Source organism: Chlamydotis macqueenii, chromosome Z (genome assembly GCF_036417535.1).
Source record: "Chlamydotis macqueenii isolate bChlMac1 chromosome Z, bChlMac1.mat, whole genome shotgun sequence".
NCBI lineage: Eukaryota > Metazoa > Chordata > Aves > Otidiformes > Otididae > Chlamydotis > Chlamydotis macqueenii.
In genome coordinates, this window is record NC_141593.1 from 28504311 (window position 1) to 28737367 (window position 233057).

At 39.4% G+C, this 233057-nt stretch overlaps 1 protein-coding gene across 2 annotated transcripts; it reads right to left on the reverse strand.

Moving 5' to 3' along the window:
* Positions 1-567: 567 nt before the first annotated feature.
* On the reverse strand, positions 568-172262 carry GLIS3 (GLIS family zinc finger 3). Of its 2 annotated transcripts, none has more exons than XM_086769925.1 (10): positions 171878-172262; positions 133248-133455; positions 126911-128036; positions 51171-51332; positions 49630-49740; positions 32185-32326; positions 22485-22647; positions 10249-10430; positions 3291-3473; positions 568-2086 (listed from the first exon to the last, which is right to left on the reverse strand). In XM_086769925.1, exons 1-10 carry the CDS (start codon positions 172260-172262, stop codon positions 1950-1952), a joined length of 2799 nt encoding a protein of 932 aa, XP_086626051.1. In that variant the 3' UTR covers positions 568-1949. The 2 variants fall into 2 exon arrangements, with proteins under 2 accessions (XP_086626051.1, XP_086626052.1); XM_086769926.1 differs by having other exon boundaries at positions 22485-22657; positions 32177-32326.
* Between the last annotated feature and the right edge of the window lie 60795 nt (positions 172263-233057).

The following is a 233057-nucleotide window of genomic DNA, read 5'->3' on the forward strand; positions in this document are numbered from 1 at the left end:
AATGCACTGGGCCAGATCATACATTAATGCAAAAGGACTGTCTTTTTGCATATGAATGTATAGCTGTGTAGGGAAGCCTGATGCCACTTAACCCAAGGCAAACCACATATAATAACAACTACATCTCCTATTGCAAGCGGAAGCAGAGGGCCATATTCACTTGTGATGTGAGAAGCAGAATAAAAGGGAGGATAATTTAGGACAGAATTATCTGTCCTTAAGCCATATTACTTTTTACTGTACATCGTTTATGTGCATGGTTTATCCCTATATCCTTTGCATTTATTGGATGAAAATCTGTCCATTAAATGTATAAGCACATATGCCTGTATACAAGAATATACTTCATAAACATAAACCTCAAAAGATTGACAGTGTTTACAAACATCTGGACATAAATTCATCTATGCAACATAATGGCAAATTAAATTATGAATTTGACCCAAACTGCACTCAACAATTCTCAAAAGCTTAGCAGGATAAGAAAATCTTTGTATAAACATTTTTAAAAATTCATCTTTCTAGACAAGTGATTTCAGAAGAATAGTTATGGTCTAGCCTGTAAGAATGAACATTGGATATCTGTCCTTCTTATTAAATCATGAGAATATTAAGATGCACACTACACAGTAAGAAGTCCACAAAATGGATTAACAGGGATTAATAACCTAAAAACTCAGTCTTATATAGTGTAAGAGTTGCTCCCAAGGTATATAGGATCACAGTAATGACCCATCTCCACTGCAAAATACTGTTTTTAACTCATACCCTTGTAGCTTTCATAAAGGGCAACTTCATTTGCTTGCATTCTGGACTAAATTCAAGGACCAGAGCCTGACATTGAGTAGAAAAATCAAAACCACCAAACCAGTTCAGTTTTACATCTCTAAATAACCAGAGGGAACATAGCAAACCTAAGACTAGTTCTTCTTCCTGAAAGTGTGTTATGGAAATGAAAAACGTTAGGGCAAAAAAAAAATTAATTGAATCAGTACAGATTACTTTGAAAAAAATAATCTGTGGAATTTAAGGAAGAATCTTTTCTGCAGGGTATCTTAAGCCTTCCTACAGGGTACTATAGCACATACAGCAATAAAGCTCTACAATGTAATTAAAAATCAACAGAAAGTTAAAACATACTTATTCTTACCTAGCAGCTGTGCTAAATATAGACAAAGTCCATGTACCTTCTCATGTAGTGCATTTAACCCTTCTTGTTCATTGCATAAAGCACAGAAGGAATATTGGAAAAAATAGCAATGGCCATATTGTATGGCTTAAAATACAGAGAGAAGGAAAAGACACCTAAACTGAGGCCTGTAAGAAATCCAGTGCCAATGATCTTTGACTCCGAAAAGAAGCGACACCAATGCCTCCAATGGGTAGTGCCAGGATGTATGTCTAATTTCTCTCCCTTTTCGATGCTGGTGTGTGTTTAACTTTGGATGCATCACACGCGAACAAATTGTGCAAAAAGATGTGTGCCTTTTAAATGTCTGTAGTATGCTCTGGTTTGACTTATTTTCCTTCTCTTTTTAAAAAAAGGAATTTTCTAAAGCTGTGTTCTTCAATCAGTCCACCCATTCAGCTTGAAAGGATTACAGCCAACAAGCAGTTTTCTTATTCAGTCCGTGAAATCCCTTTGAGAAATTAAAAAGAAGAAAGAACAAAAAAAAAAGTAGAGTTTCTGTGCCACAGATGAAAAGAAAAGAAACAATTGCTAAGGTTTTGGCAAAGCTTGCCTTCTCCAAACATTCTACTTCTCAGTTGACTGCTTGATTACATGATGAATGCTCAGTGATTGCTTTTTTTCCTCTCCATTATGTATGTATATCAACCCATATCCCCATACATACATGGCAGTTTCATGGAGAGAAAAATTTTGTAGACAAATATCAGAAGGGCAAGATGAAATGGAATCAAGTTCTTGCAGCTAGATTTATATTACTTTAGCCTTCACTGTAGACAGAAGAAATCTGGCTAGAACAACGATCCACTGCATTTACTTGTAGGAAACTGCTGTCCTCTGGCATGCTGAGAGCTGAATCACCAAAGATAGCTGTGGACCCTGCTGGAAAGTCATAAACTGGAAAAAAATACAAAAATAACTAATTAACTGGGATATCTATATAATAGAGAATGTCCTAATACTTATGCAGAGAACTGGAAATGCCTTTAAACTCAAAGAAACAAAACAAACAAGCCAACATATGTATGAAATTAATAATTACATAACCTACTGCTTACCAAGGGAGAAATTTCAGTTCTGTCAGAAGCAAGTCTGAAGTACAGCAAATCTCATCACAACTAACACTTGCCCATTTAAAATAAATGCTAAAATAAGTGCTAAAAATATGATAATTTAAAAAATAAACTTCATGCTTGCTTATCGAATTTCATCATACCCGACATATGATAAGAGTTAATAAAATATTGTAGAACTCATTTGCTGTAAAGCAGACCCTGGCATAGAAATGACAAACTTCTACAAGCAATAGTACTAAGCACAAGAGTAATTGTTTGCAGAAAAACTCCCATCTTTTTGATTACATCTTTACATACTGTGAGATGCTGCTTTGAAGTTACAGGTGCATTGGCTTTTTCATGCCCTACTGAAGGACCAAGACGTAAAAGAGATTTCAAAGCACAAAAAAATGTTATGTGAAATCATCCTGTGTGGAAGGACAATAAAAGACTTGGGCATCAATTGTGCTTGGGTCCTAAGATAAGGCCGACTGTCTTATGCTGTTCCTCTGCACAGAGGTAACTTCCATCTTTCCAGAGCAGCATGCAAGCCCCTTTATGTACTTGTCAGCTAGGCAGAGACTAAGTCAAGTGTGCACAGGAAAGTGTGCACTCAGGCAGTTCTTGTCATGGAAATGTGAATAAATGAAAAATCAAACATGCATAAAGCAAAACTAGTGGTTTGAATAATCTCAGGTCCCTGCTACAATACTTACAGCAGAGTGGAGTGGCTGTGCAAATATCACACAGGGCTCAATGGACTGTGTTTCAAGCAAATACATGAGCTAGTGACTGTCTGAACCCCAGAGGTTAGAATCTTGAGAGGCCCTCAGGAGTGTGCAGTCTGCACACAGGCCAGATGTTATTGTGACCCACGGTGATAGGGTCCCAATGCCAACCACTCCTCAAAGGTCTGAAAACCATCTCCTCTTTGTGAAGAGTCAGGTCTGTCATGACAGGCCCCAGTCACACACACAGCCCAAGCAGATCTGTCAAAGTCCAGAAAATGTACGCTACCACCCACAAAGTCCCCATCAGTCAATTACCTGTAATACCAGAATGAGCTGAAAAGGTTCGATGGAAAATGCCAAGCCCTGCCTGGCTCGCTGATGTGGGAACTAAGCAGTCTTCAAAAGGAGGAACCATATTGCAAGAAACACCATGTTGTATGTTCTTCTGAGTGTCAGCATAATGTGGAGGGCAGAAGGTCTGAAGCTGCCCATAAAAACCTACAGCAAGGAGAAGAAAGTGGTCAGTCAAACACCTGGACAGAGATATAAGGGATAACACATGGAACTGTGGCCGTGAGAATGATAAAAACCTCAACTGCAGCAGCACCAGGACTTCAATTATTTCCCACCAATAAAGCAGCTTTGATATGAAGCTCCCTAAGACTTTCTCCAGTTGCTACTAATTCTGAACACAATACACTTCATGGACATCCTGATTACCGCATGACATGTGAGAGGCACTGACTGGCTAGAAGCTGTAATTTTTCAGGAAATCTCTCCCTTTACTCAGCAGTCCTGCTCTCTGAACTGATATTCTCCAGATTTCACACTAGGCTGCTGCCTGAAAAATCTAAGAAAAAGCTTAATTCAGAATAAAGGAGGATTACCCAAGTAAGGTTTGAATAAAATCTGAGGGTCTGTCACTGATGTCAAGACAACTGGCTGATAGTGAGGACATGCATATGAAACTCAGAAGGGCTGCTAGCTGATGATCTATGGGGCCTGCTTTGTAGGTTTGTAAGTATGGGGTGAGAGTCTAACCCACTCATCGATAGCAATGAGTCCACGTGGAAGAGAACTGAGACCATCGTGTCACATGACGTAAAAGATCTCTTCCAGGGTTTTTGTTCTTTAAGTTGTTTTTTGCTCTTTAAGTCATATTTGAGAGGCATATAAGTACTGAGTAAATTCACACTGAAGTTCATGCCAAAGTATATATTTATATTACCAAAATCATGCTCCTTGGTAAAACAGAGACATGTATACCATCTCAGAGTCACAGACAGATGTGCTGCAGTAGGTTGGCCTGAAGATCTTTCTCATGGAAGTAAGGTGTTTTCTTCTCCTTAAAAAATGGCTGCTAAGTCTAAGTTTTGGGGATTTTGTTCAGAGTCTGAAGGATGCCTTTTTTTTTTAGGTAAAAGACTGAGGTATGCATTTATTTCTGTTTTCTATAATACATTCTTAGAGTATATGTCAGAAATGAAACCATTATCAATTCAGTATTCCAGTATATGAATTTTTTTTTTCTTTTAAGAAAATCTGTGAATCAAGCTCCTCTCTGCTAGTGCTGTGGCTCCTCATTCCCACCACTCTGTTTCCATGCATAAAGGAGAAAGGAAAAAGACAGTGCATTACGTCCAAGGTGTTAACATAGAAATTGTAGGCCTTGACTATCTGAAAATAGGCCCAGGAGAGATACAGTCTCTTAAGATTTTAATAGCAAACAGCCTTTTGCCTAAGGGCTGGTGTGCTGTTCTCCTGATGAAGAATATGTTGTGGTAAGTCATACCAAAAAGCCACTGTCAGAAAAATGACCCCCTACATCAGAAACCATCTTAAGGAATTTCCTGTGTTTCAAGTTTATTTCAGAGACATTACTGTCAACAGAAAAAGCTGATGTGCAGAGCTGTCTCCTCTAGCCAGTCTAGCTAATCAGCATTCACATGACAAGTCCTTCCAGCTAAATTTCCTTTTAGCATAGAAAGATCAATAAAAAGAAACAACAAAACCTTCCCTAAACCCTTAAAACAACATTAGAAAAAAATGAAGAAGGAGGAAAAGAGAGACTGAAAAACATCTTTTCATGCATCTTCTGTATATAAACTCCATACTGCAGATAGTGGCTTACAATTCAAGGAACTCAACAAACAAGTCATTTGACTCCCCTCTACTTAGGTATCTGTTTATTGTCTTTTGGATATGATAAAAAAGAAGGAAACCTCATTACTTTCAGTGATTATAAATGTTTACAGATTTTACTTCAAAGAGTATTTAGTACTAGGAGGGAATATGGAATCCTAATCTGGATAGTTACAGGGACAGCCAGCTCAAGTTCATCCTTATGTACAGATAATGCATTTCATAAATAATAGGGATGGAGAAAGGAGGACGCAGTGGAAAACATGCTGTATCACTTTATGTGATATAACATTTTCTGCCAAGCAGGAGGAAGGATGCACGATTTAGGAGTTTTATGATTCTAATTATTCTTCCATTGAGACTAATTTCTGTGGTCTCCATGAGGAAACATACAAATATTGGCATGCATAAGAAGTGCTTGGATTGAAAGAGAAAACTCCATGTTTAAAAGCATCAGAATAGGCCAGGACCATGGAGAGGAAAACACAGTCTGAAGCTGCACCTGGGAACTCAGAAGAGAGCTTACGGGGAGGTCTAGGTGACAACAGTGAGTGAAACATTATCTTTGCATTTTATTTAGTAGTCTTGCAAGACACTTCTGTGTACACACAGTGAGAAAAATGCTTATTTTACACATACATAACAGGAGTTTAGATCATGCAAATCATTACATGAAAGAACACTGAAACAATTGTTCAGTGTTGTGTCTGAAAACCTGCATGAGAAAAAAAAAAGTATTTTGACTTCATGTAAAAGAAGGAAAAAAAGAAGAAAGAAAAATAAAAAGTAGAAGCACAGTCCTCTTGCACAGCAGGAACAATTGACAGACTCTGTGCTCACTCTAGAGAGGTTGAACATTCCTAGATTTCATTGTCTTTTGCAGGGGCTGTGGACACTTTGCAGCCCTAGCTCTAAGATGACAATCTTTTTTTTTTTTTCTTTTAAAGTTTAACTGCAACAAAACTGAGTCAGACTGCAAAACGTCTTCAGAATTTATAACCTATCAATCCTTAGATGTTTAGATGTTTAGTCCTGACATTTAAGAATCAACTATAGTAAAATAAAATAAAATGAAATGAAAGAAAAAACAATAGCCATCCAAAACTTGACTTAGAAACTACATCGCTATTGGCAGGTTTTGCTTTCTTTAAAAATACTTTTAAAGTTAACTTTTCTCTCAACCATCAACAAGACACACTATGAAAGTTTACTGTTGAGTCAGACTAGTTACCAGGAACAACTTTCAATCCATAGTGGTCTGAGCCAGCTGGCAAGACCCTTCAAGACACACGTTGAAAAGTCCTTTCATGTTGCTCTGTGCTCATTCTCTATTTGTGCCTTTCTCAAAGCATCCTGTTCCCAATGCAGAACAATCTGGCAGTAACTTTGTCTATTGCTAGCTGAAGTCTGGCAGAAAAACTACTTACCTTGAGGCTGAGCTATTGTGAGGCACATGGTCTGTGTTTGCTCATTCCTTACTTAAGCAAAAGAATATTGGCTAACAAAGTCTTACAAGCTTTGACCCATTGGTACATTAACCGCTATGTTGCAGAAAGAACCAGGGAAGTGCACAAAGCACTTTCATTAACTGATAAACACTCAAATATTTTCTTAAGATGGAAAGACAGCACAGAAAAATAATTCAGCTTTCCTAGATACATGTCCTTTTCATGATTCAGTGTCATAAATATCCATCTTGAAAAATGGAGAGCTGTAAACAGGAAAGAGTAGAACAGAGCATACATCGTTCTCTTCCCCTCAGTTATTTAGCACTATTCTAGTCTTTGTCCACCTCTGCAGTGCATCAGGTCACAGCGTAGAGGTCTTTGAACTGGAGCCCCACCACAATACAGCAAAATGTTCTAACTCAGTATCCGGAGCTCTTCCCTCTGGGTGCAATGCTCAAGATAATCTACACTACTGCTGAGTGTAGAATAGCATGAAACCATATGCAGTTCAGGTCCTAGACCCTGATGATAGCTGGCCCCTTGTCTTTTTCTTTCCTACCTCATGCATGTCTTATGACTTGTCTCAGGGCACTATCTTATTCTTGCAGCTGCCTGTGTGCTGCAGATGCCTGTGTCTTCAGATACCTCTGCTGAGATCCCTGCAGTTGTTGTTAGCTGAAAAGACTCACCAGTACAATAAACTTGTTGCAGATTTCCAGGACTTGTACTGTCTTTTATTCTGTCTACAAACACCTAGTACAACGGCCTACAATGGTGTCAAGCTGGGAAGTCGTCACTCCAGTCTCCAGTTCAGGATAGTTTCAGATTTACTCCTTATGGTAACTTGAAAAAAGATACTGCAGTCCAATGAAAGGAAAAGAAGAGCTTCACTTTTGCAGCATCTCATGCAGCAAAGGAAATTGTGAATTTCACAAGAGGAAGGAAACACTTAGTCTATTGTATAATATTAACCAAGGCAATAAAAAGCCCTCTCTGACATTACTGTGTATCTGATGCTGAAAATCACTCAGAAAAAAATAATGACTTCTGAACTGTAGACAATATTCTTCCATGAAAAAGCAGTTTTACATTACAAGTAGCTATTAGATATAAGAGGCTTGTCAGTCTTGCATCTCCTACATAATTTCTTTCTAAAAGATAGTGCTCTGAGACCTCCATAAGCTTTTAAGATGCTCAGGTTTTCAGTAAGGAAGTCTGCTTGGAACTTGTTTTCTTCGAAAAGCTTTCAGGCAATGAAACTCTTTCTTCTTCGGTACAGCCAATTTAAATTGAGTTGACAAGTTTAAGACTACATATTGAGATAAAAATGTCACCATTGTTTGGTAGTGGACAAAGCTGAAGTGGCTATAGCTACAGCACTTTAAGTAATGAAAAGGCAGGTTATGAACTGCAGGAGACAGACACTAACAGGGCTTCCCACAGACACTTCTTACATACCAAATAGGCCAGGCTGGTGAAATAACTCCATGGCGTTTTTCTGCATTATAATGACGTGACCAAGGAAGATGCCAATCTTTGTATTGCTGCTGGGAAAACATGACTATGAACTCTTGAATCATTTGCTTTTGAGAGGGAACGTTTAGGCAAGCCTTTCAGGCATGCAGGACAAACAAAGCTTTCAGTGTAGCACACAGGAGTGAGACAGCTGTGCTTAAGTTGGAGGGAGTACATTCTGACAAAATACCTTTTATAGCGATAATGGGTTACTTAATCTTTGAAAGAACATTTAACACTCAAATGTGGCTACTGTATTGCAATATATATCTTTCAATACTAAAAAAAAAAAAAAGAGTTCATCCCACACTATATTCCTACCAGTTTTAAGTGCAGAGATCTTTACAATTGCAACTTTGAGTTGCTATCTATGTGTATACAATTCCTATTAGTAATATCTATTTTCAACATAGATTTGCCTATGACAGGGAGGCAAACACAGTAATGCTAATGTGGGACTAAGTAAGGTCCAAGCCCTTGAGGTTGTCCCTTTTTTGATCCATTCAGAAGACAGCATTAAGTTCTGTCTTAAATTTGGATGTGGAATAGGGCTTCAGTCCCTATGTGATATTCGCCCAGTTGAGAGTCTTTAAGTCTTCTTCTTCTAATGGTTTTAATGACTCACGTCTTTTGTCCTTTAAACCCTCTTTAGACTGTAGGAAGGGGAGATGGGAACACAATAGCACTGCTCTGGTGTGCCCTAAACAGAAGATGCCCAAGCAGATGTGGAGCTAGCTGCACCAGACAGTGCAAGTCCTGTGTGGAGCAGCAACGAATCCGAGGTGATCTATGAGGCAGGATTCTTTGGAAACTGTTCAACTTTGGAGCAGCTGGTTGTGATCCTGGCTCCTACAATTACTGAAGCTCCCATAACCACGAGAGGAAGAAGGTAGTAAAGCCATCTACACCTTGAAAGACAATTTTTGTTCCAGACAGGAAGACAGACCTTAATGTCTGAATGCCCTTCTGGAAGATGAGTTCTTGCCAAATATTCAGAAAAAAAAAAAGGGAATTAAGTAAAATGTATTGGACTGTGGAAACAGGAAGGCTAACCTGATCCCTTCATGCCCCATATGCTAGGAATTTATTGGAGCTGCTCTGGTATGTCTTCACATATGCCATACAACAATGAACAGTATATTAATAAATACTATCCTGTATTCTGTTTGCCCTAAATTATTAGAGAAACTTTAATCAGAGAATAGAGAAAGCCAAAAATAACTGTTTACAGCCATTGGTAAATTTCATGTTCTTGTAGTACTAATCAGCGCTGTACAGGATTACCAGTTCCTGGAGCACCTTCCATTCTCTGCTTTACACTCATGAACTCTGGGAGATGCCTTAGTGTCCTGTCTAATCCCTTTGCCTAGAGAGACGGTTTCCATCAGTGGAAGAAAATAAAAGAAGCTTTGGTTTTCTCAAGATGTTTCCTATGATATCTACTGTGATAAATCTCAGGAAGCCTGATCAAAAAGCAGAATACCAAATCCTAGAAAAGTCCAGTGTGCTATGTACCTTATGTATGTAAATACGACAAACCATATATTTAAACAGTGTAGAGGAAACAGCATTACTGCTGTCAACACATTTCTGAAATGTTAAGGTAATTAGCATTCAGACTCCCCATCAGCTAGAAAAAAAAAAAAAAACAAAACAAACAACCCAACATTGGTTTCAGCTGCTGTTAATTTTCTTCTTGGCTACAGAAGTTTGACTGAACAAAGAGGGAGAGAGAAGCCTTGCAGAAGCTGTTTACAGAGCTCAACTGGGAACACAGTTGTAAGAGACATGTATGCTAATAAAAGTGGTCTCCATAACCAATTGAAAACCTGGTTACACTTTATGTTTAAAGTCAGAAGGGATTATTGCACAATATTAGAAAATTAAAAGCAGGGGTCATCACAGAATTATTTGCAGTTCTGTTTCAACCACAGCTCTGAAAATCAATCTGAAGAGAAACACATAACTCCATAGCAAGATGAATAACAATTAGCTAAGCTAAGAATTTCATGGAAGTCTGAAGGCAGGGTCTTGAAGGCTACTTCCCAGAGTCCTTCAAAAGGAAAAATGCCTTAAAAATACCCGTCCTAGCCCTTGAAGCACTTAATTTGAAGCCAAGCTGCAGTAACAAATGACTAACATCAGTGACGAAGATTCTTCTTTCTTACCCTGGATGTGGAGGCTATTTGGTTGAAAAGAAGGGTTTGCTGCTGGCTGGTATGTTTTTAGAGGCATTTCAGCAGGCTGTTGAAGGCCGGGAGGTTGTGGAGTCTGTCTCTGCATCATGTGAGGCGGAACTGAAATTCTCTGAGGGCTGATGTGGTGAGGAGAAAGAGCTGGAGCAACAAACCTAGAAGTTTAGAAACACAAAACTGTAAAATCCCCAACAGATAACAGCTAAAGATTGTTTCTGCTTAGATCACTCTAATGTTGAGCAGTTTGCAGAGATACAGACTTCCAAAAGAACAGTGTGCAGCCCAGATACAGAGAAGATGTCTTTTCAAATGGTGACATAACATTAGATTTGACAACTAGGAAATCAAAAGGCTGAATTGCACCCTTATCACAGAACACTTTAAAATTCTGTGGGTGGGTTTAAGTCTTAATGGGAGGAGAAATTTTATGAGGGACTTGATTTCTGAGTGTCGTAGTTCAGCCCCAATCGGGACCAGACTACGCAGTCTCTCTCTCACTGCCCCCACCCTCTGAGAGAACAGAGGGAGATAATATAAGGAAAAACGGCTCGAGGTTTGAGATAAGGACAGGGAGAAAATCCTTAAAGTTACCGTTACAGGCAAAACAGACTTGACTTGGGGAAAACTATTCATTTATTACTACAAAGAGCAGGATAATGAGACAGAGAACAAGATAACCTCCCTCCACCCCTCCCTCTTCCCAAGCGTAACATTATCTCTACCACCTTCCCTCCCCGAGCAGCACAGAGGGGAAGAGGGAATGGGGGTTGTGGTCAGTTCATCACACGTTGTTTTACACCACTGCTTCATGGTCAGGGGAAAAACTCCTCACATTCCTCCCCTGCTCCATTGTGGGGTCCCACCCATACGCCACAGTCCTTCGTGAAACTGCTCCAGCGTGGGTCATCTCTTCCACAGAGTGCAGTCTCTCCAGAACAGCTGTCCCAGCCACAGCCACCTTCAGGCATCCACCTCCCCTGCTGTGGGGTCCTTCACGGGCTGCAGGTGGATCTCTGCTCCTCCGTGGACCTCCATGGGCTGCAGGGGGACAACCTGCTCCACCATGGTCGTCACCACAGGCTGCAGGGGAATGCGGCCAGGAGCCACATTACTCCTCCCCTTCCTTCTGAACTGACCTTGGCGTCTGCAGCCGTTCCTCTCACAAGACAAGTTCTTCACAACAGGCTGGCAGACGCCTCTCAGAATCTCTTCACATCATCCATCTCATCTCCTCTCCACTTCTTGCAGCCGGGCAGGGCCGAGTTGGGCCCAGTCGGCTGCCTGGCGAGAGGCCAGAGGATGAGGCCTGCAAGGCCCATGAGGCCTGCGCCTGCCCCCACTCAGCTTCTTCACATCTTCTCTTCTCTTTTTGTTTTTTTTGTTTTCCCCTTCTTAAATATGTCATTGCAGAGGTGTTATCAGGGAACATTCTGCTACCAATCGGCTCGGCCTTGGCCAGCAGCGGGTCTGCCCTAGGCCCGTCCAAGTCCACTGAACAAAGGGGAGAAACTTCTAGCAGTTTCTTACAGAAGCTGCCACCTTAGGCCCCCCCTCACTAAACAAAACCACAACACTGAGGCATTGCCAGCTGTCTCATTGTAAGGCTTTGCATCAACTGTATCTGTCAATAGACAGCTGTCCTTCCTCACTGAAAATTAGCAGTGAGTTCTGGTCATTGGACAATTGGACAGCCTGGTTCAGGTTCAGGTTAAGGTTTCAAGTTCTAGAAATCTTTGTATGTTTATAGAGCTACTTGAAAATAAACCATCTGAAGTCAATATAATGTATATAAAGGCAAGTGTTACGTTGCTTCCAGTTGGGCAGAGTCTGACTACATCAAAATGTTGATCTAGACATGAAGTATAGAAGTACAAGCCTTGCAGAGGAGGAGAACCATTCAAAACGAACCTGGTGGTGTAGCTGCCACAGAGATTAATCACTTTAGTAGTATGTTTTGCACAGCTCTGTCACTACTGGCATTACAAGGACACGTACTACTTTGGGGATTTTACAAGAGGGTTTTACAGACTTTGTACATTTAACTTTTTTCTACATTTCCTTAAAATTGCATACCTCAAAGTAAATTACAAATACATGCTGCAGTCATTTTTTGCAGATAGAAAGCTGAAGTTACAGGAGGTCAGGTTCATGCCCCTGATGACTAAACTGCCCACTAGACCAATGGGATCTGATAAGTAAACGAAAGCTCAGCCTAGGCTCAGAAGTGGCTCAAGGCCACCTTCTCATCCATGAGAGGAGAGCTGGGATATTTCTGCAGGAGAATGAGTGAAAACTGATGTGGTATTCCTGTCACAGATCAGCCTCTCTCTCCACTCCTAAAAGCAAACTGCAAGTCTGTGCTGAGCAAGAGTACCCACCTACACTTCTCTGTGGCGTATGTGCTCAGTAGCTGCTAGTAGGAGGGATTACTGCTTGCAGTCAACACAGTCTGCCAGGATCCTAAGGCATGGATCTGGTCCCTTTCTCCTGAGACTGGACCTCAATACCCTAGATTACTTTTTTTTTTTTAACCTAGCAATAAAGAATGCTTTTCCTGCAGAAGTGTAAGGAAGCTGTGATCTCACCCTGAATAAAACAGAAGATGCAACTGTGGTAACAGCACTACAGAACACCTCTGGACATGTTTATTGTACAGGTTATAACTGCATTTAAATGCAAGACACCTGAGATCTTTTATGCTGCAGCTCAAAATCAGCATCTGCTGCACATTATCTGTGTGATTTTGACTTAATTTGAAACCTATATACTACATTTCTGGTAGATCCATAATTTACATTTGGAGGATAGCAAGTGTCAAGATGAACTTTGGATGATTTACTGCCTATTCAGTTTCCTTTGAGAATCACATTTGTAGACATATTAGAGAGGGTTTGGATGGTCTTTGTCCTGCTTTGATTCTAACTTCATAAACACATATATTACTTTAGACATGCTATATAGATGGAGGAAATAAAGATGTCACTACTGAATCACTGAGTCTTTACTGTGTCAAATATTTCATTTGTCCAAATAACTGATGCAGTGTAGACTTAAAGACATACCAAGAAGGAAGAGAATCAAGTATACATGCGTTTCAAAAAAAATACTAGAGAATATTTTTTTTTAAAAAAAGAGAAATCGGTAGCTATATTGTGATAAAAATATCAGAGGTTTTTAAAAAGTGCTACAACTACTTGGTTATATGTCTCCTGAGTAAGGACTGGAGTTAGTTTTTTGTACAGCACTGACACAGAAAGACTGTTATTTGCTGACAAAGATTAATAGCAATGCATAGACAGTCTTTTATTACTACTATTATTTAAAAATCATGTTGTATCATCCTCTGTGTTTTCAAAATTCATTTGTGAAAATTCATCTCTGAGAAATTGTTTTAACCAGCAGCCAACAACAGAGAAAAAATTATTTTCAAAACTCAAAGTGGCAAGCACAGTTTCACAGCTTTCACATTTGATTTAACATCCAAAAAACCCTCCTAATAATAATGCACTACTTTGTATAGCCAAACAGGTCTCTTTTTCAGTAGACTTTAGTGGTCTTTGTAATGATTTCTGAATTACTTCATGAATTCCTGGCTTACTCATACGGGTGACTATAGTTATCTACTTTTACTTCCCTTCTGCCTAACAAAAGAGAAACTTGGACTTGTCTCAGTCCAGATTTGTTCCTGAACAAATCACAGTGTGTTACTGGGGGAACTGCGAAGTTAATTTTGTTCCTCAGACAAGCAGGGCCAGCTTGTAACCACTCAGAAACTGCCATCAGGAACTGTGGCCAAGCCCTGGAGCTGATGCAATCAGGAACCAGCCAGACTGGCAGAAAGGTGCCTATCCCTGTGCCTGCTGGATGCAAAATCAAAGCAGGAAGGTTTCTGGAGCCATTGAGTAGCCTCTCTCTTTCCAACAGCAGCTAGGAAAACGTGTCCTGCTGGGGAATGACTAGATTTGGTAGTAAGCAAGACAGATGAGAAAGTTACCGAAGTGCATCTGTTTCGATAAGATTAGTTAAAATGGTACATACATACAGGTTTTGTTAATGACCAGTACTGGTCACAGCTACATGGAAAAAAAGATTTTACTCTTGCATTTGTTGACTGGAGCTGGCCCAAATGTAAAATCATGGATAAACTAAGCAATGTGTGGAAAGGGAAGGGAAGAGGAAAGCTAATAGTGATAGTATATTTGTATAGTATAAATAGTGTATTTATGTTGTATTTGTAACTGATGCAGTGTAGACTTAAAGACATAAACTATTCATATAGTTTATTTTAGCATGGTTGGCTACCTGTAAATTGGTGTGATGGGGAAACAGCCTTTTATGTCTCTGTAGCAAGGATATGTAGCAAGGTGTTTTTTCACCTAGAGTCTCAAGTGCTTTGAGACTCCTTGATTAAAGAACTGGCTGTGCTGAATTGTCAGGGGATCAAAGGGCTGAAGGGGTTATTTTTGAAGATGGAGATGTCCTGGTTTCGGCTGGGATGGAGCTGGTTTTCTTCACAGTAGTTACTGTGTTTTGGGTTTGGTATGGGATTTGGTATGTGAAGAATGTTGGAATATACTGATGTTATTGGTTATTGCTCAGAGATCAAGGACTTTTTCCAGCTTCCCAGGTTTTGCTAATGTGCAAAAGCTGGGAGGGGTACAGGCAGTATGGTTGACCCAAACTGGCCAAAGGAAGTATTCCATACTATAAACACCATATGATCTGTGTATAAGGGTGCTTGGCTGGTGGGCAACTCTCACTCTTGGTAAATCGCTGTTCTGAGATTGCTGCTCAGGATCAGTCTTGGTTCCGTTCTGTGACTGCTGCTTGGGATGGGCTATACTGGGTGTTGGGTCATCAGGCGGTGAGAAATTGTGCATTGTTCATTTTGTATATTTTATTATCTCTATATATAAAAATTATTGTTATTCATTAATAATATATATAATTATTATTGTTTTTTTTCCTTTGTTGTCCTAGTAAACTGTCTTTATCTCAGCCTATGAGTTTTTCTTTCTTTCTGATACTGTTCCCCATCCCACCTGGGCGTGGGGTGGGTGAGTGAGCAGCTGCGTGGTGCTTAGTCGCCTGCTAGGGTTAAACCATGACAGCAGAGAAAATACTGAGACTGCATGGGAGATAATCTCTTTTTTTTTGTTAAACTTCCCAACAAGCACAACTGCCATTGCAATCCAAGACAGTGGAGACAGGCATTATAACTGTGATAGCAAGTTGTCACTGTTCAATCTGATTGGAAACAAGGAAAGCAAGAACAGCATTGCCATACAAAGCTCTGCCTGTCCTATGGATTTTTGATAGTGCTCCCTTTTTTGCCATGGGACTTTGAAAGACTCTTCACCTCAGAATCATCTTGGCTGCTGTTCTTTTAGGCTAGCAGCCTTCCATTTCATTTCACACTCCCAGCCTCAGGAAGCTCATGGAAGTACATGACTGGCTCAGCAATATTGGACATTGTGCTTATACAGGAATCTCTCAGTGGTCTTCTCCAACCTTCACTGCCTGATATCTCCAAGAGCTGTTACTTGCATCCATTTCACAGAGCTCTCTCTAGCTAGGCAGCCAGCTCCCCTTCCTAAGAAGAGAAGGGAGAGCAGGAAATTTGGTCCAAGACTGGAGCCAGCGTGCTGATAACACAAAAAATGCCAAGTCTCTCATGGATTTCAGTCCCATGTTAAAAGGAAATCCCCTTGACTTACTGCCTGCTACACTTACCCACCTTCTGAAAGAGAATAGCAACTCTAAGCTGCAACAAGAGGTTGAGTTTTCTTTGTGTTTGTTTGTTGTTTTTTTTTTTTTTTTTTCCAGGAGATTAGGAAAAGGGCAAAAGAAAGAACACAAGACAGCATCCCAAATCTTTCTGCTCTTCTGTTCTCCTCCCTCAATGCTTGAAACCTCGCCCTGAAGAAGGGAGGAGTGCAGGAAGAATGGGAAGGATAGGAAACTGGCATTGGGGTAGAACTGGAGAATGATTGACTGCAAGACAGACTTAGAAGTGAGAACCAATACAGCAAAGGAAAGCTGGAGTTACATATTTTCTTTGTGAGCATATCTGGAAGAGGATAATTAATTGAATTGATATATCTGCACACACATGTACATATATATATGTATGGTGGAAAGAAGAAGTAACACCAAGAGTTCAAATTTCAAAATGCAGACAAAAATTGTGTACAGTCATTAAAAAGATCAACAATTTGACAGCCAATCACATTGATTTGGCATCTGAAATCTAATTTCTGAACTACTTATTTAGCACTAATGGAACCATAAATTCCCCCTCATGCTTCTGGCTTTTCTCTCTCAAATTCTCCTTCCTGGGTGGTCATATTCATAGGATATCATAAAGGACATTTCAAATGTATGTATAAAGACTACCTTGAGTCACCAGAAAAAAATGTAAGGCCAAAATTACTTTTTTTTTTTTTTTTTTTTTTAAGTATGATGGTAAACTTACTCCGACCCTCTTTTTTTTTTGTAGTTAAAGAGAATCAATTTTGTTCAATCTTTGAGAGCTGCTAATCTCTTCTAGGAAATAGGACTTAAGACTTTTTACTGCCTTTTGGTAAATAAGCCAGATTGCACCAAAAATGTCTGACACAATCAAATTTTCTTTTCAACAGAAAAAAAAAAAACATTTTAGGAACCAAATATCAAATAACCATTTGGGCTGCAGGACAACAGTTCTATCCATTTCATATCCCTAGAGGGTTAGTCTGTTTCTGCTTTTCCTGTTTGTACTGTTTCAGATTTGTAGAAAAAAAAAGTAGATTTTTGCTAATCTAGCAAAAGATCATTACTTCATATTACATCAAATTCTGTGCTTTACTTTTCCCAACTAGCATTTTGCTGGGGAAAAAAAAAAAGGTTAATTCCCATTATTCTACAGTTTCAAATAAATTCTGCAGGGGACTAGAAGCATGTCAAAAGTAATGATATGACCATATTGTACTGTAGTAGTAATAATAGTAAGTGACGGAAATACTTTCTTTGCTTGGGAACAGCAAAGAAAATATTTTCATTGCAACTAAGCATTTGTTAAAAATATATTGAAAATATATTAATATATAAATATAAATATATATTAATATAGAAATATATTTATATATAAATATATAAATATATATTAATATATAAATGAGGAAAGAGGAGAAGATACAGTTTACCTACCATTAATCCATGCTACAATATGGCACAAAATGCTACTGGCAGGAATTATTTGAGATAGGAACTATGTAACTATATGAATGTAGCTATGTCTTCATTCTCTGCTTTTGCTCAAATTTGCACTGAAAAGTAAAGCATGTCCCATCATTTAGACATCGATCCTTGTAGTTGCTTTCAATATGCTTCCAAAATGGAAATGGAACATTAACGCTGAAAACTTCGGTACTTTTTTTTTTTTCAGAGGTCACAGTTTTCTTTGAACAATTTGTAAACACAATTTCTTGGGTTGCTGCTCTGTTAACTGGCTGAATTCTAATCCTTTTTATTGGGCTGCAACAGTTTGGGATCAGAACCAGATGTTACGTAGTTGACACAGCCAGAAGATCAAGCTTATCTTATTACAGCTGAAGTTTTGGCTGGACAGAGGACAAAACCATAAGCTTCCTGTAGCAGGTTGCTTTCTCCGACAACGTCCTGTACAGAGCTGCACTTTCTAACAAAGTCCTGATTGCCTGGGGCTCCACACTTTACGCTTTGTGCGAGTGACTTTGGAGCTCCTCAGTCCACTGTTAGAGTGGGAAACATTGTAATAGAGTATTCTGTAACCCAACATATCCCCTTGTAAGTTAGTCTAGCTAGCTATCAATGACAATCAAATAAATAAGGTTTAAAAGCACTTGTAAGGAAAGCATAGCTTTTGCCAAGCACAATTTTGAAAAGTTAATTTTTTTCCCCAAAAGTCATGAATGCAATACTTGACCAAAGTAACAAAACTCTAAATTTTTTACCTACCTATGATACAACATGTTTCTCACCAATGATTTTTCTGGTACAAATGATTGTTTTTAAAGGAAGGGAAACTTCTCCCATAACAAAGTATTTTAGCCAACATAAATTTGTGCCCATATTTTGTTCAGCCACCGATTTTGCACTCGTCAAGCTCTGTCTCACACCCTGCACAGCGATGATTCCACGTTCCTATCTCCATGGTGTCTTGAGGGAGTAGATTGCATGTGTCAGTAGACTCCTTTTCAGTCATTAATAAGTGTCTAAAAATCCTTTTCATGGTCAAGCTTTAAGAACATAGGAACTGCTATTTCATATCAAATCAGTGGTCCATCTAGCCAAAGAATGGATGGCAGCAAGAAAGAACAGCCCCTCTGACAAGCACCACATGCACTTTGGTGAGAAGAAGAAAAGAGAATTTAAATGGAATTTAAAGTGGAATTTAAAGGAAGGAATCTGTGAGCAGCCACCCCAATATACAGATTTCCTAGAGACAGAGATGTGTAACTTTAAAATCTGTCTCAGCATTTTCTGTAGCTGTGTTGTATTACAGAACTGAGTTTCTTGCAAATGCAAAGAAAAGGAAGAGTGCCTTTGGAAAAAAAGAAGTATGGAAACAGAAAAATTCCAGGTTTTGGTAGATTGGCTCTGAAAGGAGGTTGTAGTGAGGTGGGTGTCGGACTCTTCTCCCAAGTAACAAGTGATAGGAGAAGAGGAAACGGCCTCAAGTTGCACAAGGGGAGGTTTAGGCTGGATATTAGGAAAAAATTATTCCCCAAAAGGGCTGTCAAACATTGGAACAGGCTGCCCAGGGAAGTGATTGAATCTCCATCTTTGGAGGTATTTAAAAGACATGTAGATGTGGTGCTTAGGGACATGGATTAGTGGTGGACTTGGCAGTGTTAGGTTAATAGTTGGACTCAATGATCTTAAGGGTCTTTTCTAGCCTAAATTAAAAGTCTTTTCCAAACTAAATGACTCTATGATTTTATGATTCTATGGCTTAGGTTCAGGGTTAGACTTGCTGCCACCTCCACTCTTTAGTGTCACTCACATATGTGTCATTTGCTCACTAACAAAAAAAGTGATGATGACTAATAGACAATCCTCTAAAGTGTCCCATGCCTGGAAAGAAATTACTGTACTAACTTCAAAACCACAGTTAGAGTCTTTAACTAAAGACTTTCTTGGAAGCAGTCCCTTGTTGGCCACATACAAAGGACTTTGTAATATGTGAAGATTGGATGTCTCGACTCCTTGGTTACAACTACTCACAGGCTTCTGCTTCTGGAAGTCTGGCTTGGAGCTACTTATTAGTTTACAGAAAAAGCATAAAAGGAATATAACCACACACTCAAATAAGCAAAAAGAAGGACTGTTGCAGAACTTATTATAGCATTACAGTAATGCTAAACTGAACAGTTCAGCCCTAAGTCTTTCTTTCCAGCTTTACAGAGTCTCTAGAAATTCCTGTCAAGCCAGGATGTGTCATGCTTCAGGGACACACCACTAGCTCGGGTTCACAGGAAGGTGAAAAACAATCTGGAACACCAAGTCCAAAAGAAAATTCTGGTTTTGTTTCGCATCAGTTAACAGGTTACCTCTTGCACAAAAGCAAGTCGTAAAAAGGAAAATGTAATTCAATAAATAAATAAAAATAATAATAATTTTAAAATTAAAGCATTTGGCAGTATCAATTCTGGGGCACTGAGCTGCACATGTTAACTATGCCATATAAAATCAAACTTTTTAACCTGAGTTTTAATTAGATTACTTTTTCAGCTTCCTTGAATGCCCATGTCTTCTTTTATTACAAAAACGAGTGAAAAGGAAGCCAAGTATATCCGCTTTTATACATATGCTTTTGGGTACCACTACCATTACCATTTGGTATCTTCATTGAACAGTTGCAAAATTTCGTATTAGGGGAGCACTGAAAGTTATTGTCAAAGAGCTCGAACAAACAAAATGTAAATCTGCACTTCTATTGTCCCTCTGCTTCTGTCAGTCACAAACCTGAGTCTGCTGTCCAAAGGGGCACATGACTGGCCCTCAGAGTTGCCAAAGCAGCCAAGCCAGCTTGGATCGGCTTCAGTTCAACACGCAGGCTATTGCAGGGGTAAGTGCTGGCCAGTCAGTCCTAGCTCTGGAATGACCACAGCCACACACAGCACAGCATGAGGGGGGAAAAAATTCCCTGCTTGCAACCCTAAATCCTGCAGTCCTCCAATGACCAGATTGGGATAAACAGGGTGATTCACACCTTTCTAAGACACTATCTCTGCTGCTTTGTGTCAGTTCCTTCAGTTCACATTTTCACAGCTACCATCACACCCATGAAGTGGTGTAAATGACAGCCTACTCACAAGGCCCCTAGGCAAGTGGACTGTATTAGATTCAAGATGCAGACTCTGCATTAGTTTTTCTTTTAAACATTTCCCTTAATTTGCACCATATGTTCTGTAATCAAACCAACAGTGCTGTAATACCTTTTTTTTTTCCTTTCTGAATTTAAATTGCCATTTGTCAGACTACCTAAATGAAGATACTGGCACCTTTTATTTAATCCAAAGTAGCTCCACGTATGGGAATTAGCACTTAAAGTCTTTTTAGAAAGAGTATATACAGTTGACATACGAAAAAGGAGTGTATCACACTAGCTTTTTATTTTTGTTATTCTGTAGAGTACTGTAGTATCCTGAGGTCTGTAAAGCATTCAAAGACTTAGTGACTTAAGTCACACTCTAAATTCGTCTGCCATGGTCCTACACTAGTAACTGCCTCAGAAATGGACTAACGAGATCAGTGTCTTTCATAATGAAATTTATACCTGTTACAACTATTGATCTGCCCCTGCCTGTCACCTTGTGCTCTGGCAATTGTTGGATATGGATGTTGGACATTTCATGCACTGGAGAGAAAACTATACAGGGAAGGAAAAGCCTTTGGGGCAGGAAAAAGAGCATGGGTAGCCCTAGAGTTTGCATAGAGGGCCAGAGCCAGAGCAAGAGAAAAAGGTCGGGAATGTGTGGCCAGAAGTGGGGAGGAAGGACTGAACCACCAGATGAGCTCCAATGATCAGGAAATGGCAAGTTTCATCTCAGACTGGTGTATAAAAAGCTCAACAACTTCCTGTGGTTCCAGAACTGGCTGAATTCACACGTACAGTCAGAAATAAAAGAGCACTTTCACCTGTTGTCAATTCCCTGAGCCATCATGTTCTTCCATCTTGCTGATACAAAGCAGAGTGAGTACTGCTTTCCTCCAAAGAAATTACGTTCATTTATCAGTAATTGAAATGTAGTGAATGTTCTTTTCAGGTTTATAATTGGGCACTTTGTGCTCTCCAAATTACAGGCATTTCTGTCACTCAAGGAAATTAAACACTTCAAAATACATTAATGAAATATAGCAATTTATCATTTAGAGCACTGAAAAATAGGGAGATTAACAAAATAATGTTTAAGTATCTGTATACATACAGTAAGAATTCATTATTTTGTGTGATGGTGTATCTTCCTGACTTTTCCACTGAAAATCTATTTGCTTAGGGCTCTACAGTCTTACGATCTGGTAGAATTCTGGTTCAATGAACTAAGTGGAAATCTGTAATACCATACACTATATACATAATTGGAAAGATTGCTGAAAATAATTTAGGGAATGTCTAAACATGAAAATTAAACCACTTCCAAACAATCTGCTTTCTCATCACTGAAATATCTAAAATCATGGAAACAGCAAATATCAAGGGGTTTGTACCTAGCTCTGAAACCAGTGAACTAAAAATTCTTAATAAAATGCAAAAAAAAAAAAAAAAAAGACAAGTTCCTACAGAAATACATAGCACTGAGAGAATATTGACAGAATATTACTCTCCTAACACAAATAAACATAAATATGAATCTCAGTGCCCCTGTTCTGTAATATATGGCTGGGCTCCTCTGAAGTTTAGTGTTCCAGCCAGTATGACTTTCCTTGCTGGAGCTATTGATGCAGATCAAGAGGGCACTGGGTAAGTCCCTGAAACGGAGACGGAGGGAAAGCCTCCCTGCCCAGGCTGGGATAACAGAGTTCCTTTCACCTCTCCTTTACCTGGCAAAACCACACCAAGAGCAATTGTTACCCAGAAGCTGCCACCAGTGGCCTTCTGCACATCGACAATTCACTTTCCACGTGCAGCTCTGAAGGCAATCCTGCTCCAGGCTCAGCGTGGGAAAAGCAGGGGCTCGTCTTACCTCTCTGAGTCCGCAGATGAGAGAAGAGGCAACTGGGGGGGAGGATGGAGAGGACTACCCTGTACATTATGTCCTGGGGAGGGGTGGCTGCTGGGATGGGACAAGGACACTGCCCCAGCTGCTGTTCCACTTCGACTTGTCTGTGTGCTGGGGAACACAGCCACTGAAAGCAAAAGGAGAGAAATAACCCTCATCAGGCATGTGATAGTATTCATAACTGACCAAATACTAATGGGTAACACCTCCCCTAAAGCTGTAGTACGAGTTCTTAGCAATTAACTGTTTTTTGTCAAGTGTTGTTTTCTGTCCAAAGGGAAGAAAGATAAACACATAAAAAAAACAAAATAATCTTTGCTGCTCCCAAATGACACTTTCGTAAAACCAGGCATGACATAGCTGTGCTCCTTGTCTTGGGAATTTTTTCTAAAGGCTGCAACGGTTCTATAGCTTCCTGCTTTAGAAGATGTGGCAAATACTTACTAAGATATGTATTTTTAGAGCTAATGAACAGAAAGCACAGTTTCATAAATAGTGAAATACTTTCTATGTTTTCCCCACAGCTCTAAAAATCACAGATTTATTGAGGAGGTCAACCCAAAGTAAAATATTGTTATTATTGCCCCTAGACTCCCCAGTAACGCACACAATAATTTAAAACTAGTATTAACAGTTTCGTAATTTTCTATGAGGTTGCTTTTGTGTAGGTTCCAAATAAGTAAAGGTTCTGGATGATTAAACAAAAAGCAATACAGGACTCCTTCTGAATGTCCTAATTAGTTGACCCCAAATCCTAGACCCTCATTTTAAGAAGTTCTTTAAATCAGGCAGTCAGAAGGCAAGACATGGATTACTAAAGCTCTCTGAAAATTCAGTTATTCAATTATTTTTACTGACATCTGTGTCAGGTAGCTTATGTCAATGTGGAATGGCAGCCAAATACATACTCTTAAATATTTTATGAACCTTGAGAACAAATCAGCTGTCTACAAAATGATGATGATCTCTCACTGTTTGATTGTCATATGTTCCAGTTTCTTTATAAAAAAGTATTGTTTAGGACTAGTTTACAGAATAAAATTCTACCTATAAAACTTGGGTTATATTAGTGGATATGTTGGAGCTAATGACTCAAATTTATTGATAAAATCCTAGAATTTAAAGCAGTTCCCCAAAGGGCACCGTCACTGGTAAAAGATCTTTCTAGGCTAAAACACTTGCACGGATGCTGCAGTCCTAGCAGAATGAACACTACTTTAGGAGTAATCCTACCACAGATCTGTCATTAAGAAAATTATTTCAATTTCGAATGTTGCTACCCAAAATCAAAAGGATTAAAAGTCCACTGCATCTCCCAACTATTTCTGGAAAGCCTCTATCCATCCTTACAAGGCAGTCTTTGTGACACACTAGGTATTCATCAGGCCAAGGCAGAGTTAAGAAAAGGCTCGGAAGTTTGGAGCCTGTTGGTGCAGGTCCAGAGGAGGGCCAGGAAGATGATCAGAGGGCAGCACCTCTCCTATGAGGACAGGCTGAGAGAGTTGGGGCTGTTCAGCCTGCAGAAGAGAAGGCTCCAGGCAGATCTTATAGCGGCCTTCCAGTACTTAAAGGGGGCCTACAGGAAAGATGGGGAGAAACTCTTCAGCAGGGTCTCTTGTGATAGGATGAGGGGTAATGGTTTTAAAATAGAGAGAGGGAGATTCAGATTAGACATTAGGAAATCTTTTTTTTTTACCATGAGGATGGTGGAACACTGGCACAGGTTGCCCAGAGAGGTGGCAGATGCCCTCATCCCTGGAGACATTGAAGACCAGGTTGGATGTGGCTCTGAGCAACCTGTTCTAGTTGGAGATGTCCCTGCTCCTTGCAGGGGTTTGGACCAGATGACCTTTGAAGGTCCCTTCCAGCCCTAACTATTCTATGATTCTAAGTTTAATTATGCTGTAACCTCACTAAAGAGCAGTTCTGGACATCTTCCAGCTGGTGGAGATGACAGACAGTGCAAGATGATAGTTAGGAAACCACTTTGTGAATAAAAACATCTAATATAGATGCTGCAGAGGTAGCATCAAAGCTTAACGAAAGTTGGCATGAGCCACACTGGTGGGCAAAGCTGGATGAGTGGAGGCTGCCCTACTCATGGCCATACAGACCAACAAAAACTCCTGTTGATATGGAGTAAAAACGCTGGACTATGACTGTGTTTCCAGCATAAGGTAGCAAGAGTTGTTCTTCTCTGTCATAGCTGTCCTCTGCCACGACCATGATAAAGATTTCAGGCAAGTATTTTCGAAGTTGTACTTGCTCATTTCTAGTTGATCCAGGCTGCAGTGGTAGCACAGGTTCCCACAGCACTGCCCAAGACCTGGTGACTCTCTCCCTGGGAAAAGGTTATCTGCAGCCAGGCATGGGCAACCATCTGTCCTTTCTCTGAACTAGAGCAGCCTAAAGCCCACTGCAATATTCACCATTGCAGCAGTACAACAGTAGTGTAGTACCTTTTGGCCAGGTTTCCTAGCAATTTTTTCTATACTTTTTTTTTTCTGTTTCTGATGAAGAGACAGTACATAGTGTAAAGTAAGAGCTAACTATGGCAAGGACTAGAAGGGTAGGTAGGATATTTAAGGAAGAAAAAGCATAAATATTAGCTGCAAAAACATAATCTTGTACAGGGGGTATGTTAAATGATCACAGCATGGCAGAAGAGCATACCTGAGCTTGCACAGTGCCTTATAATGAAGCCTTCAAGAGCAGCACCAAAAATGATGGTGTGGGAGGCCATATAACACTTGTGGGCAGCAGAACACATCTTTTGTCCACACAGCTTCTTGCTGCATAGAGCTACTGCGCTGACAAAAGCACCTCTGTGGGCATCCAATGAAGTGAAAGCTGGCAGTTGCTTCCCAGTGGAAACACAACTATTAAAACTTCCTAGCATAGAGATGGCATTATTCCAAGCTACTACCTGAATCTTTTAAATACCAGCTGAAGGAAAACATTGCTAGCCACTGGCAGCCTATAGACTTAAGATAGTCAATAAATATTGTCAGTGATAGATTATTTCCCTAGTAGAGCTAGCCTTAAGAGACAGAAAACTTCAGACACTATGTAAGAAACTGCTAGATAACTTGTCCACTTTTTCTTGTAAGCTATGTGTGAGGCAATCTTTTCTAGTTATTTAGCTGTTAAATGTGAGTTACATGCACAAAGTGCTGGCAGGAAATATCTACAAGTGTCTTTTCAGTGCATGATCCCATTTCATACCATTTGAATGGTATGAAACTGAACAAATGTCCATGGCAACCAGCATGCTCACTAAGTCCAATAGACCACCACCAGGCAGGTCCACACAGAAAGATGCAGAATAAAGTATATTACTTAAGAAAAAGGCTTCCTACAACAAGGCTTTTCTCTCTATCAGTACAAGATAAACTAATACACTTGAAGTAATTTTAAAAGTATTCAGATATTCTGATAAAGTATTTAAGAAGAGGAGAATAAAACAGAAGTGCATGCAGAGAGGCGGAGGCCTTGTAGGCCTCACCCTCTGGCCTCCCACCAGGCAGCTGTCTGGGCCTGGCCAGGCCCAGGCCGGCTGAGAGATGAGAAGAGAAGAGAGGAGAGGAGATGTGAGAGAACATCTGAGTTCTGCCTGAGTCCAGTTTTGAGGAATTGCTTGTGAGCGAAGCAGCTGCGAAAGCTGGTCAGTGAAGGAGGTGAAGAAAGCAGCAGCAGAAGGAGAGGGGGAGTAATGTTGCTCTTGGCCAAGATTCCCCTGCAGCCCATGGAGGCCCATGGAGGAGCAGAGATCCACCAGCAGACCATGGAGGACCCCACGCTGGGGCAGGCGGATGCCCGAAGGAGGCTGTGGTCTGAAGGAGGCTGTGGAGGGCCTGCGCTGGGGCAGCCATTCCTGAGGGACTGCACCTCGTGGAAAAGGACCCACACTGGAGCAGGGGAGGAAGGAGTGGCAGAAACAATATGTGATGAACTAACCACAACCCCCATTCCCTATCCCCCTGTGCCGCTTGGCAGGAGGAGAAGGTGTTATAGTCTAGAGTGAAGTTAAGCCCAGGAAGAAGGGAGGGCTGGGAGGAAGGTGTCCTTAAGATCTGATTTTCTCTCTCATTATCATACTTTGGTTTTATTGTTAATAAATCACATTTGTTTCCCCAAGTTGAGTCTGTTTTGCCTATAATGGTAACTTGAATGATCTCTCCCTGTCCTTATCTTGACTCTTGAGACTTTCTCCCTGAACTACGACATTCCCTCAGAGGGAGATGAGGGTGAGTGAGTGACTGCGTAGGACTTAGTCCCGAGTAGGACTAAACTAACACACTGCCAGCCTGAATTTGGAGTAGGACTAAGAATTCTTTCCATACAGAATAAAACAGTGTGAAGGTTTCATTTTGTAGCTCACTCAATTAAAATTACATACAGACATTTTCAAGAGTGTTTTTTTAAATTACTGTATTTAACCTTCCATTTCTATAAGGGATACTTATGTGGTCCTTGTGAACAAGCAATTTATTAGTATACAGAAGGAAAAATCTGAAATGCTTTTTGCCTCACCTGCCCTAGGGAGCCCATACTTCCCTACAGGATTTTGTGTCCAGGAATATGTGGGCATGTGCTGTGTTCACCTGTAAGTGGTAAGCCTAGGAAATGTAAAACATGCTGCCTGTGTTGCCTTCATCCTACCCAACTCATCTGTAAATCTGAAGACTCCAGTATGCACGGAAGTTAAGAAGCCCTCATGCATTAAGAAGTAGACCAGAAGTTAAAGTCACATTATGAAGATAATGAGCCTGTCTCCAAAGTGGGTCTGTCACATGGAACATCTGCATTGATGGTCTCTGTCTCATTCTTCAGATGTTCTGCAGGCAGATCAGAGGTACTGGAAGCATCCAAGTACTGGAGACAACTAGAAAGCTGGAGAGTTTACAAAGTCCAGTCACTCAAGATATTTGGACAGAGGAAGAAAAGCCTAGGAAAGCACTTTGTACAGTAATCCAGTCTCGTTATTTGGAGATCTGTTAAATAAAAAAGTGGTGGCTGGACTGGGATTTAAAGTTGTTCCTGTCATGGCATCTTTACATCACATCTCTGCCTTTCAAGACAGACTCTTCTCTTTCAACAGACTGCAGTTTCTGAAGTTCTGTCTCATCATGAAGAAATAAATTATCAATGGTGCAGTTGCCTTGTTGCTTACAATGTTTGTACCAATTCACCAGTAAATGTTCTCTTCTTCACAATGTGAACTCAACCATTATACCGTTTTTTGGAGAACCATTAAGTTGTCTCAAAGTGGAAATTATAAACTCAGAAGTAAAACTAGTGAATAAAAGGAAAAGTCTGAAGGCAAATAAACTATACTCCTTAAACTAGGTAAAATAATAATATTAACACTTTTCAGCCAAATGTAATGTGTGTATGGTCCTACTTGGTAATACATCACACTTAGTAGGATTTCTAGATATGTGTGCTATACTTAAATTCAGCCAAAAAGGTGACAACAGAGATCCACTTAATTGTTGGTTACCCTACATCACCTCCACTTTTGCATCCGTTCCCTATGCATCAAATACAACTAAGTTTTTTACTGTAATGGCCATTCATATCTCAGTTCTTCCTTCTCATTCTTTTTTTTCTTCCAGTAATGAGCTGTAACTACTTCCCAAGGTTATCAATTTTAACAAACAGACTGCTTTTTCCTCAGACATCTCCCACACTGCTCGCTTATTGGGTCAATTGCTTTAATAACATTTTTTCTTGGTTTTTTCCTGCATGAGTCCTCTATCCTCTACCTGCCTGTTGTATCTACCTACTGCCCTAACCTTATCTTAGATATAAACGCCTTTAGGAATGAATTCTTTCTTATTATGTGTGTACAGCACCTAGATCAGTACTATTTCATTTGGAAAAAAAAACCAAACAAGCAATACATAAGGAAAAGTGTTACTTAAAAAAAGCACATCTTAAGTCATAGGCATAAAAAATAGTTAGAACAAATTTCACAGTACTGCAGTATAAGACATTATTTAAAATACACTTCTGTAACTTTCCTGATGTAACTTTTAATTTCCAACTCACAAAGAAAATCATGCACTTGACAAGCTTTCATAGTATCATTTGCTTGCTCTGTAGCAGAGTGTGATATTCAGTATCTATTTATAAATGAATGACACATTCTGGTTTATTCTTAAATATGAAATGGTCAAGTTCTAACCAAACACAACAGTAAAAATATTTTTTTTTTGTACTGCATGATTTATGCAGCCTTAGGGATTCTAGATTGCAGTATACAAAGTAAGTTGGTATGATTTCACAGTAGAAAAAAATATCATTTATATCTTTGTATTATGGACAAATTGCTCACATCTTTATTCTGTGAATTCACTAAACCCCCAAACCTATGCATTTTTAAAAATTAAGACCTAGATGCTACCAGAAATTTCACACTTCAGTAGAAATAGACTTTGAATTTCTGTTTTACAAAATATCACTAGATACTTAGCCCTAGAAGAGTGTGTGTACTTGCTTAACTTTAGATCTGTAAATGTAATTTTGTGTTAGTTTTAAGCAAAGGAACTGCAATGTTACCTCACTGTATTAATAAGATTCTACTCAGTTGAGATTTCTTTTATAAAGTCACAATGGCCACAAGATAAGAAAAAACATTTATGCAGTCTTAACTGCATAAATAGATAAGTAATAAAAAATTTTATTGATGGAATTCATTTAAATATGTGTGTTTGCAGATTCTGCAGTTTAACAGTACAGAGAAATGGTGATGATTACAGGCATTGTTGTACTTTGGTAAGTGGAAATGGACTAACATCTAAATGCCTACTTTTGTAATTTCTTACATATTTCTAGTAGTTTGCTTTCGAACATTTATTCTGTAGATATCTTAGGAAAGCAGAAAATCTACCTTTGCTTTAAGTGTGCATAAATGATAAGAAAAGTAACCTTCAAGCAAGAAAAGTTTGATTTAATGGCATTGGAATAATGGAAATCTGTTTCTACTTGAAAAGTAGCACAGACACATTTCAGCTAATATGCTGTCTCTAACAGTTCCCAGTAAAAGTTACATATTTTATTTTTCAGAAAAGTCTCCAAGGTTTCCTTCATATTTAGAAAAAAAGAAGTTGTTTTCAGAGAAGTCTGAAGGGTAGCTCCTCTAAGGCAGGACACTTAGACTTTCATATGTTTTGCTTTTCTCTCCTTCAGGCATGAATAATTTTTATGTTGCCATTTCAATAAAATAATTCCCTCCCTCTTGGAGTTACCTCACTTAGATAATACATTATTGTGTAGCAGCCCTGATGAGTAGTTAATGAAACAATTAATTTCAACTGGATTGGGTTGTTCTCAAAATGAAGTGACGTGGTTTCAGCTATACCTGACATAATCATAGAATCATAGAATCACAGAATCATAGAATGGTTTGGGTTGGAAGGCACCTTCAAAGGTCATCTAGTCCAAACCCCCGGCAAGGAGCAGGGACATCTTCAACTAGAACAGGTTGCTCAGAGCCACATCCAACCTGGTCTTCAATGTCTCCAGGGATGAGGGCATCTGCCACCTCTCTGGGCAACCTGTGCCAGTGTTCCACCATCCTCATGGTAAAAAAATTTTCCTAATGTCTAATCTGAATCTCCCTCTCTCTATTTTAAAACCATTACCCCTCATCCTATCACAAGAGGCCCTGCTGAAGAGTTTCTCCCCATCTTTCCTGTAGGCCCCCTTTAAGTACTGGAAGGCCGCTATAAGATCTGCCTGGAGCCTTCTCTTCTGCAGGCTGAACAGCCCCAACTCTCTCAGCCTGTCCTCATAGGACAGGTGCTCCAGCCCTCAGTTAATACCTTCAGCTAATTGATGTGAAACAATACAAGTGAGTAAAACTTTGAGAAATTTGTCAAGATATAGATAGCTGTGAACATGTGTAAGGGAAAGCAGTTTATTACTTATAGAGAATTTAATGCTGATAAAAACATGTTGATTAATACTATAAAAATCGCTGCCCAATAGGAAGCAATGCCAAGTAAGGAAAAAACCCAAATAAATTACTATATCAAAGAATGTCCATAATTAGTAGTGCTGTAACCCACAAGTATTGAAAGATAAGGCATGAATGAGATTACAAAAAGTAATGCCACAGTCTCAGAAGCTGTCTATGGACATCATGACTGTAGACAATTGCCAGCTAAGGGCTGGCTGGAGGCAATACCTTAATTCAGCTTAGGATCCTGACAAGTCATGAGGCAGCAGTTCGTTCAAGCCACTGTCAGCCTAGGTTTGGATTGATCCAGCAGCCAGATTTTGACAATTAATCATAGTCTGGAAGCTAGACTGGTGAAAGAATTGAGTGTTGAACAGATTCCAGTGGAAATCTCCTGTGAGAATGTCCTCAGTTTCTGAAAACTTGGTCTTAGCTCATCTGACACACTGACCCCACCTAGCTTCCATCCTGTCTAAGGACCTGAAAGGAAAAGCTGAGTCATATTCTCTCTCAGTTTTGCGCATTACACTGGTTAATGCCAGTAAATGATTCCTCACTATCCAACTCTTTCTCAAAGTACAATATAAAAAAGCAATTGTAGCCAACACCGTGCTACTAGAGATTCCCTGGCCAAAATCACAACTTTAAAAATCTGAAATTTCATTTAGCTTTCAAATAACAGATGCCACACTCAACCTGTACTCAGACTAAGGCATTTAAAAATTAACAGCATGCATGTAATACCAACTATTTTATAAATTAGGATACAGACAAACACAGCTTTAAATTTCTTGATTTTTTGTCATACAAACCTACATCATCACCAACTAGTGTGCAGCTCACAACTGCCTTGACAAAAACGTATCATAGAATTGAGAGATTTACAAGCCTCTAGTAAAATAAAACCACTTATTAAAGTGGCCACTTCATATAAAGTCATTTTCAACACTGCACATAACATTCAGACAGTTCTTTCACTTCCTGCATCTGGTTCTCAATTAAAAGTTGAACTGATAGAAGATGTAATGCATTCTGCCTGGAAGTTAAACTACTGCATGAAAAACATCCTGCCTATTATCGTCTTGAGATTTGAGATGTATTATCACTCATAACTTATCAAATGTTTCAAAGTTAGCTGAAATGTGAACAACAATTCTACATTTAACCAGGTATGACAGGTATTTTAATATGAAAATCTCAGATACTTAGCTGAAACAATACAATAGGATTATAACATTTATAGCCCAAATGTACTTATTGGTGTGTTTATAGTCATAATAGGAAAGCTCATAATGCAGCATTTAAGTTCCTTAATGCAGATTTACTGGCAAATTGATATGCGATCCATGAATAAGGAAGAGGAAAAATAATCCTTTGATTTTAAATGAAGCTTAATGAATTCAAGACGTCTATGAGGAATGGTAAAAGTTAATTGCTAGCAGAACTCAAATGCCTATAGAGCAAAAATATTGCTCTTTGTTGCAGCAGGTCTTTTAATGGAGAAAATACAGACTGTCCTGCCTCACTTCAAAAAAGGTGTAAAAATCTGCCCAAAATCTATCTTTTCATATTACTTTGCAGACTCTATCCTTCTTATGAGATAGATATGGACTTTACAGTACATTCTACTCTGCAAAATCATCCCTAATCTTAAGTGCGCAATAATATAGCAGGCTGTTTATCTGTCTTTTTCTATACCTGGGTAAACATCATGACCAGGCCCTGGGGACTGTCCCATGGTATTATCTGCAGCATCCTGCGGTGATGGGGCTGGCTGGAGGGGCTGGATTGTGAGGCAGTCATTCAGGATGTCCTGGCCAAGCTCTGAGCTCGATCGCAACTGAAACACAAGAGGTTAAAAAGTAGAAATGATTATAACATGGACAAAAAAAAGAGGAAATAAATCACAAAAATCCTTAAGGCACTGAAAAATTATAATGAAGAAATGTAGAGAGGTTAGAGAAATAAATGGAGCACAAGCTGTTTCTCTTTCAAATCCCGGTTAATATCCCTCCGTTACAGCAGGTATTTTTTTTGAATCTGTGGAAGGAAACTCTTCCAGATGCTTATCAAGACTGTCCTCAGTACAAAGGCTATTTGTACAGATAGGACCTTGGACAGATGGACTTACGTGTGTTCACTTGTCATAGACTGCAAAAGAGAGAAGAGTGTCCTGATTCATGGATAATGGAGATTTATCAAATGTCTGGCATCTCTTACATCAGCAGGGGGATACTATTAAAAATACAAGTATTTTCCTTCTGATTTAGTGCCCTGAGCTGGCTCACTGAAGGACCAGAAAAGCAAAGGTGCTCATGGCAGTGGAAACGAGGGACTGGGAGTGAGCAGCCAGGAGTGGGATCATTCAAGATGGTCAGGACAGAAGTGGCACTACTCTATATGGACCAAAGTTGTCTTGAGACCACATGGTTACAGTAACGAGAACTGCATTTTTTTTTTCACATTATGGCTGGACTGATCTGAAAGTGAGTGCTCAGTCACTGCCACTAATCCCAGCTGCATGCATGGCCACTTGCCTGGTACCTGATCCATCAAGAGCAAGTCTGTTTATCTGGCTGATCCAGCACAAAATTCACTCTGCAAACAATTAATAAACAAATTCATAAGATGAGTTTTCCTTTAGATGAAGTTGGATGAACAGTCTCACTCTGAGGCTACAATATAATACAATAAAAAAAAACAATTAAAAAAAATCCAAAACCAAAATAAGGACAAGGGAGAAAGACTACTGTAGCATGCTGACCAAGGCTGTCCTAGCTGTAATGCAAAACTGCACCCTGACACATCCCTGGCAGATGGATGCCACTTCAGGCTGCTGGGACTGGTGCTAGTCCCAACCCCCTACTTGATGTTTCTGTTTTATATAACAAAAATTTGCCTGTTCCCTATAGCCGTCTCAGCTCACAGGCTGGTGTATTCATTTAAAAGGATGAAAAAGAAAAGTCTGTGGTTATATGCATGTGGGCCACTGCAGTGGCTGAGATGCAGATAAATATCCTGTCCTGTCACCCAAGCTGATGAAGAAATAATTCATGCAGCATGATGGACAGAAACCTGACCTAGTGCAGCAGGATTTGCTGCACTCAAGCATCAGAGTACCAACAAGCAAATCTCACAAATGCAACTGAGGCTTCTCCTCTCTGTTTGGTGCCATGAAAGATGAGCAGAAAATAGTAACTAGAACATAACCTAGCACCTCTAATGAACTCCTAAGGAGAGAAAGAGCAACAAGAGAAATTTCTGTCCATCCTATACTCAAGATATGAAGAAAAAAGAGTAAGAGGGAACAATTCTGAATGCAACTGTAGACAGACGCCTTACTCTGCCACAAGAGGCTGATAATAATTCAAATGACTTCTGATGATATGCATTAGTATACAACAGTTGCAACAGAGTGGAAAGTTGGTCTTACACATCATAAGCACCCTAATCTGAGGTAGGGTGACTGTAATAAGAGATATTACGTAGCCTATGATATCCATGCAGACTGTGCATGCTGTAGATTATTCCTTCTCTTAAAAATTTAGTGAGTCATTATTAAGCCCAAAGGTGCACTACCTTTGTGAGGTATATTTCTTATTCCAGAACTTGTTATGCTAGAACTGTACAGAGAGAGAAAAGGGGTGGGGTGGGGGGGACAGAGAAAGAGGGAGAAAAGGGAGAAAAATGAGAAAGAAAGGGAGAAAGACCCTGACAAATGCTTTTCCTTTATTACTCATATTTACAATCTGTTCTAAGTCCAAATATTTCTTCCAGTGCAGCATATATGGTTGTCTGCTCTTATCCACTAATTATTCTGGTTTTACTGCTATGACTATTGACATGGCTTTTTCATGAAATTAAGTGCATGTGAAATTAAATACCAGATATATCCAGTTTCAAATTGTTATCAGTTACATTATTAATGAGCATTACGTGACATTAAATTTTGATGGAATCTAATACAAAAATAAAAAGGAAAAAATCTATCCGACTTCTATTAAAAGATCAGGATTCTATTACACAAATACAAACCTACAGAGATCACTTCTGTAAACTTGTTTGTTCATTTGCGCAATTGGTTTTTTTTGTAAGTAAGAAACTAATCAATTTTCTATGATCAGATAGGACTTCCATGGATGAAACTGTGAGCGGAATAAGGAAATGAGAGCTAAGTATTTACACATTGGTTACAAGTATTAAATAACAGCAACGGACTATTTTACACATTTTTCTATTTTGCACCCTTCAGGAGGTTTGTTTTGCCTTTGAAAAATCTTTTGATACTAGAGCAAATCTACAGCCTGTCATGACAACCTGTGCAGACATAAATTTTCTGACTTGCCCACTAGTCAACACTTACAAAAACAAACAAAGCCCAGGATCAACAACAAAAAACCAAACCAGTGAAACAAACACTGGGAGACAGCTCCACTCTGATTTCTGAAGATAGTTCTTAATCTATGCACCGGTTATTATCAATTCATATTTACAATCACAAGGACTAGAAATGCAGATTTTATAAACTTACATGTATACATACATACTTGTATATTATAATATGTAATTTTGGTATGAAATATCCTGAGCAAGAGGTGGGTATTACACCAATTTGTGCAACTGCAGACACACATTTCTAATTCAAATTACCACTAAATATACTACCACAGGCCTTCTATAAACCCTCACCAGATAATAGCTGCTGGGAATAACTTCACTCTCCTTTAGTGTAGGGTACATATGCAAATTGTGACATTGGAATGAGTCAGGAGCAAGGGGCAGAGGACCTCTTCTTTACTCTACTGCCTAGCCGAGCAGGACCAGAAATGGGTAAGCTTCCTTTAGCAGAACAAGCCATTAAGTAACAGCTGCTTCCCAAACTAGACACAACTTCTGGAAAATGCCATTCCCCACCATTACTGTTTTCTCTTGAGAGAGATAGTAACCATGCTTTGGTTGCTGGGTCTTCCTCCCTCTGCTGTCTAACGCTCATCCTCTGTGCAATGTTTTCCCAGATCTTTCCTGTGTACCATCAGCAGGACTTGTATAAGCTGTGGCCTTTTTGGAACAAAACAGACTGCAAAAAACAGACTCTGGTTCAAATACGGCTTATCAAGGCATTGTTTTTTTCCTGTAAAGACATTCAGTGTAAAGAAAAACACTCTTAGACAAACACTTTTGCATATTTTATAGAAAACTTTTAATAAAAGAAGGTTTTAACCTTCTTTTGCATTTTGTCACGACTGGGGAAATCTGAGTTACAATTTTTCTTTATTATGTGAACAAACACAGAACAGACAATGAAAAGATGGATGACCTTAAAAATAAGCAAATAAACTAACTATTCATTGCATCCATAAAATTTTATCTTCAGTTAAAAAAGCTTTAAAGGAGAAATAACAATTGACCAGATCTAACTGCTGCAGTCTATTTCTTGCTTTGGTCTAAAGACAGTGCATTTCTTTTCCAGCCTCAGCTGCTAGACTGTAGACTTAACAACCAGCTGTAAAAGAGAGTTCACTCTGTCTTTGACTTCTGTATAAATCATATCTCAGCACAAACCTCCCAGCATCCCGGCTGCAATATCTTGCTTCGCCCATGACCACCTTGCTTCTCTCATGATCACTCAGCTGAGCACCAGTACAATCACACTGTGCCTGGAAAATTGCCAATCTATTTTTGCGAACTGTAAGGTTAGAAAGTTACTTTTCAAAATGATGAAATCAGTAACTGACAATTTTGCCATGCTGAGCACAGACATTTTCTGTATGCTGTAATGTACTCTAAACTTATGGCTGACCAAGGTGCAAGTTAACAATTAACTGCTCAGCTCACTTATAACTTCCCTGTATGAAATACTTGCTCTAAATAATAGATGTTCAATTTTAATAGCTCAGTGCTATGGTAGACTTGTGAAGTTTTGTATTTGGAAATCTGAGACATTCCCATTATCACAATGTGGCAGTTTTTTCTAATACACAAAACAAATCACTGTCAGTAATGATTTACAATTGTTTTACTCCTGTGACAATCAATTAATGTTTATCAGCTTTTAGAACAATGGATTGGAAATTCTACTCCTGTACATTTCAGATATGATTAAATAATGATGCAAGATTAAAAGATACAAGCAAAAATAATTAGAACGGAGTAAGATTCCACATTCTTCAACTTTCGGTTTCATTATATTTGAGTCCAAGAGCAGAGAAGTGCTGTTGATTTGATGCATAACATAATTCCAGAGAAAACGTCTCCTTAAAAGAAAAGATCATTTGCTTTCTATTTCTCTAACCAATGTGTGTTTTATCTGAGATCTGCATGTTTTTGTACAACCTGGCTAATTTCTTCAGCATTATTCCCGTTCAATAGAAATCAAACACCATCAAGGAAAACATAAGAAATGTGTGTTTATGATTACGCTTAGCCAGAAGAGTAGTAGTTTAGGATTTCTCAAACATTAGTAGTTTGTTTCCAAACCACAAAAACCAGGATCTCAGTAACTTCAAAACCTGCCTGTATGTACTCAGATTAACTCTAGTCAGCAAAGTCCAGACTCCTCCAGTCCATGCCAGTTAATGTTACCAATTCACAGCATTTTAAATCTTGCTGTTATGAAAGCAGGCTTAGCGGACTGTATGTATGCTGTGCACCTAGTAAGAGTATTTCCATATGTAAGGGAGACATTGGTTATAGTCTATTTATTTCAATGCAGGTTAGCTATGTGTCTCCCATGTCTAAAATCAGTAAAACCCCTCTAAATACTGCTGTGTTTCATTGAGAAGAACTGTTTTACACTCCTTGATAGCATTATATATGTGGTTTTGTTTTCATTGTAAAGCTAACTAGGAATTTCTGTTATTTACATAATCCGTGTATTAAGTTTACTAAGCACTATTTGTCAAGCAGATAATAAGCCAGCAGTCTTCCACTCATTTTTGTTATCCGTAAGTTAAGCTGGCACTGGGAGAGGGAAGCATGACCTGTCTAAACAGAGCTAAGTATTGCACTAGTTTTTCTGAAGGAGTAGCCAGAATTTAATGTTTGCTTACATGGTTAGAGTAAAATTATGCCCTGCTAGCATTATGACATTGGCAGTACACAGATGTGACCACTAGAAAATTACAAGTACAATATGAAGCCATGCTATGTGATAGTGTCTACCCATACTACAGGTTTGCTTGCTAGATCCTCCCTTTACTCATACAGTCCAGCTTCAAGGTCCAGTGCTTTCTTGCACAGTACTAAACCTTTCTGAAAACAGACGATAAAAGTTTATACCTGCTAAGTGTCCTAATTCTTGCCTGTGGAGGCTACAGATATCTTGAGGCAAAAAAACCCAATGCAGATAGAAGGGATTCCTCAATAACTTTTGTTTCCAGCAAGTCATCTGGGCAGGATTTCTAGAGAGCCATAGCATTAATTTTCTACTGATTGTCTACAACTTTCAAGCCTGTGTGCATGTTATTTTAATCTGCTCTTACATTCTTTTCCAATTAAATGTTCAGCCAGGAAAACACAATAAAAAACAAGTTTAAAAAGCCTTTCTTTACAGTAGGGATCTTAGGTCCTAGACAAGAAATAGTTACTTTTGCTCCTCTAAAAATTTTACTACAAAAAATTGAGTTCAAATATAAAAATGGCTTCCATCTTTGTGACCTAGCATAAATCAGGGAAATATAACAAAAATATTTTTCAGCCTCTTGCATTAAAAATCAAAAGGACTCAGAACCTATATAATCAGCAAACTTCAGCAACTTTCAAGTCAAGAAGAAATTCTGATTTTGAAGCAATACTACAAGCGGAGAAAGCTGTTACATTAAGACTGATGACACTGAAACAAATTCTACCTTTATCAGATACAGAACAGAGAGTTTTCTTTTGATTGGTATTGTTCCAATATGAGGAATAGTTTGGATTATCTCCTCATAAAAATTACATAGAACACCAAGAACACCACTTTAGGGGGGAAAATTGCAGCTGGGAGAGAACTGAAAGGAAACTTTGAATAAAAAATAGACCTGAGAATCTTACTTTAAAGAAGGGAAATACAGTTTCAGTGAGATGTATTGTAAGTTGCCATTTTCTGGAATAAACAAAAAAGCTTGTTCTGTTATAGTTCTGTTGAAAGTTGATTACTGTTTTGCTCTACATATTTGGAAGTAATGTATTTTAACACAGAAGACTCCTCAGGATGCTCCATGTTGTGATATCCCCTATCTTGGAGAAGTCCACAGTTTCACAAATTTTGCTTTCATTTTTCACTCCAGTCATTAAAATGGAAAGCACCTATGCAGATGCATGTGTGCACACACACACACACATTATCTGTCTCCCAGCCCCATATCAGATTGTACCCAATCTGAAAAAACGCAGCTATCTTATAAAAAATGCTACCTACGTTATACCTATGACTGTTCCTACTTCATCCTCTTTTTCTTGCAGTCCTAAGAGGATTGTAGCTGTTTTTCGTTTGAACAACCATCTAAGAGGTGAGCTGTGCTATTCAAACAGCAGGAAAAAAAATCACTCTTTGGTGCCAGACTGATTTGGAGATACAGCTAGTATATGATATTGCTAAACATCAACTTTTCCAAGTAAATGTAGCCTGACAAAGAAATAACTTGTACTGCAGAATTATTTGCTTTACCTTTCTGAAAATACATCTATTTGGCAGATTTTCACTTCATGAGTGTAAAAATGTGGAGAACAAACAAGCACTCATCCACTTGGTGCTTCATTTACCACAAACATATTTTTCTCCATCACAGGTTACCAAAAAGTGCCATGAAAACCTGTAGATAACATCAGCAATTCTTAGTACATAGAAACAAAGATTTTCAGATGTGATATTCTTTTTTTTTTCTTTTTTAAACTCTTCAGCATCCTTTGTATAACACTGGCCTTCAGTTTGAATATTTGATTTTGTGTTAATCTCCATGGGAACTTAAGTTCATGTATGTACCAGTTCCTACAAGGAAATACTCATCTGTTCAAAACAATACCTTGATTAGAGCCCAAGAGTAGAACTGAAAAATCTTTGACAGCTTTACTAGTAAGACATCCAAATTATTAGCCTTTGAGTATATGTTTTTTACTCTTGCAATGATTCCTTAGGACATCTGTGAGTGGTCCATTTAGTGTGTTTCCTGGCTAGATGATGATGTGATGGGCTGGTTGGGCTAACTTTCAGAGTTCCCATTTATCATGGGGTATTTTCTGTTTCAAGTTGGGGGTTTTTTTTGTTGTTGTTAAAGCCCTAATTCAGCTTACAGTGCAGTCTCACAAACAACTGTGTCAGCAGATGGGATAGAGCTCTGCAGCACGAGAAGAAAACAAACGAGCAGATGAAGGCCCTCCTTGTACAAGGACTGCCAGTGAAGCCAGCATATCACTGCTTCAGGAGCAGTACTGAAGACTCCAAAATCAGTACCTGCCAATGCAGACCAGCTGCCAATACCCACCTCCAGCAGGGTGAAATCTGCAAGCCAATGATGGACGCATGCCAATAATGGTCCCAGCCTGGAACAGGGATATTCAATGAGGACAGTCTTACAGACTTAAAGGATGTTTGGGCTGCTTCAGAGCGGTTAACTGCAACCTCTTAGGCAACCTCTTACACAGCTTTAATCTCGCTTGCTCAGATACTGGTGATGCTTAAGCAGCATCATGGACAGGATAGCACATTTAAAGCTCAGACTGACATGCGACTGGGTAATGAGAACTACAGAATCATGGAATCATTTAGGCTAGTCCAACCGCTAACTGAGCACTGCCAAGCCCACCATTAAACCATGTCCCTATGTGCCACATCTACGCATCCTTTAAATACCTCCAGGGATGATGACTCAGACACTTCTCTGAGCAGCCTGTCCCAATGCTTCACAACCCTTTCAGTGAAGAAATTTTTCCTAATATCCAATCTAAACCTCCCCTGCCACAAATTGAGACTATTTCCTTTCACCCTATTGCACTTGTTACTTAGGAAAAAAGACTGCTTGCTACCAAAAATGAACCTGAAGAATATAAAATGCTATGGGCATGCACTGACAGCTGTTTACAGTTTTGTGACAATTAGATTTTTTTTTTTTTTTGCATGTGTGTAAATGTAACGAGAGTGATAGCACTTTTTCCTTCTGGTGCACTTTTCAATACATTATGCTGCCAAAGCTCAAAGGCGTACAAGCTCAGAGCAGAAACAAGCATGAGGAGGAATCATAATGTGAAACAGCAAATGTTAACGTCTGAGTGAACTAACAAACTCCTGGTTATACCAACTGCCACAGCTGCCAGAGCACCACAAAAACCATAGGGTGTTTGCGGCGTTTTCTCCTCCCTGGAGAGCAGAGCTCTACATGCACTGCTGGCAAAGCCTTTCCCCCACAACGGATCTTCCTTGCGAGGCATGCCTTGTGCATCCCACCACAGCACCCATCACTGTTGCTGCACCAGCTGGGGCGGGGCTGGTCAGCCAAGCCAGTCCTCCATCGCTTTCAGGGGCTGTTTTCCTGTTTCTCACTGACCACACTCAAAAGAACTGGTCATTCGTAGTCTCAAAAGTTTTCCAACAAATTGTATGATTAAATTCCTTAAACACTGCTGCCCACTCCTAATCCCTTTTTGCCAAGATCCCTTTCAGGAAAAATTGCTGCACACCACGGTGCCTGATTTATATTTCATTTTGGAAACAGGAAGTAATGGGATTAAAGTTGGGGATTAAAACACTTACTCTTTACTGCATTTTTTTTTTTGCAGAATAGTTTCTTAGTTGCCATGGGCACTGCTCACTGACCCTTAGCCCCTGAATGCACTTCTTTTTGCATTAGTGGCATCTTTTAAATGGACTCCGTACAGAACAAATGAGGGAAAATATCCTCATGTTCAACTGCTCTCAGGGTGAGAAAATAGATTGGATTGAAAGGGAAGCCATTCTCTCCCTTTTGCAGTTTTAACAGTGAAATCTGAACTAAGAGTTTGAACAAGGCCAAGAGAAAACTGAAAGATGCAGAAGCAAAACGGGCTCATACTGTAGGATCTGACTGTTTTCTCCCCATGAGGCAGGTGTTCACAAACAGAGCAGTTTCTCCAGATTAATATACTCACATAATGGACAATGTCACTGGTAACTCACTTAGTGCCTGAATAACCTGCTGAAATACCAATGATGTAATGCTCTAACCCTCCTTGGCTCTCTCTTTCCTCATCAATTAAATGGGAAAAATGAAAAATAAGTGAATTTATTTCCTGTAAGAAACACATTGAGCATTGTGTTTCTAGAGTAATGAAAAAGCTTAGGTCAAATACTGAGAAATTAAAGGAAATTAAAGGAAAAACTGGAAATAAGTGTTGCAAAATTAAATAAACCAAAGATACTAGCTACATAAAATCACCAGACATTGTTTTCCATTCGTGTTCTCTACTAAATTTGGATGCTGGTGTAAAATTTGTTATTCCAAAATCTTAAAACAAACTGTTAGCTTCATTGATTGTGAGGTAAAATCAACATACAGTCGCAATAAAAAAGCCTGCTTCTACTGAAAAAAAATGTGAACAATGAACACTCATTTGCTAACATGACCCACAAAATACAAAATACAAAGACAATCTCTCAAAACTTCATAGAAAAATCCATGTTAGCCTGTAATGAAAACATTTGTATCTCTTATTTCCAGATAAATATTGTTCAGCAGAGGGATATCACATCTTTAAGCATTTTTTTTTCCATTTCTCTTAATGTTTTCATTGTGAGATGGACAGGTTTACATAAATTATACTTAAAAGGTCTCTAAGAGACAAGAGAAGAATTCTTAGAAAAGGCATAAAAAATGACCAGGCTTCAGAAGGATTCTAAGGTACCTCTAAAGATAGAGATTTTATATCCCCTTTTTGCTAGTATGGGAGTTGCACAGTGGCAGAAGAGCAGCATCTGCAAGATCATTATGAGCTGTGCAAGGTGGCCTCTGTAAAGCCCTCTCATGTCAGATGGGAACCCTGGTCAAGGTCAGCACAGGCCACCCTGCAAGACAATTCCAGGAATTGCTTTGGCCAGATGCTTCATACCCTTATTTCATTATTTCCAACACGCTCCACACCTAGTGTGGACTGCTTTGCTCTACTAGCTTCTACTAGAGTCCAACGTATGAGTGGATATGGCAGAGGTGTAATACAGCAGTGCAGTGTTGCACCTTTTTTCTTTATTGTAATCAGGAAAAGTATTCTGAAAACTTCCAGCCATTGCTATCTGATTGGTTTTTGAAAGAGCAATAAATGCAACATGGAAGAAATCATGCACAAATATCAGCAGGATTAGAGAGATGCTGATTGCCTGTCCTTTCTTCCTCCTCAGCACTGTAACACCTGAAAAAATCTCCTTCCAACCAGACATCACAGGAAGAAACCCCGGAAGAGTCTATCTTCATTGGGAGAACGTTTTGACAACTCCCCAAAAGCCACTGTTCAGCCATCATTTTAAACTGACCAATCTGTGTCAAAAAAGAAGACTATTAGGCAGAAATGAACCAAGCTCAGTCAAATGTCCCTTATATCCTGAGGTCTCACCAACCCCTTCAATCCTTAGTGACTTTGTAGATATACCATATACACTACAATTAAAAAAAAAAACAAAACACTCAGTGTAGACATCTTTCAAAAATGTCATAGAATCATAGAATGGTTTGAGTTGGAAGGGACCTTAAAGATCATCCCTCCTGCCCTGGGCAGGGACATCTGCTAGACCAGGTTGATCAAAGCTCCATCCAACCTGGCCTAGAACACTCCAGGGATGAAGCATACACAACTTCTCTGGGCAACCTGTTCCGGTGCCTCACCACCCTCATAGTAAAGACTTCCTAAGATCTAAGGTAAATCTACCCTCTTTTAGTTTAAAACTACTATCACTTGTCCTATCACTACATGCTCTTGTTAAAGTTCCTCTCCATCTTTCTTGTAGGCTCCCTTGAGGTACTGGAAGGCCGCTATAAGGTCTCCCCAGAGCCTTCTCTTCTCCGGGCTGAACAGCCCCAACTCTCTCAGCCTGTGCTCACAGGAGAGGTGCTGCAGCCCTCTGATCATCTTTGTGGCCCTCCTCTGGACTCACTCCAACTGGTCCACGTCCTTCTTACATTGGGGGCTCCAGAGCTGGACACAGTACTCCCGGTGGGGTCTCACAAGAGTGGAGTAGAGGGGCAGAATCACCTCCCTCAAATCGCTCATCATGCTTGTTTGAATGCAGCCCAGGATACAGCTGGCTTTAGCGGCTGAGCACGCTCATTGCCAGGCCATATTAAGCTTGTCCTTTGGACTTCCTTTCTCAAAGTTATACCTCCATGATATTTGCTTGCTGGCAGAGACTGTACAAAAAAAATCTGCCCTAGAAAAAGCCACAAAAATAGACACAACCACAATTGCTGTGTAGACTAGAAGTAAGTACAAATCAAATAATAAATAAGGAGCAAAATATAGTTAAGACTAAACACTACATGCTTTAGCTGATCTATGCTCCTCTGCATAGTATTGAAAAATCCAGTAGAAACCTAGAGGTATCACTTACTATGGCTAAGCATCTACTGAGGTGTTAAGCCAGCTGGTCAGCTGAAACTATGCATGGTTTCCTCAAGACCTATTTGAATGAGCCAAGATGATGCAGGTTTCTAGAAGACAGACAGCTTTCAGAGGCAATTTTCAGGGAAGCATTCAATATCTCAAATCTCGTCTCTATAAGGTATCTGATCCATAACAAGTTTACACAAAGAGATAAAAGACATGGTCTGGGCACTGTTAAAACTGCCAAAGAATCAAAGACTGATCAGCTGACAGATGGTATTATTTGGGATAAATTGTCTTTCAGTTCAAGGCCAAGACTAAGACTTTTACATTCCCTTTAGCTGGTCATGTTTATCTGAACTGCTCAAATTATCTTTTCTTTTTTTTTCCACAAAGGTGGAGCTAACCATTTGTATCCTTATCTATCACACTTTCTTTTAATTGAATGGAAACAATCTTTTAATTTTTTTAATTTTTTTTTTTTGGCAGGACACACTGGCTTGAAGAACTAGGACAACAGTTGTTCACTAGTATAATTATGGAATAAAATCAGAGCCATATCTAATAGCATAGCCACTGCTTTGTTCAGATTATAAGGTAGATGTTACTGAACTGATCTTGCCCTTCCCAAACAGCTGTATGAAATCAAAGCAATCTTTTTTTTTCAGTTTTTTTTAATTATCTCTTATCTGTTTGAAAATGCACTTTTTAAAAAGAGAAACTTTTTAAAAAGACATTAGACATTGCAGATGTTAATGATAAGATCTACACAAAGCTAGCAGAGGGTCCATGCCATTCACAGTGGGTCTTGCAATATAATATTTAACAGTGCATTTAATATTTTCATTAGATTTAGACATACAGATTTCTTCAGCACGACTCCTGTAGACATAGCAAATTGTTTTTGATGATATACTTGTATGAAAAAGATAATATTTCTATAATTGTACAAGGCTGAGGGCTAGCTCGCACAACAAATAGAGGTTCATGAAGAGCGCAATGGTTCTACATTGGTTTCAAATCACTGGATATGTAATAGTGCAGGCTCTGGATTTAGTTAATAGTATGTCGTGTAATTTCATTTTCACTAACTTCAATAAAAAGACTTACAAACTAAAAGAGCTACAGATTCATATTTCCACATACAGTATCATCAGTTCACAGATGAAAGAAATTTGCTGTTTATTGAAAACACAAAGTGTAACCAACTGAAAATAAGCTTACTTGTGTCAAGTAGTGACCTATTTTTTGACTAGTCAGAGACTCCACAGGATGACTCAAGGAACAAAGTGATTCAGCTCTGTTGAAGATACCAAAGCAAAGATCTCAACTGTTCTACAAATAAGAACTATAGGATCTAACAGGCATAATGATTTACCTTGACTTAATGTAGACAGTATTTCTACCATTAACCGCTGCTTCTAATATTAAAGGCTTGCAATTTTCAGAGCCAGTCTATACTCAGAATAAAAAGCATCAATGCATAAATGGTTTTTGGATTTTATGAAGTCAGAAAATAGTGTTAGTGTTTTGTAGGAAGAATAAATAATATGAAGACTAGCTTCAATGCCTCACTCATCCTTCTGTTTTCCTAACCTTTTCTTCTGATTTTCTGTAGTTCTACAAAGCAAGCCAAGTAACTATATTGCTTTTACTGGGTATGCGAAAGAAGAAATGAAATAGCAATTTCAACCCCTGCATTTTTCTTCTTTGTCCTTTCCTTTCAAAAATCCTGCATGCTTACCATTGATTCTGAGAAACAATCAGTATAGGCTATTATAGCCCAAATTCATAGAAAAGTTCTTCAGGAAGTGACTCAGCTAAAAACTGGATTTCTGTCATTTTTAGAGTTTCTCAAAAAGAGAAAAAACCCCACTCACTTCTCTTTCTGGCCCCAGACTGCCTTGAAAATACATGGAAGACTGAAAAAGCTGAACAATTGTTAGGTAATTATTGATGTGAAGTGAAAAGAAAAGGTAAATGGTTCACGAGATCTTAAATTAGCATGAAGTCCAAGCTAGATAAAGATTAGCAAACACACGTGAAATGTTTAAATGGCATTTGCCTGTATGTACCAATACACTTTCTAAACGAACAATTTAGCTGGATTCTGTATATGGAAAAAAAATGAAGGAAAGAAACAGAGTGAAAGATGAGAGAATATAGGAATATCCGGGGTGGAAAAAAGCACTGGGACTTACCACAGCATAGGCACCTCAGTCACATACAGTTGTTCAGTTTGGGTTACATATCCCTAAGACTCAAAGCTACGAAGACTGAATAAGAAAGAAAACTGAAAGAGCAAAGGATTATAAAAATGGAATGAGAGAAGGAAAAAAAGCAGGAAGGCTAGGTAGCTGGCATTTCAGGAGAAAGAGTGAGAAACTGCAAATAAGCAGTACAGAACAACCATGCTTTTCCCTAATCTGTTTAGCTTGATGCTGCCCTCTATCCTGATGCATCATCTTCACTGATATCCCTTGCAAATCTCACGTTTATTTTTTAACCCTGTCTCATTACTCACAGAAATACCCAGTTCCCTTTGAATCCCACACGGCTCATAGCTGTGGTAACAAGCTCATTGTGGTAACAAGCACCATATGGTAACTGTTCAACTGACAAAAAAATCTTTTAACTTTGTTTGCCTTTCAAAGTTGAAAGGAGGAGATGACTAAGAAAAGGACAAGTTTTAAAAGAAAGGGGCATGTTGTGCATTAGCATTCCTCTCAGCATCATTTTATGCTCTCCTTTTGGGTGCTGCCTAGTTTTGTGTCAATGACTTCCTTGCATAGAAGGAGCTCCATCCATCTTCCTCAAGTGGAAATTAAATCCAGGCACAGTCAGCAATTTTTACTTTTAAAAATAAGATAGAAAGTACCGGTTTTTGTCTCATCAAAATATTTTAAATGTAGAGACTGAATATTATGATGTATAGAGATTATACCTAAAATGTTTTACTAGACATTTTCAGCATCTTTTCCCAGGTGTTTGCATGGTATTTGCGTACATGTTTGCCCTCATGTTTATGAAGAATTTTACACATTACACAAAGATGATTAAAGTAGGCATGGCTCTTTTTACACTTCTACTTTCCTTTGAAAAGTAAATGGAAGTTTATTGTACTATCCACTAAATTGCTTGCATTAAATATATTTGTGCTGGGATCTTCTTGGTCCATAGGATTTCACGTCACTATGTGGAGAGGTTCCCAGTAAAATGCATTTGGTCGATGGCCAGAGGCAGGGGATTGGGAGGAGAAGGGGAACAGTGGCTGTCTTACAAGATTTGCAGAAAAGGCATTTTTGCCTAACATAGTAAGCCATAAACATATATCAACAAAAGTTGCTTAAAGTAAGTCAGAGACAGACATCTATCTATATCACATTGCATAATCTAGCCCCATCTTAGAGGGCCAAGGAAAGGGTCAAAGCTTTAAGACAGATATAGAAAATCGAGGCTGAAGACTCAATGTAATGTTTAGCACAGCTAGTAGCTGATTCACCTGTTACGAATGTACTTCATCCTGCTACTTTAAGTTCATGCAACAACAAAGACACATTTGCAGGTACAGTCTTGGAGAGCCAGCAACTTAAGACACTACAATAATGTCACTTGGTGTGTAGGGGGAAGTTAAAAGGAGGATTAAAAGCAGTCAGGCATGATATATTAAATGAACCCGTGACTAACGGGGTGTGACAGCAAAGGGCTTAATTCTTTTCAACAGAATAGATCCCTAGGGCTGGAAGTATTACTCCACTGTGTCTTTATCACCTTGGAATTTTTATGGTTATTTTTGATGAATTCACATTTTTGTAAAGACTTTTTTTGACATCAAGCCAATTTTCACTTTTAATTAAAGCCATAAATAACCTTAATTCTTCACTAAAAGGTTTATTGTTTCTTATTTTTTTTATTATTATTACTGCCAGGAAATATTTCAAATACCAAAGTACAATGTTAGTTAGCAATTGTAAGTTCTCAAAGGTCCAGTAACTATGCTGTGTCTTGTAAACATTATACATGGCAAACTTTATCCATGCTTTAAGCGTCTGGCTTGCTAGATGTCACAAATTTTCTTTTCTTTTTTGTGGAGCTTTGGCTTATTTCCGCTTCCATAGATCAATATATCTCAGGTGACCAATGAGCATAAATAAATCCCTATCAAATCGAGATGAAAAAATAAGCAATTTTAAGTCTAGAATGTGCCCAAAGAGAGTCAAGCAAGGAGTAAAAAGGGCCAGGTTTAAACTGCTTGGCACAAAAGAGGAATGGAAAATGAGCAAAATCAAATAGTGAATCAAATGCAGAAAGAAAAATCCCATATAGTATTGCAATCTGACAAAATAAGAGAGAGGATATAATAAATTATTTCACTTTCAATGACAGTAATGTTATAGTGCAGTTTAATGCCTGTATTTAAGTCCATTACACCAGTTTCAGTTGAGGCAGCACACACAAATTTCTCAGAACGCAACGTCTTGATTGGCATCTACTTTTCATGCTTGCAAAAGACAGTGTCTGGGTGGCTATGCTGCCTTCCTGTGACAGCCAGGACAGGGCTTACAGATCTCCTTCAGCAGTCCTGCCCGTGGGCTGCATGCTTACAGCAAGGGAGCCAAAGCACTACTTATTAAGGTGAAAATGAATGCTCAGTTAACTTCGTCTCTGATGCAGGAGTGGGCACTCAGAAGTTTAAAGGAAATTCCTCAAGAATACTACAGGCCTGAATCAAAACCTACTCTTCGAATTTATATACTGCAGCTTTAAAGACTGTCACTTAGTGCTTCCAATGCTGTACGAAGCATTTTTTTTCTAATGTCTATGAATGGTTGTGTATTTAATTTTAAAAATTCTAAACTGTAACTTGTTTTACACAGGACTGACATCTCAAAGGTTTATCTATTCCTATGCCAGTTCATGCATGTTCCCCTTTTATCAGGACCAGTTTCCTTTAAAATGAAAGCTTAGATTTTTATCCTCAATGATACAAACAATCTGATGAAATAGTGCCAGTGATTAACAGGAGATATAATTAAAAATGTTCAGAAAAAAAATCATTCCCTTAGGTCCCAACTCAGCTCTTCAAAGATGTGCTTATACATTTAAACAACTGTTGACTCATGGACTTGACAACCACAGGGAACTGGCATTGTGAAATGTCTTGGTATTTGGAAGTGTCTAGCATATGGAAATATAATTTAGAGTTTAATCTCACATACTGTCCATCTGTCCTCAAAATATATCCATTCATCTGAGACTGGCCATGTAAATTGGGTTTTGTATCACTATGTATTTACCAAGCAGTAGAACTTTAAAACAAAAAAATTCTCTTTTCAAAAATTATTTCTGATTTGCCTCATTATGTATGTTTAGCAATTAATCATCACATCAGAAAATAAAAAGCATTAAAGCAGGCAGCCTCATTAAGTCAAAAATGAAATTACCATCTATATAAGAACCGTATCTATTATTTCCCATTAAAGGTTTTTCTAATCAGCAGTCTGAAATCAGCACAGGTAGTGGAAGATGCATTGAAACATCTAATATTAGAACACTGACTTCTCCACACAAGCTTTACACCACTCAACACAGTAGAAAATTTACCTTTTTCCTGACTTGTTGGTCTTTGGAAGAATGGGCTTTCACATGCTTTCTCAGGGAACTTGGGTCTGTGTATCGTTTAGTACATCCTGGAATCTGACATGCATAAGGTTTCTAAGTCAAAAAGAAAAAGGATAAAGAAGCTGTTACATCACAGATTATTTTAAATCAAGAGAATCCCTTTTGAGCCTTGGATGCTGCAAATCACATTACTACAGAACACAAATGTTCATTACTACAAGCAGAATGCTCAGTAATTTATTAGAAAGGGAAAGGCGGAAAGTAAGGCTCATAAAGAAGACAAATCAAGGGAAAGATTTCATTATGGCACCTTTCACTGTTACCTTTTTTTTTTTTTTTTTGTAATCAGTACAATGAATATTGCTAGTTATACTCACAATTCTTCCACCCTCAGAGCAATCTTTGACTTAATCAGAAATTACATTCAGGCAAAGAAACTGCAGTAAAGGCCCAGATAGACTGTTTAGGATTATAGAAGAATCTGCTTCAGAAAAAGAGAACAAGGAAAAGTGTTAGTTTTCTACATTACAAAGAGAGCAAGCAAAAACTAAAGCAAGCATTGAACACTAAAGTTTGAAAAATATTACACACAAAAATACAGATATTAATGTGAAGTACAAGACAAACTTCTTCAGCTCATGATTTCTAATAACACGTCTTTTTAGGAAAATACCAGTCCTCTAATACCTTTACAGTTTCCTTAAAAGAAAGCCCAATAAACCTACTCACCAAATAAATACAAATCTCTATAAATATATCCCTCTGCCTTTTCTAACCTGTCTGTCTTCCCTGGTCCACAATACAGAGTATTAAATGTACATTAGGTCCAGTTGTTTCCTGAAATAAGCTGTTTTACAATTTAGCTATTTACATTTCACAAAGCATTTCCAAAAAACATCTTGTACAAATTATTAACTTACCAGCCATACTGTCAGCTATTCAAACTGGATAATTTAAGTTTTATGACAGCCATTTAATTCAAATGGCATTGTTCTCATTTCCTTTCTGGACTTCTGCCCTTTGAAAACTGCTTGTCTCTGACAAAACACAATCTTTTGTTATGAAACAAAAATTTAAAAACAAATCTTAGCTGTGACTCAAATTGACAAGCAACAATTTGTTGGCATGAAAATGTTTAGATTTACAAAACTATTCTTCCTCTCTTGACTTTCTGGTACATGCCCCAGCCTTAAGTTTAACTGAATTTTTGTCAGAGAAGAGCAGTTATTACTGCAGATGGCTTCTGTGTCTTCAGGCTCCCTAAAGATTACCTAAGTGGGAGAAAGTTACTGCCTCTACCTGCAGCAAAGCCCATGGAGCTGTGGCCTTTTTTATCAGCTAGTCTGGCCCATCTCGAGCCATGCTTATGTTACTGGGTCACTTCTGAAACAGCTTAATCGGCCTCATCAGACACTTCTCCCTCTCGTTTCTGAGGTTAGAGGCTAGCTGCTGCCACCAAGCTGGAGAGAAGGAGCACACGGTCTAATGTACAGGGGACTGCAGTGGGACTTCTGCTTCCTTACAGTGTCCAAGTGTGTCCTCTGGTGCTTGGCGCGGTCGCTGGAGTTGCTGAATGCTTTCTGGCAGCCAGGGTGCTGACAAAGGTACGGCTTTTCACCCGTATGGCTCCTTAAGTGAATCTTGAGATTTTCTAGTCTGGAAAAGGCTTTCTTGCAACCCTCAAACTAGAAAAGAGAAATAAATTATTTGAAAGGACAGCACACACAGCAAACTGCAACAGCAAACACTGAGCAAGAGGGTGAAACGGCTTGCAGAGACCTCCAGCTTGCTCTGGCTGGACGCCTCTCCAGAGCTGAGGAAAGCCTGGCTTCTCACCATGGGCCTGAACCATTTAGAACATAAGAATGTATTTATCCTCCCTGCACATGGCTGAATCAGGAAACTATGCCCTACTCGCATTTTACAGGTGGGACAGTAAGACCCAAAGAGGCAGTCAGCTCAGAGCACCCCTCAGCCCATCTGGGAAACGCAGCCCCAGCCAATTCTCCCAACAGTACACAGGAAGCAGAACAGTCACTGTGGGGTTCCTGAGTCCTGTGCTCACTACCCTCGTCTCAACTCAGGGCTCACTTTGACATCAGCAACTAAGCCGAATGCAGGCACACCTCGGTGCCAACCCAACCTACAGAGCAACAACAAAACCATGCAGGGAAATGTCAGTCTGCTCTGCCCTTCATGTAAAAAGTAAAATGATTTTTGAAATATTTATTTACCTTTCTGCCATAAGTATTAGGTACTAAAAATAATGCAAGCCCATCAAAATAGGATTTAATCCCTACAGGTAACCAAGAATCAGGCGGCATGGTATTTCTGAGAGAGTTGGGGCTGTTCAGCCTGGAGAAGAGGAGGCTCCGGGGAGACCTGATAGCGGTCTTCCAATACCTCAAGGGGGCCTACAGGAAAGATGGGGAGAAGCTGTTCAGTAGGGCCTGTTGTGATAGAACAAGGGGTAATGGGTTTAAATTAGAAGGAGGTAGGTTTAGATTAGATATTAGAAAAAAATTTTTTACAATGAGAGTTGTAGAGCACTGGAACAGGTTGCCCAGAGAGGTGGTGGATGCCCCATCCCTGGAATCGTTCAAGGCCAGGCTGGATGAGGCTCTGAGCAACCTGATCTAGTCAGGGATGTCCCTGCTTCTTGCAGGGGGGTTGGACTAGATGACCGTTGAAGGTCCCTTCCAACTCTAACTATTCTATGATTCTATGATTCTATGATTCTACACCTCATCTACTACTGCATCTGCAGAGAAACCTGTTCATAATGAGCAGAAAATAAGCTCTTCATCTGTCATGTTCCCATAGTGTGCCTTATCCTAAGGGAAACTAAAAGCCATCAGTTATATTTTGTACCAGCATTCTAATGTACATTTGATTTAAATTAGATCTTAATAGTTATGAATATTAGTCAGAAGTACAGGTTTTTTACATTCTATCAGTCAATATCAATTAATCTCCTCAGTTTCAGTGGCTGCATATTCCACTGTGTAACACTGAAGGATCTGCTGCATAACATGCTGGTTTGCAGCTCTACTATACTTGCAAAAATAATAACGCATTAATAGAGATGTCAAACATTTTTAATGCTAACAGAAAATTTTCCACTCTTTCTTTTATTATTTATTTTACTCGTTTGAAAAGAAATTGGTCATTTTTCACTGATGTTAGAATAAGACAAATAAATTTTATAATATATTATTCAGTGCATGTTTGTTTACAACAGCAAAGCTAGGAAAACAGTGACATAATTCTGATCATAATTAACATGCCTTTCTTACACATCTGTAAGAATCTCAAAAAAGAGAAAAAAACAGGATATAAATTTTTAATCACTTAATGTTAAGCACTTCAGTTTTTTGATTAATGCAAGAGATAGTTACAACTTCAAAGAATAAAGTGCAAGGAGAAAATTAAAAAAAAAATAAAGTTTCAGCCTCCCAAAACAAACTAGGGGGCTGAATTTCTGTGCAGCACCTCCTAACAGCTTTTATTTAATTATAGCAACAGAAGGAAATATAGTCTGAATGTTGTCCAGGAAAACACAGTATATAGGAGAAAACACACATTACCTATGAAATAAATAGTAATATTAAAATTAAACTTAAGAAATTAAACCTTGAGAAAGAGGGTGAAGTACTCCCCGCTATATCATAACTGCAATTTTTTTATTTCACACACATAATTTCAGAAAATTTGTCAACCCATTAAGCTTTTTATTTATATCTCAACCCTTTATCCAACACAAACCTACAGTGCTTTTCAGATTATCCAATTTTGTTCAATAAACATTAATTTATTCTTATACGTAAAGTGTTGCCTCTATGTTTATGAAGGTTTAATATGCAAGCAAAACATTGTTGCAAATGTAAAAACATTTTTAATTTTAGGGAACTATTATTAGAAAATATTTCAGGATAAATAATAAAAAAATGTAGACAAGTATCTCTTACAATTGCCTGGATAGAAATAGCACTTTTTTAAAGGAAAAAGTAAAGATTGGAGAAAGCATAGAAAACATGAGAGCTAAAAGACTGGTATAATAAATGGCCTTCAAAAAGCAAATTATTTCAAGAACAGCTATGTTAAAATAACAAAGAAACCTACTCATTAGCCCAACTTATGTAGACAAGTTGTTATTTCTTATTAAATTAATAAAAGAACAACTATCCATTCTAATAACTAACTAAGTTCTATGTAAGTATGAAATAAATTGTAGCATCTCAAGCAACCTGCCATTTCATAGAGTAAAATTCAGCCCAGTGGAAAAGTTCTAAAAGCAGGCCCTCTTATTTATTTCACAAGTTTTTAAACTTTGAATCTGCAAGCATACAGACAGAACTAAACCTGTGTAAATAACTGCTTATATGATTGTAAAATTAGTGTTGAATTTAAGTGGGCAAAACTGTTTAACTAAGGTTTTTGAAACCTTGGGAATCTCTGATGCTTAAGATAAAAGGAATGAAAAGATATTACTTCCAACCACACAGAATATACATTCTTTCTTGACAACCACATTGCAATAAAAGTGTTTCAGAGAAGACATGATTACCTATGGGGGAAAATGTCAGGTAGATGGTAGTTGTATTTTGAAATGGACCTCTTCGTAGTTTCTAAGTCATTAACTGTGGTAGAAAAGGAGGATGTAACACCTTTATTACAATTAGTCACTTAAGCATATGGCATGCATTTGGCATTCTGAAACTGATTAACGCTCCTAAACATACTCCTGATTAAATTAGCTTTTTTGGAAGTATTATGTGGAATTAATTGTGTAATGTTTTCCTAAACTGCAACACAGAAATCATAGTTACTGAATTTTTATTTTTACTCTTGTGTGCAAATTGAAACCGTTAAGTGGCTCATACAATTTCCTCTGTGTACCTCATAAACTTGGCAGTTCTTTTTAAAAAATATTCATTGGAATGTCCACATCCAAGTTTACTTTATCTTTTTATAAGGATAATTGTCAAAAGCAAGAAACAACATATTTACAGTGAAAGGTAAATCATGTTAATAAAAAGCAAAAGTAGTGCTATGACTTTAAACCACTCGTGTTCTCATGAGTTTGCTGTTCATGTTTGTATACACAGAGATGGTGTTCAGTGCATCAGGCAACCATTTGGTGAAATTATAATATAACCACATAGATTTATACAAAATAACCTGTGCAGCATGCAAAGCCCTGCTGGATGCAACATGTACTTCTGAGCTCTGTCTGGAATTAAGCAGCAACCTTCATTATTAAATACATTTAGACCCTTTCACCTAAGCAAGAGCATGGTAATACCTGTGTAAATACTTTAACGTTAGTAGTAGATATTCAGTGGCCAAGTGTTTAAGAAATTAGTAAGTTTTCACTGTAAAAGGAATTGCTCTGATTACCTCAGTTGATCACCAGTGTAACAAAGACTGAAGACTTCGGTCTGCAAGCAACATCTGTCTGAGATCTGATCCATTCACAGAAAAGTACCTAGTCTTGATTTGAGAAGTCAATGACACATGGCCTGGTTTCCTCTTAATCCAACTATCCCCTAATATAAGCTGGCATTAAAAATCTTCACTTTTTCCTATCTGAATTTGTTTTGCTTCAGCATCCAAACTGTATTATTTTTGGTCTTTTTTTTTTTTTCTGCTATATTAACACGATAATGTACAAGGTAACTTCTGATCCTAGGTATTTTCTTTTATTAAGTCACTTAACTTTCTACCAAATAATTTATAAACATATAAATTATTTGCTTTCTCACGATAAACAATGCTTTCTCAGATCCACTCTGAAATGGATTCTAAATTCAAATAAAATTAAATTAAATACTCTTAGAAATATTGACATATGAACAGTGTTTGATTTTACAATAATGTTTCATCAAATACACAATATAATGTTACTCTCCTCTTCTGATACTTTCATATTTAGGATTTTAGTATCTTTTTTTACTTGGATTAGTTATACACAGTGATCCTCAAATATTTTTCAGTATCACTGCATTTGGGGGAGGATCATCTTTTATTTTTTAAATACGAAGGACAAGCATTTCTCTAGTCTGTTTCCACTTACGGGAAAATATTTATAGGGTATTATACTGAATAAATTCATTACATGTTCCCAATCTGGTCTCTATCTAAGGTGACAGAGAGAGTGGTGTTTTTTCTTTTTAAATTTGACTTTACTAAGTATGAACTTCCCTATAATCATTAAATCGCAACAGCTGGCTTTCTGTGCATCAAGAGCCAGCCAGTGACAGAATACATTTTCTTCTTCAATAAAACAGAATACACGCCTCAGGCAGGAAGCAGAAAAGACTGAGAGGCCCACAAAAGGCTGTGATACAGTGAAACAACTGGATGAGATACATTCAAATAATCTCAGAAATTTAGCTGTGACCTATGCTTGACAGAAAGGTAATAAACTGTTCAAATCTCTGCCAAACTGACTTGGAGGAAACCAACCCAACCCTGTGTACACACCCAGGACGTGCTAACCAGATGCCTCAAATACGTTCCTATATGGTTGCAGAATACCACTTCATTTGGCTTAGTAACCTGCTCAGCCACGGTGAACCTTTCATGGTTCAAAAAGAGAAGAAAAAGGGCAAAGTGTAGCCAGAAACTAAGATATTGTCCTGGTTTCAGCTGGGATGGAGCAAATTTTCTTCTCAGCAGTTGCTGCGTTCTGGATTTAGTATGGGATTTGGTATGTGAAAAAGATTGATAATACACTGATGATGTTAGTTGTTGCTAAAGAGACCAAGGACTTTTTCCAGCTTCCCAGGCTTTGCTGATGTGCAGGTGCATGCAGCAAAACCAGCAGTTTCACAGAAACACAGTTTAGATCAGACCTAGCTCTTCCTTTCTTCATCTAACCCAAGGCTAACCCACATAAATCTGTAACTGACTGCACATGACCACATAGATGCATACTCTAAGAACTCTACACACAATATTGTTTGGTTTTCCACTTATAACTTCTGTGGTCTCCTTCTGACAACTTCTACATTCACCTGAGACATGAAATGTAGGATCAATATTTCAGTAGTAGTGAGTTTTCTGAATCAAACCCTCTTTTTCACTCCTTCAAGAATCATGTTAGCCTTGTTTAAGTCATAGCATTTTACAAAGGGTTTTCATTATGGTTGGTAATATTAAATTCAGATTCACTTTTTGCAAGAATTTCTCATCTTGTAAATATAAGCTATATGTCTTCATTCCTGCTTATATTGCTTTGCATTTGGCTGTCTTACAGTGCACCTTTTTGGAATGCAATAATTCAGCAAAGTCAATCAGATCAGTTGTTCACAGTATTTGTTCACAGCACTTGTTCACAGCTACTCTCAGTGTTTGTGGCTCTACTAGTCCCTACTGTACAAAGTTTACCTATGCAGCACCACTATTTTGAGAACAAATTAAGCACTCTTTATCTAATATGTGCCCTTCTAACGGAATTTAATACGAAAAACTTAAAATCATAGAATCACAGAGTCATCTAGGTTGAAAAAGACCCTTAAGGTCATTGAGTCCAACCGTAAACCTAATACTGCCAATTCACCACTAAACCATGTTCCTAAGCTCCATGTCTACATGTCTCCAGGGATGGTGACTCCACCACTTCCTTGGTAACCTGTTCCAATGCTTGACAACCCTTTCAGTGAAGAAATTTTTCCTAATATCCAATCTGAACCTCCCCTCATGCAACTTGAGGTCATTTCCTCTCGTCCTGTCACTTGTTACTCGGGAGAAGAGACCAACACTTGCCTCCCTACAACCTCTTTTCAAGTAGTTGTAGAGATCTTTCTCTGCATAAGGTTCAAAAATGTCATGTGGTTCAAACGCAAAAAGCCTTGGAGAAACCCAATTATAGTGTGTACTGTCTTTTTCAAAAAGAGGACTGCAGGCATTTCACCAGCAGTATTTTATATTCTGTTCCACAGTGATCCTCATCAGCACTACGACAAAATTCAGTGCAAGACCTCCTTTGACAATAGCATTAAATGCCTATGATTGCACATTTGAATTACATTTAAGATCTATTTATCAATAAATTATTAATTAATAATATTGGACTAATTTCATTTACAATTTTATTTAATTTTTCCCCATAAAATATCAATATAGAAACATAGTAACAGTTTTCTACTTTTTCCTTCTTCCATCCTAGACTGTGGAAGTAACAGCTTGATAACACATGCTCCCTCGAAGAGCTGATGGATATGAGAGAAGAAAATGAAACAAGTGGGACTCTACAAAGGTGAAGAAGGACTCCAAGATGTTTCATGTAGCCTTCTGAGTCTTTGGAAACAGAGTGAGATAACTTGATATAATGTGCTGAAAGATCGAAACTTGTATGAGCCTGCCTGTCTGAAGACAGTATGAAATGTTGCCTCTGCCTCACACAGGTGTACTGTCTGGACACTGACTTGATCCCATTCACAACAGCAAGTTACTGTCTGGGATTGCTTTGACAAGTGCTTGACTTGCATACTTTTGTAATATTCATAAGCTGACCATAAGCATGGCAAATAAAAGTTTAAAATCCTAGACTTCAGAGAAAGTTATCTGAATGAAAATACAAGCCATTTCTGAATTTTAGGGAATGCTATCACACATTAATGTGTATATGCAAATGGAGGGAATGGTATCCCTAAAAATAAATCCAGAGTAGCATATACATCAAATCCATAACCAAATGTCTGAACTGTTCAGTAGTCATGTAGAATTTTAAAAATATTTATTAGCAGATAAAGGTCAAATTAATTATTTAACAATGTTTTATGTCTACCTGTCAATTAATTTTGAATGCTCCTATATGCTGACTAGATAGGTTCTTCTGTGTCAATACCAAGGCAGGTGGTATGACAAGGACAAAGTGTCTTTCCCCAGCTTTGCATTTATTACATGAACAGATGTAAAAGCTGTTCTTTCTATGGCTTTCAAAAAAGAATGATGCATTTCAAGCATTAATTAATAGTCTTTTAAAAAGTATTTCCCATCTTCAGCAGCATTAGCAGGGTACTGCTCTGCAAGAGATGCAAGGGCTTTCAAAAAATTGAGGGTAAGACCCCACATGAAAACCTTTTAAACAGCTTTTTATTCCCCTCAACTCTCCTGCCTGGCAGCCTTGCAAACGACACATAATTAGTGTCAGACATCATTCAAACTGCTGACATCAGGTGCTCACCAACAAGGACGCTGCATGCCACAGCTGAGATTTAAAAGCCCAGGTTCATTTCATGTAAAATAAGTGCTACGCTTTTAACTCTTAAAGTGTTAAAATAGGGGAAAATGTAGCATTCAGAGTAGCACTTCATTATAGCACAACCATTTCTCTCTGAACAAAATACATTTTGTGACATGATGACTGAATGCTTTGGTGGATGCACAATGCTCATATAAGGCACTACATATATATATAAATAAAAAATACGTATTTTCATCAAAGCTATGCAAAGGCTGGGATTTATTTTCTCCTTTTATACTTAACCTTATGAAATAATACAGTGTCTTGAAATTCTTTGCCCCAGTAAATAATGACAGAATATGTTAATATGTGTTGCATACAATTATAGCAGAAGCTTGTTTGCACAACTATTCAATGACAAAGCTTAATGAAGTCAACAAGTAATTACTGTCTTTTTTTTCCTCTTAAAAAAAGAAGGTTCCCTCCACTGCAATATCCTCACCTCAGGTATTTCTGGCAGATTCCATAAAAATTTTATGATCCAGCTTTGCATAAGCAAAAATGCAAACAAAAGGTAATTACAGACCATGACAAAGCCTAAAGTAAATTGTTATTTATCTTTATTGTACTTCCTACTTTCAGCTAAAAGGCTGATTATACTCAATAGATGCACAAGAAAGTTCACACTATGAGTCACATGTAAGACTCATAGGGAGTAGTTAGTGCTTACGGATATAAGGCATATATTTTAAGAGCTTTTGAGTAAGGAATACATAATGCTTTTGTGTGTGTGCACATGCATGTGTGTGTGTGTTGTGTATACACATACAAGATCAATAAACTATATCCTAATCTGATTTCAGTTTTCCAATATACTGCTGCTATAACTGGAAAATACAATAAAATCAATGTGATAAAAGGAGATTATAATGCAGAGCAAAAAGTTACACATTGGTTAACATACGGGAAATTGAACTGGGCTACTTTTCCAGACAGATACACAAGCGTGGCTAGTCTCTTGTATTGTCTTTGAACAAAATCTCACTTTATCAGTCACCCTGTATGCATTTAGCTGAGTAGTTCCATATGTAGACAGATCACTTGAGTTTATCAATAAAATTTAATTTTAATCTCCTTTCCAAGGAGATCAGTATTCACAGAGAACATTCTGGTCTCAGTTCTGACAGGTCAGACAGGAACAGTGGATTTAGGATGCCAGCAAATCGCAGTAAAGATGGAAGAGGAAAACAGGTAAGGAACTGTCCCCCTCACAATACTCTTTTATCGTAAGATTCCTCTTTACAGATGTGTCTTTTTATTTATGTCTCCTTGATAAATGTAGCATGCTCATTTTTTCTTTTCATTTCAGTACTCTGGAGATCCTCATACTTCTCATATTCTAGAGATCTGCACCACACTGTATACTTTTACTTTCTAGCTAACACCATGCCTAAAGACACAAATACCTCAGCTGAAATGAAGCACAGTACATTGAATGTTATTTATCCCCTGAAATAATGGTGTCAAGAGATTCATTCACCATGGAAATGTCTCTTGTTTTCATTAGTTTTAGTAAGCATGGCCATTTCAGCCTTGGAAGCTATTTCTGTTGCTGTAGAGAAGGTAAATATTATGACAAGTCCCTTCAAAAGAAACTATTACTGAAGACATCAGCTGCTACGGATTCAAAAACCATATGGTACAGCAACCATTAGAGGAAGAATGAACAATTTGGGAATTCTTTCACTGCTTCCTTTTGGAAGACAGAGCTCCTGATCTTTTCTGGTTTTCATCCTTTCTTTCCTTTCCTCCTTGGCTTTTCTAGAAGATTGTCTTTGATCCTCTTGTAACTGATGTCACTATCTATATTGATGCAGCTTTCTCTACTAAAGGTTGACATGGTTCTAAAACCATTCACTGTTAAAGCAGCTGCTATTATTGGTAAAGCCCGGAGAAGTCATCTAGATTTGAATACTTCTTCCTTCTAGTAAACTTGCAAGAACTAAATAAGCTTTTGTCAAGTAAAAATACAGATAGTTCTTTGCAGGTATTGTATAAAATCTATGCAGGAAAACTGTTGTGCCCTCCAGTACAAATTCAAACATGTAGCCACATCTCATTTCTATAGTTCATATCTCTATAGTATCTTATGCCAGAGATATGCTATAAATTGAGACCATAGGCTTACAAACATGGAGATGAGGGAGTGTAAATCACATTCTCACTGACAAGATTCTTTTGTTTTAGAAAATTTTGATCTTTGTGAATTTCACAAAGGACTAAATGTTGATCTCTATTACACTAGGGGAAAAAAGGAATCAGGGAACCTCTGAAACCACAGCCCAAATGGGAAAGAAACATGAGTCTAAACAGTTCTTCCTAACCAATCTCCATGTCCAAATTCAGATTACTCATGATTCATTCTATTTTCTATAAATAGAATAGAAACATCTATACATAGAAATGGGAATATTTTATTCTGTTCTATCCCATCCCATCCCATCCCATCCCATCCCATCCCATCCCATCCCATCCCATCCCTTCCCATCCCATCCCATCTATAAACATGCAAACTAGCACTGACAAATTCAAACAAACACACAAGCTGTTCTTCAAATACTACTGAAGTATTTCTTCTTACAGTTATTTGAGAACATAGCACTTGATTGCCATTTTTCACAGATACAATGATATTAAAGACAGGACAGCATTAAGACAATCCTCTGGACTAGAGTATTGGTAGACCCTCACATTTACGGTACATAGCTCATAGCTGACACTGGAAAACTTTCAGCATAGCCTTTTACGGACCTGAGTATGAGGTTCTTTCTACCCCCAGCATATGTATGTGAAGCCAGCTGCTATCTGACATAGGCTCTCTTAGTAAACTCCATTTATTATTTACAGAGCCAAAATTCATTTTTCTTACTTTTTTTTTAATTGAAAAAAAGTCATAGTCACTGCCAAGAGCAAAACAGGCAGTGAGAGATCCATTTGATCTTTCATGAGCACAGCATTTGCCTAGAGAAAATATGCTAGCATACAGCAGAACACATCCATAAACACTAATTTTGTGTCCAAATAAATTATGTACTTAACTTATCCTGGAAAAAAAAAGTTAGACTGGCTTCAATTTTGACAAACTGACACTGATGTTAATTAAAAGGCCTGGTTAAAAAGTTTTATTAAAGCAAAAGCATAAGGCAGAATTTAATTGGTTGCTTGTGTATATGAAGTGCTGATCAACTTAAAGTGCCTGAAACAGAAAAGTACAATGTGTACAGGAAGAGGCAGCATTAGGAGAAAGAAATACGCTTGCAAAACCTTGAGTTGCATTTAGAAGTTCAAGGTTCACTGGAAAAATGCACCAAACAATATACTGAAAAAAGCAACTGTCTTCATTTTAATACAATATTTACATACCTGTTGCACTTTTTTTCTTTTCTGTCAATTGGCTCAATCATATGTAATTTCTTGCATAAACACAATTTTAATGTATGCATATAAATAGAGTATTTTATTGTTAAAATAACAAAGGATTAAACTGTCTTGCTGTTCTAATTTATAATGGTGTGAAGAGTACCTTTTTCTGAGGAAGCAGTCTCATAGGGATACACAGAGCGATACTGTGTGATTTCAAGAACCAAAAAGTCTTAGATTCTCCACTGTGCAACAACACCTCATCAGGGGACAGAATTTTTTGCAACTTTCATATGACAGAATTGATTTTACATTTTTCCATCAAGGAGGTAATGTTTCTTGAATGTCTCTTGTTGAATTAACGAGAAGTGCAAATTGCACAATCCATGGTGTATTTGTTCACTCTGCTCTCACGAGACCCCACCTGCAGTACTGCATCCAGCTCTGGAGCCCACAACATAAGAAGGACATGGACCTTGGATGTATATTGGAGTATGTCCAGAGGAAGCCCACGAAGATGATGAAAGGGCTGGAGCACCTCTCCTGTGAGGACAGGCTGAGAGAGTTGGGGCTGTTCAGCCTGGAGAAGAGGAGGCTCCAGGGAGACCTTATAGCAGCCTTCCAGTACCTAAAGGGGGCTTATAGGAAAGATGGGGAGAAACTCTTTAGCAGGATCTGTTGTGATAGAATGAGGGGTAACGGTTTCAAACTAGAAGGAGGTAGATTCAGACTACATATAAGGAAGAATTTTTTTACAATGAGAGTGGTGAAACACTGGCACAGGTTGCTCAGAGAGGTGGTAGATGCCTTATCCCTGGAAACATTCAAGGCCAGGATGGCGCTCCTTGCAACCTGATCTGGTTGGAGATGTCCCTGCTCCTTGTAGGGGGGTTGGACTAGATGACCTTTAAAGGTCCCTTCCAACCTCAAATGTTCCATGATTCTATGAAAATTAGAATCATGCCACAAGACTATGAAAAAATTAAGGCTAAAAATAGAATTTCTTTCATTTTCAATTCCATATTTTGTCAAAAATAATATAATTTTTTCTATATTTAAAGGAAACGTAACATTAAGACCAGAGAGCAGGCTTTCCAACCGTTTTCAGCTGGTTTCTTTGGAATGATGAGGTAAGCTTGAAAACATACATCCTTTTCATTGGATGCAAGACCTCTGCTTTTGTTAGAGGATTTAATTCTTTTTATTTATTGAGTAATTTGGGTGTTTCACTATGAAATAGAAAAAGGAATTTAGCTGCAATGTCAGAGCCACAGCGCTGTTTTCAGGAAAAGTCTATCACTATGCTGTTGCAACACTTCATTTTGTGGAAGATAGTACTTTTGCAAAGTTAAAGGGAGGGGGCTGGAGGAAAAAGCCTTCCTTTAAAAGGATCTGTTCAAGCATACAAATTTTTTTTTAACCCAAAAGACTGCTGAACCAGAAACCAGAAGAAATTACATCTGTATTGTCAAAAGCACTCTTTTTTAATTGAGAACAGTGAGTAACCTATTTCAGCATAGGAACTTCAGCTGTCTAATTAAACTAAATGTATCATTTCTTTTTTCAATATACTTAGGATTTTCTTTTTAAATAACATTTTAGATGATATTATATCAATGAATACATCCAACAGCTATGTGAGAAAAGTAGGAAGACATTACTTTTGTCCTACACAAAGGACCTGAAGCCATATAGTGGAATGGATATGGTCATACAGCAGGACTAAATATATATAATTAAGCTGAGCAGCCTTACCTTTGCCAGTAAAAATGTTTCACAATAAATGTGCAGTGCTGACCAAAACATTATAAGGTTCCAAGATAAATCTCCCTTTAAATAAATTATTCCAAAGTTTTATTCCTTGCACTGCCTTTTAGCAGAGTTTTTTTTCAACCATAATCTGTGCACCTTCATAGCTACGGCTATACTTGGATACTCGGCTAAAGAATTCCTTGGCTATCCTCTAAACTGTATTATTAACTTCAAATTTACATCTGTTTGAGGAATAGACATGACACATACTAGTTTTTCCTAATACTCACTCTCTACCATGATAATGCCATCTCAGTGATTTTTCATAGGAAATTTTAATCCTAACAATTGTACATAAAAAGCAAACAAGACTATGTTACTTTGTGGTATTTCTAACTACTTGGAGGTACGTAAAGCATATAGAAGTTACATTCATGGCCATATTCATTAGTAAATATTCAGCATTTCCTAACACTTCAAGTGGTTAATTTGAGTTTACAGTTGTATCACATTCACTTGAACGGTCTGAAGGATCCAGAATACATTCTATAGCATTTAAAAACCAGCCCACATACCCCAAAACTACGTAACTAGAAATTAAAAAAAAACCCCAAAAGATCTTATTATAATGATCATTCTAAGAATTTCATAACTTTAAAAAACAATTCTAAACTTAAATTTGGCAATTTTCAAAATAAATATGCTATTGCAAAATAAAAATTGAAGTTTTATACTGAAAGTGTGAAAATTTTGTTTAGACTTTTCCCATTGCCATCTTCCTGATTCAGCTGAGGCAATTTGCTGATTTTGACATGAATCTGTTAATTGCTTTTGCTAGTCCTTAGCTGCATTTCCCAATAAATAAAATATTCACCAAAAATACAAGCTCAGAAACAGCAACAATTCTTACAGACGCCAAAGTGGGACATCCCTTGCCAAATAGGTTTGTCCAAAACAAAAACAAGAAACGAACATACTAGTTCTAAGCCAGATTAACCAATAATTTATTTAAAAGTGTTCAGATTATTATATGTACGGCTACTGAAAAAACAGGGAACAGAAAACCCGCCCAAAGTTACTAGTCAGCAAAAATGTAAGCAAATGAAAATAGCACAAATGTTACTTCTTAAATAACCTTAACATGGCTGTATTACCACCAGCTCATACCCTAACGGCTCTGTCATAATAACCAGGTTCCGATTCTGCATTCCTTGAATATGTACCACTTCCACGGAAGTCAGTGGGAATTTTGGATATGCAAGGAATATAGAATTAGTTTCTTAACACTTAGGCCACAATTAATGATAATTATAGTGCCTCAACTCATAATACTGCTGGCTGAACAGCTTTGCAGCACCTTTTAGGACATTAACAGTAGGATTCTGCTGATTTGGTCTAAACCTCATACAAGACCTTACCTCTGCACTCTTATCTGTAACAAGCAAATTAAACTAAACCACGACACATTTTGAGCTGTTTAGCAATGTAGCCTTACCTCTTCTTCCCCATTTGTCCCCCGTTAAAGGGGAAATCAACAATAAAACTCCCCATTTAAAATTATAGCTTTCCCCTGTTCTGAGCAGAGCTACTTACACAGCTCTCCTTTCACGGCAAAGCAGAGGAGAATATTCACCTCCCAGTTTAAAAGACATGGATTGCAGAAGAGAACAGCTATGGAAAACAAGGCAAAAGTGCTTGCATTGTAATCAGTGGGAGTCCATCACAATAGCAAACAGCCAGAGGATGCTTCTTTCTTACTCCACAAGTAAACTGTATGCAAATTTCCAGCAACTTTCAAAATGCACTTCCCAGCTCAGCAAAGGTTTTCTATTCTTGGCTGCTTAGCACCCTCAACTTTTTCCAATTAGATCCTGTTTGTTTAGTTAAAATAAAAAGGGGGGGGGGGCACTAACGAAAGAATTAAGCTCTGTATCTTACAGAGAATTAGAAATTCTTTTCAAATCTGGAGTATGTATTCTTTAATCTTCTACCCTGTTGTGAAGTGTAATAAGAATACAGGCAGAAAGAAGCTTTTTTACTTCAGTTGATTGGTTCAGTTGAAAACACGCTTTTGGCTATGTAGAACTAAATCTCAAAATTCATGACAACTCAGACAATACTCCCACACATTATAAGCCTGTGAGTTAAAAGTAGAGCTGGGAAAGCTTACAGAAACCCACCTGGTCAGCAAGCTCTCCAGATTCAAAAGGGCAAGACAGAAGGCCATACGGAGGTGAAGCAAGCAAGCTGTGACTGTGAGAAGATGGTGACAAGAGTTTAGATGCTGGCAATGCACTTCTTCAGTGCGGTGTGGCCTCAGAAGGAAAATAATTTTCAAAATGACAAACAGATCTGACTGATGGGTATGAGGGACAAGAAAATCAATGGAAGAGGCCAGAGGTTGGAAAAGGTTAAGTGTTGGTTACCATTTACTATTTATTTGCAGTAGAATTAATGCAAATCTAACAATTATGTTTTGCATTTAATATGAAAATGAAGAAAATTTGATGGAACAGTCAGAAGCCAAAAGAGAATACTAAAAGCAGAAATAGACATCTTCTTTTTAGGACAGAAAGTCACCTTGCCTGTATGTGCCACGTCAAATTGTGAAACATTTTCACTCTGATCCCCTGCCAGTAAAAACAGTAGCAAGAGAAAACTCTAGAAGTAATTTTCCTCCTTTTGGTGCAAGGTACCCGAGTGCAAAGAACAAATATGTACAAAAACACACAAAAGGAAGGAAAACAAGGCTGCTTTTCCTCCCCTTCCTCCTCCCTCTTAATGTCAGAAAAGACATAGTAAGGAAGCAGCATGATCTTCAGATGATGGTTAGGGTTTACAGCTTTCTGACATCCCGTTTAATGTCATCAGAGCTCATCTCTCAATTCCAACAAACTGAGTTCATTCTGCATCACCTGCAACTCAATTTACATGCACAGGAAAGCCAAGCCGCTTCCAGACATTCCTCACAGCAGACAGAAGAAAACATTTGGTGTCAGCAGAAATCACAACATGAGGGCGGATGAGGCTGTATTTCAGGCAAGCCCTGGTCAGAGTAGGACTGTGAGCCTGGGTCAGGCCATGGCTGCAGTAAGGATGAACAGAAGTCACTGCATGCAGGGTGTGACCAGTGAGTTAGGGCCAATGCCTGAGACAACAATGTGATGCAGAATCTGGGAGTACAAATACTAGGGACGGACCTTGGTTCGGAAGCAGCCAGGACCACAGCTAAATCAACAAATGTGTCCGGGTACCAGGAGAAGGACTAGGGGTCCAGAGCAAAGGCTGAGCACACAGGACAGGACCTGAAGGACCAGGCAAGGCATGGGGCTGGGCCACACCCAGCAGGGCTGCTGGCACAGGCTCGCTGGTTGTAAAAATGTGGTTGGAGCATAGTTGTTTTTTTTTTTTTCTAAAAAACTCAGTAGTCAACAGCTTCTGCCTAAGGGCAATGGCCACAGCCCATCTTTTCTGACTCTCTACAGGGTTGTTATTCCTCCTGTCACATGGACTGTGCAAAAAGGGTCAAGTTCCCCAAACCAAAAAATAAGGTCATCCACCTATGTGTATCCCCTTGAAAAGCTGCACTTTTTTAAGTCACACATACTTCTGGTCCTGTCTACTGAGATGATACCTTATGCAAACAAAATCCTCGTGACAAAAGGATTTTTGTCACAAAAGTCCCTCCTGTGGTGAGGGATTAACTCAAAAGAACTCCTTTGAGATGAGCTAAAAAAAAGCTGCTCATCTTTGAAAAAATTAATGCAGGAAAAGTTGAGGAATATGCTAATAAAGATACTGTTGTGTTGATTATTTTTTATTCTCCATCTTCCTAGTAAAGTTGAATCATCTGTACAATATTTACATCCCACAACCAACTTTTAAAATACCAAAGACATCTACAAGGCTTAATAAGGCAAGCACGTACTTATTTCACATCAAGCACAGCTTTGAGGTGTGCTGAATCCTTTTCTTGCCCTGGGGCTCCTGAGAAAAGTGGCATGGCAGTGATGAAGGAAGAGAATTACCAGTTTCTTTGCTCTATAGCACAGATCATCCAATGCATCTAGATATGCATTTCTTTCCCCTAAATGTGTAAGTAGATTAATCTCTTATACATCTTCCAAAAGTGGTTCTCACCATGCAACTGAGGCTTATGCTAGGACAAACCTCAAGTGATCATTACAGAGCAAGGGCAAGAAAGGCTAAACAGAGGAATTCAGTAAATAATGTAGGATGTTAATGGAATAATTACAAGCCTTGATGAATCTAATAATTTTGTTCTTATCATGTACAGATATCAAGGGAAGCCTTGAAGGGTTTACAGACTCTACGGAAGCAGAATATTTTGGGAATAAATTCAAGGCTAGGATGAAAGAAACCAGTCCAGAGTGTGCAAGGCCAGGCAGAAGAATGACATGCATAAGAGAGGAACAGAAATAAAAAGATTAGTAAGCATGGCATATTACTAAAGATATGTACATATGCCCATTCCTCAAGGGAAGCGTTTGTTCAGTGAGTGAGTTACAAGACTTTTGTTTATTTATAAGGTAAAACTGGCACCACAACTGGTTGTGGACTACCTAGAGCTCATTTTAGATAATAATAGATTAATGCCTGTATTTAATTTTTACTGCTTACGGGTACAGCAAAAAAAGAACAAAACCCAAAATATCTGCAGGTGCAGAGGCGCAAGCAGGTGATGAGCTGTGCAGCTTTCTGAGGGCAAGGACAAGAAGCTTTGAATTTCACCAAAGAAAAATAAAAGCATGACTCAGTAAATAGCTATCCTTAGAATACACCACCAGTGCATGCATGAAGTTAAGGTTTTTTTTTTTTCTCCTGTCCTTGGCAGACATTGCATTCTTCTTAGCACATATTTCCCCTTGGCAACTTAACATTCACCCCATTCACTGTGAATCATTACAGCATTCAATAGTCCTTGAAATGAATCTTTTCCCACCGTGAAAGGATGTCTTAGAGAAGCTACAACAGATACTAGAGCTATTTTCACACTCTTGGCCAAAACCATCGTGCTTGGGGTTTTTTGCTGACAATAAAAACTTCATTTTCTGTTTTAGTAGTCTGTACCATTAAGACAAATCCAGATGATAAAAATACAGATAAGTGTACAACACAAAGACTATTTGAAAATAAACAGCAGATGAAGCTTACATGAGCTAATGGAACCAGAAGACTAACTCTGAGCCTGGATTCATGCCAACATCCTAATCAAGTGCAATGCTTAAAGTGTATGTTAATGTGCACCACAAAACCAGTTGAAAACACAGCAGAATGGTGTTTTACTGTACTTCACCTATCTGGAGTTTCTGTTTCAAAATAACTTTATGTTTACACTGCTATTGAAAAGATCAACATCTGGCTGGACACATGTCCAAATGCAGGGTGAGCAAATCCAGTATCTGTATTATATTTTGTCCTGGTTCTGGCTAGGATAGAGTTAATATTTACCTGAGCTGGGTGGAGAACTCAAGCTGGTAGCCCCTATGGCTGGGATAGTTAACTAATTAGCTAACAGCTGGGGTTCATTTACCCAAATTAGCCAAAGGGCTATTCCATCCCATCTGACATCATGCTCAGTATATAAGTGAGGAGGGTGGGGGGAGTGAGAGAGAGGCTGTGTAGTCTGGTCCTGATTGGGGCTGAGCTATGACATATTTTAAGGCAGACAGATTGGTAAATCTGATAGCTGTTTCTAATAGATAGCTTTGTACAGAGCCCTGATTATCTTCAGATAACACCTTCTCTGTTAGAGTGTGTGGGAAGAGAGAATGATGAGTGAAGGGAAAATGGCATAGTTTCAGAGACCTGGAAGAATCAAGAAGTGAATGGGCAATCTCAGGATGAATCCTGCTGGACTAACACTTACTGACTCCAGTCACTCCAAGAACACCGTGAAAAATGTGTGTGACATCTGTATTCTGTTCTTCCCTTTGCATCCTATGTTCCAATATAGCATTTGAACTGGGGTGGTTCATCTTTGAAGATCACCCAAGTTTCAGACCTCAGAGATGACTCAAGGAGGGCATAGTGGAAGTTCTGGGTGCACTGCACAGGCAACTTTCATTTCCTCTAGAAAACCGACTGCTTGCAGAAAAAAAAGTGAAGGTTTCGCTTATTTATTTTTATTTTCCTAGTTAGTCAGAGGAGGAATCAGAGCCCAGCAATGGAGAAGGATGATGGTAATGATTATATTGTTGGTAAGAAGATAGTGCTATGGATATTTTTTTCCTTCATTAGTAAGAAGGCCTCACATCTAAATCACCTTTGCTAGCTCTGCTAGCAGTGATCTTTTGATGCTTATTAACAGCATACACTAAAGACTAACATACATTATGGGAGATTGATGTTAAGGCTACTTCCCTATAGTGATTATATTATCTTTACAAAAACTATGTACAGATCAAACATTAAATACTCTCCACTAAGTGCACGGCTGCTGTTACTTTGTTACTTACATCACTTCATTACTGGACTTTGGTTGCTTTGTCCTACAGTCAAAAAACCTGGGGAAAACCTGAATAAGTCTTTTGCATCTAGCTAATTCAACATACATATACACAGACACTTACCTGAAACATTGCAAGCCACTATTGTCAGTAAAGGTCTAAAGGGCTTTTATGAAGATTTCTCTTTGATTTCTGCTTCAATTTATAGTATGAACACTGCTTAAAAGGCTCAATTGTTTCCTTCAGTGTACTGATGCCCCACCAAACAAAACTGAATTGATTGAAATACAGCCCGTTGATGCTTTTGTATCACTATAGAAGCTGATGGCAACCTTCCACCTCTTTTGCTGAATGGCTAATTGGCCTGCCAGAGAGGATTTGGGATTTTAACACGTTGCCTGTTTGGCTGAGCTAACCAATTATTCTGTGGTTGCTATCAAGGCTGCAGACTTTTCTTCACTGGGGTCATTAAGCTTGTCAAAACTAATTTGTCACCACAACTGCTGACCCTCATTGCCTCTGACAGCAGTACAAGTGTCAAACTAAACAGGCCTTTGCATTACAAGAAAGTAAATCACTGATCAGAGCGCACCAAGCATCCTGACCGTACGCCACAGTCTGGCCTTCTGACCCCATGAGAGGTGGAAACAGTACCAGCCAAATGACATGGGGTCACCAAATGACACAACTAATCATTTTGTAGAATAAGTAAAAAAATCCTCAAACAGCTAAAGTGAAAGAACACTTGAAGGCTGTATATGACCTGCAATGATGGTAATAAAGTTTTGGGTTGTTTTCTTTTTAATTAAAAAGAGATGATGAAAGTCACTTACTCTGAAAGAAAATTTTATGAAAGAAGTTACCAGCTGACCCAGACTACATTTTTTTGAAAGCCGCTTAGACACAGCAGCTGGCAGTGGAGCACTTTGAGCCCAGTTCAGCAGATCATTACTGCATAATCCTCTGCATATTCTTGACCACAGGCCAGTGGCAGGTTCTTCATCTGACATAATACTAGCCACAAAGTACTTAGTATCAGTTCACGCTTACTATAGTCAAGTAAAATTTGTCCCAGAAACATCTGCATACATCTAGAATTTGCTTCACTGAAGGTACAGGATGTGAGAGTCTTACAATGGAGTTAATCCCTTCTAATTATCCATAACAATAAATTATTTTGGTGACAAATAATTCAGAACCTGATTTTATTCTTTCCTTCACTGTTGCAATTCTATTCAGTTTAATTGTATAACTTGGGATTAGCCATGTCCTCTGTTGCTACAGGGTATTTGACAGGAGAGTAAACTTACAAAAATAAGGGAAAAGTTTCAGACGAACACTTCTCTCAGCACATTTCTAAACATTCAAGGCACCAATTCTGGAAAGGCCTTTATCCCCGATACTCGGAGAGGTCCTACTTGGTTCACTTAAGATGACTTGTACTGCCATAAGCTCATCCTATGAATAAATTGTTGCAGTGTCAGGACTATCACTCTTGTATGGTACCCTGCAGTACAAGAAATCTTCCGTAAACACAATGACAGCAAGAGGTGCTTGGTTTCCCCCTTAGAAGCCTTCAAATGGCATAATCTTTTCTCTGTATTTTTTGTAAGGCAGTATTTTTCTAAGCCTTTGGAAAGATACCTCTTCAATGAAAACAGGCAGATGCAATATACTTTGGCAAACAGGATCCAGTCTTAAAAGACAATGACTGTTGTTGGTTTTTTTGTCTATGTGAATTACACTTCTTTAAACAAGGCTGAGTGACTTAAGGTTCATCAGCTATGTAATGACTTTGAACATCACTGTTCCCATTTAAGAAGGGAAAAATAAAGAAAGGAGAGGAAAAGAGACAAAGAAATGCAGAGTAGTGCTGCACAGGATCCCAGGATTTTCTTGAGTCCTAATGATGACATTCAGTATTTAATCTCTGGTGACAAGAAGGTTTTTCCACCTCCTTTCAGCAAGAAAGCAAATTCAACATTAACAAAGCCCTGTATTTGAAGCTAAGATTCAATGTGAATCTTAACTTATTCCTAGCCTTCTCTATCCCTTCCTCCTGGACACAGAGAGTAGCCACAACTACAAAAATATGTTTTAAAAGCCACATAATTACTTTGAGCTTGTTTTTAATTTACATTTGGGATAGGGTCTTACAGGAAGTCTATTACATTCACTGGAAGAAAAATAAATAATGGCAATGGTCATTGTGGTATGAATAATTGGGGAACAGCCAAATATCGCAACTTGCCAAGCAACACAAACAAAGGCTTTCAAAAATATGCACATTCTTAGACTAGCATCTTTTGTTGCTAAAATCAGGCATGGATGAACCAATAAAAACAAGGGAGAGGGAAAGTAACAGTAAAGAAAGAAATGAGTATGACAGTCCTCATATTCCCTAACTATTAATCACTTCTAGAGTGATTCCCTAATCACTAATCATTCCTAATTTAAATTGCATTATTTCTTGATGCTTTTAGAATCACAGACTCATAGAATAGTTTGGATTGGAAAGGACGTTTAAAGGTCATCTAGTCCAACCTCCCTGCAAGGAGCAGGGATATCTCCAACTGGATCAGACTGCTCAGAGCCCCGTCCAACCTGGCCTTGAATGTTTCCAGGGATGGGACATCCACCACCTCTCTGGGCAACCTGCTCCAGGGTTTCACCACTCTCATGTAAAAAAAACCTCTTCTTTATATGTAGTCTGAATCTACCTCCTTTTAGTTTAAAACCTTGTCCTATCACAACAGGCCCTGCTAAAGAATTTCTCCCCGTCTTTCTTATGAGCCCTATTTAGGTACTGAAATGCCACTGTAAGGTCTCCCTGGAGCCTTCTCTTCTCCAGGATGAACAGCCCCAACTCTCTCAGTCTTTCCTCACAGCAGAGGTGCTCCAGCCTTCTGATCATCTTCATGGCCCTCCTCTGGACTTGCTCCAACAGGTCCATGTCGTTCTTATGTTGACTACAGAGCTGGACACAGTACTCATGGAACAGCACTGATGTTAAGAGTTGGTATATGCAGCGAAAGTGAAAAGATTTTATTTTTCCTTTTGTTTTACTTAATGGTTAGCATGCAGAGGCAGCCAGAGAAACTGTTGCTCTCATATGATGTACATCAAAATTTTACAAAGTCAATGTGTCTGGATGGGTCCAGTAAATACCCTGAATCAGTATTCCTACTGTACATCAATGAAACTTAATTCTGATTAATTCTGATTGTCCATCAGCAGCCAAAAGCAGACAAAGTTCAAAGCAAAAATAATGGCTAAGTGTACATGACTGTTCGCAAAGGTTCCAAGTCAGGAAAACTGCTCCTTACAGATTTTTTTTAAGGGTTCCCATTGAAAGGAATAGAAAAGCAAAACAATTAGTATAGTTTTTACTCTCTGTAAAACAAAGAACTATACTCACTAAATGCAGGTTCTTGCCACACTAAGCATAATTTACCTTATGTCATCAATAGGTGTTAGAGACTGAAAACAGGTGTCCAAGAGAAAGAAGAGGAAAAGATGCACCATGCAGAAGATGTACAATAAACAACCTACATGCCAATAATCCTCAGTCGTCTTCTCATAACTCCCCTAATGTGCCCAGAACACGTAACTGCTCCAGGATCCAATAGGAAAGAATCAGAGTTGACCAGATTACTACAACAATTTTAACTAGAAATATGGGACCCATGACTCCTGAAGGCACAGAGACAGAAGGATAGCAGCAGCGAAAATACTGCGTCTTGACATTAGCCTTTCAGACCAGTCATTCATCCCAGAGCCACACTTACCAAGCTAAGTCTCAAGGTCAAGTTGTCATTACCTAATTAACATTCTGTAATGTAGAAGCACTCTTGTTTTGTGTTTGTATGGGGATAAAGAATTTTTTTCAGTTTTAAACTTACAGATTGCTACAAATCTATTTCCTTACTTGATATGTGGATCTGGCTACTACAGGAAAACCATACTTTATAATTGTCAGAATGGACAGAAGTTGACTAAAACTGCAGAGTTGTGAAATACAGGGCAGTACAGCTACACATAAAGACAAGGAGTTAGGTTTTGAAGTATTAATTCTAGACAAGTTTAAATCGCATCTCTGAACATGTAGTAGTCAACATACTATAGCACAAAGATTTAGAAAAAGCTGATTTCAAGGTCCCATGCATGAGTATCCAGGGAAAACAAACTTTTATCTGGATATTGTTAAATAGTCATGCTGTCCATACAAGATCATAAATAATTTTAAGTGTTAAAACACAGCTTGTGTACCCAAATAGAATCATATAAAAAAGATTTACAGAAAAGGGCTCAGTGAAAAAGCTTAGGATCAGCATGCAGACATGACTCAAGAGTTGTGAATTCACTGCTGCGGTCCTTTATGTGGAGAACTGAACCAGTGAGTAATTAATGTAAATAAGATAAAAAACTACCTATAAAAGAAGTGGCATTTTGCATTCATTTTGGTTAAATATAAATACACAAATGCAGGAACACTGAGAACCAAACCTGAAAAATAAATCAAAAATATTACATAATTTTCCATACATCTGAGAGTATAATGTGCTATAGGAATGTGCTGTTCTAAGAACACTAAAAAAACAGATGTGCTTATTCTATACTTAGTTCTAGCTATATGAAGAAAACTCTATCCAAATCTGCATTTTTTTTTAGAATCATTAAATAATTTAGTAGTGACCTGCACTGAAAAACTGTCAAAGATCTTGGTGAAAATTTTGTCATCAAAGAGACACTGTTTGCACCTTCAAACATACAAGCACAAACCAGCAGACTATAACTTTGAATCAAAAGTATACTTTGCCAGATGAGTTAACCTAGTAATTTTAGTATTCAAATGTTCTCACTTGATTGACATACATGGATGAATTCAGTGAGACAAGGCTGCTGATGCGTACCGGTGTCAGCCAAAAATGACTCGAACTTTAACTGCTCAGTGCTGCCTAATGGTTTGCTAATTGCTCCACCAATATTGCTGATGGATTCGATGATGCTACAGTGTTCCATCATTCACAGGCAAAGTTAGGCAGGTCAGTTTATATCATCAGTATTTAAGCTGAATACATATGCACATGATTAGGGAAAATCTATGCCATTAGACAGCTTCCAAAATCAGCAAAATATAGGGACAATAAGTGCCAGCAAAAAGTAATATTGGGGAAAGCTTTGTTTTCTGCCATTCCACTGTCAGCAAAGCATAGTACTTCTGACTACGTCTGAGCAGCCTTGATTTTTTTCAGTGGCATTTATTTTTTCAACTTGTTAGTACTTATATTCTCAAGGAAAACAAATTCCTTCCTTGGTATTTTGTAGTTGCACGTTTTTCAATAATTTGTCAGCTGATAACAACCTGAGTGGATCTGACTCAAGCAAATGACACGGCCAGAAGAGCTATTCATCACCTTTTCAGTGGGTGTGAATTTCCAGCTTCATCCCCAGGCATCTGAACTTGACAGGTATCTTTCAACAGATTATAAAAAAGAAATGAGGGAAGATGAGAAGTCTGTAAATGTCACTTCCAGGGAAACTGTTAAATTAATCCTCAGATTCCAATGCAAGTTATTAAGCTTTCACTCTTCCAAATACAAAGTAGAATTTCTATAAAATAAAGTGTCAATAGAGAAATTTCACCTCACTCAAGGCTGAAACCTGGCATCAGCAATGCAGTGAGATGTCTGCAAAGATCTCCTCTGATCCTCCCTGCTAGGCACAGATAGGGATGGTTCTAGGCTTGTGTTGTTCCTACTGTGCAATAATAGTTCACCTGCATGTAAGTTTGCATGACTTAATAATGTTTCTTGTCAAAGCTAAGTTAAAACTTTTGACTCATTATTGGCTTGGTTGTGTCCTGTGCTTTGCTATCCCAGGAAACAATTCTGTATTGAGTTATCAAAATAACTTATGCAAACAACCTAGTTGATGCCTGCCAGCTGTAAATTTGGAGCACTTGACAAGAGCTGTATCACCAGTTTTGCAAGTAGCAAAATGACCTATGGCATAGCATAGTTATCAGATGTTGCTTACAGTTTTGACTTCACAACCTGAAAAACCTCCCAGACAGTTTTTCAGAGATACTGTTTCCCCTCAGACACAAGCATCCTGCAATTTTGAAAAGCAGGCATTCAGCATTTAAAGTTGAGCAGAAACAAGAGTGATATACTCCATTAAAGAGTTCTTTGAATATTTCTGCTTACAGGACATACCAGTTTCACAAAGTAATTTCGCCACATAGCAGTGAGAGGTTTGATACCCAGGCCACAACGAAGCAGCACTGCCTATGACTTCTGCAGGATCAGGGTTCAACCTCAGTCTGCCCGTTCAGCCCAACAGCGCCTGCTGATGTCTGCTGTTCCAGTACTCCTCCCTTCCTAAAGATAACTGTGCACGTGGTACACTAATACACTCTTAACCTGTATAAACAGAAATCAATTTACTAATATTATTTTTATTGCTTTTCCATTTGTGTCTTACAGTATCCACATGTTAATATTTTCCATTTTAATTGTATCAATTTCCACTTTCATTTTTAAATTGTTTTGGTAGTGATTAATATGATTAAGATTAATCACACTGCCACCACCTATTGAAATTCTACACTTTTACCATAGGTTTTATGTTTGATAATTAGCTTTCCTTCTCTTGCTTTCTTTAGCAGACAGCAAGTCAACTTTAATTTTGGTTTTCTTCTACTGTAAATGCAAGGAAAATGCTGTTAAGGTAACTTGAAAACAATGCTTTTGGCTTCCAGTAAGAAGCTATACACAACTATTGCCCTGGTGCTAAATTTCAGAGCAGAAATAGGTAAACAAGTTCCCAAAGGAGGTTCCCTGGCAGAAAGGGAGAAGAAATGTGCTACCGTAATTTGAGCCAGAATTAGCTTCCTGGTATCTATTTTATCCACCTGTGATGGAAGACAAAACCATCGTTTCTCATTAAAAATATGCAGGATGTGTATCAGAACAATGTAAGTTTGTTTTCTTACTCCATTTTGTAAAACTAAAATTATAATGTAAGTTGATAAAATGTATGCAAGGCATGTGCCTTTCTAAATCCTCCATTTTTACCATTTTGTTTCCTTATTAAGTGGGATATGCTGCAAGTTTATAAGGGAAATTTATAATTTCATGTTTCTGCTACCACCAAGTTAATCTTCTCCATCAAACAACTTAGTCTTGATAATCATTATTCTAATCAGCTTGGTATATGTGTTTTCTACAAAGGAATTAGTAGGCTGATGCAGCCTAAGGTCACTATCAGTTGTATACTGAATATTGTAGCAATGTAAGTGTCAATCATATTTCCATGAATGTGTGATTACACCACAGTTAAGCATGCTTCCTTAATAAACATTTTTTGTTGTTATTGTTGTTTAACACTACTTGCAGGAAAACATAAAAAAAAAAATTACCTCAGCTCTGTAGGTAAGACCTGTTCACAACCAAAATAATTCATTCCTGTTGAATTAACAAACACTGGATTGCAATGCTGAAGTCAAACATGATATGCAAATTCTGAGGTCAACACAACCATATGAGAGGTCTTAAGCTCCCTGGCTAGTATCTTTTAAAGTTTTGGCAGGTTAGTATATTTAGGTACTTAGAAGCCAGTAACAAAACTTTCTTTAAACAGCTTTGGAAATGAAGACAACACACAACTACAAGTGTTCTGATAACAAAACAGTAGGGAAGAGAGAAAAAATGCAAGTATTGCTGACTTCTCAGGAATTCTGTAATTTCAGAAGTAGTTCTTATTTCTATTCTGAAATAGAAAGAAAATGGTTGACCTTTTCCACATTCAGTCTTCAAATATTTATTAGTAATAAGAGATTATGCTTGCTGTAAATATTACATAATTTAATGAAACTGAAAGCCTCAGGTTATACTTGTGATTTTCTCTAATTAGAATTCTATTTCTTTTGAAATTGTATGTCCTAATCTTCTCTACAATTTGTTTGAAAGCATAAAATTCTATGCACCTGACTACAAGTCAAGAATAGATTTGGAAAAACTGATTAATAGTGTTTATGTACTCAAAATAATACTAGGGGGTTTTGTTAATCTTTATTATTTAGGAATTCAGCCCTTCTCATTATGTAAATAACAAAAACTGTTGCTGTTAACAAAAAGTTACTAGGTTGTCTTTGATTTACCTTTAACGACTAATGAGGGCTGCCTTTGACACACAGTGAATTTCAAAAGAATCTGTTCTAGTGAAAACTCTATTTAATAGCTACAGTTGACGTACCTGATGTACTTAGTGAAAAATGGTATTTCTTTTACTACTAGCAGGCAGGTTTGGCTTATGCTACTTTCACAAAGTCAAGCAGCATTATTCACGTTGTTCTGAAAAACACTTTTTTTTCAGCAGTGAGGAGGTCGGAAAGTTCACAGAGAATTTAGAATGAGATTGTTATAAGGTTTAAAAGAACAAGACAATTTTTTTTTTCATATATGGAAAGCTATAGTGCAGACTGCAGGTGAATGAGATCTTGGAATCTCAGTTTACAGGATTTTAATATATCTAACATAAAAAACCCCTAGAACATAATAGCAAAAGCATGTAATTTACTGAAACAATTTCATCTTCCCTAGGGTAAATTAATTTCAGTCTCTTTACTTGCAAAATAAAGTGTGTATTTTTTCAGTCTTTTCAATGTTAAAAGACAGATGGAAAATTAAGACTAAACGAAGCAACATTAACTTTTCAAAAACAGGGTTATAATAACCTACAAATATTTTGTTTTCCTCCATTTACATTGTGTAAGAAATGAGAGAATAAAGACTCAGAAGAATTTTCTAATTATGGCTATTTAGACCATAGAGCTGGATTGCAAATCACTGTTTTTTTTCTCTGTAATGAGAACGCAACGGAATATCTGTTTAAGAGGAGCTCCCACTAACAGGAAGGAGCAAGCACTGTTGATTGGGTACCTTTCAGCTAATAAAATCACTACTTTGAGGATGAAGCTATATGGAAAAAAATACAGCACTTTGTGACAAAACTGGGCTATATCTCAACAAGCTAGAGCTGATGATGGAAGACATGTAGTCTTGCCTCTCTAAATAATATTTTCAGTTTTCCTTCTTCACCACTACCTTACACAGTAACATGTATCAACATAGTTCATATTAACACAGAATTTATTCATCTTTCTAAACTATTTTGGAGGCAACCTTTTCTCTCATTTTTTTTTTCCATGCTGGCATAGCCTATGGTAGGATTTCACTTGGTTTGTTAAACTTGGTTGCTGTTCTTTTTCAAGCAAAGATAGATTTCTACTACAATTCCTAATTACAAAGAGTGTTGGTGTATTTTGGGGAAAGGTAAATCAAACACTAAAGAAACTTCTCCTAAAAATAAAGCCAAAACAGAGACATGATATGCTTAGTTCGAGGGCCACATCAGCCACTGGTTCAGACAGGATCAAACCCCATAATTTTAGTCTTGATTTTTAAAATTCTCTTGGCTGACTGGAAAAAAAAAAGTATGAACACGTGTTTCCTATTTTGCTAAAACACAACAGATGTTATTCTTAAGCTTGAACATGATGAAAGCAACAATCCAAAAGTGTATTTCTACTACTCAAACCTATTTTAAATTGCTTTAACTTAAGTTTTACAAAATGTTTTAAAACTTGTGATTTTTATTTATTTATTTATTTATTTTTAATCACTGCAACATCTCCTTTCTCATGACAGAATTGAGGTGAACTCTCTGAGGCTTCAAACAACAAAGAGCAGAGGCCCAAGAATAAAGGGTGACAACTCATCAGCTGATAAAGAGGCAGACCTTGATCATAAACCAGAATGGAAGGAGTCTGACAACATCACCATTTTCTTATCTGTTGCAGAAAAAGCCCGTCATGAGGCAGGAAATCTCCTCCCAGGCCAGACAGGGTGCTTGCAGCCAAATTAACAATATTTTTTAGAAATAAAAAGCTTCATCATCTGGATGCTTTGCATTTTCCACATGAGTGAGTACAAGCTTGGCATTGTTGAAAAATTTATATATTAAGCACACATCTCAAGAAAGTTTACATCACCTGTGGAAGCTTAGGAACCCTAGTGTAGCTGAAACCAGGACACCTAGGAAACAAAGAAGCCCACAGCTTTCTGTAGGTTTTAAGTCTTTTTTTTTTGCAGCCATGGGAATCAGGAGCTGAAACAGCTCACCACCACCACCACACCTTTGGCAGGGAAAAACTGCTCAACATCAGGATGCCCATGACTAACCTGTATCTGTTGGCTCCACATTGTGATGTTGCTGCCTACTCATGGCAGCAAAGGACGCTTTTGTAAACAGCTCAGCTTTTGGAGAGTCTAACACAAACAGAATGGAGGTGTTAATACCCCTGCTCTTTGCTGTGAGTACTACATTCAGTTATTTCACTGTTTCACTGCTCAGAGAAAATTCTCTTCCTTTCCCAGAAATTATAGCCTACTTGTTTGTTTCATTCAAATCCATTAAAACCTAAGGATGTAGAAATTTTGGTAAATTCATACTAACAGTTGCTATTTTTTAAGTTATCAAAATTATTCTCACAATCAAGAATTTGATACTTGGACACAGTACCTGAACAATAATTACACATGCTAAATCACAGAGCTGAAGATGCGAATTCCTAGATAATTATCATTAGTCAAATGTTAACAACAAATGTGAATAACTGAAGGCTCAAAATGACAAACAGAGTTATTCACAAAACATAGACTAAAAACCTAGAAAATTCAGAGTTAAGGTCACAACCAACAAAATAACTTGAATCAAATACTAATAAGAGCAAAACCTACTGAACATGAGCTCACAAAACTAAACATCTCAGAAATCTATATTAAAAAAAAATGTGCTGAGAGGCACATTCTCCCATTCAAACGAAAAATAAATATTTAGGAAACAGATAAGATGTCACAGACTTCTCCAGGGAGTAACAGTGAATGGTAGGAGACCCTCCTTCATGTTCTAGGACCTTCTAGGAGCTTCATAGATATCTTAGTCTGCAAAATAAATCTTTGTGATCTTTGAATGCATGGAGCTAAACTGAAGTCAGTCTAGCCTGTTCCTTCAGGACATCACAATGCAAAGTTTTCTTGAAGGTATTAGTTACATAAGAGAACATAAACTTGGCCCTCATGTGGTCTTGCAAGCTAAATGCTGAAGTTCATAACAAGAAGCTTCCAGCACAATACATTTTCCATTTCTACCATATATTATGCATGTAAGCCTAGGGAAATGAATAAGGACATCTCATCCAACAGCAGATTAACCCTCACCTCAGTCATCAGTGAAAAATGAGATTAAATTGTTTTAACAAGATAGAATATCTGTGTTATTTAGACCTGCCATCATAATATGATTTGTACTTGATATCAGAAAACAGAAAGGTTCTGTAAAGGACCAGTGGGTGTGTGTGTCAGATCAAGAAGAAGTATTTCTTAATTCATGTTCTGTAATCAGGTCTATTGAAAATGGGCTCATGGAATAAGTACTACGGACCCTATCTTCTCTCTCAGTCAGTACAGACTGTCTGGCTCTGTTGTTCTCCTGTTTCTTGCTTGCTTTCTTTCAGAATTTTATTCTCACTTCTCTGTAACCAGCTTCCAGCAACTCAGCTAATTAAATACCACAGTGGTGACAGTGAATTTCAATGAGTACTACGTGATTACTCTGTGGACCTTCGCCAGCTTCCTCGCTCAGCCAACAGACAAGTTCTGCACTGTTCAGCTGAAGCGAGTTCAGCGTGTTTCTGCATATACTGCCTATTGACCCAGTAAAAGATGGGTTGGCATTATACTACAAGCTGTACAAACAGGGTAGCTAATTGTCCCTGTGAGTACTTGCAAAAAAGAAAGTAACCAATAAAGGAACGGGTATGGCATGTGGAATGAAAAATACCACTGTTGCAAAGACGTCAATGTAATGATTTTCATTTAATGAAAAAGCTTCAGTGAGGGGATATGCTAAAGGGAAAGAAAAGTGAAGAGCGCAGGCAAAGAATGCAAAGGAGCAACAACAGAGGTAAAGAAGGAGAGACTTGAGGAAACCTTTGATTTATGCAGGGTAAAGAAGACTCAGGGAAAAAATCTCTGGGAAAAGACTCTCTCTTTTACCTGTTTCAGCAGATGCTTCCATCAGGCTGAGTATTTGAATGCAACTTTTTCCTGAACTAAATTTGCTTGAATTGTTTTCTAAACTGGATTTGGAGAAAAGCTGCTACCCAACTTTGCGTCCCCAAAGTGGCAATATATGCCCACTGCAGGAGTTGGCTTTGGATGACAAAACTGAGACAAAGACAACACTGTCTGAGCCATGGTTTACTCCCAATGGTCAACACTGAGGTGGAAGACCGAGAGAAGATTTACCTGGAGACTCTGCAGCCTTCTGATAGCAGATTCCTAAGTTCCAAACCATGGGAGGTGTTCCCATCCAATGCCTTTTATAAAGTAGCATCACAGATACACCCAACCAGACATACTGCCTATAGTTTTTGGGTGCAACTTAGTGTTCAACAGTATTGTTTAAGAGCATCTATGTCAACCTTTAAAATAGCATGAAAACAGGAATTTAAGGACATAAGATAATGAAGACAAGAAAAAATATCCCACTTCCAATTTCTTGGTCAGATTCCTGGGCATATTTATGAAGCTTAAAAAACAACCAAAACCTATACTACAATTAATGATAAATTATCCCCAGGTTTATAATAAATTGATATATGGTCTTCCAAAGAATCAATGCTGAAGTCCCTTGTATGTTATCATACTGTGAAAGGATAATACTTAGATACTCCGTATGCCATTAGCAGGGGCATATGTATGAGTAGTAAACAACCACAACTTTAAAATTCACAAACAAGAATCCTCTCAGTCAGAAACGACTCATTGCCCTTTCCAGGGCTCCAATTTTAACACTTCTGACTAAGTTCTAGATACAAGTCATTTCAGAACTGAACAAATGAGATCTTAATCCTTAAAATTCTTCCTTCTTCTTTGCAATACAACTAAACAATGTCCCTCTGATTTGTTCCTCGGAATGGAAATACAACATTGAACAGCCTCACTAAATAAATACTTGAGGAGTTACAGGACAATTTTTTTACATGCTCCGCTCATGAGTATTTTGTTACGCAGACTCTACATTACCCTTGCAATTACTGTTTAAAAAGAGCTCACATGCTCCTGAATAGACGAAATTAGTGTTCTCAGTAGTATTCCTGCCATGAAACACTCACTCATGTTCCTTATTGTGATTCTCATAATTCTGAAATCAACTTCCTAAGTTGCAGTTTTTCTTTCTTCTAACATATTGCACATGAAAGCAACAGGTTTATTAACACTGTGCTGTCCAAAGTATACAACTGCTAGCAAAAGCAATTTATCACACAGACTTAATCGATTCATGGTCATGTTTCCACTGTAAATTCTCCAAAATATTTTTTAGGATGTTTTGGATAAACTTGATATAAAGATACATATTATTTTTATATGTCAGTATGATAGGTCAGTACTGAGTTCTCTGAGGAAAAGAAAGGAGATTTGTTACTCTTTGATCAGGATATATAGACCCCTTGAGAGGCTAAATACATGTAGATTCTGCAGCAATGCTCAGTAAAAAAAAGCTTCACAGTCTTGCAGTGTATCATTTCTGGTGTTATTAGTATGACAGGATAAGGAGTTCATACATTATGGATGCTTCTTCATTTTAACAGAATTCAGAGTGTAACTGAGACAGAGTGAAAGAGAAACACTGTGTTTTTATTTTTGGCATATTTATGAAACACTTGTGGAAAAAGAGGGTCAATATAAACCCAGCTTAGGGTGCAAACAGTCCACATGAATGGAGTACTGTCTTCATGGATGGAAAAAGTCAGTGATACAGGTCTAACTTTGGTACAAACATCCTACATTTGGATATTGTGATTTAGCAGAATCAGCCCTGGAATGATTACAAGAACAGACTCCACATTTAGTCATTCTCAAAATACCATGTGTGAGAACAGCTTTCCATTTGTTATCCACTGAGAATCAGCTTTTAAACATTTCAGGAGTTTTGTTCCAGTACCCTGCTGTTCTAAATCAGTGATACTGGGCTCATGTAAAAACCTGAATCTTTATTTCAACTGCAATACAACTATTTGGGTTTTTTTTTAAGTTATTCTGAATTGCCCTCTGTGAGTTCATTGCCACTTTAGTTCCTTTGTTTTGTTGCATAACTATTGTATTTACTTGCTAATGCAAAGACAGAAAAGAACACCACATTCCAAAATGCACTTTCCCATTATTTGTTCTGCCTCTAACAGCATGTGGTAAGACTACACTGAATTTTAATACAACTGCAGAAATAACAAAATAAGAATGTTTACTACAGTATCTGGGTGGACAGAAAAAAAAAAAGAAGAAAAGGCTAGCATATGAATTACAGCCCCCTTCCAGGAGCATCTCAATTTGCCATTTGTATGTGTCATTAAATGTTTAAACCTTTGCAGGCTGACATGTTCTTTAACACTAATAGTTGTATTGCATTCTTCTTTTTCAGTGTCCTTTTACAGAATAAAAACAATATTTTCTTTTGTCTCTGTGGGTCTTTCCTTCTGCTCAGAGTACAAAACTGTTTTAGCAAATAATAAAAACATAAATCATACAAAAGCTCCAAGCAGCTGAGGAATTTCTTTTCTGGAGGAAGAGAAGTTCAGCCTACTCTCAGGTTCATGAAACTTCACTTTGTACACGTATCAGAAACTTCAGTTTGTATATGTATCAGATCTATTCCTTCTCCTATATTTAGGTTGCATACATCTTAAAATTATTTTGGTTACCTGCAGTCTATAGATCTTTATCCTGTGTATCAAGCCCAAACAATTATGAACTGAAATAGGCATTCCTTTTATGGAGCCCTCCAATTGTGGTTTAAAATCTCTGTACTTCTTGGAAGCTACAACACTTATCGGTAAAATATTACATCACATCTTTACCCTCTTAGTCACATTAATGACTCCTTTAAGGTTGGCTTCCATATGTTCAACTTACCTAAGTGAGGTTTTTCTTCGTCAGCTAAATTTTGCTTGCTGAGTAACGCCAAATACTTATTTGTACAGATAACTGCAGGATGTGATCTTGCAACACTTTAGTATTCTTTCAAGCCATGTTCTTTCAATCTCCTTTGTTACTGTGAAGAAGTCACATGGTCTGCCTCATTCTCTCCACTGCAAAGCATGTTTTCAGAAACGTGCACAGCATTTCACAAGCATTTTCTTTCATACCATGTTCAAGTTCTCTATCATTATAGTGAGTGGCACATAAGATTTCTTCAGCCAGGGCTGGCCTGCAACAACTACTTCAAGAAGTGTGCCCCTTTCAAGAGGTGACAGAACAGGTGGCAGAAGAAGTATGGAAGATGCCTACAGACAGCAATTAGTTCATGTCCCTACCAGAGAACATGAACTTGCAGCTTCCACTGAAAGTACTGCTGGCTGGCATTTAGCTATTTTTCTCAAAGGCCTCCAGATCTAATACTGCACAGCTTCTGCTGGCAGTCTAGTCCAGAAGTTCACTGCAATACTGTTCTCACTGATACTAGGTTTTCCTAACAACTCTCTTCCTGAAAAGAAGTCTCCATATCAATGAGGGACAGAAGGAGGACGGATTGATCTTCTTCATTAACATTTTGTGCACTCGAAGAATTTATACCTGATTTCCACTCTTCTTCAGCCCTCCATTAGCTAAAGCTAACACAGCCCTTGCATGTTGTCTAGATTGTATTTTCTAAGTCTCTGATCATTCACTCTGGTCTTCCTGGACTCCAGGAGTGAGGCTTTTCAAGTGGTCCATGTCCACTTGAATTGCAGTGTTAAAGTGGACAAATTATCACTGGACCAAGAATAAACTAATGATGGTATCACACATCTTACAAACAATACTTCTACCTGTAAGTCCTTGTGTCCCAAAAGTCTCATTTGCAGCAGAACAGCATTATTCAATGATATTCAGCTTGAGAACTATTATTTTTTGGATTGTATTCTTTCTTCCTCCCCTGAAAATCTGTTACATGGACAAGTGTTACAAGACCTCAACAAGGTTCATTATTCCTGCCTAATTACAATCCTCTGCATTTATTCTTACTGAATACCAATTTAAAAAAAAAAATCAAGATAGCTTTGTATTCTGATCCTAATCCTTCAAGATACACAGAGTCTCCCAGCTTCATCTTCAAATTAAATAAACATGTCAGACTGCTAAGCACACTCCTGACTAGACATGACAGATCACTCTGAAACCCTACTCAAGATATATCCCTCTCCCTGACACAAATCATTGGGGTTTGCTGACAGGGTACCTCTGGCTGGATTACTCAGCCAGTTTGGCATTCACCCTTCAACATTTCTATAATTACATTTCTCCAGTGCTTATAATACATATCACATGAAGGCATCAAAAGCCTTCATAAAGAACAGTCACAGCATCTATGAACTTGTAAGTGTCCTCTCATAAGCGGTACTGGGCTTGGGAAAAAAAACATAACAAGCACAAGAAACAACTGCTCTTTAGAATGAAGCTGTGCCTTTAACAATAGAGCAGATATTTGAGAACAAGGATGATGTCATGGACATGTCTTTGCTCAGTTGAGAGAATCCAAATTATTTCTTCAGTTGTCTGACTGCAGTCCTTATTTGCACACACTGACTCACAGATAAAGGAATTTGTGGAGAGAGCAATCACTTGAATCATGCAGCCTGACTCGGCATCATCCATAGAGCTACTCACTGTATTTTCCTGAAGTCTCAGCTCAGCTGTATTTACATGTCTGCAGCGATAACCTCTGCTGCCCCCTTGTCTGTCTAGTCTGCTACCACATTATTCATGCCATCAGGATTTTTCCTCCCTCAACATCTAATGCCTAAGTAAACACAGAGTGACCAAGCATATGAGTCAAGTTCTCTAAACCTATTTTCACTTGGTGTCAAAGCATACCTATGGAGAGTCAAAGCACTAGACTGTTTCTGAACTCCATATATTTTCTGTGAATTTCTTTTTTTTTTATGAAAGAAGTTTTAAAATTAAAAACTTAGATGCTTAACACCCACTGGAAATACCAAACACTATGTACAGAGGACACTTAGTCAAAGAAAACTCTTTGTGGTCAGCAAAATATCATTTGATTGGCCAATTAAGATTTCTATGGTAAATACATCCATGTCTATTCCCTCTGACAGGACCTTACAATGCTATGTAAGGCTGGAATGGATGTGTCCAGTCATGTTGCAGCAAAAGTGAACGTGATGATGTACAGTTATAAACATGCATTCATTTACATACAAGGCAAAGCTTCAAAAGCATATGGACTGAAAGTGTAAAAACAAAACTGTTTTTCATCTTCCTTAGTTTTGGTACTCACTGGTCAAACTCAGGTGCTGCCAGCAAGCCCTGCCTCATATGAAGACTTGACTGTAGCTGAAATCCAGCACTGACACTGTTTAGAATTGACTGCAAGGTTTAAATCCCCATTTTGTACATTGCAGTCCTTGTACGAAATAATCTCTTGTTCTTGACGAGTGTGGCTAAAACTGTGGTATTAGAGGCTTGATCCAGGCAGCTCCTACAATCTACTGTGAATCACATGATGAGGAGTAACGAGATACTGAACCTGCAGTTCACTACTGCTGAGCAGCACCTATCTTTTACGGCAAATGGCTTACAGCTGGCATCAGTACATCACGATGCAGTGAAGTAAGGGTCTGTATATTCAACAGACCCAAACAGGACCTTCTGCAAACCATGGGCACACATAGCTCAGGAGACAACTCATCTCCTGCATAAGAGCTGGAAATCTGTATCTGCCCATGAGGTTCAAATAAACTGTTATTTTTATGTATGCCAAGATCAAGCGGCTCATATATTAAATAGTAGAATGTCAAATATATTACAAGGGTAATAAGATGAACAAGAAGTTAGGCTGCAGTTTTCTAGAGAATTAAATAATTATTTGATCCAATGTTAATTTAAGAAGAGAGCTCAAGCTCAGATATAAGATTTCTCAAAGGTTAAAGAAAAATACCAGCAGAAATAAGAATCATAGTAGAACACGGATTAAGGAATAGCAATTGCAGAACACTGCAGATCTTCAAGATGGTCTTATCAGACGATTCTGGGCCTAAAGGCACATAAGAAAAAAAGCTTATAGGAAATGCTAATAAAGTTAGTTTAGAAAACTGACAGCACTAGAAGGATGTTAATTAAAAAAAAATGTTTAGGAATGACTGAAGTAGTCATCGAGCTGTAATTCTATAATTCTTTACTAGGGGAAGAGACACTGAACACAATTAAACTGAACAGCCGAAGGGAAAAAAAAAATAACCAAAAATCTTGAATAGGCAATAACCTAGCAAAAGTATCAGATACAGCATGATGCACAGACTGCTTACCATAACAACTGTCTATAAACTCTGAGCATGGAAAGAGCAGTTCAAGGAAAGGACTGAAATCCCACAAGCAGTACTACACACCTGCAGTTTGCCTCTTTCTAGTTACTTGCCTGAAATCTGCTCGTCAGTCTCACTTGTGGATTTGTCCTGATAATTTCGAGAAACTTTGATATACATGCGTTTTTCACATTACCACATGGGCTGTAAGGTTAGCCCAGCAAAGAGTAATGCACCTGTTACCTCATACTCAACCCTGCAAAACTTTGCCCTAAGCTCCTACAGGTTTTAATATCATACACCAAAAATATATATTTCATATAGTTATAGTACATGACAAGGTGGGAGTTTTCAAGCAGGTGCTGTGCACCCTATGCCATGGTGACTGACTCTCCGCAGCATCCGGGAAGCCTAGTCGTGGCTGAAGGCCACACCAGCTGTCACCAGCTTTGGGGACGTGGTGGCGATGCTGCAGGAGGGGCCCTGGGCTCTGTGGTCCCCGGGGCGCTGCCTTAGCCTGTGATTACAGGCTTGCTGTCCCTCTCCAGCAACCCTGCCAGCAACACAGAGGAGCTCCGGTTTCCCTGAAGTGAATCAGACATTCAAAATATCCAACTTCTATTTCTGTTGTTTGGGTGGTTTTGTCTTTTTTATTTTAAATGAAATCTTGAATGAGACTGTGAAAGACAAAGGTATACCTAGGTCCTCTGAAATGATGAAAAGCCCCGTGGGTGCTTCCCAAAGCAGCATGACTTGCCCCAGCTGTGGCGGAGAGGCAGCAGGACGGCTGCCTCTCTCAGCCTCCTCCCTGAACCATGCTTCCTGGCAGGAACCTGAATATAGCCTGCAAGTTTAGGTTGGGCAAAATTTCTTCTACATGGGTGGGGGGATGAGTGACTTCTTCAAGTAGCAGACTCTTAAAATACGGGCTGACTACAGTCAGTTACATTTGGTTTAAAAGAGCCACTGACGGGAAGGTAGAAAAGGCTATTTCAGCAAGGATGTTCCCTCTTTTCTGTTTCAGCCCTGCATGCTGGGCTGCAAGTTTGAACATTGCTGCTGTATCTCATGCTTCAGCCAGGCTGGCCAGGAACACTATAGGAAAAAACCCGTCAGACCATGCCAACCAGCCAAAACAGAAACTTTTCATAAGAATAAGCAGGTTTGACTAAATGCTTACGTGGAAAACTCTTTTTTTGCCAGTTTTATATACACTGTTTCTTTATCCTTATACAGCATTTTCCCATTTTTTAGTTTGAAACTATTTACTATTAAATTACTATACATTTAAATGGGAACACCAAAGGAATTGTTTAAAAGTTTAAAAACATTTCAATTTACTGAATTTTAAATGTTCAACCTAAGCTACAGAGGCAGCTATTCAGCAATATCATAAAATCCACTGTGGTCTGATACAGACCATCATGGGTTTTCTACTGAATTCTTTGTGTAAAGAATATATACTTTTGGCTTCTAAGCTTCATTTCCATGTCATACATAACATTGGCTAAGCTGTGTAAGCTCTGTCATCTCAGCCACAAATGGTGAGTTGGCTAATCATAGCTACTGTGCTGCCGCAGGTTATGTCTGGCAGAGAACATGACTAAGAAGCCAGTTCTGGCCTGGAAAGTCAACAGGAGGGATCAAACAGCAGTCAGTCAGCCCCCATCCCTGACTTAAGTAGAGGCCCTTACCCTGACAGAGGTGCAGACCAAAACAGTAGCTTAACCACCAACTATATTTGGCAAAGATGTTGGACGTAAGAGCCACACCCTGAGCCAGATCTCTCTGCCCAAATCTAGTTTCCAGGAGGAGAGCTCTGAAAAGGTTGTGCTGCTCTGCTGTGCCCACACTCATAACATTTTTTCCACCTGTGCAAACGTTGCTAAGGAAAAGTAAATGCTGGGCTTCCCTTGCTTGGCGGCATTGTGATGACTTACTGGATCGCAAAACAGATTAAATAATAGATGCCACTCAAATTGCAAGTGTGGACTGAGAAAGTAAGCATGCACTAAGTTTGCATGATGCTGCTTCATCCTACATGAAAAGATGGAAAAATCCACACAAAAAAACCTCCTAGAAATATCATAAGAAAGTGCCGTCCTGATGAGAAAACAAATTCCACGTAAAAAAGGAATGCACTGCTGCATGTCAATGTTACAACAGACGTCTCTTCAATTCTCGCAATTAAGTGTGAACCCGCACATTTCCTTACTCTGTTCCCTTTGTGGGCCAGAGAGGTACTAACCAGGCTCACGGCACACAAAGACTTGTTAGGCTCCTGATAGACATAAGGAAATATTCAACCTCTAGCACCTATAGTCATAATACAAAGTTAAAGGTGATTTTCCAGAATCCTAGACAAGGTGCAAGAGACAAAATTAATGCACTGTACTCACAATTTATACATGTGCAGGAGAAGCCAAGTTTTGTTTTAGATTTAAATTTCAACAGCATCCTGTAAATTAGGCTTTTTAACCAGTCTTCACCAATTTATCTTGATTTTAATGAACATCTCTGTCATTAAATATCTAATGTTCAACTCCACGTACGTATGTAGTAAATTACTGATTTGTACTTGTGCTAAGGCTTACAGTTCAGCATATGGAGGATACTAAATTAAGTTAAACAATATTTGTTTGTAAAGCTAACTAAAATACAAAAATGAAACTCCACACCATAATCAGCTGAATATAGGCCTTAGCTCAAGAATTAGGTGCTATCTAGGTATTGCTTTCAGCCACTCCTTCCTTCCTTATGGGAAAACCCACGGTGCAGTTGGGAGAAATATTCTAGGACCAAACTCAATTATTCACAAGGAACAACAGTAATTTCCCATTCAACCTAAAGAGCGCAGGTGTGCAGCAATCAAACTGCAGAGCTTTGCTTAGCTAGGGGTGCGCTGGCATCTGGGCTCACTACTGTGATTATATGCACTGGCCTCAGCCCGTCCTGTGGCACCCCTGTGCAAAGCAGGAGGCTGCAGGAGCTATCTCTCTAGCATTTTCTTCCTTGTGTCTTGCTAGGACTGCCTTCCTCCTCCTCCTCTATCACCCAGCCCATTGTTTGTAACCTGTTGCTCCAGCTCAGGCTCTCTCCTCTCACGTTGGCCTAGTCAGTAAGGCCAGAATACGACCAAGACAGAAGCACCTGTCTGTGCTGCTGTTTATTGCTTAAATTCTCACACAGTGGGTACTCCTTTAGCAGATCTGTGGGTAACTGTTCACCTGAGGCCCAGTGACACGGTCTTCTAATTAGCTTGTCATTTTACTCTCTGATACAAAATAAAGATCTCTTGTTACTACTTATTTTTTTCTGTGCTCAAGGAATTAAACACAGGGGAGCTGGATGACAGCAAAATCCAGGCTGAAGATTACAATGTGGGCTTGCAGCATTATCCTGCAGCCCCCAATTTAAGCACAGACTGTCCTTCCTGAGAGTTATGCGGTTCTGCACATACTTTAAAACTCCCACACAAGCCTGTGCTAAATCACTCTCTCCTTACTAAGTGAAACATTGAAGAATGTTTCTACTACTCATTATTTGTCATGTTTCTTGAGGTTTTTTATGACTGTGCCGTTGTTCAAAGCCATTACAATCCTATCGTCAGATGGCAGATGGTCACATAATACCACCACCACGCAGAAACACTTAAACATGGGAAGGATTGATTGAGGTCTCCGTGGTGGACAATGTAGCTCAGGAAATTTTCCAATATATCATCTACAGCTACAATTCTCAACAAGTAAGACTTCTATTGTTGAAGAAATAGCATACATGACCTTGCTCTTACGGCCGTGTTTTTTAGTCTTGAGTGCTGAGAGGGACACAGATCAAAGCTTTTTCTCTCTCTTCAGGGAATAGTGTGCCATTCAAACAGTGCTTCTTTGAGTGTTTCAAAGTCACATACTCTCTCAGTAAGACTATGCGTGCCTGAGAGAAATACATTAGCCTAGGCAATAAAGAATCATGCTATCTTTGAATTATTACTATTTTTCATACATTTTACTTTCCATAATGTGACCATTTGCCATAAAGACTGTAAATAAGATACAGCAGTGCACTAAATCCATTAGAATGAATCACATCACAGATCTTCTGTAGCATTTTTTTCCTTAGCAGAAACAGTCATTAGCTGAATCTGAACAGTTAGTCAGAGACAACATGATCTGATATTGAAAGCACAGGTCAAAAGTCAAAATATCGTCAATCCTAGCCTTGCAAATAAAATATTACTGAACACTAAGCAAGTCACTTAGTACTAAATCCAACCAGGCACATAAATACCTTAATAATTTCAATGCTAGATTGTGGACTTCTCATGTTGCCTGCAATGCACAGGGAAAAGAAGGGAGGTAAGGCAGCAGCCAGCATCACATTTTCTGTCAGACTCATACACAGATATGACTGGTATTCCCCAAAAATGCCAGCTTGGTTGAGCCCTCAAAGAACAGACAGAAGAAGATCTATTTTCTGGACTTGGCTGTGAGTCAAGAATGAAAACAGGGCTGAGTCACACAGCTCAGCTCTGTCAACACCAAATACCTGCACACAACCTAAACCAAAAATGCAGGTGCCCGTGGGACTTCAAGGTCAAGAATTTGTATCCCTATGGACCTGCCCAACGCCCAGCAAGTAGTTTAGCAAGGGTTTTCACCACTCTGATGCCAACAGGGGGACAGGGTTTCTTTTTCTGGGTATGGGCCACTTGTGTCTGACCTTCCCTCAGTTAATAATGCACTGCACCACTGGGTAAACACTGCACAGTTGCAGTGAAGGGTGATGCAGTATTCTAAACCTGTAAAGAGAAGCAGCTTCCTTACTGCCTTCTCCTCCATTCCAGTGCTTGAAGTTGACATATCAGGAGTCAGGCCTAGAAGTTAAGTCTCTAGTTATTTAGTAACACAGTGACAGGCAGGAGATAAACCCAGTCCTGTGAAAGAGGTACATTTTGCACACAAAGAAAGAAAGGGTGAGGGGCACATAAAACCCCCAAAACTTTCATATGCTGCTAGTTTACGCGGACAAACAGTAAAAGACTGAATTATATTTACACAAAGTGATACCAAGAATAGCATAACTGCACTGTTCCCTCACTTAATCTACTACATAACTCTGAGCTATTTCTACCTGAGGTAAAAATTCCTACTTCTACAACAAATTCTCTTCCAAATCTGGTCCTCCCATGCCAATCTGTCCTTTCACCTGAGCTATCAAAAATGCAGGTGGACACCAGAAAGTACATGAAGATGGGAGAACACAGAAGCTGTTCAAACTAATAACAATCTCCCTCAAGTGAGAAGGGAAACAGCAATTGCACAAAAAAAAAAGCTTACAGATAGTTTTTAACAAAGGTTTTGATGTTTTCATGCAGAGTAAACCTTTTACTTCTGAACCGAGTACAGTGCCTAAAAGCTCTGTTACAGTTAACTTCTCAGAAAAAAAAACCTGAACTAAAGCTTAGGCAACCCCTACCCTCTACCAAATACACACACACAGATATTTGCAAAAGGCACATACATGAAACAATATAATGTGAAAAATGGCTATTTACAAACAACCTATCAGAAATTTTTCATGAGGGGAAAATTATTTCTAAAGTACTGATTGGGCAATTGGAAACTATTAAAAACATTTTATTTTTCCTATTTAATGTTCTAAAAATCCCATTTGGTTTCGGCATTTATTTAATTATAAAATATCTGTTCTGTGTAAAAAACTTAAATTTTCTTTATTTCAGAATTTTTATCTCAACCTTTTGACTTTTAGCTTCATTACTGTAGATTAATTTCCCTTTTCAAATGAATGTTTCATCTGGTCTGATCTTCTAATTCACACTTTAACTTAATGAGTATTTAATGATACGGGGTTTTTTTCCCACATTTCTGAGACAGGAAATACAATTTAAGTCCAAAACATTATTGTAAAACAAGTTAAAATAAGTGTTTTGCGACTCATTGCAGTTATTGATCCCTTTTGTGCACTAGAAAGGATATGGGATCATCAAGCCCTCACTCTGAGGAGCTGGATGTTTACTCAGTTCTGTAGGAGCTCATGCCTTTTAATAAGGCAAGCCCCCATTCAGTTATTACTAAGAAGTACAAAACTAACTGGTCAGTATGGGCTGCATGTTCCCTTTGTGACCCCCTCTACAGAGTGATTGAGAATTAAAGAACTGAGCTTTGTGACGAGCTGTAAAGACTCACATTATGCCGCAGCCTTCCCCAGATCAGCCCTTGTTGCAAGTGATGGCAGCCCTCAGAAAAGCATAGATGCTGGCCTGAGCCTTCCAGCACTTTAAATCTGTTGTTCTTATTACTATGAAAGAACTTTTACAAGTTGGCAGCAGCCGCAAATAATGACTGCATCACACCACCAGTAAATAAGGAACAAGGAAAGATGCAGAGAAAATCTGTGCCTGAGTATTTTTATTCCAGCTTGGATGGGAACTTTGTTAGAAGACAGGTCTAGAATAAAAAAGCACATGTTAAGGACTCTTTTCCCCTTAGTTGCTCAGTTTCTCTGCTAAAACACTGAAGCATCAGTAGCAAGATTAGGTAGTCACAGCAGTCTGAACAGTCCTGTGGGCAGTGTAGGAGCCGTGTCCTGTGGATGATTATTTTTGTATTGTGCTCACATAAAACTATAGCAACAGGTGACCTCAAAAAGCTACCAATTTATGGCAGCCATCATCCCCTCTACCCACATATTTGCTGGAAAAAGTTACAAGAGACATTACAGAAAGCTTAAGATGTCCCAAGCAATGACTGTTTTAGGATGAGATGAATCGCCCCTTCGGTAACGTCTGTGTCTGCCTGCCTGTCTCCTTACACTGAATTTGGAGAGCCTAGACAACCTGGTGAGAAGAGACAAATCCCACCACTGGAGTGCAGAAATTACAACAAGGCAAGAACAAATGCAAAGAGCTGTACGACACAGTCCATGTCCTCTGGTGGCTTTCTTCAGCATCTGTGTGAGCCAAGAGCCCTGGTTGCTAACAACTACAGATTTCAAGTTACACAGGCAAATAAAAATGACAAGCAGGTTTTGAAGCATACTAACCTACTGGGAAAGATTAATCTGCTAACAGCGATCTCAAAAGGGCTTTCAAAAATCACTCACTGTACTTTTTTACTTGCTTTGGAGAAAGGCCAAAGTGCACATATTTCTGTAGCACAGGAAGAATATCAATATTGTTTCTGTTTGCACATGATGTTGCTATTCAAAACAGATTTTGAGAGGTATTATTTTAAGTTTATTTGAAGTTTGCCTGATACATTACAAATATATTCAACTTTGAAACACTGTTTAAAACTTAAATAAACTAATAGCAAAAGTCTACTATGGTAGAAGAACCTGTGTATTAATTTTGAATCATACTGAGAAACAAATGCTATAATCCACTAATATTTAGTATCTTCTGAACCCTCCTTTCACTCTTTAAAATATAATATAATTTTGGTAATCCAGACTTTGGTGAAAATTTTTTAAAGTGACCCTGTTTTCTTTATTATTTGTTGCTTCAAGTATACTTTAGGCAAGAACAAAGGTACGTAGACAAATTTTCGTTTTAAAACAGCAGAGAGGCCCTGATAAGAAACCAAATTTTGTGCAGACATCTCTCACTTACTCCTGAGAAAACGAAAATGAAACCAAGCTTTTGGGCTTTTTACATCCCTGCCCATACAGGTAGTTGATTTTACAAACTTTGTTGTTTCAGTCACTGCTGACAGGCTGATACATCTCTGCGTGCACTTGAGAACAGAACAAGTTCTGCTTCACTTCAAATGGAAAGACACAATGTTAACTTATCAGGAGCCTGGGCAGGCACGGCACTTACTAAAACTAGTTACCACACAATTGAGCCTGACAGCTAACCAGTTTCCTGCTAAATCCAGTCTGCTTCCCAGTGGTGTTTTATGGAGCCTGGAGAACTGGAAGCCGGTGTTCAGATCCCTGTCTGAAAGCAAGGGTAGCTGGAGCATCATGGTAGCTAAAGGACTGCAGGATCAAGAAGAGCCTTAAGAAGTGCTCTAACCTTTCCAAATCTGAAAGTGAGACTTAATAAATCATGTAGATAAAGGGACCTCTCACAATGTAATCATGAGTAAGAGTATGTTCTTTTGAGGTGATTAAAATGCAGTCATCTTCCAGTTTTGACATTCCATAAATATTACTCTTTCAGTGATTGTTCTTCTTGAAGTTCAAAAGAGAGTTACACAGCTCATTACCAAGTAATAAAAATTACTTTTGTTGACACTCATGGAAATCTCTAATTACATGAGTCAGTGGAGGTTTACAACTGAATAAACAGCTAAGAAAATTGGAAAAAATTGTTACAGAAGAGATAACATCTGATTAAAAGTGTGATGCCCAGCCATTTACTCATGTCTTACATGAAGCATCTATTTATAAAGGAAAAAGTAAAAGTGATGACATCTTATTAGAACTAGCTGTTTGGGTACATCCATCAGTGTAATAGCATTGTATTGAACAGTCTTTTTTAAAAAAGTTTGGGTTTTGTTTTTTGTTTTTTTAAAAGGCAACCCTTGAGTCTTTTACCAAACAAATGGCATATTCTGATAAGAAAGCAAGGACCCTTTTGCACACAGAAATCTATATTTTGCTACTCTGTGAGCTGCTTTTACTCTTGTGCTGAACCACTATTTTTTTGTATCTTTAAGCTTGGCCCTGAGGACCAGATATGGCATTTATGCTTCAACAACAAAGATTTATTTTAATGCCAGAAATAATTCGAGAAATATTTCCTGACAACTATTGTTGTGTTGTGAAGTACCAGGATCTTTTTCCTCACTCAAGGAACAAAACAATCATTATTTTATGTTAAAAAAAAATCCTTACAGAAAACAGAAATCCCATTATGAAAATCAGAAACCAAGACTCTAAAAGACACTATTTTTCACATGATTGGGTATATTCTGATCACTGATTATTTTTATTATACTTATTTTACTGTTTCCTCGTGATTGAATGAGCTTCCTTTAGGAGGAAAGGCCAAGAGGGTCACCTCTTCTCTGACGTATTCATTTCTATCAGCCCTGATTGTAAAAGTGTTGCATCTTGTCAATCAAAAGACTACTCTGGTTTCCCAGAGGGCTTTAAGTCAGGAAAGTTCAGTTACCTTCAGAAAACCTTGTCTTGTTATTGATTAAATCACGTCCATTCCTCCTTTTCAGCTCTTCCTGCTTTCGTGCAAGCAAAAGGAGTAAATTTCTTCTAAATAGAGTAAAGAGTTGTAAAATTCTCAATTAAAAAAACATGTTGAAGAGCTGAGTGTTGGTGGTGTGTACTATCTACAGCTGTGTAAGACAGACTAGTCTGACCTGCAGCCATTTTTCTTTGCTGCTGGGCAGCCAGAGTAATGTGCTACATAGGTCATACCTTGCCTCAGTCAGTAAAGAATAAGGCGGGAAGTAGCAAAATGGAACTAACATCAGCCAAGAGATACTCCACTATAAGATAAGGGCATAAAAACCAGAAGTTTAGACAGGCTACACAATGTGCTAGATGTCACATTAACACAATGATTGCCCTTACTACTGGAATAAAGGCATTCCTGTGCAGAAAATCATGCAATATTGACCAAAGTCACTGTTGATTAGTGTCCATCTTGAGAAATTTCAAATTATCCCTGTTTCCAGGAGGCAACAGTACAATCTTATGACAAAAAAAAAAAACTTCTTAAAAGAGTCTCTAGTTAGGTACCAAAGAGCCATGGCAGCCCATGCCATTAGGCACTTGTCCTTTCTACACGGCCAACAGAAGAGCGAAACACCAGAACAGATTGTGTCCAAGTGTACACCATCAGACTGTGGCATCCTGGTCTCTCGACCAGAAGAGAGACATAGGTTCCTAGGTTAGGAACCAGAATGTGCCTCAGATCCTCCTAGCCTGAAGTCACAGGAAATCAAAGTGCTGGAGAGTTGGGTAGGACCGGCTGATGCAGATGGGACATCCCATCAAACTCAATGTCAAACTACTGTTTCTAGGTATGAGAGTTGCATCAGCGCTGCAAGCTCATAAATCCTAATGCTACTGTATGGTGATTAATTTATATTCAAAAGCTTTTCAGACAGAAATTTTGGTACCCAAGAGTTTATTGAATTCATGCCACTGAAACAGTTTTCAGAATCATTAATATTTTTAAGAACACTCTTTGTGAATGCCTCTAAAGCTTATAATAAAAATAGTTAATCAATCTTCAAAGTCTGTTATTTTCTACTATACAAGTCCTATTTATTTGGTGGATTAATTTGTTGTACCCCATACAGCTGTATAACAAGTTTGATACAGATTTTTAATACATTTGTTTTGTTTTAACTACTTTTTGAAACTTCTACTCTAGCTGTTATTATTTATTTAGCAAAAGAAAACCCCACAGACAGGGTTGATCTTTTTTTATAGTCAGAAAAGTCTTTAAAAATGTGTCTTGCCCAAAACATTCCTGACAGTATCAACTTCATCACCCACGCAGATGCTGAGGAGAATAGGTACTGTCTTTCTGGAAAATTAGGAGTACGTGCTGCCTGATCCAACCCAGCTTAACTCGTGGTCATCACCTGGGAGGTATGACTGAATTCACCATTTGTAATCTAGATGACTTCCCCTTCTGATCCCACCATGTATATTTCTCATTTTTCAGACAAAGGCACTGCAAGATTATGATGACTTTTGGAAACAACAACAGGACTTTCATCTAAGCTTTTGCTGAAAGTTTCCATTCCTCGCTGAAGTATCTTCCTTCCCTGCCACTCTAGCCAGGCAGCTGCAACACCATGATATTTGACTTTGAAAGAGGGAAGCCTGAAAGCCTTTTTGATATTGTAATGGTTTTCTGCATGTTTTTCTTAAAAAAATCCAGGCCTACTCCCTGAAAGTAGAATGAGAGTCCAGGAACAGCATCCCTCCTAAAACTCTCTTAAATCCTCAACATTGAAAGAAAATTTTTCTGAAGTGAGCATTTGGCAAAAACAATTTTAAAACAGCATAATAATAATAACTTTACTGGAATTACTTTTAATTCCCATAGTTGTTAGCACAACAGGCATTGGAATGACAGAAGAAATCAATGTAACAAAGACAGACATCACAATGCATTTGTACTTCTGTACACACAGGCTTAGCTGAAGACAGTGAGATGTGAGTTAGCAGCTCCTGCAGTAGTTTTCAAACCAATCTGAGTATTATCTCCAGTTCTAAGAAGCAGCAGCAACACAATACCAGAAAGGTAAGAGAAGGTGTGGCTGAATGGCTATGTTTTTACCAGGGATACTGAAGTCTGCACCAACACCTACTTGCAGTAAATCTATTTTTTACAAGACAAATACAGTTGTACTGTGCGTTATGGACAAACAGGGCTGCAAGGAGACAGCCATACATCTGGATTTCAGCAGAACAGGGCTAATCTCATGCCCCTCCCAAAGTAGAAGGGAAAATAAAATAGAGACAACTCAAATTGCTGAATAGAAATTGTTACATTAGGCTAGAACAGCCTGCTATTCTTGAACAGGAACAAGTTCTTTAATTCCATAGAGCTGCAGGCATACAAATAGCTTGAAAACCAGTATTTTTCTTTCACAGCTTATTGACACTGATGCAACAAACATTTAAGGATGTGCTTTACTCACATGCCTCAGCATCCTTTCTGAATAGGACTGCTTCCCTGAATCTGAATCATGGATAAATACTTATCTATGTGCATATGAGTAAGTACATAATTATTTCTGTTTCTATCTTTCTGACTCACTGCAGAGGCCCCACAAAAAACCAACAGTGCCATGGAAATTCCTTCAGTCCTCGACTGCCTCTCCCTACATGCAATGGTTATACTTTGTCTCCCTGGTACTAATAAAAAAGAGACACTCCCTAAGATATAAAAGCAAAATACAGCAGAGAAATAGAATATCTGAATAGAAGAGTATATATAGGGTGCATACATCTGTGTTGGTATGTTTAACTCTACAGAAAGTTGAAAGGGACTAATAAGGGCAAAATTCACCGGACTACTAAAAAGAACAATTAGTTTTTTGATAAAAACTTTGCAATAGTTCAGCTAATAAGACACATCAGTGGAAATGATCATGCCCTTTCACAGAATCATAGAATGGTTTGGATTGGAAGGCACCTTTAAACATTATCTAGTCCAACTCCTTGCCATGGGCAAAGACATCTTTCACTAGATTACATAGCCTAAAAGCCCCCTCCAATCTGAACTTGAACATCTTCTGGGGATGGGAAAGATCTCGACCTTTCTAGGTAGAAAGACCTTCTGGGAAATGTAACTGACTGGTGGCAGTGCTTCTTTCAAGGTCTCACTCACTCTGTTCCCTCTCCACACTCAATTATTTTATCCCTTGTGCATCACCCACATTTTTCTTTCTTTTTGGGGGGGGGGGGGGGGAGAGGACAGGGAGGCAGTAGTAACTATCAAGCAAGTACCTACTCTGCTTGCAGTGTTTACACAAGCTGCTTGCCCTTTCTTATTTTAAATTTCTGTTTCATGGTTAAATACAGAATAAGTTTTAATTTTTGTCTTCTCATAGTCTTTAATGTCTCCCCAATACTGACAAGCAATGAATGTACTTTTGTTCCTCCTTCTCAAATACATACTAAGACTTAAGAGTTTACAGAAAGCATTCAATTATCTTCAATAATTGGTTTCTAACAGACTGCACAGCAGAAGTAAGTCTTAAATGTCAAATTACTTGCTCATTAGCAAGAGACTGGGATACATACATAGCAAAGAATTACCTCACATACCATAAAGAGTCGATCTAATTCCTACTTTGCAAAAGGAGAAAGGTCAAGATAAAAGCTCCTATTTTTGTGCAGCACAACCTTTAACAAAAGTAAGTTTGGATAAAAGCAGCAGGCAAAGTCCTAACAGAAATAACGGAGGAATTGAGTCAGGAATTGACCTGCTTATTCTACTAACTTACATCAACAGCTGCATTTCTGTACTAACAATAGTCTAAGTGCACATCTGCAGGTGAGTACATAAACAAACAACGGAAGCTGAAAGTTTTCTGTGTGGTTTTTTTTAATGAAAATTTTCCCTGTGGAAAATAACATTGTGGGTTATAATTGAAGTCTACAGTATAAGCAGAATATCAATTATTTGTGTAATATTATCAACTTGGCCAAGCAGCAAGTCCCAGAAGAGAAGTAAAAGTATGTTTATAATTAGTGCCTAATATGTTACCACGGAAATCTGGAAATTAACCAACTCAGAAACAGTTTTTATCTATGCTTGTGCATAGCTAAGATGTGATTTGTACGGTATGTAGCAAGTTATTCCTATATGTAGCACTGGTAAACTACTTCAAGAATTCTCTAAACGAAAAGTAATTTTTAAGCACGAGCCATTATCGCTTCCTTGTTCTACCAGGGACAGATACTCTGAGAGAACGATGACAGGATATACTTTCAAATACGCATTTCTAGTTCAGAAACTGGATAAATTAAGTCAAAATGTCCTCAAACCGAAATAAAAACCACCCAATTTCCAGCTGAGTTCTGTTCTCCTGCAGTATCTGGATTAGCTCACCTGCATTACCCAGAAGGAGCTGGGAAGTGTTAGGCACGCAGCAATCATTCTGGACAGGAAGAACTGACAAACGTAGCCTGGAAATCTTTGAGAGGAGAACTGTCTCTCAGAGCATCCTGTTCTCTCACCAGATTTTTATCCAGAAAGAGAATACAACTGTTGCTCCATCCTTTTAAATGTTCTTTCTGCATTCACTCGGCCTGTGCTGTTCTGGGATTACAGCTGTGCTGGCCCTTTAAACAGGGCACACCAAAAAAGAGCACAGTATTCATCCTCTCCCCATACAGCACACACCATACAGGGGTCAGGGACAAACTGGCTTGGAGACTTGTTAGACTTTTTTGGAATGATAGTATAAATAATGTTTAATTTTAAAAAAAAAATATTTGTTCAACTGTGTGCAATATCAGCAGGTCTCTAACACATATTGATTAGCTCCATTAACATTATTTTCCCACTCCATGAGGTAACACTGTTAGGAGCAAGGAACTTTTACACAAACAAAATAGTAATTTCAGTTGAGGAGAGTTTGGAAAGTTCTCTAAACAGAAAAAAAAGTGAAAGTATCTCCAGTTAACCTGTAACACCAGCAGTAACAACATCACATTCAACGGTCAAATCTATCAAAGGAAAGAAATTTATAACTGATGCAGAAGAACTGAACAATGGTAGCATTTCCAATACATTGACCTGGTTAAACATCCTGCAGAAGCAGCATACCTGAATAACAATAATGTGTCTTCAGCTTCTTGGGAGATAGCAAGAGTCAGTTTGAAAATTAAGAAATGCGGGGCCAGCAGCATGCCTGTACACATATGCACATGTGCACAAACACATACACCCTCATACAGAGGAGCACAGAAAAAGATGCTGGGGAAAGAAACCCAGCTGCTTCCTTACCCTTTTCTAAACAGTCATTGACAGCTGACTAAATTTGCAAAACAAGATGAATATATACTTTTTCAGAAGTTAAAATATCACATCACTTTGTCCATCAAGTAGAAATAGCTACTGACCAGTATTGCAGAATTTAACTCAGGTGAACATAGAAGGTAAAAAAAAAAACAACATTGATCATTAATGAGATCTAGTGAGTACAGTCTTTGCTGTCTGGGAAGAGAACGCAAGGTTGGAGTACGCTTAAACAGGCCAGCTCTTTGGGAGTCTATTTCCTAGTCTGTATTTTGGGAGTGTGCCTGGGGTTTAGGTAGCTGTGGGTGTTACACAGTGCTACATACAACCAGAGTGACTGTCTGGCTTTCTCTGGGAACCTGCGCCTGTCTCCTGAGGACCAGAAATAATCTGCAGCAGTAAGAAGTCTGCGCCCACGAGGAGCTATGCCTTTCTGCAGCAGCCCAAAAGGGACTGCTGCTGCAGAGACAGCACAGAGCCCAACCACAGCAAAGCAAATTCAATCGTAACGCAGGGATAGTGCTGCAAGTGCAAAGCAGCACGGTCCCTTGACTCTGAGAACCAGGGTTTATTAGCATGATCTTATTTCTGGACTGATGTGGCAAAACTGGCTGGGTGCGTGGCAGTTTGCAGGGTAGAAATACCGAGTGGTGGTTCAACCTGAAATCTCAGGTCTGTGAAGTCAAAGGCTAATTAACTGACTGGGAAGCTTAAGCTGCTCTACAAAATTGACTGTCCATTCATTTGTAATTTTGCTTACCAGTTTGTTGACATGTTGTCAGGCATTGGTCTTATTTATTCTTACTGAATATTTTAATATGCAGTAATGTTAAAACTCTCCTTCTGCTGCCAGCACTTTCCATCACACACGAGGAAACAAACGGAAGATGTGCAATTACAAAACACTTTGGTGTTCAGTGCAAACATTTTAGAGTATCCAAAATATGGCTGAGGTTTATATACTTTATATGAATGTTTTCATAACACACATGGAGAAAAACTTTCAAATATTAGTATTCTGAATGTTACTTTTCTGGCCCAGTTCCTTCATGTATGTTTGAGTAGACATAAGCAAAGACTAATGTTTAAAATACAGCATCACTGGAATACTAGTTGAGCAATTTCTAGTTTTTAAAGCACAATGGCACCATCACTTGCATCTAGACTGGCATCCTGAATAAGACAATAAACAATAAGTAATTTATTGAGTATAGAAAATTATTCATACTCACTTTCTAAGTGAATTTTACATAGTGCATTAATTTATGATTTAACTAGAAAATATGTTTTAAAAAGACATCCAATGTCATTGTCGATGTTGAAAATCAAAGGATAAATTAATCTAAATAATCATATAAATAAATACTTTTCCCCTTTGATTTCCAAACCCATTCACTTTAGAACTGAAATAATAAATTCTACTTTAAAAAGCTAGAATTCCTCATGGCATATTTTTTGTTATTTATTTGCTACCTAATATTGACTTACAGCACTGGGTATGTGACACAGCAAAGATGCGAATGTGTCAGAGCTCACTTTCTCACAGCAGAGTTTGCTGATGTTACTTTTGCCATCATTGCAGGTAGGTACCAAAAAATGTCACTGGCGTTGCAAATGGTACACAAAGAAGGTGGCTTTGAGTTCTGCTCTCACAATCCAAGACATAAAAAGGAACAGAACTATGCACCTACGCTCTGTTTCATGATACAAGTTGTACCAAAGCAGTTTGAAATGCATAAAAATCAGTCACATTACTGGGACAAATACATTTGTGGTGTTTACGGATGCAAATATGGAAGTTGTGGATAAATTATCTGGCAAGTGAAATCACAGTGGAGGAGAATACAAGTAGAACATTACAACACATTTCAGGGAAGGTGCTCAATGCATACAACATACATCCTTGAAAACAGAAAAGGACTGATACAGAGAACATCATCAAGAAACTGTAAAGCTAAGTATGGACAATTAGGGCCTGTGCTGATCCAGTCATCCTGTCAGCAGCCTGTCCTGGCCAGGCCTCCACAGAAACTGAACACCACTTACAGGATGCTAAGGGAAAGCAGAATAGGATTCCTTGTCTTCCTTCAGATAAATCCCATCTTCTCTCATGGTACAGCACCAACCCTCTACAAGAACAATGAACATCATACTAGAGTTCTGAGCATGAGAATCAACATATTTAGCCTTTCAAGTCAGGATTTTGTAGTCATTCATTCCTAAGCTAGTGACAAGTCTCACCAAGCTACAAACCGCATGTAACCCTCTTAAGAGAGCTCTTTCTCCAGCAAATACAAAAATAATGCAAGATTTTCCATTTAGTGCCAACAAGCAGAACAAATAAGTAATGCATCCTCCAGTGAATCATATTTGCTCAGTATGTCTGGACTTCGCAACAACACAAGCAGTCAAATTGCACAGAAGAACAATACATGATGTATTATAGTTTCAGTTAGAGATGTATCTAGTGATCACACCTACAAAAAAGGTCTTGATATGCAAACTTTCTGTCCAATATGTCAGTAAATAAGAAAAGGCCCTGTGTCTATATAAAGTTCTAACAAGTGACAATAGAGTATGGTTCAATTGGAGATTTATATACGTCTCTACATTGTCATCATGCATTCTAAACAGCAACCATGTGATTAAAGCAACTGAATGTAATCTATTACAAGGCAAACAATAACAAAAAAAATATTAAAAATACCTGATGTGACAGCACATGATTTTAATTTGTTTGCATGGTAAACATACAGCCAAATTCTTGCCTTGTGTATGCTGCTTCACCACACGCACTTCACTCTGTCACATCAGAGCCATACCTCACTGAAACCTGTGTAACTGTAATATAAGTCAATGGGCTTACAGAGAGCATTTAGAGTTTGGTTCCATGCTGTCAAAAAGCTAAACAGTCTATTATATGACTGAAGTAAAAAAGCCCCCTGTAGCCCTTCAGCAACACAGCCTGTGCTGTCTTTGACACAGTTCACAACTATACCTCAGGATCATTTAGCTTTTTCTTGAACATTTGAAACGTATTTTAGACATCAGGAAAGTTTATTTTATATTTTCTATTTTTTATATTTGAGCAAGACCGAAAAATATTTTTCTTCAACTACATCATCCAGGACTAGTAACAGTGCTTACAGTTTGGTCTTAAGTTCTTGGAAATATTTACTTGCTATTTAAAGTGCAATTAATTTATTACTTCATTTTATTGATTTAGTAGAAAAGCATTACTCTAATGTCCAAAAGTGGAAACGATACAAATAAAAATTAGAAAAAAGGGCACAACGTTAAGAGTAAGGTTAATTAACTATGCAAATAAGTTACCAGCATAACTACTGATTACTCCTTCCTGAGGTTTTCAAGATTGTGCTTCTTTCTGTAAGGGATATTTCAATTATCCATAAGTTATTGGTTGAAACTTTAAGTATATAAACTATAAAAGTCCTCATTAGGTGTTTGGGCCAGATTATGTAACAGACTGTTTTACTTTACCCCAGTCCCACTAACAGTACCTTTTAAAATAAACTCCCTAGCACCAAAAAGAGAGATAAGTCCCTTTTGTCCTGTGGTCTTGAAATATTTACTGATTCATTTCAGAGTCTATTGTATTGCATCACACTTGTGAATCACAACTGCATCATAGAGACAGCACTTAATAAGAATTTATTAGCTGAACTCTTAAGCTCACTAGAAATCCCTGTTTGTGGACCGTTTCCTGTTTTTGCTGAATGTTAACAGAATGGGAATGGGTCAGTTCATGGCATGGTAATGATTTATATTCTTCTTTATGTACTTAAGAAGAGTAAGAATTTTAAATGCTGAGGACATATAAACATAGGGCTTAATTTCCACCCTCATCCAAACTTTCAGATTGTTATGCTCTCATGCCTTTGTTAAAGTATTTTTTTAGACAATTAGGCCACTAAGCATTCTGGAAATGTAACTCAGTCTGTTTTCCTTTAAAAAAAAAAAAAAAAGACACATTAGGCATTAAGGAATGCAATTCAACAGTCATCGTCTGTTTTGCTGAGTTCAGGCATTTCTGGTTTCTCTTTGCTTTGAGGTACAATTACAGACATTAATTTTAATGCTGCTGCTGCTGCTTTAAGTGAGACCTCTAGAAGCAGGTAGGTGCATACCCTGGCTGCATTAGCAAGAATGTGCTAAAAGCACCCAGGTTCCTAGTTTGTGCGTTTCTAATTTGATGTTGCAACTCAATTCGCATTGCAGATTTTCCAATGCTGTGTACACTCTCCTTGGGTGCATGTGATTACCTCTCCATCGCTACTGATGTGTCCCATCAGAGTAAAGTGTACCCTGGCTTCCTCCTCACATAACTGATCCAGGACTTAACCAGGTATCAGCAGAAGTGAATACTATAGCCAATAGCTAGAATAAGCTGCTTTTTTTTTTTTCTAATTAACAGCTGTCAGTTCAATACTGTCCCCTCCTACAGAGCCAAGGCAACATTGCAGACCTTTCATCCTGTCATCACGTTTAAAGAACTGCCTTTGAGTTGATCAAACAGCCTCAAAAGCACTTGATGAGACTAAAGAGCAAAAAATGCTTGAGGATCTAGTCCACTATTTGTTCTATTATCTTGGCAGAAAACATTCTCATATACATAGGTAAAAAAAACATACTAAAATACAGCATTGCCTTGGAAATAGCATAGGTTTACATGAAATGTCACCAGATGGCACTATTAACATAGTCTTCAAGTTCTTTTAAGCATGTGAGGAAGTTTTTAGCCTTGAAGAACACATCCTTATTTTCTTGTTGTTTTGGTTGTGAGGCACATGGAAGAAGTCATTACAGACAGCAGACTTTTGTTATGGCCTGGGGGACAAAGTCTTTCCTAGAGAATTAAGCAGTAGCAAAGAGACAGACTACAACTCCTGGTTGCAAATCTTATGCTCTCTACAGCTCATGCAAGGGAGCTGTGCTTGCAAGACTTCCCTGAGCTTGACGAAGACCACAGATCTCTTTTCTGAGTCTTTCCACAGGGAAGACTGCTGCCTTCAGAGGCATGGTCTGTTGTAAAGAGGCAGCTGTGACAGTAGGTTGAACTACCACATATGTCAATGGAGCTGTAGTGTCATTGCTTTTGCCCATATGAATAAAACCTCAAATTAAGTACACAAAGACTTTCCCTCCCTCTGTCTCCTGGGAGAGACCATGCTGAATATAAAATTCTAACAGTGACAGATAAGAGGGTATATACTATAAATTCATCTAATTTTACCAAACTTTTGCAGTGATGTGAAGTGCACAGCAAAACTTTCCGTAAAGTGACATAACCTGGTGCTATCATTCAGTGTACAGGCAATTCATGTACTTTAAAAATTTGGAAGGGATTCTGAAAATTATATACCCCGCTCTTTGCATCACTTGCATAATGAGTCCTAAATTATTCTGTTTATGAAAATGTAATATTATAGAGCTAAACATGTTCAACTGGATGGTGTAATGACAATATTTCAGAGAACTGAGATTTTTCTATTAAGCAACGTTCATTCCTGCTTTAGTATTTCATAACCCTGAGTCAGAAACACTGAAGAGGAAAATATCAATGAACTGCAGTACAGTCAGCTACTTCTCCTTGCCTCTTAAACATCTTTGAATAGTGGACTCCTCAGAAAGACACTCCTGAGATACTAAGTTTTGAAAATAATTTTTTAAAAATCCAGTCTGCTATATGCAGTAATGAAGATGTTCCATATAGGTATATATAATAAAAAAAAAAAAAAAAAAGGAAACTGGCTAAACTAGTAATTTAGCCAGATTTGTATTCTTTGGAAAGACTGCTAACACCATACGTTCTAATCTGGTCATGAAGTATCACAACTGACATCTTGTCAAAATTCAGTAAAGTCATTATTTGCCTATGTAATTATCTGTCAGATGCAAATCGGAATTTAAAATTGGAATTGCTTGGCAGCATCAATTAACTAACCTACCACATACACTTTCCAGTGTTTTCCACAACACATTATGAAGTAAATAAAATCAAGATGCTGCATAGTTTGTTCTTCAAATAAAAAGCCTAAGAAGATTCAAAAGTTAAATCATCAAAAAATGGAAGTTTACAACTACCAATCACCTGCCCTCTAAGAAGACAAGCCTTTAGCCACTGGTCTCCTGAAAACCAGGAGAAATGCAGAAATAATGAGGTTACCACCTCTGACTGGGAGTTATTCTACGTGCTTCAGATTTATTACAGAATTCCCAAATCTTCTGACAATCCTTTCAAAGAATGTGCTGAGGAGTATAATGAATAACCCTTTGCATTAGAAAGATTCACAGGACTTTGATCAGTGTCCCAGGAAGCATCAGGTCACAATGAACTGTACAAGCTGATGAGGGTCAACCATCATCAGTCTGCGTGTAAGCACTGCTGTTGTCGATTGCTAAGTCAACCATAGCAAAATATACTCAGCAATAACCATTCACAGCTGACATGCTAACTAGAAGTTTAGCTACTTAATTTGTATTGAAGTAATTGTGAGAATTCATCTATTAATCTAATTCCACAGAAAATGAAATCAAGCCATAGTATCTTGATAAAAGAGACTGTAATGACTTGCAAGTTAGTGGTTCATTTTTTTGCTAGTTTCATACAAGAAGCTCAGAACTCGTATCTTAAACTAGTGGTAAAAAAAAATTGTATTTTAAAAATGTGAGTCAACAGCCATGTGCATTTTAAATCAAAGGACACAATACTTGTATTTGGTGATCTTTCTTTCCCTTTCCATGATCAACCTATGAGTTTAATTACTGAGAATGAATTAAACAGATGAAATACCAAGAATGCCTGAACCTACCCATCTTCTTCTCTCTCCACGAAAATTGTCCAGTATTTTTGTTATATTCGGTCTTGTACCTATAACGTTACTGTATACATCACAGTGAGAATACCCCAACCTGTGCAAACAGTCCTGAGAAATGGGTAAGGAACATGTACTGGAGAGTTCCTTCCTTCCCTCTGAAGTAGGCACTTAAGAGATTGCAAACCACTGCAGCAAAACACGATTCTTAGATATCCCAAGCAACTGAGGCCAAGGTGAAAGCTTAATTGCTTCTCAATAAGTTCTTTTCTCTGCCAGTGCTTTATCTGTAATTACACGATGTCACATGGCAATGTCTCTCTTTTTTTTTATTAGGAACAGTTAAAAGTAAATAAAATAACAAAGATACAGCTGGCCACAGCTGTGCTCCCATAAATCAATACTCCAGGAGATGAAGAGCAAGTCTGTGAAGCTGACAGAGTAGTCTGGAACAACCAGGACACAGCTCATACGATACAGCCCCAAGGATGCAGCAGAGATCCTTGGAGATTCACTCCTGAGCCCTAATCCTTGCTTGCCTTGCACCAGCCTTCGTCCTATATTGGATAGGAATCACTGGTCCTTACTGCTCCATTCTACTTACTGATTTTTAACTATTTGTCCATGGTCTGCTTAGGTTTCCATCCTAGCACAAATCCAAATTTGCAGCACAAGCTCCTCAGATTGCTGATTTCAGGCACTGTATGCTGGATGCTCTTGACAAGGTTCTTGAAACAGTGTGTTTCTTGGCTTCTTTGACCTGGACCATAATTTAACCTGATCATGATACCCAACTCTACTGCTGGAACAGACTATGTCCATTGCCAACAGAGATTTCCGAAACACTTCAGTTATTTTAATGTTAGGGACAATATGAAAGTTACACTTTTTCTTTTTTTTTTTAACTGGAAAACAGCCAGTCTCCTCTGTACTCAAGAACACCTTAGTTAATTCTGTTCAAATCTGAAAAAAAACACTAACACTATAAACATAAATGATAAATGTTGTTGATGTATCTACTTGGGAATGCATGAAAAAAAAGACTGTTTCCTGCTGTATTCTGCTTTCCTCTGTATTCTGACATTTTTTATTAGATCCACCTGACATTTGTGTAGATAAGCACCACTGCAAAAGACCTTTGAAGTGCAAAACAAAGCCAATTATATTATAGAAGTACATGGCATTCTGATCTATAAGATATGTTGATGTCAGTTGGGTAAAACATAAAAGATTAAAAAGAAACAGACACCACTAAAAACAGGAGCTGTCTCTCACTCAAACAGAATTCTTATGTGGGTCACATAATCCAGATGCAGAAAGATCTAAGATTTTGGAGCAACAACACATGCAATGACACATGCCCTGACATAATTCTAATAAGGTTGTTTTCAGCACATGGAAACTTCTGGAGCAAAAGACTGTAGACTGCTTATGCCTTTCCTTAAGAACTGGACTTTTAACCTGATACCGGTATATGATTTTCTTTTTTTTTTTCCCCTGTGGAGTGTTTAGAACTAGTTAATACTTCCCTGTTTTCAATGGACAAGTCACTCTGTCATTAACAGACGCCTTTCCTTTAAGGTATTAGACATCTCACACTTCCCACCACTGTTAAACAGCTTTTAAACTGGGATAACAGAGGCCTGTTCATTTCTAAACTGCTTAAAATTAGACAGCAAACCTTCAACTTACGGCCAACCCTTTAGGTGGCTCAGTCCTGTGGCAAGTCAAGGGCTTTTGAACTTCAGCTGCAGTTCACTGGAGCCAAGGAACACTGTCTTCACTCAGCATCTTACTGCAAAGAACTAAGCATCGCATGGCATGCAGCTCAGAGACTTCAGATTGTTCATTTACCTAACCGTGAATTCCTATTTGTGAGTCAGAACTGTTCGGCTTGAAAGCCACTGTAATTAAGCTGACATGCCATTCAGTGACCTTGGCATAATCCTAATGAGATCTAAGTCACAGACAACAATTACTGGAAAAATAGAGGTATCGTTCAAACAAAGGAGAAAGTGCTAACATTTTCTATGAGTAAGATCAATGTACTTTATAGCAAAGAAACTGCTTTATCAGCTGAGTCTCTTTATCCAGCACAAAAAGTGGCTTGTACCTGGACAGTACATCTGGCAACAGAATCAGGCAAACAAATTACTCTAGGAGATTAATTGACTGCAAACTGAGGCCTTTACAGCATTTCTTTCACCAGAAAAAAAAAAAAACCACAGTGCAGGCATGCCTTTTAAAAAAGTCAGCAACCAATACAACTCCAGAGTCATCTTAGTTTTGTAGTTACCATTGAACACTGGCAGATGAGGTGAAGCCACTTACACATGCTGCTGTCATTCCCATTGATGTTCTCCTGCCAAAAGCGAGAAGTCAGTTTTGTTCTCTTTTTGAGAAGTTACCAGCCCTTGAAACACAGAGGTATTTTCTTCTCCTTACAACTAAGAAACGCATTTTACCATTTGATGGGTTTGTACAGCAACAGTGAAAAAGCCTCCATATTTAAGAATGCTTTCATGTCACTGATGGCAGGTTTTATATTAAAAGAGAAAAATATCTGTTTAATATCTTCCTAAAACAAAGAGTTTTTAAGCAGATACTCCAAGATTAGTATTTAAAAAACCCTAATGACATTGTTAAGCAATACTGGTCATTTTTATCAGAAAAAGTCAAATGACAGGACAGCATATGCTGTTCTGTTATTTTGGCCTTATTTAAAATGTACAAACCCAGTTGCCAATTGGAATTTCAGTGCAAGTTTAGCAAGATAAGAGTCTTGTTTACAGCTCTAGCATAGTCAGCTTTAGTTATTCTTAGAGGGTATGGTGATACTTGGGACTTGATTTCTGTTCAAATATTTCTGAATCATCCAAGTTTCTCAAAAAAAAATCTGTTATTTCTGTGAAATAATTGGAGCCTTGCAACTTAGCTATTTGTAGTGGCCTAAACGTGTGTTACTTTTCAATACATCTCCAACAATCTAATTAATGTTCTGCCATCCATAGGCCAGATGGCATAATTCCTCAAACAGATGAGAGAAAAACTTGTGATCCTCTCCAACATGTGGGTATTCTGAAACATCACCACTTAAACCAAAGGGCATCCACACTAAGGCTAGCATATTTTTATTACCACAAACCATGAAGACCATATACTTGTCGGGCAGCCAAGATTGAGATATTTTGTTTGCTGTTCTAACAGGCAGCAAATGGAGCCAGTGTATTTTATACAAGAGATATTTTATGAAGAGATATTTATAACAAACAAAAATTGAGCTTTCTGAAATTGCACTTCTCAAAAATTAAAATGTCTGTTTACATACACCTTATGAAGCAAAACTAAGCAAAACAGGTTTTAAACACTCTTTATGTAAGAATGTGATTCACAATAAGCTCCAGATTCTAACACATGCACTTGTGTGGAAAGCCAACAAGGCCAAACTTCACATTTCCTGGGATGGATCCCCTGTGAGACAGGTGTATAGGCTGTCTGTCTGCTTATCAGGATGCATCTCATTTACTTTTCATGAATAATGAAATAACGGCATGATAATATCCACCTGACCTCCTGAAAACCAACAATAAGTCGTTCCAAGTGCCAATAACATTTTCGCCAGCAGGCCACATTCAAGGATGGTCAGGTATTTCACTGTGAAGTGGTCAAGGCCCTACAGAAAATACAGCAGAAACACCCTGGGTATCTTTGTTGTAAGGGCAGGGACCAAGCTCATGCTGCTTTCATACCCGTCCACCTAATTTCCCACCTCATTTGCAAAGCTCTTACCCATAAGCAATAGTTGATTTACAGCAAGGTTCAGCTTTTGTATCATGGGAATCAATACATAAATTTGACAGTGCATTTTGCAAGGTCATGATTAACTAGAAAAAAAATACTTCCAATTTTAAATAATTTTTTTCCCTAGCAATTATAATATGCTTCAGAATTTTCCTGTCAAAAAATGGGGCTAATCTACAAAATTTGGCAAACATTTTAAAAATCAGGCTTATTGAAAACCAGCCAGGATGTTTTATGATTCTGACAGTTCCTTCTCATACTCAGTCAACAGGTAAACTTGCAAGCCATCAAAATATTAGCACTTAGCAAGTTATTGGTTGAGCAACATAAAATGCATGTCTGACCTCAGAAGCCGTAGCAGACTGTGTTCAGAAATTATGATTTACCATGGCTTTGCAGATGACCTGTAGCATGCAAAGGTCTGGTAACAAAATCATTTGAAATTGAATGCTTGTATCGTATATTAGTTCATTTTCTGACACTACAAAATCTTGTATATAGTTATATCAGCAAATGCAGAAAATTTCAGTATTTTTTCCTAACTTGAGAAGTTGTTCATCAGCTCTTCATATCAACAGCTCAAGGAAGCTTAGAAGACCAAATGTTGCTAGCAACTCTGGTAACACCAGAACCAGAAGACAGAACCTCAGAACAGGGCATTTTATCTTATTCCGCAGGATAATATAGACGAAAATACTCAAAGAAAATAAATAAATACATACATTATAAATAAATAAATAAATAAAGACAACACACTGTGCCTGCTCCTTACCAGGGACAGATGTGTTTCATTTACTGTTTTAGCTTTCCCAAAACATGTGTGTCCTTTCTCCATAGGTCAAATACGTCACAGCTTCCTGTGCAACTTTAAAGTAACAGGTTGAAATTATTTTCTTCATCTGCATTGCTTTTTGAAGCAGTGACTGTTTGGGGAGGAGAGTGCTATGGCAATGACACAATGTTTTATCAGATTATGACCTTGAAAAAATTAAATTACTGCAAATATAACGGACAATTATTTTTCTGGGACTCAAGTCAAGACATTTTTCTTTGTAAAGATTTTAATAAACTTAAAAAGATAAGTCTGTTAATGAATTAGATCCATGGTTTGTTAAGAGAAATAGCATTTTGTCTAAACTTTTAACTTCAGAAGGAAAAACATGCAGTTTCTGGAAAGTCTACTGATTAAGCAAGTCAAAATGCTGAATGAGTTAATCCAAAGAATCTCAAGTACTATTCAAAAATTGGAAGATTTCAAGCTATTTAATTCATCTTACTCTCACCATAAAAACAGATTAGTAAAAGTATTTCTTTTTTTAAAAAAAAAAAAAAAATGCCTTTCAGTAAAAAAGAAAAGTCATGGAATACAGAACAGCACAGTGTATATACACCAAATGCATAGTAATGAGTCAGGTTCTAAAACACTGACAGAACATTTCTCATATCCCCCCTAGAGTCACTCTAGAGGTAAAACAGAATAAATGAATTTGTGACTTTCTTCAGAACTTAATAAAGATGACCTTGTTGTTTGTATGGCTCATGTCACTAGTCCACTGAAGATTCTCAGGATCACTAAGATTGTACCCATATGGTCTCACACAGACAGAAGGGAGCTGACTCTGCCTAAACTCTGAGCTTGCTGGATACATGTCAGAATAGATTCAAATACCACATAACCATGTTTAGTGTTGTGGATTGCTCTCACTGCACAGAATTTCACAAGGACTGTGAAGATAAATCTTTACAACTAATATAAAATTGACCTAACCTTGTCTATAAAGGTTGAAAATTGGAAAAATCTTGCAAATTGTAGATTTGTATAAAATAAGAATAGACAAAACTGGTGTATTGTCCTCATCACGTATGATGTAAAGCCTGCTAGCCTGATTTTCTTCTCTTCCTTCTGACAGCATGTCAAAGTCATACTACACACCCATGTCCTTCCTCTCCATCCTCCAGAGAAACAAGCAGCTGCAGCTGCAGAAACACCCCATGCAGGCAGCAAGTTGTCTAAGAAGACACACCACAGCATCTGTGTGTGGTATGAAAAAAAAATTAACTCCAAAGCTTTTCACTGTGGATGGCTGAAGTATGAGGGAAGAAGATGAACTTCCAAAGAAGCCATCACTGTTTTTCAAGATGTGTGATGATTCAGACTCAGGATTTGAGATCAGTGTTGCATTCAGTGGTCCTTCAGCAACTCTTGACAACCAGAAGCAGAAGTAGCAGACCTCTGGCATCAGCTCTCACAAATACGCATGACAGATTTTTGAGAACTTTAGCACAGTTAAAGCAGATCAACAATCTTGCAGATGGCTTGCTTTTAATTTGGAACCAAACTCTCCACTGATTCACTGAAATGCTATGTTCCTAACCCAGGCTTCACAGAGATTAGTTTAACTGAGTTTAACAGTCTGAATTTAACTTGTGATGTGTTGTATACTTTCAATCACTCTGCCTGCAGAGCTATCAATTATAATTATTTCTGCAGTATTTGCTCAATCCATATATCTCTTTCCTTGTCAAGTTACGCGATAATGGACTTCCTTCACTGATGCAGACATAAAATCAGTGTCACAACTTTGCAGCTTACATTGTTAATTTACACAATGGGTTCAGACCACATTTGTCCAGGCATTCAAAAGCCAAGAGTCCTTGTGAGTCAGTCAGGGCTAAGCAGCCTTGTTTCTCAATAGTCACTCATTTTCAAAAAAGGACTCTCAATCATCTCAGTGGTCTCAACATAAATATTCCTTAATCCAGTTTATGCATAGCCCAGTCCTTTAAATAAACAAAGCAGACCTCACATTCATGTCATCCACCAACTTCTCTGACAGACTACCATCAAATACCTTAAACAAGGTTCAACAAGTGTGTCTGAATCGCTTGGAAACTGTAGGATCACAGGACTGAAACTTTGTCATACCAATTATGTAAAGCCACTGGAAAGAAATCCATGCATTTTTGCAAGCAGGCAAAGCAGGCTTTTTGTGGAACAAAAGAAGCCTTGTCTTTTTCTATTATGTGACAACTTCTAATTAGAATCAATGATTTTTTATTGTTGGCCCAGATAAGCTTGTTTGCATAGCTGTAATTTCTTAAAACAGAAATCTGAATGTTACTAGGAAAATACATCCATCAGCAGCACGACAGACCTTGAAGAACAACAGTGGCACTGCTTGATGTTTACATCTGATTAACCTTAGAGGTAATTCTGCAAATGTTAAAGAGTAAAGAATAATGTAAAGAGCCAAAGTAATTTAATTTTGTTTGAATGTATTTATAGAAATGTACCAAGAGTACCCACAAAGGCACATTGTCATCTTTTCCTTGAGTTTGTGCCAGCTGATGACCAATAGAAAGCATTCAAAGAGGGAGAAAAGAGAGTGAGGGAAATTATTTATAACAACTCTTTGTATCAAACACTGCTTCATGGACAGATGAGGAACATTACATTTTAACATTTCATGCAGAAACAGCCCTTAAAAAAGAATTTCTTACCACAGTGGCATCTCTCTGAAATGATTCACTTGTGATCTTGAACTTTGTAATGATATGTGTTAATTGTCAAGAGCTGAGTACTTACAGAATAAAGTCGCTACACATCCTTAAAAATGATGATAAGAAAGTATCAAACCTAAGTAAAAACAGTCTTTAACAGACAGGAAAAACAAAGACTCTGAGTGGATAAAGCCACCTGACCAGGAAGACAGAGTAGATGAGGCCCTCAATAGACAGATAGGAGCAGCCCCATGGTCACAAGCCCTAGTCCTCATGGAAAAGTTCAATCACCATTGAGGGAATAGAGTGCACCTTCAGCAAGTTTGCCAATGACACCTAGCTATGTGGTGTGGTCGACATGCGGGAGGGAAGGGATTCCATTCAAGGGGACCTTGACAGGCTGCAGAGGTGGGCCCGTGCCAACCTCATGAAGTTCAACCACGCCAAGTGCAAGGTCCTGCACCTGGGTCATGGCAATCCCAGGCACAAATACAGGCTGGGCAGAGAATGGATTGAGAGCAGCCCTGAGGAGAAGGACTTGGGGGTGTCGGTGGACGAGAAGCTCAACATGAGCCAGCAATGTGCACTTGCAGTCCAGAAAGCCAACTGCATCTCGGGCTGCATCAAAAGAAGTGTGGCCAGCAGGTCAAGGGAGGTGATTCTGCCCTTCTACTCTGCTCTGGTGAGACCCTACCTGCAGTACTACATCCAGTTCTGGAGCCCCCAATATAAGAAGGACACGGACCTGTTGGAGTGAGTCCAGAGGAGGGCTACAAAGATGACCAGAGGGCTGGAGCACCTCTCCTGTGAGGACAGGCTGAGAGAGTTGGGGCTGTTCAGCCTGGAGAAGAAAAGGCTCTGGGGAGACCTTCAGCCTTTTAGTACCTGAAGGGGGCTTATAAGAAAGACGGGGAGAAACTCTTTAGCAGGGCCTGTTGTTATAGAATGAGGGACAGGGTTTTAAACTAGAAGGAGGTAGATTCAGACCAGATATAAAGAAGGAATTTTTTACAGTAAGGATGGTGGAACACTGGCACTGGTTGCTCAGAGAGGTGGTAGATGCTCCATCCCTGGAGACATTCAAGGTCAGGTTGGACGAGGGTCTGAGCAACCTGATCTAGTTGGAAATGTCCCTGCTTCTTGCAGGGCCATTGGACTAGATGGCATTTAAAGGTCCCTTCCAACCAAAACCATTCTATGATTCCACGATATCAGAAAAAAAATTGCCATGTGGCTATAGCAACAATTAGCAAATCCAAATGCACTGAACAGAGCTAACTGAGTCCCACGGCAGTTCTAGAGAAAACAGTCACAGTATCCTCACTAGCCCATCTTTCTGAATTTCCTTTTCTCAGTTAGTTCAGCACTCTACACAGACGGCACCTTCACAGCAGCTACCTCTAAAAAGACCTCTCTGTGTTCACACAGCCTTGTTCAAAAAGGCTTGTTCAGCAGTTATTCAAGCCCTGTTAACACAAGATCAACAGCATTTTCATTTCTATAACAGAGGACTTCACTACACTGGTTGTATTGGTAATATCCTTGTCCAGGAAGCCTATTTCAACCCTTCATAGCGAGAGTCCACTATAATCATTTTCTGAACTTAATCCCTATACTGTCCAAGTCTTTGGAAACTTACCCTGCAAGTATCTATCTGTAACAGTACACAAACTTTTAGCACATGCCAAATGCCACCTCAGCTAACTGGGACTACAATGGCAGTAAAACAGAATTGCTTCAGGGATTAGAGTTAATCAAGCTGCTTCTAGTCTTCTTCCATGTTTGTGCTACTGTGCCTGTGGCTGAGGAGAGACCTTATCGCTCTCTACAGCTACCTGAAAGGAGGTTGTAGGGAGGTGACCGTCAACCTCTTCTCTCAGGTAACAAGTGACAGGATGAGAGCAAACAGCTTGGCCTCAGGTTGCACCAGGAGAAGTTTAGATTGGATAGTAGGAAAAATTTAGTCACCAAAAGGGTTGTCAAGCATTAGAACAGGCTGCGCAGGGAAGTGGTTGAGTCATCATTCCTGAAGGTATTTAAAAGATGTGTAGATGTGGCCCTGAGGGACATGGTTTAGTGGTGGACTTGGCAGTGTTAGGTTAATAACTGGACTCGATGATCTTAAGGGTCTTTTCCAACCTAAAAGATTCTATGATTATATGTAAATATGTTTATGAACCTGCATTCAAGACATGGCATTGAAATCAATGGAACCACTGAGTTTTGTGTCACTGACTCGAGGATTATGAGACTATTGCTGTGCATCTGACCATTTAAAAATTCACAGGACCAGTGCTGCCTCAATTCCTTTAAATATTAAGCCAGTTAAAGTATCTTAAACTAAATCTGAATGCTGAAAAAAAATGTTAAAGCATACCTTAGTATGTCCAAATGCTTCAGAATATATTTGCATTTGGTTTGCAACACGTTTACCTAGTACAATCATATGTGCACAGAAAGGTATGTGGCATTTTTCCATCTCTTAATTACTCTGTACAAATAATCCAATGACTGTTCTATAAAGCTTAATTCTCAACATTTGTTTTTAAAGCCCATGTTCGAAGATATCCACCAGACCTAGATGCCTGGGAAATTCTCCAAAGAGTGCCAGAAGCATTAATTAAAGCTCTAATCCTTAGGAAATCAGTGTCAATCACCTACATAAAAGCCAACAGTGCATCTACCTTTGCTTAAAACTGTATTTCCTTTCTTAAGAGGTAACATTGCAACGCACAGTATAATCTAAAAGCTAGTTCTCTCTACTTCTCTCTTCCTTTCTTTAAAATAGAAGCATATTTTCTGGCAATGATTTCTGTTTGCTTCTGTTGTGACTGTATCATAATTTGCATTTTCTGTTTTCCCATCAGATATTGTTAGGCTTTTCTATCAGTAAATGGAAAGATTCATAATTTACTCACTCTGTTCCTGATACAGGTCCAGCCATCAATCAAACAGGGGTGCTGAAAATGCAAAGTGAAATTGGCAGAAGAGACTAGAAGTTATCAAAAAAGATTTTATGGCTTGGAGGGTAATCCAATTTCCACATACTTCACATAGACACAGCATTACCCCTCAACTTTGAATTAAAATATTTTTCTACTTTTAAACCCTAGTTTTCAAAAAAAAAAAAAAAACAAACAAAAAACCCCAGCCCAAAACAAAACAAAAACCAAAACCAATCTCTAAATTTTCTGCAATTGAAATTTTGGCAGATACAAAGTTTGATTTGGGATTCCACATTTCAACTAAATGAAATTTTTAGGAGTGTTTCCTTTCTTTTAGCACTACAATGAGAAAAATCTATAAAATGTTTCACTAAAATGGAACCAACAGAAAAATGAAAATAAATATAATATTTTTGCCTATCCACAAACACAAAGAGGTAATAAATTAGAAACCTTTCCACACAAACATAAGCGTTTGTGCAATTAGGAATGTGCATTGTTATTCTTGGATACTTCACAGTCATGTTCTGGATTACATTGAAAATAAAAAGTTGCTTGTTTGAAAAAGTTTACTAAAAATCTGTCTTAGATTTTCCAAATATCTAAGTCAAAAGGCAAGAAAAGCTGGTTCAAATACTTAACAGGAAAATAAAATTATTCACCTTCTTCTGAACAAGAATAAAACTAGGGGTTTCATAAATTTTATTCTGGCTATGATTTTTTAGTGTCATCAGTTCTGTATCTGCATGTTCAAAGGAGTTTGCTTTGCATTTTTGAATGCATAAAGAGATGCTTTGATATTAAAGGTCAGTATTTTGGATACCATAAGCCTTCAGGTGTCCACTGAACTCAAGTGGAAGTTGTGCATCTTAAGCAGCCACAGGAAAAACACATATAATTACATTTAGAACTATGGACACATGTATTTCATACTGAAAGAGGATTAGTACCATTGCAGAGAAGTAAGATTTGTCAGATTGGGTCAGATGCCATTTGATGTGATTGCATGAGTTTGAGCTGTTTGTGGAGGCACATGCAAAATTCATAATTTGTTTTTCCTTTAAACAGCTAAAACATCATAACCAAAACCAGTAGGTTACTAAGGTTGCACAAACTTGTGAGAATTAGGAAGTCATAGCTTTATGGTTGCAAATTAAAACTCAGCTTTTCTGTGTCTATAAAATATATAGTACATGACATATATAACAGACCATACAAAGGCACACTGCTAAAGCCTGAAGATGGAAAAAATTCCCAACCATTTTTACAGAATGCATTTCCAGTTTTAATCAAAATTTAATCTTGAACAACATCTTCCAAGCATATGATCTTCAAGTAGCCCATACACACATCTATCTAAATACTCATGCTCAGCCAATGATGTTTACTTACGTCTTAAAAAACCATTATACAACTGTTTTTAAGTTTTATGTTCTTTCTTTTTTAACCATACCTTCTGATTTATGTGGTTAGTAGACTGATGTGTTGTGGGATAATTTCAGATATTTAGCAAAGGTTAAATGGATGTTGCTTCAAATCTGACAGGAATATGAGCAATTTTACTGGTTTAAATCACATCAAACAGCTGTGGTAAGAAGTCTAGTATATATATTACTATGCTATACTTTAAAATACTAATGGCATTGCACTGAAGCATAGCACAGAACTTACAAAAAACAAAAGGACTGAATTCAGTTCCAAAAGGGAAAGCATTCCTAGTGTACCTGAATGAAAGTGCAGAGAGCCTGAAATTTTATCTCTAACAACATGCTATTGCTATTTACAGAAGAATAAATACATTAAGCTTATTGTTTGCATAGCATGACAATAAGGCTAATTAAGTACCTCTTACTGCCACTGAACTTGAAAAGTACAAAAATACTCACTACAAAAGAAGAAACACTGAGTAGAAAATAAGCTCACAGGTACAGCCAAAGAGAGTAAATGGTTAGCATTTGTTAGTTGCTACTGTGGAGTTTCCACAGCTACTGGGAATTATCTTTCTTTTCTAATCCAGAGGAAATCTGAGGGAACCTCAGATACCATTGTGTGGTAACCACTGGCAAGCATTACAGATTTTATCTCAGCCACTGGCCAACTAACTGCTTGCATTTTAACATCAATTTTTCATTCAACTTTTTCTTCTTTAACTCATTCCTACAAAGGACAAGCTAATGCATTAACGCATAGATTAATAAAGAAATACAACACATTTGAACACGCCATATCTACTTTAAATAAAGAAGTTAGTTGTTCCTGCTCCTTGCAGGGGGGTTGGACAAGATGACCTTTAAAGGTCCCTTCCAACTCTAACCTTTCTATGATTCTATGATTCTAAGTTCAGGAATAGACACTAAATATATATTACCATGTCAGGAACAATTTTTTTGTAGTCTTTAAATCAAGTCACTGAAAAGAAGAATGTATTCCAGACGCAGTAAGTTGGAATAGAACCTGAAAGATGTTTTAATGAATAGTAAGAGAGCCCAACATATTTTAACAGCTATTTAATGAATTTCTCCTCCAAACAAGTCAACTTTAGGTGAGGGCCCTTGCATGCAGGTACTCTTCAACGTTACAAATTTCCACGTAAGCAAGGCCAAGTATAATTACCTACTTTGGCTTCCTGTATAAAAGAAAATGCACGACTCCATGAAATTCATGCTTTTTAAAATTAAAGTGCATTTTTTAGAACAAGAACAAATCTTCTAAATATGTGTGGGAAAGAAAAATATACCATGATTTTTCAGTACACAGAGAAAGTACACTGGATCAAGTTGCCAAAACCTAATCTGAAAGTGCAGATTCAGTTAAGGCTGGAAAACAAGAACCTGATTCACAGAAAAACAGCAATACGAAACAAATCTATCAGGATTAGTAGGCAACTACTCTCCACTCCACCCTAATTACCTTTGTACAGAGGGACAAGTATGTTCTGCGTTTTTGACCTTAAGAATGCTTGGCTTTAAGTTTGAATCTGATTATCATGATTGTCACATGTTTTATGTGCTGCTATCTGATTAATACTCACCCTACAACACTTACCTTCCAGAATCAAAGAAGACTGCTCATCCAGAACGAGAAGGAACTAATGACTAGAATATTGCTTGTAGCTACAGTTTATCACTTCAAATTTTTGCTACATAGATAAATAGAAACTAGTTCAGATGTGGCAAAACAAACGCTGTGGTCAAAGGAATATTCTACTTGGCTCTGATTTAAACTAGAAGAACATCAAGTATTGCAGGCCTATCTGATCTTCACGTGTCTTCTCAAATATCTGATTTCGTCATCACAGAGTGATAAGAGAGAAGAATAAAATTATTTTATGAAGCTCACCTTATAATTAGTTGTGCATCTGATTCCGTATTATCTCTATTAGTGTAACAATAATACAACTTAGAAGTAACCCTGATCTTGTATTACTGAAACCTTGCAAAGCTTGCAGAACTATCACAGGAATCCATTGGGATATACAACACAGTACATAATAATATACTTTCAACACTCACCTGCACAGAAACAAGTATTGCATGATCGATATACCGACTAGGACCTATTGTGATATATGCTTAATGAGAAGATTGTCTCTTGCAAAATGTTAGGAACCATCAAAACATACAATGCTAACACAATGACTAACTAGTGTGTGATGTCAAGATTGTCTCTTGCAAAATGTTAGGAACCATCAAAACATACAATGCTAACACAATGACTAACTAGTGTGTGATGACTAGTGTAACTGGCTGGCTTTGATCACAGGACGTCTTCATACACAACATTGATAGTTCCTCCCAAAGACCTAGGACTTCTGCTATATTCGCTGTAGTAAATCTGGTTGATTCACACAATAGATGTGTATTTGGCATTTTTCCTTCCCTGCTTGGTCTACTAGATTGTCTCTTGTTTGTCTGCAAACTGCTGTGGACGTAGACTTTTACTTTACAATTATTTTAGAGAAAGTGGCATCTTACACATAGAAACAGAAAATAAATTACAGAAAGAACCTACGTAGACAAATAAAGATTATGAATGGATTGTTTTGATTTATCACTTTAATGCAGAAATTCACACAGATTTGGTGAAAAGTTTCCGATTTCTTTTGATTAATTTTTTTGTTAATTACAGAAATCATATTTCAGGGTCATTTGCCAAAAGTCTTCTCCCTAATACCTCCCTTAAAATCTCCATTTAAAACCTTAAATTGTATTGATATGATTGCAAATTTCACTGCTTGGTGATAAAGGTAAGAAGTTTGGCTGAAGTACAGTTTCCTAAATATACTGAGAGACTTCCAGCGCACGGCCCCTTGGCATTACAAAGCCAAATACATTTTTCCAAATTCACACCATTTCTGAAATGGTGAAGGAAGAAAGCAGCAAGCTGTTTCACTCAAACCCTGCTAAAGAATGTCATTTCTGCATGCTTGTCCAAAGAAAGGGGCCTGATGTTCCAGATTTACACCCACCCTGGATGTTTCTACATTTCATTACACTTCTAAACAAGAAAGCAAGACAAGCATGTGGCTGCTGCTTCTGATATGCAAACTTCTTGGCACTATCCAGCACTACTTGCTGAAGTTCAGTAAAATTAATCACACTTTTAAGGTTTATGAAAGCAATCACTCTTTGAAAAGCTAATATAGACACCTCTCATTCTTTTGTGACACAACATGGATTAGTGCACACTTCAGTTTAGGACTAGTAATCTCAAAAACATTACCATATGAAGTACCTTACCCATTTTAACATATTTATCATCAGTGAATGATGATTCCTGCAAAAGTAAGGACTCCTCAAGCCGGCCTCATAATCACAAGGAGGTCACTGTAAACATCCTTTCTGAACAGGCAGAGCAGGGAGCACAGATTGCTACTAATGCACTGTTTTCCTCAGTCTTACTTGATCCCTCATCACAATTCTCCTACTAGAAAGACCCTGGGTACTTGCACTAGGCTTTCTTTCAGTGCTATTTCACCATTGCTGCCCTCTTTCTCCATACTGTTGTCTCTCCTCACTAATCTGCTGGTGTCTGTCTCTATTTCTTTTTTTTTTTTTCCCATCTGCTGTTCCCTTGTAAAATTACTTTCTTGACTCCTAATAATTATTTTTTTCTCCTTTTCTCTCTCCCCACAAAGCTGACAAGAAATCCCCAATGAAGAACCGAAATTAATGGTAAAGTGATCTAATAGAATGTTATAGAATTTTTTTAAAAATATTCAGAGCAGAGAGCCTGAGTTCAGGCTCTGGTGTAACAAAAGAGAAGGATAAAGAGTCTTCCTTGTGTCATGACACAATTGCTACTGGGTCCTTTAAAATTAAGAGAGAAATCTGGGAAGATATTTGCTCTCCCTGAAGGAGGCTGGCCCTTTGAAGTAAGAAAAGTGAAATAAAAAAAAATTCCTCTACCTACTGTACATGCAAACATCTACATCATGGTAAGAAAATTATTAAATTAGGCGTACACTGAAAGAGACTCCTAGCACCAATTTATATTTCCCAACTTATAAACAAATAAGTTTGTTTTTTAAAAAAATTAATAGTAATCAGCACTTATTCCTAGAAATTCCATATTGTTTTGTTAAGTTTTACTGAGGACTGGAAACAGCACCGGTGAGGCTGCTTTCTGCTGACACTAAATAAGCACTTAGTGAGGGTAAGCTAACTGTCATCCAAAATACAGGCTATATGTAAGGCCAATCAAGAATCTGAATTACAGAAATTATAGATGGTTGACTGGAGTCTAAATATAAGCTGATTCTAGGGTTTACTGTCTAGATTGTTACCCTATGTGATTACATATGTGTGAGACTGACTTGCAGTGACCCTAAGAAAAACAGCAAGAAAAACATTACTTTGCAGGTTGAATGCTCACTGCTAGAATCTGTGAACAGATAAATCATCATGTGTTTTATTCCTCCTGTATTCACAGAAATAGGGCTGTGGGTTTGGTTTTGCTAGTAATGAAACAAACAACTGCTTTTAAAAATACCTAACTCTTCTCAGTTTCTCATGGCAACGTTATGCAAGACCCTCAAAATTCCTCAAGTCAAAAAGGAGTTACATGATGCAAGAACATTTCAGGATAAACCATGCCATTTATTTTGCAGCACTTCTCCATGCTCATCCTTCATGCTTAAGTACTGGTAGTACTTAAGTTTTGCTTTATGAAGGTCTACTATGTCACTTTTGCAGTCTACAGTAAGTTTATCAATTTAGAAAATAAAGTTTTGTCTAAACCTATCAGTTGGTACATATCAAATTAAAGAATATCTTTCCTTTCTATCTAGGTGGAAAAAATTAAATTCTTTTTGTGTGAATGACTAGTTTTAAAAGCACACCATTAACTAGGAAAAACAAAGTTAGAATTACGACTTCTCTATATTTTCATTAATAATAAAGAGTCTTTTATTTGTAAGAGAGACAGAATTCAGACTTACTGTGCATTTGTTTGGCTTCTCTCCTGAGTGGACTCTCATGTGAATCAGCAGTTTATAACGGGCATTAAATGGCTTGTACCTTCGTGGGCACCCTGCCCAGAAGCAAGTGAAGTCCTCTCCCTTCCTCTGGTCTATATGAGTCTTCTCTATGTGCCGCACAAGTTCCTCTTGCTGGTCATACAGTGCACCGCAGTCAACCCAGCGACAGCAATGCTTGCCATTGAAATCGTCTAGCTCACTCTCTTCGTCAAGCAGGGAGCCTGGGGCAGACAGAGGCACAGGCAGCGGGTGAACGCAGCTGGGGAGGCTGTGCAGGTGCTGGTGCTGGTGAGCATGGTACGGTGGGGGTGGCCCTTGTGGAGGAGGCGGCGACAGCAGGGATGGAGGAGACAAGTCAACCGTGTGGCCCAAGAAGTCATCCAGCCGTTTATTTTTCAGGATGCCCACTGCCTGGTGGTCTGAGAGTGGCACGCGCTGCTGGATCACCATGTTACTTGTGGCAGCCATCTGCGAGCTGGCTTGCTCCAGCTGCTGCATCCGCTGGTACTCACCAGCCCCATTCTCGATGTACCCTGGGAAGGTGACATTGCCATTAGCCATGAGAAGGCCTTTCTGGGCAGCTGAAGTAGAGCAATTTTGGGATATACAGCTTCCTCTCACTCCCAAAAAATGTCCATAGACCTCAGGCTGTGGGGAGATGTTTGCTGGTGATGTCCTGGAGCTGTTGACATAGGCCAGCAGAGAGGTTGGAGATGTACGGATGATTGTATTGAAGTCGATCCCAATGCCGTCAGAGAGAGGAGATAGAGAGAGTGCCCTCTTTTTGGAGCGGACTGATTGAGATCGAGCTGAGGAATGGCGAGGACTGGAGTAAGAGGAATAGTTATTTTCCATGCCATGTAAGTAGGACGGTAATGAGTTAGAGATGCAGTTACTGGACATAGATGTTGCAGGTGAAAAATTCAGTAGGTCCCACAGCTCACTGCCATTTTGCAAATCTTGGTCAGGAGGAACAGAAGGAAGGGTCCTGTACCCCTGTGACCACTCTCGCTTAACACTCAAAGTGGACTGATTTTCTGACACGCCCAGCGCCGTAGAGGCCAGAGACTCACAAGACAAGAGCAACCTGGAGTAAAGGCACAATGAAGTAAGCAAGCAATTAGACAAATCAGTAGTTCAAACTTCTTATGCACATACTGCTATAAAATGTTTCCTCTACCTTCACACACACATAAAATTAAAGAAAGGCTACAAGTGAGAAAAGTTCTTTCTAATTCTAGGTACTCAACTTCAGCACTCTCAGTTAACGTCCTAGGAGGCATACACAGGCAATACACACGTAACAAAGTCGCTTAGGAAATCAAATTTAAAACTTCAAGATTTTGAAGAAAAGTTACTGTAAAGGTTCTTGATACATCACCGCAGAAATCAATGCAGATTTTTTCACGACCTGTTGTGTATATAGGTTTGTACTTCTGAAGCCAAAGCATTATGCTCCTCCCTTGTATGAAGCTCATATTGATCTGAGTTGACTATTACTTTTGCTGGCAAAGAACAGGAAGAAAACTGAAAGAACAAATATTTAACCTGAATGACTTTACCAATCGTAATGCATACAAATAGTATTCTCTACAGAAATAGCTCGTTTATAAATACAGATAGCATCTAACTTTACAAAACAAACAAAATAAATGAATAATGTAGAAGAACTGGTTGAAGGGGTTTATTTAGTTTTGATTTGATGATGTACCTGCCTACAAGTCAGCAATCAAATTTTTTCACGGAAGTGTATTCTTGCTGTTAACATTGTTTTTTCACAGAAATATTAAGAAACTTGTTTATAACGCAAAAGTCCTAATCATAGCTTAAAAAAAAAAGAACTCATAAGCTCTTAACAAAATTGTTTTCTACAGAAAGGTATAAAAAGGAAATACAAGCATATCAGGGTCCATGATTCATGGCTCTAAATACCGAATAGAGGTCAAGCGGATTTATGTCTTCGTGTTTCCAGTTCACACTTTGGCAGACTTGGACTTCCTGCCAGCCAGTGGTGCTATCTGTGTATTAATTTCTATTTTTAAGGGGCTCTAACAGTAGGAAGAACCAGGTATGTATGTAGATAAACCTGGAAATCTTATACACACAGAAGCTTCCGCATCTTATGTTTTGGGGGTTAATTCCTGGGTTTATTATTTTCATAATACACTTTTGAAGAAGCATAGAATTTCAATGCTGAACTAAGTACATAGGAAATGTGGTTTCTCTTCTAAATCTAAACTGCATTTTTGAAGGTAGGCAAGTCAATCACTGCTTCTCAGCTTGACACACAAAAAACAAGATACACAATTGTTCCTCCTATAATACAAAGGCTTCAGGAGGTCAAATTAACTATAAAAAAGAAAGATACTAAATGCTAAAATATCAGCGTCAAAAACCATTTCTTAAAGCTCCAAGTAAACAGCATATGAAATATTTAGATGCAATAGTCATGTAGGCAAGGAATAATGTATTATTATTTACAAGGGTAAGTTTACTGCACATTTTTATATTGCTATGAACTTCAAATTCCTAAAAGAGAAAGTACGTGCCATAAAGAAAGTTAATAAAAAAAAAATCCATCTCTTCTTTGATGCAAACAGTTACAGCAAGCACCTTTGAGGAGCACTTCTACCTATTTCACTTGCCTTTTTTTTTTTTTTATAGGGAAGCAAGTTTTCATGTCTACTCAGGGTAAGCTATATTGCTCCTATTCTTCTGCAAGATTTTCTTATAGACATTGCTTCAGGAAACAAGGATCCATGGGACAGATTTGTTAAGGCTCATAGTTGCATCGTGTGTCTGCACCACAGCCCTACTGCAGTGAATGCAGCTTTGGTGGAAACATATTTTGGACTGGATAATCCACTGAGATTTGTGGATTATGTTTCAATTAGATCAGCAAGGTTGAAATAATATATGAAAACACTAGGTAAAGTCATTCAGGCCGGAAAAATGTATATGGCTTTCTATATTCAGTTCTAGCTACAGAGGTTAAAGACGAAAAATCAGTGTTTTTGTTGTCTTAGTCTGCCCACTACATCAGTAGTCCCTGAGTGATGGGCTTTCTCCTACTGCTTAATATTACAGCATTTTCCAGTACTTGAGAATCAACCAACATGAAGAAAGAAAAGTCAGTTTGCAGTGACTTTTGGTTTAACAACACAACCCAGTCATTGCCAAAGAGCTGGAGGGGAGGAACTGGTGCTCAGGGCTCTGTGTCTGCCCCTTCAACCTCTTTTTGTCTAGAGAGGAGGCTTAGCACAGGCTGGGGGAGACAGGAAGCCATTTGCAGATGCGATGCCTGCGCACTGAGACAGCTCATGAGCAGCAAAAATGTAGCTTTAAGTATCACCCAGCCTTGCTGTCTTGACCTATGGGATAGACAGGTAAAACGCTGCTTTGCTCAGGATACTTGCTTGGTAACAGATGGTTGATTTGTATCAGAGTAAGAAACATCCTGTTCAGATTGAATGTCAGTATAGGGTACTGTTGTCTAACGTCATCAGTCTCTAAATGGCGCTTTCAAAACAGCACACTGAAGAAAAGCACAATTAACACGCTGACTACAATCGGCATTGAGAGGAATGAGAAAAACGAGATCACTATACCTGTAAGATTTATACATAAACAGATAATTATTTGTGAAAAAAAAAAAATCAGGCTGTTGGCTCTGTTATCAAAGGGCTTTGTTAAACCACAGTTCATTACAGGGCAGTTAAATCATGTTAGTATGCTGTGACCCCACATGCAGATCCACAGTCTTCAATAGAGCAAGAAAAGTAAGGAAGGTTTGATTTTTCCACGCTACGCTACATCTATTTATGTCTGGAAGTATTTTTTTCCAGAATGATTATTTACATTTTTATTTTACCTTTTATAAGTAGGGGGAAAAAAATCATGCATCAATGTAACAAATCTATTTTTGTAATGTCAAGAGTTTCAATCAGATGTATAGCAGGACCAGCATCATTCAAGAAGCTACTAATGCCTAATACAAAGGGACAGACTCATTAGTGAAGCTGAAGAAAAACTGCATTTTAAAAGTCTCATAACAAGCCCAGAATTCCAAGTATACAATAAGTAGGAGCCAGATAATCTGAAGAAGTCTGGTTCTCACTTAAGCCCTAAATTCAAAAGTAACAAAGATTCCAGCTCCCAAAACAAAGAAAAATTCTTCAAAACCCAGTCCAGACAATGACTAAGTAGTTTTCTGAGGGAAAATAAATATACCTAATATGAAAATAAAGGGCCAGCTATACCACTATGCCAGATCCTCAGATGGTATTAATTGGCACGTCTGCTTGTTGTAATCAAAACCAGGTGTGAGTTTGGACCAGATCTTTTATGAACATTTACAAGAGATTCCTGCAATTACTTTCTACTCTCCCTCTGTGTACAGAAGACATAGTGTCAAGTATAATCCAGAATGTTAAACATAAAAATGGGAGAGCGAAAACTTTGTTTTCTTATCTTTTTGCATGGTCTTCTGTTTCACTAGCCAAGAACTCTTTGCTTTTTCATAGGTCCTCTTCTGACTTGCATCAAAGTAAATGGCAGTATTTCAAGCAGCATAACTGAATACTCTGAAAAGGTTTTGGGGAAACTTCCAAAAAAGATGGGGGAAGGTTTTACCCCTCATGGTCTACAGACCAAAATCTGATATTATCTGTAGCAAAATTCCAATTTTGCCAACTTTCTTCTTTCTTCCATCAGTAAAAATCAAGACGAATTGTTTTGGTTTGGGTCAATTCAGCAAATAATCTGGTTTGGATTGAGCTGCCAGAGCACAGTTCATGATGCCTGGGAGATACAATCTAGAGAAGGCATTTAGCCCATGAAGGATTACGGAGTCAGCTTAAGCAACTAGTTTAGGCAAATACAGTTTATTGCTAAAGCAATTAAAAAAACAAAAGAAAAGGTGTTTCAACAATCTGTGAATTAAAATCTGACTTTAAACTTTTTTTTTGCCCCATAAAATAGTCAATTTGAGAGCAAAATTGCTGAAATGGACATTCCTTGTGTGACAAACTGATTTTATAACATTTTCATTGATAAATCATTAAGAGACTCCAGGGACACCAGAGCCTCAACTCTGCTAGAGTTTCAACTTCAGTTCACCCTTAGTAAATGTTTCTTTAAAATAAAAACAAAAATGTATAATTCAGTCCTGACATAGGATACCCAACCACACATATAAAAATAACAGTGTTTGGAACCATACAGGCACATCTAAAACTTAAGTAAGTAATATTTTAATAAGTAAGGATATTTTAATATCATCAGTTTTGTTCTGTCTCAAAGGTGTGTCTCTGGATTTGTCATCATCTTAGCACTGAAAGGTTTTCCCTGATCTTTCTATATAGGCAGAATAATTAATCTTGTAAACTGTCCTGGGAGACTCAGTCTTCATAACTGAACTGACACAAATGTCACAACTATCTTACAGTAGAGTAAAGCAAGGTGTTCTCGCAGTCACATAACACTAATTCTAATTATTTCAGGAATGTTCCTTGGCTTGTAATAATGGTATAGTGAAATGGAAACTGTTTTGAGAATAAAGACTCTTGTGGCCTTTTGTAAACAAGAACAGTTGCATTTCAACTCAGTGGGCAACTATTGTATGAGTCACATCTACAAAAGGGGGAACATAGCTTCTCACTGCATGTTTAACTAATATTCAGGGATATGCTTAATGTACTTGTATGGACATTGTCTAAATAACTATTTTCCCTTCATTTATGTTTGTCTACAAACTGATAGCCATAATCTCAAAAGTTATTTAAGCATTTAACAATTAATTAAGAAATATTTATCAGTCGTTTAGTAATACAAAAAAGGCAACATCTACAGGGAGAGGCCATAGTTTTTATTAAACTACCCACCAGAGCTAGGAAAATGGACAAATTTTCAGGCACACAAGTCTAGCACAGATAAAGTTAACTGCTGGTTCAGTGCAGTCTGGGACCAATTGACATGATTAACTTAACTATTTAAACAATTAAACAATTAGAAAGCAAAGGCATTTGATGAGGAGAGAGGAATGTTAGCAAGGCATTTAAGTTTTAACAGAAAAGCCCTATCAAATATAGAAAAAGTGGCCAAATTTCACCCTTGACTTGATTGATCTGAACAGTGTGACCATAGCTGGCATGAATTAAATTGTGTTCAATTGAATTTCCCATGGCACAACAGAGTATCATTTAGGCCATTTTAATCATCAGAAAGGTTGCATTCAAATTACAAGAGAATTAAAATACCCTCTTGTTAAAGTACTATATATGAAAAAGTAACTCAAGACCTTGAATCTGCTGGAGAAGTACTCAGGCTGGAAGCATCCATAGACCTCTGTAAGCTAGGGCTGATCTGGCTGCATGCTGTCGAAACCTGATTAGCAGGAGGTGAAACAGCTCCCAGCTGCTGAACTGTCATGGGACTGCTGGTGACTATTACACTGTTGCAGCTGCCTTTTCCAACGGACTTGCACTGGGGTCCATAAGCAAGACCTCCTAAAAATAAACGAGGCATGTTAGTATTCATCTCCCGGGAACTTGTGATGAGGCCACAGCACTCACATCACTTTGCAAAGCAGGAAAAGTGACTGGAACCGAGTATCCTCAGATGAGGGTGGAACAGGGGACCAACACAAGGATTTTGCAAACTTATCCAAACACAAAAAGCAATATTGTAAAGGGGAATTATTAAATTTTGCATGTTTAAAACACGTGCTGAAGTACATAAACTACAGACCAGGCATCACAGATAAACATCAGAAAAAACACTGCTGGAAGAGAACAGGCAGAAGAGCAGCCCTCAGCTGAGGGATGGACAAGCTGTAAGTGCACCTTTCTCTGAAGGAGGGAACAGAGAACTCAAGGAGGCTGCAGGAACACCACCATGCCTTGAACCCTACCAAATCCCACAGCTCCAAGCCATTGGAAGCCCTTCCATCATTCTTACCACTAGCCATCCAAAAAGCACAGGGGCTGGTGACATGCCTGCAAATTGCAATACCTGTAAAAGGTCCGGTGTGGCGAAGTGCACAGGCTGCATAGTTTCCCTTGCAGAAGAAGAGCTACAGCTGGAACCCAGCATTCCTGAGGCCTGGGGAGAGGAATTTGAGCTGCATCGAGCACAGAAGCATCCTAGACTTTCTTTAAAAGGCCACAATCTGCCGTTAATCACTTCTGCCCTGACTCAAACTGATGGCTATTACACAGTAGCACGAGATGACTACAGAGGTAGCTGGCAAGTGGGACCTATCTGCAAAATGCTGTGGCCTTTGTGTTATGATTTAGGTCTGTCGTGGTTTTGTTTAGTAGGGGGGGGGCCTAAGGTGGTAGCTTCTGTAGGAAACTGCTAGAAGTCGCTCCCCTTTGTTCAGGGGACTTGGCAAGGCCTAGGGCGGACCCACTGCTGGCCAAGGCCGAGCCGATTGGTAGCAGAATGTCTCGTGATAACGCCTCTGCGATAACGTATTTAAGAATGGGAAAACAGAAAAAAAAAGAGAGAGGAGAGAAGATGTGAAGGAGCTGAGCGGGGGCAGAGGCGCAGAGGGGGAGGCGCAGGCCTCATGGGCCTTGCAGGCCTCACCCTCTGGCCTCTCGCCAGGCAGCCGATTGGGCCCGACTCGGTCCAGCCTGGCTGCAAGAAGTAGAAAGGAGATGAGAAGTGAATAAGATGTAAAAAAGATCCTGAGAGACATCTACCAGCCTGTTGTGAGGAACGGCTGCAGATGCCAAGGTCAGTGAAGAAGGAGGGGGAGGAGTAATGCGGCTCCTGGCCAAGATTCCCCTGCAGCCTGTGGTGACCACCATGGTGGAGCAGGTTGTCCCCCTGCAGCCCATGGAGGTCCACGGAGGAGCAGAGATCCACTTGGAGCCCGTGAAGGACCCCGTACCGGGGGAGGTGGATGCCTGAAGGCAGCTGTGGCCCGTGGAGGGCCCGCTGGGACAGCTGTTCTAGAGGGACTGCACCCGTGGAAGAGATGACCCACGCTGGAGCAGTTCCACGAAGGACTGTGGCCCGTGGGAGGGACCCCACGCTGGAGCAGGGGAGGAATGTGAGGAGTTCTTCCCCCAACCATGAAGCAGCGGCGTGAAACAACATGTGATGAACTGACTGCAACCCCCATTCCCTCTTCCCCTCTATGCCGCTCGGGAGGGGAAGGTAGTAGAGATAATGTTAAGCTTGGGAAGAGGGAGGGGTGGGGGGAGGTTATCTTGTTCTCTGTCTCATTATCCTGCTCTTTGTAGTAATAAATGAATAGTTTTCCCCAAGTTGAGTCTGTTTTGCCTGTAACGGTAACTTTAAGGATTTCTCCCTGTCCTTATCTCAAACCTTGAGCCGTTTTTCCTTATATTTTCTCTCCCTGTTCTCTCGGAAGGTGGGGGGAGTGAGAGAGAGACTGCGTAGTCTGGTCCTGATCAGGGCTGAACTACGACAAGGTCACAGATTGGTGCTTTACAAGATCCCCTGCATTAAAACCATCACGATGAAAAAGTCAAAATGCAGGTCATAACATGGAAGTTCTTGGATATCTAGTTCTTGGATATCTATGTCTTGGATATCTACTTTATCCATCTATCTTGGAATTCTCATCACAGTTGGAAATTGATAATTCATATTTCTAGCTGTTTCCCTGTGTTCAGACTACTCCCCAAAGCAGGACAGCAACATCAGGACAAATAGTGAAAAGTACTTCAATTTAAACCATATTCTAAACAAAATCTCCTTTTGGCTTGGTTGTACAACTCACACACTAGTTTTTCTTAAGGATGTTTAAATGGGCTGTGAACTTCACTAAGATGTATGTTAAGACACTTATGGCACTAACAGTCACAGGAAGAAAATTCAAATCCTTCAATCTCCTCCAGACCAAAGAAATTTATCTTAAAAATTTGCAATTCACCCCAGAAATTTCAAATTATAGCTTTTTTTTTTCAAAAAAGAAAAGAAAACAGGTATGTTTGTTCTTGTTTCAGAGGTCTCTCCCTTCTTTTCAAACTGTTCGTCTTTTCTTTGATGAATTAGTAGTATCTCACATATTTGAGTGGCATATACATGATTCTCAGTCCACTGAGATCCTAAGTGCTTTGTAAATTCATGTACAGATGCTACAAGTTGATTGCATGATCCACCACTAAAATGTACTCCTTAGGATGAAATATGGCAGCCGTTTAAGGAAAACAACTTACTCATCACTACTACTTTGAAACATAAGTGTAGAATACAGCATCTGTCTGAAAACTCAAGGGTAAGGAAAGAAGAAAACATTTAATAACCTACCCTGAAATTTAGCCAGAAAGACTAGAAATCTAGGAGCATAAACATGTCAGGAGAATTCTTTCTACTGCACTTAACTCCATTGTGAGTACCAGAAAAAAAAGCTTTTAAGCTTTGTAGGATTACGGTCCATTCTTACTAAAGATGTCCAATTAAATCAAAAGAGTAAGAGAAGGCATTTTACTTTCTTTCCTGTGCAGCAGTTTGTATTTTGAACTCACTAAAGCTGAATTAGTGTGCTACTCCACAGCTGCTTTTATAATGTTACAGAGTACTAAAATGGAATCAGCTAGCAAAACTTAGACAAAAAGCCTAAGTTGCCTCTGGTAATGATATGAATGCTACTCCTCTTCGCAAAAGGGTGGGTGGGATGAAGTTAAGAATTTACATGACACATTCACATTACATAAAATGCCTAATATTACATAATATGTCTATATGTGTGTGTATATTACATATGTTCAGTCAGCTGTTTTTCAGAAAAGTTTCTTCACTGTGTAGAACCAAAGGCTTTCTGCACCAAAGGATGTAAAAGAGAGGGAAGTTTGCTGTAATAACATAAGAAACCCATCTGGTTTTGACAGTGAAACACAGTTGTAATGCTTGTAAAGACTATTTAAGAAGATGTAAACCTATTATTTACCATTAGAAAAAGCAGCTCTACCATAAAAATGTACCAAATATACACTGACTCTTCCCTGGATGATACCATAATGCCCTTCACTCATAAGCCACCTTCAACAAATTTCAGTGGTAATAATAACATCTACTTTATTATATCCAGGAAATCAAGGGCTGTGCACTTGTCAGATTTTCATTCAGGGACAGACCATATGTCACCTAGTTGGGTCAAGTAACAGCCTGCAACCCTAGAGTAAAATTGCTATTTATACATTACTAAATCTGAGCTGCTTGTAAATTAATTTCTTCATCTGTGAGGATGAAGGTCAAAGATGGTAAGGTCACTGGTCACCGGAATAAAACAAGAAAAGGAGTACTTTGGAGAGACTGTATTACTGGGTTGACAGACAAAAGTAATGCAAGACTCTGGTCTGATAAACATTTGCCTAGACATTTTTCTGATGCAGAAGTGGAAGAAAAAGGTTTTGTTCTTTTTATCACTGATAAACATTTGCTGTTATGGGGAAAAATGACAATTCTTCTACTTAAAACACAAGGGAGAGGGCTGGAATGGGGAAAGAAATTATCAAGAAAGAAGCTGCCATCAGCTCCCATTGTAGAAGACTACTGCTATGAAAAGCAAAGCCATAACATGATGACTGGAAGAGAGAGAACATAACCCCCATTTTTAAAAAGGGGAACAAGGAAGACCCAGGCAACTACAGGCCGGTCAGCCTCACCTGTGTGCCTGGCAAGGTCATGGAGCAGATACTCCTGGAAACCATGCTAAGGCACATGGAGAGCAAGGAAGTGGTTGGTGACAGCCAACATGGCTTCACCAAGGGCAGATCATGCCTGACCTATTTGGTGACCTTCTATGATGGGGCAACAGCATCGGTGGACAAGGGACGAGCAACTGACATCATCTACCTGGACTTGTGCAAAGCTTTTGACACTGTCCCGTACAACATCCTTCTCTCTAAAGTAGAGAGACATGGGTTTGATGGACAGACCACTCGGTGGATAAGGAGTTGGCTGGATGGCCGCACTCAGAGAGTGGTGGTCAACGGCTTGATGTCCAAGTGGAGAACAGTCATCAGCGGTGTCCCTCAGGGGTCCGTTTTGGACCCGGCCCTGTTCAACATCTTTGTCGGCGACATGGACAGTGGGATAGAGTGCACCCTCAGCAAGTTTGCCAATGACACCAAGCTGTGTGGTGCTGTTGACATGCTAAAAGGGAGGGATGCCATCCAGAGGGACCTTGACAGGCTGCAGAGGTGGGCCCGTGCCAACCTCATGAAGTTCAACCAGGCCAAGTGCAAGGTCCTGCACCTGGGTCATGGCAATCCCAGGCACAAATACAGGCTGGGCAGAGAATGGATTGAGAGCAGCCCTGTGGAGAAGGACTTGGGAGTGCTGGTGGATGAGAAGCTTAACATGAGCCAGCAATGCGCCCCTGCGGCCCAGAAGGCCAACTGCATCCTGGGCTGCATCAAGAGGAGCATGGCCAGCAGGTCCAGGGAGGTGATTCTGCCCCTCTACTCTGCCCTGGTGAGACCCCACCTGGACTACTGTGTCCAGTTCTGGAGCCCCCAATATAAGAAGGACATGGACCAGTTGGAGAGGGTCCACAGGAGGGCCATGAAGATGATAAGAGAGCTGGAGCACCTTTCCTATGAGGACACACTGAGAGAGTTGAGTATGTTCAGCCTGGAGAAGAGGAGGCTCCAGGGAGACCTGATAGCGGTCTTCCAGTACCTCAAGAGGGCCTACAAGAAAGATGGGGAGAGACTGCTCAGTAGAGCCTATTGTGATAGGATGAGGGATCATGATTTTAAAATAGAGGCAGGTAGATTTAGACTGGATATTAGGAAAAAATTTTTTACAATGCGAGTTGTAGAACACTGGAACAGGTTGCCCAGAGAGGTGGTGGATGCCCCATCCCTGGAAACGTTCAAGGCCAGGTTGGATGAGGCTCTGAGCAACCTGATCTAATTGAAGCTGTCCCTGCTTCTTGCAGGGGGGTTGGACTAGATGACCTTTGAAGGTCCCTTCCAATCCTAACCATTCTATGATTCTATGATTCTATGATTGTAACATTTTATCCAGTGTTTCATACAGGCATAAATGTGCATAAAGACCATCATTAATACCTCATCTGTGCCCTGGAGGTCACTGAGCAGTATTAATTTGACCTGAATCAGGCATAAGCATACAGTCACATGTCCATCAAGCTAAGTCAGCGTACAAGGTTGGAAGCTTACGCTAGCTTTAAGCCAGCTGCAGGAGTACAGATCACATCTGATCTAGCATAAAGTTAAATGAGTGCAACATGGACATATGACCTGGCATAAGCCTGCTGCTAGACGACAAGCCATCAGAAAACATGTTCAAAAGCCTTCGATTGATGTGAACTGGCAGAATGACTATGTCCCACACCAGCATTTGGCATCATATGCCCACAGTGCAAGAGGAGCCCTCAAGTCCAGGTTTGCTGTATCATTGAGCCAAAGCCGGAAAGGACAACCAGGTAATACTTAATGTCTTGAATACACACCAGCTGAGAAAAATGGGAATCTTTTTGGATGACATCAGTGGGTTTTGAATGAGGTTGGAGATTCTGAGAAAAATACACGGACCTAATATTTTAAGTGAGCAAGAGAAGCAATGTATTTTCTTACATACTAATATTTAAATCAGGAGACAGTCCAGTAAAGGCAACAATAGTTGAGGAGGTGGAATCAGTCCTGAGCTGGCTCGCAGGAAAAGCTACAGTTGCTTAGCATGTCATTTATTCCAAATAAACATATTATGAATAAATCAAACTGCTCTTTCTCAATAACTAACCATAGTAGTTAACAAGTATAAGCAGTAAAAATACTTTATGGAAATACTTGAATCCATTCACTTCCTCAGTCATTAGTTTGCCTATTTTCCTTGTTTATTTTCTATAGTTGGTTAATAGCTAAGCTTCACTCATCCTCAACATGCAAAAATATTTCACTGCAATCTTCTGAAGAACATCCAAAGAATACAGAAAAATAAAACTACTTTAATTTAGGTACACTGAATTTCATATGAGATTCTCTTAATTTATATCACACTCATGCTTTCTGGAGGCAGGGTCCAATATTAAATTATTTCAATTTGAACACATTTTCTTTTATCAGATATTGATTGAAAATCAACCAATTTCTTTGTCTACTTGTCCAAATCAAAAGTAGTAACTTTTTAACTCTGCCAAGTAACTTAGGTTAGAAAATGAAACTGCTTCACCAAAACTTTGAAATTGTAAACAATGCTTCTGATGTGTAAATGGTAATACAACAAAAACATATAACAGCAAAATCAGTTTTAATTGGTTGGTATTCTGAAATGCACAACAGACCAAATACATAACATCAGATAAAATTCAATCATATCTTAGATCAATAAGTTCTCCAATAACTGAATTAATCAGTACGAAACAAAGGTATTAAAATTATCTGAAAATTTGTCCTGTTGTTACTATTAGAATAACAGCAAGAAATAAAAGAATTGCAACAAAGGAGCAAAAGGTAAATTCCCTAAGGGATTTTCTGTCTGTGGATGGTCAGTAATTAACAGCTTTGGAAATGGTCAGTTTTAATGTTTCCCTTGTAACTGCCTTCCAATCTTGTTTGTGTGGATTCTGTATTCAACAAAAATGGGAGAAAAGGGCACACTCAAAAAAAAGCACATTGTAAGGCAATAAACACTAAAGAGAGACCAAAGCAATAAGTAAGAATGTCAATGTATTTTTCACATAGATTAGACGAACGTCACCAAGGCCTTTCAAGTCAAATTTGGTCTTTTTCCACTACATGGTGAATCTTCTGGACATTGCAGTCCCCAGCTACCACATACATCTTTGCTGTGCGCCTCCATATCGGCAGGTTTACTGGCACCCTGGCTGGAGGGGCTTTGCAGTAGCTGCTGACTGAACAAGCTTAAAGGTCTGCTTGGAAGACTTGTTTCCAGATGGGAAATATGCCAACCTCTCCCTCCTTGGGGCTGCCAAATCTTTCAGGCTTCCCCTCCACCAATTTTAGTCATTTTATTTAAGACTATTAAAGAGCTAGCACTTGTTCCCCATGCCCTTAAACACAATGGCCACTTTTCTATTGTTTCTACAGCCAGCTAAGAGGCACTATAGCATACCAACTACATAGACAGAGACACCAGCCGCAGGTCAGTGGGTATCAGACCCCTTGAAACTCCCCAGTATTAAACTGGAGCTTAAAAGGGTGGAAAAAAGGGGAGAATAGCAGGGGGATTGCCACTTGCCTCTATTAGCATATGATCAGCCAGAATCTTTGTCTATTTGGGAATTTGAGCTTCTTCACACTGGTATCATCCTCTGAGCCCAAGCCTTTTTTGGGAGATCTTGAGGCTTGTAGGTAAATTACACAAAAATTCAGTGAAAATTACACTAGGTAATTTTTGTATGGCATGCAATCTGGAATTTTTCAGGGTACAAGTAAATTACTAAACTATGGCTCAAAAAGTTGCCAAATAATGATTTTTACTGCAAGTCTTAGGAAATATAGTAGTTTCTCAACCACTCTACCTCCACATAGACACTACACATAAGTGAAATAGTGATTCTTGACATTTATCTTCTTAAAAAACAAAATTTTAAAAAGTCAATGCTTTGTAGTTAGAGAGAAAAATCTGAGATTGAGATCCTAAAACTACACTGGTTTTAACTTAATGCTTATGATCTCAGATCATTATTGTTTCAACACTTACAATTACCAGTGCCTTGTTAGTAAGAAATTTCCTCCAAAGTTTCTGGCAGCATTCACTCTGAACAGAGAGTTAGACAGACCATTAATCTGACTAGTATTGGCAATTCCCATGTTCTTAACTGTTTGCAGAGACTTAATCTTTACAATCAAGAAAAATAATCTGGAGGAAATACACTAAACAGAATTAGATGACCACATTGTATTATGAGAAAATATTACATATGCACTTTAAAAGCTGTCCCTGCTTTGAATCTTGGAAAGGTAGGTTCTTTACTACCAGAGTGCACTTAGTAAATTAGCTTGCACTGATTTCCAATGCTATTGCCATTCATTGTGTGAAGTAGTCAAGCATGTACTTTCAGCAACTCTACTGTGAGACAAAAGAGACTGACAAAGCACAATGAAAAACAATGTCTCCCTTCAAGTGGAACCAAGGTAAAAAATTATCCAGACCTGACTGGTGAAAACAATACCTCACAGGTGATTAACTTAGCTGGTCTAAAGCAGACAGCAATGAGATCACCACTTCTGTGGAACACTTTAACCACTAAATTTAAACAAATGAAAACAGTGGTCTTGTAATGACTAAACTAAGAATATATTATGAAACAGTCAGTTTCAGGAAACTTCCAGGAGAAAATACACACTGTAAAACAAAGATCTGCACACATCTATAATATATCATATTAATTTTGAATCAGTTTCATTTCTATCAGGCAGGCCTCCCACTTCTTAAAAAGCTATTTTGAAAGCTACTTTGTTTTCTTATTTTGCATTAAAAGTAAGAAGTTGTCAGTTAACTACTGCACAGACCAGTAAATGTTTAACTGAACTAAAATATAAATGTTTTAGCTGCAATGAGTAACTCCTTATTTGTTATCAGTGACATTAGATAACTTCTGCTTTTGTCCTTGTTAGGATAATATACAGCTCTTCTATTGCAGAAAGCATACAGCCTTACATCTTTGGTTTATGTTACACTTCTCTGTAGTATTAGTTACTCATACCAGCTTCTGTTAAGCTTCTATGTACCAAATCTAGGCTGATCATTTAGTTTGTTTTTCTGAAAAATTAATACATTCTGCAAGCCTCATATTCTTCTCAAATAACTGGAATGAATCAAAAGAAACTCCATTGGTAGTGTAATATACTACTCTACTGGTATATTAACCTAATAGTGAATAATATCAGGTGAAAAAACACAAGTTTCATGTTTTAAATTTCAGTATTGGCCAGCTCCTTAAAATACCATTACAATACAGACAGAGAGAAAATTATTATTCTACTAAAAATGGAAATATACAGAGATTTGTATTGTAATTAGAGATAATACATTCCAGTTCCAGTACCATTCGGAAATTACTGTTTGAACCTGATCTACATGAACACAGAGCATGCATCTATATATATGTATGAGCGCACAGACTCATTTCAACTGACTTGCAAGTTGCATTACTTGAGGGAGAAAACAAAAAATAATATTGTTAAAACTTCCTCATATATTATGAATGGTAGGACTCCAATGAAATCTACAGGGAAACACTTTGGCCATGAAACAGTGTTGCACTCAACTGCAAAATAAGCGGATCAATTCTGGCAGTGCTGTTGGAATACTTCTTTGCTGATACCATCTGACTGCATACCAGAACAGCCAACTATGGAGGGGCAATAAGAAAACACTTTAGAAAAATAATTCTCTGAACTCTGTAACACTTCATCTCCCACAATAACTTCTAGCACTGTTCACTGCACATTTGTGCTTTTCTTCACATTACAAATACATACTTAGTATTTTTTCCCAGTAATTCCTGAATTATTTTTCCCTCAATTTTAATTAAAAGATGCTCAGATCAGATAATTAGAAATACCATGTAGGAGCTTTGCTATCTGTAACCATGTGTACATGCAGGTCCATTACTGAAAAGACTTCATTGTTCCACGTACTGAAGCAAGGCAGCATACCCATGTACCCCTTTTCACACAGTAATTTCTGATTTCTTGCTGTGTTCACTGGACTACCATCTAACATGGAGGCAGCCTCCCTTGTGTACACCTTATACTCTTCTTCTGTCAGTTTGGCTGTACAGTCAGTGAGTAATGTTGGGAAGAGAGAAGCAGACCCTTTCCCTCCTCCAGGCTCCATGAAAAGGAAAGATCTTTTGTCTCCTTTACCCACTTAGACACGGGATGCTAGCTCTGTCCAGCAAAGCACGAAGGGCAAGGGGACAGACTCTCAGCAGGTTTGGGCTGCCTTAACTTCCTGCGACAACTTCCCCTAGTAAAACCTGCTGCCAGCTGTGCAGCAGTCCTGAGCAGAGGACAGAGGAGCAAGGAGGTTGCTTTCCACCTCTAGCGTGGGCCAGGTCTCAGTCTTTGCACCATGATACATCAGTGCCAGATGGCATCGCATGTCAAGATCCAGCAGGAAACATCTGTTTAGCAAAAATAAATAATGGCTTTAAGGCTCTACGGCAATAAAGACTTTGTTCAATGTTAAACTGCAATCCCATGTGAGGCTTTCTTTCTAAATCTTTACAGATAACCCAAGGCATTTGACCACTGCTTCTTAGAAAAGCATCCTTCCTCCTCCAAGAGACTGAAATGCACAAGCAGGAGAAAGGAAGAGTAAATGTCAACCTGTTGAACAGTGATACTAATTGAGACTAAGTGGCAAATGTTAACATGGGAAGAACTGCAGCAACTGCCTCTTGCAGTATGGAAGCAGGAATGTAAGTAATTTGCAATCACATTCAGTATGTTTTTGTTTCCCAGATAAAGTCCTTTGTTCCCTTAAGGATACAAAAGGGTAAGTTTTGAAACTGCATTGTCCCCGAGTTTCTGAGCAGTACAAACAATTTTCTCTTTTTCCTTGCATTAAAAACCAAGATATTGTTTTATGTTGTTTCTCCTAAAAGATAATATGAGAATGTTATCCTAGTTGTCAGTTTAACCAGGCAGAAATAACAAGCATACAGCCCACATAACGTATGTATTCTAAGAGGCTTTATACTCAGTTAATTAGTTTAACTATTGCTTTCATGCTTCATTTGAAAGTTTCATGCTTCATTAAATACCAATATATTTTATCACCTCAAAAAACTTTTCAGTAAAAATACAATTGCCTTTTCAAGTGATAATCTTGTTAACTGATATATACATTTCAACCACGTCTATCAGACACTATCAAAGTCTGAATTGCTACAGTAGCACTATCTCAAAGCATTATGCAAATCTCATTCCACATACAATGGGGAGATTGTTTTTGCCTGAAAAAAAAAGTACTTTGTCAAAAAAAATAAAATGTTTTTAACATGTTATTTTCATCATTAAAAAAGTTCCCGCACTGATCTATGGTTGTTCCACCTTCACAACGATTAGCTCAAGTATACCTTGCACTCAGTAGCTGTGACTGCTTTGTCAAAAGTCCTTAAGTTCAGAAAGTCAGAGTCATGTCCCTGAGGAAGCAAAAAGATCAGTGAAACTAATAGTTGCAAAGATATAGAGGCCAAGAGCCCAGTGCAGCTCATAAAAAGAAACTTCTGTGGTTAAGAGAATATTTTTTGTACTGTAAAGGTTTACATACTTATGTGGAGAATGCATTTTCTCAATTCAGGATACAAGATTATCTCTGAGCAGTTTTGAAGAACATTTTCCAAACTGAGAAATGACTCTTTGAAAGATTTCTACTACTATCTTCATATGCAATCTTGTTCAATGAAATATATAGCCAGTAAGGTGCATAGCAGTAATAAGATGACAGCAGTTCTTATTACTTAAACTGACTTTCAGAGGAGGCCACTATCAACATGCTTCATGTTACAGCCTATTTAGATTCCTTAAAAGCTGAAATGTTATTACATCATGATTCAAACAAAACCTTCCATTTGTCTTTCCACTCTTACCTCTTCAAGTCAATGAGAGGCAAACCCTGGGAAAATATATAAACAGACACAAGTATTTAAAGTCTGTATTGTCACTACCTTCTTCCACTCCTCTCAAAGCTTTAGACATTTTTCTTTCAATTTTATTCTTTCATTAGCCCAAGGCGTACTAATTAATTGGAATTTCCCAGGTCTTTTGTTGTTGCGACCAAAAAGAAAAGACAAAAAAAAAAAGCTCATTCCTTCTTGTTAAAGTGAGTCCATCTACCTTCCACAAAGCCAGGGTAATAAGAGGGAAGATTAAGGCCACTTGAATGGCTTAGGCCCCGTACAGACAACTCCAGCTCCTGCCCTTAGCCGTCATCCTTGCCAAAATTGATTTAAGGAGAATGACATCTTAACCACAGCTATTACTCTGCCAAGAGGAGGCTGCTGTGTTGGCAGGGTTTGGCATCCAAAGTTGGTGAATGAGTAAGGTCTGATGCAAAGACACAGGAAACCACACTGGCATACCAACGTAATGGTGTGTGTGTGTGTCTGCAAGGGCTGACTGAGGGGCGGAAAGAAGTGTTCATGGACAAAGGCATAAAAAAGACAAATGTATGTCTGTGCTTTGCTGAGCTGAAGCACCTCTGTTAAAGGGTGGAAACCCACACAAATGTCCTGATGGAGACTGAAATCTTTTTAAGCAGCTGCTCATCCCAACTGTGTATCTCTCCTTCATACCTCAAAAAAAAATCAAGTGATAGCCATACTTACATTAGTTTGACAGAGAGAATGTGCTATATAAGTAAGAGTAAAATGTTCAAAACTGATCATGTGATTTTTGAGGACCTCATTCTATTGACTTTCAGCGAAGTTAAATTCCCAAGTACATGAAGTCATTTTTACAAATAGAACCTGGCCTTACCTGCTTAGGTAAGTTTTCAAACTTCTGTCATAAGCAGGTGTTCATGTATTCTTCTTCATACAATTTATTGTGCATTTCTTTAGTATTATGGTGTGACTTTAATTAAACTGCAGGGATTCGATTCCCTGCCATTCAAGGACTGCAATTCCCTGAAGTTAATGTGAATGGGATATAAATCAGACCTCTCACAGTCAGCTGTGGTTGTATTTCACTATTACTGAAATACACACTCTATTCTACAGTTTGTGAAACTTTATGTTAAAATAACATGTTTGCTTTTGAAGCACTTCTGATGTGCACTGCATGCTAAAGATGGAAAATAAAGGCTGTTCCACTTCCAAAAGAATCCAGAAGACTAAACCAGGCCAAGAGAGAAGACTTAATGTCTACCACTAGCTCCTCTTATTCATGCAACATTCAAGAACCAAGCCTGCACAGGCAGGCCAAATCAAAGAGTGTGGATTTGCAGTCTGGGTTTGGGAGAGTTTTCAGTGCCTAGATGTGGTAGGCTGATCTTGGCTGGCTGACAGATGCCCACCCAGCCACCCTCCCACTCCCTCGCCCTCAACAGCACAGGGGAAGAAAATAAGATGGAAAAGCTCCTGGGTCAAGATAAGGACAGTTTAATAAGGAAAGCAAAAGCTGCGTGCAGAGGCCAATCAAAATAAGGAATGTATTCACTACGGGCAGGTGTCCAGCCACTTCCCAGGCAGCAGGGCCTCAGCACATGTAGCAATTGCTCAGAAAGACAAATGCCATCAACACAAATGTCCCTGCATCCTTGTCTTTTCCCCTCAGTTTTTATTGCTGAGCATGACACCATACAGTATGGAATATCCCTTTGGTTAGTTCGGGTCAGCTGTTGGGGCTGTGTCCCCACCCAATCTCTTCCTCACTCCCAAGCTACTGGCTTGTTTTTTGTGGGGTGGTGGGGTGGTCGAGAGAAAGTCTTGACCCTGTGCAAGCACTGATCACCAAGAGCCAAAACACGGGTGTGTTATCATTGGTGTGTTAATCACTAGTGTGTTATAAACACTGCCTAGTCACAAATGCAAAACACAGCACCATCTGGGCTGCTATGAAGAAAGTTAACTCCATCCAGCCAGACCCAGTATACAGGATATGGAAGAAACCCAAAGAAATGTCAGGAGACTGCTCTGGGAGAGGCAAATGTGTGGGGAACCAGCTCAGCGGGGGGAAGCACTTCCCAGTGAATGTCTGGACTTCAAGCATCATTTTGGACTTCAAATTATTAGAGTCCATTTGGAAAAGAGGAATGCTCTTCCATCATTATTTTGTTTTAACATATGTGAGAAAAAGAGAAATCAAGCATGGATAGGCACTAAACATTCCGTTTTCTGTTCAAAAAAATGTAGTTGTAGGATTCCACAAGGCTTGTATTTCCAGGACAGAAAGTCACTAGTTTCATAACCAGGCATCTCTTACTGGTTTCAGACAATACCAAGAACTTTGAACATGAATATGAATACTTCCACTCTATTCACTCTGAATAATTATTTAAAAGACAATTTCTGCTTTTAAATCATCATTACACAAAGTGTTTGCTTTTTTAATCAGCAGGTGTATTTTCAAAAGGATGCTTCTGCCTGAGAAACCCAAGCAAAGAGGAATCCTGAAGGCCCTGCCAAAACTGCAAACTGAGCTAAGTGTTTCAGGCACCACAGAGGTGATCCCATTTCCTCATGTGTACCCTTTCCAGAAATTACATTGACTTCACCACCACAATTCCTTCCCCTGCTCTTCTCAGGCAGAGATGACTTGGATGTATAGGAGGAGTTGCTTATCCACAATGCCCTGAAACTGGCAGAGGGACAGTAGCTCCTCTCCACAGAATCAGGGCTGTGGGCCAGATGCAGTGGTGGGATAAAAAGCTGTGACATAAATTGCTTGTCCCCTAGGACTAAGAGGATGACCTCAACCACAGCCTGTCCTCTTGGTTGCTTCTGTAGGACTTCAGCTCTGCACCACAGATACAGGCACAGGCTGCAAGGTGACAGCTTATCTCATACAATTTACAAAGAGGGGTATAAGCTATGATGTGAGGCAAGCAGCCCAGAATAATAACTATCTGATAGGAATATGGATGTTCACAAGGAAATGTAAGCCAGCAAGTGAATTTCACATAAAATTTCCAACAGCTGCTCAAAGATCCTCTCTTTAGGTCTGGCTTTAGTTCCATATAAATACATGAAAGCATTAGGTACATATACCAACCAAGTATCTTTCCTTTTGGTAGCTCTTCCTGACTGTCCTCAGGATCAGAAAATAAACTTAACAACTGAGACTGCCCTATTCCGTCTGCCTAGCATGCAAGACAGCCCCTAGGTGAAAAGTCCAAAAGCATATATCCTGAGACAGTTTCCGCAGGCCTAACATCTGTTAGAGACACTCCAAATTTGCCAGCTAAGACAAGGTTGGAGGCCATTTTACAATTCTTCTTGTTACAAGTCAGGTGCTGAAATCTGAAAATCAGCAGCATTTTCCACAATGCCAAATAAATATATCTTAAAACCTACCCACATACATTAGATTATGAATTTTTGCAAGCCTAATGAGTTACCTACTCAATGGTCCCTTTCATTTCCAGTCCAAAAGAGGTACTAGTCAGTTTCAGTTCCAAGTTTTGCCTAAAGTTTTCATCACGTTACCTTTGGAAACAAGTTCTTAGGTCATTGTTTTAACCTCATTCCACAAGAAGTGCAACACAATTCTAGCCTCATATAACAAAAATCTGCTATACTAACAATGTCTTTGTTTCTCTTTAGGTATTATACCTGGGTACTACTAAGAATGCACGTGAAACTAAACCATATTGCATTTTATCACAGATAAGCATGTTTCACCACCTAACTTAGACATATAGAGGCAAAAGTACAGCTACTCACGTGTCTTTAACTTTGCCAGTTCTTAAATTAATAATTCATAAACAGGCACCTACAAAGTCTGAAGTCTTCAAAACTACACTTTGATCTTCTCCATGTTTTCTACTCTTACAATCTTGTTACAGTCATCACAAAATTTTAAAGTAGATTGCCACTATGAGGGGCAGGAAAAACACAGAAATATTTCTGAAGTTACCAATGGGCTAAAGTAGGGTGCCTCACTGAACCCACTATGCCATCTTTGTGATATAAGTTTGAAAAGGTACAATGTGATCGGCTAAATGGATGAACAACCCAACAGCTTGACCACATGCAGTGAAGTAAATCCTCTGAAACAGAGTATCTCACAGCTGTAAAAGGATGTAAATTCTGAAGAATTTATGGGACTAGATCATAGCTGTGATCAGAGTAAATTATATATTTTATTAACCTAAACAATTAAATCATATAAATCTCAATAGCCATACTCAATTTTTCGATTTTAAAAAAACAATGAAAGACACTTTATCAGGAGCATGTTTGTTAGGACTGTAATTTAGCCCCTGGTTTCTTGTTTGCAACTCTTACAAAATTATTTCTTTCTCCTTTAATTTTTTAAAACAAAGAAATCTTAATCTGGCTATAACACGCTAGGCAGTCACAAAGGAACAAAAGAGCAGATTATTATCATCACATTCAAGTCGGGTTTTAACAAGCCACTTGCAAAAGATTCCAGCATCTAATTTAAAAGACTCATTTTAGTGATCTGTTGGTAAAGAACTATTCAAATCATTCAGTTTGACCATTAATGAACTTATAGGTTAGTATACAGTGAAGGAATTCATGACAAGAGCAATCATGTGGAAAGAATCTGCTCATGACTATTTGTTCTTGTTTTGCAGAAATTTTTTTTTTTAATCCAATCAACATTGATTGGCTCTTTCTAGTTTAACATACTACAAAGTTTCTTAAGTCTCCCTAGAGACTGAGGAATTCAGAATCTTTCTTGAACTAGAATCCCCAAAACTGAATATAAGAAGAAATGCAGAATGGAAAAGTAAGAGTGATTTTTTTTTTTGTTTGCATGGAATCCATCTCCTGATGTTTGATATGTGACTGTACAATATTAGGCTAATTGCTGCAGCAATTCAGTGGGCATTTTTATTAGTCAAGAATCAGAATATATTTTTAGTGTATTCTCAAAACCTCACAATTCTCAATAAAAGTCTATTTTTATAAATATGAACTAGCAGGAAAAAAAAGTTAAAGATCACACTCAACATATTGTTAATCGCAATAAAACTTCAGGTCAGAAATGTATCTGTTTCCTAAAAAATACATACACAGTTTCACACACCTTTTTATTGATCTTTCTGCTGAGTTACTCATTACACACAGAAGGAGTGATAGAAGGCATTGCATGCCTCAAATGGTGTTAAAGACTTTATATTTATCAACATTTTTCAACCAGAGAGCTGTCTGTAAATGTAGTCATGTACATTTTCTTTTCACAGTCACAGAATCATAGAATCACAGAATTGTTTGGCTGGAAAAGACCTTTAAGATCATCGGGTTCAACCATTAACTGAGCACTGCTAAGTCCACCACTAAACCATGTCCCTAAGCACCACATCTACACGTCTTTTAAATACCTCCAGGGACAGTGACTTCACCACCTCCCTGGGCAGCCTGTTCCAATGCTTGATGAACCTTTCCGTGAATAAATTTTTAATAATATCCAATCTAAACCTCTCCTGCTGCAACCTGAGGCCAGGCCATTTGCTGTTGTCCTACCAGTTGTTACCAGGGAAAAGAAACCAACACTCACCTCCTTACAACCTCCTTTCAGGCAGTTGTAGTCAAGCAAAGAGGGACTGGCGAAGGTACAGACAAGACCCTGCTTGCCCTCCACCCTCAATACCAGGCATGCTGTCCCATACATTTTGAATTAGCGCTTAGTATTTGCCAACTTACTCGTGCTCTCCCCCTGCCTGCAACCAGGAGGCAAAACAGAAGGGGAACCTGAGTCAGGTCTTGGCATGGTGAGCCACTTGTGTGAACAGAGGGAGCCTAGACTCATCAAGGACACACAGCCCTGGAGCACACTGCACATGTGCAGGTGCCTGCTGTGGACAAGCTACTGGCAGACAAAACAGGCTCCTTAAGTTAAACAAAAAATAGCTTTTTCCTTGGTTCTAGCTCTTGTGGGCAAATGTCAGCACTGTTCTTCAGAACAGTGTCTAGACTGAGAAAGCATGTGTGTCAAACTGTCTGCAGACAATGGAAAAATCTGAAATCTGCTAAAAAAACTACCATAGCTGCAAACCTTGTTTTGATGAGTTATTCCTAATTTCTTTTCCTAAAAACTCAAAAGCTAGTAATCACAAAACCTTCTTTCTGTGGTAGCTCATAATCAACCGATCATTACGTATTTAAAAACCGAAAAGGTTGTGCAGTACCTTTACAGTTTTGCATGGTGCCAACAATAGCAAAAACAAGACAATTTTGTTTGTATACACAATTATACAGACTAATTATATAATTATTTAATGTTTGCATAGTGCTTGAAAGTATACTTTTTTTTTTTACAAGAGTTGCTCATGTTTATCAGTTGTCAATGTGAGAAAACCAAGATCAGGGTGTCCCAGCTGCACTCTGCAGTGCAAGAACCCAACTAAATGTGACCACTGGGGACACGTGTTGTCTACCACAGCAGGGAACTTGCTCAGTCTAGCTCCTTACAGCAGCACTTGAGTACGAACCTGTCTCACACCTCCACCTCACTCAGTCTCCAACTCTAATTCTGCAAATGCAAAATGAGATTTTCAAAAAGTGCCAAGAAGTTTTTAAATTCACTTCCACTACACCCAGACCTCAGGATCAGCCAAATCGAGACCATCACTGAAGGTTTTAAAAAAGCCCATCAATGAAATGTGCGAGCAGCTATAGCAAATTTAAGCTCATCATCATGGAGTCAGTGTTTTGAGACCCCAATTTCCTGGCAGGCTTCTGTGAAAATATAAGAAACAATAAAAATTCAAATACTTTCTAGGTGCATTTGCACCTTATATGTAAGAGTAAGAAATGTACAATGCATGGTAGAAGTCCAGGTTTTTTTCCTCCAGGGTATGTTGTGCTTTATGCTGTTTAAAAGGAATAAACCAAGTGCAGGATTGGGGGTTTTTTGTTTGTTTGTTTGTTTTTTCTTTTGTAACACAGAGATTCTAGCCTGTTTCATTGTCTTTTCTTTACTCTTGGATTCCATATAGAAGTTGTCACACTTTTTTTTTTTTCTGAAGGCTGCAGAGGATCAGCTTGCAGTAAGCTGGGTCCGGAAATTTTGTTTTCAGTGGCACATCTTCCCTTTTCATGCATGAGGCCACAAGACAATCACAATTTATACTTCAGAGGAGATAAGATGCAACAAGCAGTACCAGACTAATATAGCTATGCTCTTCTCAGTGTCCAGTAACAGACAACAAACAATCCAACAATGTCTAGTCTAGACAACGACAGATAACAGTGAAGTAAAAGTAAATAAAATTATAGAAAAGAAAGTAAAGTAAAATTGCATCTTCCTGGTGAAACCTGTGAACTTTGAGGCACAATGCTTCCCAGGCCTCTCACTCAGGAAGCACAGCTTTGCAAAACTTCGCAAGTAACCTGAATGTCATTTACACAGGTTTGGTCCTTGGTGTTCCCCTTGGCTTGTAGCAGGGCAATTAGCAGCACATTCCCTTTGTCCAGCTGGCAGAATTATATTGTAGTTAAGTAAACATGGGGCAGGTGCTCTTTGTTCTCCCTCTTTCTCCCACAGGTATCCCTTCACACGCTTTCAGCTCCAACACCCAAACAAATTTCAATCAGTATCAGTCTTACTAGAAATAAAAGGCAAAGTAATAAAAGAAACTTGCATGAAAAAAAAAAAAACCTTCTTGTGCAAGAAGACGACTTCAATTTTTCACACAGCAGATGTTTCACACTGCTCTGTATCTAAGTCTTTCTGTAGCTGTATGTAATGTATTTTTAATGCTAGAATATTGTCATTTACTGTGAGTACTGTCACAGTGGGTTTTCATCACTCCATAAAGAAACTGGAGTCTGGAGGGGGATGTGAATGGTGCTTTGAAAAGTCCAAAAATAAAAGGTAGCAATGACAGGGAAATAACCAGAGCACAGTGACGATGGAAGAAGACAGACTGGAAGCAAGAACACAACCACAGAGAGACAAAAAGCAAGAGTTACACTTACTACTGCCCTCCACCTCATTTGATTTCATTGCAGCTGTTGAAAGACTACTTCCTCAGAGGAGCTTCTGACACGTACTACCATTCTGGGGAAAGGACAAGTACTAACCCATGTCTTTACTGAGTTGTGATACCTGCCACGGGCACTAATTTACAGGTGCTACTACTCATCCTTGCCAGGAATTCACCCTCCACATACAACTACATGCCTAATGCAAAAAATCATGTTGTGAAATCTTGAATAGGACTCAGAAGCATCTGGAAAATGTTTATTATTATTCATAGACCAGGCACATTTCAGACAAAAAGAGACATACTGAAGGCGTATGACAGGTAATTGAGAAGTATGGCCACAGGCACTCTGCAGACATTAAAACACGTCTGCAATTCGCAGACATACATTTTTCATACAGTAATAGCAGCCGATTTTGGCATATACAGTATCAGCAATATCTCAGAGTACCTAGAAGAGGAATTGCTAGTGAGAAAACAGCAACACTGGAGATTAGGGAAATAAATGATAGCGTATTCAGCATATTAGCTAACAGACCTGAATACAATACAGATACATTATTTCATGTGTGAGGTTTTGTTTTTTTTTCAATGTAAGGGGGAAAATCTGGCATAACATCCTACTGCAATACAAAAAAAAAAACAGCTGATGTGGGGGTTTTTTGCTTCAGTGATGCTAAATTTTTTTCTTACAATAATTCAAAATATTATTCTAAAAAATGTTTGCAGTTGGAAAATCAGATGCTTTGCCAGTCTTCTACACTTTATTGTTTCTTTAACAGTTTGGTTTTCCTGTTCTAAAATAATCCAGGGCTTGTGAAAAGTTTAGAGAGAAGATACTTAGACAAAAAAAAATTCTATACACTCTTTTTCTCTTATCTTTCATTATTCCTTAGTAAGTGACTTACTTCTTATCTTTATTCCTTATTTCTTAGTTTTATTATTCTTTAGTAAGTGACTTATCATAGAATCATAGAATCATAGAATGGTTAGGGTTGGAAGGGACCTTCAAAGGTCATCTAGTCCAACCCCCCTGCAAGAAGCAGGGACATCCCCAACTAGATCCGGTTGCTCAGAGCCTCATCCAGCCTGGCCTTGAATGTTTCCAAGGATGGGGCATCCACCACCTCTCTGGGCAACCTGTTCCAGTGTTCTACAACTCGCATTGTAAAAAATTTTTTCCTAATATCCAGTCTAAATCTACCTCCCTCTATTTTAAAACCATTACCCCTCATCCTATCACAACAGGCCCTACTGAACTGCCTCTCCCCATCTTTCTTGTAGGCCCCCTTGAAGTACTGGAAGACCGCTATCAGGTCTCCCCGGAGCCTCCTCTTCTCCAGGCTGAACAGCCCCAACTCTCTCAGCCTGTCCTCATAGGAAAGGTGCTCCAGCTCTCTTATCATCTTCATGGCCCTCCTGTGGACCCTCTCCAACTGGTCCATGTCCTTCTTATATTGGGGGCTCCAGAACTGGACACAGTAGTCCAGGTGGGGTCTCACCAGGGCAGAGTAGAGGGGCAGAATCACCTCCCTTGACCTGCTGGCCACGCTTCTCTTGATGCAGCCCAGGATGCAGTTGGCCTTCTGGGCCGCATTGCTGGCTCATGTTGAGCTTCTCGTCCACCAGCACTCCCAAGTCCTTCTCCACAGGGCTGCTCTCAATCCATTCTCTGCCCAGACTGTATTTGTGCCTGGGATTGCCATGACCCAGGTGCAGGACCTTGCACTTGGCCTGGTTGAACTTCATGAGGTTGGCACGGGCCCACCTCTGCAGCCTGTCAAGGTCCCTCTGGATGGCATCCCTCCCTTCTAGCGTGTCAACAGCACCACACAACTTGGTGTCATTGGCAAACTTGCTGAGGGTGCACTCTATCCCACTGTCCATGTCGCCGACAAAGATGTTGAACAGGGCCGGGTCCAAAACGGACCCCTGAGGGACACCACTTGTGACCGGTCTCCACTTGGACATCGAGCCGTTGACCACCATTCACTGAGTTCGGCCATCCAGCCAACTCCTTATCCACAAAGTATCTGTCCATCAAACCCATGTCTCTCTACTTTAGAGAGAAGGATGTTGTACGGGACAGTGTCAAAAGCTTTGCACAAGTCCAGGTAGATGATATCCATTGCTCGTCCCTTGTCCACCAATGCTGTCACCCCATCATAGAAGGTCACCAAATTGGTCAGGCACGATCTGCCCTTGGTGAAGCCATGTTGGCTGTCACCAACCACCTCCTTGCTCTCCATGTGCCTTAGCACGGCTTCCAGGAGAATCTGCTCCATGACCTTGCCAGGCACAGAGGTGAGGCTGACCGGCCTGTAGTTGCCCGGTTCTTCCTTGTTACCCTTTTTAAAAATGGGGGTTATGTTCGGTAATTTGTAATCCAAACTCTGTTAACTTTCTTGCAACACTATTTTTACCATATTAATTTCACAAAAATCTCTCCTATGAAGAATACCATATTATGGAATTTAATTGGAAGGAAATAAATCAGTCTAAACCTCTAGAATCTAAAATAAAGGTTTTTCCTACACTTTCAACACTTCTGCAGAAATATCCAGTATAGACAGAGTTTTCCATTTGGTTCTATAAAAGTCTAGCGTTTGCTAATAAAACTTCTAATAAAATGTCTATGACTTGTCCACAAAGACTAAAAAATAAACTGCTCTAGCAACCTTTCATTCGGATTTTCAACTTCATGCTTTCCCAGGGAGAAGCTGTTATTGTCTAAAAGAAATGCCTTTCCAGCTGCACAGACCCTACCACGTCTCTCAATAGAAGCAGTTAATTAAAAAACATCTTTAGATTAATGAAGAAACTCATGTTGGAGTTGGGGAATGTTAATGCAGTATTTTCTGTTAGTAAGAATGTACAAACTCCTGCTTCTGTGACCAATGGGGGACACAGATACATAGAGCTTCCCAGCGCATCTTTTCAGAACTGTCTCAGACAGCACTGGGGCTGATCTTCCTACTCACAAGCCCTTATGCAGAGTCTTAACTCTTCCTTTTATAAATGTCAGTGCAGAATTACAAGAAAATCCACAAGTCTAAACAAGTCCTTCAATCTATAGAATATTAAGACTCAAATCTATGAAAATATATTTACAAACCCACACAAGAACCGAAGCCAATCTGAATGTCCACTTATAATCAACACAAATGCACAAGCACTTGTTAAACTTGAATCAAGAGTGGTGTTCGTAACAGAATTAGACTTTCAAGTTTCAATACCGATTGCCCTACAGATACTGACATTTTAATCCTTGGTGGTCCAGACTATGATCCTTTACTCCCATTAGCCCTTAACTTTACACAGAGTGGTATTCAGTTGGTGAACAGGGTTCAGAATCTATCACTACGATGTTTCCCATAACAGATAATAGTTACATCTGTCAAGGCAAAATTTAAAATCAAGATCTATTTAGACTTCTTTTCCATATTAGACTCATCATTGGAGTTGGGGATTTCCTTTTTTCTCCCCATAAGTGAAAGACAGAGAATTCTTGCAAGCCCCAAGTTTCAATTCCTCCACCTCACAAAATTACAACTTACTGTACTTGCTCTTTACATAAGCAAGTTCTCATTTTCCATCAGTGTTTTTCAACATAACTGTTAGGGGCTGAGATGCAGGAAGGTAAGAGGAGTGCCAAGGAGACTTGAAAGAGAAGAAGACAGGGTTATCTGAGGTAGGAGATGAAGCTCCAGGGCACACCCTGCAGAAGCATGCTGGTTTCTAGAAACGCTTGCTGACAGAGTAGAAGTAGAGGGAAAGGAGACAGAATTGTGATGCTGAGGACACCGGGACTTACCCACCATCCCAACTGGTGGGGACCAGTGGCCTTTGGTAACCATCAATCAGGGGACTATATGGAACAGGCATGGGTGAAAAGTTTTCCTGTAGCTAACTAGACACATAGTCTGTCTCATTTGTTTTTCAAGTGTTTCCTGGGGCAGACTCAAAGCTGTTCCACCTTTCAGACACCCAGTAAGTTAAACATCCCAGTCAGATATCAACCCGACTTAATTTCTGCACAGGTTATCTCATGAAGGTAGTAAAAGTTTCAAAGCCTTCATCAGCTTCCATATTTAGCAAGAATTTTTTTTTTTTTGTGAGAACGGAATTCAAAACAGACATAGAAAAAAATGTAAAAAATTAATGGTGTTACACAAGATTCTAGGCAGAGTTAGCAATTTGATTATTAAATACATCCAGCCATTTTATGAAACAAATGCTTCCCATCCCCATCCAAGTTAGAGTAATAAATGGATTGACCAAAAATTGACTGTTTCACTGGGTTTTGAGTTTGTGTGATCACAAATTAATGAATAGATGGATGTAAATATACAAATCTACGTAAAATTAATTTCCTCATTCCTTTTCCCTCCCCACACATTTCTAAGATGCATTCAATGATCCAAACATCTTTTCTTATGACTTTTCTGCTCCTTCCCCCACTTTAACACAAAGCCATGTGCAGTTAAATAGCAATCACTTTCACCAAAATCCATCAAGATGCCAGAAACAATATTCTCATCACATGAACCCCAGTAATTTCAGAGATAAATACTCATGGCTCAGGGCACAAACTTCCCTGTTTTCTTATAAGCACACATGATGCATTAAAAAATAAATGGCTTTTCACATGGAAATAAGACATGTAACCGTATTTCACACAAATGAAGAAAGTAGTTGAGAAAGTGTATGCAAGATGGGAGAGATGCCGATGCAGTAATAAGTCAAAATAGAAAGCCACTTCAGGCTGTGCAGCAAAGCTAGCACAAGTGGTCAAAATCCACCAGCCTTGTGCCTCTACAGGTAAAGAAGAGTCAGTCAGCAGCATTTACCATTTACCCACTGAGGATGGCCAGGAAGGGTACACAGGATATGAAAAGTGGTCTTCCAGCAGGCTTCAAGGTTCCAAAATGAACAGCATTTCTGTTGTATTACAAAAGATTTTTTTAAACATTTTCCCTTCTTTGAAAGCCAACTCATTTTCTAGCTATGTGCTTAAGCAAATAAATAGCCAAGCAGTCCTCTCTTACTGCCAAAAGCATTAAAACATTCACAAGAAACAGTGTGGATTGTGTTAGAAGATACATTTCACTAATTAATTGACATCAATGCCGGGTCAGTAGTTTTTTGGAAGAACATTTACTTGGGAATGCTGATTGACAGACCAATTATAGTTTGGTTAGTTGGAACGTGAAAGCCAACTGCAGATTTATTAACAGATGTTCAAACAGTAGTGTACAATAGACGTAAGTTCAATCTAGATCAAATATGCTGCTGCTGAACTCTTAATTTATGCTCTGGAATAAGCCATTGGAAACACCTCAGCAGGACAGAACAGGGATGTTAAAGTGTATGTTATGCAATTCAGAACTATATTTAGCTGCTAAAGTAAACTTCTTGTTGATAACGTCAGCAACGATGATGACTGTCTGTCGCACCATACTGGTATTTGAATAAAGCATGAATTATAAATTCAGGGAAATATTAAAATTTATTCTGGGTTTTCTCAAGTGCCTTTTTAATGAGAGTATCTTTTTTTTTTTACCTTTCTAAGTAAAAATTCTTAAACTGTATATAGAGATTTTTTTGAAAAAAACTTCTGTGCTCAAAACACTTATTTAGGATATTTCCAAACCATTTATGGTAAATTCTTGGTAACTTCAAAGCCTTTTCAGTGGCCAAATCTCATTCAAGTCTCAGAAACAGACAGACTGAGGCAAACTGTATTCCTAAACTGCAAAGCAAAGCTAATTTTTTTTTTTTTTTTTTTTTTTTTGTGTAAAAGGCAGGATATAACACTAGTTAAAAGCACTCTGTTTAGCCTTAGATTTCATCTGAGTAATAGTAAAGAAAAGAGGTGAAATAAAGAAAAGAGCCATTCAGGTGAAATAAAGAGAAACATTTTTCACCAAAACCCCAAGATCTGAGGATACTGAAAAGCAGACAGACAAATCTTTTTATCTCTGTATCTCCATCTTCAGTCCAGTCAATACCAAACACCACCTAACAAAGGATCCTGGTGTTCATAACCAACAAAACCTGAATACATTATAATGTTAATAAAACACAATTCAGCCTAAAAATTCACTCTCTGTTGGACTGGAACCCCTTTTGGGGAATAACATGATAATATTTCTTCTGCCTTGAAGCTCCTAGAGTGGTTTGCAGGTCTTCAATGACATGGCTCTTGAAAATGCAAGGAAGCTCTGGCACTCTGACCTGGGCAGTGTGCTCCTGGACACATATTCTTGCTGTCAGACAGGACAGGGCCGTGGTCATTCCCGGGGAAGAGAGACCCTCCCCCCTTTTGGGAGCTGCTGGGCTAGTGGAAGAAGAGAGGGTTGGAGAGCCTGTGGGGCACAGCACGGTGCCAGGATGCAGCTCAAGAGATGGCATTGGGTGGACAGACAGTTAATCTCAGGGAGGACAGACACAAAGACTTTGCAATGAACTGGAGAGGACCAGGCAGGGCTTGCCACCACACCTAAAGCTTTGCACTGGTTGCCAGCAGGGACCCCATACAAGACTGTGTGATTTATGAATAAACATTTTGATTTCTCTTCTTACTACTTTCATTTTTCTCTTTTTAGAAAGTTAGCCCTAGTTGTTACCTTGTTTTTTATAATGGCTAATTTAGAAAACTTACCTTGAGTCTTGGCTTATCTATAATATAATGGCCAACCATTTTCTATCACAGGCATTAACAGCTGTTATCTCCACTAACAACTGGTGAGCTGAATCACAGCATTCTTGAAAAACTTCTTGGGACTATTCAGCAAAGCTCTACCACTTACGGACCACAGATTCAGAAATCACATCTACCAAATTTAATCACTTAAATTTTTAGTATTATCTTTGACCAATAAGAAAAGGGAAGAACATTTTGGGGGAAAAGTGACTTTAAAGCTTGCCATTTGCTACTGGTATTTGCCATTTCCAGTTTGCAAGCTCCTAATGCTCAACAGTTTTTTTAGCCACACTGCAAATTTTAATCTACAGGTGTTTTAAAATCTACTAGCTTTAACCTACTGTTAAGTATTTTAGTAATTAATTATTCAAACCTTGATTCTATAAAGTATTTTTGCCAAATACAAGGTAGGAATCACCCAAACATTTTTTATAAAAGCAGAAGAGCCTGGATTCTCCTGCGGATGAAACAATACTAGTTCCATGAGGCTGCTGAAAAAGAGCATTATCCCACCGCTCTGTTGGAGGCCCAAATACAGCTTCTTTAGTGGGAGACAGATTTTAGTCTGATGGAGCTTATCTCCCTGCAAATGAGGTACAGACTAGAGAGCAATGGTCAAGCACCACCAATGCCATCTCTCTTCTTTGTTTTTTTTCAAAGGCAGTCACTGCAAGGAAGAGAAAATTGAAAAGTAGGTACTTAAAAAGTACTGCAACCACTCACTATTGTTTAAATATCTTTTCTTCTTCATATTGATCTTCAGTAAAAATCCTTATTTTTTAAGGCTTGATTTCACTAAAAAATGAATAGTACTAATGCAAAGTCAGTCAAAACAGCTTTTCCTGGACACAAACAAATGTCTCCTGAATGAAAATAACATTTTACCCTATCGATCTGCTCTCAGAGAAGTGAGAAGCTCTGCAAAATAATTTGACCATGCAGGTAAGAGTTACATCAATGTGCAAACTAACCCGTTATTAAAGCCCAAATATGAAGTTCTGAGTACATGACTGATTGAAATAGGAATTTGACTGGAACAAGATTTGGTGTCATTTTAGGGAACTAAATTCATGATGCTTTTGGAGGCGGTTGCAAGGAGAAAATGTAGTTAGGAAAACAGAAGTTTCGTCACCATTGCACACAGCTACCATGGGTCAGCCAGGACACCATTTCTTCTCACTGGATGAAGTTCACCCACTCCAAGCACCAACAGGAGATTCATGCCCTGGAGGTGTCCCATTGGACATTATCCACCTGCAGGGCAACCTGTCATGCCAAAATTATTTCCAGAGCTTTTACAAGGGAAATGTTAAGCAGCAACTGCTGTGTTATAAAGCTGGGGAAGGCATGTCTCTTCTGCTGACCTCTCAGCTTGGTGCTGTCCTCAGATAGAGACGTCAGACTCATGGTTAAACTGGCAGACCTGAAGAGACGGTGGTCTCTGCTCATTAAAGCAAAATAATCCACTGTAGATAGACTCTATTCTCATTAGCATTTGAAACCTTTTCTATAAGAAGATAAAAGCTGGCAGGTCCACACCAGACAGATGCAGTGAGTCACTTAAACCAGTATCAGTATTATTATTACACGTCCCTTTTTGCTTTTTCATGACAAACATTTGCTACTATTAAGAGAGCTAGAAGTACAGTGAGTGACCGAATGGTATGTTTCTCACATGCACCAGCCCTCTTCTACTTTCAGTTGCCCATATAGAGACCCAAAGAAGATGTCCAATTTTACAGCACTCAAGATTTGTGCTTCCAAAAAAAAGAACAAGCAAATGCTCAAGCTTACAAACTGTGTGTTTGCGTTGTGAAACAATACCTGCATGTGAAAATACACACATGCCATGACGAAGTTTCACCCATATATGAAATTTTAATCAATCACATGCTGGCACACACAACATCTGAATGTAGTTTGCAAGCAAACAGCTGTAGTTTTGCACAAGAATAGTTTTCTTTCAAAAACTTTCACCACAACAGCTTAGGGATATTTCTCGGTAGAGATGTAAGCAGACGGGAAGTTCAAAAACACAGGACTAGATCAGTGAACCCAGTTGCAAGAGTGACCAAAGATGCAAACATTTTTCATTATTTCAGAAGCATCTCAGTAAGTTTAATTAACTAACTTAATTTCTCCTGAAGGTCAGTCTTTAGAAATGTCATGTGTACAAACGCACAGACCTGTTACAGAGAAAGTAGGATAATTAAGTGCAATGATTGCCAGTTTATGCAATTTAAAATATCCTGTCAGAAGAAATATGCTGCAGTGCTCTCACTCATTCATTCCTTCATTGAAATCTGAATAATTTGCATCCACAACAGAAAAAAAAAAGGCCAAGATACTCAATTAGCAAAGTATTTGCTAATATCCTAACTGTCCAAATACTGGTTCTGCCTAGGAAGACAATAAAATATAGGACTTGAATGAACCTCCACCACTGAATAGGGTAATTGCTCCAGAGAGGAATTCTTCTTTCTGATCATCTTGTCATAAAAGCTTTTAAAATGCTTTTTTTTTTCTGATGAAAAGACAGCAGTAGCAAAAATGAACCGTATTCTGTTTCAGCCTATTAATGTGTCAAATAGTTAGACTAAATATGGATAGATTTCTCTAGGGAGCCCGGGGAAAACCACTTAGACCACTTATTTTATCAACTGCATGGTATCTGTAGAACTGACCATATAAAACTCCAATGAACTGAGATTTTAATCACCAGGAAAAGTTTCATTTCATCTGTCTAGAGCTGCAACTGAAGAATATTGCCTGGACATGTGTTTTGTTTTCACAAGGTCCTACGTATCAGCTGTATCCTGATACATGACTGAGGGAAAGGGCTCAGAGAAGGAAAAAGCTAATTCCCTACTTCTGCCCCAGGCCCTACTGCCTTTCATGATGCGGGATGCGTTCCTTATACCCCCTTCCCATTCTGAGGGCACTGTGGAGCTGACTTCCAACTTCTAGAAACAGTTCAAAAGTTAATCAGCTTCAGCAGCAAATGTAGCCCTGTGACACCCAAACACTACCAGTCCTGCCTCCTAAATTTCTCTAGAACCACTGGCCACAAAACAGCTGAAGGGCATGCTTGCCACCTGCAGAATTTCACAAACAATATTTGACTCAGACCCATAAATAAGATGGTTAAACACAGACAACAAGCTCCTCTAGCTGTTCACTCAGTCTCAAAAAATTTCCATCTTTATAAATAATCTAGATTTTTATTTTAAGACAATGAACAGAAAATGTTTATTGGTCTTGCAAGATCAACTATCAAAGATAAATTCGGAAGTCAAAATCCCACCTAGAGCCACAAGAACTGAAGATGCTTCTTTGCTGAAATACAGAAGTAGTATCACGTTACTATCAAACAAGTGTCACTAGTAAAGTCACAGCAGTCAATAATGACTCTTTTGCCATAATTCTGTTTACCCAACAAGTTCACCATGGGAGACAAAAAAATAAAAAACACACTTGGCTGTTGCAGTTCATATTAGTACAGTTTAAATGACTACAGTAAGCATTTCACAGCAGTACATTTGTTCTGGTACCTGACGGTTCACATCACATTTAATTTTTCCTTGTTTATTCAAGAGAGAATAATCTCCCCAATTACTTATTCACTATAGACACATCACACCCATCACTATGGATTATATTTTCATCACTGTCACTGTGACTTGCATTGCACTAATGCTCAGAGGCAGCAAGAGCCATTGTGTCTGTCATGGGGCAAATATAAAATAAATAAACTCTTCACCATAAATCCAAGCAGAGAAGAGAGACAAATAGGGAGAGTGACAACAGGGGGACATAGAGCTAAAATGGGACACAATAGTTCAAGAAGTTCCAGTAGCAAGTATCACAGCAGAAACTAAAATAAAATTCTGCCTTGCTGATGCGAATACCAAGTTTTGACAGCAACATCAATCAAGCCATGTTTTCACATTTGTATCTCTACATTCCCTGCCCAGTACACACTGAGCCGGTATCTCAAGTCTGGTGAAAAGATGATCTACAGTCTTATAACTAGCAGTGAAGGACACGCTCCACTGATTCAAATATAAGGTAACATGCAATGCCTGCAAACACCTCACTGGCCTGAGATGAAATTTACCTTGGAAGGGATAAGTGGCAAAGAAACATGGAAAAAGGAACACGTGTAGGCTATTTGTAACCCCGTTAGATACAGGTAAGATACATTTTAAGACAGTTTATCATCCAAGCTAAGCTAAAACCCAAACATGTAAGCATGGTTCTTTAAAAAAAGTCATACTAATTGCTCCCTTGAACTCTGAGACAGAACTGATTATCAAATTCAGCTTCAGAAAGACCAACTTTAAGTGATATAGAAAGGAAAATAATCCCAATGGTGCAGACAATTCCTGGTTTTATGGACAGAGGAATTACAGAATCACAGCATATCTCATGCTGGAACGGCCTCATAAAGACCACTGAGTCCAACTCCCTGCTCCTCGCAGGACTATTCCAGGTATTTACAACTCTGTGAGAACCCTAAAAGCAAATAAAAGACCATTTTTGCACTTTATGCACAGAACAGATGTCAGAAAAGCAACTTCTCTTCTCGTTGTTTTCTGTGGGTGCGGGGTAGGAGAGAGCAGCTAAAACAAAGCAAGCAGTCGGTATGCTTCCTGCTCACCATCGTCAAACAGGTCCGAAGCAGTGGGCACCAAATAAAGCAATGCATCACCATCGTGAAGATCATATTATAGCAGGGCTAGGAAAGGCAATATAGTTAAAGAAGAACACGATGGTGATATGTCAAAAAGTCAGATCCATCTGCAAAATTCAGTATTTGCACACATCTATGCTTAACTCTGCACCAGACTGCTTTTTAGCCCCCCTGCTCCTCCATCTAAGGGGCACAAACAACCTATTCTCTCTCTGCAGGTGCACATGCAGCCCTGAAATTAATTTTGTGTTTCACATCAATAAATTGCACTTCAGGTGGAGATCTCAAAACACTGCGGAATTGTAAAAATAACTTATCCAAATTTTGCCAATGAAAAGGATAGAGGCACAGCAAATTTAAGTGACCTACCCATACTCACATCAAAATACTCAAATCTTACTTCACTCAGAGGGAGAGGTGGCCTCAGTGTAGTTTTAAAGAATTTTCAGGAACAAAACTTCCAGAACTTTCAAATTTCAAATTTGAATTTTTATTCCAAATTTCCCCTATAAAAAGGTGGCTGAAATATGAAAACAGATTTTGTTAGTGTCACCTCCTGGTGATGAAACAAAACTGAAAAATCATGCACTAGGCTGAAGAGTCTCAAAGTAAAGTGAAAATATAATAGTTTGGCCTGTTTTGTTCTGCTTGTTTACAGTGGCTTGACCTGAGGCATGAAGTTTTCCTCTCCGTAAACCAGAAGGATACAAAATTCATTAGCCATTTTTAGGATGGCATAAGTACAGATGCATAAGCATACTTTAATGAGTGGTAACAGAGAAAAAAAAAAGGAAATGGTGCATTCCTGGAAGAGTCACCTTCTCAGGAAGGTACACCTGCCTTGATTTCACCCTTTGGGAATTTTGCTGGGGAAGCCATTCAAAGGCCTACTGAGATCTCCATCGGAGGTTGCTCACGGGGTCATGAGCTTGGTGTAGCCTACCCCATCCAGTTTGCTCATGCTTTCTTTGCATCCTTCCAGCTGGAAATACTCTTTGAATACTACTGACAAGAGCATGGTGAAAACAGGAGACATCAAGCCATTGATAAATACACCCCATCACCTGAAACAGGTCTGCCCCCGTCTGAAAGAATAATATTTGGTCTAATAAAATTATAAAAAATAAGCTTTACTTAAATCTACCCCTTCGCTAAACTGTATTTTGGATAGCTGCAATTCATTTTAAAGGTCACTGTCCAGGTCCCCAAAGCAGAGGATAAAGGTATAAGGCTGGGTATGAGAGAAGTTAAATTACACTCTTAACACAGAATGGAGAAGCGTTGGCAACATGCCTAATACTCTTGAAGGACTTTACAGTTCCTGTGCGAAGTAGATCCTATTTGGCATTAAGCCTAACACTCTTCAGGGATTTTTTGTAAGCTGCCTGGGGCCTTTATAACACATAGTCCAACATGCATTTTAGTATCACCAGCTGTTTTTCTTTTCTTAAACATCTTGTTCTTAAACAAAATTCTGAACGCTTAAGATAAAGACCTTAAAAGTACAGAGTCAAAGTCAATGTAAATCACTACTTTCCATCACTTGCGTTCAAGAGTTGCTTGAACAGAATTTATGTTTGGGAGTTGAACCATGCCTAAAACATGACAGACAGGAAAAAAAAAAAAAACCTGAAATAAGCACTCCAAAGGAATTTCTTGCAACAGGAATATGTGCACCATCTTCTACATAAAAATGAAGTAAGCCTCTTGTACATTCTATGAGAGGCACACCAAGAACCACAGCGGACCTTCTCAAACCCGACCAAGATTGCTGGTCATCCAGCCTCTAAAACTAATAGCAGAACTAATCTCGAGGAGTCTCATGTTCTCAGCTGTGGCCTTTTGGAAAGTCCTAGACCTGAGAAAAGAATCTACTGAGACCCATCCATACTGTCTTCAGAATGGATTTCCCCAAGAACTGCCAGGGCTGTAAGTAATTATTTCCTTGCCTTGATGGATCCTGTGTTATTTTTCAAGCATACGCGAAGCTGGAAAATGTGTCATGCTGGATAAGACTAAGATCATTATCACTTAATCACTTTGCTGTACCTAAACATCATCAATAACCGGGCTTTAAAACTGCTGGCAATTGATTATAGAAAACAACTGAAAAATAAAGTACGTCTTGAGTCAAGCTTTCTGCATGAGGAACTGCACAGAATACTGATGAACATTTTTTTTAGACTGTGCCAAGTGACACATAAAAACAACAGTACTAGAGAGCAAAGTAAGTATGTTAAAGAGATTTCAAGTGTGGCTCAAGCTGCTTACTGATTAACACTTCGGCGTATAACACTCCTCACAGGCCTGTGCACTTATTGTTCAAAAGTGAAACAAAGCTTTCTTGGCAACTGGAGACAAATGATCCTCCCTGACCAAGTTCACAGTTCTCACACAGCTTAGCAGCATTGATCCAGAGTCTCTGGGGAAAAAAAAAAAAAAAACAAAATCCCAATCCCAAGACTTGTTTTCAGGATAAGGAAGAGCCTTAATGATCCCCAACAGGAAACATGCTCATCTTACACATGAACATTAGCTAACTGACTCATTTTACGAGAAAAAAATTTATAGTCACATTTTCAAGAAAATAGGAAACAAAATACACAATGATTTTTCATGTCAAGGAACAAATTTCACACTGCAGGAACCAGTGAAATGGAAGACGACTGCTGTCTTTTCAATGGCCCTGGAAAGAAGAACAAAGGGGTCCAGGCCTACCTGCACAAGTTTCTGCATTTCTTACTAACAGATGTCCAGATCTGCTTCTTCAAGTTCCATTTTCAGTATTTTCATGTTGACTCTTCACAGCTATAACGTAGTCTTAGTCACGTACCCCCATGCCGACTACACTGGTTTTAGCAGAGCAGTCAGGGTAGAACAAAAGGCCAGACTGGTTTCCAAGGCCAGAGCTCCCCACATCGCCTGCTGCCAGCGGGGACAGGGAACACATGGAGATGGCTACAGTTCTCGTGACAGAGAGCTGCTCACATTTTCTAGGAAGTCTGGCCAGACATCCTAGCTGAAACCACAATCACAGTGAGGACAACCAAAATCCAGGTTCGACAGGCTGTCTCTCATCTCCCCATGTCCATGTTGGACCCCTCTACCAGGTTATGAGTGTGGCAGCTGGAGGTGCAGCAGCACCTCAGGATGGAATTTCAGTCACAGCAGAAATTCACCATCAGCCAAATCCAAGCTGCTTTAGGACTACAACATATTGTTTCACAGGATAGGAAAATCCACTCCTAAACTTTGAATGAACTGCCATAAGCATGTTAAGTATGATCACAGCAATTCAGAGCAAGGATCCAATTCCCCCAAGCAGGACCCTCCCCCAGTGGTGCTTACAAATAAGCCAAGGGAAAAATACAAGGTGTCCTCCTAAATGACTCCCACAGCCACCTTCTGCAACTACCTACACCAGGGGGGATAGGTTTACCTTTAATACCTCTTCATGGACTTCAAAACTATGTTTTAATTCACTGAGTAAGAGAAATCAGTGAAGGTGTTGAACATATTGGTCCTTCCAGAGAATGTGGTGTTTTCAGAAAGATTTGGGGTTGTTTTTAGTACATGAGATATGAGAACACTCAGGATATCCCTGAACACGGCCCAGCTCACAGAAGTACATTGTACAGAGACGTAGACAAGACAAGCAATAAGAACAGCTACTAGGTTTTCTAGAAAACAAAATACTACTCAGACGTGTATAAAGTTTAGACATGCTGGTAATAAATCCTTGAATAAATTATTTTTGGACATAACCACATTTAGATCACACCTCTAATCTGAACTACTTGAAACTTACACACTTTTTTAAAAATTACCTTCTTAATAGAACAGTAGAAAGCTGGATTTTTAAAATTATATTATTTTTCTTTACAAGACTTTGGTCAAAAGATCTGCATTGATAAGAGAAGTTGAAGACTACTGCTGGGCAGCTTACGGTCTTGTGTCTTCCTCTACTGTTCTTGCCCTTCTCCCCTTTCTGTTCATTCTTGCATGATGTTTCTCTAGCTCACTTTCACCTCACTTTCACCTCACTTTCACAGATACTGTCAGGAAAGACCCCTTTCTAGGCCTGAGTAAACCTAAAACTTGTTAAATTGAGTATTCACAAAAAGTGGTCAAATACACATATCAAACAAAATGAGAGACTGTAAGTTTCCAGTGTCAAATATGTGTAGTGTTGTGCCTGCATTTTGCACTTAATTTCTATGTGGAAAACATCTCATACGGTTACACAAAAGTGTACACACCTAGCAAAAAAAAAAAAAAAAAAAAAAAATCACTGTACTAACACATCTTTATATACTGAAAATTATATCATTTTTTTCCATAGGCACAACATAGTACTAGAAAGCATATTATGCCATCAGCAGTACACAGAAAGTGAAGTAACTGAAGTCAGAGATACACACCAGTGCATGTTCAGACTTGGTTTTTTTTTTTCTCCATACAGTAACACAGCACAAAATGCTTCAGGTTCTCATCATGCACAAAAGCATGACAGTTTCTCTTAATGGTGGTGACTTCAGTGGCATCCTTTCTAAAAAATTATCTCCTTTCAAAGCTTTGCAACATTATACAAGATAAAGAGTCTTCATGCAAAGTAAAGACTCTCTGCATGTTGTGGTTACTGTGGATTATTACTGTTCTCTTTTTGTGCACTCAGCACCCCCTCCTGTCAAAAAAAACCCTCTGTATAAAACAAGGCACACAATTGAATTGCCCCAAAATATTCTGTTCTTTCCTCCATCCCAAATTGAAGCTCCTGGGTTTTTATTTTAAATTGTTTTATCCATTCTTAAAAGAATGCAGGGAAACTATTCCAAAACCACCAAGTCACTTTGTCATGTATCTTGTTGCTTTTACTATCCCATGTGTTTTAAAGTAAAAAACCAAACACCAACAAAAAACAACTTTGGATAGTGCAAACCTCTGTAACTGATACTGAGGCAACAGTAAAAGGAAAACTGTTGTCCTCCTGAGATGAATGTTTAACTAAAGTAAGTACCTACCAAAAGACATTTCCCTCCATGTACCTGCCACTAAAAAAAGGACAGAATATGAAAGAGCTGCACAAGCACAAACTACATGAGTAGTTTTATAAGGTTTACAGTGTTATTTACATACATAATATGCTTAGTCTTAGAAAATTATCTGGACATGACTAAGTCAATGAGAGTTAGCTCTTCCATAGCAGGCATGTTCCCAGCCTGCATAATCTTCAGCTCTGCAAGTGGTCCTGCTAATAAGAGGAACTTTAAGGTACGAGGAATTACCAAACCAAATCCATAGAAACGCAGGATCTGAAGTCCATCATATCTTAAGTCCACAATATCTTGTCTAACCAGCACTGTTTATACCTAAGCTTCCCTACTGCCAGCCCTTCAGCTGAATTCTCTACTTGCTGTCCCACAACATAGCAGATTACATGACATGTGTGAAAGCTAATCAGGCCAGGAAGGAAAGATGGAAATGACAGCAAGCTAGGAACAGAGTGGTCAGGCACAGCAGATCAAAACCAAGGACATTAAATTAGGTGACGCTCCCTTCACCCTGTGATGCTGCTCTGCAGCACATACTGCAGGTGGATTAGCTGTTATGTTGGGTTATTTGAGAGATCCCAACATGGATTCCCTGGTTTTAGGCACGTAATTTTGAAGACAGCAGGAATCAGGCTCTACCTGTAATGAAAGACAGATAGAAAAGTTCCTCCAAAGCTCATTACACGCGTAGTCCACCTCTCTTTGCTGCAGGTGAAGCTTAAAGCTGTATGCTGTGAATTCCACCCACCGCCACCACCAAAGTGAGCACCGGATGGGTGATCTCAGAGGTCACCCCATGAATATGTATATGCAGTACCACCAGTCTGACTCAGCAGAGCACTCAAGCATGTGGTTAACTTTCAACTTATTCTGAAATAATTCTGCAAGCCTTGCTGAAGAGGGATGGAATTCCTAAGTTTTCAGAGGAAAGTAGTGAAGAAAAACAGAAGCTGGAGAGAAGCAACATACTTGGAATGAAACGGGAAATCTCTGTCTGCTTTTCTGCACATTAACTCAACTACCAATCCAAGCTTTTTTTTTGTGTGTGTGTATTTTAAACCATTTCATTCTTTTCTATACACACATTCTCATGTCTATGTATATTCACTTTCAATAGTATGATACCATAACTTGTCCAAAAGAGTATCCCCATCTCCAGCATGACCAGAGTCAAGAAGTACTGAAAACTTAAAAGTTCTGTTTTGAAGTGACCCAAGAGCAGACAGTCAAGTACTTTCTCATAGACAGGTAAATCTCTGATGCACACTTACTCACAGAGGACCAGCCTCCAAGTTTTGTCAGGGCTATGTATCACTATTTTCTACAGCATAAACAGTGGTTCCAAAAAATGGTTTGCAAATCTAGGATCAAGACGTGATCCAAAGTGCTTTACAGCTTGTCTAGCCTAAGCACTCTAAAAAGCATGACTACATTGCTGCTTTCCTCAGCAAGCAGCTGTTAGTCGGCAGTGGAAAGCTGCTCCTTGGATGCATGACTGTGTTCATGCATCCAAGGAGTATTTCTGATAGCACTCACAAAAATCTGGTGCCACAGAACATAAAATGACTATCTGGATTTGTTAAGTCAAGAGGTTAGGTTACCAAAGCAAAGTCAAACTACACTGTTTATAAGAATCTTACAATAACTCAGGGATTCTGAGCAACTGCTGTGTAACACAAAGCTCCAGGGAGTATTCAAACTACTAATTACTTTTGTGGAAAACAGCAAAACACTTTGTTTCAGTATCTCTTCCTTTCTAGTAAAAGAGTGGTAAAGAAGAGACTGGATTCCATCTACTAAAACCAATACCATCTGGGTATGTGATATGGGAAAAGAAATGCTGTTACTAATAGCAATAGAAAAAGGAGTCTTACCTTCACCTGTGCATGGGGAGAAAGTATTTTCAAATTCTTGCTGTTTTGGCTTTAAAGACTGTGGGGCGGGCAGTCCTGGGGGCTGTGGGACTTGTAATAAAGGCTTCCCATTGGTAACCACTTGTTTCCTGGGACTTAGAGCAGGAAGGTGAGCAGTACTGTCAATGATGTTGCTCTGAGGAACTACCTCTCCTCCAAGGGGCATCTTTAAGTGTAGGCTGGCAGACAAGTTTCCAATAGCTGGACTTGGAGTGCTGCCATTTGAAGAGAGGCAGGGTGTTCCTGCATGAACTCTGATAGGTGGGATTTGCTGTCCACTGATCATCCTAGGTCCATGAGGAAAACCTGTTGTCCGATGGCTCATACTGCATGACCTCCCATTCATTTTTAAGAAGTTAATGTAATCAAAGTGTGTTTTTACAGACCCACAGCTATGACTGATATCAGTCCAAAGTCAGTAAGTAATCCATTGCATATTATGCCTGTTTAAAAAAATGCATAAATAGAAATAATTGATGTTGTAGTAAATAATACATGAAAGAGGACTTCACATGGCTGTTAACTTTGTCACATTACAGCTTACAAGAAACAAAGTACAAGCACTATATGGTCTGTCAGGAAGAAAGAACAAAGCCAAGCAACGACTTGGAGCTTTAACACGGAGAAAACCTTCCTATTCAAAAGCTGAAGTTTGCAAGAAGGTCAGCTGCCTTCACATTAGCTAAACCAGCCATGAAATTAATGAAATTAAGTGAACGCTGACCGAGATCACGAAGGCACCCAGGAGTGAAAAGACTCTCTGACAGGGAGTTGTCATGAGGATTAACACAGCTATCAACCCTTTTTCTGCTGTCTCCTCGGTCTATGAACAAAAATGGTGCTGAAAGGCATACACAGTAGGCCAGCACTATGCAGATACAGACAAAACAGGAAAGAGATACCATTTCACATTCTGAAGGATGCGCATACAACAAAATGAAGAGGGAACAGCAAAAACACAGAAATGCCTCTATGGTACTTCAAACTCTGCAGCACTTCACAATAGATAAGTATGGACAGAAACCACGCACAGAAGTATTCATGAACATAACTGCAATCACTTCTTCAGTAGATGCTTATTGTAAGCCTACAGATATGCCATAATTTAAATGTAGTCATACAGTAGCAAATTTTCAAGGACATCTTTCAAATTATACCAATAATTTTTGAACTCTAACTTTTCGCCACTTATGTTTTCCTGTTATGTAAATCTTAGAAGACAAAGACTAGCAAGGAGTTTGAGAGATCATCTTCAGCCACAACTTACCCCAAGGCAGAATCAACTAGATCTAAACATTTCCTGACATAAAAAAAAAAAAAAAAGATTTGTAGGCAAAAGCTGCACTTATCAGTGTAAATCACTGGGCTAAGACATTGTACAGATGGGGCAATTTCAGCCCTAGCTCAGCTGAACAGCACATGCCCAACTTTCATCACTAGGTTCATATGTTTAACATTAAGCACTTGTTTAAGTAGTTTGTTCAATAGCAAACTCAGTGCCTAATTAACTTGTTCAGACAAACAAATTAAGTTGACAGAAATAAAACTGAAGTGTGGCTTCAATTATGCTTTTCATTCCTGTACACATTAAGGTTTTAATTAAGTATTAAGATCTTGCTGCAGCCAAACACTGAACTGTAACTTTTACCTTCAGTACACGAGATTTTCACCACTGAAGCCAATAAGATTATAACCAGTATATTCATGACTGAATCTCATGTAAAACCTTCATACTTAACCCTTTGCGTACTATGATTCTGCAGTGTCTCAATTTTCTCTGTGAACTGTCAAAAAAACCCAAACCAAAACATCTCTATTTATTTTGCATTCATAGCACACTTCTCAAGTAGAGTAAAAGCTATCTAAGTGCTTGTATAAACATATATGCATAGATATTCACACACACTCTCCAGTTAAAACTCACTAATAATGAAAGGCCTAAGCATATTATCTTCAAAGGCAAGAGCTAAATCCCTGCTGACATTAATAAGAGAGATATGCCCTAACCACACTTAAATGGTCATAAAAGATTTATTCAACACACTATTTTTCATTGTTACATTTTTATATTATGGGAATAAAACTGTAAGGCACACCAATTAAAAGCAACATTATTTATTTTCATGCCTGGCTGAGGCATAAATCACTCTCTGCAATTCAACTGAGGACAGGGAGAGCTGAATGTTCTTAAATTCTCAGAGTCTGTTTTAAAAGCAGAACGTACCTTGCCCTAACACAGGTGACTAGATCCTTCGAAAAAGACATAGAAACAAAGGCAGTTGTTTTGCTGGCAAGGCTATACACCATGTCGCTATAAATTGGCTACAAATAAAAATCATTCCTGTCTGTAATTCTTGACTGCAATTTTAGCTAAGTTAGCAAAGTACTAATACAAGAAAAGATTATACATGACAAATGCATTAGCTTTACTCAATGAAAGCACCCTCCGTTTAATCAACAGAAGAATATTTCTGCAGAGCTTATACAGACCTACCAGCCCTGTAAAATCCCTGTCGGTATACAACTTGTGTTGTTAGTAGGCTGGCATCCTTTGCTATTCTTCTCCAGTAATACTATGTCTTACAAGTAATAGTGCTCTACGCTATTGTTGTCTCAGTTTTATCATTGGCTACTGCTGGTGTTTTTTACACTTGAAGAAAGGTCCCTGGGCTTGTAATTTCTTTCCTCATGCTAGTAAACTGTATTTGAACTGAATGACCTGAAAGTACAAACAAAACAACCTTTTTTATAAAAGCAGAAACAAGTTAAGTAATTTCTCTACATTTTCTTCCTCTAGTCTCCTTCCTGATTCCATTGTGAAAACATAAAGCACTACATTAACATGCAAATCAGTGCTTCCTCTCTTTAGAATATTAAAGCACCTTGGAGAGCGTAACTTTCCCCATTTAAAAAATTATTATTTTCTGGTATTTTCAATATTATTTACTTGTCCATGAGTGGCTTTTCATTAATTAGATTTGTTTATGATGTCAGGACCTTCTCATATCACAGTCAGAGTGGCCAAACTGATTCAAACCAAAACAATGTATTACCTAGAGGTGCATTAAAGCATACGTAACTAACTAAATGCCAATTTTACATTAATTATATTCTAGAAGTCTAACTGACTTTTGCAGCAGATCCATAAGTAGCTCCCAATTATAGATACCTGTAATAGCAAAAAGACATGATAAATTTCTAACCAAAGTGATCTGGGAAATTGTAGGAATACAGCACCAAATACAACAGTGCATTTAGAAATAAGCTTAGAAATCCTGAATAGGACTGAAGCTTAATGTTGTAAGTCAAAACACACACACAAAAAAAAAATGCAGAAAAGAATACTATCCTGACGCCGCATGGCTGTGTTGACAAACTGTTTTCTTCTACTTGCCACCTTTTTTAATGAAGTATTTCTGTCCATCAGTGAGATATTGTAGTGACCTTTTCATGCTCCCACAGATGTTAAAGGAAATACAGTTATGTCCACTGCTTCTAAAGTCTCATTTTTTTAAGTTGACATTACTCAGAGGTCTATGACTCTGCATCTGTCAATAATGACAACATAATTACTCAAAATCCATAACAATGATTCATAAATTCACTTTCAGAAAGCCATGTAGTAAAATTTAAATTCAAGCTGAACCCCTGGAAAATCTGAACACTAATCCTTCAGAAAACAAACCAAAAAAAGAATTCACAAATCTGTGCCTGCAGCACAGGATGTCGTGTAGTCTGCTCTTACAGTGCAGTTTTGAAAAGTAATCAGCATTGGCTTACTGCTTCACCCACTGAAATAAGAGGTGAGAGACATTTCAACTTCAATAAAAGCTGAATTACTCCACTGCAGTTTAAAGGAACTGTAATAAATCCAGCTCAGGAGACACTTTCACGAAAGTAGGTATCAGACACTGGCACTATCCAGTAGCCAGCAAGCTCTATCCCACACCAAAGGAGAAGACTGAAAGACAACACACCGAACAGTCCCTCCATGCTGTTCTTCCACTGGAGTCACCTCACCTCTGCAACAGCTACCACACACTGCAGAAGGCAAACAGGAACCATAACCCACTCCCTTGGGACTCTGCACTCCAAGACCATGAGTGCCTTCCCTCACCCCTGCCATGGCCAGGGACAGCTAAGCCTTCCTCTGTGCTCCCCTCCACAGCCTCCTCGGCACAATTCCAGGAAAACATTTACTTCCTACCAGAGCTACCACAAGGCCACCCAAAGGGGCTACCTCCCCTTTAAGCTCTGCTCTCCCTGGACCTTTCATGGCCATGGTGCCTGGAGCATCACCTGTCAGTGGGACCATGGTGAAACACTCAGAAGTCACTGTCTCCCCTGACATCGTACCCCTGATGAGTCAATCTGGGTGGACTCAAGGACTGGGATGGAGAAGGGGGAAAGAACAGCCACCAAAAGCAATAGGGATGCCTCACCTCAGCCTCACTAACCACTTAGTGTCTACAGAAATGGGGCCTTAGAGGCTCCTGAGGTTTTTGTGACTCACAGCTGCTTGTGACAAGGACATATCTTAACATAGGTCTAAGTCACCAACTTAACAACTGATTTTCTAAAAAGTGCACACACACATAAGAAGTACTGGAATTACAGCTTCTGGACAGTTATCTGGCTATAGCTCACAGACCAAAGCACGGTAATAAATTCTTCTTGGAAAGGAAAACCACACAGAGATTTAACTAGGAAAATAAAAAATATCTGAGAGCTTGAAATTAGGCTTGGAACAATACGTACATTAAGAACCACAGCTGCAATAAAGGAAGACGATGTAGCTTCAAAACTGAAACTACAAAATAAGCTTTCCAGTCAATTTATAGAGAATCTCTTCCCCACCCTCCATGCCAGCCAGCATCTCAGAAGTCATGCACTGCTGAGAATAATAAATACCTCACGTTAGTATGCACTGTTTTGGTCATTTGTATCCATTTCTTAACAATTGTACTCTTGCACTACCACAGGGGGCTTCATTCCAAACTGCAGTATTCTGATAACATCACATTGTTTTTTAGGCCCAGGTGGTTAGCCAAGGAAAATCAGAAAACAGTCACACAATCTGAGAGTTTCTAGTTCTTGAACATCAGCAGAATGCCTTCTTGATACAACATCAACAAGCAAGGCAAATGAAAGCTAAATAAGGTCCTCTACAGCACTGTGAGACAACCAGCTCCCTAACATGATTGAGCTTCTCAGAGCTAGCATAATGAAATATACTAATTACTTATTACTTGCATCACTATAATTCCTAGGAAGATTAGTCACAGAAAGGAATGCCTTTGTGCGAGGGACTGTACAAACACAGAGCAGAGCACAATCACCGATACCACTGCAACTGCCATCAAAAGGGCAGCCGTTATCAGTGGACAGGATGATGTATATCCTAGTGTGGCCAGGACCAAGCATTTTTACTATTCTGCCAGAAAAGCCTTCTCAAGTTTTTATTATGGTAATTAAGATCTCCTAAGCTTTTTCTCTCTTAGGACCGTAAGTGTCAGAGCTGCACTACTGCAAGGGGTTTCTCTATCAGAAACACACGAGCTTTCCAGGAGCAACGTTATTCTCATTAGGGGTAGCTACAAGCTTCAGACAAGCTGCTTGAAAAACTCCATACAAATCTGGCAGCATCGAGTACCAGAGTTGGAGGTACGCTTTCTAACATGCTGTCAACAACTGCAGCATCCTTCCCCAGGAACCAACGGCTCCTGCAAACCCTGGCTCTTGCACCTTTTCCTCACACTGTTGCCCTTGCTAGCTTTGCCTGTAATGACTTTGGACTTTCCAGGAGTGCAGCCACAACTGCTAACATTGCAGCGTCAGCAACACTGAGAGCTTCAGCGCAAGCAGGAGATGGGAAACCACCAACGGTGTCCCCACGCAAGCCAGTGGCAATGCAGAGTCGCAGGGCCAGGAGCACCTGTCCTGCTCTGGTGCCCTCACTGTGGCTTTTGGGGCCGTGCGGGCAATCACCGCAGGCTGCCGGGCAGATCGCCCTGGGGGAGATACCCACCACCACCCGTGTCGCACCCACTGCTCACCCCCCAGACCGCACCGCTAAAGCACCAGCAGGGCCAAAACCTAACCAGGGCCTCGGGAGAGGAGGACGCAGCTGAAAGCCATGCACTTCAAGTCGATTAAGTTCAAGAGGCTGGAATTATCGGCCACACACATGTGCGGATGAGGCAGAGCTGTCACCTCCCTCGGCAGGACGTGTCTGGGTTTCGTGCCCATGGGGACACTGCTCGGATGACGACAAGCCCCGGGCAAGACGCTGTATGGCGTCGGGGCCAAGGGTCCCCGCGGGGCTGCCCCAAGGGCCGCGCATCGCTCTGGCCGGCACCCCCGCCCGACCCCGGGCTCCCCGTCCGCGCCGCCAGCCCCTCCGCGCTGCTCCGCGCTCCCGCCGCCGGACGGGCGGGCGACGGGCAGGCTCCCCGCTCCGCAGCCTCCTCCGGCGGGTACCTATCTTCGCTTATTCACCGGCGAGGTGACCGATCTCCTGGGCGGGTGTCTGTCCCGTCCTCCCAGACGGCGCTGCCTCCTCATCTCCGCGGCTGGGCTTTGCCGGCGAGGTGAGTAACCGCCAAGCGACTTCACCGCCACAGGGTTTGTTTTGCTTTTCCTTCCCGCCCCCCCCTCCTTCCCACCCCGCCCCTCCGCCTCCCCGCTCCGAGGCCGGCAGCTGCCGACTCACCCTCTCCGCGCTCGGGCCGGCAGCTGCGGGGGGCGAGGGGCAGCTGACGGCGGCGGAGCAGCGGAGCGGCCGAGCCACCCCTCTCCTCACCGTCCTCCCCCAACCCGGGCCGGCGGGACGGGGCGCGGAGCTGCCGCAGCACTCACCTCCCGCGTCCCCCCCCCACCGCCGGCCGCGGACAGCCCCGCGAAGAGCCCCACCGGGCCGCGCCGGGCCGTGCCGTGCCCCGCGGCTGTCATGTGCCCACTGGCCCCGCCGTTAACCCTTGCCGCGGCCGGACGGGGCTGCGGGCTGGCCCCCGCAGCTGCGCGGGGTTCCCCGCCGCAGCCGGAGCCGCCTGTCCCCGCAGAGCTGCCCTTACTCGCCGAGGGAGGCGGGAGGTCCCGCTGCTAGCCTGCCCCATCGGGCTCCTGTGGGGCTGGGGGCCCGGGGGGCGGGGGGGGCTTGCGTGGGGGGACGGCTTTGCAGAGGCCGAGGGGAGTGGGGGTTGCGCAGGCGGTGGAGGGGGGCTTGATGGAGTGGCAGTGTAGGGGCTGGAAGATGCCTGCGGGGGAGCTGGGGGGAGCACATATGCACATGGAGGAGGTGGGGGAGGCGGGAGGGTTGCCCGGAGGCTGGGGGCGGTTGCAGGGGGGACCCTGTCTTCCTCACCCAGGAAGACATGGGGACGTCTAGCCCCTAGGCTGATGATCAGCCTCATGCAGAAACACTTGCAGCCCAAAGGTACCCGAAAGGTACCCATTGCTCAGGAGGAGTCTCCTACACCTGAAGGGCACGGCCCAGTTAATTGAAATACGTTGGCTGTTCAAGTTCGGGTCAGTTTTCTTCGTCTGTGCTTTAACCCGGGGAACTGAGAGTGTAAATGAGATGAAGGTAAGGAGCTGAAAAACCAGGCTCAGACAGCAGCAAATTGCCCTGTTACTTTCATGGGCATGAACGCACAGAACTCTCGGCAGAGCGCTCTGTCAGCAGAGAACTGTCCCAGCAGCAGAGCCCACCTGCCTGCGTGGGCACCCAAAGAGTGCAGCAGGCTTAGGGCCCTTCATGAAACACAAGATCAGCCCAGCACTTAGAAAATATGTTTATCCCAGTTCTCCAAGAATGAGAGTGGCACTATGGCTGTCGTGATTGCTTCTTCCAAGGAAGCCCATGTCCCTGCTGTGCTGCAAGAGTTGTTAGGAGGAGGGTTGAGCTGGGGGGATGCATCATGGTGTGCCCAGATCACTGTGCTCGTCAAGGCCAGCCTTGATCTCCTTAGCTGAATAAGCTCCTCTGAGCTTAAACTCCTTTGCCATTCATTCATATTACATCAAATTAATGTGACCGTGAAGTTGATAAGACAACATTGTGTGTTCTTTACAAACCCAGAAAACATAGTGGAGAAGTTGAGGCTTCACGCTTTCTTGTACGGTTACGTTGCTTTCATTGCTTTCCAGTCTTTTTGTTTCTAAGTGTATGGATGATTAGGCAGTGAGTCACTTCTAAATAAAATTACTATATATAGCATATTTTAAATAAAAGTATTTGTAATCTGTGCCTTAATTTAAAATGTTTATTAAAAGAACTGATAACTGAAGAAAGAGTCTTTACCATGTGAAAGCACAGAATTTACTTGCTAGCCCAATGAGTTAAAATATCTGTCTTATTTACTGTCTCTTTATTGGTACCATATGCCAGAATTTTCTATGCAATGATATTTTAATTGGGATTCATTGCTAAAAAATTCAAGGGTTATCCCTGGACTGACATGGTAGCCACTCTGATGATAGTGCTAGACTCGCAGTGCAAATGAGTAATACAGGTTTAGCCAATAAAAATGGCTCATTAAAAAAAAAGGAAATTGTCAAAATGTTCATTGTAATTCAAATCTACCAAAGCAACTAATTAAACAATGAAATGGCTTTAAGTTAATTAAATAAACAGTGACGATGTTGTCAGAAACCAAATCTGACACCCATTTAAAAAATCTGTTTTATTTATTGAGTCATTCTAATCTACGGGAAGCAAATTACCTCAGTTATTCAACTGAAAAAAGTGATGGATCCTAGCAATGTACCACCTTGAGACACACATGATCTAAAACACAAGATAAAGGCAGCCTTTACACACAGGATAAGAGTTTTTGCTGTCATGGTTGAAGCTCGCTGAGAAGTATCTTGATCAGGGAGCAAAGAAGACCATGAAGATCTGACTACCAAAGTTAACATTAGACACTGCAACTCACATCTAAAGATCATCCTTAATTTTTGATGTTTTGAAGAAGCAAGAGAAGTTTATGCAAAATAAACCAGATAAGACTAATAAATATATTAAAAGTGAGTACATCCAAAGTTTTTTTAGTGGGTAACATTAAGTGGGTAACTGTCGTACACCACTTCGTGTTCATACCCATCAGTATGAGCCTGTAGTCATTCTGCACATAAAGCATCCATCTTGATGATGAAAAGGCTCTGCCTTAGTCCTTCAGAAAACTATTGTTCATTATTACATTAAACTTGTTATTCTCTATTGCAAGTTTTCTCCCCTCTAGCTAAAAGCATGTATTAAATAGAGGCAATGGATTCAGAAAAGGATACTTTGAAGTTCACTGTGGCAGAATCCACAGCAACGTCTGTGAACTTGTTCTGTCACCCAGTGAAGACCTGAGAGTAAGAATTGTTTTGTGTCACATGAGTCCCACTTAAATTTTCTTAATTCAGTAACATATTTTAGTTACCTCTTGAGGAAATGTATAGTTACATGCTATGTGACTGAACAGTGAGCCATTAAATTAAGCCTTCCATTTACAAACTGTCAAACACAGAAGCATTTTTCCAAACACTTTTTAAAGAAAAAAAAAAGTGCTCTTTTTCTTCTTTTTTTGTGTCCCTCTGGTCCTCATAGGCTGTATTGGAATAACACAGTCTCCAACAGTTCCACTCCAGTGTCTTTCTAGCCTGATTCTGGCTGCATTCTGATTGCAAGAGTGTTACTACCAGGCATGCTGGAAAAGACACCTGCTCATATAAATCCTCATCTCCGTTGTCCAAGAGAAAGACTGACTTTCTGGGTGAACCCTGAAAGGAGACAGTGGGAGGCTAAAGATGTCTGAAAAGAGCTCATTCAATGTGGGGGGAGAAACTGCATGAAAAGGAGATTATTTGTTTTGTTTAGTGGTATTTTTGGAGGGCTTTTTGAGTAAGGGAATGACTCTCTGGGCAGTGAAGTGTAATTTATGGAAAGTCAAATATTTCCTTCAGGGGCCAGAGGAAACCCATTGTAGCAGAGGGAACAGAGAACAAGGAACGTGACAACCTGAGGATACAGCTGGTTTTGGTTTTCCTGATCTCTCTCTTCTGTATACCAGCAGCAGCAGTACCAAGTTCTTAGGAGAGAAAACTAGGTAGAAGGATTAAAAGACAAATTAATTTTGTTGCATTTCTGGTGCAAAACTGCAAAATTGTTTTGGACCCCAGTACCTTGGAAACAGTAGCAGTCAGTTTAACTGGAGGACAAGATCACCTTTGAAAATAAAGAGAATCCAAGAGAGTAGCTAGAATACAACAATGCTTGGTTTGGGAAAACTAACGGAACTAGAAGGGTTTGCCTCTTTGTGTCTTAGACATACTGACTAGAATAAACCTAAGTTTGAATATTCACATCTCAGATGCAAACAGATAGGCAGAAGCTTTTAAAGATGTTTTTGTGGCACCTGATTAAAAAACACCTTGCTAACTAACAATTTTGGTCTAATTCTTTAATTTTTCCTCAGATCTTCCATTTAATATATATTATATTTTAATAGTTACTGTGTAACTGAGAACAATATTTTTGGTACTTACAGTGACATGACAAAAAAAAAATTAATCACTGAATTGCATCTTGGCTAATGTGATGTATAACAGGCATCTTGTACTGACATTAATATATTCAAATATCATAGAATTGGGTTTTCCTGGTTTAGCTGCAAAAGCAGGTCTTGCACCTCCCCCGTCTCAGCTTAGACTGACTCCCTGGCAAGAAGGAGCTCTGCAAGCGTGCTCTGTTTCCCACCATCCATGGTCCAGCGTCTCAGAGCTGATATCTCTTTCTGTTTAGTATGAAGGTGCAGCAGAGCAGGTGGGATCTGGAGATCAGAGGTCTGGAGCAACATATCAGGTGTTGTGGGAGTGAGTTCTGGGGCCAAGTCGTTTTTCTTCCTCTTTCCAATCACAGGTCACAGGTTGCATTTACCTGCTCCTCATGTGAGACCAAGGAGGATGTCTGACACCATCATGACACATGTAATTCTGTTTCCCATTTCTATATCTGTCTTTCATAAAGAATGCTTTTGTAGTGGGATTTACTTGCTACACAGGAGACAAGACAACATATTTCTTCTCCCCTTTGCAATACACTAACGCTATGAAGAGCCTATTGCTAAGATTTCCAAAGCTCCTAACAGCATCTGGAGACCCTTACAACAATTTTCTCCTGGCAGCTCCAGCAACTCACCCTGCACTGTGAGGTGAAGAGATGTCTAAAGACTGTTCCATTCACATTTTTAAATGTAAGCTGGCAGGTGAAGAGAAAGCTGTTCGTGGAATAAATATTTAAATATATATACATTCTACTTTTCTCCTCAAAGAAACAATCTGAGTCTCCAGTGTTCTTACAAAGACAAAATTGGTGCTGGTAAAAATTATTCATATAACTAAAATGTAGCCCAATTATATATAGTACGAACATATGTGCAGAACTGTTTTGGAAGAATGCAGTCACTTTGTATAACAGCATGTGGTGATACTATCTAACTGTTTAAGGTCAGACACTAAAATTATTAGGTGAAAAGTAATTGGAGGGGAGTTCTAGGTTCCTACAATGTATCTGAAGAAGCTGGAAGTGAGACTGATGAATGGAATAAATTTTCCAACCCTCATAAAAATTTAATCAGGGAAAAGACTTAATAGCAGCAATGCAGTTTAGTTAACATAGTCAGATATCGATAGTTAACTGACACTTTTCACTAAGTATTTCATACACTGGGGTTCAGGTCACAAGGTGTGAACATCACACACATCAACAAATAGGTGAAGAGAACCGAGGGACCACATTTGTTTGGGAAACTCAGTCTTCATGTTTGAACAGAATTTGAAGTCAAATTGAGTTTGATGTGGACCAAATTGTAGTAAACCAAACATGCCTAATTGCCATTCAGAAAGCATAAGGGATTTCAGTGTCAAGAGCTGGCATGACATCCATTCCGTCCCCTAGTATCTACTGATGACTGACACTGCTAGAAATAGCATTATAGGTAGGACACTAATTGAGGGTGAAGTAAGAAGCAAAGAAGGACATTTCCCACAGTCCACCTAGAAACCTTAGAAGAAAATGCTACCTACTGTTTGTTTGTGCTACAGCAAGATCTTCTGATATTAATAATGATTTCTTTTGTAGGCTGCAGCAATTTAAGATTGAACAGCTGATAAGTGCAATGTTGAAACTCACTTTTCTGTTTGGGAGAGTAAGCATTTTATTAATCACTTCTGTGGCATGCACGTACCACTGCAATTTTTATGCTATTCTTGTTTCTTTACCTACTCACTTCAACGCTGATTTTTAATGTTGAAGTATACCTCATACCCTGTAATAGATACCTACATGTGTGTAGTTAGCTTTCATCACTGTAGTACCCTAGGATTTCCACCCAAGGAACTAATGTTGTTCAGAAAATACTGGTGGAAAGCACATTAAAAAGTAGGTCCTTAATAAATCAGATGTTGAATGATTCACCCCAAACCTGCGTAGTCTGGTCCAAATCGGGGCTGAACTACAACAAACACCCACATGCATGGCTACTCATGGAGAGAGATCTGTTGCCTCTTTCCAGGTAATAGGTTTCCCATGGCAATACTATACACGCAACAGCAATAGCTTAATGGATGTGCCTTCCCCAAATCCTTTTCTAAATTCCATGTCGTCTTTGGGAAAAGGCACACTGACTGCTAGAGTTAGCCCCAAATGTTCAGAAGTCTACTTGCTGACTCAGCAGGTTCAGCAGGAGATTGTTCTTCTGCTCCTTTCATACTGTCTAAGATATGTCCAGTCTGACTGTGCCCATGTAGCATGGGTTTTGTCCCAAGCCATAGAAGTGAGAACAAGAGTGGACTGTCACTTCAGTAAACTTGATTTGAGGTGACTGGTCACCTTTCGTGTGTTTAAATACAGTAGGAGAGGAAGATGTGTGCCCCATGTAGATCATGACAATTAGTGATGCTATGTCATCCAATCTGGTAAACAAAAAGTTTAAAAGTTGTAAAATTAGAATTGGTGGTGTTTTAGGGGCAGGGAGAGGTTATCCTCATTATAAATAAATATTCTTTCTCAGGCTTGTCCAATCAATACTAAAACCCAAGTAAAAGGGTTTTGTGCTTTCTACTATGTCTTTAAGAAAATCATCCAGACTCCCTTATTTTTGTTGTTTAATATGTGTCCAACATGGGAAGATGTGGAATTTAAAAATAACATGTGAATAATTTGATGCTACCCTTTTTGTGTTTAATTTTACATGCAGTTCATTCTGATAGATTAGAAGTCTAACTTTTTTCTAGGATCATGTATTTCACTGTCAGAGTGTTTCTCTGCTGTCTTCTGCTTCTGCATAGTTGAATATACTTCCTAAAAGAGTATTTCCCTACTTGGGTTCAGATGAAGACTCCTATAGTCTTTACTGAAGTTAAATCAAGGTCCAGATATAGGGCTGGCCACATAGTAGTCTCAGAAGTTTGTGTTTAGACATATGTTAGAAATAAGAAAGATGTCTACATGCTAGCTTAGTGTCAAAATACTGACTTTCCTGACTTAATTCTCACAACAGTACACGCTCATATTCCCAGCCCTGTTCATATGACTGTATACACATATCTTCACATTTAATTGGCTCTATGATTATAAGAATCTTGAAGTACAGGGATACAGTAGATTAGAAGCTCAGATCCTGGGTCTTGCCTTGTTTGTGTGTAAAGAAACACTAACAATTTCTCTCTTTTTATCCGTTTGTAAAATGGGTATAAAACCAGACATGGTGATCTAGTACTACAATCTTTACTTAATTCCATTTGAGCTTTATATTCTAAGCTGCAATACTGTACATTGCACAAACAACATGTAGCTTTTGCTAATTCCCTATTATACTGCTTTATTATTTTTAAAAGGACCTTAAACAGGAAAGAGTGAAAACAGGTCACATGCTCCACTCTTGATAGGGATATGATGTGTCTCAGAAGTGATAAAAAATCCACAAGTGCACCTACATTTATTAGTAAGCTATGGCTTACTGAGTGTGACATCAGTAAATTTGGTGTATTTTTAATTTAACTCTGTAGTATTCTGCACTGCAGAACTGCAGAAACATAGTTCTTGCAGAAATATTGAAATCAGACAAGTGTCTTCTTTCATAATAATTTCAAAAGTAGAAGAAACTTTTGTAAACACATTCTCTCAAAATTCTGTACTTTTTCCAGTCTCACAGGTTTATAGCTTGACTGTAGTTCAGCACATTTGCAATACAGCAAATGTTGCAGATTTGATCTCACTATTTTAGTTTTTGTTTTCACATTTCTACACCTATGTTGAGGCTATAACCCTGAGAGGCCATGGTGCAAAGTACTTCCCAAGATTTCTAGGCAACAGCATGAAACCAAACGCTCATGCAATGAACTTGAAAATTCATCTTAGTCACTTCATCTTCTGAATTCTTCCTGCTGCATTTTTACTTGTTATTTCTTATACTACACAAAATTCTACTCTCTGATATGCCCATGCACTTCACTAACCTCTGTTAGCCTGACAGTACAAATCCATAAGCATAGGTGATTTAGGTACATTCCTATCCATTTTCTCCACAATGCTAAAAACATATTCTTATCCTCTTGATATGCTGCTTTTTAATGTATTTAATTTATTCTGTAAGGACATGTAAAGCTCCCTTTTAAAATCTTTTAATTCAAAGCATAAGTTACTAATTTTCTGTGCTCTCTAACTGAAGGGGTTTGCATTTCCATAAAAACCTCTGGCATTCATCGATTTAAGATGGAGTTGACTTGGAAAAATGACATTGTTGGAAAAATTCTGTAATACAGGGATTAAAGAAACAAATCTGGCAAACTTTAGCTTTAGGAGAAAAATCTTCCAGGCTCCCTGGAGGTGTGGTGTGATACTTAATGAGATCTCCTACCTTTCCTTTTCCAGGTTTCCAGTTACACTTAAAATGAAGACAGAGTCCTGACTTTAAGAAACTCGTGTAAATTATTTCTTGCGCAGCTGAATTGAGACTCCCTGTTGTTTCTGGGTTAGATGCAAAGTGTAATATGTGCTAAAATGGGATTTTTTTCTGACAACTCTGACAGCTTACAATGTTGCATAGTCTAGGGATACATAAACTGTTGTGAAAAAAAAAAAACTCTACCGCAGAGAAAATAGGAAAATTAAACACTAATAGTCTTTAAAAGCCATTGTGTCACCTTTTTCTTTCTTATTAGCACCCAAGAGCTTTGGCAGAAGCTTTTTTTTTTTTTTTTCAAGAAAAGGTACCACATCTCTAGAGAGAATATATGTACAAGTATATAGACATATATACACACTCAAGAATCCAATCAATGGCAATCATATCAATGTCTAATGCAAGCCAGTACCCATTAAAATTAAAAAAAAAAAATGCATGTCAGTTACAACTAGCAATACTTATGAACATTTTTGTTGCATTGCATTGCTCATATGGTCTTTTTTTTTCTGGAATTTTCACAGCACTGCATGTTAGTATTACAGGGAAATATTTCTGAGACCTGAAAAAGTAATTGAATTGGTTTAGACTGCAATAGAAAAAATAAAAAATATTTAAAATTAACCAAGTTTTAAATGGCTGAATTGCAGCCATTATTTTCTGCGCCTCACAAGGTAGAAATGCTATAAAAGAAAGAAAGTACAAAAAGAAATGGAGCCTAAAAAGCATGGGTGAACTGAAGGGCTTTCCTCCTGCTAATGATTTTTCAGAGCATATGCATTTGTTTACTTAAACCTTACATCTCAGGTAGATGCTCATTGATTTTCCTTGCTCTGCCATGATTACATTCATAGGTGCTTCTCCACTTGATTTCGTAGTGGCTGAGAGAGGGAAAACTGCTGTATATCTCTTCAGCCAGCGTCTCTCCTTTGTGCCAGGAATATTTGTGCTGTTTGGGGTTCCTCACTCCATGGAATATATTTACCCACTCAGGACTGTCCTACAGGCCCTGATATTATTGGGAAGGAAAGAAAGTAAGAAAAAGGCACCCAAACATGAGAAAGAGGCACTGCATCTTATTTACTGAGAGCTTGGTATCACGTTTTTTAACTCAGGTCGTACTGGAGCTCCTGAAAATCTGTGCCTTCAAAGACCGCACCACCTCAGGGCTTAATAGAATGAAAATTTAATCTTCTTTCTCTCTTTGGATGAGGTATTTTGGAAGCTGGCCAACTATTAAAGTTCATTGGTGAATCTTTTTTAAATTACAGCTAATAAATTAGTAATATAAACCACATGGAAAAAAAACCCAGCCAGCTCTGTCTTCAACTGTAATCATGGCTCCTAAGATCATTTCTGTTACATGGCATAAGAAGATCTTTAGGTGATTTCTTAGGTTCCTATCATTATTCAGCTCAAGATAGAGCAGCTGTTATAACACAGCTTCACTCTGAGATTAATCTGCTTCTTACTATACACCCTTTACTGTATGGACAACAGAAGATGCTGATAGCTCTAATAACACATGTCGATTTATTTTTGGCTGATATTGAGGCATGACAGACTCTGGAGTCACCTTTTGTTATTACAAAGTGGCTATGTTCGAGTATCTTTTTTCAAGATTCTGCATTTTACTATACATTCAGTATTTTTCTATACTCTACATCAACAACCAGCGGGGTTTATAGTTAGAATAATAAAATCATGGGATGGTTTTGGTTGAAAGGGACCTTTAAAGATCCTGTAGTCCAATGCCCCTGCCATGGACAGGGACATCTTTCACTAGATCAAGTTGTGAAACCTGACCTTGGACGCTTCTAATGACAGCGCATCCACAACTTCTCTGGGCCACCTGTTCCAACATCTCACCACTCTTATAATAAAAAATTTCTTCCCTATGTCCCATCTAATTCTACCTTTTTCAGTGTAAAACCATTGCCCTTTGTCCTATCTCTACAGGCCTTGGTAAAATGTCTCTTTCTGTTTTTCTGATAAGGCTCTTGTATATATTGAAAGACCACAGTAAAGTCTCCCCAGAGTCTCCTCTTCTCCAGGTTGAACAGCCCCAACTCTCTCAGCCTGTCCTCACAGGAGAGGTGCTCCAGCCCTCTCATCATCTTTGTGGCCCTCCTCTGGACTTGATCCAACAAGTCCATGTCCTTCTTATGTTAGAGGCTCCAGAGCTGGATGCAGTACTCCAGGTGGGGTCTCACAATAGTAGAGCAGAGGGGCAGAATCACCGCCCTTGACCAGGCTTTTGATGTAGCCTGGGATACAGTTGACTTTCTGGGCTGCAAGCACACACTGCTCGGTCATGTCCAATTTTTCACCCACCTCTTTCCCGAAGTCCTTCCCTACAGGGCTTCTCTCAATCCCTTCATGCCGCACACTGTATTGATAATTGGGGATTTCCCCGACCCTGCTGCAAGGCCTTGCACTTGACCTTCATGAAATTCACATGGGCCCATTCCTCAAGCCTGTCAAGGTTCCTCTGGATGCCATCCCTTCCCTCAAGTGGATGAACTGCACAACTCAGGTCCCAGACATCATTTTACCTTATGTAAGAGAAGGCCTGAATTTCATCCCAGATTTCGGTCTGTGGCAGTTTTAGAGGGCCAGAATCAAAAAAGAAGTCACTTGTAGAAGGAAGCACAAATGTCCAAGGGGTCAGCTATACATTTTCTGACTATTCTTGAGCAAGCCTTTGAGATGTATATGCCTCACATCCCCCCAGGGAAATCACATTGCTATGGCTTAATTTGCCTATCTAGACTGTAGGCTCCTTAAGGCAGGAATATATCTTACTATGTCTAGAGTTTGACCAGGGTCACCCTGAGACATAGAGAAGCTCTAATCCCAGGACTTATGTTTGGGAATCATGCATGAGTTCACACAGGCTTTCCAAGCACTGGCTGCAGAACCCCATCAGAGCCAAAGCTGGGGCTTCGTCAGCTCATGAATGAAAAAGGTGCTAAATCGAACACCATAAGGCCCTAATCTGACTTTGAGCCTGTAGGTACTCCTTTAGTATAAATTTTAAAAACCCTAGCGTGAGATGCAGACAGAAGCATGAACTGGGCTTTTTTCCTAAAGCTTATTTCAGTGACATAGAAACACTATTGCTAAAACAGTGTCAGCCCTTGCACTCTAACACTGCAGATAAACACTGAAACGCTCATCTGAAAAATAAACCCATTATTAACTGTAATCACATTGCTGTTAAGTGAGGGCTAACAGCTGACAGAATTTTTGCTAAAATGCAATCTTAGGTTCAATGCAAACGTTGAAACTGGTTTTTCAAAGGAATCATTACCATTTTTTCTAATTTGAAACACTTTATTTCACCACTCAAGTATTGTCAAACAATAAAAATCTTTCACCAAAAATGATAGAAACAATGTCACAGACATCTTTGAAACTGCAGATCAGCTTAAGGTAGGAGAAAGTCAGAAATTCAAGACTGTGTGAGTTTCATTCTAACTTAGAGTTCAGGGTCCATCTTTTAGAAGCAGAATGACCTGGAGTCCTTATGTTTTCTTTCCTGGCTCAGAGAAGTTAAATCAAAACACAATGTTTGCTAATGTCTTGCTCTCACAGTTACATGGAATCTGTCTGTGAAAAATACATTACATTTTTGTTTGTCACTGAGCAAACAGGCGCGAGGCATAAATACTGTTTACAGACAAAGAGCCTTCAGTCTGCATTCAGTGTTCCCGTAGTGGTGTTGCGAAACAGCATTCCGGTTGTCTCAGAAGTGGGTTTGCAGTGACCTCTGTAGGACAGACCTGAGACAGGGTCCATTCATGCTCCAGGCTCACTTTTGGGAAGTCATAATTATGTTGGACACAGTAGCAGCTTCTCCAGCCTGATCACGGTGGAGATCTTCAGCCTACCTAGGTCAGGATAAGAAACTGCTGACCTTCAGCCCATGATACCCCAAGTGCCTGATAAGTCTGCTACGACAGCTCAGTAGAGACCTCCCCACTGCTCCCTGGAGCCTTTAGACATGTAACTACCAGTTGCAACTACAGTAAGGCTTCTGAAGAATAACTTCTCTGAAACCACCTGTTTTGCTAGGTTTCAAGGTTTACAGCATGCAGAGATCTCCCAGTAACCAGGCTGTAGCTCAGCTATCACAAGGAGATACAAGCACCAGCCACACAACATTCAATTCAGGCTGCCTATTGGGATTATTGCTTTAGTAACTGCGCTGCAAGTTCTGTAGCTGTGCTTGATTCACTCCAACTGGTCCATGTCCTTCTTATATTGGGGGCTCCAGAGCTGGACGCGGTACTCCAGATGGGGTCTCACAGGAGCAGAATAGATGGGCAGAATCCTCTCCCTCAACCTGGTGACCACATTTCTTCTGATACAGCTCAGAATATGATTGGCTTTCTGGGCTGCATGAGCACATTGCTGATTCATGTCCAGCTTTTCATCCATCAGTACCCTCAAGTCCTTCTTGACAGGGCTTCTCTCAATCCCTTCATCCCCTAGCCTATATTAATACAGAGAGTTGCCTTGACCCATGTGCAGGACCATGCACTTGCCCTTGTTGAACCTCTTGAGGTTCACATAGGTCTACTTCTGAAGCCTGTCCAGGTCCCTCCGGATGGCATCCCATCCCTCAGATGTGTCAACCGCACCACTCAGCTTGGTGTCATCTGCAAACTTGCTGAGGGTGCACTTGAACCCACTGTCTATGTCATTCATGAAGATATTAAACAGTACTGGTCCCAATATGGACCCCTGAGGGATACCACTTGTCATTGATCTCCATCTGGACATTCAGCCCTCCGGATGAAACCATCCAACTAATTCCTCATCCACTGAACAGTCCACTTATCAAATCCATCTCTCTCCAATTTAAAGAGAAGGATGTTGTAGAGGACTGTGTCAAAGGCCTTACAGAAGACCAGGTAGACAACATTTCTAGCTCTTCCCTTGTCCACTGATGTAGTCACTCTATCATAGAAGGCCATGAGGATGGTCAGGCAGAACTTGCCCCTGATGGAGCCATGTTGGCTGTCTCAAATCACCTCCCTGTCCTCCAAGTGCTTCAGCATAGCTTCTAGGAGGATCTGTTCCATAATCTTCCCAGGCACAGAGGTGAGGCTGACAGGTCAGTAATTCCCAGGATGCTCCTTTCTACCCTTTGTAAAAATGGATGCAATGTTTCCCCTTTTTCCAGTCAGCAGGGACTTCACCTGCCTGCCATACTTTTCAAATATCATGGAGAGTGGCTTGGCAACTACATCAGCCAATTCCCTCAGGACTCTGGGATGCATCTCAACAGGTCCCATGGACTTAGGTATGTCCAGATTCCTCAGGTGGTCACAAACCTGATCTTCTCTTGCAGTGGGAGGGACTTTGCTCCCCTAGTCCCCATCTTGCAGTCCATCCACTTGAGAGGTGTGGGAAGAGAAGTTGCCAGTGAACATTGAGGCAAAGAAGTTGTTGAGTGCCTCAGCCTTCTTCTTATCCATTATTACCAGTTTGTCACTTGTGTTCATCATGGGGCTATGCTTTCTTTGACCTTCAACTTCCTCATGGAAGCATATAGAGAAGGCAGAGTCAAACTCTTTTCAGAAGTGCACATGAATAGGTGAAAAGCAAGAGGCACAAGCTGGAGCATGGGAAGTTCAGACTAGAAATAAGGTGTTTTTGACCACAAGTGTGGTCAAACACTCTGGAACAGAGAGGTTGTGGACTCTGTAATATTTATTGTTCTCAGTGTTACATCTTTGAAGAGCTTCAGCTCTCCAGCTTTGGAGAGCTGCTGTCAGGTAAGGAGGGGGTAAAGGGAGCCACAAGAGTGTGGTCCCAAGGAAGGGGTCCCAAGGAAGCTCTATCAGCTTTTAATGAGCTTGACCAAGGCAATGGGCACAGCCTGGAACACAGGAGGTGCCCTCTGAACATCAGGAAACACTTTTTTTTTCTCATAAGGGTGACTGAGCCCTGGCACAGGTTGCCCAGAGAGGTTGTAGAGTCTCCCATATTAGAGATCTTCAAAAGCCATTTGGACATGGTCCTGGGCAACCAGCTCTAGGTGGCCCTGCCTGAGCAGAGCGTTGAATGACCTCCATCCAACCTAAGTCATTCTGTGATTCTGTGTGATTTATAGGGCCAATCAAGTTATATATCTTGATAAAATAAATTACAATAACTGCCATTTCTTTTTCAAACTTAAGCCTCACAGGGTGATAAATTACCTAAAGGTCTTCTTGAAAATGTCTCTAGAGTGGTGAAGTACCAGTAGTAACCAGGGTAAAGCTTTTTAACCAATTTCAAGTGCTATATGAGGGAGTGGAATTATGCCAGTGAGCAACCTCTATCAGATGATTTTGCCATTGCTTCCAACATGGCTACAATTTTAGATAAGCATCTCTGAGAGGTTACTTTGTAATTTACTTCTGCTATCAGACCTAGATCAGATTGTTCAAAATATTGGCAGTTGAGACATTTATCATTCTGTGCACAAACTCTAAGTTATGGAATCCTTGACTTTTCAAACATTTTTTTCCTTGTGGTCATCCAAAAGCTTTTGTGGACATGTGTATCTTAATCCTCCTGGTGTTCCCAGAGTAGACTGAGGTGCTCCCTTATCATATTGTTTTAGTATATTATATGTTCTCCTACTAATAATTCTAAAGTATTTCAGCCCTAGATGCACTGATGATTTCTTTAGCATTATAATGCTACTGGTACCAGTGCAGCCTGCTATTGCCGCCAACACTGATCACTTGCATTGGTTCTGCCCTGCGCGCTTGGGCTGTAACTCTGTAGGGGAATCTCCAGAGTCCTCCTCATTAAAATTTCAGCACCTAACTGAAACCCAAGACTACACTGCTGTTGCAGGCATTACATTTCATGTATTGCTAAGCATAATGCATCTGTGGGGCTCTTAATTAAAACAACTCTCAAAACACATTGTTTGCCCTTGTATTAAGCAACTCACAGGGTCAAGTTTCCTTGGCCAGCACTCCTGGGAGCTGTACTTTACTACTGTTTCCATTCCTAGCCCTGACAGGGAAAATTGACTAGAACAACAACAAAAACCTCAACCACATTTCCTGCAAGGGCCAGATAAAGCTATCCATGTCACTGTGACCATGCTAGGCAGACAGAAATTTATTTCACGTGACAATTTGGCCTACTCACTCACTTTATAGTGACACATCCTTCCTTATTAGTGATCAGGATAATGTATTTTGGTTTAAAAGGGCATAAAAACCTGTCAGATTTTTTTTTACAGGCTTCATCAGCTGATCTCTTTGTACTGCACTAATGCTGATAGTTTTGGTTTAACATTGGACTTGCACTGTAACTTTGGGGAGGACAAAATATCCAAGTCATTGTATTATAGCCAGTTCACACACAAGAGAGGAGGCTTAGAACTGTTACACTTGCAGTCCCTGTGGTCTGCCAGTCACATGAATACTTCTCCATACAATCCGTAGTTTAATTAACCAGTCGTCTTCATCAATAAGTCTTCAGCTTTCCAGACGTAAATCATGAACTTTCTGGTACACACTACTTACAACTATACCTGGTTAGATTTTTTTTTTCCTCCTTTCTTTCTGTGGCTAAAGTATGACATTTCTTTTGACACTTAATTAACATAGAGCTATAACAAGCCAAAGGACATTTAGCAGTATAACAGGCAGAGAAAATGTATTTTTCCCAGTAACTGCTGTCTACTTAATAATTAACTGGGAACCAGAAGGACAAAAAGTTTTTCCTTAGACTGAGGATGTAAAGATGCAAAACTCAGTTAGTCATCCCCCACATCAAGTGATGTTTCCCTTGAAATTGTTTTGGTGGCATTTCCTAGCAATCTGAAAAAATTCTAGCAGAACAGCAGTAGTAACTTCAGATGTCTACAAGCATTTGAAGCGCCACAAGCTGCCAGACAGCTGACTAACTCAGCTGCCTTCCAAACCACATGCAGTTCCTATTGACTAGATGGGAGCTGAATGAATGTGGTGCTGAGGTGATGCCATCAGTGTTCAGCTGATAATTGAAAGGAGATAATCTTTTGGTTATCTCCTAGCCAAAACATAGCGATCTACACAAATCTATCAGCAATCACATGGTCCATGTTAGTATGTTTATACTAAAATGCTGACAAGCTTTCTGTCCAGGAACATAACAAGTACAAGATCTTAGCAGTTTCTACATTAGTAGTACTTTTCTTTTACGCAGCTTTTATACTATAACTAGAGAATCCAGCCTGAAGGACGAATAAACTCCAATCTACGGAATAGACAAATCTGAGGTTCTAGTTTTCCACTAAACACAGGCATTTCCCTGTTGTTTACTCTGGGATTTTAAAAAAGCATGGAGAAGACTGTAGGGTCTCATACAGATGCCAGAAATTAGCTATGAGGATTCACAGACAACAGAAAGATCTGAAACTTGACATACGTAATGAAAAAAGCACACTGCAACACTTAGCTGGGTCTTTTTCTTGACAGTGACCTAAATCAATTTTACTCTAGTTTAATTTTGTTAAAATATGCAGTATCTCACCAGTGTGAAGTTACACACTGCACTTTTATCAATTGCAGAACTCCATCTGACAGCAATAAGCACGTCTCTGCACAGCAAGGACAGCAAAACCAACAGATGCTCTTCACTGTGAGTTGGCTTACCACAAGATGTCACCAGTGTAAAATATAAGAAAGGATAAAAAAAAAAAACCTCATAGGCTTGTTATTCAGGAACTGTATTTGCAAAGCTGATTTACAAAATACACATCCTGCCAAAATCATCACTGTTTGTAAAAATTTGGCCTGTTAAAGCAAGAATTTTTATAATACATAGAAGTGACTGGTAGTACACCAATGTATAATTTTTCTAAAATCTGATCTACTGCTGTTACCTGTCTACTAAGCAAAAATTATTATAAACATGGTTATTACTTATGCCTCCTGCTGGGTATACGCACATTGTGTCAATGATACTGTTGCTGTGAATAACACTAGAAGAAGTAGAAAAACACTAGAAATGGAAGTTCAAGAGATTCAGGCACATGAGAGGTCTTTGTAAAGCTAAGAGGGGAAACAGATTCTCATTTGCTTCCAACTTTAAGTAGAAATGTTCTCCTAACTGCATTTTTTGTTTTTGAAAATTTAGCTTGACAATGCTGTGAAGTGAAACAAGATTAATTTTTTTCTGGAATTAATTTTGAAAGGGCAAAGTGTATTTCTAGAGCATTTTTTAGGGATGAGGTGTGAAACATTTTTCAGTAGTGCATTTTGGCATATCCCATTAATGTAACCATGGACTATTCACAGTACTCATCCAAAACAAACTAAACACTGTTCTCCTGAGGTGTTTCCTGGTAAATACTGCATTCAGTATCACTCAGATTTATTTGGAAAGCTCAGTGCTGCCAGGCAGTGAAAAATATGTCATAGTGCTGAGGTGCTCAGCATGGTCACTCTGTCTCAAGCCCCGCATCTTCATAGAGAGGCATCAGCATCCAAATACTGCCTCTCAAATTGGCAGTCTCAGTCTTTTTGCAAACCAACAAGGCAGGGCATACAAGTGTTGTGAACAGGGAGAGTTGGAGAGGTGCCCCTTTTCTTTAACATTTGTCTTTTCTATCCCATGACCTGGTTTGGAGTCCTCTTTAAAATCTCTTTTCCAGATGCTCTACTTACAGCTAAATTGCTCAGAATGCACTCAGGCTGTTTATTGCTTCCCTTTCTAGATGAAAGTCTAATTCTCTCGCCCTTCCCTTATATCCTAATTACTGCAACATCATTCTTTTTGTAGGACCTGGCATTAGATCTGTTTCCTCCTTTGTCATCTACTAAGGAGCTATTCAGACATGAGTTTTACTGACTGCAGTTGTCACAGAGGGCCATAATATCCCACAAATATTAGCAATACTGGAACTTATTGCATTTGGACGAATAGTGCAATGAAAGTATGAGTGACATGAAAGCCCACTTGTAACTTCTAAGCATAAGTATTCAGCTCTGCACTGTTTAACTAGCCAATAATGACAAAATACCTGGGTAGTGTAAAGTGGATGTACAACGGAACAGTATGTGTTCTACTGTAGTCGAACTGTCTTAGCTTCACTTTCCCACCTGCTTCATCTTCTTGTTGTACATATGATACCACAAAGCATGAGTCTCTCACTAGTTTTGGCAGTTTCTTTATGAAGCAGTAATAATCTCATTTTGGAGAATGTGAAGCGACAGTGTAAAGAGAGCTTTTGCTGACATCAGTGGCAGACAAGAGAAGAATGCAACACTTGCAAATCTCTTAGGTCAAATCCCCACAAACTATCACCTAAAGCAGTTCTTGGCATTGGCTTAAGCAGTCACCAATGTCTGTCTTTTGTTCTTACGCAAGAGGCAGTCTTTTTACAGACTCATCTTCTTAAAACAAACTGCATACTGCTTAAATGAATACACATAGGCAAAAATATTCTCCCTTTTCTGCAGGAAAAAAAAATGTTAAGTAAACACATAGTATTGACACACAAGAGGTCTTTTCCTTTTTACTTGCATTATATTGGTTTCTGAATTTATTCCGTCAATGGGATTTACTAATGTATTAAATAGCAATATTCAAAGTTCTGTGATGCTTGATTAGGATGAAGCTAAATGTGAGAATTCAGAGACTTGTTCCAACATACTCATTCACATGATGGAGCTGTCAAATGGAGATTTGATAAGGTAAACATAATCTCAATAGCATATACTCATCAGAAAGGAAGTACATCAGTCTCATTCTGTGCCCAGTCTCATTCTCCTAGCTTCTGATCTCAGAAGGTAAAAAGTTAATGCATTATCATCTGCACTGAAACAGAGCATAGAGGAAAGAATACTGGAAGGAAACAATTGAAATATGAGGCCAAGGTACCAAGAAATTAAATAACTGGATGCAACATTAACATATACTTGTGAAAAATAAATAAATAAATAAATAAAATCTCACCCACACACTGTACAACAAATGTTAAAGAGGAAAGAAGGACTTCCAGATAGTGTGCCATTTCTTACCAGCTTTGACTAAAAGAAAGCCCCCAGCCATTATTTTCTGAAAGAGTAAGTTCTGCAGTGATATCTCTGATCTTCCTGAAGGAAGAAGAATGATGGCAGAGGACTATGAAACCCAGCTACTCAAATGTTGAGATTGTATAAAGGACTGAATGAGAAATTTTGTTTCTTGCAGAGGAAGAAGCCATTCAATTTTCCAAGGTATTGCCAAGAATAACTGGGTATTGGTTTCAAAAGTACTAAGCTCACCAGCCACCATTGCTGGTGACTCACCAGCAGTGACTCACCATCAGATCTTGGGGCCTTGTAAATTCATTGGCTCAGCATTTATAGATGACTGGCTGATCTTAACTAGCAAAGGTGTGAGGATACTTGCTCAGCACTACTACTTTGATAGGACAGTGCCGACAACGAGGTCTTTGTGAGCTCATTTGCTGAGCACCTTTAACTTACTAATTGAAAGTCAAAGGGGTTTGGGATGTGCATGGTCATTGTCTCAACCATTCTACTGCCAGCCTGCTGGTCTTATGTCAAGACAAAAGATGTAACATTGTTATTGGACTAACATGTAACATTGTTATATGTCCCTAAATTCATGAACAGTGACATAGCACGATTGCTATGAAGTTCATGGTTTCCTTCTCTGATGTAAGAGAAGAGGCAGTACCAGCTTCTTTCCTATTGGCTTCTTCAAATTTGAGTTGAAAAAGTTGTTCAGCCTTGAGCTGTTGTTCCTTTCAAGCTTGAGTTAGTCTGTTATGTCCATTAGGTTCACTTTCATAGGCTTTGGTTTAGTTTTTTGTAAAAGTCTTTTCTGAGAGAAACATTGTTTAGGAATTACACAGATTTGCTTACAGCAAGTAGACTGATGAGTGGAGAAATATTATGCAATGTATTCTAAGCAACCCTCCAAACTAATTCATGATTACATAAGATTCTTGTGAGCCAATGACATAATTTATAACACTTGATATTTTCGCTTTCCGCACATGATATTTTTTTTGCTTCGTTTAAACAAGGATTTAGCTTACAGTTGTTGCTTGCATATAAACCAGTTTCTTGGTGTTGTTTTTAACCTTTTATCACTTTCTAAAATATAAGTTCAAGATTAAATATTGATGTAACAGTTCTTTCAGTAGCCATGTTTTTTCCCTGAACATTGTGTGCTTTGTCAGTTTGTGAATTTCTTAGCATGGGCTATATGCAAGATTCTAAGAGCAGTTAGGAGGATATCCAAAGTAATTCCATAGTAGGAAATACTTCTCCTTTTTTTTTGGTTATCTGTTCTATGTTTGGATACACTGCTTGACATCTTGCATTTTAAGAAGTTTACAACAGCAGAGTTTAATACCTTATCCCTCTAATCTGCTAGTGTTTTACATCTGCATTGCATTAGTAAAATGAAGAAGACACAATGAAGAACGTAAGGTTGCAGAGTACTGGTCAATCTCTTTACAATTCCTTTCTTCCTCTTATATTGCGCTCAAATGGGAGCAAATACCATGAAATAACAGCCCTTAGCTCATACCTATTTGTTTCAGCTACGGAGTTGTTGGATATGAAGACTCATCGTCACAGTCATTTTAGTGGCAGACATCTCAATTTATCTTTGCTCTCATATAAAAATAGGGAAAATAGGGTAAGTTGATCCCAGATGGATATAAACAGGACCCTGTCCTCAGCACTGATCCATCAAATGATTTGAAGGGGAAGTTTCTTATTCCACCAGTACCTTCAGTAGGTAAAATCAACAAAGCCAGAATGCCAGGAATGCAAATATTTCTGTTCTACGTCTACTCCAAATTATTTTCTTCTTCCATATCCAGCCACATTCATCTCAATAAGCCTCAGTCTTTTCAAACCTCTCCCACTCATGTGTCTCATTAAGGAAGCAGGTGCACAGCAGCCCCTTGGTAAGCAGTCATGGCTACTTTGGAAAAAACAAAGGGCCAGGGTTTACTGCAAAGCATGATGTTATATGGGATGGAATAGGCCTTTCGTTAATTTGGGTTGGCTGTCCTAGGTGTGTTCCTTCCCAGCCTCTTGCCTGTTCACTCAGGGACACACAGAGAGAAACACAGAAAGCTTGACACTCTGAAATAACCATGGGGTACTCAAGTATGGTGGAGGCCCAGAGGCCAAAGACTCATACCACCCGCCTTCCCCAGGCACACCGTCAGTGTAGGGAAGCCTGCGAGGGGATCCTGCCCAGCCCTCCATTCCTTGGTCCCAGGGGGCACCCAGCTGCCCCCTCTGTAAGGCACTGACTTTGACCCATGGAGGGAGTGCACAGGACCAGTGCCCACCTCCTCACAGGGGTCTGGCACAGGCCCTGAAGAGCAACCTAAAGAAGAGTCCTCAGGCTTTTCTCCAGTGTTGTTGCCCAAGGGTGGTCTTCAGCATTGCTTATGGTCCGGCTATGGCCCTACTGTCCCTCCACAGATGCCTCAGCCCAGGCATCTCCACCATGTCAGTAAAACACTCATCTGTGTGGTGTGGTGTGGATGTGCTCAATTGTGTTCTGTGGTGGGTCCGTTGGAGAAAACTGAAACAGCCATGTTTGGCACGGGGCAGCCACAGCCTCTCCTCACAGAGACTCCCTTGGTAGTCTCCCTGCTGCCGAGACCCAGGCACAGACACTCAATACACCAATACACTTGGCAAGGGTGTCTGGAGCAGCACAGGTGCCCGAGCAAGGACAGGCAGCAGACTAGGTGGAGTGACGGTGGCAGGAACATCTGCTGAGAAGCTTTCCAAGGCCTGTCTTCTGGCCAGGCTGCATTGACAGCTTCCCCCTCTCTTGGCTGATATGGCATGGAGACAGTGCACAGCAGGTCTCTGTCTTTATCCTCTTATAGGTTCTCTCTCTCATTATGACCCTGCAAAGGTCTGCAACCTGAGTCATCTCAGAAAGAGTTTTTGTGGTGTCGTGGGTGCTTATGTGTCTCACTGAGGATGGAGGCACACAGCAGCCCCTTGGCACATTCCTGGGGCTGCCCTGGTCGCTGAAGCTCCCCATGACAGTGTGGAACCACTCAGCCCCAGCCTGTGTCACCCAGAGGCAGTACCCCTTCCTTGCCCTGTGGGAGTCACCAGTCTGGCAGGGCTGGCCCTGCCCAGGCAGGGGGAAGGTAGGAGGCCATGATTTACCAAGCCATGCCAGATGTCCAGTGCACTCAGGGCACTCTGTACCAGCACACAGGAACTTTCCTGGTCCCCCAAGATACTACAAAGCTCACAGTGAACACCCTTCTTTCTCTAAACAGACGGTGGTGGGTTGACCCCAGCAAACCGATGCCTAGCCAATTCCCAAGCAATGTCTACTTTGGAAAGACCATTGTACTCAAGCTAATTCACAGGTCAGGGTAGTGGGGCTTCATTGGCTGCTGCCCAAGAGTTCAGCTTCCAGTGTCCTCTGTTGGCAGGGAAATGGGATGGCATTGGTGCAAGATCATTTTCCATGAAAGTCTCTGTCAGAAATGTTTGGAAGAAAAGCATCTGCCCAGCTGTCTGCAAGAGGACAGCTGTAAGCTTAGAATCATAGAGTGACTCAGGGCTCAGTCACCCTCCCAGAAAAACAATGTTTTCTCATGTTCTGAGGGAACGTCCTGCATTTCGGTATGTGAAAGAAGCACCAGCATGGAGGCAGGCTAGTGATGCCAAACTGCTCTTTGCAGCAGTGCCAAAGGACATCTGACAGCCATGATACCCTTATTGCTGTGACTCCTTCCTTTACTTTCTGGAGAAAAAATGTGTGAAAGTGGGAGACATGGGGTGCTCGCAGCTCTCTCTCAACTTGCAGCAGCCCTAGAAACAGGGCCAGTGGCTGGCTGCAGGAAAGAGTCTTGGAGATTGCGCTGACTGTTTGCTGGAGGCTTCACAGATGAAATGGACGTAGTCATAACACCAGCACTAACATGAAGCACAAATGCAATGAGTGCAAAGTACTTTGTGAGTGCAAAACACTTTCTTGCTTCAACTTCTATTGTGACACCATGGTAACAAAAGTATAAAGGTCCTTTTCTCTCCGCCTCTCCCAATCAATTTTCCAAGTTTGGAGGAATCAGGAGTCTGGGTGACTTCTGCATAGGGCTATTTTAATTGATAATGCACATTTTCTTATATAAGGGAGTAAGAGTCACCTGCAGCAATCCCCCTCACTTGACATCAATTTCCAATTCTGCTTAAAGCTGTGCTTTATAATAAGTACTTGTGACAGGGAGGACAAATTCTCCAACTAATAGGATAGCCCACTCTCTTCCAAAGCTGCTTCTATCCATAATCCTTGAAAAAGCCCACAACGTTTCCTCATCAGTTGCACACTAAAAAAGGAATTACGACACTGATTCAATCATACTGCCTGCGGATGTCTGCAGCAACAGCATTTTCAAACTTGTCATTTGCAGAGGTGAGTCCCTGCCTCAAATGGCTGAACCAGACTGTACCACACCCAGACATTTGCAGCAAACTGGAATGGTTTAGTCTGAAATATTTCTTGTCTTCCCAAATATAATATTAGATTTCTGAGCAACTGTGCTGTGTTTGCGTAGCAGGGCAGACTACAGGGGTGGCTTCTGCGAGAAGCTGCTAAAAGGTTCAAGAAGCTGCTGTGTCTGGTGAACCTGGCTAGCTCCAGGATGGACCCACTGCTGGCCAGAGCCAAGTCAATTGGTAACAGTGATAACACCTCTGTGGTAACGTATTTAAAAAGGGGAAAATAAAACAGAATTGTGGGCAGAGAGGAGGAGGCATGGGCCTTGTGGTCCTCACCCTCTAGCCTCCCACCGGGTGGCTGTCTAGGCCCAGCCTGGCCCAGCCCGGCTGCAAGAAGTGGAGAGGAGATGAGATGTGAAGAGAACCTGAGAGGCGTCTGCCTGAGCCAATTGTGAAGAATTTCTTGTGAGAGGAACGGCTGCAGATGCCAAAGTCAGTGAAGAAGGAAGGGGAGGAGTAATGCTGCTCCCAGCAGAGATTCCCCTGCAGCCCGTGGTGCAGCCCATGGTGAGACTGGCTGTGCCCCTGCAGCCCATGGAGGCCCACGGAGGAGCAGAGATCCACCTGCAGCCCGGGGAGGACCCCACGCCAGGGCAGGCAGATGCCTGAAGGAGTCTGTGGCCCATGGAGGGCCCACCCTGGGGCAGCCGGCTCCTGAGGGACTGCACCCCATGGAAAAAGACCTCATGCTGGAGCCATTCATGGAGGACTGTAGCCCATGGGAGGGACCCCACGTTGGAGTAAGGGAGGAATGTAAGGAGTTCTTCCCCCGAGGAGGAAGGAGCGGCAGAAACAACATCTGACGAACTGACCGGAACCCCCATTCCCTACCCTGTCTTGGGGGCAAGGAGGTGGAGATAGTTGGAAGTGAAATGAAGCCCAGGAAGAGGGGAGGGAAGATATTCTTAAGATCTCATTTTGTCTCTCATTATCCCACTTTTTTTTTATATGATTTTGTTTTATTGTTAATAAATTGAATTATTTTTCCCCAAGTCAAGTCAGTTTGCCTGTCATGGTAACTGTTGAATGATCTCTCCCTGTCCTTATGTCAAACCTCGAATTTTTTTGTTATACTACCTCTCCTTATTTCCTCAAAGGGTGGGGAGGGTAAGTGAGTGACCGCATAGGGCTTAGTTCTGAGTGCGGCTAAACTATGACAAGGAGAAACAGGAAGAGACTCATATTATCAAAAGCAGATGAAAGGAAAATGAACAAACAAAAACATTGACTGACATTGTCACCTTCCCTGTTCAGCACTGCAGTACTGTACATCTGTCTAAACAGAAACATAGGCTGGACTGCGTGGCTGTCCCTTCTAGAGCTATGACTTGAGACCACTGGCCTGGTGATCCAGTATCAAGACTGGATCAATCTTTGCATGCCCTTATTCTGGGTTAAGTGTGCAAGTAAGTGCTTGGAAAATATCTCAGTTATCCCTGCAGCAAACTTCTCCTAGCCAGTGATCATTTTTTTCCTAATGAGGCTGTTTTCACATTCCTGATTTAGCTGTGTATTGAGGGACAGAACAGCACTACCTTGTCTGGGCAACACCTGGTCAGCCACTGCAATTCACTATGCACATAGTAATACTGGTTTCAAAACCTGCTGTCTATGGAGAAAGCTTAAAAAGTTTGTTTCTTTATGAAGATCACTCTTTACTTCTTTTTATCATGTGCACCATGGAAGGTGTTCATGTTCATAAAGGTCACCCTAAACTTCATTGCAGTGAGTAAGAAAGGCTACATTGCCTTCAGAGGTATCACAACACAGATTTGGTGCAGGTTAAGTTGCAGCTTTGTCACAAACTCTGGGACTAGGGAAGTGGCTTTGCATTCACACTTAAAGGACAAAATAATAGGAGTGATCCCTTGGCAAGGTGCAAGTAATCTCGAGACCCTGAGGATCCCTAGAGGTAGCAGAACATCTCACTGTCTTATGCCAAAGCTTTTTCCTTCTGCATTCCATCAGCTGGGCAGGAAAGGCAGGAGCATGCTGCTGGGAGACAATAAGCTCTGCAATGCAGATAGACAAAGCAAAAATAGGCTTTTCATGTACCCCTTACAGTCCACAAGTGAGTTTCTAGGTAATCTCTGATATTTCATCCCTCTCCTTTCATTTCAGAAATTACACCCCACTTATTTTAAGTTGGGTGAAGACCCTATAATACAGGGATTCCCTGAGGAAATTAAATAGACATAGCATACTAGTCTTTGACGTTGTACGCCATTGAGTGACAGTACAGCATTTTATTCTAAGCATGAGAGAAAGAGCATTTTTCTTAAGTGCATCAAGCTTTTATGAAATTCTACTTAAATAAAGACCAGTTGTATAACAAACCTTTTCAAAGAAACACCACTGTCTAAACATGAACTGGCTTTTCACAGCCTTCAGGCACCCTATGTTGTACTGGCATGACATTACACACAGAGCCACAAAAGAAAGAGAATGTTAGGTCATTGAGTCACACCTTCAAAAGCCAGGAAATAAGTAAATTCAGGCTGCTACCATTGGCAGCCATTTCTGGAACACAGCAATTAAAAGTTTGAGACCAGGTGCTTAGTTGATGCCAGGCTGCTTGTATGCAGCCTCCCACAGTGACAAGTAACTTCACATTGAGCCAAACAGACTTCTCACCCACTCTGACAGTCTTTCCTGTCACACACTGGTCACATGCAGAGTTAAATCTTATAGATTTTTTTTTTAATACATGAGAAAACATGGCAGTATTGTAATTTGGAAGGTTATCTGTTGCCTCATGCAGTATGAATACTGTGGATAAACAGTTCTGGGGTATAGAGTGCATACTTAGGGCTACCAAGAAAAAGAGACGAGTGGTAGTAGTGGGTGACTCCCTCCTGACAGGTACGGAGGCACCCATCTGCCGCCCCAATGCGCTCTCTCGGGAGGTATGCTGTCTCCCGGGGGCTCGTATCAGGGATGTCACCGAGAGACTACCTAGCCTCATACGACCCACAGACTATTATCCAGTGCTGGTGTTTCATGTGGGGGCCAGCGACACAGCTGGCAGCAGTCTGAAAAACATCAAAAGGGATTTCAGGGCTCTGGGTTCAACAGTCAAAGGCTCTGGGGCGCAGGTGGTCTTCTCGTCAATCCTCCCGGTCGAAGGGCAGGGACCTGAAAGGGCCAGACGTATCTGGCAGGTTAACTCGTGGCTCGGGGAGTGGTGCTACAGCCAGGGCTTTGGGTATCTAGATCACGGGGCGTGCTTTGAGAAGCCTGGGCTGCTAGGGGCGGATGGCGTGCACCTAACCAAGAGGGGGAAGAGTGTGCTTGGACAAAGACTTGCCAGGCTCGTCCGGAGGGCTTTAAACTAGTGTTGCTGGGGGAGGGGGAGCACAGTTCAGCCCACTGCTGTCAGCATGGCGCCAGTGCCAGCACCGAGGGTCCAGAAGCTGAGGAAGGATCACAGATAAGTGCAAATAAACCTAAACTGCAGTCCAATAGCACCCCTGTCACTCCAGCCAGCAAGTCGGCTTTGTCGGGGGCCCAGCTGAAGTGTCTCTATACCAATGCACGCAGCATAGGGAATAAACAGGAAGAGCTGGAGATGCGTGCACACGAGCAGGACTACGACCTCATTGGCATCACGGAGACGTGGTAGGATGACACATATGACTGGAGCGTCAACATGGAGGGGTATAGGCTTTTTAGAAAAGACAGGAAGGGGAGACAAGGAGGGGGTGTCGCTCTCTACATCAGCAACCGGCTGGAGTGTGTGGAGCTCCACCTGGGGATGGAGGAGGAGCTGACAGAGAGCTTATGGGTCAAGATTAGAGAACGGGGACGGACAGGGGACGTTACAGTGGGGGTCTGTTACAGGCCGCCTGGCCAGGAGGACAGAGCAGATGAAGTGCTCTATAGGCAGATAGGAGCAGCCTCACGGTCACAGGCCCTGGTCCTCATGGGGGACTTCAACCACCCTGACATCTGTTGGAGAGACAACACGGCAGGGCACAGGCAGTCCAGGAGGTTCCTGGAATGCGTGGATGACAACTTCCTCCTGCAGGCAATAGAGGAGCCGACAAGGAGGGGTGCCATGCTCGACCTTGTGCTCACCAACAGGGAGAGGCTGGTGGGGGATGTGAAACTAAAGGACAGCCTTGGCTGCAGCGACCATGACATGGTGGAGTTCAAGATCCACCGGGCAGCAAGGAAACTACATGGCAAGCTCTCTGCCCTAGACTTCAGGAAGGTGGACTTGGGCCTCTTCAGGGACCTGATGGGCCAAGTGCCATGGGAGGCGGCCCTGGAGGGAAGAGGGGCCCAGGAAAGTTGGTCTATATTCAAGGAGCACCTCCTCCAAGCTCAGCAGAGGTGCATCCCGATGAAAAACAAGTCGGGCAAAAAGGCCAGGAGGCCAGCGTGGATGAGCAAGGAGCTCCTGGACCAACTGAAAGTGAAAAAGGAAGCCTATAGAGGGTGGAAGTGGGGACAGGTAGCCTGGGAGGACTACAGAGAGGCTGCGCGAGCGGCCAGGGATAAAGTAAGGAAGGCCAAAGCCCCGGCAGAACTGAATCTGGCCAGGGATATAAAATGCAACAAGAAGAGCTTTTATAGGTACGTAGGGGACAAAAGAAAGTCCAGGGTAAATGTAGGCCCCCTCCGAAAGGGAACTGGTGTCCTGGTTACCCAGGACATGGAGAAGGCTGAGGTTCTCAATGACTTTTTTGCCTCAGTCTTCACCGACAAGAGTTCCTGTCCCACCACCCAAGCTGTAGAATGTGCAAGCAGGGACTGCGAGAATGAAGAACTGCCCATTGTACTCGAAGAGCAGGTTCGGGATTATCTGAGGAACCTAAAGGTGCACAAGTCCATGGGACCTGATGAGATCCATCCGCGGGTCCTGAGGGAACTGGTGGATGAAGTTGCCAAGCCACTGGCTATCGTATTTGAGAAGTCGTGGCGGTCTGGTGAGGTCCCCGATGACTGGAAGAGAGGGAACATAACCCCAATTTTTAGAAAGGGGAATAAGGAAGACCCAGGTAACTACAGGCCGGTCAGCCTCACCTCTGTGCCTGGCAAGGTCATGGAGCAGATACTCCTGGAAACCATGCTAAGGCACATGGACAGCAAGGAGGTGGTTGGTGACAGCCAACATGGCTTCACCAAGGGCAGATCGTGCCTGACCAGTTTGGTGGCCTTCTATGATGGGGTGACGGCATCAGTGGACAAGGGACGAGCAACTGACATCATCTACCTGGACTTGTGCAAAGCTTTTGACACTGTCCCGCACAACATCCTTCTCTCTAAACTAGAGAGACATGGGTTTGATGGACGGACCACTCGGTGGATAAGGAGTTGGCTGGATGGCCGCACTCAGAGAGTGGTGGTCAACGGCTCAATGTCCATGTGGAGACCGGTCACGAGTGGCGTCCCTCAGGGGTCCGTGCTGGGCCCGGCCCTGTTCAACATCTTTGTCGGCGACATGGACAGTGGGATAGAGTGCACCCTCAGCCAGTTCGCCGACGACACCAAGTTGTGTGGTGCCGTCGACACGCTGGAAGGGAGGGATGCCATCCAGAGGGACCTTGACAGGCTGGAGAGGTGGGCCCGTGCCAACCTCATGAAGTTCAACCAGGCCAAGTGCAAGGTCCTGCACCTGGGTCATGGCAATCCCAGGCACAAATATAGGCTGGGCGGAGAATGGATTGAGAGCAGCCCTGAGGAGAAGGACTTGGGAGTGCTGGTGGATGAGAAGCTTAACATGAGCAGGCAATGCGCCCTTGCGGCCCACAAGGCCAACTGCATCCTGGGCTGCATCAAGAGAAGCGTGGCCAGCAGGTCGAGGGAGGTGATTCTCCCCCTCTACTCTGCCCTGGTGAGACCCCACCTGGAGTACTGTGTCCAGTTCTGGAGCCCCCAGCACAAGGAGGACATGGACCAGTTGGACAAGGTCCAGAGGAGGGCCACGAAGATGATAAAAGGGCTGAAGCACCTCTCCTATGAGGACAGGCTGAGAGAGTTGGGGCTGTTCAGCCTGGAGAAGAGGAGGCTCCAGGGAGACCTGATAGCGGTCTTCCAGTACCTCAAGGGGGCCTACAAGAAAGATGGGGAAAGGCTGTTTAGTAGGGCCTGTTGCGATAGGACGAGAGGTAATGGTTTTAAAATAGAGGGGGGTAGATTTAGATTAGAAATTAGGAAAAAATTTTTTACGATGCGAGTTATAGAACACTGGAACAGGTTGCCCAGAAAGGTGGTGGAGGCCCCATCCCTGGAAACGTTCAAGGCCAGGCTGGATGAGGCTCTGAGCAACCTGATCTAGTTGGGGATGTCCCTGCTTCTTGCAGGGGGGTTGGACTAGATGACCTTTGAAGGTCCCTTCCAACCCTAACCATTCTATGATTCTATGATTTTATGATTTGCTATTGCCCTGCTTTTGTGCTAATCAGCACAAAGATAAAGAATTAGAGTAAACTGTCATGTTCCAGACAGTTTGTACTACAATCAGTGATAAAGATGGAACTTCAAAGGGATTGATATTAATATCTAAAAACAGTGTTAGTAGTGACACAGTGCAGTGTGTTGCTATTCTGTTCTGTTTCCTTTCTAAAGATGGTTCCAGCATGTCTTTTTGTAGTACCAATGTGACAGTACCGACCAGGTCAGCCACTGAACAGAATGCCACAACACAGAAATCAAAACAAAACCCTACATCAAAAGGGTTTTGAGATGTAAATCTCAAGCACTCAGAAGTCAGGAAATGCCCTGATTATAGCTACCTGTATGGTCTGATTCCCTTCGCTGCAGGTGTCCACGCTAACAAAAAGCACCATATCTACACTGTGATTGAAAGCACAAAAATACCTAGCCTTTCCCCCTGGCTGCAGCCTCCTTTCAAACCCCACATACTCCTCCAAGAATGTGGGTGTGGAAGTGGTTCAGCATGTCAAATGCATTGTGCATTTTTCTCTGTGTTCTGTGCAATGATCCACAATGAACAACTTCAACAGATAAGCAAACCTTGACAGCATCACCTCCCTCTTATTTTTCCATTAGCTGTGTAGATATTCTGAGAGTTGTTACTATAACGTATTAACAGTTACTCAATGTTTAAAATCACAGTATACCATTGGCTTTGTGGCTCCCCATTAAGGTAAAGTTTAATTTTGGCTGAATTTTGTGGACTCCCTGTTTAATTGCCTGCTTTCACACTGGACAGCACACAAAACATCCTAGTGTTAAAAAGTTGCTAAGTCTCCCAGACCCATGTCTAGCTTTAGTACAAAAGTTTGGAAGAATAATTAGCTCCCATGCTGTTTTCTGTTCCCATAATTGACAGTCATGCAAGGGAAAGCCCTTCCAGTTCTCTTCAGCAATCATGCCTCTTCTCATTTTCATATCTGGTTTGCATACAAGTGCAGGAGGGGTGGATTAGCCAAAACTAACATTGTAGTGCAAATGTCAGCTTCATATGAACACTCTTCATTCGCAGACATCTCAAAGGAATTGCAATACCACCTAATTTGCTCTTTGCACTGCCAAACTGTAATGGAAGGCTACTTTCCAATGCATCTTGTGCCAGAAGGAGGCGATGACAAAGCTATATATACACAAGTGGAGTTTGTTTTCAAGTAATAGCACTGCTTCATTGTTGTCTGCTGCGGGAGAAACAAGGAAGAGCTAGGCAGGATTCCTCACATCCTTGTACCTTCCAAGTGCAGTGCATCTAGTCTGGAAGTGTGACAGACCACAAAGCTGACAGGGAGCTCAGAAGGTCAAGCGGTTCCCCCTCCCGCCCAAAGTCAGGATCAGCAATGCCTAAACCGCAGATGCCTACTTGAAAATCTTCAAAACAAGTTTAAAAATGAGCTATCGTAAAGGGATGATGGGCTAGCTGCCGAAGCCTCACTGGTACAAGTTTGAAAGCTTGGATCTTTCCTCAAAACATGCAGCTAAAACTGAGTAAAGGAGTAAATGCTGGCTGAGAACCTATCCTCTGTCAATAGAGAGACCTGGCTGCTTAACACTGTGAGGAGAGTGACACTGTATGTTGAATTAGATTCACAGCCCTACCATTACTAAAGGTATACCTTTATCCTTTTCTTATTCAGCATAACTTAAGCAGCCAGGTAAGAAAAGCAAATCACTTATTGAATTTTGTACAGTATAGTACAGCCTTTCTTGTCTGCAGCTCCAGCTTTCAGGATTTTCACAGGAGTTACGACACAAAAGAGATTTTTATGTCTATTTGGCAAAAAAAAAAGACGTCAGATGGATGAATCATGTGGAGATAGTGGAGCTGCTGTTTACTCTGATGGGAAGAAATGCTTTATTTCAATAGCAGCATCACACAAAGCTCACAGGCCAAAGGAAACAGTGATAGGAATTGAGGACAACATCATTTGGTTCAACCAGTGAAAGTGCAATAACATCCATGGCTGACTACACATTAAATTGTCTCTGTATTCCTACTGGTGCACAACACTGAACTGTCATGACCTCTGGTCACACAGGAATAGCACCTGACATGCTGCCTACATGATTGTGGTGTAGCCGTCTGCTGAGCCCCCCACGACTGTGCAGGGAAGGATTGCAATGGGATAGCTCTGCTGCCACATTACTAGTAAGACACAGAGGAGAGGGAAAAGTACCTGGACCAGAAGTATTAAGAGCAATCTCCCCTGTCGACTTGCTGCTGGACTGCATTCCACCTCACAGCATATCTTGTGAAAAGAGACCCTTGGGTCATTTCAGTTTGCTGATAGTATTTCCCTCTCAGCTCCAGAGGGCATGATGAACCAGTGGAATGAGCAGGAGGGCTCACTGTAACTTTTGGAACAATTTCATTCATGTGGGATGCCCTCATCCAGACCATTGATAAAGATATTAAACAGAACTGGTCCCAATACTGAGCCCTGGGGAACATCACTTGTGACCATCCACTGACTGGATTTAACTCCATTCACCACAACTCTTTGAGTCTGGCTGTTGTGGTTTAGCCCTAGTCACCACAGTCTCTCACTCACCTTCCCTCTCTCCAGCAGAATAGGGGAGAGAATTGAGAAGAAAGCAAAACTCGTGGGTCGAGATGAAGACAGTTTACTAAAATAGCAATGGAAAACTACAATAATAACAGAATATAAGGATATTAAAATATACAAAATGATCAATGCACGACTTCTCACCACCTGATGTCCCAGTGACTGATACAGCCCGTCCCAAGCAGTGATCGTGGAAATGAAACTGAGCAGCAAGCAAAGGAGCAAAAGGGAGCCAGCAAGGCAGAGGGAACAATGCCAGCAAGCAAAAGAGAGAGAGAGATGGATGCCAGGAAGGCAGATACCCCTGTCCTGGGCAACCCCGACTTATATACTGAGCATGATGTTTATGGCATGGAATACTCTCTTTGGCCAGTTTGGGTCAATTGTTCTGTCTGTCTCTCTCCCAGCTTCCTGCACCTGCACATCAGTGAGACTTGAAAAGCTGGACAGTGTCCTTGGTCTCATTAACAACAACTCATATCATCAGAGTGTTTATCAACAGTCTTCACATTCGAAATCCAAAACACATGGCTACTGAGAGGAAAATTAACTTCATCCCTACTGAAACCAGGACACTGGCCATCCAGTGAGCTGGGGTTTTTTGTTTGGTTTTTTTGTTGTTGTTGGTTTTTTTTTTTTACCAAAAAGATAAATATGTTGCCTTTTATCATTTTAGCCTTTTCCTGCATACAAAATAGCTGTATTCTCTTGCTATGTTTTCCAAAGACAGAAACTCCACCCTTTTTTAATTCGTGTGCACAGTTTCAAACCATTGGCACAGCTGGCTGAAGGGTTTCACTGGGAAAAAAATGGGAGATCGTCAAACAGCTACAGAGTAGAGATCAGAAAAACCTACAGTCTCCCTAGGTGGTTGCACCATACTCATCTGAGCTCTCACCATGCTTCAACACCAATACATTTCAGGGGGTAGAGTAACTTGCCTTTCCTATATTGATGCAGCACTGAGGCACACTTGGGTGGTATTGGGACCCTCTGATGTATCCAGCTGCAGGCATTTTACATGACTGTGCATGGATGGTTTGTTTGTGGTCAGAGAGAACTTATTTCTGTCACTGGCATGTAATTCAATCACTGTGAATGTGATGGTCAGACATACCTATACAAATAAGATTAATATGGGAATATGTCCCATATTAATAAATTGAGGTGGTAAATTTGCCTTCTTGAATGCTGAGAAGTCAACTTCTGAAACTTCAAAATGCTTTTGTGCCAACATGTCCTTCAGAGAGGATGACGCAGGCTGTTTTTCAACATCTCTTCCTTGAGGAGTTCCCCAGCAAGATTGTCAGCCGCATGCAGGACTTCCTGGTAGAGCAGAAGGGATAGACACATTAGGCTGCCAAAGAAAAATATCTTTGACACCCCTGTATTGTGAAAGCAAACTTTATCATGTTAAAGGACAGTGTGTTGGGGCATTCTTCCTTCCCCAAAGGCACACGTAACATCCTCCACTCTCAGTGCAAATCAGATACAAAAAGAGCCTGTGCGCATATGAGGCTGAGGGTACAGGTTAGTTGACTAGCTACCAGGAGTGACATCAGAGCACAGTAGTCATCGTGGCAGCAGGCCCCTGTTAAGCAACATACCTGCTCTGATCAGTGAAAAATACTTTAAGTTCCTACACCAAATATTCAGGAAAAATCTAATCACCACTTTAAAAATTATAGCTCATTACTTTCTTACATGTTAACACTGCTCTATTACAATCTGTCCATTATGAAGAAGATACAAGCTTATCATATACAAAAAATGTTTACTTGTTCTTACTCTGGTTTTACTTCATAGCCTATATGTAAACACTGTTAGAAGAAATGTAAATGAATTAAAATAATGTTTAGACTACTGACAACAAATCTGAAATCCAGTGCTTACTCACTTCGCTGGATACTAAATCTAGAAAATGTCTGCTAACTTGATTCCCACTCTGTGGCATTACTTTCTTTCCTGTTGTATTGTCATTTACAGAATAATCTCCTACATGGCACATTATTTATGTTTTGTTCGCTTGTACGGTCTTACACCTTGCCTTGTAACTTCATCACCCAGAGCCATACAGCCCTGTTTGCACATGCTCACTTAGTAGTAAACCATTCCTCTGCTATCATTGCACTGGGATGCTGTGCTGTCATCATCTATCAAATTAAGAATAAAACAGGTTTTCCTTGCTTCTTTTCACAGTTCTTCTGATGTTACATCAAAAGAGTTATATTCTGCATACGTAAGTGCCTACTTATCCAGTCTGTACTTAGGAAAATCCCCATCTAAATAGCTTGCATGAAACATCTAATATTGTCTCCTGCCTCTCTGCCCTGCATTTCACCCCTTTGCAGAAGAGTGTTGTGCAGCCATCTTCCTGAAATGGGACTTTGAGGGTCAATGCCACTGACTGGCCTAGTATGCAAGCACTGCCTGGACAAAAAGGACAAAAACCAAAAAGGCTGGTTGTGGCTCTGGGCTACAACTGAGGGCATGATACATATGAGGTTCTGCAATCATACAAACCCCACCAGAAGACTCACTCCCAAGGTGTAGCCTAGCTCCAAGGCACAAATTCAGGCACCAATTTTGCCATACTAGTCTGTATCACTAGCAGAAAGTGGTTGTCTTCTTTCTCTTCTTGCTGTGGCAGCTGTATGGGCCAGTGATGGGTGGGAGCATCCCCTCTGAGTAGCAGCCAAACCTTCCACAGAAGGTAGACTCAACTTTTAGGAAAAAAAAAATACATGTAAGCAATGACATTTGATTTACAACACTCTAAAAAAAGCACTGACATTCCCACTTATATACACACAACAGGAAAAATCTTGTCCATAAGCTTATTAGAAAGAAAGACTTCTAAGTGACCTTAACTGCAAGTGCATTTTTTCCATGTCTGCAATATAGTTCAGAAATGTCAATGACTTAATCTTATTTAAATGGTAATAGCATATGAATTATAATGCATGTTCTTTACATGAAAGTAAAATTTATGAAAGAAAATGTTTTGCAAGATAGGGCAGAGTCAACATAACATGAAGCAAAACTCTGCAGACGAACACTTTTGCAAGTTACCCAAAGAACTCTGTTTACTTCACTGAAATAATTTTTAAAGATGTAAATTACCACAAATTAGGGTTCTACATGTTTATACTGAAAAAGAGATTTGAATGTCTGAATAGTTTGAGTTGATAATTTCAGTCAAAATAATTGTTACTTCACAAAAAGAAAAAATAGTGCTGATGACTAGGAAAATGCTTAAGGCAAGACAGCATATTGGAAACAGAGCTTGGAGGAGAAAAATGAACCCTACTCCAGGATCACACAAAATTCTTCAAGGGTGAAGAACTTCACCCTCTTCAAGGGTGAAAGTAAACCACTAAGAAGATGCCACATACCAAGGATGCCAGAAGATGCCACATACCAAGGACTGCTGTTAATAGAGTAAATCAAAGGAGAGAAGAGGATGCAACTGACATATCCAAAACCAAGAAGTTCAATGATCTGAGTAACTAATGAAGCCTCATTTCTTATGGATCTGTGTCTTACATTGTTTCTTCAGCAGGGTTCTGATGTTGTCTGTCTCACACAAACACACAGCATCATGACTCTTGCAGAAATTTCGTATCTTGAGACTGGCTTGGCATGTAGCTGGGATCCTCAAGGTGCAAAAGTCATTCCAAGAAGAGAGGGAAACAAACACACACAGACACACACACAAACACATTCACAGACAAGAATGCAGGATCAGATAAGCCTCATCCTCTAGGAAACAGAATAGCAAAAAATGTTCTGGTGATAAGCTCCACAGAAGCTCTATTAAATAAATTAAACAGATGAGTTCTTCTACCTTGATTTTGGTCCAAAACTCATCCAGTTGTCATTTGATGCCTATTTGATGCCTCCAGCCTATTCCTACTGAATGGTGGGCACTGAGCTTCAAAAGCCACAATAGGTATCCTGTCAACAGTTATTGCACAGAAAACAGAAAATTAATGCAATCAAAACTCAGCTCTCCTTTGCCCCAACATGTTAGGCAGCACAGGGTTGCTTACATTGGTTGATGTCTGTGTTGGACGTTTTTATTGTGGGTAGAGAGCTTCAGCTTCTAAACCCGTCTGCCTGTTATCTTTCATGAGGACTGACATGGAATAAAAAAAGAAAGCTTGCATGTGTTGTTGAGAAAAATGAACTGCTCACCATCTAAATGCTGAGCAGTAGGTAGAAAGAATGAACAGCAACATATAAGGAGCAAAAAGAGAAAAGATGTACCTACTCCATTCTTTTCCCTTCTTCCACCCTTTGCATTACCAGCACAGCACCACATCCTATGGCAGAATAAAGCCTTGTCCTTGCACTGCTCTGGTACTTCTGGAAAGTCCCTATGACCATAAACATTGCATATTGATGCTTTTTAAGCTGCACTTTAAAAAAAAAAAACAGCTCTGCTAAACAGAAAATTATGTTCTTATTTAGACTGCCTCAGCATCTCCGCTTCCCTTTGTCTTCTCACTTTCTTATCATCAAGAGCACCAGCAGATCATTGCGGGCAGAACTGCAATTACCTCATTTACTTTCAGCCCCACATGTATCATAGCAAAACTCCTCTACTCTCGCATTCCACTACTGAGAAACCAGCTCATTGTCAGAACATATTATTGTGGCCAAAACCAAATTAGGATTAAGAAGAAAAAAGACAAGTTAATAACATGGGGTCCTCCACGGGCTGCAGGTGGATCTCTGCTTCTCCGGGGGCTCCATGGGCTGCAGGGGCACAGCCGGCCTCACCATGGGCTGCACCACGGGCTGCAGGGGAATCTCTGCCGGGAGCAGCATTACTCCTCCCTTTCTCCTTCTTCACTGACCTTGGTGTCTGCAGGGCTGTTTCTTTCACATCTTCTCACTCTCTCTGGCTGCAGTTGCTGTTGCGCAGTAACTTTTTCCTCTTCTTAAATATGTTATCACAGAGACGCTATCACTGTCACTGATGGGCCTACCTTTGCCCAGCAGTGGGTCCATCTTAGAGCTGGCTGGCACTGGCTCTGTTGGACGTGGGGGAAGGTTCCGGCAGCTTCTCACAGAAGCCACTCCTGTAGACAGCTGGTAACAAAATCTTGCCACACAAACTCAATACACAACCATACCTAGAAAAGAGAAATTAACCAAATGATTTCTTAAGGTCCCTTCTATCCCTAATTTTTCTTTTTCTGTGAACATATTGAAGCCACTCAACTCCGTTCCCACTGGCGTTTTATTTTTCATGCTCTAGTGCCCTGACAATAAATACACTCGCATATTAACTTCATTAGGCCAATTTGTTTTAATTTGTATTCTGCTTTCAACACCCTGTAGTGCAAAGAGCAGAATGTGACTGCTGGGAATTATGTGCATTTGAAAATTTACTGTATTTCTTTATGCAGTAACAGGGAGGATGCCATGAAACAAATGTTTATTCTGGACAGAGTTGGGCATTAAATTAAAATTCTGCCTTTTCAAAATAACAAAATTAACTTCTCTCAATAATCAAAATGAAAATTTTAAGTAGCTAGTTCTTTGCATAGCAAAGCACTACAAGTGGGATTCAGAAACTACAGGTTATTTATGTTTTACCACAGACCTATGCAGAGATGTATTTGTGTCAGATCAGTCCTGCATCCCAGATACTTCTGGTACTTCAGCTCATCTCCATAGAGAGCAGTGTCTGTTTGGACCCCAGCTTCTGTCCTGCAGAACGTGGCACCACGGAGCCAGGGAGGCATGGCTTCAGCCTATGAGCAAGCAGCAGACCAAGCTGTGCTGCAGGAGACACAGAACAGCCAGAGAGCTGGGCACATACAAGAGATGAGAGATGCTGAGACTCTGAACTCCAATTCCCTTCAGACAATGCCTCAAAACAGGGACATTCAGGTTACTGTCGGATTGACATGAGACAAAATACTTTCGTACTTTTTTAAAATTTAGAATTCCTTGGTCAGTATTTCATGGGGGCAAAATTAACACTTGCAAACACTATCTCTCACTTTGTAGAAACTGTAATGAAAAAAAAAAGCATTCTGAAGGAAAATACCTTGAGGGCTCTATTTCCAGACCTGAATGTCTTTTCACTTACAAAGGCATGTTAGACATTGACTTCAGACAAAAACAACAGAATAATCTTTAAAGGAAAGAAACAAGGACTTGAAAGTTTTCATGACTGTTTTAAGTTACTCTGTGGCTTAAAATGCTGAAAATTTTAAAACCCCATGTTTTCAAGGATCTGCTAGTTTAGATGGAATTGAACTATCAAAATAGTACCTCCTGTTGTATTTTGTTTGCATGTCAGAGTGTACTTCAGCAAAATGGCTCGAGGTTGTATGATACTGTTTGGAAAAACAGGACAGTTCCATTTTTCTTCAGAATGAGCAACACATTCCTATTAAAAAATCTTGTTACATCAGCATCACAAACTGAAACAAAAATAGACTTCAATGGGACAGAGTTAAATCTGGATGTAATAATCTATGCCATGCTTTATAATCACCTGCAGTCAAAAGAATAATTCACAGTTCTATCTAGTCTGTTAACTGCCAGATAATTGACAATATTTTTCCAGATCCAAAAATTTTGGATCTGGGACCTTTATATCTTTGGAGAAATTTACAGGCTGGTTATGGTACACTTTGTCAATCCTTCATATATTCAAAACACAGAGCCAGCAATGTGGTCCTGGAACAAGGAGAAAATAAACATCTTTCTTCCTTGTTTCTTTTTCCCTACATTTGAGCAGCACTGAAAGACCTTGAGCGCTGAATCATTTGGTCAGCTACATTAAGAGCAAAGATTTTCTCCCCTCAAACCGGGTATAATTAGAGAGGTCTAAGTCCAGCCCCACCGCAAACAAGTGCATGCTGGTGTTTACAACATGATCTAAGCACAGGATGTATTTGCTGCTGCTGAGCATACACATCTCAGGAGTTCAAACTTATTAGGCAAACACTCTTGCATGCTTTTCTGCACGGGGAAGGGTTAGTTTATTGTTATCTAGAAAAGTTTTCATTATTTTGATCTGGAATTTCTAACTTCTGAAATAATTTACATTTAAAAGAAGGGCTAAATATTTGTGAAATAGTTTCTTCCCAAATAGACTACCACCTTAAAATAATTAATTAGACTTCAAAGAGCTCTTGCTGGTCTTATATTCACCATGACAGCATTTTATTTAATGGAAATAGAATCTACATAAGATTTCTGAATTGGTTTCCCTGGCAAGTCAGTTAAAAATACTTTCTGCATGACACATTAAAGAAGCAGTAGAGATGAAGATAAATACGTCCTTGGAAGAGAGGAGCATAAGTGGAAAACTTCCTTTCCAAGACCTGTGGTTTCCATGCTGAAACAACCAGGTCTCAGTCTATGTATTCAGTTTGTTCTCTGAACACCTGAGCCAGCAACAGGCAGAAGAATGTATTTTTCACTACTGAACTGAGCACGGCCACCCTTTGCTTCTTTTTCCTTCTACTGAAGCACAGAGACATTTAAAATGCAGAGTCTCACTCAGTAGCACTCGTTCGGCTGATTTGGTAACAGAAAGCACAAGATGCAATGCAGAAGGTGGCAGACAAAGAATGCATACTCAGGTCTGTTTTTCCACAGTAAAGGTAAGCTGACTTGGCTGTGCATTATTTTCCCTTCCTACTGTTTCCTCTTCAACATCTTCCTGAAGTGATCATACTTACAAATAAAAGACTGAAAACCCTTCCCACTCCATAAGTTATCATTCAGCTGGGTTAAGGGGATCAGGAAATCCAGCCAGGGCACTAATAACTCCCTCATCACATAAATTAAATTACAGCCTTCAGCATGTTGCAGGGTGATACCTCCTTCTAAATGCTCCAGTGCAGAATAAGCCTGCCTGTCCACTCTAAGCCATTATAGCTGGCAGGTAACAGTCAAATATTCTTGACACAGTAACCACTATTCTCCTACAGGTAAAAGAACCACAGTTCTGCCTTGACCTTATGGGATCCACACAAAGGCAGCTGAAGGATGCCGAAAAAAAATGATGTAGACTCTCTTTCACTTCTACACTACACACCTACCTGTGGCTTAGAAACAAATAGACTGAAGTTTATCAAGTACTGACCTTTTCTCCTGCTCTCCCATCCATGGAATTTTGATTGGTGTCTATAAATATGAGAAATGTTTACCTCAAATAAATGCCTCTACAGTTGCAAAAGCAATATTAATTTATGTCAGCTTGAGCCAAAGTCAGCCATGCACACCACTCTCTGGTACGGTGTTTTCTTACTAGATTAAGAGTAATTGGTGTCGAGAACTAAGCAGAGGCCACTGCAGTGCCAGGGGAAAAAACGGATGTGCATACTCTGACCTTCAGAAAACGTCTTAATAAAGTCCAATACATCTGTCTCCAGCTTTCTTTAAGTAGCTTTGGCCCAGTATTATTTTCTGTCAAAGCATCAGCTCTTTTAAACAGCATGGCTCTCACTGCTACTCCTTGCACTTAAAGCACTTTACAACTAAGCTAATAAGTTCATTCGTGCCACAAGCTTGTTCCATAATATATATTTTTAAAATTTTGTAAAGACAGTAAGAGAAATAAAGTGGCCAAAACTATATCCTGGGGACTGGTACACTTGCTAAATTAGCATGCCTTTTCCCATTCTGATGATGTGACTTTCAGCTAGCTTTTCTAGTTTTTATTTAAATTAAATCACCCAATTGAAATGGTATATAACAGCTGTCTGTCAAGGACTGATAATTTACCTTAATTTTAATGGCAAAATTTCATCAGAAGTATTCTGTTATTTCTAAGAACAAGACTAGAGAATATGTTGCTTTGCTGAAGTTAAAAAATGCTGGCAACACATCCATGAGGAACTTCAAAGTCCCTCTTAAACTGGATAGAAACTTAACGTGTCATGGGTAGAAGGGCATCAGAAGAGAGGGCAGATCACAAAACAACTGTCACTGTTTCTCAGTCCTGATGGCACAGAGTGACGAGGCAAGACCTTCTCACATCTGCTGCTGAAGGGCTTAACTAAGTTGTAGGCACAGCAATTAGACTGGTACTCCAGTAAGGAAAGTAACCTTCTCCACTCCAGCCAGTCTCAACAGGTGCCTCTTCCACCCTGAGAGACAGGTAATCCTCTCTTTCACACCAAACAGATAGAAGATGGACAACAAAAAGAACAGGAAATAAATACAGCTGATTTTTAACAGCTGTAATACAGCTTTTTTTAACACTTACCACTGCTTCCGTGATTCTTTTTTCTGCTTTTTATGAATCCTAAATGCAAATTCAGGAAAAGCAAAAGGTGGCTGTTGATTTGGAGCAGGCCAGTGCTTGCAACGCAGATCTGAATGTTTGACTGGAAATGCTGTGCAGAGACAGCATCACATTATTATGTGTGTATCACATTATCTGTGCCTTTTCAGTTCTGTTTTTTTCTGTTAGATCATTGCTCTGTTCCTGTGCAAGAAACTATCACATGGCATTGTAATTAAAAACTATGTAACAATATATATGTAGAAAAGAAAGGAATCAAAGTCCAATAGAAACTAATCCTGCAAGCTACAGGCTTTTGAAGATTGATTATATAGCTCTAATAAAACTCATCAGGCTTGATTGCATAGCTACAATTGACAATTTCGTAAGTACAGTATTTATTACATTTGGAGATACATATATATAAACTGCTCTATTGTAGTAATTGAATTTGAATCTGTAGAAACGGTGATTTTTCTTGTTAGTAATAAGTGCATATACACACATACACACACTTCCTTCATTAGCCCACTTAAACACTTCAATAGCAATAAAAACAGATCCTTTATCCTAGGTCCACCCTTGAATTTGCTTTGCAAGACAATGGCCTTTCAATTGTAGAATCGTACAATAGTTAGGGTTGGAAGAGACCTTTAGAGGTCATCTAGTCCAACCCCCCTGCAAGGAGCAGGGACATCTTCAACTTGATCGGGTTGCTCAGAGCCCTGTCCAACCTGTCCTTGAATGTTAATTGTAATTCCCTGGCCTTATCTGCTTGGCGCCTGAATTCTTCCATGGAAAAGCTTGTTGCACTACATCTTGTTTGTGAGGAATCCACTCCACAAAAACCAGCTGGTGTCCTACAAGAGGATTTGGATTCGTGGATTTCTGACTGCATCCTAATTACATACTAAACGCTGCCTACAATTACAGTTTTGTTTCCATAGCACACAAATGAACAGACCTCTGTGAAGGCAATTCCTTACTATATCACAGCATTCATTAAAAGGTTAGATTGTAATTTACTCACAGTTAATAAAGAGTTTATATTTTTCAGTGCCTTCTGTTGCATCTGTGTAGCAATATGTTTTGGTATTATTTAATAACCAATTTACTGCGTTCGTCATGTGTCTTTATTTTAAAATCCCTCATTCTTTTCATTTATGAAGTTACACTTTGCTATGGTGATGGGCAAAAAAAGAATAATTGTTACTTGTTTCCAGCATAAGCAAAGTGATTTAGAGCACTGATAACACAACTGTCAAGCAAACAGTTCCTTTTCTCCACAACAAGCATTTAATGTAGTTACAAATTACATCTATTATAGTTCATTTGTATTATTAGAAAGCATGAACAAAACTGTCAGAAGCTTCTTTAATGATTGTTCCCTTTTCTTTCCCTTCCTACCATCTCTACCAAATAACATAGTCCAGTTGCTTTAACATCTGTCAAGGTTACTCTGTATTCAGTGCCCAAAAGGAAACAGAATAAACATTGAATAAAGACAACTTTGTTAGTTTTAATCTACCTTTCATTATAGCTATTTCACACTTGTTTTGAGAGCATCTGTGAATTTCTCTAAGCAACAAATAGCAACTCTTTGATATTTTTAAAAAGAAATATAACCGGTTAGTGAAAATGTACTCAGGAACTCACAATATCTTTTTTCTTGTCTACATGGATCTCAACAAAGAGACATATTGATATAAAAATATAGATGTGGAGTGATTTGGCTAATTCACGGGATTGAATTAGTGGGTAGGCTGATAACAATAACAACAAAAATAATCCTTTTCACTGCTTTTGCAAGGCTGTGCTTACTTATGCTTCTTGCACACACATGAAAAATCTGCCTTCTTTTCAGGGACATTGCCTAGAATTCCATGGAAATTTGAAAAGCTATGACTGCCTACCTGCTCACAACCTCCACCTTACTCTAAGCACATGGATCACGCTCTCTGAGCACACCTTCAGGACCACTCTCTCTGATCAGAGCTTCAGGGAAAAATATTGTTTAAGGTAGCATAGGATAACTTGTACATACTTGGACAATAACCAGCTTGGACTGAACCTGATGTTTTCTTGCTGTGTGGAGGAACGTAGAAAGGAAAACCTAGATGAGACAAAGGGCAGCATTTTTTCTTAAGTATGTGCTGTGTATTTCTACAAAGAGATAAATTTCTGACATCTGGCAACATTCCCATATATGGAAAATACAGCTACATGTTTCTGATGGATAGTATATAGAAGATTGTGCAACAAGCAAAATTGAGATATATACAGATTACAGATACAGTAATGACTTTGCAGTTAGTGTCAGCCTGACTGCCAAGGTATTGTAAGGTTGACAGTTCATATATCTGACAGCAGTAGCATGACTGACTCATTAGTTGCAACAGCATTCCCTCTCATTCATTCTCCTCTTTCAAATGTGGAGCATGTACAGAGGACACCCAAGTCTTCTACCAAAATCAGATGCCATTTTCAAGTACTTTGTAACTAAACCCACAGATAATTAACAATCAGATTCTCTCTTATTCCAAAACAATGTAGATCAAAAATGAAAAAAAAGAGGCAAGAAAACATCACTCTGTGAAAATAAACTATTATGTAATTAAATTTCTCTCTAAGGTTCCTACCTTGCCAAATGCAAGCTGCCCAATATCACTTCAAATAAATTTAGACATGGTTCGTAACACAGAGGAACAGCAGAGATCCTTCTTGAGTTTCCCTGAATAAAGAATTTTACACTACAGGCACTGAAGGTTTCTGGGCCTTTGAAACATAAATCTTTTAATCAGGTACATAAAGAGATCAGAATAATAGTAACAGTGGAGCACAATCCAGCTTGCTGAAGTCAGAAACTTCAAAGGGTCCATGGCAAAATTAAGAGTAGTACTGCCTTGTCTCAAAGACATTCAGAAGAAAATATCTCTTTCCTACTTTTTAAAAGTACAATGTCTCTGCAATTATTTCTTAGAATAGCATTAGTATTGTGATTGCTTGTGTAAGCTCTGTTGCAATGCAGCAAGGTGAAACAAGTACTTGGTGGCACAAGGCCACTTTCACTAAGCACAAAGGGAGAGTGAAACAGACAAATCCATCATGCTTAGCCTGCAGATCCAAGTGCACAAAGCAAAGCTTGAAAACCTACCACACACACAAATAAAAGCAACAAATGAAAGCACAATAGATATGCATGGTGGGATAAAATGGGGAAAATACAGCATTTAAGATCATATTTACATCCTTACTCTCAGGAAGGAGTCAATTCATAATGATCAGACTAGCATTTTCAAAGCAAGCAGTGATGTAGAGTATCCAGTAGGAGATCTTGAAGCCTAGTTTTCAAAGTGTTGAAGATGAGCAAGTCAAAGGAGGGCATGGCATGAGAAAAAATGAGCCAATCTGTCTACTGCTGAGAACACAAAACCTAAGCAATTTTGAGCTATTTCTAGTAGAGTCCTATTTTCCAACTACATAAATTCCAAGGAACTGAATTTTTAGAGTCTCACTCAGCAATAAGGAACCTATTAAATGACATGGAGTAAAATACATAATCAGAAGCCGTCAAGTTATTTTAACATGACAGCTCCTAAGAAAAATGATAATACAAAGCCTATTCTTGCACAAAATAATTGTAATTATTTGACTAGATATTACTATGATTATGATTATGTTTATTATACTACCATTTCAGCAAAATAAATTATACAAACAAAACAATGCTATATAAATAATAAGAAATTAATTAGCACAAGAAAAAACAACAATTTAAGAGCTTTTCTTGTTGCTATTGTAGTCTTTTGTTGTGCAGGCTTAAATTTGAACTATCAAAAGCATATTTGGCATAATATACATACACAGAAGTTTCTCTGGTACAATTCTAGTAATCCTGCTGACCACAATGATGTTAGTCCTGTGATAAAATGGGAAATCAGATTAATAGGATCGGCCCTTAAGCACACAGAAATAAAATCTAAGAAAATAAAACAGAACTAAATGAAATAGAACAAAATAGGTGTTAATATATTTTAAATACATCTTGTAATAACAAATTATAACAGTGCTAAGTAATTTATTTTATTAAACGTCCATATATTCACTGAGTCTGTCCTCTCACCAAGAAAACAACAAAGGAAAAGGTAATACCAGTTTGTCTACAGTGAGGGAGCCAAGAGAAAATATTTTTCTGTCTTCTAATCTTCTTGTTTTAGCTTTGTATTTCTTTACTTTTGTCTTCCTCAGCAAATTCCCCATTAGCTTTTACTGCCACCTTGTTAGGGAACATTGCTTTTCTGCAGCCTATTAGATGCATGAAAGGGGCAAATGTAAAAAAGGCATGGAGATCTTGTCAGATGCAATGGCAGAAGGCCAGCTGAACCCACAGACTGAAGAAACAGAAGGGCTGCCAACTTACAGGCACCATACTGATAGCTGTACATGGCCACAACTCTCAAATTGACTTGTCAGTTTTCAGCAGACCTGCAAAACTCATAAAACATTTACTGATAAGGCAGACAACCCAGCTAAGGACTTCTTAAAATGCCAGCACTATTCTGTTACCCAGAAGGTATCTTCAAACAAAAGTTTTGTATTTAATTATACATAACAGCTTCACAAGAAAAGCAGTGACCCTGGCATATTTTTTAGATTTCAGATTTGCGACAGTGGGCCATCCAAAGCATTTCCTCATTCCACTAGCAGAAAATATTAAACTTCAAAGAAAAGAAAAGCCATACTTCACATGTAAATGTCATGTAATTTGTCAAGGCCTTTTATACCTACGTGATGACCTGGCAAAATTGAAGGAGGCTATAGTTTTCCTAATTGGTTTATAGGGGAATTTCTGCAGAGTTATAATGAGTGAGTCTAGAAAAGACCTCTTCACAAGTCTTCTAGCACTGTTAAGTCTATGCCATGATGATTCCCCTTGTAATCCAGGTCTGATTTCCCCAAGAAAATTAGGACCATGTATTCCCATTTGACTTCACTTGTAGTTATATCATCCCTAGATTATCTTCCCTATTTACAGCTATAATTTAAGGCAAGCATTTGTAGGAACTTGCAGTTTTCCTCTGGCTCCAGACAGAGTTTATCATCTCCCACCAGAGGAGATCACATTGCGTATCTTTCTTTGTTGATTTACTCCCACCCAAAATGTTTATCTCACTTTCTACACCTATTGAAGGACTAACATAGTCTGTCTTCTAGCAGAGACAGAGGGAAAAAAAGGCTCAGTATAACCAATTAAGCTGCCATGGACAAATCTTCCTGTGTCTTGGATGATACATGCAGACTGTGCACTCCCAAGTCCAGGTTACCCCTCTGGTTTTTTGATTCACAGGAATGCACTGGTTTGCCTCAACTCCCTCTGTTGTATGTTCAGGCCCTTCTCTTCCAGAATTCAGAAAAACTGCAATAACAAACTTCCAGCATCACACTCACAGCTAATGTGATAATTAATAGGAACTGGGAAAACACTTTAAACAATGAATTGCAAACCTCCTTGCCAAAAAAAAAAAAATGGCCTCTACTGTATATTTAATGTTTTCTTTTTCAAACTGAGAAAAATCTAGGCAACTAAAAAAAAAATTATGACCGTTTACTCCATTCAGTAGAGGTTTCATTAAAAGAATAGCTCTTGCAAATTGTCCAATTAGGATAATTCTACTGGGAATATTGGCGTACAGATCTTCAGAACTTAACTGGTTCTTTTAGTTCAGTGTATTCAATTTTTCTCTCAGCACATACACTTAGAAATCCCATGTTCTGAGATTTTCTGCCTTGTTCTGTCCAGGCTGAACTCTTTGGTGTTTCTTGCAACATGTGATCTCTTGTAGTGCCACTGGATCTGACAACTGAGTGACCAACCCACCACTAAAAGTCATTTTACTGAACAAAGGTCTCCCCTTATGTACCAGAATTTCCTCTTTACCTTCCTGTAAAGGTGACATAAGAGTAGAAAGGATTATCAGCCTTAAATTATCCACATATTAATTCAACACAAATTAAGAAGTTATTAGATGGTTATTTTCATCATATAGCCTCTTCCAAACAAACTTATACACATGATTCATTGGCTTGTCCTTGAGATGGTGTCAAATCAGAACTGATAATAACCTTTATTTCAAGATCCTACTGTTGACCTTCACATTCACAAAATTCAAGACTAGGCAATTCAGTGCTACAACAGGCTCTACCCTGACATTAAATTTTAATTTGCAATGCAGGATATACTTTTATTTTCAAGAAAACAAGTGGTCTTAATCTGAAAATAACAGCAATTAAGATTAATCAGGATTTCTTTAGACTGATGTGACTGGAAGACCCCATAGACACATTAAATAAAAAGGAGTTCCCCAATATCAGATGACCTTGTGAGGATTGTACAACGATACGATTCCTGTGGTGAGACTCCTGCTTTGACAAAGAACATGTTTTCCTCCTTCAACCTCCTGCTGGTTGATTCCATGAGGATATGAGACACTACTGCCATTGTGATATCTTTATGTGGTCACCAGATCCAGAGAACCTGGAGAGCTGGAGATACCTCAGTGAAAATTCTGAGCAAACCTACAATTGAATCTATTAGCTTGAAAGGTAATATTCTGCTACACACTTGGTCCCAGGTCCTCCACTGTTCTTTAGCAGATGAAAAGAGGACAAAAGTAAGGGGACATACTAGCACAGAGGTCTCCTCACAAACTGGACTGGCGCAGGAAGAGGGGGCAGACTTCAATGTTCACTGCAGCATACACACACACACACACATATATATGAATTTATGTATGTGTACAGAAAAATCTGCAAAGAGCTTCTTGAATACTTTCTGCTGCTGCCTTGGGAAGGGGCTGCCTCCTTCGGGCTTCTGAACTAGCCACACTGACACTGAGCAGCAGCATGGGGTCACTTTCACAGTCCTTTTGCTAGCACAGGACGAAATAAGCCGCTCACTTGTTAAAATACTTTTGTATTTCAGTCAGTTGAAAACCTTACCATGCAGATTTGCTGTACTGCAGTTAAGTCCTGATGCATGGAGGGACTTTATGTCCTATTGGATGATGAAGAGTTTCCACTGCTACTTCTCCAAAGTGTTTTCCTCTCTGAAGGCTATTTTCAGAACACATTTCTGTTACAACATTTCTGTAACATTTCTGTAACATTCTCTAACATTTCTGTTACAACTGTGAAAATATGCTTAACTTGTCATAGATAAACTTAATTATAAAGCTTGCTAAGAGCACAGGTTGAACTCCTCTTTGCTGCTGGTGACTACAAGTTTCTGGCTGGCTGGAAAAGTTAGTGGCTTCAAGACTAGCAGCATTTCCATGAAAACATGATGTTAAAAAGCTTGTATTTTAATACTTTAAAAATTTTAATTGTTATTTATTAATATTTTTCTTTCTATTTCCTACTTTGTAGATCTCTACCTAAAGGATTTCTTAAAAGATAATTACTAGGTAGACTAAAGCCCTAAGGCAAAGCCTCAAGATTTCTCTTTTGGCTACTGTAACTAATAAAAAAGAAATCCTTACCTCCTGTACAGTGTTAGATGGACCTCTGGTAAGACGCAAGTATCATCATCCTAATTTCACAAGCCTGAGAATTGAAGCATAAACTAGAAGGCATAAACAGGACTGAAATACTTACAGGGTAGAAAAGAAGACACTAAGAATGACAGTAAGTCCCATGTGTTCTGTGAACTACTATCAACAATATCCCTCACATGATATACTGAAACAATTACCGTTACACTGTACAAATTGCTTGCATAATTTGAACTAAAATACAGTATCTTCTATATTAACAGCTGTTTGTAAGATTTACTCACCACACTGACTGAGCATTCACCTGGCTCCTCTGCACTGCACTGCATTCATTTCTCCTCCTTGTTCCTAGCAGGCTTTTTCTGCAACTAATGCACTGAGACAGATTTGTGGCTGTTTAAGGTTTTCTTGCAACCATGAAAATATGGGCTATGACTTCCAGTGTGGCTGAACTGAAGCTCAATGGCTACACTTCAAGTCTCAAAATAATCTTGCCTCCAAACAGTGGGAAATTTTCAAATATCAGCTTTTTCCTTACAGCTACAGCTGCTGCTGTTCGTTTCATTGCAATTCAGGGAGGGCTGTAATTTGTCAGCCATCCATCCCTTCATCTAAGTTTGCAGAGACATGCTAACACATGATGGTCATTCTGTTTCTCCTGGGGCAACACATCTTTTGTCAGCTTTCATCCTCCAGCTCTTGCAGAAATTCTGTCTTTCTCAGAAGTTTCAAAGCATGGAGAAAGGATACACAGAATGAAAGCTGTGAGGGTCAGGATTATCTTCCATCATCAATTCTTCATAGTTATGGGTGAGTGGATGGAAAGGACCCCTCTTATTGTTCATAAGTCTTCAGAGAAGGGCAGAAGTCTTTTCTTAAGACAGAAAAGACTGCTGCTTCTTGTCCACCTCCCTTCTTTCTGCCATGTGTGGTTCCCTGCCACTTCCAGAGTCACAATCGTACCCTGCAGCCCCATGGTATGGGGTGAAACTGTAATACTTGTGAATATCAGTCACCAGATACCATACGATCACAAAAATATTTTAATGAGGAAATGTCAAAGGAAAAATCTTCTTCAGATCCCCCCAATATTTTTGGCCCTGTCACAAAAGAAAAGAAAAACGACCTCTTTGTTTTCCACTCATGTAGCCCTGTTAGATAGGGAGGCTGGTTTTTATTCCTGTGTGACCCTAACTGCCAGGTAACACTTTAAACTTTTGCACTGTTTGACTAATCCTTCTAAACATACTTTGTTTCCCAGTCTTTCTGAAAAACAAACAAATATGGCTCAATGGCACAGCTCCAATGCAACTTCTTATACTCAACCTATGATTATCCTAAATTTTTAAGATCCTTAGTAACTCCAGTATCAACCATAGCACTGAGTATGCTGCAGAAGTCAGTAGTCAGAATTTAACTACACATTTTTTCCCAAATCTTCTTATTTTCCACTGCTTGCAAATGGGCTGTTACAGGTACATATTCTCACAGATGACAAATGTAAATATGTGCATTGAATTGCAACATGATTTTTTTAGTACAAGCTAGAATCCCAGTGTTCCTGGATGAATTCAGCATCATTTTTCTTCTGCTGCTCTCAATTCTTTTTTTTCTCCAAATACACCTTCGTCTTCTCATTTCCTGACTTCTGCCATTAGTCAGCACTTGTCTATCCCAACAGCAATGCAAGTTCCATATTTCCCTCCATACTGCAGCCCAAACTGCCTGCCAGAAAATAGTGTTAAAATCTTTTTCAAAGACAAATAATATCTGCAAAATCATCTCAGGAATTAGGGTTTCCTACCCTCCCCTCCAATTTCTTATGCTGGTAATACTGAATAGTTAAGGTATTTGGGGCATAGAAACCACCGCAAATGGCCTTCCCTGATTATTATTTTGAGATTGCTATTATATTTTTTGTTATATAGGCACTGAAAGTGTACTAAGACCCAATTGTGGAGCAGGACTCTACTAAAAAAGCGATACTTGAACACAGACTGAACTGATGTCCCTATCACAAAGACTTTACAGTCTACAAAATAAGACTGTCAAGAATAACTTCAATTCCCCAGATGTGTACAGAACAGGACTGACAACTAAAAGTGTTAAAAAATCATGAGTCATTCCCTAGAAAATTGTGAGACTGGCTTAAACATCATGAGATTTTTAAAAAATTATAGAAGATGAGTTCTGTTTGCCTTCAGAGTGTTTACAATGTGTTAGCATTACATTTTTCAACTTTTTCTTCACGCATTTTTGGGCTAGAATACTAGTTTACAAGTGGATGTTAATATTCTAATGTGTTCAGGCAACTAAAAAAGCTGAGGCTTAAACACAGCCCACCAATACTCTGAGTTCTGTGATAAAGCCCCTGGTAAAAAATCGGCAATGCAATGATTGTTTAGCTCTGGCTAGAACGGATGTCAACGGCACCAAGCATTTTCAAGTTCTTGAAATAAGCCAAAAGGTCGGATCATGTGCCTATAACTTATTTTTGAGAGTTGAATAGAAAATAATTCTGAATGCCTTTCTCCACTTCACCCTCCAGATTTTTGGGTATGTAAGTTAACCTGTTTCCTCAAACTTGCTCAAGGTTCTACAAATTAGTGTTCACTCACTCATCCATTTCAATGTGTTACCAAGAGACTTGAGCTTTAAAATAATTTTGTCATTTGCTATCATTATCTTCTATCAAGAAAGTGTTCTGCTTATATCTTCAGTAATATAAATCTCAAAACGGCGCATGGGTGAACAGAGCCCTTCCAATTCCATTTATGCCATTTGTGAAGAGTGGTAAAGAGCAACCATCGGCAAGATTCAATAATTTCATAATTGCATATGTATCAGAGTAGCTACATGTATGGTATATCACATAATGAGACATTATGCAGAATTGCTGGAGCAGCAGTAGAATATTACCTTATACTTTGCCCTTTTTTTCACTGTCACCATGTTTTAATGCATACGCACTTTGCACACTGTGGAGATAAAACAATGTTGCTCAGAGCCCCGTTCAACCTGGCCTTCAATGTTTCCAAGGATGGGGCATCTACCACCTCTCTGGGCAACCTGTTCCAGTGTTCCAGCACCTTCACTGTAGACAGTTTTTTCCTGATGTCTAGTCTAAATGTACCCTATTTTAATTTAAAAGCATTACCCCTTGTTCTATCACAACAGGCCCTGGTTCTCCCCATCTTACTTGTAGGCCCCCTTTAGGTACTGGAAGGCCACTATAAGGTCTCCCTGGAGCCTTCTCTTCTCCAGGCTAAATAGCAGTTAAACTTTGAGGTCAGAAGTCATAAGGCACAGGTTGCAGGCTATAAGGAAAAATCCTGCAGTTTTGAGTGCTTAGTTACAGTATTCTTCCACACATAAGACACAACTTAGTGCATTTCCTTGAGTCTCATTTGGCTATTCACTGAACTGTATCCAGAATCACACTTTTCATTTCTTTCTCTAATTTCAGCCTTCACATTTGGTTAGAAAGCTAAAGAGTGGAACCAAAGCAAGGCACGCAAGGCAACTTTGCTAATAGCCTAATTCTGGAATTCAGATATAAAAGCATTGTGCTTGATGGCTCATGCTCAGTTAACTCCGTAAAGGTTTTACTCTTCAAATTACTGTATTCCAAAGACAAAAGAATTTCAGTTACTTTAATGATAAAAGAAGAAAATGAAGCAACATGGTCCCGTGCCAAAGGATGACAACTAGAAATGTTCACAGTACTCAGAAATACTATTATTTTTATTGGATTATTTGCTCATTAAGATGAGATATATTAGACAGGAATTGATTACTCTGTGTTTTGAAATTTTGTATGTGCTCCCTGGCTTTATGGTATTAAAAACAGCTGCTAACTTCCCATCTGCTGGACTGGACTCAAATTAAAAAAAAAAAAGCAGACTCAATTATTCTATCTGCATTCTAGGTAAATTATTAGCATCTGAATTTGTTTAAAAATGTTTGCTAAATACTATTGTTTTATCAAAGCATTTAAAAAATGCAATGTCCACAATTTCATCATTCCCCTGTGATGTGATTTCTTATCTATGGTCACCATAAACTGTGATGAAAAGGGACTTCATTAGTTTTCTATGGATCAAATCAGCTGTCACCAAAGCTTATACAAATGATAACAGTACGCTGACCTAGGTAGATAAAGTTGAAGGGCAAAATAAGTAAAACTCAATTACTTTTTCCTCTCTTAACTACAATCTCTAAAGATATTTTTTTAAGGAGTATGAAGAGGCAAGCCTCCACTTGCTACACTGTGCACTACACTGTGCTGTGTATGTTCCTGTAGGACCTCTCTGCCTCTCCCAGCACTGAAACACTCAAATGCCTCAAAAAGCTGAAAATATTCCTAGCCTGTGAAATTACTTGCTGTGTTCCTAAGTAATTCACTTAGAATGTTCTTAAGACAGTTCTACAGATTGGAAATGAATGTTGAGATGCAGGGCTACATACATATCAGGTCACCATCTGGTAATAACTTGTCGATACAAGAGTTATTTATGTATTTAGGTATAATCCTAGGTCTACAACAAAGTAACCTGGATTATCTTAGCCTTCAAGAAAAAAATAATACATGTAAATGCATGTCACTTTTTTCCCAGGCAAATGTTCACATTTTCAAGACTGATTCCTCTGTATGTTTCATTACCATCAAAAAAAAAAATTAAACCCAAAAAATAAAACCATATTGTCATGCATACAATCTTACCCATGATTGTCTCTGATAACTTTGTAACAGTGAACAATATAGCAAAATAATGTATTCCTATCATTTCTGTGCATTAAGTGTACTGAGTTTTTTTCACACATGCAATCCTACTCATTTTACAGTTATTCCAGGATGTCT

Bases quoted from the DNA above. Each gene is read 5' to 3' on its own strand.
- GLIS3 (XM_086769926.1), bottom strand. From the start codon at position 172,262: ATGAATGGGAGGTCATGCAGTATGAGCCATCGGACAACAGGTTTTCCT. The intron at 32,327-49,629 runs GTAAATTTTCTA...CTTGTGTTTCAG, and splicing joins ACCAACAAGTCAGGAAAAAG to TTGCGATCGAGCTCAGAGCT. The intron at 2,087-3,290 runs GTAATTGACTGA...ATTTTTTTCCAG, and splicing joins AGCTCATTCTGGTATTACAG to TTTATGACTTTCCAGCAGGG.